Raw genomic sequence first — 258,367 nt, 5'->3', positions numbered from 1 at the left:
CACAAAAGCATCTTTATTTTTTGCCTTGCACCAGCAAGGTGAGACCTACACAGACCTGCAATAGTATCTGTGCTTGCTCGGGGTTGGGAGAAGTTGGCTGGGCTTGTGACAAGTGGGATGCTCAAACTGTTTTTGAGATGATTTAGGTAGGTACATCAAAACCCAAAACAGTCTCTGCCAAGGACTTTTCCATTCATTTTTCAAACTGTGTGTTCTTTAAAGGGAAATTTAACCTGCATGTTTCTGATTCATTTACACTTAACTCATCCAAATGGAGCTTTGTAAGAGCTCTTTGATGTTCAGGATGCTTCTGAGCCTTTTAAAAGCCCCTTACATGTTTTTGCTCATATAAAATGAAGACACATTTTGCTGAGGGTAAAAAAAGAAGGCCCTAAAGTTTCCAGTGTATTTTGAGACTCAGAGTCCACAAGGATTCAGAGATTCTTGATGGGGGGAAACATCTTTTTCCTTCCTCCGGTCCTGCTCCAAGGGAGAAATCCTACCTTCACTGTTTGAAGCCTGTAGAAATAACAGCTTCTGCAGTGCTGATGCAATGGAATGTTTTGCAGCAATGGGGATGGCCAAAATATTTGGAATTTGTCTTGTCACCTGAAAGCCCTGTGGGGAAATTTATTAGGGTCCCATTTTGGGTCAGAGTGGCAGGATCCCATAACCTCGGTGGCAGTTCAGCAGGAGGAAGGAGAAAGAGGAAATGCCTCCTCTTTAGCACCAGCAACAGTTGCTGTTGCTCCTGGCAACATTGCTGCTGCAGCTGAACAGGCTACCTGGGGCCATCCACGGAAGTCCCAGACCAAGTAGCCATTTCTGCCTGGAGAGAATAATGAAGAGTTTTCACCTCTCCCAGTTTGCACTGCTGAAACACACCTCTCCCAGCTGGAATGTTCTACCTGGGAGTGAGTGCTGGGAAAGATGTTTGAGGAGTTGAACCACTTCTATTTTCATGACCCAAGTGGCAGTCCCAGCCATGTCAGCACTCAGAAAGGAATGGCCCAGTTGTAAAGACCAGTGGTTGACCAACTGCCAATACTATTAATACTAATACAAATAATATTTATTAAATGCTTACCATGTGTCAAGCACTGTCCCAAGTGCTGGGGTAGATACAAGTTAATCACATTGGACACATGGGACTCATAGTATAAGTAGGAGGAAGGACAGGCATTGAATCCCCATTTTACCGTTGAGGAAACTGAGGAATAGAGAAGTTGAATGATTTGCCCAAGGTCACATGGCAGCCATTTGTCTGAGCCAGTATTAGAACCCATGCCCTCTCACTCCCAGGCCCGTGCTGCTTCCACTAGACCTCTCTTCTTCCTTTACAGAGTTATTAAGCTTCTTTAGGGCAGGGACCAGTTTTAGCCTGGCAGAGGGGAAGACCCCTCTTCTTTATGGACTGAGTCAAGCTGTGCTCCCATCTGTCTCCCCCTCCCTCAGTTTGGCAGCTGGATACATAAAGCATGGTCTAGCAGGGATAGGCCCTCAGCAACAGCGCTGCCTACATCCCACAAACCCACAACCCCTAGATAAATGGGAAGCCAAGGAGTTCCAGTGCTTGGAGTTCCTCAGTGTTATTACCACTTTTTAGCTTTCCAGGGAAAAAAATGGAGTTACTCCAGAGCTGAAGGAGGGGCTTATAAATGAAACCCTATTGCCCCTGCAAGTGCTAGTCACGAGGAGGCCTGAGGCTCTGTCGGGGTCAAACTCCCATCCTCTCTTCCATCAGGCAACCAAGGGGAGATCCAGGAAGTGTGGGCCCCCAGAATGGGAAAGGAAAAGAAAAACATAGAGAAAAGAATGTGAAAGGGAAAATAGATAAGGCAAATGAAAAGAGTAGACAGGAAAAAAAAGGAAGAGAAAAAATATTTGAAAAATTTTCCAGAACCCCCTCTTCTAATTACAGAGGTTGTATTTATTGAACCCCTGAGTGCAACGCTCTGTACTAGGTTCTGGGGAAAATAAAACTCAAGAACAAAAGACAAAGGCCAATTAACTTACAAACAAGGACTTTTCTTGTCTGAATTATCCAGTTACACAACCTTTCATGGCAATCTTTGCTAACTAGACTGACCTTTGTGTGCACTTTTAGGGTGGGCCTTGATATGTTCTGTGAAATATCTAATAATGAACTTCATAAGTCTAGGCCTTAGTTTAGCAAATTATGAAAACTTAAAGTATCCAGGTTTTCTTAAGCTCCAAGGACTTCTCTTCCTCTGGTTCCAGGTCCTTTTGCCCTAATTCTTCCCAATCTCCCTCCAGCCTCCCTCTCCACCCTTCCCACTTCTCCCCTCTTCCTTCCTGTCCCTCCTTCCAGGGGGCAGGGCCAACACTGTTCCCCCAACATTTTCGGGCAAGGGTTTGGGAGAAAAAGGACAGAGACACACATGAGGCTAAGATTTGCACAAGAAAAATATTTCTGTATCTGTGGCAGGATTGTATTTTGTGCAGTGCCATCAAGAAGGGAGTGTTCTTCTGCTTTTCTGAGCAGAAGCTTCATAATGACAAAAGAGAAAACTTTGCCAGGCACTACAGACATTTAAGTACACCACCACAGGCTTCTTTCTGTGTCCAATATGATTGGAACTGTGGGTTTTGCATTAGCCTTTTCAGTCATATTAATTGAGCGTTTACTGTGTGCGGAGCACTGTACTAAACACTTGGTAAAATACAATATACAGAGTTGGTAGATGTGTTCCTTACCCACAATGACCTTATAGTTGAGGCACACACCTCACAGGTGACCATCACTGTCAGTGGCACCTTGTTTGAATTTGAAGGACAACTACATAATAATAATAATCGGCATTTGATAAGCGCTTACTATGAGCCAGGCACTATACTGAGGGCTGGGGTGGATACAAGCAAATCAGGTTGGACACAGTCCCTGTCCCTCATGAGGCTTACAGTCTCAATCCCCATTTTAGAGATGAGGTAACTGAGGCACAGATAATAGAGCACCGAGCTGAGAGTCAGTTGAACCTGGGTTCTAATTCTACCTCTGCCTCATGTTTGCTGTGTGACCTTGGACTTCTCTGGGCCTCAGTTACCTCATCTGTAAAATGAGGATTAAGAATGTGATTGATATCTACCCCTGCACATAGAATTGCGCTTGGCACATAGTAAGCGCTTAATAAGTACTTTTATTATGAAGATAATGTAATAATAGGGGAAGCACCGTGGCCTAGTGGAAAGAGCCTGGGATCGGGAGTCAGAGGTGATGGGTTCAAATCCTCACTCTGCCACTTGTCAGCTGTGTGACTTTGGGCAAGTCACTTCACTTCTCTGTGCCTCAGTTCCCTCATCTGGAAAATGGGGATTAAAAGTGTGAGCCCCACTTGGGACAACCTGCTTACTGTGTATCTACCCCAGTGCTTGGAACAATGCCTGGCATATAGTAAGTGCTTAACAAATGCTATCATCATTATTATGATGATGATAATGATGGTGTGACTTGCTCAAGATCACCCAGCAGACAGGTGGCAGAGTCGGGATTAGAACCCAGGTCCTTCGGACTCCCAGGCCCGTGCTCTGCCCAAGAGGCCATGCTGCTTTACGAAACATCTTTTGAACGCACCCTTTTTCTTGCCTGAGCAAAATGCGGTTGCAAGACTGGTAGCCAGGCCCTGCCATAATAATAATAATAATGATGGCATTTGTTAAGCGCTTACTATGTGCAAAGCATTATTCCAAGCGCTGGAGAGGATAATAATAATTTTGTGTGATAATAATAATTTTGGTATTTGTTAAGCGCTTACTATGTGCCAAGCACTGGGTAGATACAAGGTAATCAGGTTGTCCCACGTGGGGCTCACAGTCCTCATCCCCATTTTCCAGATGAGGGAATTGAGGCACAGAGAAGTGAAGTGACTTGCCCAACGTTACATAGCTGACCAGCGGCGGAGCCGGGATTTGAACCCGTGACCTCTAACTCCCAAGCCCGGGCTCTTTCCACTGAGCCACGCTGCCATATTCCCTTCCCCCGGCCTCGCACGTGGAGGTGGCCGTGGCCCGCAGGTGTTTGCGGCCTTTTGATGGGCGCGCGTCGCCCCAGGTGTGAGGGTCGCGCACCTCTGTCTTTGGCAGCTTTCGTCTCCGCCTCTTCCTTCTCCTTTGCCCCCTTCATTCCCAAAGCCCGTGTTTCCGGATCCCGGCCGCCGCCCTGCAGCTTCCAGCCGGGAACCCGGGAGGACCGACGGCCTGCCCGGCCCGCAGCTCTCTGACGGGTGAGTGCCCCCCTCCCGTTAGTAACGGGGGAAAACGGGATCTGCACGTGTTTTGCCCCCAGGAAAAAAGGTCACCGTCCCTGAGATTGGAACAGCAAAGTAAATCCGGGGGAATAAATGCTGCCTGGAGGACAAATCTCAGGTTTCCAAGCAAGTGTTAAGTAGGTGCAAAAAGGGAGATAAGGCAAGTGCCTGCCGGTGGACTGGCGTGGCACCACTGTCGGGGGGGGGGGGGGGGGGGGGGGGCGTGGGGGGGAAGGCCTGCTTGGGTCCTACTTGTGCCCCTCAGATATTTGGTCAGAAATGGCACCCAGTCGAACCCTGCCTTCTATAGCCTTGGACAGTGGGCAGATAAAATGCTTTAAAGCAAACAAAAAATATCTATTGGAATTTCAAAATCTCTATTTTTGAGCACCTTGTACAGGTGTATATGCCCCCCCCCCCCCATCAGACTTATCTCTTTTGAAGATTAGGTCTCTGAAAATTTGTGATTTTTAGCAAACTCATGATGGGCAAGTAATTGGAGACAATGGGAAACACCTGCAAATTTCTTTGTCCCAAAGGAGGCCTCTTCAGTAGTTTGAAGTGAGGAACTCAGTAATAAATGAATGTTGCAAGGGAAAACTTGTTCTTTTGAAGAAGCCATGAGCACGGGGGATGGCTGGGGATGGCTTTTCTGGGCAGTCGAGGTTTTTGAATAGGGGAAGCAGCATGGTCTAGTGTGAAGAGCACAGGTCTGGGAGTTAGAGGACCTGGTTTCTATCTAACCCTGGGTCCACTTTGTTTTTGCCAAATTTCACAAAGGGGTTTTCTCTGATGGTGCCATACAGTTCTTTTGTGAGCATTTGGATGTCTGGACTGATTCTTAGCCTTCTATAAAATGGGTGTCCGTTAACACCCACCTACCTACTGCAGGGACCTACCTTGGTGGCAGAGTGGTTTCATGAGATAGGAGAGTTTTTCTGGTGGATTCTGCAAGACAGGTTGGACCTCAGGTTAACCAGGGAGAGGGTTGATCTCGCAGTTTCCCAGACCCAGTGTCTTGGATGCCCACTGAGTGAAGGGTCTGGACAGAACTTTGATTTGACAAGATGTAGAGTGCGAATCTTTAACCACAAAAATTCTGGATTGAACAGAGGGAACAATAGGCTGATGGTGGGCAGCACAAATATGCACAATTTGAGAAGTGCTAGGGTGACCGTACATCCCGTGTTTTATAAATTGTCCCTTTTTTGGCTCAGTGTTTCTAAAATGTCCCATGCCTTGCATGAAATCAAAAGGGACACACTTCATCTCGTGTTTTTAATAGAATGGACTTAGGTGGTTCCCTCGCCTCACCCCCCCACCTCCTCACCAAGATGGTTCTCTAAATAGGATCCCACAGCCGAGTGGGCAGGATGGGACCAGGCAAGGGAGGGAACTTTTTCCATCCCAGTCCTATTCTTCCCGCATCCCAGTCCCATAGCTTTTGGGGATACTGGGTGGCACAGGTTGGCAGTAGGGAGTAGTGGGGCAGCTGTAGTGGGACATCCTCAAAAAGAAAAGCAGTGTGGAATGGGCTCACTTATGGACATGTAACTGGGGAGACGGCAGGGCTGAGGAGGGTAGATTTGGGGCACAGATGAGTGAGGGAGACAGAAATTGAAAAGGCTGTGGGGAGAGAGGATTAAGAACAGGATAGAGAGGCGGGCAGAAAGTCTGCTATGTAACCTTAAGTCATTTGACTTCTCTGTGCCTCTGTTTCCTCATGTATAACAAGGGGATTGAATAGTAAATGCCCTCCTTTCCCCTTAGACTGTGAGCCCCATGTGGAACAGGGACTGTGTCAGATCTGATTATATTGGTTCTACCCCCAATGCTTAGCAGAGTCTTGACAATAATAAATGTTTAACAAATACCACAATTTTCATTATTGGTGAGGGGATGAATAAAGAAAAAAAAAGATGGGCCTGAGGTGGGATTTTGTAAAATTAATTTAAATTTCAATACTATTGTGTCCTGTGCCATTTTTAACAGTCCTCTTTAATCTGTTCCTTTAAACTGGCAAATGAGATCATCCTAGGAACTGAAAAGAAATTATTCCTTCCTTTTTCTCTTGGGTTGGAATTTGTATTAGAAATTTTTTGAATTTTTTTATTTTGTAACTTGCTAAGAGTCAGCTTTTGTTTTGTGGGTTTCTATTTCATTTCATTGAATGAGGAGTGTTTGCTCTTCTCTCTCAAGATTTAGAGGACAAACACAAGAAGGTTTTCTACCTCTGCATCCTTCTAGACTGTAAACTTGTTGTGGGCAAGGAATATGTCTACCAACTCTGTTGTATTGTTCTCTTCCAGTCACTTAGTACAGTGCTCTGCATATAGTAAGAGCTCAATAAGTACCATTGATAATGATTTTAGTATTTCCAGATCAAACTAGAAAGTGTAAAAGAGGATGAAGTGTGATAAATGGAAAAAAACCCCCACCCTTATTTGCTAACCAGGCTGAAGGCAAAATTATATTCGTGAAAGGGATTCAGTCAATGGTGGTATTTATTGAGCACTTATTGTGTGCAGAGCACTGTACTAAGTGCTTGGGAGAATACAATACAGCAGAGTTGGTAGGTTCCCTGTCCACAATGAGCCTACAGTCTTGATACATTCACTCAATTCTTTATCCCAGGGATTGTGTTCTTGCAGATCCTTGTGTTAAGGAAAATGCCAGTTAGAGCACTTGTGGGTTTGGTGCTGCACTCATTCACACAACTGTTTCTTTGGATACCTACCTGAATGCTTTGTCAGAAGAATGTTCCCTACTTCTGTCATCTTGTCCTATCCAAAGCTGGTAGTGAAACATACTCTCTGGCAGAATGGCGTGTATTCAGTTTTCTGGCTCTCAATTTTACACAGCAGTTTAAAAACAAGTATTCCTGTCCTTTTCTATCTCTGAGCTGAAATTTAAATAATCCTATAATTCTGCTAGCAAAGCACAACACCCCCCTCCCCGCCAGCCCTTTGATTTTTCCAAGCTCTCACAATGCTGAAGTTTTGTGTTAAATGGCCTAAGGTCGAGTGTTGTTGGTTAGATTTTATTTTACAGAGTTGTTGCTGGAACCCATTGTTTTTGTTGCAGATAGTTTCAGGAAGATGGTAAGAGGTCCCACCACTAATATATCTAGTTAAGGATGCACTAGCCAAACATAAAAATCGGGTTGGAGAAAGTAAATAATGGTTAGGTTTGAATTAGGATCACTGATGATTATTGTTTCTTACTAGATTTGAACTAACCCATTAGCCTGCCATTCTGTCACAATAGCCAGACACTGAAGCAGAGCAGTCTGTCCAAACAAGACAAGATAGCAAGGGCTGCCTTGCCGGAGGAGTATGTAAAAAACCCGAGGTGACTGGAGGTCATCGGTGGTAACCAGAGGAGAAAATTGAATTGAGCAGACTGCTTCCATTTAGTGATATTCCTCTGGGATATTACTTACAAGCCTCCGAGTCTGGTCCCAAGACCGCCCGGTTTTTGTCTATTGGAGAGAAGCTGTGAAATAAGCTTGCATCCACCCATTCAACATTGAAAATAGTGGAATGTAGAATCCCCCCTAATCCTTTTAAAAAAAAATTATTTGGAACAACTAGAGGGAGTGAGGTAGCCAAAATGGTAGCCCCTCCATTGTTCTGATGCTCCTAGCCCCCAGGACAGCCTTGCCTCTTTTCCTTAGATGTCTGATGCCCGGAGTCACATTCTATTCGTTTAGCATCACATGCAAAATAATAACCATAAAAAACAGAAATGTGCTGTGGAATTTTCTTTAGTGCTCATAATGAGCTTTGCAAGCTCTTCCATCCAGAAGAGCAGGGAATGTGTAATTTCAAACACATTTTTAATAGTTTCTCTTGGCTCCCCTCATAGAAGAGCGGGGCCAGCTGACGCTACTCAGAGGCAACAGCTCTACATGTGGCCAACGTGAAACAAATCGCCCAGGTGCTAGAGGCATCTGGGCAGGGATTGGGAGTTTATGGGGAATAGACAAGGAACCAGAGTTGGACCCAGGCTCCAGGATTAAATCCTGACTGGACAGGGGTAATGGCAGATGGCTCCCAGTTTCTCTCTTTCTGCATCATCACTTCCCTGGGCCTTCCTTGAGGCAAGCCCTTCCTTCTCTTGCTTCTAAGTAAAAGAAATAGGTAAGGATTTTTCCCCTCCAGCAGAGAGAAAAAACTACTGTAACAGATTTGCTACTAGCCAGGCCAATATCAAGCCACCAGATGGAGTTGGCATCCTCTGGCCTTGGTTTTAACTAGCCAAGGTGTTCTTGCCAGAGCAGAGTTGTGGAAAGGGGAAGAAGGGCTCTTTGAATGTCCTTGGAAATCAGGAGGGAAGAGCTTGCGTTCGATCTGCTTTCATGGTTCCAGAGTTCAAAGGGAAGCAGGGGAGATTCTTATTGGAAGGCAGCCCAGAGAGAGAAGCTCTCAGAATAAGCTACTTTGGCAAGACAGCAGGAAGACTGTCTTGACTCTAAAGGTTACTTGCTTCACTGCACCATTCTTGCAGAAATGTCCATTTTGGGAGGGTTCAGCTAATCTATCCTGAATGTCCTGAATGATTTTAGGCTTGCAACTGTCTAGAGTCAGGGGAGGTGGACCAGTTGAGATAATAATAATAGTAATCTGTGGCATTGGATAAGTGCTTACTGCGTGTCAAGCACGTGGGAAAGACACAAGATAATCAGTTTAGACAGTCCCACATGAGGCTCACAGTCTAAGTAAGGAGGGGACCAGGTATTTAATCCCCATTTTACAGATGAGGACACAGCATTGCACAGAGAAGTTATTTGACCTTATTCAAGGTCACACAACAGGCAAGTGGCAGAGCCGGGACTAGTACCCAGTTCCTCTGACTCTCAGGCCCTGTTTCCCTTTTGTCTAGGTCAAACTGCTTCTTACACTGGTTCTTGAGGCTCTCTCCAACTCTAATCCTATGGGAATTTATATCTGGGGTTTAGGGAATTATGAAGACAAGGCCAGGCCAAATGGGCAGTTAAATGAACAAGTCCAGAATTAGGAACGCCATCTACTTTATTTGAGTCTAATGAAGTAAAAGTTTTTGCATATAAAAAAAAAATGAAATGAATTTGCCTTTTATCAAAAACAGAGAACTAGAGTTCCTTGTGTCACTGAAAAGCTCCATTTTGGATTTGAAAGTGTTCAAAATGATAGTGTGTCTGCTTGCTTGGGAGCAAGTATGACCTTGTAGCAGATTGGGTGTTAGGAGACTTGTGTTCTGATCTGCCACTGTCAGGCTGTGTGACCTTGGATAAATCCTGAACCTCAGTTTTCCCTTGTGAAAAATGGGAAGAATAATGTGGTATGTGTTAAGCACTTACTATATATGAGACACTGAACTAGGGGCAGGGGTGGATGCATGAAATTGTGTTGGACACAGTCCCTATCCCACATGGGACAGTCTAAATCCCCATTTTACAGATGAGGGAACTGAGGTACAGAGAAGTTGTGAGTTGTCTGAAGTCACACAGCAGATAGGTGGCAGAACTGGGATTAGAGCCCAGGTCCTTCTAAATCCCAGGCCTGTATTCTATCCATGAGGCCATGCTGCTGCTCGTACCTGCATTCTCAATTCCTAGATTGTGAATCTCACTTGGGCTAGGAACTGGGTTGGATCCGACTCTCTTTTATACCCCAGCACTTGGTATGATGCTTAGCACATAATAAAATTAGGTACTTTTATTATTCCTCTTGAACCATTCTATCCTGAATGATTGATTGATTGATTTCCCTCTTCTTCTGTGCACCTTTTTAGAGTGACATTTTGCAAGTGTAGGATCTCCAGGAAAGGGAGAATTACAAATGTCTGATGGCTGGTGTATGGCACTGGTAATCAAACAAAGTTGCTGTTCAGAGTCAAGAGTGAGGCATCCATTACCCACAGGCTTATCCTTGCCACTTGAAAGCCCGGATGGATTCTGTCCTGCTGGTCCCCACTCAGGCCAGCTATTTCTTTCTTGACAAAAACATCTGGCCATTTCAGAACTGTAGTTTTCATGCATTTTAGCTCACGCTGGAATGTTGAAAAGCTGTTCTGAAAAACACAGCTCCTTTCTGTGCCAAACCAGTTGGGCTGGAATGAGTGACTATTATAAATTTCCCATTGGCCTTTAGCAGCAGCCCCAGAAGGGACAAAACAGAATGTTTCTTGAATACTGGTGAGGGGTTGGCAAGTGCTGTTGAGGGAGAGACCAAGATGGTCAAGTGAGTTAGAACCTGGAAATATTGTATGTTTTCCTTCCCGGTGGCTACTGGGGTAGGGGGTGCATATGTATGTATCTGACTTCCACACCTTTTACCTTTGCCTTTTCTGCTCCTTCTTCCTCTTCCTTCTCCCTTTACCCCTCCCTCTCTCTGTTTCTGTTTTTTTTCCTTTGCATTCCCATCTCAAGGACTCACATTGGAGTTTGAGAATGCAGGATGCCTCTTTGTGAACAACAAATTACTGGGTGTCCGTAACTGGACAGATAATTAATTACATGGCAGAACTGCTTGTTCACTGAGGAATTCCCCAGGAAAACCTAGCAGAGGAATGACCTCTCTGTTGTGGCAGGAAAGAAACTTGACTGGGATCTCAGACTGAAAGGCCCTGAAAGGTCAACTAGGATTCTGGCCCAGTGGGTGTTCCTTGGCCCATCCTGACCACTCCTAGAGGATACCCAGCCTGGCTTTGGTCAGTGAATCAATCAATTGTATTTATTGAGCACTTTGTGTGTGCAGATCACTGTGCTAAGTGCTTGAGACAGTACAATATAACAGAGTTGGTAGACACATTCCCTGCCCACAATGAGCTCACAGTCCAGAGAGGGAGACAGACATTAAATAAATTACAGATATGTAAGTAAAGTGCTCTGAGGCTGAGGGAGGGGTGAATAAAGGGAGCAAATCAGGGCGATGCTGATGGGAGTGGGAAAAGAAGTGAGGGCCTAGTCAGGGAAAGCTTCTTGGAGAAGATGTGCCTTAAATAAGGCTTTGAAGGTGGAGAGAGTAATTGTCTGTCACATATGAAGAGGAAAGGTGTTCTAGCCCAGAGGCAGGACATGGGCAAGAGCTAGGTGACAAGATAGATGAGATCAAAGTACAGGTTGGCATTAGGGGAGCAAAGTGTGCAGGCTGGGTTGTAATAGAGCAGTGAGGTGAGGTAGGAGGGGGCAGTCAATCACCAGCCAACCCAGATGCATTTCTGGTTTGCCTGACCCTTCTGATTCTGATATTTTTGCCAAATGAAGATTTCTTGCAGTGGTTGACTCTGGAAGTTTTTTGAAAGCAGCATTTTTCCAGAGCTTTCAGTTCCTCTCCCTGTTCATGAGGAACTCAGTCTTTGTGCCTTTCACAGTGACACTATCTGGAATGTAGTTTGCAGTGTATCCGGTCTTACAGATCCTGTCTCACCGACCATATCTGCTGGTAGAAAAAAAAATGCCGAACTCACATGTTTAAAGGCACAAATGTGTGCAGCCGCATTTCCAATCAAGAGAAGTTTTCCTTAGGTTCCTTTTGACTTGCAAATTTCTCAGATTGGCTGAAGTCTGTTCATTTTTGTCCTTATATTTTGTGTGTGTCTCTCCACTCCTCATCAAGGATAAACCTCTATCAACTTTAAGCTACTCAATCAGCTCCCCCCAACACCCCCCCGGAACCTCCCACCCCTCCTATCCTTGCTCCTGGCATACAACACTCCTCTAATACCCATTAACTCACAGTGCCTCACTTTCATCTCTCTCACCAGTGACACTGTGCTTGTGGCCTCCCTCTTACCAGCAACTCCCTCCTCCTTCATGGCCAGCAGACCATTGCTCTTCCCCATCTTCAAAACTCTAGTTAAATCACAGCTCCTCATTGCATCTCGGAGGCCTCACTTGAGAGTACTCCCCCTCTCACATTTATATACAATTTATATACATATGCTTAAACTCTGTTGCTTTCTGTTACCTGTAATATATTTTAGGGTCTGTTATCCCCACTAATTAGCTCCTTGAGGACAAGAATCTCGTCTCCCAACTCCACTGTACTCACCCAAGAGTTTCCTCTTCCTCTCCTCCCATCTTGGGGACCATAATGGCTGCAATGACATAAAATATGCCAAAGGCATTCTTTGGAGTGTATCAAACTCATCTGGAAACAGGGGGCCCCAAACATTGCGTGAACACTGGTGTCTAGTTTTACAGGCATAAGAAATGTATTTAGCCTGGCTGAACTTCCTTCCATTTACAACCAAACTCTTGGGTAGCTCATTTATCTGACTCTTACCACTTTCTCAGATTTTTCCAAACTGAACTGAGCCTGGTCCTTGCACCTATTGTGGTTTTTCCATCAGCAGTGAGAAACTGTGAGTTAAATCGATGAGAAAAGCAGCATCATCAGTGTTAGTGGAGACCAGACCTAGTTGTCTCTACTCACCCTAAACCTTTATTCCTTCAGCGTCACCATCCTTTCGCTCCCTTCAGGAAGGGGTCCTGGAACCCTCTTTCCAGGAGCTGCAGGATAATGTCTGGGATGTGGTAGAGCCATACATCCTGGACACCAAGACTAGTTAGTGTACATTTTAGTTACACCCGTCCTCGGTACTTGTGACCATTTGAATAATTATTTTAATATCTCTAGTTGTAAATTTTTTTTGTCCACTCCATTAGAATGTAAACTTCTAGTGATCAGGAACTATAATGCTTCTGTGTCGCACTTCCCTAGTATGTTACTACTACTTATTACTGTGCGTACTGTTACTATTCCTCATCTCTACTTTCAGTCTGATTTTAGTGTATCTACTTCAACCCCTAGTACAGTGCTTGGTACAAAATAAGCACTTAACAAACATCACATTTAATATTATCTTGTTGTTCCAAAGGTGTCACACACCAAAGAAGTTCAGCTCTCCAAGGTTCTATGGTCTTCTGATTATCCCGGGAACAACTACACTTTTGGGTGTATTTTGCATTTTTGGAAGGGCATGTTAAATGGTCCATCCCAATTGAACGTCGTGAGTCTTAACAGCATTTGTTTATCCATAGAACTTTTACCAAAAGCCTGGCTAATCTTTTTAGGGGAAAAAAAAACCACCTATAGTTGTTTCATCTCAGTGCTGCGCTGGCTAAGCTCTCCCCACCAGGCCTCTCCTTCCTCTTCAGGTCCCCAGGATGCCCAGCAATGTCCACAAAATTGCCTGTCATGACTAGAATTTCTGCTCAATATAACCCGACTATATTGCGTTTAGGAAGCCGAGTTGAGGAAATGTGTTTTTTGATGACCATAACCAATGGCCCATTTATATCTCGGGGCTGGGATCAATGGAGGGCACTGTGCTCGTCCCCCCCCCCCCCCCCCCCCCCGTCTTAGGAGTCAGGGTTTCCTGGCTGGCTGGCCCTCCAGCTGGCAACCAGAGGCCCAGGGACCCTCGGTGCCAAGGAAGGGAGAAAAAGGGGACAGTCCAAAAGGATTTTATGAAGAGAGACTTGGTGTGCCCATCAATCCCAGGAGTGAACAATCACATTTCTGAGTGGCTTAAAAGAGGGGCTGCTTTGTTTCAGAATCAGAAAATCTTTTCTGGCCTGCACCCTGCCCGCCTTGTACCCCTCTCCCCACCATTATGTACTGGCAGGGCGTGCTGCACCTCATTAATCAGGGTCGAACAGGCGCTTGTGTCCTCCTACGAGCAGTCTCTCTCGGCCAGGCCTCCTTTGTCGGGTGTCCTGTGGGGCTGTCAGTCACAGAATTCCATCCCAAATGGGAAGGAGAGACTGTGTGCTAAAACCCAGACTGGTCTCAACCAAATAGCCCCACAGATGGGGAAAATTTTCCCCTTGCCTCCTCCCCCACCAAACATTTGACAGGCATTAAGTGATTCTCCCCGGGGGAACCAATTTCCCATATTGAAACCAAACATTTTTCCTTACGTTTTCCCTCTCACAAATTCAAAAGGAATTATTTCCTCTGAAAGAAAGCCACTTGTGCTTAAACTGCAGTTGTAAACATTGCCGGCCCAGAGAACCCAAGGTTTAAATTAGGAGGCTGCCGGCTGTTATTCGTGTTTACTGTTCTGAAAGTGTTTTATGCCTGTCAGAACTAATATCCTGCTTCGGAAGTATGTCAGGGGTAAAATCAAAACCGGTTGTCCCTGGAAAAATAGTCAAGCTTCTAACAGGTTTCTCTGAGGTGGCTTCTGTTCCGCAATCAGAGTTGGGTTTTGTATGGGGAACCGAGTGTTGTCAGACTTTCCTTGTGCAGGCCATCAATGCTGTCATTTCCCAACAGTAGGTTCCCTTGACAGAATGAGTGTGTGTATGTGTCGATTCAGACTAAGCTCCTAGGCTCCTGCTGGCCGTAGACCTAATTTGCCAGCTGTGCCCCAGCCCAGCTCCCATTCATTTCAGGAGGGAGCGGTATCCCAGCCTGTCAGGGGGAGGGCTTGGCAAGACCTTACTCAGAGCGAAACCCCAGGTAAATGTGCACTCCCTTGTACTTTGGTCCATCAAAGGGTCAGTTCTGCAAGGCCGAACGCCCACCATCCGATTCGGACGTCCACCTTCCAACAGGGAAAGGGGCCAGCCCCTCCAAAAATAAATGTCTGTAATAAGGCTAAGCAGCCACTGGATGTCAGAGTCGTTATTGCTTCAGGGATGCTTTCATGGGCCATTGAAGCACACACAGCTCAACATCCCAAATCTGGGAGCAGCGTGTGCTGATGAAAAAGGCTCTGCACAAACAAACAGATGTGCAGACAGATAAATATGTATGTCTCAGGCTCTGTGTGTTTTAAATTGAATGCTAATTTTCACACACACACAGTGCCTGGTACAAAGTGCTTCGTTTGTGCACATCAGTAGAAGGGTGGAGAGCTAAGATAGTCACACACTTGGAATTTTCACTGAAAACACATGGGGTGATTTACCAAAAATGAGTGCAGCATTTCTAGAAAAACTAAACACACAACTAAGCAATTAGCAGGTTTTCCGATTTTGATTTTCTCGGACTTAAGGTTTAAGGTCACCAGAGAAAAAAGGTCACTGTGGTCCGGAGAGTGGAAAAAGGAGCAGGACATTTTAGATGTGTTTATCACCCTGACGGGATTTATAGAATCAGGCTGTCATCCCTCGGTCAGATCTCGAGACTGGCTTTTACACTGAACAGACGGCAGGCGATTTCCAATTATCAAGGAGTCTGAACAGGATTTTGAATGGGATGTGGTCTGAGCAGCCTTCAAATGCCCCATTATCGTTTCCTTCCAGAAACAGGGCCAGGCGCTAGGGGTCGGGGGTGTTCTGTGTGCGTGTCAGTGGGGATTTAGTTGGCGAAGAACGCACTCCTGGTCACAAGGGCACCTGTTAGCCAATTACTGATGTGGGCCCCTCCTCCATGCACTTATCTCTCCTCCATGCCCCTTACACACCTGCTCCACTTGGTTGAATGGGAGGCTCAGAATTTGGCTGAATCAGATCCTCAACAATGAAGATGTATAATATGCACCCCTCCATCATTCAGTCGTTTAGAATCTGACCACCACAAGCCTTCCCAAACTATTTCCTGCCTGGATTTCCCACTCTCCTTCCCCTGGCCTCTTTGGTCACACCACCCCTCTCTCTCTCCCCCTGCTCCCCCACCCCCCCACCCACTGTGTACTGCCAAACTCACATCACAAGATGGGAAGCAGCATGGCCTAGTGAAAAGAGCACGGGTCTGGAAGTCAGGAAGCCTGCCACTGCCACTTGTCTGCTGTGTGACCTCGATCAAGTCACTTCTCTGTGCCTCACTTACCTCATCTGTTACATGGGGATTAAACCCTCCGACCTTTGATTTAAGCCTGTGAGCACCATTTTGGACAGGAACTGTAACCAAACAAATTATCTTGTATCTTCCTCAGTGTTTAATACAGTGCCTGGCATAGAGTAAATTATGAATTCTGTGGAAAAAAAAAGACCTTTCTAGCCAGCCCTGTCCTTAGGTATATGAGTTTAGTATTGTCAGTGGATCATTGCTGTGAAAAAGCATGATTTGCTCAGGCTGTAATTTTGTATGACCATTCACTCATTCGATCGTTTTTATTGAGTGCTTACGCTGTGCAGAGCACTGATTAGCCTCTATATTATCTGACTGATGCTCTACACTTTTTTGTATAAAAATGAAAAAGAGAACAGCAGGTTTAATTGAGGATGTGCCCAGCTGAAAAATGCTATGACTTGAGGAGAGAGAAGGTAGTGCTGATGAGGGGGACTTAGAGTCCTCAAGAAGCCTCTTGTGCCTTCAAGGCCTTGAGTGCTGAGGTTGAGAGAGTAGGACAGAAGCAATGGGAGTCCAAAGGAAGAAACAAGCCTTATTGCAGCCTTAGTGGAATCAAGGGCACCCAGTGCCTTCTGAACAGAGGGATTTTGGAAGAATTAATGGGGGAATGCGGGTTAAATACTGTGAATTCCTTAAAAGGGTGTTCTAGAAAGGTGATAGGATGTTGTTGTTGTTTGTTGATAGGGTGTCACCAGAATAGAAAAAGAGCACCTTTGGAGTCTGAGTCATTGTATTTACAATTCACTACTAAATCCTGGGGATCCCATTGAATCCCAGACCACTTCCTCATTTCTCTTCTGCGTCCACTCCCAGGACCCATTTATCAAAATATCAGTGCACTTTTGTCTTTTTGTCACTTTTCAGTTCACTTTTGTCCTTTAGACAAATGAGAGATTGAAACATCCTTGTTGGTAAATAACATCATCGGCCAGCCATGTGCTAGAATTTCAGAAGTAAAAGCAAATATCTAGCTCAAAACATTTTGGTTATGTGGTAGATCAAAGTCCTCTTTGTTCAGTCATGCTGGATGTGTCTGTATGGAGGAAGTTTGATGTTATTCTGCAAAAAAACTCTTCCAAATTATAGATGTGCCTTATTGGCCCTAATGAAATCTACCTCCTCAGCCCAATGGTCAAGAAGTTGGTTACCAGTATGTGTTGCAATTCCACCTAGAAGGGTTTGTTTTCTCTAGGCGTATATCCTCAAGCAGTCACCTGATTGACTTAGCAGTAGATGCTGCTTGAGGCTGCTGGTACGTCCAAGCTGGTCTCCGTATCTAGCCTCTAGTCTTATCTAGTCTTCCCGGACTCTGGACCGCCCTGAGGGAGCAGTCTGAATGGCTTCTTTGGGGAAGCAGAGGGGCTGAGCTCTCTCTCAGGAGTCAAAATTGGCCAGAAATTGGCCAGAGGGTCAGGTTTTGGGGTTCTGCCCTTCCATTAGGGACAGGATCCTCAGCTGGAGATATGATGATGGTGAACTACACCATCAGTCATGGAATAGGAGGGGTCGTCCCTTGTTCCTTTTCCATACCTCCACTCCCATCCTGCCCCCTACCCCTCCTTAAGATACAGAAATCTGGTCACGGAAAAAGAGATTCTCCTCTTCCTTCCGGCAGCAAGGTTGGTTAGAGCCCAACCCCTGAAGGAGAAGAGGAAAATGAGTTAGGTTTTTCTTGGGGCCAATTGAACAAGTGAAGTAGGCTGACAGGAACAGTTGGAGTGAGGACGGCTGTTGTAGGGGTTGCTAGGACCCCTCTCCCATCTTTGTCCCTGGGTCAGGGTTGGGTTGGCCCTGAAACCTTTTGGCCTCCCTTTTCAGGGCCAGGCCTATCTCTCAGACCTCTCTGCGAGAATTAGTGCCCGCTTGGCACTCTCCAGCACCCTGCCTGCTGCCTGGGTCAGCCAGGTCAGGATGTATGCTCCCTGTGGGCAGGGAACCTGTCTACAGACTCTACTGTATTGTACTCTCCTAAGCACTTAGTACAGTGCTCTGCACATAGCAAGTGCTCAATAAATTGACTGATTGATTGGAGAAGGGCTGGAAGGAAACTGAAAGGGGGCAGGGAACCTGGAAGGGCAGGAAACACAAAAGGAGGAGGAGCAGAGCTGGGGCTTTCTCTAGCCCATCCGGACCTTCATTTCAGCACAGCAGGCTGCCGGGAGCGGGAGCTGAGCTGGGGCCAGGGTGGGGCCTAGGGGACCACTGGTGGCACAGAGGGGAGAGTCTGGGACCTGGCAAGGAAGCTCCTTGCAGAACCCCTTCCCTTTCACTGGGGGTTGGGGCCACACCCGGTAGTCGCCCCAGGATTGACAGACATTTTACGCCTGTGAATTACATTTTTCTAAATAATTTATCAACACCTCTGAACGACTGGGAAATGTGTTCAGCAGCACATGTGTTTTCCATGTGTGTTGTGGCTGTAGAAAGTAACCAAACAAATCTGTATTTAACTTGTCAGAATCTAATCAAAAGTTCCACTAATTACTTCAGCATGAAACTGACCAAGGTCTCTCCGTTAATCACCAAGAACAGCTCCCATTAGTGAACAAAATGGCTCAAGAATACTCTTTTATTGTGTTTCTTGGACAAGTGGAAAGACATAAACAGAAGGGGAGTGCAGAGCCTATCTCTCCCCATGCAGATTTGCACATTTTTCTGGAAACCATGTCCCTCTTGCAGTCACCGTGGCCACCTCGAGAGCTCAGGGCTGGGGAGGCCCAGTATGAAGTCTGCATTCCTGAAAATGCGATTGGATAGTTGTGCTGGAGCAATGATTTTTGCCAGAGAGCTTAAACCCTGGCAAATGAGTTAGCCTTTCTAGGCTGCTGGCCCAGTAGTACGGGAAAGGGAAGCCAGCCAAGAATCTGCCAGTGTTTATATTTTTCGTTCAGTTGTTTTATCTCGGAGGGGCCGGTACCAACCAGAACAAAGGCTGAGCGTTCTGAGCCTGAGAGGAAGAAAATTAAGATGCTTGTTTCATTGAATTTTTAATAATACTTTTTTTCTTTTCCTAGTGGGCTGAAATTCAGATTTCTCCAGAGTCCTAAACTTGGAAGAACAGAGGGAAAGCGAGGGGGAGGGAGAGAGCAGAAAGACCTTCTTAGCTTCTTTTTCTCCAAAGGCAGATTCTCTCTGAGGATGGTGGGAGAGATGAGCCTGAGGGGCAGTCAGTGCCTGCCCAGCCTTTGTCCCTTGCAGAAAGCAGGCTGCAGTGCCCTGAGGAAAGAGAGCTTGGCTAGAGAAGCAGCAGGGCCTAGTGGAAAGAGAATGGGCTCGCTGTGTGACCTTGGGCAAGTTACTTAACTTCTCTGGGTCCCAGTTTCCTCACCTATAAAAAGGGGGATAAGATCTCTGCTCTTCCTTCCTCTTAGACTGCGAGTCCCATGTGGGACAGGGACTATGTCTTATCTGCTTATATCCTATCTACCTCAGTGTTTAGCACAGTACTCAGCACACAGTAAGCACTTAAACACTTCGATTATTGTTACTTTGCTGATGTGGACCCAGGTTGGAGTCCGAGGACAGGCATCGTGGGCTGGGGTGGCCAGTTGTGTCTATGTACTTGCACTGCCCAGCAGGGGTTCCGTAATCTCAGGGAGCCAGGAAGGCCTGTAATCCCCCCGGTCTCCCAGCTCCCCGGCAGACCTGGCATCCGGCCCCATCTCTATCCAGGGCAGTCTAACGCTGCAACCCGCCTATCACGAAGTTTAAGGGAGTGTCAGGGCTTTCAGAGATGCACTGCACGGGTTTCAGTGGGAAACTACTCAGAGCGTAATACGGAAATATTTTACTGAGTAAATAAACTGGCACGAACAGTTAAAAATTAATCCCAGCTCCTTTGGCTGAAATCCCTGAGGTCTACTCTTCTGTTCTCAGAGCTCTGTTTCTTCCTTCTCTTATGAAATCAAGAAAAATTAGGCCTCTTTTCGAACCTCCAAGTTTCCATGAAAACCCACCAATTAATACTACTTATAAAGATTTTGGGAGAGTATGATGATTAGAAGGATGAGCCCTGCCCTCAAGGGCCTTACGATTTAGGAGGGGAGATGGGTAGAAGGAAACAAATGGGAGGAAGAAGAGAGTGGGAAGATAGAGGTGCAGATGAATTAAGTGCAGTGGGTGCTTATAAGTGCAGAGGTGATGCAAAAGTGCTACGATGGTAGTTGGGAGAATAGGGGCTGGGGAGAAGAAAAACTAATCGAGGAAAGCCTCCTGAGGAAGTAGGAATTTCACAAGGGCATTGAAGATAGGTAGAGTTGTGCTCTGGCAGATCTGAGAACAGGAGGAAGGCTATGAGCAGATGCATGACTCTGGGAGAGACAAGAACAAAGTACAGAAGCAGCATGGCCTAGTAGGTAGAACACAGGCATGGAAGTTGAGGTCATGGGTTCTAATTCCGGCTCCGCCACTTGTTTGCTGTGTGGACAAATTGCTTCACTTCTCTGTGCCTCAGTTACCTCATCTGTAAAATGGAGATTGACTGTGAGCTCCATGCGGGACAGGAGTGTCCAACCCAATTTGCTTGTAAGCACCCCAGTGCTTAGGACAGTGCCTGGCATATAGTAAATGCTTAATAAATAGCATTATTGTTATTATTATTGTTACAGGGGGTAGGTTAGCTGGAGAAGAATGAAGAGTGTGAGTTGGGGTTGTAGTGGGAAAAGAGTGGATAAATAAGAGGGAGTAAACTGATTGTGCTTTAAGAAAAACTTCTGTTTGATTTGGAGAGGAATTTGCAACTTTGAAGTTTTTTGAGGAGTGGGGAGACAAGGGCAAAATAGCATTTTAGAAAAATGATCCAGGCAGCAGAGTGAAGAATAGACTGGACAGGGAAAAGGTTGGAAGCAGGGAGACCAGTAAAGAGGCTGCTATACTCATGGAAATGGAGGCCTCTGCCCTTACCCTTACTTTTCTTATGCTTTTCTACGTAGTTCTCTTCCTCTCAGCTCCAAGGTTTAGAACACTCAGGTCTTGTTCTGTAAGTTCCAGGTTTCATATCAGTTGTTTGGGAGAGAATAAATATTTTTTGAGTATGTTTGGCACGCAGGGTATTGTACTGAACACTTGGGAGAGTACAATAGAATTCTTAGACAACATCCCTGCCTTACAGTCTAGTGGGTAAGGAGTTTGAGGAGGTGGATGGGTAACCACTGGAGGTTCTTGAGAAGTGGAGAAACATGGCCTGAATATTTTTGTAGAAAAATGATTTGTGCAGCAGCTTGACATATGGACTGGAGTGGGGAGAGACAGGAGGCAGGGTGCTCAGCAAGGAGGCTGATGTAGTAGTCAGTGCAGGATAGGATAAGTGCTTGGATCAACGTGTTAGCAGTTGATTAGATGGAGAGGAAAGGGCAGATTTTAGAGAGGTTGTAAAGGTAGGATCATCAGGATTTGGTGACAGATTGAATATGTGTCAATATATTGTATTGAATTAATAATGAGAGTATTAAGATGAATACATAAGTGCTGTGGGTAGTTTGAGTCCCCAAGTGCTTAAGTGATGAGGATGTCCTTAAATGGGAGTTTGTGGAGATATGAAGTGGAAAGAGAAGCGATTAGTCAGGAAAGGCCTCCAGGAGGAGATGGGATTTCAGAAGAGTTTTGAAGATGGGGAGAACAGTGGTCTGCTGGCTATGAAAAGGGAAGGAATTCTAAGCAGGAGGGAGAGTGTGAGCAAGAGGTGGGAGAAATGGGAACAAGACATTGAGTAGGTTGGCTTGAAAGGAATGCGTTGTGTGAACTGGGGTGTTGTGGGAACAGGGTGGTGACAAGTGGCGGGGAGATAAATGATGGAGTGCTGTAAAGTTAGGGTTAGGAGTTTCTGCTTAATGCAGAGAGGAAGGGACAGTCCTTTTCGGGGAGAGAGGTGAGCTCTGAGGGATAGGGAGATGTGCGTACAATGATGCATTACAGTCGTGATCTGGGCAACATACTGAAGTGTGAGCTGGAGTGGGGAGAGACTGGAGGCAGGGGAGTCCTCAGCTTAGTGGAAATATCCCATTATGTGGATAAAGCATTTCACATTCCCATACAAACCCTCTACAAACATCTACCCCATATACTCCCTCTTCCCCTCTGATATAAAAGCAAACTTCTTCATATTTGAGAAAATTGATTGAAAAAGTGTGGCCTAGGAGGAAGCACAGAGCTGTGAGTCAGAAGACTTGGGTTCTAATCCTGGCTTTGCCACTTGTCTGCTGATACCTTTTCTGGGCCTCAGTTTCCTCATCTGTAAAATGAGACTTGAATCCTATTCCCTCCTACTTAGACTGTGATCCCATGTTGGACGGACACTGTGTCCATTATGATTATCTTGTATCTATCCCAGCGCTCAGTACAAAGCTTGGCATACAGTAAGTGCTTAACAAGTACCATGATTGTATGAACCTGTCTTAACATTTTTGATGTCAAATAAGGCCCTTAACTGATGGTTTTGATACTCCTCAAGAAAGAGTCATTGGCACCAGGACAGAGCTAGATTTCACTGTCGAAAGTAGGTTGGGCACCAACTATCCTCTAAGGCACTTTTCTTTTTAAGTGGTATTTAAGCACTTACTGTGTTCCAGGCACTTTTGGATGCAGTTCCTGTCCCACGTGGGGCTCACAGTTTTAACCTTCATTTTACAGATGAGGGAACTGAGGCACAGAGAAGTAAACTGACTTGCCAAAGGTTATACAGCAGACTGTCAGTGTGGGATTAGAACCCAGGTCCTTCTGACTCCAAGCCCCCTTGTTCTTTCCTCTAGGCCCTCACACTGGCCACAGCTTAGCTCTATACTAGATGAAGACGTAATGAGCAGGGCTTCCAGTCCATGATCCTGGTCACTGCTTGAAACATTAAATGACAGATCCAGAACTGACCTCTAAATACTACTACTGGCTGTTACTCCTTCTCTCTATCACTGCCTGCCCTTAAATCTCACTGGCAAAGGGAGATGTGTCTGGGAAATTTAGCTTCAGCTGGGATGGTGTGTAGGAGAATAGGGTAACTTTTCATCATATTCCTGGGTGTGTGCACTCATCCGCTCACCCACTCAAGCACAGGGTGACACATAATCACCTTGATGACTGACCACGAGCTCTGTGTGGCAGTGTCCGACCAGATTCCTTTATATCTACCCCAGCATCTAGTTTAGTGCCTAGACACATTGTAAGCACTTTATATATAGCACTTATTATTATTATCGGACTGGGTGTGATTAGGCCCTGGACAGTGATCCTGCCACTTAGAAAATATCCTCTGTGTTTCTCACACACAGAGAGATATCCGAGGACAAGTACCACCTAATAATTTGTTTTTACAAGGAACGGCGATCAGGCCTCCTTGTTGTCGGGTGTGAAATAGAAATAGAGGTGTGTGAAGTAAAGGACTGTTAGGGTGTTTTTGCAACCATTTTATCTTATACAACCTCACAGTGCTGAACTTCTACTTGAAATACAGAATAATCCAGCTCATTGGGTGGCCTGATCTTCATACAGTCCATCAGAAAAAAGCCTCCTGCATTTTAGCTGGTAAATAGCGTGGCCCTTTGGATTATTCCTTTCCTTATTTTCCTTCAGAATAGGTAGGAACATTCCCAGTGGCCAATATGTGCCATGTTGCCATTTTGTTGTCATTGGGGGAAGAGCAGTGAAAAGGGGCTAGTGTTACTTACCTAATGCTTTCCAGTGCTCATATTTAATTTCCAGCTGTAAATCCAATTTCACCATAACCTCACTGTCATGCTGGGTACGAGCCCTTTTGAAACAGATATGGAGAATGTTTCAGGTTATGAATGTGGGCAGCGTTCTCACCCTGGATAGCCCATGAGGAAATTGCAGAAAGAACTCAAGGTGACTACTTTTAATGTCTGGAGGAGGCTCTGAGAAACAATTCTTGCCCTGGAGTTAATGTAGCCTTTCCCTCAGGGGAGGCTACATAGGCAGGGCTCTGTTTCAAGCTGTATTCATTAAAAAATATTTGTGGAAAATGTTTCCCAAGTTTTGAAACCTTAATGGAAAGTTATTTTAATAAAGGGAGTATGTGAGGTAGGTAAATGTGCACAAAATGGGTCCACTGTTCAGCAGTTTAAAATAAATGACCCATTTTAGGTAGTTCTGAGAGAGAAGAGCTTTGAAGGCCACTCACTTGTCCAATCTCTGTCAGCAACATTGTTCTGTGTTAATTAACCACCCACGCTCTTCTCCTCAGAAATCACTCTTGGTGAATATGATGTCTTAGTTTGACTAGATTGATCGTTTCAAGGCAGGGAGGTCTAATGGAAAGAGCCCTGGGCTGGTGGTCCGGAGACCCAGGTTCTACGCTGTACACAGCCTCTGGCTGCCTGGATAATCTTGAACAAATTGATCCCGTGCCTCAGTTTCTCCACCTGAAAAATGGGATAACAATTCCTGCACCTTACTCCTTTTTGATAATAATGCGTAAGGATAGAATGAGATGAAACATGTGAATGAACTTAAAGTGAAGGGGCAAGACTTACTGAATTCTGCCTTGAAGGATAGTGGGATTTCCTGCTAGTGCTTTTTCAGCAGACCAGCAAAGGAGGATTAAGAAAACGTTATGTTGAGAACATGCAGACAAGGTGGATTTTTTTGGGGGGGAAGGGGGTAAGATTGTTTCCTCAGATTGGCTCCTAATTGGCCTCTTTAAAACTTGAATCTGACTTGTTCTTCCTACATTCAGGTATAATTATTGGGTTGCAGGGACTAGTGGAAAATCACCTAAACTAGAGCAGTTAGAGGTGTGGGCAGAGTTTTGGAATCAGAAAACTGAGCTGTGCCTTTTCTCCTCTTTGTTACAGATTTGCACTTCAAATCATTGGCCCTGTAGGTCCTTGTAGCACTTTGAGTCCATGTGGGAATGGGAGAAATCTTGGACTTGAAGGGAGGATGGAAGGGGAAATTTTGTGGTTGTTTTTTTTTAATAACACTCCCCCTGCCTCCAGTTTCATCATTATGTAACTCAGAGAACTTCCCTGAGCCCTCCTAAGGAGGCACGTCTGAGGAGGTGGAAAAGTTTGAAGGTGGCAGGACAAATCATAGAAAATCAAGCCACTAAAATTCAAGAATCTGAAGCACCAAAAGGTCTAATTGCCCAAGATTCCTAAAACAAATCCCAAACTAAAAAGAAAGGCAAGAATTTATTTCACATCTTCATGGCTTTCTAACAGCTGGCTTTTTAGTCAGGCTGATTTTGATTTCTGGACTTTTCAGTTTGACTTTAGTTGTTTGGTTTGCTTTGTTGTGAAACCCAGGAAAAGATGATTTGTATCAGCTCAGCACTATTCCACAGTGGAGTCAAGGGGAGGTTCACCTTGCTCAGATTTGGGGCCCGAATAGATTATCACTGGAAAATTCCTTTCAGTAAATGCACAGTTTAAATGGGTTAGGGGAAATAAATTGGTGGTTTCCATGTGTTTCCCACCATTTGGCCCCCTGTATAATCCTATACTTTTCAAAAGCGGGGAGGGAACGATTATGTCCATAGGACTTTTACATAGCTACTGGCCAGTAACTACTTAATAATTATGGTACTCGCTAAGCGCTATGTGCCAAGCACTATTCTAAGCACTGGGGTGGAGAGAAGTTAATCAGATTGGATACAGTCCCTGTCCCACGTGGGGATCACACTCTTAATCCCCATTTTATGGATGAAATAACTGAGGTCCAGAGAAGTGAAGTGACTTGCCCTCTCAGTAGACATATGGCAGAGCTGGGATTAGAACCCAGGACCTTCTGACTCCCAGGCCTGTGCTCTATTCGTTGTGCCATGCCATTACTACAATCTGTGATGCCAATACTCCCTCCTGTCTTAATAGAAATAAGAAATCATATCTTCGATGTTTACGATGTCTCATATCTCTGCAGATGAAAAAACATCCATTTTAAGTATGATTTTCACTTCTAGGCTTATTTTAAACCTAGTTTGTTATGGAAAGAGTAGTTTGAAAGAATTGCATATTTTCATACTTTTCTAGTAGGTGCATCATGTAGAAGAAAACCTTAACAACTCTGTGCTAATATGAGTTTGTATACTCTGAAAGTAACAATGACAATTTAAATGCACTTTATGCAACTAATTCAGATATATAAACAGCAAAATGAAAGAATAACAAAACTGCAATAACATAGTGAGGCTTTTCAACAGGGTCTTACCTCATTTTATGGTTTAGGAAGATGGATACTTTGGGGCAGAGGAATGGATTTTAAAGCAGACCTTTAATCATTAAGTCTTTCAACCTTAATATAAGAACCAGATAGAGGGATAAACTCACTGAAGAGTATGCAGAAGGTTTCATGCTTATGAGTGTAAATTGTGATATTTGAATACTCTTGGATTATTATGAAATAATCATTCAACCAGTGGTATTAAATGTTTACTTTGTGAAGAGCACTGTATTGAGCTCTTGGGAGAGTACAAGACAGATATGGTAGTCACACTTCTAGAGCTTACAAGGAGCTTACAGTCTAGAGTAATTTGGCAAGTAATCCACCATGCCAGAGTAGAAAGCACCATACTGAGTTTTTGCAAGTCAACTGGTTCCTACAAACTGCTAGGTTCTGTGAACTCCAAGCCTACCTTTACCTTGTTACAGGAATCCTGTTCTTTAATAAACCCATGGAGCGGAAAACCTTTTTTTGAACAAATGTACAAAAAACCCCCCATAGCTTTATGTCCCATCTGAGGCACCTTTGAAAACAAAATATCTGATGAAAAATGTGAAAGTTAACAGTAACAGGAGAGACACCTCTTTTTTGAAACAAACCAACATGGTATTTGCTACATGCTTAATCTGTGCCAAGCACTGTTTTACATGCTGGGCTAGATACAATCAGCTTGGAGTACCTCTCCATCATATTAAGCAGTTGAAAAGAAGTTTTGTTCTCCTACAGAGTTGAAACAGTAGGATTTGTTCGCCTCACATTATCTATGAAAAGAACCAAAATCTTATTGATCCCAAGAGTCTCCCATGCAAATACCTGACTGAGTAGCCTTGATATTCCTTGGTTAGGAGTAGCTACCCGTTGGGTGGTGAACTGGTAAAAGGCTTTCCTAAGCTGGGGAAAAAGCACATGATAAAGGACTGTCATCTTTGCCTGTAAAATATAGGAAAGAACTCACCCTAATTTGTGGTTATTTACAGCATTGTAAATCAAGGAAATGCCATGAAGTGCCAATAAAAAATGTTTAAAATCAGCTTTAAATAGCAAAACTCTCAATAGCAGCTCATAAAATGAGACTTGGCAGTTCTTAGGTAGTTATGGTTAAATTGACAGTCCTTCAGGGAGTTAAGATATCCAAAAAACAGAAGTAGTTAGAAATCTAGTGATATATGGTGGCATTTGTTGGTTGAAGGGAATTTACGGGTCATATATAAATCTTTGGTATACCAAGAAGTAAGTTGCAGAGTAAGAGAGGGAGAGCATCAGTAAGAGCTATTTCAAGCATCATTAACCTAATAGTCTTCATCCTAAGACCTAACCCCGAAGGCTAGAGTGTGACCTGTATATATTTTCCTGAAATGGGTATTTTTCAGGCATGAAGTTAGGTGGAGAGCAGTGCAAATCCACAGGGGCGAAACAGGAAGGTCAAAAAAATGTGAGAAGGGGACCACAAGTGGAAAATCTGAAAAAGGCCATAATTAAGGCATGAAAAATTTACTTTTCAAATGCCGAAGTGTGCAGGCCTGATTCCCAGGGACCAGCTTAAGCTAACATTCGCTGGGCGCATCGGAGATGATCCGAATGTGAGGTGACCTCCTGTGGGCAGTCTGTTAGCTGGTGTCGGCCCAGGCCAGCATTCTTTTTTTTTCAGGGATTCCATTATTCCCTGCCTGTTTTTGCAATATCACTTTTATGACGGCCAGTGTTCAGGCTGCTGCTCCAGGCTTGAGTCCCGTCTCTCCTTGCTTTCCCTCAGTGGTACCAGCCGTATTTGCAGAGCTGCTATTCAGTCCTTCCCACTCGTTCAACCGTTACCTCCCACTGCGTGTGAGTGCATATGTGTAACGTCCACATGAAGCCTCATGTAACAAACCCTGACAGGTCCCAAGCAATCATCAATAGTATCAGAGTGCCTTCTGCGTACAGAACACTGTGTGTATGTTGGAGATTGCCATAAAGTTAGTAGGAAGGTTTACAGTAGACAAATGGAGGCATCCCCTGTATGTTTCCTGGAAAATACCAGCTTTCTGTAAGCACTTAAGATCAGCAGGGATCAAGGGGACTTCAATGGTTCATCCTGCTGCCTTCAGGCCCCACCATCTCTGAGGAATGTCTAGGCTGTTTACACCTATCTCTGGTTGTTTGGAAAGACCTGGCTAGTGTTTATGAAGTGGTTTGTCTTTAGAAATATAGGGGCAAGCAGGAGGAAGTGATAGTGTTCTTGCCAAAACAGTCTTCTTTCTACCTTCTTCCTCTTCTTAGATGTACTTGTTATTTCAAAGTGGTTTTTAAACTCTTCTCTCATAAACTCTTTGACTACTCTAGCCCTCTTTTCCTTTTCCTCTAAACTCACTTCAGTTTCTGTGATTGCTTCCATGCCTGGGTAAATCCACCAAAACACGCAGGGGACAAGACACAAAAAGTCCAGAGGATTAAAAAAGAAAAGTACATTAGGAATCCAGGAATAGATTTGATTCAGAAACCGCCTTAGTCTATAAAGTTTGGGAACTGTGCTTGATTTGCTTACTCTCTTGAAGAAAGTGACTGGCATATGATGAAAGGCAAATTTCAGGTTTAATCTGGTACAGTTGTGCCTTTTCCTTTTTCCAAAAGTTTTTCCCTGAAACACTCTTGTTTGAACTCGGTCTGACACAGTCAATAAGAAAATAAAATACCTATAATCATTAAGGGCCTAGAAATTAAGATTTATTTCAAAATTGTTGTTATTTTGGCAGTTATTAATTTTATTAAAATTACATACGGTGAGATGAAGCACAGTAATCCTGTTTTCTCTAAAATATAAATTATGAATTCATTCTCAGCTGTCACCTCTACATTGTTGAAGAGCTTTTGAGGGGGGGGGAAAAAAGAACATTGCTGTTTTTGAAAAAGTTAAAACAGCAATTGGAAAAATAAATTAAAGGTAACTGCAGAAGGAAAATAGTGCCAAAAGATTGTTGGTTTCATTCTTTTCCTTTATTGTAATTGTAAAGTCTTCTTGATGTATTTACAGGGCATTCTCCATGCTTAAAGCCAAAAGAATAACTTTTCCACAATGGCTTATCTTTCAAGTTTACCCCAGAGAACAAATTCCCTGTTTCTAAACGGAATGACAAAGTATGAACGGCCTTTGATTTGAATAAAAACACCCAGGATACATCTAACTGAAAAGTTTGTCAAAACAGACACAATTTATTGTCACAAAATATTTAATACCAGAATAACTTATTATATAGTATGAACAAGAGTGAAGTATTTGTCTTGAGTTTTCAGTTCTGCACTCCCATTATGACAAATTTCTGTCATGTAAAGTATCAAAAGTTGTCATGGAATCCTAAATACTTAAGGCTGGAAATCAATAAAATACATACTCCATCTGCCCATACAGTCACGACATACATTTTTGCTTGGCACTTAATGACACCGCAAACAGCAATTTAGAAAACAAAGTAAAAAATATATACAAAATATTTTCATATCAAATCATCTCAATTATACACTAAATAACCTCCCCTGGCCCCCCCCCACCCCCCAACACACTATGTTACATTAAAAAAAGTCCTGCAAGTTAACACTACTGTTGATAGTTTCTGTGACCTCAATCAGTTTAATGCAACTTGGAGCAGACTATTCTAAAAGTATTTTGCAACATAAAAGAAAGTTTCACCATGTGGCTGCATTATTGGCTCACCAAAGAGAGAGTTTCCAGTAAAAAGTAACAAAATAGGTTACCAGCAGGGGAAAAACATCCCTTCCCAAACTAAGTCCAATCCCTTTCAGCTTTCTGTAGTTGGTTCCCTCTAAGTTATATTTGGTGTTTCTACGTTTATTTCAAGTGCTCCAAACTGAACAGAATATTATTGTTTGATTTGAGAAAAATAGTGTACCCAAAACCATTTTTTTTTGTAATTGATTATTCTCACTTCGATGGCAGTCAAGTGTAGGAAACTGGAACCTGTTATTTTTTAATGCAATGATTTTAGCTCCTAACCTTCTCTCTGAAGCCCTCCTTGTGCCCAAATGTGGAAGTATCAATGTTTGCACGTTCTCATATGCTCTTGAAGTTTAGGGATTAACTTCAATGTATATGATAGTTTCACTGAATTTTTTCTATTGAAAAATGCAGTATTGTCAATCAGTGTCCTCATTTGATATTGTCTTTAAAGTAACTTTTTTTTCTGGGTCGCAGTTGTACCAGTGATCCATTTTATCACAGAAAGACATTGAGCATCCTAGGTACAAAATAAGATGCCATCTATACATTTTGTTTCTGTACAAAAAGAGATCCTTTTGGGTTATTTATATAACTTCAATAAGTTTGTAGCAAAGCTTTAGAAGTATTTAAACTAAATTATAGAGGTGTGGCAGTGACTTTGGCAACACTTTCAACAAGAGCTTTATTGATCAAAATGGGTTATTTTAATTTTTTAAGTTAATTTGAAGGACATAATTTCTTAAATATACATGAGGAGTATTGCACTTTCAAAGAGTGAATTATTTTGGTAGTTTATAACATACTGCATATACACGGCAAGAAACATGCATAAACAACCTCTACATCCCTTGAAAACATACTGTACAAATTTAATACTGCAAGAATGTAAAAAAGAGGAGCAGTTCCTTTAAGGGGACCAGATTTTTCCATTTGTACCTGTAAAGCACACTTGCAAGGGCTTCTTGCCTATTCTGGCCGAAACCGCTGGGAACTGGCCAGGCCCAAACTGGAATAATACACCTAGACAAGCATTATGGCGTTGTCATTTTGAGGCATGAACTTGTTGTATTATGCCCACGTTTATAGCTTATTTTTGGAAAGCAAGGCACTTAACTGTAATAGCAATGCGAGACGTTTTATGCATAGTTTGAGTAACATAAAATAAGTTAATACTTTGATAAAACAGGTTTTTTTATAATTTTATATGTCATTTATAGAAGCAACTAAAACCATTCACTTCATAGAATTAGGAAAGTCTGAGGGGATTAAATCTCTTACGATTCACGATGTGAATGAAGGGGACCATTTTTCAATGTTGGCTCCAGATCTGGCTTTCGGAAATACGACGATGTGAGGAACATCCATTTGATCAAATGGTAACCCTGCTCTTAAAACTGCTGACTAGTGGCACTTTGACAGTCTTTTACTTCTGATATGTGTGAGGATTTCTGAATGATGCAGCTGGTAGTTCCCTGCAGTTTGTCTTTCCCCTGCGCGAGGTTTGTTAAGGCCATAGCTGCATTGATTCCTTCCAGTATGTTTCGTCTTTGCTCGTCCCCTTTCTGGTTTAGCTGCACTAGATTTAAGCAAAACAGAGAGAAGACACTGACATGTTACATTGCCCTGGCAAGAGCTTTCCCTGTAGAAGTTGATTACAGCTACCACGGAGAATCGTTTTCCTCACCTGTCACACTTGTTGGGTCCATTGTCCAGCATTTCTGAAAGCAAAGGAAAAGGCAGTTACTTTCAAAAGTGCCACACAGACGTCAAGAGTGAAAGATTAATGAAGGGATACGGCCAGAAGCAGTTGAGGCTCTTAAATGCCACAGTCTCTTGTGGGCAGCTACTCTGGGAAGGTGTGTGTCTCATCGTTTACAATTTGTACCCTGAAAGCTCAGATCCATCAGTCAGCTCCACTCCACGCCATGCACTCTTCTCTACCGCGTTTTGTCATGCCACTGAAATGATTTTTTGGATCTGTTCTACACCTAAGTTGGTCTTTCCTCGGGAGACTTCATCAGAAAGAGCTGGGTATCACAGATGGGGGCCGAGCTTGGTCAAGAGACCCAACCAAGTCTGTCTGGTTAGCTGAACCTTTTGATGATCCCTGAACTGGTCTCAGCCTCACTTACTGTGGATAATCACATTTCCACAACAACAGACCAGCTCCAGATTTCTGGCCTTTGAGCAAATCTCCTAACTCTCACCATTTCCTCAGCAACGTAAGCGTGGTGGTAGTTTTGATGACCAGTCCAGCATCCAGCAGGACACTGGGGTGCTAAGAGTGCATGCAGCAAGAATGAGCAATCAGGCCTTTCTCCCTCTGTTCTTGGCTTCAGCCAGGACCTTATTAGAGCGTTTGCACCAACCAAGTCCTGGGCCCCATAGCAGGAACATAGACCACGTGCTTACTCACCTGGGAGTTTTTCTGAAAGGAATCCAGTGGCTAAGGGTGAGGAGGGAGAGTGGAGCGCCAGCCTACACGACTGTCCCCCTTTGCTCGTACTGCCCCAGAGCCTTCCTGCTCCCTCCTTCCCCCACTTCATACCTAACTTTCTCCCGGAGACTCAGTTGAACTTGAGAATGCCACATACACCTAATAGTAGCAACGCAACTCGTGGCACCATTATCTAAAAATCTCAGAGCCTGTCAATACTTAAGCTTTCATAAACATCGCTTGTCTTACTGAGGAATTAATTGAGAAACAGAATTTTAGCCCAGGCTGCTTCTGCAGAATTGGAATTCTAAGACAGCAATTTGAGAAGACTTGATAATTTAGAGGTGAATATTATTTTGATTATTCCAGGTCTCATCGCTATCAAGCTGGTCCCACCAAATCCATCTTCCACAACCCATTAAATCTTAAACTCATAGGACCATGACACTGTCCACGAGCTTCAATCAGGAAAGAGCCCATCTAGCTAGGTAAGCTGGAATTTGCAGGGGGGAGTTGGGACAAAGCAAATGAAACCCATTATGCCTTGTTTACTTTGCCTGTTGCTAAGAATCTTGGTTGCCTAACGAGAGCATAAGGTTAGGGAGGAATTTTATCATGGAATGACTTGGCACAGCTAATAAGTCCCACGCAGCTGAATAACGTAGGGACATAAACAAACCTTATTGTGAAAAGCCAGCTGACTGATGTTCTGGTTCCCTAATGTAGCAGTCTCACATAGATAACACTACGGGCAACACTTCCTGCTTTCAGATTCTTTGTGTATCTGCTAGGTCTGTGATAATGGTAGGGGAATATGTAAGCATCGTCAAACACATATGGTATTTTGCCAGTCAGAATTCAGTCAGCAGGACACAAAGCTAAAGAGCTACCAATTCACTGGGATCAAGCATTAGAGGGCTTGTTTTCAAATCGGGCAACACAGTCTGCCCACAATCCAAGGTCTGAAACTGTAAATGGTTGTGTGGTGTCTGCTGTGTGTTGTTTTTACCAGAAAATAGGCCAGATAGGAGTACAGGCAGTTCTTGTGAAACTTAAACACAGCAGGGTGTTTTTTCTTCTTTAATGAATCTGAGTCCTAACTCTCTTCTAGGCACAGTAGATAGCTGAATTAGACACTTGGGGGCATCAGGTGTCTTCCAGCATGGGCTTTGGGATTCCCGCTCCAGCAATAATAGAAAAGCTTTCACAGGAAACATGTGTGCCCCTAATGTTCCTGGACCAATGTCCAATATAACCCAGGTCAACTTTCCCCACAGGCCTTATACCCTTTGGCATTTAGGAGCAGACTTTAGAGGTGACACTTTTGAGAAAAACAAAAACAAAAAAATCCAAAGAACATGGAATTATTCTTCTTGATTACAGTCTGCCCTCCAGGCTATCTGAAGGCTATCTAGCCACTGCAGAATAGAGCAGCCAGAATTTCTTGGCTACTGTGGTGGATTGGAAGTGACCTGCCCCCAGGTATGGCATGACCACATGCCTGAGGGAATAATAGTTTTGTTTAAAAAAAAAAGGGAGGAAGGGTGAAGAAGCAAAGAAAAACCTGTCCCTGGAACATAAGGCACTGAACCTATAGGAATATCCTAGTGAGTTCACACGCTGCTCCTTGGTGGGTCCAAGTGGGTCTCTGGAGTGCTAAACTAAAAATGAGAGGGGCAGGCTGGCCAATCTTGGCTCTTGCCTGGTCTCAAAGAGACATTGTGCCTCTAAGAGCCTCCTGTGGAGCAGCACTAGAACACCATTTCAGTCATGCTGGCAAACAGGAGGCCGTTTCCCTGGGATCCACCCTTCCATTCCATCCGAAGGGCTACCAGGGTTGGTCCAAGTCATCCAGCCATCAATCAATGACATTTATTGAGGACTTCCTCTGTTACAGAGCCCTCCTGCCAAGCACTTGGGAGAGTATAACGGAGTAAGTAGACATGATCATTGTCCTCAAGGAGCTTACAGGTGTTTGTCACCTAGCTGGACCATTGGCATCAGCCTCCAGTTTCTCCCCCATTCTGGTCCATACTTCATTTTGCTGCCTAGATCATTTTTCGAAAATGCACTTTTGCACATCTCCCTGTTCCTCAGAAATCTCCACTGGTTGCTCCTTTCTTCCCCACATAAAGCTAAAGATCAAGAGCTTCTGTCTTAAGGCAGTCAATCTTCTCTCTTCCTCCAGTGAATCAGCCCTCTTCTTCCACATCCCAGCTCGCACTTTTCCTTTCTGTCTAGCTAACTTACTCACTGTGCCTTGTTCTCATCTCTCCAGCTTGCTCACATCCTGCCCCAGCCTGGAACTCCCTCCCCCTTCAAATCTGACCAGGGCTTTCCCCATAAAGCCCTTCTGAAGTCACATCTACTCCAGAAGGCCTTCCCCAGTTGATTGCTAATCTCCCCTCTTAAATCTTCCCTTTTGACTCTTGAATACTTCTGCCTGAAGTCATAGTACATATCCTTTTACTTAAGCACTAATACTTGAGCTCTGCAAACAGTAAGCGCTCAATAAATACGATTGAATGAATGTATTTACCTTCTTTTCCTTATTCCTCCTATCTGTAATTTATTTTAGTACCTGTCTCCTTTGATACATGGTAAACTACTTGAGGGTGGCGAACATATCCACTAATTCTACTGTACTCTTCCAATTACTTTATAGTGCTGTCCACCCAGTAGGAGCTCAAAATACTACCGAGAAGAAGCGGGGGGGGGGGGGGGGAAGGGAGGAAAGGGAATGAACATAAAATGAGCAGCCGGCCTCTTCCACCTGGCTGCCCTTGCTCCCCTCAACTACATCGAGATCCAGAGGTAAAATGAGCTGAGCTGGGGCAGGGGAGAAGAGGAAGCAGGGAAAGGGACATTGGAGGTCCTTTGGGGAGCTCTCAAGACAAAGGCCCCATGGTGTAGAATTGTTCTGTTTAGACTAAGTAATTAGAACCCTGTCAGAATTCCAAAAGTGAGCCCCAGAGAAAGAAACATGTCATACTCATTGTTGACATTGAAAAAACGAAATAGAGAACCAGGTTCTGCTTTGCAACTTCACTCTCCCCCATGGGCCCCTGGCTAAATAGAAAATCCTGAATCAAAGGCTGTAAGGTAAAAACCACACAGACCTAACCCGTCACAGGGGCGGGAGTGTTGGCCAGATGGCTTCCCTGCCTGTGTCCAGTCCTGGTGACAGACTTGGAAAGGTTGGGGAGGGGCTGGAACTGCAGAGAGCCCTGGTTCAGCATAGCTCTTTCCTCTGCCTCTCACCTCCACCCACCTCCAGCCCCACCTTCAGTGGCTGCTGGCAGCTGCCAGAGACCATTTAAAAAGACATCAGGTGGTGGTGTTAAAAACTGCCCACATGTGTAGTCTCATCTGTCAGCCTAACTAGACAATCAGGACATGGACTCCTTTCCAACCGGAGCTAAATGCATCCTTGGCACTGTATGAAGTAATGATAGTTTTTCAAACTCTTTTTCCTCAGGAGCATTTAGGTTAGTAAGGAGTCCACAAACATTTTTCAAAATTTGATATGTAATACCAAGGAAGCTGTCCAAATTGCAGTCTGGGAAATGTTAAAACTTCTTTTTACATCTTCCCTGACCTTTTAACAAGACACAGTGCTGTTGCAGTCACTGTCCTTACCCGCTGCATTTCGGTGCTAAGTGGCTGTTTTGCAGCTGGGTCCTTGCAGTGCTGAACCAGTAAGTTTTGGAGTTATTCACTCTGTGGCATTCCAGGTACTTGGGAATCTTGGGTGTGAGTGAGAGAAATTTACTGTGTGTAAAGCTCTACCAAAGAGAAAAATGAATGCTTTTAGTGGTCTGGTAGGGAGGTGTGGACTGCCTCCCTGATCCACTGACCAGAAATGAAGCAGTCCACTTGGATGAATTTATTTACTTATTTATGGCATTTAAGTGCCTAGAATGGGCAAAGCTCCACACTAAACTCTGGGATTGCTAGAGTATAAGCCGATTGGACACCATATCCATCCCACAAGGGGCTCATGGTCTAACATTTGGGGGTTCCTACATGTGGCATGGGAATACATACAGGTTTGAGGAGTCGGGAACTTTGGGGTGTTTATGTTAGTGGGGACCTTTCTCAAGAAGCAAAAAAGGCTGAAGTTATTTGACTACTTTTGTATCTATGCTTGAAAAGGGCATGTCCCATTAGTCCACAGACTCAAGGACAAGGACCTTGTCATTACTTCTCTTGTATGTTCTTCTGTGCCTAGAACAGTGCTGTGCGTGAAGGTATTAAGTAAATGCTGCTGAACCAAAAACGCTTTATTTCTCAAAGAGTAACCAATCATAGCTCAGTGGAAAGAGCCTGGGATTGGGAGTCAGAGGTCATGGGTTTGAGTCCCGGATCTCCCACTTGGCAGCTGTGCGACTGTGGGCAAGTCACTTAACTTCTCTGGGCCTCCGTTACCTCATCTGTAAAATGGGGATTAAGACTGTGCGCCTCACATGGGACAACCTGATTACCCTGTATCTACCCCAGCACTTAGAAGAGTGTTCTGCACATAGTAAGTGCTTAACAAATACCAACATTATTATTATGACCTTGACCCCGTGGCCAAAGCTTGTTCTCCTTCCTGCCCCATACCTGGGCACGTTCCTGTGTCCCAGCTACACTGTAACTGCAAGCCCTTCTTCTTCTCAGCCAGATAGGTTGGGATGGGCTTTTCCCAGATATACAAAACTGAGAATATTTCTGTTCCCTAAGAACTGGAGCCTGTTTGCAGGAAACCTGTGGGCCACAGAAAGGAGGTATGCCAGGGTGGGCTGGGGGCAGGGTGAAAGCAAAAGGAAAGCTGATTTTGCAATCCTGACCATGGATCAGTTCTCCAGGCTACTGGCCTTTCCTCAGTAGATGAGGGCTTGAGGCTGAAGCTCTTCAGGAATTCTCAAGCGTGGCATGTATTCTTGTAGATGGGATTGTTGCTCTCCTGTTATCTCACTGAGTGAAGGAACCAGAGGTGAAACCTGGGGCTTGGAAATGCTTCTCTGGTTTAATCAAAGCACTTCCTATAGGAGTGAGCATCTTTCTCTTACACTCCCCTGGTTTTTCTGACATAGACATTAATATACATAATTTAAAGCAGTTATTCCACTCCAACTCTGTGGAAGGTAAGTTTAGGAAATGGGAATTAATTTAGCTTTCAAAAAAACACTTGATTCAATTCTGTAGTGTGCGTCTGGAGAATACTAAGTGGTGACACTTTTACCTCATCCTTAACAATAATTTCAAGTGTTTTTCCATTGTTTTTGATCAGTCTTTCCTAAAATGAGCCCAGGGAGTAAGTTGGAAACATTCTAATTTAGCAGATTAGGAAACATATGCAGTTAGCCTAGGATTCAGATTAGCCTCATGTCCTCAGTCTGTTGCTTAGCACACTGAGCCACTCCACCTCTAGAGCAAAATGAAGATTACAGAGGGTGTCCATGAGTGTCCCTACTGGTAGATAAATTGCTGAAATAAAAAGTGATTCAATGCCAAGCTGTTAAACAGTATTGGTGCTTCTTGACAATACTTCATCAAAATAGGGCATCATTCAGTATTGATTAATATGATATGAAATTCACAATAATCATTCATTCAATCGTATTTATTGAATGCTTACTGTGTGCAGAGCACTGTACTAAGCGCTTGGGAGAGCACAATACAACAATAGACAGTCACTGCGCACAATGAGCTTACAGTCTAGAGAGGGGGAGATAGACATTAATATAAAATACAGACATGTACATAAGTGTTGTGGGGCTGGGGGGTGGGGCAGGGGAAACAAAGGGAGCAAATCCGGGTGATGAAGAAGGGAGTGGAGGAAAGGGGATATTTATTGAGTGCTTACTATGTGCAGAGCATACTGTCCTAAGGGCTTGGGAGAGTACAGTACAATACTAGAGAATACTAGAGAAGCAGCGTGGCTCAGTGGAAAGAACACGGGCTTTGGAGTCAGAGGTCATGAGTTCGAATCCCAGCTCTGCCAGTTGTCAGCTGTGTGACTGTGGGCAAGTCACTTCACTTCTCTGTGCCTCAGTTACCTCATCTGTAAAATGGGGATTAAGACTGTGAGCCCTGCGTGGGACAACCTGATTCCCCTGTGTCTGCCCCAGCGCTTAGAACAGTGCTCTGCACATAGTAAGTGCTTAACAAATACCAACATTAACATTACTAGGGGCTTACACTTACCACCTACAGAAATGGATTGTAACTGAGATATTTTGAGGGAGGATATTCTTGTTGAAAGTACATGAACTAGCCAAATTACAGTACAAGAATGAATAGAAAGACAAATAAAAGTGCTTCAAGAATCCTATTTTATAAGAAATAGTATTTATTAAAAACTCATTGTGTGAAGAGCACTCTGTATTTAGCACTGGGAGAGAATACCCAGGTGGAAATTAGACAGTCCCTATCCCCTGTGTGTGGGGGTTGGGGAAGCTCGCAATCTTTTACTGTTCTCAGACAGGCCCTGGGAAGTAGGGGAAGAACAAGTATAGTCTCTGTACACTTCTACATTATATTTACATGCAGAATATATTTAAATCAGGCTCTTGGAGAACAATTTCATAGAAATTTAGATACAAAGGGCCGGAATTGCTCATATGTTTCAAATATATTTAGAAGTAATGTGCAGCTGCTTTGTTAATAGCATACAGTCCATAACTAAACAAAGTATCTAAAATGAGAGGCCCTTTCTGCCTCCATATTTTATTTATTAAGAGGAACTTGTTGATCCAGAGGAAAATATTGCCCTTTATACAGAGAGCAATACTCAGCTGCCCTTTGTCCCTCCCTCCTTTTTCCACACCTTTTGTTCAATTTGGGGACACATAAATAGCGTGTTCACAATAAGTAGCATATGTGGACCAGCTTTTAAAAACATAAACAAAAGAAGGAAAGAAAGAACAAGTCAGAAGAACATTGTATAGAAAGGCAAAGGAAGCAGTGAGAAAAATGAAGTTTACACTAGCAACATGAGCCAGCTTCTCTCCTTAGATACTTATCCATCCCTCTGGGCCTCAGAGGTGGTATAGATTTCACATTATAGGGGGTGGTTTTGAAATGAGGTCTTTTCCATTTTAAACACCCTGAATGCTATTCTCTGGGGGAAGTGGGGGAGTTTGGATTGAGAGGAGACTGCAGTGGTGCTCGTTGCAAAAAATGTGAAGCTTGTGAATGGAGGGAAAAGGGACGATATTTGTTTGGCAGAGTCTGATGTGAATCCAGAGTCCTCTTCCAGCCCGGTTAGCACCCGGCCATTCTGCCCTATATTTGGTATTTCCTTGGGGGCATTCCAAGAATATGCCAGAACACAGAGGATGACCAAGTTCCTTTCTGAGCTGGAAACCAGGGGAGTGAAAACACTACAGTCAGTTCAGCAAGCCATTCCCACTGAGGACACACTAAGGATAACAGGCAGCCTGATTTCTTGGATGGTAAACAGCTGGCCCCTGAATCACCAGTTGCCTTCAGTAGAATTTATGCTGATCCATAAAAGGCTACCTGGAAGAAGTGAGTTTTAAGAAGGGCTTTTGTCAGGTAGGTCAAGGATAAGGGTGTCACGGAAGATGGAAAAAGCATGAAAAAAGACGAGGGAACAAAGGTCCAAACTAAAAGGGGTGAATATGGTAGAACCACCCTGAATAATAATAAGTATTATTAATTATTATTTTGGTCCTTGAGTGCTTATTACGTGCCCAGCACTGTTCTAAGCACTGGGGCAGATGCAAGTAAATCAGGTTGGAGATAGTCCCTTTCCCACATGGTACTCACACTCTCAATCTCTATTATACAGATAAGGGAACTGAGGCCCAGAGAAGTTAAGTGGCTTGCTCAAGGTCACACAGCAGATGGGTGGTAGAGTTGGGATTAGAACCTAGGTCCTGCTGGCTCCCAGGCCCGTGCTCTATTCAGTATGCCACACTGCCTCTCTAACTCATTCCTGAAGTTCTATATAGAAAGTTTCAAAGGGGGGATATTATGAAGGGAGCTGAAGGGGTTAACTAGAAATGGAGAATGGCAGTTAGTGGAGTAGTAGTAAGGGTATTTACTAGGTGCTTAGAGTATGCAGAGAGCACACTGTACTAAGTGCTGGAAAAGAGTGCACAGGTAAGAATTAGACGAAGTCCTTTCCCTCAAGGGTCTCAAAGGCTATGAGAAGATCAGTAGTGACAATTGGCACCAGATGGAGGAGGTGAAGAAGCCAGGCCTAAAGTGCTCCCCTGAGCAGCCATAGAAAAAAACTCCTGAGAAGACTGTGTGGCTTCAGACCAATTTAGAATGAATTTCTAAGCCATCCTGAGTGACCATGCCAACCTCAGTGGCTTTTTAGGGACAGGGAAAGCAACACCATCTGAAGTAGTGCGACTATAGGGATGACATGAATTCACCTCAAAAGTCTGGCCGACTCCAGGGATACTGGCAATCGGGGCACTGTAAGAAAGGTGGGTTTACTTCCGTCCTAATCCATTCACCAACCATCTTATCTCCCTGCAGTTACAATTAACTTAACTTAATTTAACTTAGTTAAATTAACTGAGGTTGATTTCAAGGCCTTACCTTGAAACCCAGTAAATAGCAAGTATCTTAAAAATTCAGGATTCTTTTGTGTGGTGAGTTTCTGAGGTCAGAGCCGTAGGGGCCAAAATGTTGTGTCTGACATGTGAGTGGGGGTGGCCCTCAGAAGAGCAAGATATTTCTGGCTTCATATTTACAGAATTTAGAAAAGGCAGATTAAATTGTCTCGTGGCCAAAACAAGTGAAGCTTTTTGCTTGTGATGGCAGCATGCATGAGAATAGGGATCTCCCAACCAGTAAGCAGAATAAGCCTCTGTGAAACTCACTTAGAGAGACCTCACTTACAGAGACTTAGTGTGTTTGGGGCACAGGGGTGTAAGTAAAACAGTGGGAACAAAAAAAAAACATGCCTACCGTTGCCACGTCATCACATGTTTTGCCGGACATGCAGCGTAACCTGATGATGTCACGACCTGGGCCAGAGGCTGGGTGTTCCAGCCCCTCCCTGGGAGGGGACAGAAACTCCCAGGAAGAGGGCCCTATCCCTCTCCATCCCCCCAACCCGGTGAGAACGGGGGCCTAGAGTTCTAGGCTGGGCCAAATCCTTCTGCCTGTAAAATGACAATGAGGACAAGGGGTGAAGCACTGCGCTACTGGTGGACATACCAGTAATTTGGAGTTGGTTCCAAGATGCCATCATGACTGATATTTTTCTATATATTCTATACATTATTTCAATTTTTCTATATCCGTAACCCATTAATTCCCATTGAATCAGTGGTCTTTAATAGCACAAACAGGCCACAACACGAGGTTCTTTCTGAATAGTACCCCTGTACCTTTTGGGTATTATTTATTGTAAATATTTAATCGCTGCACTGAACCATTCCAGTGCCTGGTAATTTTTTTCAGAGAAACATGAATGGAATATTTCTGGATAGGATTATTAAGTTGTACATTGCAATAAAAATACAGATCTGGGCATCAGAGGAATTGGGTTCTAATCCCAGCTCTGCCTTTTGTATGCTGTGTGACTTTGGGCAAGTCGCTTAAATTCTCTGTGCCTCAGTTACTTCATCTATAAAATGGGGATTAAGACTGTGAGCCCTATGTAGGACAGGGTGTGTTCAACCTGATTACTTTGTTTCTACCCCAGGACTTAATACAGTACCTGGCACATATTAAACACTTAAGAAATACCATAAAAAATAATAGCAAACAGCCTGAGAAAAGATAAGCTTCTTCCATGTTGGCAGTGATTTTGTGGAAAAAACTCTTAGTTTTGTTAGGCCAATAACAGGGCAAAGGGTAGCCACAGCCACTCTTTACCAGAACTGCAATACAACTGCACTTCTGTTAAACAGTGGACTTTACTATGAAGCAAGATGGTTAGACCTGTGTTCATTTCTGAGGTCTAATATTCACCACATGTTTTCCCAGGCCTCTGTGGCTATCCTCTTTCACGGAGGAGAAAACCGAGGCCACTAGAGTGGGTGTTTTGGGCAAGTCATATCAACCTGGTTAACTAAGTCAGTGGCCGTTTGAAGTGGACCTCGCAACTCTCATGTTTCTGGGTGGCTGTCTCACCTTCTGGAACCATACGATTTCCAAACCATGACATGTTCAATAATAATGGTGCTAATGGGGATGCTGTCTTTAATATTAACAGGATAAACTGAATGGAAAAGACATGCCAGACTTACTGACTACCAAATGCTTGCAAAATTGCAGCTAGAGAGTGTTAACTTTCACTAAAGTGTTTCCTTGCAAGCAGAAAGTTAGTGGTACTTAAAGAAAAAGTAGTTGCTAAGCTGAACTGCAAAACAGAAAATAGATTTTTGGATGAACTTATAGTTACCAAGTACTGCTTCAGAATCTTTTGCCATAGTGCTTTACAAATATCATTTAAAATTGGAAGTTTACATTGTGTAAAATACCAACCTTGCAAAATGAATGTTAACATTTTAGTATTTGTCACTCTTATGAGTACATATCAAGAATCTCCTCCACCGCCTACATCCAAAAGGAAAAAAAATGAAGTAATTTACATAAGTGCCCAGAAAATATCACTGTGGCTTATCAGCCTGAGGCACTGGGAAATTGAAATTTTAGGCAAATCATTCTTTTTTTATATATATTATACCTCAACTATGTCATCATTTGACTTCAAACATGTAGTAGGAATTTTGTTAGCCAGAAATTGGCATTTAAAAACACTTATACTGGGGCCCAACCTACTCAAGAAAAAAGGGGCTATATATTTTTTAAGGTGAAAAGAAACCCAAGAATTAATAGAAATTGTAAAAAGGAACTAAGTAACTATTTTATTTCTCTCTGGAAATTTCACAAAGCAGCCAAATGTTTTTATAGCATGCATTTTCCTTCAGAGTTACTTATCTAATCTATTTTTTTTTTAACCCAGTACCGTTTTGACTTGTTGAACTATCACAAACTGCAGTCACATTTCCTTTTACATTAGTTGCTTACCAAAAGCAGTGAAAACTCAATTTGGTTTGTTACTCTCCTAGTAGATTCAGGGTATATGTACCCCTCTGGAAAACCGAAATCTTTTAGAAAGGATGCTGTTTGTTGTGTGCGTGCATATGATTCATTTGTCTTGCATCAAAAAATTAGAACATAACAAGCTTCCAATCAACACTTGTTAATTTGAAACAAAAAGAATTCTCTCTTTCATTGAAAACAGATTGCTGCTCTTCCACTGCATTCTCCGAGGTCATATGCTGTTGGCAAAGACCCCCCCCCCCCCCAAAAAAAAACAACCCAAAAACCCCTTGTAGTCCAACTTGCTTATGTTCAGCTGTGTTTACTTAGACTTAACTTGACAAAGTCTGACTCTGATTATACATAGCAGTCATCTGCCCACAGATAAATAGATATTACACAAACCTTTGGAGGGAATGACATTTGGCTACCATAATTTTTGGAATAATTTACTATGCACCCTCAACTTAAAACACCAAAATGATTCATAATATGTTTTTGGAATATAAAAGTAAATATTTCCATTTAACAAAGAGAGTGGTCTCTATGGCCTTTCTGACTTTTAGATGGCTTACTCATAAAGAATAACACTGGGTTAGGTGGTGTAGTACACATCTGTACTAAACAGCTGTCAACAAAAATTTTAGTCTTTTCAATCTTCTAAAGTTTCAAAGAGTTCCTTGTAAGCCAAATGTCACTTCAAAATGGACTTGCAGAGAATTTTAGCAGCCAGTCTCCAGAACTGAGCACACCTAAGATGGGAACTGACTCAATTATTTCTACAGTCGGCATCTCTGGGTAATGTTTTTAAATGGGATAGTTGTATTTAACCTTAGCATCTGAAAAACAAGGGTAAAAAACTCTGTTCGTGGAGTTCCACAAACCGAGTGTGCAGAGTGGAGGCTTGTGCATGAGTGATGGTGATCGTCTGTGGCCCATGTTTAACATTTTGGGCTTTTTCCATATAGGAAAATGTACACTTTGTGCTCACTCTGCTGGGCTGGAATTAGAAGCAAATTTGCTGTGGAAATATTCTTTTTCATTAATCTCTAGGTTGCCCATATTCTTTGTACAAATTCAAATGTAAAACGTTTTTTTCAAGGAAACTATGAGCTTGCTTTGCTCTCTCTGCAGTAGTTCTTGAATCACTTCTTTAGGTTGGGGGAGTGGTTTGTCATGAGAGCCAGTTGGGTTTCTCTGGTTGTGTTTCTGAGTTACTTTAATTATTTTTGAGTGATTCATTTAATACTTTTTACTTTAAATTTTACTTAGTTCCCTTAGATACATGGTGACAGAGACCTTGAAAAATGGGTTAAAATAAAACATTCAGATGCCACGGAGCAACTGTCTAAATACCTGAAGCCCTGATCATTTCTTAGAAATAGTTTTAAAAATCATATTCTTTAAATTCTGTTTCATGCATCAGAATGCATCTTTCTGGCAATTCACACTCTAGTTTACTCTCGATGTGCTCTGACTCCACAACTGAACATGGTTTTGAAATGGAATGTGTTTTTTAATGTGGTGGCTATAAAGGTCAGTAGGCAGATACATACAATGTGGAAGATGGGTGTTTCCTCTAAATATAGGTCTCGATGCCCGACTCCATTTATAGTCATTCAAGAGAATGCAGATTCCTCGGAATCAAAGTAAAATCCAAGAAACTGGGTACAGGAAAATGACGAGATACCAAAGATTCATCAGCGGAGTTTCCCGGAATACAGTTAGAGAAAGGTGCTCAGGGGACCCCTGCATCATATACCCCTCAGCAGCCGAACCACGTGACAGGGCCCGAGGCACTTCCGAACAACTGATACAGCTGCCTACCAACCAGAGGAACATTACTGCTAGAAAAATAACCTAATAATAATAATACTTGTGGCATTTGCTAAGCGCTTTCTCAACACTGGGGTAGATACAAGATAATCAGGCCCCATATGGGGTTCACAGTCTCAGTAGGAGGGAGAAGAGGTATTGAATCCCCATTTTACAGATGAGGAAACTGAGGCACAAAGAAGGTAAGTGACTTGCCCAAGGTCACACAGCAGAAAAGTGGTGGAGCTGCAGTTAGAACCCAGGGCCTCTGACTTCCAAGCCCGTGCTCTTTCCACTAAGCCACGTTGCTTCTCGATACCAGACTCCAACAGGAAGGAAGGAGCTGTACAATGTGGCAAGGAATGAACAGGGCCCAGCCTGCAACAGATTAGGTTTTCCAGTTAGCTGCTTTTGCATTTCCTTAGAAATGTATATAAAAGTACTAAAAGTTGTATCATTTGCTAAAGTGGCTTCTAACGGGAATATTATCAGAGCAGACTGAGCCCTCCAATCTGCCTGAGGAGAACCTGGTAATTAAGAATTTTGAAGGACAACAAACCCACAAGTATTTTATACGTAGCCTCCAACTAGGACGATGGAAGGAATGCTCTACTGGTGGCTAGTAGATTATTCCAGGAAATGTGGATCTGGATTGGTGGAGAGGAAAGCAATGAAAAGCGAGAAACCCTTAGGAAGCCGAAGTAGACAGTTTCTATGTTTGAATCAAATTCATACAGGACCTTTTTAAAGGAAACAAGCGTACAATTTCAAAACAAAGGATTCTTATGATTTCCTGTAATTCCTGGTTTTGCTTTTTGTCCCAGGACTGAAGCGGCATGAGAAAAACACTTCTGAGCACCCACTCTAGCATGTCAGGAAACTACAAAGATGTATAAATATTCTTAATGAGTTTTAGCAGCCTTTCAAGGTTTGGACTACACTTCAGGTAATGGTTCATTCAGTACTCTTTTGTTTCCACACCAATTCATCAGGCCCTCGAAACCCTTGGATGCTATGTAGATTTGTGCCGACATGTTTGAATGGAATTATGGGCAGTTTCAAAGCCGTGCAGGAAAATCCAATTTTAATACAGCTGAAAGTTCTCTGGAAGGAAGGAATGGATGATGTCTTTAAATTCTCTACGCCTCAGTTCCCTCATCTGTAAAATGGGGATGAGGTTTGGGAGCCCCAAGTGGGACATGGATTGTGTCCTCCCCGATAAGGTGGTTTTCACCCCACTGCTTAGTACAGTGCCAGCATATAGTAAGTGCTTAACAAATACTGGTTCTATTCTATTCATTCAATCGTATTTACTGAGTGCTTACTGTGTGCAGACCACTGTACTAAGCACATGGAATGTACAATTCAAATAATAGTTATGGTATTTGTTAAGCGCTTAATATGTGCCAGGCACTGTTCTAAGCGCTGGTGTAGATACAGGGTAATCAGATTGTCCCATGTGGAGCTCACATTTTTTAATCCCCATTTTTGCAGTTGAGGTAACTGAGACATAGAGAAGTTAAGTGACTTGCCCAAGGTCACACAGTAGACAAGTGGAGGAGCTGGTGAAGAGATCCATCTCAGCTAATTATCTGCATTTCCACCTTGTCTCTCTTCTCCTCCTGGGCTTCTGCCCTCTCCAACATTTCCTTCCTACCAGAAATCCCCTTCCTTTGGCATCAGGTTACAGGAGCATTCTGTGGTATTTTGAGTTTGTAAAACCAACTTGTTAATGTTTTGGATTTTGAAAAACTTGAAATACCTCCATAGTCCAACCTTTACCCGTCCCCAACACCCCCCCATTTAAGCCACTTGCATTTTTCCAAGGAAATTTAGTTTGGGGAACATGTTTTTCTAACTAAATGGAAGCTTATACCCTACAAACAAAAATGATTCCCTGTGAAAGAGAGAACAGTGCCCCTTAGCTATGGATTACCAGGGGAATGCAAAATGAAAATTATATTCCAAGATCCGTGCCCACTCCTACAAGTCCAGGCCAACCCACTGCAAATTGTGTTCCCACAAAAAGGGGAAGGCAGAAGGTGAAGCAAAGGAAAACAGTCTCATTACCCTTTCATGGTGACCTTTTTCTCCTTCGAGGGGTGAAAAAAAAATCCTCCAATAAATCAAAAGTATTTTCTGAGTGCTTACCGAGTGCAGTGCAAAGTACTAAACACCTGGGAGAGTACAATATAAGAAAGTTGGTAGACGTACTCTGACCACAGTGAGTTTAATATCCTCTATTTCCTGCTAAGTCAGCGATCCCAGACTTTCCACCTATATCCTCCTTATTCTAAGAAAAGAAATGAAAAGCCAAATGGTTTACCCTCATGAAGTTTGTTCATCTTTGATTTGATCAGGTGGCAATCGATGAGAATTGGCCTCTAGACTAGGGCCTTTAACTTGTGCTTGGAGTTTTCGGAGAAAGCAAGATCTGTATCCCTTACGGAGATTGTTATACCCCAGGGATCTTAATTGGAGAGGATGTTCGGCAAAGGAGCGCTAAATGACATATGGTCTTCCTTGGGAATAAAGTAAAATGCCTGGGTATTCCCAAGAGTCAAAAATTGGCCAAAGCAATATAAATTATTTTAAAGATGAAAAAGCACAATATACATATTCAAATAGCAAATTACATTTTACCAATAACTAAGGATTTTGAATTAGATTTTTTTTGTGTATGTAAACACAGTACTTAATTTTGAATCAAGTTTCAACTTTCATAGGCATCTTGAGCTAATGGGTCTGCCATCATCTATTCTAAACTGCAATGGGTTTTCAATCATTCTTCATTCAAAAGAATGCTAAAAGAAGAGTGTTCCAAATAGGGATAGCTGTGCCAAAAGAGAGACAGGTGGGGTTTCTCACCAGTGAAACTAAGAAGGGCGTCCCCAACATAGTGGTTAGGGAATTTCAGGCAAAGGAGACTGTTCCCACCCTCTCAGGCTGCAGAGGACTCCCCACATTTCTTGCCTTCCTGGCACCGAGGAGGGCTGTCTGGTAAAATCTTGCACTGGCCAGAGCCCCCTGGAATTTCCTGAACCCAAGTTCTCCTTGCAGGGAGTGTGCGCTTCACCTTCCCAACAGGATAACAAAATGGGCCAGAGTAGAGATCACTGTTCCTCAGAGTCAGCTCAGCTCAGAGTCTGAGGAACTGAAGAATGGGGATTCCTTGATTTCCCCGGCAACCTTTTGGCATTCAGGGTCGGTCCTTTCGGGTTTGGGAGGATGGGTCTGGAAGCATGTGTGGGTACCAGCCTGTATCTTTCCCAGAGTGTGTGAAAGGAGGGAGCAAAGAGTAATATGGAAGTTTAGAGGCAGTCACTGCTTTTGACAGTTTCTGGGAGTTGGGCAGAGGGAAACAGCTGGTAGCTGCCAGATCTGAAAATACGTAGACAAGCAACATATGCTAATCCAAGATGGGAATGCCAGCATGCATGTCCCTCCGTGGCCCTGGTATATACTGCCAGGGTTCCAAGCTCCCTCTTCTGCCCTGACCCTGCTGGGAACAAGCCGGAACCCCAGGTTAAAGGGGCTGGAGAAGGAGTGAGGATGAGGTAGGGAGGGTTAATCAATGTTCACGTCTGTTCCCAATACTCTCTTTCTGGCCTTGCTCTTACTCCACTGCAACATGCTCATTTCAGAGGCCCATCCCACAAGCCCTAGGGAGGAGGAGAAAGAGGGACATCCCCCTCTCTGCTTTTCCCAAAGGTAAAATCCACCACTGTTAATCAGAGTGCTCTGATTTACTTGATACCAGTGATCCCTGATCTCATAAAAATGGAATTGGGCTCACTTATCCAAGATAATCTGATGCATCCAAAGAACGTCACAGACTCTGAATACATAACAGTAAGTAACTTAAGTAACTCAGCTAATGGAATCTAACGATTTTCCTTTTACTGATGAAGAAACTGCTACGGCAAGGGTCACGCTAGGGAGATCCCCCACATCTTTTGTGGAAGTGCTACTGAATTTTAATGCCGAGGTTTCTTAGTGCCTTTTCAAGTGTTGTGATTTTGCTGTGCACGTGTTCTGAGCACTGTTTCAGGCATGCCCGGGCCCACTGTGTTTTGATATGGAATCCATCAGGCACAGTTCAGTACATCATGACCTCAAAGTGTGTTTCCAGAGCTACTGGTGCCAGTGCAGAGAAGAAAAACATGAGTGTGTAACTCTGACCATTAAATAATATGTCCTGAATAGTCTAAACTGGCAATCTTGGCATTTTACTCAATTAATCTTTCTCATTCAACCCATACAATCTGTAACTAAACTTGTCAGTTCAACCTAATCGACACTGCTAAAATCCACCCCTTCCTCTCCAAGCAAACCGCTACTACACTGATCAAAGCACACATATCCTATCAGATCCTGTCTACCGCATCAGCCTCTCTGGCTCTTGCCTCTCCCCACTCCAGTTCCTACTTCACGCTGCTGCCCGGATCACTTTTCTAAAATACATTCAGTCCGTGTTTCTCATTACCTCTGCATCAAATAGAAATTAGGAGTAAGGTTAGGTACCACTGGCTTTAGGGCACTCGATCATCTTGTCCCCTCCTATCTCACCACTCTGATTTCCTTCTACAGCCCAGCCCGCTCATTTACGCGCCTCTAATGCCAACATGCTCACTGTACCGTGATCTCATCTATCTTGCCACCAACCCCTCACCCACGTCCTGCCACTCCTTCCTCCTTCAAATCTCGACAGACCACTGCTCCCCCCATCTTCAGAGCCTTCTTAAAAGCAAATCTCCTCCAAGAGGGCTTCCCCGCCTAAGCCCTCATTTTCCCTACTCCCTCTCACTTCTGTTTTCCACTTGGATTTGTATCACTGGTATTTGTTAAGCACTTATCCATATGTCAAACACCATTCTAAGGGGTGGGGTAGATACAAGTTAATCAGGTTTGGATGCAGTCCCTGTACCATATGGGGCTCACAGCCCGAGTAGGAGGAACAACAGATATTGAATCCCCATTTTACATATGAGGAAACTGAGGCACAGAGAAGTTGAGTGACCTGCCCAAAGTGACACAGCAGGCAGATGGCAGAGTTAGAATTAGAACCAAGGTTCTCTGACTCCCAGGTCCATGCTCTTTCATTCATTCATTCATTCATTCATTCATTCATTCATTCAACAGTATTTATTGAGGGCTTACTATGTGCACAGTACTCTACTATGTGCTTGGAATGTACAATTCAGCAACAGACAGAGACAATCCCTGCCCAGTGATGGGCTCACAATCTAAACCAGCAGTTTAGGGGCCTATTTCCACTAGGCCTCACTGCTTCTCTAAGTGTGTTCCCTTTATTCACCCTACTCTACCCTACAGCACTTTTGTACATATCTATAATTTATTTTAATGTCTGTCTCCCCTTTAGACTATAAGCTCCTTGGGGGCAGGTTAACATGTCTACCAACTCTGTTAAATTTTTTCTCCCAAGTGCTTTGCACAGTGCTCTGCACACACCAAGAACTCAGTTAAATACCACTGATTGATTAAAGTGAGTGTCCAAAATTGGCAAGTACAAAGTTTTGGTTTGACAAGGTCAGTAGGAAGGATAGTTATGGTTTTTGTTATGGGCACATATATGAACATTTGTTTAAATTTATAATCTTAGAGTTGATATACCTTTACATTGCTAGGAAATGGTGCTTTTAGTGCTCTTTCACTTAACACTCTTACTGTGGAAACAAAAGCACTACATCAGTGTATATCAGTAGGTCAGTGGTGGAACTAGGAATCCTATCTGCTGTTCCTGGCTCGTAGGCCCAGGTTCAGCTCGTCGTGGACTAACTCCTCCCACGGCCCTGAAAGGCCCCAGAATAGGGAACTCTGAAAGTCATTAACTGGTATCCTGCTAAAGTAGAGCCATCAACAAAAAATCCCAAACCAAATACAGCATCATAATGAGATCCATGTTACATCAATACCCTGAGAGGAAGTAGACGGATAGGAATGTGGAACTCTCCTAACTCTGGCCATAATAAATTGGGGATGGGCAAACTCTGTTCCAATAAAATTAAGAACCAGTCTAAACTTTCTCCCCAAACAGAAACTAAACTGAAGCTCCCAAGGCCAGTCCCTTGGGGAAGGTACTCCCTCCAACACTTTGGGGGGTCTCTGCCGTGCCCAACCAGAGCATCAGCAGAGCCCAGAGACCTAAGTAAATAGACCAAGTTTGTTCTACTCCTACCGTTCCGTGGTTAAGTCTGTAGCTGTCACAGTAAACTCATCTGGTTGCAGTGATGGAGGCTAATACTCTGGCCCGTCATCGCTGTATCCTAGTTGCTGCAGATGCAAAGGGCAAAATGCCATAATATTAAGATTTTGTGGCACAATTGTCACTGCTGTGAGAGAGCTGCAGATCATCTCTGAAGGGGCTCCTGTCAAAAGATGTAAAAACGGCCCTAAATGTAAACGTAAAAATATTTTTCTCTCTCTACAGCAAAAGGAAGCTAGAGAACTTTGATGTTCAAGGGCTATTTTGATTTTTTTTCTTTTACTCCAACTGGACAAGCTTTCCTTTGTGTTTCATTTTTGCTTCTCCTTTGCAATTACTACTACCCAAGTGTAGTGTGGGTGCACACATTGATTTTCTGTAAGGGCACAGTAGGTACAAGGAAGGGAGGCTCCACATGACTTTTCTAAGGCATTGCCAACCTTCATGACATCTGATCTTACCCAAGGATTAAGTCATTCATGAATAGGCCCCAAAGGGAGGAACAACTCAAAAAAAAATTAAAAAATCAAGAAACACACATCAGTCTCACTAGTAGTACAGAATCCAGAAATTCAGTCACTGTTGCCACAGTCAGAATTTGAAGTCTGTCTGGCAAACTGAGGAATCTAACTGCAGGCTATGTGGTTGAAATAAAATGTATCTACAGCAGCTTGGATCCATGTTTAAAAATGTTCCATGTTATTTTAGTCCAAGGACAGGCTTTTAAAATGAAAAAAAAAGTTGGTTTTAATTACAGATTAAAAGTGAAAGTTGTTCTACGAGAGTGTTTTTAAGTAGCACTGTTCGAGGAAACATTTGAAATGTAAAATTTAAGCTCTTCCCCATTTTGTTCCTCCCACCAGGTTTTAGATGACCACCTTCATAAATATTTAAAGGTCAAAATCAGAATGAATGTGATTCCATTTAAGGAGAACGCTTAGGAAGAAAAGGGGGTTTAACCACCATAATCCCGGTTCCCTGGGAGTGGCCTATTTTCTAGGGATTTCATTTACCTACTGACAGGGTTTGAAGCAAAAGAGCAACATGGCTTGGTGGAAAGAGCATGGTTTTGGGAGCCAGAGGTCTTGGGTTATAATCCCAGCTCTGCTACTTGTCAGCTGTGTGACTTTGGGTAAGTCATTTAACTTCCCTGTTGCTTCAGTTACCTCATCTGTAAAATGGGGATTGACTGTGAGCCCCACGCGGGACAAGCTGAATATCTACAGTACTTGGCACATAGTAAGTGCTTAACAAATGCCATCATTATTATTATTATTACCCCAGCTCCTAGAAGAGTGCTTGGCACATAGAAAGCAACTAACAAATACCATTATTATTATTAAGTACTTCAACCAACATCATTAGAGGAACCCTGGCAGGACAGTTTACATGAGGTTACATTACTCTCCCTGAGTTTGCAAGGTGTTTTTTCCAAGACCAGAGCACCCTTCCTCTTGCCTGCACTGCAGCTGCCCCCAGCAACGGCCCCCCAACCTGCAGTGGGGCAGGAAGAGCACCTGCAACAGGCAGACTGGCCCACATTCATTCTCCTGGTTAAAAAAAAAAGGCTAACCTGTGGCCCCCCTGGGCATGGGGGACAGAAGTAGAGAACTCTGGGTTTAGGACCCTGCTCAGTAGGCTGCTTTTCCCTGTTGTAAGAAAGCTTTCTTCCTCCAGCTTGCCTGGGAACCTGCTCCTTTCCTACTCAGGTGGATTAAAACTTCCCTTTTGCCTCTCCCAAGCTCCAGCCCTAGATTCCCAAACTACTTTTGTCCAGTAGGCTCCTCCCCACAGCTTTAGGCCGCTTCCAGAGATACTGGTCCCCAATCACACTGTCCCCGCCACAAACCCCATGAAGGAACTGAGGTGGATTCATACCACAGATGGATTAAACGATTACCTAAAACAGTACAATTCTGGTACTGCCCCTCTCCTGTTTGCAACACCCGGGAGGGACTTAATGTGGCCTTGGGAGCACTTTTTTTAAAATGGTATTTTTTAAGCACTCATTATTTGCCAGGCACTGTTCTAAGTGCTGGGGTAGATACAAAGTAATCAGGTTGGACACAGTCCATGTCCCATATGGGGCTCACAGAGCCTTAATCCTCATTTCACAAGGGAGATAACTGAGGCACAGAGAAGTAAAGTGACTTGCCCAGGGTCACCCAGCAGATGCTCCTCCAGCTCGTTCTCCTTGCTTTCCATAGCCTCATTAGGGCAGGTGATCAGGGAGAGAAATGCTCTGCTGAGCTTCCAGGACAGACAGCTAGTCTTTCTTCACTGTCACAGAAGCAGACATTAGGTTACTGGCCTACCGTCAACCGGTCATTTTTTACACTCAACATTAGAGGTAGCCCTGAAGCCCACATCAAGTCCAAGACCTGGATGGTTCATTTCTACAGAGACCCCAGGTTCACTTACTTCTCTGAGGAGGGTGTGGGGACTTTAAGGTGCTTCAGCCTACCTTAGAGAGATGTCTTTCACAGACTTTGAAAGGAATAAAACAAATGGTATTGGTAGAGCACTCTACTGTGTGTAGAGCACTGTATTAAACACTTGGGAGAGTACAGTACAACAGACTTGGCAGACATGTTCCTCGCCCATAAGGGCGGAACCACACAGAAAGAGAGAAAAAATTTAAGGACATCAAGACTTTTTTTTCCACTCTATCGTATACTTTATGCTGAGACCAACAAATAATTATTCAAGATACAGCCCAATCAAGACTATCCAGGGATATTAGTCTAAAAGTATTCTATCTTCCTTACGACCTTCCTATTTTTTATAAACTGCCCTTCCCATAGGACCAGGTCGGAAAAGGCAGAGAATTGCAAGCCAATTTTCCCCTTCTGGGGTTTTGACTGCTTAAACAAAAACATGAGAATTTGTGGCTAAATAAGGTTTTGGAGTATTATTTTGGATTTCCTTGTCCCCAGTTGTCATACACAACTGAAAATCCAGGGCTACCAAAAATCCCATTCATTCATTCATTCATTCATTCATCCATTCATTCATTCAATCAATCCACTCATTCACTCAACTGCATTTATTGAGCAATTACTGTGCACAAAACACTGTACTTAGCACTTGGGAGAGTACAATACAACAATAAACAGACACATGCCCTCCCCACAATGAGCTCAAAGTCTAGGGGGGAGACAGACATTAGTATAAATAAATTACAGATATCTACATAAGTGCTGTGTAGCTGGGAGGGGGGATGAATAAAGGGTGATGCAGAAGGGAGTGGGAGAAGAGGAAAGGGGGGCTTAGTCAGGGAAGAAGACCTCTTCTACTCTTTGGTCTGAAGAAGTCTCATAGGCCAAGAAGTATGTATGTACCTATGTGCAAAGAGATGGCTAGATTTGAGTCAAAAATGTAAAAGAAGGAATAGGAAAAATGGCCTATGATATAGTGAAGGTACAGTGGAGACTGCTGTGTTTGGGGTGACTTTGGTGCACCTGAAAATCATTACTACAGACAGCAAGCTTTCAATATATTCAGATACTCGACAAGCAGGTGGCCCTTGAAGGAATGTTTTTTTGGGGGAAGAAGGAACGCAGGGAAAGGGAGTCTCTTCTCACACCAAGGTTAGCAAGAGTCCAAGAAGTCTGAGTTATAGTACTGCACTGAATGAGCACCTCAACCAGAGGAAGCAGCGGCAGGAGACAGAGCAGTTTCGGATGAAAGAGGATGGATGGGATTTGCCTGTGGGCTCAAATATGCCCATTCCCCCACCCCCATACACTACCCTGACCCTTATTTCTGGAATTCCCACTGATTTCAAACACAGCCGACTTTCTTTCCTCAGCATCTTTTTGGCCCGTTGAACAGCTTGTGAGTCAACCTGATTTGAAGCACCAGTTAGGAATTACTAAAATAACCTAAGAAAGCATCCATATAACATTTAATATTTAATACCCCATTATTTGATAATTTGGCTTGGGGAGAAGAAGTTGGCATAAAGAAACAGAATTCTTTAGCTCCTTATTTTTACTTGAAAATTCCCAACAGTCTCCACTTAAACAAAGAACTTTAGTTTTCCACTGGAAAGACAAAAAGAAAAGCTCGATCAAGCCGGTCCTGCCACATGCTCAACTTCACTAAAATAGTACGTACTTGGATTCTAGTCACATTTCAAAAGTGGAGTATTTATTAGCCCTTCGGCTGCCAAGTTCCACTATTATCATATTATAATAACTATGGTGTATTTTTACTAACTAAATTACATTTAGCTCTTTAGTTTAAGCACTGCAGTTTGGAAAGTCTTGTGTGTCATAATGTGTCACGTATTTGGGCCATTCAGTCACTTGAATTCATAAGGTTTTTTTTTCACTGCCTGTAAGCTATTATTGTATGTTTGTGATCTAGGAGAATTTTACCTAGTTATTATTCATTTAAACCTAAGGGTAAAAGTGCTCCTTCGGTATGCCAAATGCCTGCTAAAGTGAGAAGGTCGGAATCCGTCAAACAAAATGTTTGCTGAAAAGACAGGCACCATCCTTTAAGAGCAAAATCAATTAATAAAGGCCCACCTTATGGCTAATTTCAACAGGGAGTTTCTCATTTTGTTTATTATTTTTTCTCAGGAGTTTATTATTACATTTGGCAATGGGAATTCAAGGCAGGGATTAAAAGAGATAACTCAGCGTGTATACATTTGCTGGCATTACTGATCTCCCCAATACGGACACTCTAAAAATATTTCAAGGACAGGGAAGAAAAGCATTGCAGCCTGTGAAAAGGATTAAAAAGTCACTGGTATTTACGATTAGCAGAGCTGGAGTCAGCAGAAGTAAAAATTGGAATTCCAAAGACTGTAGGATTATGGTTCTTGTGAACTCTGTATTTTGTTTCCATTTAGCAAAAATGAGCATTGCTATTAGAATCTGGCCATAAATTCATAGAATAGTAACATTCAGCGGTTAATGGCATCACCTCATCAGATGAACCATTTGTGGTGGAAATTACTTGTTCACAATAAATGAAGGCCAGAAATCTGAATAAATTAAAATAAATAAAAATCAGACCAACCTAAAACATTTTTTCCAAAGGCAGGAAAAAAATACAGCTTTTACTGATGCACCAAAAAATTTAAATGAGTTTATAAGATATTTTGCGGCTTTATTTTTCACTCTGCCAGGTCATTCCATGGATTAACCCCAGAGCTGCCACTCCCATTCACTTTGAAGAAATCTGTTCAACTATAACTGTACTGTCTGTAAAATAAGGGAGTTTTTTTGGGAGAGGGGAGGGGAGGGTGAAGAGGGGATTGAAATCCAGTTTCATTATTGACCTGCTGTTGGGATTATGCCACTTCTGCAGCCACAACTTAAACCCCTGCCTTAAAAACTCAGACATCAAATTGTCAGGCATGGCGGATAAGGAAATGTAGACTTTCCCCCACTTCTGTCCTGCCACCCCCAGCCACTAAGCGACAAGACAAATCAGGGCTGGCCTCACCCCAACCATCCAGTATTGGCGGTAGTGCCGATTCCTAGGCCATTCAGGAGCCCGGATGACACAATCCAATTTCAAACCCAATGGGCTTTGGACTCCCAAACAAATTGATTGAGTGGGCTCATGGAGTGTCCAGTTGTAGTGTGTGGTGCCTACATGGCCCCAAAATACTGTTTTTTGGCCTGAGCAGGCTGAATGGGACAAAAAGAACAAAAAGGAACCATTAGTGCCATTGTCATAGATTCTGGGAACTTCACGGCGCATGACAGATCCAATGTAATCTGTGGAAACTACGCCTGAGTTCATTAGAAAGAATGCTTTCCTAGAATTGCCCAGACCTGCATCTAGCCCAGCGCGGGAACAGAAGCAAAGAGCTGGGGAGCCATGTGTGTGCTGAGGGGGAAGGAAGGTTTGGACTTGGTCTCAGCAGACACCAGTGCATTGTCCATGCTCACTCCAACTCTGTCAGGATCAAGAGATGCAGGGGATGGACAAGGAGCAGAAAAGCCTCCTCCACTCGCTTACCTTTCTGACTTGGCTGGGGCAGTCTGAGATGTGGGGAGAGGAGTCCAGGAAGTCAACGGATTCCTGGAGATAGGGAGGACTGACGATCCGAACCACCTGACCCCAAGCACAATCCCTGGCTTCCCCAGCCCCACTCCCTGACAGTCAGATAACGCACACAGTTCTCCTTTAGTGCCGGAGTCACATTCTTGGCAGATACCAGACAATTCCACACAACGGTTTCTTCTCACCTCGGCGCCACAGGTTGTCGGAACATTCTCGAATCCCCAGACCGCATTCTACCCAAAAGGCGGAGTGAAAACATGCGCCTACGGAAGATCTGACTGCATGAGGTCTTTCTCTCCCCAGCACTAGTGCTAACTGGACTCTCAGAGTCTGGGGTCTGGCAAGAGCAGAGGTGGTACAGATGGTACAGGGCCTGGCAGTGCTGGAATAAGGGAACTTGAACTATGTGCCCACTCCCAATCCTGCTGGACTCTATTCCTGTCCCATACTCCACCTCCATGTGGGATGGTATAGAAACCGACCCCAGTGTCAGCCCTTGGACACATTACTGTGGGCAGCGTACAACGAAGGCCACAACTTGATCCAAACCATGAAGTATCTGTTAGAATGCTCATGTTCGGAATCAGCAGAAAAGGCACCCAGTTCTTCCATAGACAGTAAGCTCGTTGTGGGCAGGGAAGTTGCCTACCAACTCTGTTATACTGGAATCTCCCAAGTGTTTAGTACAGTGCTCTGTACTATGACTAACTGATAATGTGTGTTTTTGACAGATTGCTGTTGGGGGAAATTAGGGAACGTTCTTCTCACATCGCACTCGTGGTCTATACAGACAGATTTGTGATGTTGGAAGAAATGGTTGAGTGAATGTGTGTGGTGTTGTCAAGGCGTGTGTGCTGGAGCATAATGTTGCCTTAACACAGGGTCTGTTGGAGAAAGTGTATTTGAGCTGGATGAAATTTCTGTCACGCAGACACAATTCTTTGTATTATAAAAATGGTGACGAGACCCCAACCAAATGGATGAGAGTATGGAAGGACAGGATGCCCCCAAATAAAGCTGGACAAATTTTCTAGCTTACTGCTACCCTAAGGGTCCGCATTACAGCTTGCAGTCTGTAAACTCCTTGTGGGCAGGGATTGGGTCTACTTTCCCAAGAGTACAGTGCTCTGCACACAGTGAGTGCTCAATAATCACTACTGATTGATCGCATCCTTCATGCTTAGTGCACCCCTAAGCAGGGCAAGGTGTAGGATGACACCTTGGCACAAGTTAAGCTCTGCGATGGCTGAAACTCCTCACCAGAGATGCTTCATATCGAACCACAGTCTGGTGAGGATTTTACATTTCAAAATGTAAGACGCTGTGACAATGAAGGAATTCTGGTTTGTGCCAGAGACCCAGCCTCCCTCCCGGCACCCTCTGACAGATGATCCTGTGTGCTTACTTGCCTGCTGTGCATCTGTTGTCTAAATCAATGTGAAAGCTGGAAGGAGAAAGTCGAAAATTTGGCCTTCAGTGTAAGGGTACATTTTAGTGTCATAATGACAATCTTGGCAGAACAGATCATTCTTACTTGAAATGTTTCTGCCATACCAAAAGAGCTGTTCATCATAACCTTAGTCACTGGCAAGGGGAAAAGGTATCGGTCCCAAATTTCTAAGGTCCCGCCACTGTGTGAAAATTAAAGAGTAAATGTGTTCCTTGGCTCCTTCCACTTAAAAATCCCTCTTTTCAATATTTTCACTAATGTATCTTTTTTGATTAAGGTCTTTACTTTTCCATTTTATCCTACTGAAACATTGTTCCCTAAATGATTATTCCTCACTCTCTTTGGTTCTTTGTTTTCCAAATTCTTGACGGAAGCAAACTCATCTGTACAAACTGTAGATAAAACTATTCTTAAAATGAGCAAACACAACAGTAAGTGTTAGCCTTATTAATGCTCACCTTATTATTAATGCTAGGCTTATCCGATTAAGCCCTCTTTTCCCCGACTTCCTCTCTGTGTTATTTGTGCATTTAGATCTGTACCCTTTGGGCACTTGTTAGTCACCCCAGCCTCAGTCCAATAGCACTTAAGTTCATTTCTGTAAATTGTTTGTTATTTATTCATATCTCGCCCTTTAGAGTGTAAGCTTGTTGTGGGCAGGGAACATGTCTACCAGCTCTGTTGTATTGTACTCTCCCAAATACTTAGTACGGTGCTCCTCACACACTGGTTAAATGTGTTTGCTCGCTTCGTCCGCTGTTCCCCTACTCGTTCTCTTCATGCCTCCCAAAGTAACTCTCCAGCCTCCGTTCCCTTACTCATGCTGTTCCCCATCTTGAAACTCCTGCTCTACTCAAATCTAACAGACCAGGATTATTCCCATATTCAAAGTCCTACTGAAATCCCACCTCCGCTAAAAGCCTTCCCTAATCAATTCGCAGCACCATAAGTGGTGTAAACCAACCAGCCATTTCTGCCACTTGTGCACTCATTTATACCCATCTTCAGCACTTTTGCATATATGTGTTTATTCAACTGTACATTCAATTATTTATTTTGACTATCTTTGTAAATATTTTTTATATCTGACTCCCCTGTTAGAGTATAAGTGCCTTATGGTGCTTATAATCGAGAAGCAGGATGGCCTAGTGGAAAGAGCACAGGCCTGGGAGTCCTCTGACTTTTTTTATGGTATTTCTTAAGGGTTTACTATGTATCGAGCACTATATTAAAGAGCTGGGATAGATGCAAGGAAATCAGGTCGGGCAACAGTCCCTATCCCTCTGTGCTTGACACGTATACTACGTGCTTAAATACCAAGGAACATATGACTTCTTTGTTGTGTACTTTTCAAGTGCTTAATCCAGTGCACTTCTTCAAGAGACCATTTGATAAATAATACTCTCTCTATCAGAGAAGACAGTCTTCAGCAGTTCACCAAAGTAGCCCAAGGCTCTAGATTAATTAAATGATATCTGGCAAGAAATGAGGGGCAACTGATGAAACGTATAAAATAAAATACAAGCCTACCTATCGAAGGACCCAGGCAAATAATGGGGCACAGTGGTAGTAGAGGAGGAGGGGGCTAAGTGCCGGGAGAGGAGAGGTGGCTGGAGACAGAGAGTCAGCCCAAGGGAGATGGGGTGGTTGGGGGGGAGCGGGGGAGACCCCTGGCCGGCTTTCCCCAGCCTTCCCTGGCCCTAGGACACCACTTCCTTCCATTCCCCTGCCTTCTTCCCAAACTTCCTTCCCAAAGTTAGCCCTTTCCTCTGCATATCACAAACCTCCGATGTCCCTAACCAACAGCCTTGCTGGGGCAACGTGGCACAGTTCCTTTACTACAGAAGGAGCTGAGATAAAGGAAGATGTTGCCCACTAGTTAGATGGAGAGACTTTATTGCTGGATTGAACTTTCCCGAGCTCATAGTACAGTGCTCTGCACACAGGAAGCACTCAGTAAATGATTGAATGAATGAGTGAGCATAGGTTGGAATCAGGAGGGTGGATTATAGCTGGAGACCAAAGGAATGTGGCTATGGTTCACCAGGCAACTGTTGTACCTCGTCCCCGCCTCCCAACCCCGGCGTGGGCAAGAGGGCGCGTGGGCTCCCTCCAGGCACTGCCTGGTGCCTGAACTCCTTTCCCCTGAGCTTGCACTTGGCAGTGGTTCAGTTCATTACGGATGGTGAATTGCCACAATCCCTGAAATGGGTCAGAACTCTGAGAAGTAGGATTAAAAAAAAAGAAAGGTTTAAACAGAAATTTCAATTACTATGGTCTAGTGAAGTCAGGGACCCATTGTGCAAACTATCTCCTCGGCCTCCTTGCTGGGTCTCCCCTATTACACTGGGCTAAGCAAGCACTAAAAAATCTTCCCGTCTCAAAATTGAGATTATCCCTATCCCTCTTCTGGGGAATCTCCCTCTCCCCCACCATCTACACACCCTAGGGAGCCCTGCCCCTAGAGTGGAAGCAGAAATCCCTGCATCCACTCAATGTTGAAACTCCCCCAACATTCAACTAACCTCAGTTCTACCCTTCTAATTCCCCCCAATCTTTCCCTGTCACTCCTGGAACCCGGCAATCCAGAAGAACAGTCAACACGCAGCCCAGGGCCAAGAGGGGCAGCGAGAAGGCCAACCTCAGTAATCTCAACTTTTTTTTATTGAGACTACCCCCCCAACCCCTGCCTCACCTCCCCGGCCCTCAGGGTCCAGGATTACCCAGCATCTAAAGGAGATGACTATTCTTTGGTCTAGGTTCCACAAAAGACAAAAGGTAAGCATTTCCTCCTGGTTCCTTCCATAAATGTTTTAGGCTGCACCCCCATGATATGGGATGGGAATTTTCTGAGAGCAGAAGCTGTGTGTGTTCTTTAAAGCTGTAAAATGACTCCCGAATACCATGACAAAGATTCCCGCTTATCACGGGCCCGAGGCATATAACTGTCAGAGAGCAACAAATTGCTGTTTCCCCAGAACCAGAGTTGGCCCCAAACAGGCAAGATGTTGACTTATGACTGCATTTCAGCATTACAGGGGGGCCTCACCCACGGCAAACACATTCCAACCAAAACCACAAGAAAATGATATCTGAAGGAAGAGGCCCAACTAGGACAAGCATTTCAATACTTTGAATTAATTGTTCGTACATTAAATCGCTAACGTCAAAAATTTATGAGACAATAAGGTTCGTATTGGATATCCCATCAATTGCTCCTATCAATTGGGCATGCTCCGTTCAGAAGCACTCTTACAGCTGCTGCTAACATGTCTGCTTGCACCTCATCAACTCTTCTAAGTCATAAACATGAGGGAACTTACTGAAGCTAAAAACTAGGGGAAGAGTGGTTTCTCTTAGGTCGAAGCATTTTGGGAAGGTGTCTGTTTACTGTTGTACCGTACCCTCCCAAATGCTTAGTACAGTGCTCTGCACACACTAAGCACTCAACAAATACAACTTGAATAAATACGATGGAATGAATTTAGGCATCCTGGTGTGTTTCAAGTTCTGGAAAATAAATAGGGCAGGCTGAATATAAACTCTAAATTTCTTCTTTCTTCAAGAATTGGGGTGGGAGGAAATCTATTTTATCTGTCTCCCCGAGAATCGAGGACCCAATCTGCACTACAAAAATGGATTAAATATCTGATCAGGCCCAAGGCAGCCTTCTCCATGGGAAAGTAATTTCTCATCTACTAGGCAAATTTTCATCGACAGAAACCCCTGGGCAACATCGGAACAAAAGAGTAGAACCTAAGGAATAAACACACAAACAATAAAGGAACAGGCCCCCACACCCTCTTAACCACTAGAAGCATACTCTTTTGTTATAACGGTAGCTGCCGGCAGAAGACATCTTAGCAGGTTCATTCCGTTTAATCAGCATACCCAGAATTTACAAGCCTAACTCAACGTAGCGTTACTGGGTGTTTCCCCCGCTCAGTATCCTACACACAGAAGGGAGAATGAAGCCTCTTTCTGTGCCAGTTTTCAGCATGAATTCAATTTTTATGACTGACTTATAAAGCTCTTGGAATAAAAATGTCTTATAATGGAAATACTGACACAATTTTAAATATACAGAAATGAATGGCACCGCTATAAAACTACTCCATGGGGCTCAAGCTGAACAGAACGGATCAGAAAGACAGCAAGAATTTTACTCACTACACTCAGCAGACCCTGACAAGAACACATAGAAACATCATCTCCATGACTAAAATGTCACATCAAATTATTGCTTTTTTTTTCCAAAATGAAATTGTGTTTTGGACTCTTCTGCCACCTTTGAATACTACCAAGAAAGCTTGAAAATCTTATTCCTCTCCTACTATAATTTAGACTTTGCTATCCTATATTGCTGCAGCCAGAATCTCTCAATGATGCTTCCATGTTAGAAAATAGTCATCTTAATGCCTCATCTTTTTCTATCAAGGTGCATACACACAACTTTAAAAAACACCACCACCAAAATTATTAAACTGGGCGCTAAAAATTACTGGTATATAGCTAGTGGTTGAAGTCAAATCTTCAAGAAAAAAAAAATCTATATATCCACATACTCATTTGCTCAACTGTTCTCTTTTCTGTCTTCATTTTGGAATTGCACTCTTTCTGTGCCTACTTTTCCAACATTACAAAAGAAGAGCCATAATTCCTAGAAGCAAGACGCTCAGTTTCATTTTACATTTTTATCCTTTGTTCTTATTTTTCTGATTGATTTTTTTGCTCACTAGAGTTTCATTATATTTACATTTTTCCTTTCATTTAGAAGTTTTACTTTTGGCCTTAAGCCTTGCTTTAAATTTTATTCTGAATTCCTTTCCTCTTGTAATATGTAAGGATGCCCCCAGGAACACATACATTAATACAGATGAGGCAAGAAGTGGACATCTTGGATGTCTTAGAGGAGAAGCAGTAGGATATACACGGGAAAAAATGGAAACAAAGAAGGCTAAGATCAAAAACAATCGTGAGAGTATATTTTATATCTTTCCTATAGTAAAACTGCCTTTTATTCTCTTTTTGGAGCCATGGGTGTGAGCCTTAATTTGCATTTTTTAGTCTCTTACACAGAAAGACAAATGAAAATCCATCTCTAATAAATCTGTAAACCCCTTAAGCAGATTGTAGGCTTTTTTTTCTGATTTGGTTTGTTAGTAATATTAATCATCCAACTTAAACTACAGAGGTTGGATAAAATTTACTTAATTTATCTGAGCTGCAACAATAAAGAAAATTTGATTATCGGCATTCAATTGTCTTTAAAAATACACACTTTGTTAAAAACTAGTCACAAATTTATCTGCAAATATCTGTCTTATTCATCCTTAACTAATGGCTACTGGGTGCCCATTATCAATGTTTCACGTTTACTATGTGGACCTGAATTTTTCATATTTCAGTTATGAATAAAAAGCATTTGGAACTTTGATGGCTTCCCAAATATTCTTTTTAGTCTGATCTCCTGAAGAACAGGGAGAGCAGAAGTGCACGGAACAATCCGTCAAAATCTGGAATGTTCGATTCTTTTTCCGTTTCCAGTGGTATCTGTTAAGTGCTTACTCTGTGCCAGGGACTGAGCTAAGCACGGGGGGAGATACGAGATAATCAGGTTGCGCACTGTCCATGTCCCACATGGGGCTCACAGTCTTTATCCCCATTTTACGGATGAGGAAACTGAGGCAGAGAAATGAAGTGACTCACCCAAGGTCACAGAGCCAAGTGGCAAAGCTGGGATTCGAACCCATGACCTTCTGACTCCCAGTCCTGTGCTCTACGCACTCCGCCAGGCTGCTTCTCTACCAGCCTACTCACTCTACCTAGATCTCACTGTAGCTTGATCTCGTCTATCTTGTCGCTGACCGCTCGCCCACGTCCTGCCTCTGGCCTGGCATGCCCTACCTCTTCCTTTCTGACAATTTCTCTCCCACCTTCAAAGCCTTATTGAAGGCACATCTCCTCCAAGAGGCCTTCCCTGACTGAGCCCTCTTTTCCTTTTCTCCAGTTCCCTTCGCCATCACCCTGATTAGCTCCCTTTACTCACTCCTCCCTCAGTCCCACAGCACTTACGTACAAATCCGGAATCTATTTAATTATATTCACGTCAGTTGCCCCCTCTAGACTGTAGGCTTGTTGCAGGTAGGGAACACGTCTATCAACTCTGTTATACTTTACTCTCCCAAACGCTTAGTACAGTGCTCTGCACACAGTAAGTGCTCGATAAATACAATTGATTGAAAGTAAAATCCATTGGATTTTTTAAAACAAACTGAACACTGAATTCTAGGACTTGAAATTTTCCAACATGAGGAATCAAAGAAATCAATGTAACATCTCAATGTACTTCCTGGCAAAATTACATCAAATACCCTCAAGTTTACATCAAAGAACTATTGATCCAGCAATTTAAAGGTACAGATGAATACAGTCTGTGCCATGCTCCCTGTTCATTCTTTTGACAATATTTTTAGTTAAAAGGTTTGCATTTTGGTTCCCCATATCAAAGCACAGGTGCAAGACACATCACTGGCTGGGATGAGAATGGAAAAGGGCTGGAATTTTTTCTTGGACTGTTTTCCATTATTGCTAAATGTTATGGCATTCCTGAATCTCCTCTAAATTACCATAATATTTAAACACACGGCAGCAGCTATTCTACTGTAAAATCAACTAGTCCCAGAAGCACAAAAGATCTTTTCAAGAAAAATGCAAAATTTTTACTTAACTTTTTAAAATCACTGAAAAAACTCTCCAAAGACAGTCTACAATTAAAGTCCATCACAAAAAGTGGAAATTGCAATTTTTACTCACAGCTGACGAACATCACAATTACTGGCCGTACCCTCAATTTTAAAAATAATCATTCCATCTCTTTCAAATGATTTATTTCCTTTTTCTGGCTCCATGAATAATGGGCCTCAATCTTCAGAGGTTTTAAAAAAAAAACAAAATTTTTTCAGAAGCAATGACACTGCCAAGAACCATCAGTCCCCAGAATGCCATTACTGACTTTCTGTTCTGCTGATCAGAGGCAACTGGGTTAACAAACAGACCACGGGAAATGAAGGTAAAACATTACATCCTTGCACTTGGAAGTGCACCCTTTACTCACCCCTCCCTCAGTGCTACAGCGCTTATATACAAGTATTAATGTCTGTCTGTCTCCCCCTCTAGACTGTAAGCTTGCTGTGGGCAAGAAGCCCACTCAGAGAAGCAGTGTCTTCTGGTGGATAGAGCATGGGCCTGGGAGTCAGAAGAAATTGGTTCTAATCCCGACTCTGCCACTTGCCTGCTGTGTGACCTTGGGCAACTCATTTCACTTCTCTGGGCCTCAGTTACCTCATCTGTAAAATGGGGGTTAAGAGTCCCCTGCGGGATATGGACTGTGTCCAACCTGATTATCTTGTATCCACCCCAGCACTTAGTACAGTGTCTGGCACATACTGAGCGCTTAATGCCACAAAAACAAAACAAAAACCAAAAACAAACCTCTGTTGTATTGTACTCTCCCAAATGCTTCCTACAGTGCTCTGCACATGGTAAGTGCTCAACAAATGCGATTGATTGGTTGCTTATTGCACGGCCCTCCTTTCCATAGCCTGTTTCCTCTAAATTCCTCATTTCTCGATTCATGTGGAGATGCCCCTCCTTTCCCTATTCCCCAGTTGCTCAGAGAGTGTAGCTGAGATCCATTTGTTCCGAACCTCTCGCCTCATGAGTGTGACGCTTTGGGGAGGCCCTACTTAGAATCAGCTTTCAGTTTCACACTGCACTCAAGGCCAGAGCCCAACCAGAGCTATAGACAGGGATGAAAACTAGAGCTACCGCTTCACTGCGGTTTCCCAATTAATCATTTCGTGCATTTAAACAAAGTGAATAATAGGGATTAACTGGAGAAAATCAGGAGACCCTGCCATGGATTTTGAGATTAATGCCTTAAAATTATAGATAACAGTGGCAATTTTAGAGGAACTGTTCTCTCTGAAGTCAGAAATCCCAGATGGGTGATAACACTTTGTCTAAGCTGTCCCCAAAGAATACTCCTGAGTGGCATTCTCATCTCACTGGGTGCTCGAGAAGGAAGAGAGAAGTGATCCAGAATTGTAGCACTGACTCTCAGACGGTGCAGGTACACTCGCAAAAGCCCCATATTCTGATCTAACCCAACAAAATAAAAAATATTGGCCCATGATCACGTCAGACCAGACAGCAGCACTGCTTTCCTAGAGGTCTCCCCAATGGATGAAGAAGAGCCTTGCCAGAAGGGAGCATACATTGGCAAGGCCCCTAGGTCTATCTGCCCTATTTGAGGGTGTGGGTTGGGGGTTGTGTAGAAGACAGAAACTCTGGTGCGTGGTAGAAGTGAGCCTCGTTTTGGCAAAAAAACCAAGGAGTCCTTTATGGAGCTACCTCCAAGTGGCTTGGTAGGCCTCACGGATCCGCAGTGGAGAATGCACGGACATGGGGTCTCCAATTCCACAGTTAGGCGACTCACGTTTAAGGGCTGACCACTTCCTCTGACATCTGAAAATTTTAGTCCGCTAATCTGACATCACAGGAGTGGATTGCGACATTTCTGGAGACCAGCCAGAGGTTGCCGGCTACACAAGCATTCTGTGAACTTGAATCTGAATGACCTCATCTATGGCAAAATGCAGAGTGACTAATTCCCTTTATTTTTAGAATTACTATTGAGCAATTATTAGAGCTAATTTCAACCACTTCCCATTGTAGTTGTTGCTTTCATAAATACAGTTTCAGCTCTTCATACAGTACTCCAATCAAAAAAGAACTAGTGGTTTCTAGCTACTCCTGTTTGTGGATATGTTTGTGCTCTGCTTCCGAAAATAAATAAGCATCCCTTAGACAGATGGCAAAGAACGAGATGTGAAGTGGACAGACACCCTACGGCACACTGCTCCCATAGATTCTGCCATTTGTAAGGGCCATTTGTGGAAAACAGAATATTGGCTTCAGCAATTCTTCCACAAACTGCTGACAGAGGAATTTCCTTACATAGCCGAGAAAGCTATAACCAGAAAGTGTTCTCTTTCTTTCTTTCTCTCTCTCTCTCTCTCTCTCTTTATACATATATATAGTCTACATATCATACACACACACACACACACATATAATATATATATATTATAGTCTATATATTATATGTGTATATATACACATGTAGTTTATATATTTTATGTATATACATATATAGTGTATGTATTATATGTATATATAGTCTATATATTATATATATATATGTTAGGGGAAAAAAGAAAAACTAGAGTCAGGTGGTCCATCATTCTAGGTATCACGTTAATACAGACGTGTATCAAGGTTGGAGCTCCGGCACGATTATCTCACCACTTCCATACCAGACCCTGTTTCCACTCTGGGCTAAAACTGTGCAGGCTGAAACAGTCCCCCAGCACTTTCAACAGCAACAAAAGATCAGTTTATTCACTCTAAAGTAATGCACATGCATGAAAACCAGAAGTTTACATGTCTAAGTTGCTTTTTCTCCGCTTGTATAACTCTAAAAAATGCTTTGATTTAAAAATAAAACTTGGCAAATGATTAACCCATAATATGGACCAAATGCATTTGGAATGTCCAAAAAATGTTAAATAACCAAGTTACTTAACTTTGAAAGGCAATCTCCCTGCATGCACAGTATCTACTGCTCATAAGGTTTTACAACATATCTTCCTCTGAGGAGAGCGGGCATTCTCAGGACAGCACATACATTTGGTAACCTTGTTTTCAAGGATCATTAAATTAATGAAAAATATTAAAGGAAGTCAATCAAATGCCTGATTCATATTCCTGCAAGGGGCCACACACAGGCCAGATTCTACATTCTCCTAGAACTGCTCTTACCCGCATCTTCCTTAAGAGAAAGCCCTGTTACCTGCTTCAAAACGACTGTTACTATGCGCCATTTATTCCGATTAGCAGAGGTCTCCCAAGGTTCCTCTTACTTAGACTCTTCTCATGCAACAATCTGCATCTGTGGATGCATCGCTGACCTCTTCAGGCCTCCCATCATGTAAACCACATCTCTCTGAGAGCAGAGGATTACCTGGCTGACTAGTTAGCAGAGCTGATCAATCCCGATTTTCTAAAGCTAATCCTCTTGGGCTAACATGCTTTCTTGCCATGACTGTTCAAAACAGGTTTTTTAAAAAAACGTTATTTGCACTTGGGACCTTCTGCTTTACCAAAGCCATCAAAATATTAAAATCAAAATGAAGTGTTCATTACGTCTAAGGAAACACTCCCCTTGATGTCTGCTCAGCACAAAATAGTAACAGTAGGAATTATACTTGAATATCAAGATGAATTCTCTCCCCCATCCAAATTTAATTATGTTCAAAAAAATCGGTGAAGTACAGGTGATTTTGAAACTCCGCGTGAATCGCTTACCTGTGCGATAGACAAAGTTGCCTTCGGTTTCTGATGACGACGGGGATACCAACTCCTCCTCGAATTCATTGGAACTAAACGAACCGGAATGGTTTCTTTGTCTCGTTTTTTCCATCATAGCGGCATTCGTGGCCATGACGTGTCTCAAAGAGTCATTAAGGTAACGGTTCAACAAGCTGCTCTTGTATTTGGGGGGAGACACATAATCCTCATTTGCATTCGCCTCCGGTCGCACTCCAGTTTTTATTACTGAGCTTTCAGTTTTAATCACAGTGTGGTGAACTGGTTTGTTATATCCCCCTTCATTCATGTGGTTTCTTGGAGGATTTTCTCCATCTGAGAGACAGAAAAAAAAAAGCAGAACAATTTACTAAGTAATACTTCATGCATTCATTTATTCAGTCGTATTTATTGAGCGCTTACTGTGTGGAAAGCACTGTACTCAGCGCTTGGGAGTGTACAATACAACAACAAACAGACACATTCCCTGCCCACAACGAGCTTCTGGACTACTCTTACGCAGCCAACCCAAGGTTAAACCTATGAGCAAATCACTGTTATTCACCTGAAATATGGAAAATAAGAAAACTAAGTCAGCACTGTTTGCAGACTTCTCCCCAGGGTGACTTACTTCTATTGAATTGTTCCAGGAATCATTGATAAGGCTCTACACAAAAGAAGAATGCCACATTCCTCTTGGTCCTTCAAAGTACTGTCTTATAAATACTAAGCGACTTCAGGAAATGGGCACCAACAGGTTTTGGGAGATCACCATTCCTTAAAAGTTAGGGGTCAAAGTTGACACTCTAAGAAGGGGGCAAATTAAGGGGGAAAAATGTCAACTACAAAAAAAAAATCAACAAACCTTCAGAACATGAATCATCACTGCTTACACTAAGCCTTTCAGCATTTCCTTGAACGTATTTGTTGTACAGTTTTATTCGTAACGCCCAGCTTAGGTCTGGCTGCCGGACAGTGTTCTTTAGGCGACGTCTTGCATTGGCAAACCAATTCGAAACCTAAAAATAAGACAGCATTATTCTTCCTTGTTTGTGATTTGGCCAGAGTGAGAAAACAAGCAGCAGGAGCCAATAAAACAGGGCCCTACAAAAGGGTCCACCAGCCTTGTACCCACTGGGTGATCAATAAATGTCAATGCAGAAGGACTGCCAAACCGATTTCCATGCAGGCTCATTCTATTCATGATAAGGATGGTATTTGTTAAGTGCTTACTATGTGCCAGGCACTGTACAAAGCGCTGGGGTGGATACAAGAAAATCAAGTCAGACGCAGTCCCTGTTCCACATGGGGCTCACGGTCTCAATCTCCATTTTACAGAGAAGGTAACTGAGGCACAGAAGGGCTAAGATACTTGCCCAAGCTCACAGAACAGAAAAGTGGCGGAGCTGGGATTAGAACTCATGACCTTCTGACTCCCAGGCCCGTGCTCTATCCACTAGGCCAATACTCATACCTGCTCATAATCAATCCATTAATCAATGGTATTTACTGCGCATTTCCTATGTGCTGGTCACTGTACTAAAGTGCATGGGAGAATACAGAGTTGGCAGACATGTTCCTTGACCACAATCATTGAGAATCAGCATGGCCTATAGGAAAGAGCCCGGGCCTGGGAGTCAGAGGACTTGGGCTCTAATCCAAACTCTGCCAAGTGCTTTGCTGTGTGACCTTGGGTAAGTCACTTCACTTCTCTCTGCTGCAGCTTCCTCAACTGTAAAACGGTGATTAAATGCCTGTTCTCCCTCCAATTTAAACTGTGAGCCCCATGGGGGACACAGACTGTGCCCAACCTGATGAATTTGTACCTCCCCCAGCACTTAGAACAGTGCTTGCGCTTAACAGATGCAATCATCATCATCATCATCATCATCATAACAATCCTAATCCTAACCTGAAGAACAACATAAGAATTTAACCAATACCACAATGGGAGAGGTTAAAAAATGTATTCAGTTTTGTGGAATCAAAGGACATTGGAGGAACAGGTTGATGACTGCCTTGGGTCCATCTGCATGGTTAGGATGCTCTACCATCCATAGCTTTACCCTCTAGTGACCCGCCACTAGCTTACATAACTTTTCCCTCTGGTAATCTGCCAAAGATTTATTGCCCGTGACTCTTATCTGCAGCTTTCCTGAGCATGCAGTTTTCTCTATCAAGTCTTACTTTCCCCCTCAAATAATCCATCATGGACCTCTCGCCCGGAATTTATCCAATCAATGGCATTTATTAAGCACCTACTGTACACACAGCACTGTACTAAGAACTTTATCTTCTTGATCTTCTTAATAGTTTCTGTAAGCCTCCTAGAATAATGAATTCCATATGCTTCCGACCCAGCTGTATTCAAAAGCGTTTCCTTTTGTTTGCCTTGGGAAAATTAGAGTTAACTATCTTATCACAATTTCAGAAAATCAGATTGGGGGCCTCATGTTTGGATTTATCCCTACCTATTACCCTGCACCAAGTCATGCAAATCTCAACCTCTAAAAGATAAGCTTCCAGCAGGTACTGAAAGTGTATCAGCAGCAGATGGCAGGGAAGGCAAGCGACATTAAGTGAGCAGCAAGTCGGGCCTGGAGACAAGAGAGCGCTCAGGGCAAAAGAAGAAGAGTAGAGAGAAGGAGGGGAGGGGATCTCAGGATCCAAAAGGTCAGATAAGGAGGTCTTTGGGACCCAGGAAGACATTGGGGGCCTGGGAAGATGGAGAAGGATGGATCCAGGGATCTAGAGAGGCCAAGAAGAGAAGTGCTGGGGAACTTAAGAAGGGGAGATTACGAAAACCAAGCAGTGGTGCTGGTTTGGGGGTGGGGAGGGTGGGGGGAGAAGGGGAGCGAGCAAGGAGAAGGAGGAAGAGAAGAAAAAGATGCTTCTAGAGGTGAGAAAGCCAAGAGCCTAGCAGTAAAATTTCAATCAGCTCTAAAACAGACAGCGGTGTAAACAGGAGGATAGAGGAAGCAAAAACCTGTGATCCTAATTCCATACAAAGTCTTTGTGGGTTTCAGCTACCAGTACACCAATCTGTAAATATTTTGGAGAGATGAAACTAATAGCTTTTTACTAAAGAAAAAGAACAAAAAACCTTCCACCTGCCTAACACCGGTAAAAACACTGGTTCAAATCTCCACTCTACGACCTACCATAGACTTCTTAAGCTTGTCATTCTGATTTCACTTAAATCCTACTTTACATTAAACAGAACTCCACAGGGAATACAGCCGGCTCAAGATCAGCATTTAATGTCAAAAGTACTGCTTTGGAAACCCTGTATTTTATAGTGACAGCTTAGTAGACTAAAGCTGAAACTGGCAGAGAAGTCTAAATAATTTTCATCCTACACTAATGCTGCTTGTTTATATTCATCATATTGACACAACATCCATTATAAGTAAACCAAAAGGGATTCTTTGGAATCTGTCCACCTTATAATGCACTAAGTCAACAAACTCACTCCACTCAACTGAAATATTGATGGTTTGACTTCCACGTGATTTAGTATAATTCTAAATTCACATGTGGAATAATGTGGAGGGATTGATCTGTGCTCCAGCTGAATATTTAAACAGTTAGAATGAAACCAAACGGCTGCCAGGTTTGCAAGCATCTCAACAGATGCACAGCACGCTGTAGTGACAGGCACACACACATGCAGTAGATGTGGTGAGTGTGACACCTATCAACATCATGACATTTAATCAAGATAACATAATCCAGTGTGGTGCATAAAAAGTACAGACGGTGGCTACCCTTTGCTTACTGGATATCCAGCACCAATCAGTTTGCCTCTATCCTTCCCATGATACCAACTGCATTCATATTAATAATTCCAACACCGAACCTTCAGTTTGGAAAAAGGAAAAAAAACAGTAGCATTCAGTCATACGATTTTGAACTCAACATTCTAGACACTTTTCTGTGATTGAAAAGCAAATAAAAAGAAAATGCCACATGCATTTATTTCACTTCCCACTTCAGAATTACTCAATTGTTCTCCAAAACAAAGTACATTCACACAAGCACCGAGCTCTTGAATCTAGCCTACTCTGTCCTCCTAAAAGATGTCTTGAAGGGTAATTTATTATGGATTACTCGTCGAGAAGGGTAAAGTATTTTGAAGAGAGGAGGGCCAAATATTTTCCATTTCTCAGTAGACTATAGCAGAGATATCCTCATGTAAACTTGAATCTTATGAAATCCCTGCAGCACATTGCTGGTATACTAATCATTCAAGGGCTATTAATTTCTATTCTAAAACGAAACTATTCTTTTCTTTGGAAAGGCCAATAAATAATTTTTCATTTGAACTTTACAAAATGTCTCCATCAAATTTAAATAAATAAGACACTGGGAAAATAAAGAAAGCATAGCAGATTTGTGGCAAATTAGCAGTGCAAATTGCTGATTCTAATTGGGGAGTTTAAATGTAGAGTTGCTTATATGTTGCTTTGTGGCCTTCTGTTTCTGCAAAGTTGGCAGAATATGGCCTTTGATTGCTGTGTTTTATAATGCTTCATTTAAAGGAAAAAAAAAACTTTCATTAGTTTAGCATTTCACTTTAAAGCAGTGATAGCCAATCCACTTTAAAATGGAGGAACCTTGGAAAAACTGCTTTATATTAAAAGTTTTTCCATTTGAATTATTTTTACCCAGGTCCGAGAGGAAAATTGTAAATGGGAAGGAAATGATTAAAATACATATTACAAAAGAGAGAAAGACTGTAAAGAACTGAGCCACTGGTTTGACAGATTCCTAAAACAAGCCATAATGAGAAATGTGATATTGAAAGTAGGGATATAAGGTCAACCTCTCCCTCTAGACTTGTGTGCTAGTACATACTCTAGTTAATTGCCCCACTATTTTGCATAATCTTTTGCAGTCCCAAAACAGGGGAGGGGCTACTATGGGGAATTAAGTCTAGCAAGAAAGGGAGCAGGAGAAGAATAAAAGGATGATCACAAGAAGGGAGGAGGAAAAGGAAGATAAAAGGGTACTTAGAGTTACTGCTTCTCTTACTTCTACAGCTTTTTTCCGAATTTTATTTATAATAGACACTCAATGAATTAACTGCCTCCAGACCCTGCTGGGTCTCAGTTATCACCCTTCTGCTCCTCCTATCCTGGTCTGTGGTTGTCTTTAATGAATTCACTATCCTCACTTTTCCTGTTTCATTCTGCTCCTACCCTGGCCTTCTGCCACCTTAGTGAACTCACTACCCTCACCGTCTCTGCCCCATTCTCACCCCTTACCCTCCTACCAACCGCCCCAGCCCAAGCCCCACGGCTAAGGGCCTTAAAAATACTGCACTTGGTTTGACAAGTGTGCAGTACCTTGTACAGAGTTCTTTTAAAAACTGAAATACGAGCCGGTATCTTCCCATTACACAAGTATTTCTGTTTGTAAAGCATTTTTGGAAGTTTATATTAACTTTAACTCTTGCAGGTCTTGGGCTGCTCTTTTGATACCGAAGCTCTAGTGGCCAGTTTGAGAGAGTTACGGCAGCTTCCGAAGGTTCCTGCTTTATTCCAAAGAAGTAATTTACACGGGGTCGGGAGGAACGGGGGCGGACTCAGCCTCAACATGTTTGAGCTAATTTTCAGGGTCCAATTATGTTGATCTAGATTACGGCCTGGTGCACTTTACAATTGTTTGGGAATTTATATTGGTTTCCCTTTCCAGGCTTAGGGTTTGCGTCTATGCCCAGTGTATGCCTTTCCTTAATTTTTTGTGCTGTTCAAGTTGGTCGAGATAAGAAAAATGAAAGCTATGCCCAAATAATAAAAGTGTGGTTTGGGGTGTGCGTTTAAGACCTTTCAGTGATATTAAAATTTTGATTTGTTCTTTTTTCATTTGATTTCATCTTTAAGTTCCTGAAATTATTAATTTTCCATAAAATACAAGTATCACAGATTATTAAAGAGGGGGAAAAAAGATCCTATCACCATTACCTATCCACGTGAAAGGAGCTGTAAGAACTTTACATTTCTGGTTGTTTACAGGAGCTGTATTTAACAGTAAAAAGAACGTAGACCTTGAATTAAAATGCCCTTCCTCTAAAATAGTAAAAATTCTTAATTATCAGGTCATTTGTTCTCATATAATCTTAGTTATCTGGATTTCAAGTCCCCCACATATTTGTCTGTTTATAACAACCTTTTAAATTGCTAATAAAGATATTTTGCCATCTGAGTACCCTGTCATTCAAAGGAAAATATTTTACTGGGCCAAGGGATCTAAAGTACCCCTAATAACAACTACTAATATGAACAAATTTGAGGTTTTATCACCGATAAAGAAAAAAAGCCAATGAACATGTAGATTTTCTTTGAATTCAATTTGAAAAAAATAAATACTGATCTACAGTTTGATAGAAAGTCCTTCTATGTTTATATTTGACCAAATTAACACAATATACCATTCACATCTTTGTCTAGTGTTCAGCACATTTCTAAAAACTACTCTTAAAATGGATTTACTCTTGCCAGATACAGTTTTGATTATTTGCTTTCATAAACTGAATCATTTTCTGGAGTGAATTAGTCATCAAAAGGCTGCAATTGTGATGAGGTTTATGTAGGTTCTTAAAATAAATAAATGTATTTACATATTTCATGCGCATAACTGTATTTTATTGCCCACTAGGAGTTCAACGGAATACCAGCACCCTTTAATGACGAAAGGGGAAAATGCCTGTAATGCTACTGAATACCCTGAAAATACTGGTTTTCATTCAGCTCGGGCAAAAACTGTGAAATAGCAAATCTAGTGAGTTCTCCTGAAAAGTCACATTCATGCCATGTCCAAATCAAAATGATCTTTCCACCTCGGTTTTAAAACATGATGGAAAATCATTTAAATCCCAATTAGCTCTGGTTCTGGTTTATGACTTGGTTATCTGGTCTTTTTTGTCGGGGCAGGGTCGGGTTCTGTCCACAGGCTTGGGACAAAAGTGAATCCCCCCGCCCCCCGCCCCTACCCCGGTACGTGTCCGAGCACCCCAGTGATAGATGATGCCAAGGAGCACCATGTCACCGGCGTCCCCCTCTGCTCCCAGGCGCCACTTCTTCCTGGTCCAGGCTTGGAGGCCGCCAGGTGGCAAGGTGATGGAAGCCAGGATTGCAGTGAGAAACAGGGAGAACCCAAAATGCCAACTATCCATGACGTGTCCCGGTGCTGACGTCAGTGTTCCTAGGGAGGGCTCTGAGACAGCACCATTGCTTCACAGTTGGCTAGTTTTTTAAGTGCCAAGCACTACTGAATGCTGAGGTAGATGCGAGATAATAAGCTTGGCTCTTAAGAGGTAGAGAAAGCATGTATCCCCATTTTACGGATGAGAAGACGGAGGCGTAGAGAGAAGACGGAGGCGTAGAGAGGTTAGATGACCCGACAAAACTCGCTCAGCAGGCCAGTGTCAGAGTTAGGACTAAAGCCATGCCTCCTCTCGGCTTTAAAAGCTTCCCTCTCCCCTTTAATATTTGATAGATCACTAAGCTCCCCATCTTCAAAGCCCTATTTAAAAAAAAATCACATCTCCTCCAGGAAACCTTCCCTAACATCTCATCTTCCCACCCTATTTTCCCATCCTCTGCATTGCACAGGCACTTGAGTCAGTAAATCCTAAGCAGTTAGGTATTCGCCATCAAAACCACACTTGTCTACTTTTTTATGGAACTCGTTAAGCGCTTACTATGTGCGCTTACTATACTAAGTGCTGCGGTGGATACAAACTAATCAGGTTGGACACCGTCCATGTCCCACATGGGGCTCACTCTCTGAAACCCCATTTTACAGATGAGGCAACTGAGGCACAGAGAAGTGAAGTGACTTGCCCAAGGTCACACAGCTGACAAGTGGTGGAGCCAGAATTAGAACCCAGGTCCTTCTGACTCCCAGGCATGTGCCCTGTCCACCAGGTCACACTGCTTCTCACTAGCCCACACTGCGTCTTGTGTATTTTTATATTCTGTTGCTTCCACTACCTGCAATTTATTTTAACGGTCTGTCTTTCCCACTAGGTTGTAAACTCCTTGAAGGCAAGACTCATGTGTCCTTACCTTACCGTACTCTCTCAAGCATGAGAACAGTGTTCATGCACACAGTCAGTGCTCATTAAATATCACTGCCTGACTAAAAGGTTTATCTTGCTGGCATGGCACATTAAGCTTGTCTTGATCACTTTCAGGTCCAAAATGGATTTTTCTGCTGAAAAATTATTTTAATAAACGACTCCTGCCTTGGATAGTCAGCACACAGACATGGTGTTTACATCTCAAGTACTTTTTCCTCACAGGGATGTGTTAATTTGAGAGTAGTTCCTGACTACTGTGAAATTTCTCCGTTATGACTGAATTCCCCTCCCTCTATTCTGCCTCCGTATCTAATTATATTTGATCTACCAAAGTTAAGAATACAATTGTCTAAGGGACTTTATGTTCCTGAATGATAACAACGTTGGTATTTGTTAAGTGCTTACTATGTGCAGAGTACTAAGCACTTGGGAGACTACAATACAACAACAGACACATTCCCTATCCACAACGAGCTCAAAGTCTAGAGGGGGAGGCAGGCATTAATATAAATACATTGTGGATATGTACATAAGTGCTGTGGGGTGGAATATAATAATAATAATAATAACGTTGGTATTTGTTAAGCGCTTACTATGTGCAGAGTACTGTTCTAGGCACTGGGGTAGATACAGGGTAATCAGGTTGTCCCACGTGAGGCTCCCAGTCTTCATCCCCATTTTGCCAATGAGGTAAATGAGGCACAGAGAAGTTAAGTGACTTGCCCACAGTCACACAGCTGAGAAGTGGCAGAGCCGGGATTCAAACTCATGACCTTTGACTCTGACCTCTGACCCCCAAGGCCGGGCTCTTTCCACTGAGTATAAGGCAGTGTCCTACACTGTACATATGGCAGTGTCTCTCAGCTGCTATCCTGTACCTCTTCTAACCTTACGTGATATACTGAGGGAGAAGCAGGGTGATGGGTGTCATTTGAGCCCAATCTGAACCCTCCTGAATTTCTATTTAGTCCTTAATCCATCCAGATTTGTCACTCAGTGCTGCACGGCATCCCTGCCGACACACAGCCCCCATCCGGATTCAGCAATTCATCAGAGGGAGAGGCTATCAGAGTGAAATAGATGACATTTCTATGCTATTAAAAATCCTATTTTGGCCCCTCAATCTCTCTGCTCTTCCTCCATCAGTGTGGTTTTCACAGATGTAAGTGAGAGCAACAGCATGGCCTAGTGGAAAGAGGACAGGCCTGTGAGTCTTAGAGGGCCTGGGTTCTAATCCTGGCACCACCACTCGTCTGCTGTGATACCTTGGGCAAATCACTTTTCTGTACCTCAGTTTCCTCATCTGTCAAAACGGGGATTAAATCCTAATCCCTCCAACCTAGTCTATGAGCCCCATTTGGGCCAGGGACTGTCTTCAAACTGAAAATCTTCTATCTACCCCAGTGTTTAGAAGAGTGATGGGCAAATAGTAAGTGTTTAACAAATAACCATATCAAATGCAAGGCTCAAGGTAAGCACCTGGCCCAGACCTGTTCTCCTGTGTGAGCGTTTGTGTGTGGCAGGGGAGGCATTTGAGTATGGGTCTGGTAGCTTTGGGGGCCACTTCCACTTTTTTGGGGCAGGGGCACCAAGCCACCCTGTCTCTCCCGCATCAAGGAGTGAGGGTGTGGGGTGAAAGTGAAATTCAGGAGCAGTAGCTGCTCCCGCCCCCCCCCCCCCCACCCCTTGATGCAGGAGAGACAGGGTGGCTCGGTGATCAAGTGGAGAGAATATGAGCGCAGGAATCAGGAGACCCGGGTTCTAATTCCAGTTCTGCCTGCGACCCTGGGGAAGTCACCCACTCTCCGAACCTCAGTTCCGTCTTCCGTGAAATGTCGATCCCATACCTGTTCTCCCTCCCTCTTGAGTCCCGTGTGGAACCGGGGCTGTGTCCGAGGCAGTCACCTCGCAGCTGCCCTTGCGCTTCGCAGACGATGAGCGCCTAATGCCATTTACTATCACATCACCGAGCTACAGAAGCTCTGTCCTGCGGGCGCCTCTCCCTTCGGTGGACTCTCCCCGATCTACGGGGCAGAGGGCGAGGGGAAACAGGTCTTTGGGCGACCGTCGTGTCTCTCCCTCCCGGATGGCCTGTCCTGTCCCGTCCCGTCCCGTCCCCGGTAACTCCGATGGTGGCTGGCCGGGGGCTAAGGCGACGAGGCCTGGCACTGCTCCCTGGCTGGGGCTCGGGCTCGCTTGGCGCCGCTCCTCGCCGGAGAGAGGAGGGCAGGCAGGCAGGCAGGCGGGCGGCGCGGGCCTTACCTGCACGAGCGTCATCTGCGAGCCCAGGGCCAGGAGGATCTTCTCGGTCTTGGTGGGGTAGGGGTTGTCCCGGTGCTTGTACAGCCACTGCTTGAGGGGCCGCGCCATGTCCTGCAGCGCCTGCCGCTTGTGCCGCACCTTCCCGCCGCCCTGCCGGGCCCTGGGGTGGGCAGAGGGGGTGGGGGGCCGGATTAGCCCACGGGCCCGGGCCGGTCGGACCGCACCGGCCCGGGCTCCCGCCCGCCCTGGGGAGCGGCCGAGGCGGAGCGGCGCACGTGGGGCTGCGGGGGAGGGAAGGGGGCAGACCCGGTCGGGTGCGGCCCCTCAACGCAGCCGCAGCCCCGGGCCCGTCCGCCGCCCACGTGCGCCTTGGGGAAGGCCGGGGCCCGGGGCCCGGGGCGGGCTCGGCCTGAGCCTCCGTGCCGGGTGGCCGCCTGCTGCACTCATCAATCGGGCCCGGGGAGCGCGCACGACTCGGAGCCGGGAAGGAGAGGCCGGGCCCGGCGGGCTGCGGGGCTGCGGGAGATGGGGCTGCGGGAGATGGGGCTGCGGGAGGGCGGGCGGGCGGGCGGGCGGGCGGCGGGCTGCCCTCCCGGAGGTGGCCGGCAGGTGTCGCCGTCGGTCCGCCCGGCCCCGCGGTCCTTTCCCCTCTGCGGTCGGCGGGCGCCCCCCGCCCCATCGCCCCTCCAACCCCGGGTACCGGCCGGGCGGCGGCCGGGGGCGGCGGGAGGGGGGCTCGTCTCCTTTTTTCTTTGGAAATACATATCTCCATATACGAATAGGCATGTCCGCGGGCCCGCCGCTGCCGTCGGGCAGGTCGGTAGAAGATTGGGGGCGGGGGGCGCGGGGGAGCCGGGGACGGGAACAGGAAAAACAGCCCCACGTTCCAACCCGGCGCCCCCGACCCCGGCCGTGGGGACCCGCTGGGCCGCCGCGGGGATGGAAGCCCCCAGCCCCGCACCTGCGAACCCCGGGCCCCGCACCTGCCATCCCCGGGCCCGGCTGCTTTCGGAAAGGAGGAGTGCGGGGCCGGGGACCGATGGGGAGAAAGACGACCCCCCCCCCAAAAGATGTGATTAAAGAGAAGTCGGGGATAGAGCCCCCAAACTACAAGGTCTCGGGGGGCGACCGAGAGCGGATTGACCTCGCGGTGGGGGGCGAGTTCCCGGGGTGCTGACCTCCGGGGGTCCCCGGGCGGCGTTGGGTCTCTCTCTCCCTTCGGGCGCCCCGAGCGGAGGCCGGGCTGTCGGGGGGCTGCGGGGCCGCCGGCCCCTCCCCGGGCTCCGGCCTGGAGCCTTAGGGCCAACCCGCCAAGGGCAAGCGCCACCGCCGACCCCGAGCTCGTCCACTTAGCCCCGCCACCAACCCCCGCCCACCCGATGCCCTCCGGAGGCGGCGGTCGACCCTGGCTCCCGCACACAGACACACCTACCCGGCTCTGCGGTGCCTGAGGCTGAGGTTGTCTTTGCCGGCGGGGCTGTGGGGGCTGCGGGGGCTGCGGGGGCTGCGGGGCTCCGGGGGGTGGCGGCGCGGGCTGCCCAGGGCCCCGCCGTAGGACCTGCCGCCGGGCCGCTCCGGCTCGGGCTCCCCGTGGCCGCCGCCGCCGCCGCCGCCGCCGCCGGGCCCGCTGCCCTGGAAGAGCACCTGGCTGCCCAGCTTGTTGAAGACGATGGCGTTCATGGTGCGGGCGGGCCGGCGCCGGGCGGCCCTTGGCGTGGACGCCCCGATGCCCGGGTTCCTGCGGAGGAGAAGGCGCATCGGGTTAGTCGACGAAGCGGCTCATCTCCCAGCGGGGCCGCCGGTCCTTGGCAGGGGGAAGGGGCGGGGCGGGGCGGGGGGTGGAGGGGCGCTGAGACCTCCGGCCCCGGTTGAGGAGCCCGCTCGCCCCGCACAAACCGCCAACTTTGTCCCCCGGGGCCCGCTGGGCTTCTGGCGTTTTGTGCTTTCGGGTCACCCCCGGGCCGGTCCCGCTCGGCGGCCGGAGCCCTCGGGGTTTCTCCGGGGACACGACGGCCCGGACGGCTGAGGCCGGGGGCCGGTGCCCGAGGCGTCGGGACGGACGGACGGACGGAGGGAGGGAAGGCTGGAGGGCTAGGTGCTAAGTGGCCAGCAGCCGGGGCAGGGCGGGGAGACCGCTTACCGATTTGGCCGAGGTTTTCCTGCTCAGTCAAGACTTGGGGTCTTTCCCGCCGTGGTGGCCCAATTCTCGATTTCGGGGCGAGGGCGATCCAGGTGAGGCCAACCCTCCTTTGGGGCAGGGGCGTGCGGAGGGGGGTGGGGGCTGTTGAGTGGGTCCGGTCGGGGAAAACGAAGCCGAGTGGGGCTGGGCACGGGCCCCGGCCACTCCTCGGTCCGACTCGGCTTGGCGGAGCCCGCCGCCTGCCCGCCCGCCCGCCCGGGCCCTGCCCCTGCCCCTGCCCCTCGAGGCAGAGGACCGCAGGGTGGGCGCCCAGCGCAGGGCCAGGACTGGCGCGGCGGAGGGGTAGGGGAAAGGGAAGGGGACCCCCACCCCTCTCTCGTCCCTGTCTGCCCCCTGTCCTCGTCCCTGCCTGTCGGTCCCCGGCCGCACCATCCAACCGGACCGGACCGGACCGGACCCTTCCCTGGCGAAGAGGCGGGCTGGGGGGCTGGGGGCTGGGGGGTTGGGGGGCTGCGGCCTGGGGGCTGGAGGCTCGGGCGCCTTCTCGCCCAGCTCGGGGCTGCGGTTCTGAGGACGGGGAGGGAACTTCTGCGCATCTTCTGATGCACAACATAAGCCCCCACCCTCTTCGCGCCGAGGCCTCCCCCAAACGCGCACGGACGCGCGCAGGAGCGCGCACGGGAGCGCGCGCGCATACACACTCAGACGCGCGCCCACAGCGCTAACCTGCCGCTCCGGCGCCTGCCCCGCCGGGCCCTGCCCTGCCCTGCTCTGCCCTGCCCTGCCCACACAAATTAGAAGATGGCCATTGTCAATATTTACAAGGAGGTAACGCAGACCTCATTTGGCTGCCGCCCGTAAAACAGGACTTGATGTCTGAGTCCTTTGGCCGAGACAGGTACATTACCGGGTGTTTGCATACGAATATATATATCTAGCGCGTGCATTTAAAACGGAAATCACTCGCTCACTCACATCTTCCGCATCTTGCTGCCCCTGCTCGGCATTTTCCCGTTTTCTCCTTTTGATTTCCCCACCCCGGGATTGGCGTGAACGCCTCCCAAACGTATTCAAGGGGGCGGGGGGAGCCCAACGAGGTTTTCGACGGCGATTACAACGTGTTCGGTCCTCCACGTCTCCAGCTCGTTTTCACCCCGTGGTACTTCCGAACATCGCGAAGCGCTTTGGTGAAGTTGTTTTCTTCCCGGAGGGGCGCGAGGTCGCGACGCGGCCGGGAAGGGGGGAGAGGGACAAGATACCCGCGACCCCATGGCCGGGAGGAGGAGAAGGAGGAGGAGGAGGGTTAGGGGGGCACACGCAACTCCCTGTTTGCGCCAGGTCCCGGCCGGCCCGCCCGGCCGCGCTCTTCTCGAGGCCGACCCGGGGACATCCCCGCCTCGACCCCACCTGGCTCCTTGGCCGAGTCCCGGGGTCGTGTCTCCCCCCCCCCCCGCCCCGGCCCCCCCTCTCGCCATAGTTTCCAGGCACCGAGAGCGTCTGTCTCCGGAGGACCGGCCGGGGGAGGCAGGGCTGGGTTGAGGACGGCCCCCATCCCGGTCACCGCGACGGGTCCCGGGCCCGCGCTCCGCCCCGACCTGAGCCGGAACACCAAATACCTGCGGCGGCGGCGGCGGCGGCAGCCGGGTCCGGTGGGTGCGGCCCCGGGGGAGGGGGGAGGGCTGCGGGCTGCGGGCCTAGGCCTGGGGGCCTCCGCGGGGAGCCCCCCGTGGTGCCGCCCGGGGGCCTGCCGTCGGTGGCCGTGTCGGTGGCCGTGCGGGTGTCCCGGGCCGCCCCATGCTGCCGGCCCCCCGGCCCCGGGCGCTCAGCGAGCGGGCGGCCCGCGGCCGGGCTCTTTATTGCGCCAGCGGGCAGGACCGGCCCGGGACCGTGGATGCGGAGCCCCGATCATGTTTCCCCGCTGCCGGGCCCGGCCCGCCGACATCCTGCCATTGCCGTATCCACCTTCCCGGGCGGCCCGCGCCGGCGGGGGGCGGGGAGGAGGGAGCGGAGCCGAGGCGGGGGGGGGGGGAGGGGGGTCAGGGGGCCGGGCCGGGCAGACCCTTGGCCGTCCCCCCGAGCCCCCCGGGACAAGCCGCCCCCCTCTCTTCCCCCGGGCCCGCCACGGGCGGGGGTGGGAAGGGGAGGCCTGGCGGAGAACGGACAGACGGCGCGCAGACACCTGCCTGCCGTACGGGTGCGAGAATCCCACGGGCCTGCTCATCAGCTCGACCGGTGCGGGCCTCTCTGTGTGCGGCCCTCAGACAGACAGACAGACAGACTGACTTCTAGGTTGTAAGCCCCGGCGGGGCAGGGGCCGTCCCAATTGCTGAATTGTACTTTGCAGGCGCTTCGTCCAGTGCTCTGCACACAGAAAGCGCTCCATCGATACGCTTGAATGAAGGAGAGAGAGAGAGAGAGAGAGAGAGACACCCGATTTCCGTACGGACGCAGTGTACCCGCAGCTCAGGACGGCAGCCTCGCCGTCAGGGTCACCAAAGACCCTCGAGTGCGGGGATGCTCGGGGGTGGCTGCGGCTTTGAGTGCGGGTGTGGATTGGGGTGGGTGTCTGTGTGTGGGGGAGGGTGGAGGCAGGGGGTCCGGAGGCCGCTGCCTGCCAGCCGCACCTCCAGGCCCCGGGCCTGGGCCTGTCCTGCCCTCCGCCCCCGGGCCTGGGCCCTCTGCCCCCTGCCAGGCTTCAAGGAAAGGAAACGCACCAGCTGCGGGAAGCGATTAGGTGGAGAAGGGGGTTCAATACTTAGTCTACAGCTGCCTCCTCCTGAAGAAGGCGCACCGGCTGACCGGCCCAATCAAGCCCCACGCCGGGACCTCCGCGGTCCGGTGTCCGGGGCCCGCTACCGGTTGCCCCCGGCTCCCCGGCCAGAGAGGTCAAAGAGCGGCCGGGCCCACCCACCGCCCCCATCCACTGCCCCTCTCCTCTTCCCCTTTTCCTGTGGCAAAGGGACACGAATTAGGCGTCCCTCCGCTCGCCATCGAATGATCTCAAAGCCGATTTAGATCTGGAGGGAGGCATTACAACGAGCTTAAACGGGGGTGGGGATGGGGGGGGGGGGGGTGGGGGTCTACCGCCTACTACTATTTGGACCCATTCACCGAAGTAAAGTTTGGGAAAGCTAATATTGAAATGAAAACCCTAATACTTAGGAAACCTTCTCAGATCTTCTTAGTCCTTAAAGTACTTGTTGTTCCTGCCCTACGACTCCTTAAAAGACCTGTTGTTGCTGCCTCGGAAATAGGGTTACTCTTTCTGCAAAATCTCCATCTGTTTTCTGTACGGGGACGGGATACACCCCAGTGATTGTCTAACTCAGTGCAGTGCTGATTTACGATTATTCATTTGAACTACGGTTGGAAATAAATGGTACGCTGAAAAACGAAAATCTTACAGGGAGACAGAGTCGGTCTCTAAAATAAAGTTAGAGACGAATTTTGTTTCCTAGAGATAAATCCTTGGCTTTGAAAATTTCGATTTTGCCCCTAATTTCAGTCTTGAATGCATTTTCTTCTCTAAACTCATTTTTCATTTTGCTGTAGTTTAAAATAAAAATCTATCCCGTAACTTTATTCGACTATATTCGGTGATCATACTAGAAAAATACACGGAACCTAGATTATGACCCTGATAATAATGAATTCTGTTTTCTTTAGCGAGGAAACCACTAAAAGATTTAGGAAAATATTTTGGGCTTTTTTTTTTTTTGCCTCTTGTCACGGTGATTATTTCCCCAAGCCAGAGACTTGTCAAATTAGGACAGCTCTGTGGATCTCTCACACCGCTCCTTAGACTTTGCCGTAAATTTAGGCACATTTCTGTCTCTTATTTGCTTCAGATATTTGACATTTTACTTGAGGCAAAAATCCTGCCATTTGGGATCAATGTTTCCCTTGGTGCTTTCAAAAAGCAATCTGTTGTTCAGGACACATCCCAGTCACCAGTAAAGTATCCGACACTGTGGATGGCAAAGTCAGGAGACTGATGTCTGCCCTCCCTGTTGGTGGAAAACTGGAAGGAGGGGTGGATGGATGGATAGATGGACGGACGGATGGGCGGGCAGCAGGCTAACTCTCCACCTGCCTAATCAGAATATGCAAAATCTGCCTTTGGAAAGCAACTGGAGCAACAGAGGGGATGGAGGAGTAGGAACATCCTGCCAAGGAGCCTGAGCAAACTGCAGGAGCAGTTGGCATCAAAGGATGCTTAACAAATCTTTGAGAGCTGCAAGATCTACCAAATAGCTCATGTAAATTTCACCCTCACTAATACGTTTCTTTTCCATAACTCCCGTTTGAAAGACTTCTAATAAAACCACAAGGTTACTGTTCCTATTTTCAGAATTCATTAATATCTAGATAGTAATATGCACATCTGGTTATGGTTTTAATTAAGGTTGCTGAACCAACACTATTCTACAATGTAAGTCAGTGCACGCTTATTAGCCGGGGAACAAGTGAACAGTCTAGTTTGCTCTCATTTGATTAGTGTATTCTACAGGACAGAGCATGGTAGGATTGAGCCCTCTTACTCTAAAGTAATGATTTGAGAAAGCCCTGACACTATAATGCCAGCTGCATGTGACTGCAAACAAATCCAAAGAGAAAACAATAGCTGAGTTGTGCGTTATGTTAGGATACAAGTAAAAATTGGAAGAAGCTTTCGGATTTAAAATGGGCTTTAAAGACCCTTAACTTAGTGTCGCTTTAAAAAGGTGATTTAAAATTGTTCAAAAAGTCAGCCCTGATAAAACCAAGAAGATTTTAATAAAAAGAGAACAGGACTTGGACTCAGTGGCTAGCAATTCTTCCAGTGCCCAACTTTTCTCCTTGGTAGTTAAGGCGGCACTTTAAGGGCAACATTAACTCTTTCGTAGCACTAGGGGCCTATCGGCTGCATTTGCTGTTTACTTGATGCCCACAGTGCTGCAGCGCACCTAATGAAACAGTCCCTAATGGTCTGAAAAAAGGAAGTTTAGGAACTGAAATAATTCTGGCTGGAGTCCATCCTTTAGGTGGAATGTAAAGAACACAAAGCATTCAGGAGAGCTTTAAAATTAACTACTGTACTCTCGTCAACCCTCCTGTGGGGATACACTATTAAAGATGAGGCACAAGGAGATCTGATGAGTTGTTCAAGGACACCTAGCAAATTAGTTTCAGAGCCAGGAATAGAACACCAAGGTGGCTCAATTCCCTGCCCGTTGTTTAGTGCTCTCTCCCAACCTGCTTCCCCTGCAGAAGAGCACAGGGTGTGTAACTCCATGAACTGAGGGAGTGATAGCAGTGCATTTGACCTTATGAATACTGGGAGTCAGAGGACCTGGGTTCTAATTCTGGGCTCTCTGGGACCTTGGGCAAGTCACTTATCTTCTCTGTGCCTCAGTTACCTCATCTGTAAAATGGGGATAAAATGGGGATTAAGACCTGTAAGCCCTATGTGGGGCAGGAACTGTGTTCAACCTGATTATCTTCTATCTATCCTCATGCTTAGGACAGTGCCTGTTAAGCACTGAAGAAATACCATAAAAAAGGAGCTTGGCTGGATTCATTAGTGTCCTTGTGGTCTCACATAACCCTGGTGTGTAAAACCAACTCTTCTGGCTATTACAGCGTAGCTCAGAGGTGGGCAAATTGTGGCTCTTCTTCACCTGCTGTGTGCTCGCACATCCAAGTTTTATGATCTACTATAGTACCGGGCTGCAGTGGGCCCCTGCTCCGGCCCTTTTGGCGGTGGCAGCAGCCCCACCCCCTCAGCCCAGGCCCCATCCCCAATGCTCACAATTTCCCGTGGGCTCCCGTCACTTGTCCCTTCACCCCGGGAACTTACTAAGCACAAAGAACCTCCACCTGCCACAATATGCCCCCTAGTAGACCCAGCTACCATGTTAACATGGTTTCAAATGCCTGCCCTTTCTACTTGGCTCCGTTTCAGCGCAGGAATCGATTCAAGGTTCTGCTCTGTATTTTTACTGGTTCTGTTGGGCCGACCTATCAGTCTGCACTTCAATTATATGGAGATCACTACAATTTCCTCATGTCTCATCGGAGACTCGGATCAAACGGCCAGTCTCATCCACATGCCTAGGCAGGCCTACAATTGACACAGATATACAGAAATAGGCGAGCCAACTCCATTCTATCGGAAACTACTTTCTAGGTCCCCTGGTACTCAGAAATGCATGTTGGATCACACTTTCAGAAACTCACTGTGTGCAATGCATCCTGTAGTTGTTTCCATATTTCCATCACCACCGTCATCAACAGTATTTACTGATTGTCTACTTTGTGCAAAGCACTATGCCGATTAAAAAAGAATGATCCTTGCCAAATAGCAGCTGGCAGACCATAGGTCCTAAAAATGGATAATCATATCAACGCCAGTTTTCTCCAAGGTTGCTCTCCTACCTAAAGAGTCTATATAATCCAATGATTCTTTAAGTCATCTAAAGGAATTCACAAGCGAGCGTGCGTCAGATTGGATAACCGTTTTATGCTTCCTTCCTGGACAAATCATGAAAGAAAACATGATTCTGGACATTTGAACCTGATTAGAAAAGAGCACTTTATTTTTTACCCATAATGTGTTTTTGTATTTTTTCAAGTCGACTTCTGTGACCACTGTGGCTCTATACATAATCTCTAAGAGTTCCTGAGAAACGTAATGGCAGATGCATTTAACTGGGGCCTGGTCAGTCATTTTCAGGCCTCTTGAATTATAAAAACCTATAACAATCCAACTTTGACAACCATTAGTTCATTCTGAGGCGTAGACCCTCAGCAACACTATCCCAACATCTTTGGTGTGACAACTCACTAGTTAAACCACTCAACGGGACAACAGCTGTTCTGCCCCACAGAGCTGCTTATAAGAAACAGACACTGCCATTTCAACAGTCTCATGAAGATGCTGGAAAATTAGGTTTGTCAATTGATAATCCCTTTCATTCTTCATGATGAAAGACTACCTCCAATTCCATTTGGTCTGTTTACTTTATATACATATACATCCATTCATCATTTTGTTTGCCATTCATCATAATATCACACTTAAGCACAAAGCCAAGAAAGAATTGATTTGCACAAGCTGAAAGGGAGCAACTATTTTAAGCATTTGGCCCTTGATAACACTAACCTGAGGAGAGCCAAGACCAGATGTCACTGTTTTGTGAAATTTTCCATTTGCATTTTTTTTAATGGTACTCAAGTGCTCGTTATGTTCTGGGCACTGGACTAAGCACTGGGGTAGATACAAGTTAATCAGGTTGGACACAGTCCATGTCCCACATGTGGCTCACAGCCTTAATCCCCATTTTCCACATGAGGTAACTGAGGCTCAGAGAATTTAAGTGACTTGCCCAAGGTCACACAGTAGACAAGTGGTGGAGCCAGGATTAGAACCCAGGTCCTTCTGATTCCCATGCCTGTACTCTCTTCACTAGAGCATATATGTGTATGTTGTAGGTACTTGAAATTGGATCTGTATTTTTTTCTTTTCTATGAGGCCCTATATTGAAACTGGGTCCATTGCAGGGTAATTTAGCTACAGCAATAACCCTTTGAAGGGTCAATCTGGGAGATTAGCTTAGGGCTGGCCCATATGGGCTTGGCTAGCAGGACCATGGTCTAAAAATTAACTTAAAACACAGAAGGAAATGATAAAAGCATATACGCACAATGAGAGATGCATTTTGGAATTCATTTTCCCTGTGGTCAGCAACACTGGATTCAAACTATTATTACATATGACAATTGCTTCTGTCCTGGATTCACAAAATGCACTTTACCCTTTCAATTAAAATGCAAATTGATGTGATGTCAGATTGGCAAAGCTATGTAACAAAAGGCAATCCAAACAAGAATGAATCCCAAGAGAGGAAAAAAAAAATAAGCATCTCGTGAACCCTGACAGAAAGCTGCTGCCATCTAAAGGTCCTGGTACCAACTCTGTTATAGTGTACTTTCCCAAACGCTTAGTACAGTGCTCTCTGCCCAGTGAGTGATCAATAAATACCACTGATTGACCGATCAATTGATAGATCATGGAATTTTAGGGCTGGACCCCATGAGGCCAAGTGGTCACGTACTGGTAATTTATTCCCCTTCAGGCAAGATCACACATAAATTGTTCCAAATGGCTGACCCTACTATTACAGTTATCCTGAGAAGGAGATTCTTCAACCTCCCTCAGCAGTTCTTTCCCAAGTTGAACAAATCTAGGAATGTTGTCTAGTATACTTAGCCTAATCTTGGTAGTTGCTTGTTTATGCCTTTAGGACCATCCTCTGTGTAAGCGTCTGTCATATTCTTGGAGCTTGATATTGAATTACTGAGAAGCAGCATGGCCTAGTGGATAGAGCATGGGCCTGGGAGTCAGAAGGACCAGGGTCCTAATCCCGGTTCTTCCACTTGTCTGCTGGATGACCTTGGGCAAGCCACTTAGTTCTCAGTGCCTCAGTTACTTCATCTGTTAAATGGGGATTAAGACTGTGAGCTCCATGTAGGACAGGGACTCTGACCTGATTAGCTTGAATCTACTTCAGCGCTTAGTACAGTGCCTGGCACATAGTAAGCACTTAAATACCATAAAAAATTGCCCCACAGCCTTCTCATTTCCAGACTGAATAATCCCAGTTCCTTTAATCTTTCCTTATAGGTTATAGCCCTTTAATCATCCTGGTTTTTTCTTCTGAGGCCCCTCAAGGACGACCATGTCTTTAAGCACGGTTCCCTTCTAGTTCCAAAAATGATGAGGGATTTTTTTTTAACTGCTTCCTTGAGCTAGCAGTAACCTAAAGGCATTTAAAACTAACTGAAACCATTAGCCTGTAATTAATATGCTATTATTTCCAAATCAGTTACATTTCTCTTTCTGCTCAAGAAAATATCCTTGAATCTCTTGCCCTTTCTTAGTCTCAGAGAGACTGTAATAAATAGGTGAAACTAAAAGAGACTATTAATTTCTAAGAATAGCTGTTCGAACTAGTTAAGTGATGGGGGCCAGAAACATTGGGATGTAGGGGGGTCTCTGAGGAGAGGGAGGGGGTGCCTGGCACACAGCAAGCGCTTAACAAATATCATAAAAAAGAAGAAAAAAGGGTGGGGGGAAGGGAGGCGAGGCAGCAGGAGAGAACCAGCTCAGGAGTGTGGAAAGGGAAAAGCAGGATGGTGAATGAGTGTGTGGAGCAAAGAGCCTGGTTTCATCTTGGCTCAGTCAACCTCTCCCCAACTTATTCCTCCACCACCCTGTATTGCCCTCCACTTGGCTGTCTCCCCGGCCCTTCTGCTGGGCCTCAGGGAGAGCAGCAGGCCAGGTGTTGATTGGTCAAAAATGACTAGTAGAGGATTTTATGAAAAACAACACCCTTGTTGCACGAATGCAGAAGATTAATTTCACTTAATAATACCTTGTCTAGTTCCTGCAGTTGAGGAATGCATTTCAAATGTCTTCTCTCCAAGTTTTCAAAACTGAATTTGCATTTCATGAGCACTCTGCATTTTTTAATAATAAATGTCTTATGTATTTTGAGGAGTAAGAGCCAATTCTAGGTTGTTCTCTCTGATAGTTGAAAGACTAATAAAAAATACAGTCACTCATTCTTCACTGTAAGTCTGGAGTGGACTTTTATACCTGTATGCAAGAAAGTCCACGTCACAACTCCATGCAGAGAAAATTTCCATGCCTATGAACCAGTCTGTTCAATCATGAGTTAATTTTCCCAGAGAATTGAAAATTGATTATTGCAACAGATAAGTTTCGAGGTATTTTGGAGGGCATAGACTATATTTATCCATATGTCAGTCTTTTCCTGAGCTGAAGGAACCATTTACTAATATTTGAGCGGTTTACATTTAAGTATGTAAGCGATTCTTTGGACAGAGAAATAAAAGAGATGAAAAGCTAGGAGGTAGGGGGAAGCAAAGCTCATACTTTTATAAATGATTGTTACCTCAACTGAAAAAACAACGCATCTGTATCAAGCACAGTGGAATCAGTACCTTGTATTAATTCACAGAGGGCAGCTCCAAGTGACTACGCAATGATGCTAAAGGCTATAAGAGGAAATGTGTATGGAGTCATGTTGCCAGGGGATCAGGTAAGAAAGAACAAAGAGTTAGAGTTCAGAAACTGGGAGACTGAAGTGCTCCCTAAGGGAGCAGTATTATCTCTCAGGATAAATAAAAAAAAAAAATCTCCAGGATGTGACACACAAACTAAGTGGGGGTAGCTGTAAAGACGCTGAGGAGCACAAGACCATAACCTAAAAAAATGACCAACACAACATAACATTTGTCAGGTCCTTAAATTAAAATTTCCTGTTGCCTCTGTGACCAAATGGAATCCAACTTCAGTAAAAGAGTAGGTGGAAATAAAAGGAAAAGGAAAAATTAAGAAAGGTAAAATTGCCAATCTGGGGTGATAAAACCAGAGAGAATTACTCAACCAAAACTGTGCTTTCCAATTCTAGTCAGCCTGTTTCACCACCAAAGGATCGGAGGCAGTGGTCATGTACCTTTGCTCGTACCAGATGAGAAACACTCTTACATTAGTTCCTAAATTTGCGAACATGCAATAATAAGAAAAACCACAAACATCAAAGGGAATGGTGATGTAGCTTGAAAACGCCCTCAACTGAGGATCCTGCAGAACTAAATTTGGAAGAGGTATGACATGTTGGAAAGAAAGGCTGCAGATTATAGCTACATTTAATTATTTTAATATGCAGGAGACCACTTTTTTTGTGTTAAAGGTTCCCCTCTGTGGAAACAGTGTGAGTGGTTTCAGATGTTAATCCTATCAGAAAAGAACTCTAGAGTATCATTTTTGGTGTGACTCAGTGTTAACAGGCCCTCTAAAACTTGGAAGAAAACTATGAGCTCCCTGGGATAGTCTGACAAACTGTCCACAGCCTCAGACTCTTACTCCTCTGAACATCATCATCATGCAAAACGAAATGGGAAACCGCTTGTTTGTTATAGGTTTTCACCCCACCCAGCCCATATGTCGCTTGGAGGGAGCTTTGATTTCCTAATAGAGTGGGTCTTGGGATCAACAGTGTGGAAAAAAAGGAGCAGGAAGCGGTAGATGGGAAGTTGGGAGCCGGATTGCTTTTGTCCTGGACTTTTTCAGACCATTCCTCTCAATAAATCAATCAGCGGTATGTACTGACCCCTTACTATGTGAAGAGCACTGTTCTAAGCACTTGAGAGAGTACAATACGATGGAGATGGTAGACATGCTCCCTGCCCATAAGGAGCTTACAGTTGACGGGGGAGACAGACATTGAAGTACATTACAGATAGGGGAAATAGTAGACTACAGGATAAGTGCTGTGGGGCTGGGTTGAATATCAAAGTGCTTCAGGGGAACACAGCCGAGCGCATAGTCGAAGTGGAGGGGAGGGTAGACGGGAAATGAGGGCTCTCTCCATGCTACTGCCTGCGCAAAACAGTAGTGGAGCTCTTACCTGCTGCCTTTCCCTTGTGTCTTTTTGATCTCAAAGATCCGTTTTGATTCCTGAGCAACCTGGGACCAAACTGAATTTCAGTTTGCTGGGTGAGGATGGGCTCCCTGCAGGGTTCTAAGATTTCCCTCTTCCTTGGAAACAAAGGCCTGGAAGCTGTTGATGCATGTGACATAATCCTGAGGGATGAAAAGAGTCTGCATGAATTATTTTGCCAGAGTCAGGTCACTGCAGGGACCTCGTGATTTTCTCCCAGAGAACTCCTGGGTGGAGATGCCATTGCCATTGATGCCCATGCAGGCAGAGACAGTGGCTGTTTAAGGAGGGGGAGGAGACTTTTCGTGGAAAACTTTTCAGGGAAAAAATAAAATTTCAGGTGAGCCATGAGTGTTTTGATAAATCACAGACATTTTATCAAACTTCATGACATTTCCATTTTAACTGCTTTTACGGCCACAGGGGATGCCCACCTGCCTTTTCTCCCTTCTACAGGAACTAAGCCTGGAAGAACAAGTTCTCCTAGTCCAATTGCTCCTTCTTAAGGTTTCCTCCAATCCCCTCGCTCCATTCACTCAACATTTCCTCATATCTGACCTCTACACCCACAGAGGCCTTCAAACTCTAGCCCCTTTCCAACTGTCCCAAATCATCATGCCCTACCTAGACTCCACATCGTCCCTTCCCTCTTGACAATAAAAATCTCTGCCCTCAACGTTGCCTTTTACCAAAGCCAACTCCCTCCCCTTATCTCCGATGGTCAATCTCACACCAGCAAGCCCAGTTTTGGATCACCCCACAGCCTGGTATCAGATCAGGACCATGGTGCTCGCGGGCCATCTATAACCTGGGAACCTGCCCAGAGCACTCTCTCTAACCAGATAGGCTACTTCCTCCTTCTCCCCACCAGCTCTGCAGCAAGCAAGAGATGGGCAATCAATAAATCAATTAGTGGTATTTATTAACCAGCCTCTATCCCAGAGCTTATAACAGTGGCACATAGTAACGCTTCATAAATACCATCATCAGTATTTATTGAGTGCTTACTGTCCATAGAGCACTGAACTAAGCACTTGGAAAAACACAATACACAGAGTTGATAGACAAATTCCCTGCTCACAATGTTCCCTGCCCTGTCTAGAGGGCACTAGGCCAGACCCTGGCTCTTAATGCTACTTCTCTCCACTGTCACATTCAAGGTGAGCAGGATGTGTGTGTGCCTGTGGGTGTGTGCATGCACATGCACGTGGAGTGTGGCACAAAGGAAAGGGTTGGGTCCAACCTGGAACTCTCACCCTGGCTGTGTGAGAGTGAATGGGAAAAGCCCAGAAGTGGAGAAAATAATAATGTTGGTATTTGTTAAGCACTTACTATGTGCAGAGCACTGTTCTAAGCGCTGGGGTAGATACAGGGGAATCAGGTTGTCCCACGTGAGGCTCACAGTCTTCATCCCCATTTTACAGATGACGTAACTGAAGCACAGAGAAGTTAAGTGACTTGCCCAGTCACACAGCTGACAAATGGCAGAGCCGGGATTAGAACCCATGACCTCTGACTCCCAAGCCCGTGCTCTTTCCACTGAGCCACGCTGCTTCTCTGAAAACTGACCTTGCCTGCTCTCATGGCAGCCAGCTGCTGTCACCACTGCTGTTTAGCTTTTCTATGACTGGCTTCCATGACCCCGGTGAAATTATCCCACATCCCAGGGAGGCTCAATCCTCAGAGCAGAAGTCATGGTTTCCACTCTCTTAACTGTTGGCCTCTGGGAGCCTTTATTTTGGGGGTGAGGTGGAGGGGAGGAAGGGAGGAGAAGGTGAGAAAGCAACCAGAGGGGACCTAAACTGAGATTCACAGTGAAAATATCAGATTCAGGAATTGCTGCATTCTGCAGAAGTAGGTCAAATAAACCCATGCCTGAGAAATACATAGCCAAAATATATCATCTTTCATTCACTGTCTGTAAAATGTTTTTTAGAAAACTGATCCTTTTTCTTAATCAAACCAAACATCCAGGAGGCTCAGAACATCCTGGTGTGAAGGCAGTGGTTGGGGCATATTCTAGCTTTGATTCTTTTGTGAAACTCCAATTACACTTACAGAACACAAAAGGAAGATACTTTCAATACTTAGGTTGAAACATGCCTGCATAAAATTCTCTTGCAACAATTAAATTAGCTGTAGATTTATATTACCACAAGAATGCAGGACTGTAATATAATATTATGTTCTGCAAATGTGACACTGATTACTAGGAGAGTGTAAGTAATTAGAAATGCAAAATACTTTGTGTTCTTTGAGGTCACTTTTAAAGCTCTGTTTTTGTTTCAAAGATATCTTAAAATACCAGAAATAATTAATTTTTCATTAATATTATCAGATACCTAGCATGATATATCATAGAAGTCTATTATTGTTATTTATGGTATTTGTTACATGCTTACTATGCGCCATGCTCTATTCTAAGCGCTGAGATATGTATAAACTAACCAGGTTGGACACAATCCATTTCCCATATGGGGCTCACAGTCTAAATCCCCATTTTACAGATGAGGGAACTGAGGTACAAAAAAGTTAAATGACTTGTCCAAGGTTCCACAGCAGACAAGTTGTGGAGCCAGGATTAGACCCCAGGTTCTTCTGACTCGCAGGCCCATGCTCTTTCCACTAAGCCGTGCTGCTTCTTTATAACCTTTAACACATTTTCATTATTCTTGAGACATTTGTTTTATCCATACACTTCTCTAAGAGCTTTTTTGTTTTACACTATTTCCTTTTGAAGCTTCCAAACACTTCAAAAGTACTCCCCCTCTAGGACTGTAAACTTCTTAAAGGCAAGGGTCGGGTCTCTCACCTTTACTGTATTGTACTTTCCGGAGCACTCAGTAGAGTGCTCTACACTGTACTCGATAAATACCATCAATTGATTGTTCCCATTTTACACACACCTTAGTAGAGTGAAGCCCAGCTTCAATAATCATGTCTCCAGGTCATTTGGTTGTAGCTCACGTCACTAGTCAGATTATAATAATAATAATGTTGGTATTTGTTAAGCGCTTACTATGTGCCGAGCACTGTTCTAAGCGCTGGGGTAGACACAGGGGAATCTGGTTGTCCCACGTGGGGCTCACAGTCTTAATCCCCATTTTACAGATGAGGGAACTGAGGCACCGAGAAGTGAAGTGACTTGCCCAAAGTCACACAGCTGACAAGCGGCCGAGCTGGGATTTGAACCCGTGACCTCTGACTCCAAAGCCCGTGCTCTTTCCACTGAGCCACGCTGAACGGCAGTGCTGAAAGTAGAAAAAAATTATTACCAGGATATAGACATTCTCTCCTATTGGTCTAGTGGGTTTTTGGGGTGTGGTGACGGTAATGACTGTAGTGGCAAGTGAGTAGGCTTTCTGGGAGGGACTGGCCACCAGCCAATGAAGATGCTGGGCACAAGGTCTAGGCCTGGAGTAAATGGGAGAGGCCAGGCTGCACTGCAGATGACCAAAGAGATGAGGGGCTGGGGCTGCGGGTGCTACTCCCTGCCACCTGGCATGCTTTTACTTATAATGAAGCTAAGTTTGGTCCTGAGGGCCATGGTACCAAGGTTGGTGCTGACTGTAAAATATCATGAGATCTCAGGAACCAATCTGAGCTCACTCAGAGTCCAAGTAAGGGATACTGGGAATTGTAGAATTGGAGGCTCAGACTGCTTTTTCCCCCCCAACTGCTCTCACACTTCTGGTCTGGCCCCACTTAGGCAGACACAGTCTCATTGGCCTATGGGTGACATATTTCTAAATCTGCCACATTCACTTGGTTCAGCCAGAAACATTATCCAGGATTTTCCAAAAAAAAAAAAAAGAAATCTCTAAATATTTCTGGAGTACTATAGACCAATGTAACTAGGCCAAAAGGAAATCTGTAGGGCCACGTTATTCCCTTTCTATTCCAGGAATTTGTATCTGGAAGCAAATCCTTTGGGATACTGGGGACTCTCTCTCCAGAAGGAAATCCCTGGTTATGGCTCAGAGCCCTGCATGGGATGAAAATCTCTGGTTTGGTCCTTCCTGCCCAGAGAGCTCAGCCTGAAACCATGGTGTCTGAGAGAGTTTAACTGGGGCTAGAAGGGGGAGCTGCTGGGCACACATCCTTGTCCCCAATGACTCCCAAGACCTACAGTTACAGAAGCCCACGGTAACAAGAGGGAGGTGCCAAAACACTATACTGGACTGGCAGTCAGCCCCCCCGCCACCTTACCTCACCCAAGGAGCCCTAAAAGTGATATGGGGCAGGGGCCCAGGGGGAGTTTTAGACAGGCCCATACTTGGCAAGGTTTGTCTCTGACTGGCTCAAGGGCTAGGCTCAATTATGAGATAGGTGATATGAAAGGGCTTTGGAAATTTTTTTTTAAAAATGCTATCCAAATCCAAGGTTGATCATTATTGTGCTCCTGGGGGTCCCCAGGGCTGGTTCAGGCCTGAACAGGATCTATTCTGGAAGAATCTGCCAGAGAAACTGAAATTCAACTTTCCTTTCATTACTCTTCAAATCTGACCCAAGTTGCTGGTCTGAGCTTTCCAAGTATGGTTCTATAGTTAGGCAGCTCATTCAATGACTTCTGATACACTGTCATTCCAGACTTTGAGATTTAAGGAAAAATGATATGAGAAGGTAAATTCAGACATTTTCTGAGTAACTCAATTTGAAAGGAAATTGCCGGTAAAGTGCTCTCTGGAAAGATGCCTAATGGATAGTGACACTCATTTAGCCCAAAGATGACAATTCCCTTTGTCCCTTGTGTCTACCAGCATCCCAGTGAAGGTGAATCCAAAATAGGAATAGGAGGAAAAGGCCTTCCTCTGGAAGCTCTAGACAAGAAGATTCGACAAAATTCAGAGGGTTCTGGAAGTCACGGGGCACCTTTATTGTTATGCCATTCGGCTTCTTATTCTTGTTGCTAATGCTCACTGGCATTTTCAATGTTGATTTTTAAACTTTGAATGCTTGGGTCAAGCTGTATCGCATGCAGTACCAATGCTCAATCTACTTGAGGACAGGAGTCAGGGAGAGGTGTGCTAGGGCTCTGAAATCCAGCCAGGACTGAGAAATCTTCTCCTGGAAATGTTGAGTCAGGGGAGGGAGGGAAGAGGGAGAGAATGGGGGCGAGGGAGAGAGAGCGAGTAAGCACTCAATAAACACGAATGAATGAATGTCACATAATATACACACACATATATATAGCTCTCCTGAAAGGTAGAGGCTCCAGCACAGGTCCTGGGGATCAGTCCCCACAGTTTAGTACTGCATATAACTTTGTTGGCACCCCATATGGGGTTCTGCTCAGAGTGGATGCTGAAGAAATATTTGTGATGAAAATTTCTCTATTACAGTGTCCTTGACAATGATTGATTTAACAGGGGACACATCACTCTGATTACAAACTAAAAATAATTCCTCATATAACATAACCAACAAACCGTAAAAGTTTCTTAAGATAACTGGAAAAACTGGGGGAATGTCATCAACATTAAAGCTCTTTAAAAACAGCAATCCGGGCCAACATAAATAGGCCAAGTATATTGGACTAGCTACTAGGAGTGCTAGGCCTGACCCGGGGGTTCTTTTAACTTGCATGTCCTTTTGCCTTGTGATAACAGGTAACAATTAGGTATGGGCATCTTTTTAAAAATGTAACAGTACTGCAGATAACCATCCACCTTAACTTTGTGATATTCATTGAGTAGCTTTTGATGGGCAATTATGCTTCCTCTCAGTGACACCAATCTTGCAAAAAGCCCTCTGTAAAACTTTATGAAAAATTGAAAACGTAACCAGAGAACCTCCACCCTCTAAAAAAGGACAGGCCTAGCTCAAAGTTTCAGAGATTAAGAGTTCTTTTTTGAAATCAGTTTTGCCAACTATCACAAATTTCCCATCTAATGACTCCTGGCCAAATTTCAGAAGAGATGGAGAAGGGTAGGATTAGAAGACTTCTTTCTTACTTGGCTTCTCTAAGTAATCTAATTGAAAGAGAAAGCAGTCTCCACATTGTGGCGACAAGGGCATTACATCCCTAAATTCCAAAACATGGCTAGCATGGCGACTTGGGCTAATGGAAAAATCACAGGCCTGGGAGTCAGACGACCTGGGTTTTAATCCCAGTTCTACCACTTGCCTACTGTGTGACCTTGGATGAGTCACAATTTCTCTGTTCCTCAGTTACCTTATTTGTAAATGGGGATTAAGACTGTGAACTCTCCATGAGACATGGACTGTGTCCAACCTAATTATCTTGTATCTACCCCAGAATTTAGGACAGTGTTCAAAAACTCTCCAGTGGTTGTCTATCAAACAAAAACTCCTCACTATTGGCTTTAAAGCTCTCCATCACCTTGCCCCTTCTTACCTCATCTCCCTCTCTTCTACATCCCAGCCCACAGACTCCACTCCTCTGGTGCTAACCTTCTCACTGTGCCTCGATCTCGCCTGGCTCGCCGCTAACACCCGGCCCATGTCCTTACTCGGGCCTGAAATGCTCTCCCTCCTCAAATGTGCCAAACAATCACTCTTCACCCCCACCCAAAGTCCAAAGGCACACCTCCTCCAAGAGGCCTTCCCAGATTAAGCCCCCTTTTCCTCAGCTCCTCCTCACTTCCGTGTCACCTTGACTCGCTCCCTTTGTTCTTCCTCCCTTCCCCCAGCAAAGCACTATGTATATCTGTATATCTCTATAATTCTACTTATTTATATTGATGCCTGTTTACTTGTTTTGATGTCTGTCTCCTCCCCTCTAGACTGTAAACCCATTGTGGGTAAGGACTGTCTCTACTGCTGGATTGTACTTTCTAAACACTTAGTAAAGTGCTCTGCACACAGTAAGCAGTCAATAAACATGAATGAATGAATGACACACAAGTGTTTAACAAATACTATTTTAAAAAAAAAGTTGTGATTTTCCCCTATCAAGATCATATCACAAGGCCCAAAGAGTTCACTGCATTTTCACAAAGTAACAGAATTGATCTGATGACTCAGTTCAGCTGCCAGTGTAAGATTAGGAGTTTGAGGAGGAAAGGAAAGCCTAGCAACCACTTTGTTTTTCTCCAGGAGCAGCCAAGATGGGACAAGTGTAGAACCATGAGACTAGGATGGTTAAAGTGATTACAATGTCCTAATGTTTCAATAAAACAGGGTTCACCTCTGGGTTCTGTTTAATTGAGTCCAGTTAAATTGCTAGCACATGGATGGATGGCATCTCACAATTATTTTCCCAATTCCCATCTTAATTTGAAGAATTTAAGCAATTACAGATTAAGTAATAACAATAATTGTGGTATTTGTTAGGCACTTTCTATGTGCCAAGCATTGTTCTAAGGGCTGGGCTAGATACAAAATAATCAGGTCAGACACAGTCTCTGTCCCACAAGAGGCTCACAGTTTAAGGGGGATAGAAGGGAGAGAACAAGTATTTCATCCCCGTTTTACAGATGAGAAAACAGACCCAAAGAAATTAAGGGACTTGCCCTAGGTCACACAGCACGCAAATGGCAGAGCTGGGATTAGAACCCAGGTCTTGGGGCTCCCCGGCCTATGCTCTTTCAACTAGACCACGGTGCTTCTAAAAAGGAGTTTGGCTCAAAAGGATATTCAGCAATTCCCTGAAAAGCCTGAGGCTTGCAGTGACTGTTGCCCTGGGTAACCTGACAGGCAACATATTGGTTATTGGACAAAAATGCTCTAACTCACCCTGACGCAACCAGCTATTCTGCAAAGTGACTCCCTTGGTGGAACTGTGAACATTACATACTTGCAACAAGATAAGCTGAGCCTCCTTTATCTCTGGTTTAAATTTCTTGGACATGTTTACTGTTTCATGTGACATGTTTGAGAGTTGCTTTGTAGGAGGAAGACTGGGGACCATGAAGGGTTGAATCCAGGTAATAATTTTATACTCTCAGGCATGGCCCCACCCTGCTCACTCCCATTTCTTCCTTCTCCCATCTTCATTTTCCTTCCTTCCCTACTGTCCAGACATGGACTGTCCCAACTTTCTATCCTTTCTCCTTACAGCATCTCTTTCTCCATTTCTTTGCTTCCTTCGTTTTCCCAGCTAAGGCAAATTTCTCAGTTCCTTTTCTCCACAGCCACCAAAACCACATTCTTTTACTGAGAACAAATAAATGGGTTTTGGATTAATTTAGGATAGTTCACCCAAATTCATTAAAGCAAGGGTTTTCAACTATTTATGTGAATCTATATTACTGTGTTCTCAGAGTTTTTACTCAAAGCATGCCTCACCCTCAAATCCCATCCTGCCCCTCCTTTCCCCCGTCATATATGCCCTCCTCATATTGAGGAATTTCTATTATTCACCCCTGTTTTTTTACTCTAAGACTACACCTTCTTCTAAGAGCTTCTCCTTGGGGAAAGTCCCCCTGCTTGAGAATCTTTGCAGTAGGGGAACACTCTTTTTACAGGCCCGGAAGCAGCAGCTTGGCCTAATGGGAAAGAGCATGAGCTGGGGAGTCAGAGGACCTGTGTTGTAATCCTCTTGCCTGCTATTTGACCTTGGGCAAGTCACTGAAATTCTCTGGGCTTCAGCTTCCTCATCTGTAAAGTGGGGATTGAATATTATTCTCCTTCCTATTTAGACTGTAAGACCCATGTGGAGAGGAACTGTGTTCTGATCTGACCGTATACTGTATCAATCCCAGTGCTTAGGACAGTGCTCGGCAGATAATGAGCATCTAACCAATACCATGATTTTATCCAAAACTAGGCAGACATCAAGCACTAGATAACAGATATAGGGGTTGATCTAGTCTGCCATTCTTACATCATAAAACAAAGGGTTGGGTAAAACTTGGGAAGCTCAGGCTATTGGATTGAACAAAGCAGGACTTTCATTGCAACATTCCACAACATCCAAGGACTCGTTATTTTTTCCTTTAAACAAGAAAACTGCGTTTGGCATCTCTGATGTCGAAGCCAGAGCCCCACAGAGGCTGCTTACTGGAGAATATAACCCATGATTGGAAATAAGAGTTTAATGTTTACTGCACCAATTTCACAGTACAGCTGTAGACATACTCTAGTAGAGGGATGGAGCAATATGATCTTTTCAAGCTTGAAAAACAGTGATGCATAGCCAAATACTTAGAACTGTTTGCTTGTTCAAGACAAGACCTATTTCATGATTTAATTACCACTAAATCAGACAACTTTTTCATCACCAAGTCATTTCGATTCCATATCATATGTTTCTAATTTGGTCAGTATTTATAACTTATTTTTGTTAAACTTTGCTTGTCAAAAACAATGTGGAAATCCCAGGTTATATAAGCAGGGTCTTAGAGAGCCAATATAAGACTAGTTCACTGAAATAAAAATAACTGTCAAGCAATGTGCTCAGAGAAGCTCACTTTGTTCTCAAATCAGGGCATCAGTGTTTCAGGTTATGATTTCTTGGGTAGAGTCAAAGGAGAGAAAACGGGTTTCATTTAATGGGATTGTATGTAGGATGAATCTCAATCCAATTGTGTAGGTGTTCGGGAGGCCAAACTCCCCAAACTGGGTTTGGCCCAACCCGGGACCAGCTCTTGTTCCATAGTACAGCTGCGCCAGGCTTGGCTTGGTCCCAGATGCGACACAGCGATAGAGGTGCCTCCCAACTGGAAGTGGGCAGGACCAACCAAGGAATGGCCCAACTACTTACACTTTGGGGAAACATTTCGGCTTGTGCACTACTGTCATTGAGTCTAGAGCACATGGATAATTGTGTACCAGAGTTCACCCCCTCAAATGAGTAGGAGACCCTTCAATTTGGCCCTCCTACTTGGTGTTCAATGGTTCCTGGATCATGGTCCCGAGGGGAACTGGGATGGGGGAAGGAGAGAGGAGATAGGGAGGGAGGAGAGCTTTGTTCCCCACGCTGATCCAGTCCAGGGAGCCACAGGCAACACTTCCCTTTTTCAAACCCGCTTCAGAGGAGAGTGACTAATAATAATCGTACTTGCCTGAGTTGATAATGGGTCTTCCTTCCAAGAAGCTCAAACAGTTCCACATGTCATCACAGAGGTTGGGTCTCTAAGAGGTTGGGAGGAATGTTTACTATTATCATCCCAATTTGGCAGATGGAGAAATTTTACTGTCTTCTGAAAAAACTTCCAATTTCATCTAGAGATATGTCTTTGTGGACTGGTTCAGTCACACAGTTTGCTTTTACATTAAACAGATCATTCTCTCTGATCCAGAGCAGCACTTCTACCGCTCTTCCTTATCACTGGAAAATGACTTGCCTCTACTTCAAATTTGTCTTGATCTTTTACAATATGCTTCCAGGAAGCAGATGCATACATTGGTTTCAGGACTGCAAAATTTTGGCAATGTCTCTGGCTACCATTAGATTGGAAGTTCTTCAAGGGTAAGGACCTCATCTTTTACTTCTAATGCATATTCCCAACTGCCTTGATCAGAGTGCAGGTCACTATATGTGCTTAGTAAATCGGGCTGATGATGATGACTAAGGAGGACCCAAAAGGCCAGGGCCACTTTCAGGATAAAGTGGTCTGATTTGCAATCATCTCTAAGACATACCTTTAGATCCTACGGGCAGGAGCGCAGGAAGGGAGGATCAGTGAATGTCAGTGACCCGTTCTAAGTGGCTAGGTTTACTGACAGATGTGATAACTAGCCTGATAGAAGCAGGGGAACACTATGCTCAGAGAATGGTGGGAAAGAAAGTGAATCATTGTTATGTGGCAATCTGGAAAGATGGTAACTAGCTCGTTGTGGGAAGGGAACATGTCTACCAACTCTCCCCAGCACTAAGTACAGTGCTCTGCACACAGGAAGCGCTCAATAAATACAATTGATTGATTGATTCCAATGCTGATGAGGAAACTTGAAGGGGCTATAGCTAGAAGCAGCGTGGCTCAGTAGAAAGAGCCCGGGCTTGGGAGTCTGATGTCATGGGTTCAAATTCCGGCTCTGTCACCTGTGTGACTCTGGGCAAGTCACAACTTCTCTGTGCCTCAGTTACCTCATCTGTAAAATGGAGACTAAGACTGTGAGCCTCACGTGGGACAACCTGATTACCCTGTATCTATCCCAGCACTTAGAACAGTGCTCTGCACATAGTAAGCGCTTAACAAATACCAACATTATTATTATTAGTAGTAGAGAGATATTTAAAGGAGAAAAGAAGGAGGAGAAGACTCGGCTTAACTTTAGTAGGAATGACTGACTTCTCCAATATTAATAATAATAATTATGGTATTTGTTAAGTGCTTACTATGTGCCAAGCACTGTTCTAAGTGCTGGAGGAGATACGGGGTAATCACGTTGTCCCACGTGGGTTCACACTTTTTAATCCCCATTTTACAGCTGAGCTAACTGAGGAACAGAGAAGTTAAGTGACTTGCTCAAGGTCACACAGCAGACAAGTGGCAGAGCTGGGATTAGAACCCACGTCCTTTGACTCCCCAGCCTGTGCTCTTTCCACTGAGCCAAGCTGCTTCACAAAAAGACCCAATGGATCACACAATGAACTTGGAAAGACCATCTACAGATTGCCAAGAAAACTTGCTTCCAGATAACATCGTTGGGGGAATCTTAAATTCCTGTGAGAGGACTCCCTCACTGAGCACTGTTCCGGTGGTTAAGCTGCTGTTTGGGTTTTAGAAGCCTGAATATCTCAGCTGCTTCTTAGTTAAGTCCAAAATTGAATTGAGAACAATGTGTTTTGAATGAAAAATACGTTTATCATACAGTATCTATAGGTCAATTAGATTCAAAACAATGCAGTGTTTGTGATCTGAGCTTTTGTATTTCTATGGCCAGATAGTATTAAAATATTCTCTGGTCAGGACCTTCACAAGCTCCTGTATTTCTTTTTATGAATCTTTGGGTGATAAATGCCCATGTCCCAATTACTAAATGTCCCTACCCCAGTTCTCTTTATAATATATAAATATAAATATAAAAGAAGTTGGCATTTCCCTTTCCTGAAAACCTTCAGAATTGATTTTTCTCTTGTTCCTCTAAGATCTGTGCCAAGCAGGTTTCACGTTTCAATAATGTCCATTATTCTGTGCCCTGAATTTTCTTTTTCTTTTTACAAAGTTAGAGTCAATACTAAACTCTTCATCAAACCATGGGTAAATACACAACCCCCACACTCCCCCCCCCCCGCACCCCACCCCTCAGGAACCCATTATAAAGCAATATAGAAAAATATTAGCTGTATATAATACAGCTTCAAAATAAACATTTCTTCCATGTTTGAAATATCAACCTTTGGTGTACTAATTGATCCAACTGATTGCTGGTGGAAAGCAGTAAAGCAAGGCTAAGATAGAGTGTCACACAATTCCAAATCCACAAAATATTTTTACTCCTAGAAATCGTGGAAGACAGTGGTGCTAGCATGTGGCAGGAGCCTGTGTTAATGAGCCATTGGGAAAATTCCATAACTGTGGTCCTTCTCTGGAAACCCTTTAGAACTCTTCTGGACCCCCTAGGCATATATGGCCACCAATGTGAGAAACTTGGATCTACTACTGTACAGATTTTCTTCAAGAGAACAATAGTTAATCAGTAAATAACCTCCACAAATACACCCATGGCTGGTGCTACCATTCTAGTGGTTCCAGGCCAGCAAGCATTTTGTGGGCCTAGTCTGGGTGGGGGAAAGGAGATGGGTTTGGAGTTTGAAGGACAGAACTACACGCTGTTTCAATAGTTCCATTCCTTGAACTGTCTCCTCCTTGGATTAAGCCCGGGAGGCATTGGTTCCACAGTCCAACATTAGGTGGGATGGAATGAAAAGTTTCACTGACGTCCAGCTGTAATGCATCTATCCCCTTTGTCTAGATGGCTGGACATTAAAGGAAATTAAATTAGTATGACCCAACTGACTCTTCACGAAACTATGCTGATTGCTTCCCAAACTTGTGTTCTTCTAGGCAAATGACTGGTCAGTGATTTCTTCTCTTTGTTTCCAGGTGTCATTGTTACACTTCCTGGTCTACAATTACCAACGTCATCCTTTTTGCCTCTTTTAAAGATGTTGTCATGCCCAGCTTAGTGCAGAGCTATTTCCCAAAGTGTCCACTAAAGGACAGTCTGGTTTTTATTTCTTTTTATGTGAGCCTGAAGATGTTATTGAGCAAATTCTGAGTCAGGCACAGCATAAAATCAGGAATGCTTTATTGAATTACACTCTTCACCTCAAGCCCCTGATACTAAATTACTCATCTCCAAAATAAAACCTTAAACCTCACTGCTCTTTTCCTACCGTCTTTCACCTGACCGCTCTATCTCCTTTTCTCCAGGATATCCTTTCTCTAGGCAATACTGATATAACCCCCCCACCCACCTTTCCAGTACTAGACAGTGACCTGTATTTACCCTGCTCTCTAAACGTTTTGATATACTTCATGGCCTAAGGCAGGCAACCAAGCCCCCTAGCCTCTTGAATGGTCATCACCCATTCTCCACTACATGCTCTATTACATGTTTACCTTGTAACAAACATCCAGACAAATGTGCAAAATTGAGTACTTACAGTGGGCAGGACGCTGTGTTAATGAGCTTGGGAGTGTACAGTAAAACAGGGTTGGAAGACATGTTCCCTGCCCACAATGACAAACTAATACTTTGGCTTCCTTCACCCTTGCCACCTCAGTGACAATATAGGGGTGCAGTTCTGAGATCTGGAGGTGATAAAAGAACCCAGAATCCACACTGAGGGGGCCTCCACTTTTGGCCTTTTTTAATCTTCAAAGGCTTTTCCTGTTTTCTCTGAATTCTCAAAAATAACTGTAGCTGGGCTATAATATTTTCCAATTCTTGACAAAACCGAGAATGCAGGGCATCAGAATCTGGTGATTTCATTCAGTTTTTTTAAACAACTTTTCAACTATTTTCTTTACTATTTAGTTTTTTTCCCCTGCCTTTCATCACAGGTTGTCCTACTTCTGGCTTATCTGATCACAAATAATTTTTTTCATAAAGACCAGAGTGAGAAAAATCTATAATAATCTATCTTCACAGACATCTGTTATTAGCTTTTTCTCCTTAGTTACCAAGTATGAGTTATGTCCCCTGGTCTTCCTCTTTTGCCCTAAACAAATTGAAAAGTATCTTCTAGCTGTTTTAAGTCTTTTGCAAGCAGCGTATCTTTTCTCACTTTAGCTTTTCTGACTTTGTCCCTTCACAATCATGCTACTTCTTTACATTTTAAAAATCACTGATTTGCCCTAATTACCACTTTTGGGTGGCTTTACCAGTTACTTTTAGGTCTTTGTATAGGTTTAGGTTTAATCAATTTACTACCCAGACTTGTTAATTTTCCCATGTCCAGGTACTGCAGAACTATTTACTTTTTAAATACATTTAGGTCCTTATGCCTAAATATAAAACAATAATTAATGGTAGCTGCTAAAATAATGTATTTTTTCAGCCAAAATCTTCAAGTATCTCCAAAAAGTATTCAGGACTTTCTTTCAAAAGTACTCCCCAAACCTGCAGTACAGGCATATAGGTGTAGTTTTGTTTATACTTCGCATATAGGTGTAGTTTTGTTTATACTTCCCAAATCCTTTAATTAGGACATGGAAAAATGACAGTTTATGAAAAAGTTTTATTACAGCCACATTTGTCGGACACCCTACAGAGAAAGACAGCTAAGACTTTCTTTCAAAAGCAACCCCAAGATGGTACCTTAAGACTTAAGGGGGCAGTTTCTCCACAAAATTGGCCAAACTATTTTTTCTTAGCATTCTGGCTTTAGACTAGAGGGAGCCAATTTACAGAGCATCCAGCTGCCTTGAAATTCCTTTTGCCAGACTGTTTTTCCATTAGATTTAGAAATAATCCAGCACGTGCCCTTTAACTGTTAAAATTTGCTTTCCTGATTTTCTTGATTGCCATCATCCAGAAGTTGTTTTTGTCAAGATTTCATCAACTTTCATACCCTTGACAATAAGAATACGATCTGCAAGCACATTTGCACTTTAATTGATTCCTCCCCCTTTTAAACTAAGAAGTGTCATGTTTTTTAAGCAATCTGTTACCTTCTCTTTTGTTTGTCCTGCAAGTATCTTCCTGAAGACTCTTTTTTTTATCAGGATGTGTTTGTGATCAACAATTTGAAGAAGGAAGGAATCATCATGGAAGTGTTTCTAAGGAGTAAGAAGACAGCATGAAGTTCAGGTTTACTAATTTGCTGGAGACAAAACACTGGCTTTGAGAGACCATGGCTTGAAATCTGAAATTTAGACTACCCCCTATCTCTCCATTGATCTCACAGCACTAATCCGCTGCCCTGGATCACCTCCACAGTATGCTTCCTCTGTTCCTATGAGCTGTGGACCACGGCTGGCAGAAACTGAGATATCAGGCCAACCTCATCCATCTCCAAGTCGTCCTCACCTGCTTTACCTCTGCCCTCTCTGCCCAACATTATTTATCTACCCTTACTGACTCCCATGCCCATTGCCTTCGCTAATCGTTTCAGACGTTTAACTCTCTCTTCAAACTTCCTGTTCCCCTGGCACCCCCACAATCTCTTTCCCCAAATGACCTGGCCAGGTACTCTACTGAGAAAACTGAAACCATCAGGCATAATCTCCTTAAAATCTCCCCTGCACCTCTCCTTATCCCTTTACCAAGATGTAGCCCATCTCCATAAAAGTGGCTACAGGAGAGGGAAGTAGAAGTGAAGTTTGAATCACCTCAATTCTAAGAAACTCCTCTGTCCCTATTTACTTTTCTCTGAATTTATTAATAATAGATGACAAATCTATAATCCTGCAAGAGTCTCCCTGGGAAAAATTCTCCTCAATTGTGAGTCTAGAGTGAATTACCTAAGAGTTGAATATCTTTTATTTTCCAGGAAAGCTGTTATTAAACAACTACCCACTCTCAGATTCATGCACAGACTATGAATCAGTCTGGCTGTTGCAGCCTGCTCAGATGTTAGTTCCTATGATGTCCAATCTGATTCTTGCAATCACAGTGAGATATCTAAATGCCTTGGAGCAACTATGTGGCATGATCCTGAGAACCCAGATATGAACTTATGAGACAGAATATCAACGATGAAGAGAATTTCAGAGTTGGAGGGGGCGGCGGCTGGGGGAGCATAATCCCATTATTTGTCTCAGTCTGACCTGGACAAGAGCAGGGGACGGGAAAGGGGAGAGTGGGGGTTGGAGGGGCAGTTTAGTGGAACAGTGGATGGAGATGCCAATGAGCAGCAGAGTCAGCCATGCTGTCAGTGGCAGAGGAGGTAGTCAGAATTTCCTCGCCCACTGCTGCTATAGAGAAGGCTAGTGCTAGGCTGTTGTGAAACACAGGAGCTGTGGTCTGGCAGGTGGGGAGGAAGGGTTAGAAACAGCCAGAAGATGGGAGAAGAGGGTGAGGGAGAAGGGAAGAGGAAGGGGCTCAGGACTATTATTGTGCCAAAGTCAAAGAACAGACAGCCCTACCCCTGCTGGGTTTTTTTTTTAAATGGTATTTATTAATTGCTTACTATGTTCCAGGCACTGAACCAAGAGAAGAGGTAGACATAAGGTAATCTGGTTGGACACAGCCCAAGTCCTACATGAGGCTCACATTCTTAATCCCCATTTTACAGATGAGGTAACTGAGGCATAGAGAAGTGAAGTGACTTATCCAAGGTCACAAAGCAGACAAGTGATAGAGCCAGAATTAGAACCCAAGTCCTTCTGACTTCCAGACTCATGCTCTACCTACTAGGCCCTGCTGCTTCTCCAGCACTACACTTCCAGGCAAAGATGAGGCCCAACCCACCTAGTCAAAGCAGGTCAAGTTTGCAACCAAGAACCCTGAGCAGGGAAACAATGAGAAGTTCCCAAAATACTGCTGTTACAGAACCACAGTGGATCTCATTGGAAGCCTCTCGGGGAGAAACAAAACTACACATCCCCAAACCTCAGAAATGGAGAAGAAAGGACTTTTCTCTCTTCCTTTTCAAAGCACAATTTGTTGTTTTTAGTAATAAACTCCACCATTTAGGAGAATATTCCAAATAACAAAGGCCTCTGAGACTGAAATGTGCTAGTGAGGCTTCTGTTTTAAATCAGGCCCAGGACCTGTTTATTGCTTCAAGTAATAGACAGCAATTGCAATGAACACTTAATTATTTACACCTTGCAATAACGGTTTAGGAAATATCATCGAGAATGAAAAACTATCCTCATTAAACAAGCTACTCTTGGGTTCTTGGGATGCCATGGGCCCCCTCTGGGGATCAAGGTGACAGCAATGGGACTTGATGGCTCTGCCATATTGGAAGAGTCATTGGAGAACGGAAGACTAGATGGAGTTCATGGCGATCACAGAGCTTATATAGCAGATGGTGCACAGGTAGTGAATTTAATCAGCGGGTGCAAATGGGTTGTTAAGAGTAATATAGAGCCATGTGCCTGTTGTCTGATCTTGGGCAAGTCCTTAACTTACCTATGTCTCAGTTTCCTCATCTGTAAAAATGGGGATAAGCTACCTGTTCTCTCTCCCCCTTAGAGTGTGAGCCTCACGTGGGACAGGGACTATGATCTGCTTATACTGTGTCTGCCTTAGTGCTGCGTTCAGTGTTTGGCACATAGTAAACCTTTACACCCTATTATTATTATTAGTAGTAGCAGCAGTAATAATAGTAATAATAATAATAAAAAGGTTGTATTTTGTGATGTCACATATGCTACCTTCTATCTCTTTTGTTGTAAATTTCTTAAAGCCAAAAGAGTTATAGCCATTTTTGACTGCCCATGCCCACAGAAACATGATCTGACTTCTTTTGCCTCCCAGCCATCCACAGGTATGGTCACATGCTTAATATCCGGCTCACTGATGATGACCATAATGATGAAGTCTCCAGTCCAGAAGGACGGATGAACTTCGGCCCTCTTTCAGAATTGTGAACTAGGGTCAGGGAACTGATTGCAGTGGCGGTAGCGTGTACCATGCCATTTGCATCTCACCCCTGTTAGCCATGCTGGGGCAAGGAATGCAGTGAGCAAGCTGGGTTCGTTGATCCAGATGGTCTCCCAGTCCTTAGGGGAGATCAACACTCCCTCCAGGAAATACTGAAAAGACTGAAAAGGAGGACTGTGGTGCCCCACCTCCACCCTAGGAAACCCATGCTTTCTGAGAGAACACACCTCAGAGTCATTCAGGATTAGCACTGCAGTCTGGGCTAAGGGGAACAAAGGATCCCCAGCAGCCCCTGGGGCCTGTGATACTTTGCAGTGATTGAAACCCTTAGACCTTCCTTTCCTGACAAAGAACTGAATAGTCAGATGAAAAAAAAAGAAAGATTTGCACCCAAAATACAATTGCCTACAGTCTTTGTAGCATGAGATCAAACAGATGAATTACACTGGAGCCCATGTAAATTTGGATAAAACATCCACCTTGCCAACAGAAACAGCAGGAATTCGGAGAGATCTGGCCAGAGAAAGAAAGCACAAAAACAAAATGGCTGATTATCTGGCACAGCTCAAAGAAATAACAGAGGAATAGTCACATAAATTGAAGCAACCTTGTCTATAAAACATACGCATAAAATAAGGGAAACCCCTTAGCCAAGATGTCCTTAGCAAAATAAAGCATACTGTACTCCGAGAAACCACAATGTGTTGTATATTTATGACCTTTTAGAAAGCAAATTGCAGTCCATTTATGCAGCATAATGCATAAGACTGATTTATTTCCAGTAGCTATTGCCAAGGCAGAATCTCACTGGTCATCATTTCTAGTACCATTTCTTTCAGAGATGCAGTATAATTATTGGTAGGCATTAGGAAAGGGGAGTTGGGAAAGATGCCTGGTGGGAGATAGAGCTCATTTTATATGCTTCTCATGCTATTTTTTAAACTATTAGAGCCCTAGAAATTGCACTTGGTCTTCTTTTGCTTCAAATGGGACAATGATAATTATGTAGTCTGCGATCTTTGTGTCTTCCATATATGCTAGTGAAAATCTTGACTATGCAGAGCCTCAAGTCTAAGCATCTAGATTTGTTGCTAAATTGTGAGGGAAGTATGACTGAAATGTCCCTTTATTCAATCAATTGTATTTATTGAGCACTTACTGTGGGCAGAGAACTGTACTAAGCATTTGGGAGATTACAATATAACAGACTTGGTAGACATGCTTCCTGCCAGCAATGAACTTATAGCCTAGAGGGGAAGACAGATATATATGTATCTATAATGGATAGGCACATGAGTGTTGTGGGACTGAGGGAGGAGTGAATAAAGGGTGCAAATCTAAGAGCAAGAAAGATGAAGAGAGAGTGGGAGAAGAGGAAATGAGGACCCAATCAGAGAAGGGCTCTTGGAGATGTGTCTTCAATAAGGTTTTGAAGATGGGGAGAGTGATCAATCAGTCATATTTATTGAGCACTCTCTGTGCGCTGAGCACTGTACTAAGTACTTGGGAGAGTACACTATAACAAAGTTGGCAGACACATTCCTGAAGAGGGAGTTATTTTAGCCTTTTGAAGATCATGGAGCAGGGCTCAACGGTGCCCAAATTTCCAGGTGGGGACAGACTGACCATGAGTTTACAGTACCTAAAAAACCTCCCCGATTTAAAATAAGGAGAGGCCCAGGTACTGCATCTTGAAGTGACTGCGCTGAAGTTCAGTGAAGTTCTTTCTTTACTTTTATATCTCACATCACATCTCACATCAAACGATAGTATTTATTGAGTGCCTAAAGTTAGGTGACACAAATACTGCGCACAAGTGCTTGAAATCTAAAGAGGGATTAGATGTCATAAAATAATTTACAAATGGGAGGAAGATGTGCTCAAATATAGAGCAAGTAAAGTGATATGTACAAAAGTGTGATGAGAAGTTGTGGGTGCAAAAGTGCTGAGGTGGTGCAAAAGTGCTGAGGTGGGTTTTGAAAGTAAGAGACCTGAAGAAAAATTAATCAGGGAAGGCTTCTTGGAAGAGGTGAGATTTCAGAATGGCTTTGAAGAGGAGAAGAGTAGTGGTCAGGCAGATTTGAAGGGGAGGGAGTTCCAGATGGGAAGAAGAAGAGAGCCAGGGATCTTAGGTGGGAGAGTAGAGAATGAGGCATGGTCAAAACGATGAGCTTGGGAGGAAAGGAGAGCACAAGATGGGACGTAATAGAAGAGACTGGATAGCCAAGAGGGAGAGGCCTGATTGATGGCCATAAAGCCAGCAATGATGAGTTTTTGTTTGTTGTGGAGATAAGTGGGTAACTGTTCGAGGTCTTTTTAAAAAGATGATCCAAGCACAGAGTCAAGTGAAAGCTGGAGAGGGGAGATGGAGACTCATATAGCAGTCAAGCTGGGGTAGCCCAAGTGCCTGATCCAGAGTAGTGGCTGCTTAGATAGAGAGCAGCAAGAGGCAGATATGGGAAATGATGCAGAAGGAAAACAGACAAGGCCCAGCACAGATTGATTCCAAGAGTCTTTTAAAAAAAAAATGAAGAATCAAGGATAATGCCAAGGTTCCAGTCTTTGGAAACAGGGTGGATGATGGTGATATCAACTGTGATGGCAAAGACGAGGAGTTCAGTTTTTGATATACTGAGCTTGAGGTATCAGTGGGACACGCATATGGAAAAGTTTATCAGGCAAGAAGAAATATGAGAATGCTGATGGTGGGGGGTAGAGTGGCAGGTTGGTGCTATCAAGATAGATTTTGAAGTCATCCACTCAGAGGTTATAGTTGAAGCAGAGGGAGCAGATGAGATCTCTGAATGCATGAGTATAAAGTGAGAAGAGGAGCAGATGCAGAATAGATCCGCGAGGGTTCACCTAGAGTTAGGGGGTGAAGGACAAAAGGGAAACCAGGAAAAGAGGCCAAGAAAAGCAACCAGAAAGGTAGGAGGAAAATCAGGAGAAAGCTGTACTCAGGAAACCAAGATTTGTTAGCCTTTTCAGGAGAAGGGAGTGGCCCCAGAAAAGACAGCTGAAGTATCATGGAGGATTAGGAGGGGGAGAAGAAACTATCAGATTTGGTTAAGAGGAAGTCACTAGTGGTCTTGAAGAATGTGGTCTCAGTGGGGTGGAGGTGGTAGAAACTAGACTGTTGTCAGCCCAAAGGGAGTTGGCGGAGAGGAAATAGAAGCAGTGGATGTATTCATCCCACTCCTGGTGTTTGGACAGAATGAGAGCAGGGAAATGGGGCAGTAGCTGGAAGGTAAAGTGGGATCAAGAGAAGGCTTTTAAGTATGGGAAGGATGGAGAAATGGCTGGGAAGGACAAGAGAGTGGTTGAAGGGTATTGGGGAGGTGAGAATTTTATGGACACCTTATGGTTTCAATTTTGTCAACCAAGTAGTTGGTGAGAACAACAGGGGCAACTGAGTAGGGAGAAGGGGTTATTGGGGTCTTGAGGAATTTAAGTTTCTGAAGTAAGTGGTGAGACCAATGGGCCTGGGAATCAATGAGGGAGAAGTAATGTTGTTCAGCTGAAGAAACAAGAGATGAAGGAGCTAGTCTGCTCTTTTCTCAAGAGATACTGGTCTGGTCCGTTTAGAACAAAACACACTTGTTAGGGAAAAAAACCAACTTGAACTGTGCTAATATCAGTGTTCCCCAAAATCTTGGGTTAAAATCTACTGCTCTACATGCTCTCTTTTTGTAGATTTGTTTATATTGAGATGATCCTCTTTGTTCTCTGTGGTAGTACCCAGCATTTTATACCAGTAATATGATACTGTACAATACTAAGATAAGTTCTTATGGTTATATGCTCTTATGCATTCAAATGTGAAAATAAATAGAAAAAATATCTAGGTCTTACTGATGGACTTTGATTTTGCACATCATGAGATAATTCCATTAATCAGAAAAGGATGTCTATTATCAAGCAATTAATCATGATGACACGGGCAAAGGAAAAGCTTTTTTGTGTGCTGATAGATGTAGCGAATGAAAGATTCACTGTTCCTTTAAGATTCATTAAAGGAATATCAAAGGGGGAAAGACTGCATCTGTTGCACACCTCCTATCAACTCGGACAACAGGGCATCCAAAATAATATGGACATTTCAAAACTATCATACTTCTGAAAACGAAAGAGCAAATGTTTTCAAAGGTAGAATTCATAAATAAGCATTTGGTAAGATTGATGTAAAAAGAGGTGGGAAAATAATACTAAATGACAGGTTTAAAATGAAAACTTGAAAGGAAAATGGAATTAGTAGGGAGATATGTAGCAACAAATTATGGCAAATAAACAAAAGGAAAGGACAGAAAGACAGGCTGGTTTTCCTAGGAAGACATAAATCCAAACATTTGTACTCTCTTACCTTTTGAAATCTGGGTGAAGAAGATTCTTCTATCAATTTCATTTGACTTAACATGGATTCATCATCAACTTCATCATTTGAGTGCCCACAGCATTATAAACTTGCATCTGACCAAAATCTGTAGACAGAAGAAAAATTGGAAGGTCAAAAATGGTTTTATTATTTTAATCAGAATTCAGTGAAATGTGAAATATACATGATATATATCACGCCCATTTCCCTGCACCTTAACTACTTCCAGTCAAATCTCATTATTATTACTAGGGTCTTGAAAGGAAAAGAGATGCTACACTTTCTCCTGGTAGTCTAATGAAGGAATAACTTGGAGAAACGAGGCTTTCAGGTGATGGGGCCTCCAGGGACATGACGAGAAAAAGACTGGAAAGAGAAAGGTGGCAAGAGTCAGAGATTCAGCCATAGACACAAGCATAGAACCCAGAAAGGTTGATCTTGTGTGTAAACAAAATTCCTCTTTCCTCTACCTCCCTCCTTTTCCCCCATCCCCACATGATCCCACCCAGGTAGTGTGGCCCTGATGGTTCCCATAAGAGAAGGACCCTGGGGCCCCAAGCTTCAATCCTGCCCAGGATGAATGGACTGTTCCACTTCTAAATCACAATCCTCTACTATAAAGAGAACAAACAACTAATCAGGTGGCTTGCAATTTCAAATCTGGCCTGATAATAGAGTTGCTTATTATCCCGGGAGGGACATGAACTCATACTTCCTGGCTTCAGTTCCATTTTTAATTCTCAGTTCAATGTTAATGCCTTGGAAATGTAAGCTACTCCACTGCCATCTGACAGTAACCAGGCTTTTACCCCACTTTGCTTTAAAGTCACATCTTTCACCTATTCCAGTGAATTTATGGGACGTAATAGAGTTTTACAAATAAGATTTACTTTAAAGTTCTCATTACCCTGAGTCTAGCCAAACTATGCTGGCTGTATAGAGGTCTCTTCCCTGCACCAGACCAGCTGTAGTGATGAGTTTCACTAGAGGAAACTTCACAGACTAAACAAGCGGGCAGCTCAGGGCTAGTCCACAATGCCTTCAAAATTGCTACAACAGCAGAGCATATCGCCGCATAAAGGCTGGTGAAGGCTGAGAGCTCCTTAAGAGAATTCTTTCTCAAACTTCCACCGAGCTGAACAGCAGCAGTGGAAGCCATTTACAGCTCAGAGAAGTCAAATTCACATATCTCTGAATATCCCAAGGAACAACAAAATATAGTTCCCTACAACCAAAGCCCTTACTTTTAAAAAAAATTCTGAGGAATGAATTCTAAGGGCCTTCTTTCCCAAATGTTTTATTTTTTAAAATCCAAAAAACAAGTATTAAAAATCAAGGGAAAAAGTAATTGAAAAAATATGACTGCTCTAACCATGTGATGGTGAAGAAATGTTGTACAGTTGTTCCCTTTACATTACATAGTCAGGTAATGCATTTACCAGTGCTATCACTGGCTTGGAAATTTCAGCTAATTAGATCACAGTTTTCTGCTACATCATTAAAAAAAAAAGGTAGAAACTGAGTTGAAAAACTGCAACTCAAGTTGCTTTCACAAGAACTTAAAGTACAAAACATTTTAACCCAACACATTAAATACATCCATTTTTCCTTTAACATGGGTCATTCATTCATTCATTCAACTGTATTTATTGAGCGCTTACTGTGTGCAGAACACTGTACTAAGTGCTTGGAAAGTTCAATTCAGCAACATTTAGGGACAATCCCTACCCAACATTGGGCACATAGTCTAGAGTTGCATTCATGCAGGTTCAGGGAAATACACATTATAATACTCACAGTGTTTGAGGCCGTGTCCCCACACCTAATCATGCAAACTGTTTCTTCAAACACAGTTCCGTGCTGTAGCCAAACAGGCCTGAATTATCAGAAGAATGCTATTTCCCCAACAGTGTTGAAGCCAAAACACATAATGAGAACATGTGCTATAGTAAAACAAAGAATACTATGAATGACTATCTAAAGTATTCATTGTTTCCCTCTGTTGGGTAGAGGAAAACAGGATTAATTGAATTACATTACTTTTAATTTTTTTTCCCGGAATTTCATTGGAAATGATGGCAATTTGTTGAAGATAATACTGGATGGACTAGTTTCCTCCTAAAAAGAATAATGTTTTTATGGAATAATTTCCTGCAACTGACTAAATTGAGATGATTTTAAAATCCAAAGGCAACTTGAGAGGCAATATAATTACTTTTTTGCCAACAGTACATGCTGTTTTGAATAATGACATAAACGTATATAGATGGTTGCCCTTCATTTTCCAAGAAGGCACTGATGGAGAGATACTACCCATGTTTCAATGTGACTTAACACCCTCCTGTATAATAATAATAATAATAATGATAATAGTAATAGTATTTGTTAAAAGCTTACTATATGCCAAGCACAGTACTAAGTGCTGAGGTAGATACGAGATAATCAGGGTCCCACAAGGGGCTCACAGTGTAGGAGAGAGAACTGGCACTGAATCCCCATTATGCAGATGAGGTAACTGAGGTACAGAGAAGTTAAGTGACTTGCCCAAGGTCACACAGCAGTAAGTGGCAGAGCTGGGATTAAAACTCAGGTCCTCTGACTCCCAGGCTCTCTCCAACTAGGCCACACTGCTTCCCACCATACAAAGGGAATCCCTTGCTGGTATAATAACAGTTGTCCCTTATAAGACCTATCTGTTTTCAAGCTTGACTTTTGCTTTCTGATTTTTATATGCACAGTCCTTCTGACTGCTGTCTCTTAGGGTGTTTGGGCTGTTACAGTGCTCTTTTAGCAGTCCACTTAAAGTAACATTGTTGCGACTGCATTTTACTCTGTGAATTGTTTACTAAGCCTTCCCTGCTTGCATATATTCTTTCAGTTCATGATACATTAGTTGTTAGTGTATCCTACTGTCATCCATTTTCCTTAAATGCACTGCCTAGTGAAATATTCGGGCTGTGACCATTGCTTCTATGCCAGTAAATAGACTGCCTTCCATGATTTCATTGTTGGTAATCTTGTTCGCTTGAACAGTGTTCACTGTAGTTCACAGGTGATGCTGGAGAAGCTGGTAAAGATGCTGGATGTGTTTCTTGTAGTGGGGCCAGGACTCAAACCTATTCCCTGCCACTATGCTTGAGGATGCAACAAGGGATTGGAAAACAGGGATCAGAATTTGCTTCCATCCGCCACAAAACTCTTCCCTCATCAGACTATGAAGAACATCAAAAAAGGCTTTGAGACTAGTTTAGGAATGATTATATGTTAATGACTAGATTCTTGTGAGGCACATAATCAGACATGAAAATGATAATGAATCACTTTGCAGATTTGACACAGCGCTACAGACTGAAAATAAGTCTGAAGAAATCCAAAAATATATGCCAGTTTACACCTGGGAAACTTAATGCACAACTAAATGTTCCCATTAATAAACAGTACTAATGTTATCAAGGCACTATACTAACCAATAATGTACAGATAAGCAAAGTAGAAAACATAAGATATCAGAATGACTGCACGTTGGCAGAGTGGGGTGACAATGGAGCATTCACTCCATAACAGTTGGAGGTCTACAGTATAAATGAAATACCACTTTTCTATTGGTGTCATTTATGCACATACTTCTGGAGGAATGCACTGTGAGCAAACAGATAAAGAAACCAAGATTGTAGTTGTGAAGAGTATTATAAATATGCAACTGCTGAAAATTAAAGTGAAAAAACTAACTGCAAATGATTTTTTGAAAATGAACTGTAGGTAATACCATTTGTTTATTCAGCAGTGTATTACTCCATCTTGGTAACCATTCTTTAAAAATGTGTGCCAACTTGCCTTACAGAGGGATTGTGCATATTAATTGTTGGCAAACATTTTGAAACTCTCTGTAGTCTCCTAACACTTCAGTTTATGCTTCCGTATTTATCCATATTATCATATTAGAGAAAAGGGCTCCCTAATCAGTAAAAGCCCAGGAGCACTGTGAGACAGAGGAGAACTGTTTGTGGGATGGAAGGTGGCTGTGGTATCTGAGGAAGTGCTTAGGGAGAAGCTGTGGGGAAACTGCTGGGGAAGACTAGGGAAGACCTGGCTGTGGGGAGTTGGAGGAAAGCCACTCTTTTTCTAAACTCCTGCTGGCGCCAAGCCTGGGTGATGACTGGTCAGAAACGTCTATGCATGGGCTGCAATTTCTGATAATCCAACAACATCTTTCCAAGGTTCACAGAATTTCCCATTTAAATTCTATTCTTCCCCCCTACCCCCAATTTATATACTCGATTTGCATTTCCAATACAAAAGTCCATTATCTGTCCCAAATGACAAACATTAACTGGAATTAATTAATAACAGCCTACCCTTCAAAGTTTTGAGACTTGGCTACCCTTATAATTCAAATGAATGAATTTACATTCACTGGCACATAGCACTTTTTTTCAGATCGGTATTTGCTATTGGGCACAGTCAGCTCCTAAACACTTAGTACTTTTGAGTTTACATATGTAGTTCTTGCAGTGGGTTTTAACATTTCTATGTGTTTGCCGATTACTATAAAAGAAAGCACAGTGTGTGCTGAAAACTGTTTCAGTAATTGCTCTAGGGAAAGTAACACACTATCATTATTTCAACAAAATTAATTCTGTTCTTGTTAAAGGGATTAGTGAATCCCTTAAGGGAAAATGTAAAAAAAGGAAACATGTTTCTAAAGTCCAAACATAAACAGGCTTATTTTTTCATGTTTCAGATCACCTGATTCGGTTACAAAAATACAGGGATATCTTGTAGGCTGCTGGACCTATTCAGGAGATATCTGGGGTGACCTTGAAATGATCTCTACTTCTTCCAGCTGCTTACTCCAGCCTTTTACAAAAGCAGATGTGAAATCAGTGCATCTGTACATCCAACCCTCTCTCGTGCAATGCAAGTGATCAAATGAGCAAAGCCATAATGACAGGATGATTAGACAGGTTTAGCAGAAGGGAGATTGCTCAAGACATTCTCAATTGCTAGCAACTATGCACTGTGAAGGTAACATTGTTATTACAATCACTGTGGATACAAAAGGCATTGCTGACATGCAGATTGAAAACAAATTACTTCGCCTTAAATTCCTGGGCAATCAGTTTCATAGATTTTAATTGATGTTCATTCGAACACACACAGAATACAAATCAACTAAATAATTAAATTTTTGGAATAAAAATCCTTCACATTTTTAATTCACATGTCTAAATTTGCTATTAAATGCTTTCTAAGTGTTAATTCATGCTGCCTGGCCGTGAAATGACACTTTGATTTTGGGTAGCCATTTAAAACCATTCAGACTTCAACCATATTTTGCCTTCTCGGTAGCAAGAGCCAGTCTGCGGATGTTTGATATGCAACCAGCTGCTGCTTCCTGGAGGGCTTCATCTGGAGAACCAACCATATCCAGTAATAGCTATAACAAAAAAAAAAAAAGAAGAGGAGGAAGAAAGATGGCTAAAGAGAAAACAGAGTAAATCTACATGCTGGACCTAGTTTAAATTCTTAAATTTCAGGCTGGATAATTCACAACTTGGGAGTTACCCAGTTTCCTCATGTCTCTTGCTCCCTTCTGCTTTTTATTTCCCTTACAGTGCCAATCTCCATCAGGGTTTAGGGAAACAAATACATCAACTTTGCTCTTTGCTAGCAGCTCTGGTGAAAGAAGTGATAGGGAAAGGGGCTGAAGCTAACTGTTAAACCGGTCAACTTTTGATTTGATTTCACTTATACTAGTCTAAGAAGATAATCTCATAGAAAGATGACTATCAGACCTCCAATTAGAGGGTAAGGTCCTTGTAAAATGGGCATTCAATAAATGTTATTACTACTTCTAGTTGACTTTACCCACTTGGTTTAATTTGGTTGCTTCTCCTCAGTTGGTATAAGGAAGCATTATTTTTAAGAAAACTTACTGAATATGGTCATTCACACCCTTCTGTGGACCTAGCTCACAAACCGTCCCTGCACAGGCCCCTGATTGATAACAGCCTGTTTACCTTCTCTTCCTACTCCCAGAAGATTGTGAGGAGAGTGGGGACATTTTATTTAAAACAGGGAATGCCATCATTAGAGTTCTATGAAAATGGGGAAGAGTGTCAGTGACCATGACTGAGAAAGGGGCAGCAGGACCTACTCAAATAATGCAAACAGTCATTTCTCTGCTCTGACCCCAGGCAGGAGTCAGTGCTCATTAATTGAATAGTTCATGCTGCCACTTTTCCCTCAGTTGCTAGCTGTTATACGGAGTGGTTAGTGACACCAGCTAGCATATGAAAACTGGTCACAAAAGGAAGGCAGGGATCTCCCTCTCACCCGCTACTTCTCATCACTTCTCTACCCAGAAAACTCAACCAGAGCCTTGCCTTCACCAGAAAATTGTGCATTTCCTCTAAAGCTTGTCAGAACCGTGGCTCTGGAAAAATGAATTCCAGAAGACAGGACCTTTACCTGAACATAAATTGCCACAGGTTTCCTAGGTACAGTGAAGCTGACTGAACGACTTAGCTGGAATTCTGTCTGTGAGGAGGAGTATCCTTATACATTTTAAGTAACTGCTTTATGGGTTAGTGACACGACCACAGTTGCAATGCCATATAATTGGAAAACAAAAGAATCGTGCATGGCTCAAATCAGCTCTGGGAAAGCAACATATTTTCTGAAAACATGCCAAGCTGGATGAGAGTTCAGGTATTCCAGAGCACACACAACTCTAATTAAAATCCATATTTTCAGCCTGCCATACCTAAAATTCTGTATTCACCCAAACAATGTTGAGTTAACCACAGAAAAATCTGTTATCACTCAACGCTAGTGAATAATTTTCATACAACTAAAACATAACATAAAATGATGAACTGCTAAATATAAAGGCATAAATTGAATGCAGGTTTCAGATTCATATGCTACCTTTTTTCTAACCTTCCAGTGGCTGTGACGCCTTGGCCACAGCTGCATTCAGATGGCATGGCCTGTGGAGATCAAAGTGGGTTATACACAAGGAAATGTTTGTGTTAGCTTGTTAAAAATAAGCATTTTTGTCAGTCACCTATCATTCTGAGTCTCCAACATTACAAGATGTCTACAGTTTGCATTACTCTTAATGATAATAATTATGGCATTTGTGAAGTGCTTACTATGTGCCACGCACTGTTCTAAGCACTGTGGTAGATACAAGGTAAGCAGGTTGTCCCACATGGGGCTCACAGTCTTAATCCCCATTTTACAGTTGAGGTACCTGAGGCATGGAGAAGTCAAGTGACTTGCCCAATGTCACAGAGCAGACCAGTGGCGGAGCCGGGATTAAAACCCATGACCTTCAATTCCTAAGCCTGGGCTCTTTCCACTAAGCCATGCTGCTTCTTAAATAAGAAGCCACGCTGCTTCTCATATCAAATAAACTGTGCAGTTAGGTATTAAAGGTGGTATATTATTATTACATAATATAATATATATATTATATACACACACACTATTAGATGTCAAGGTTTCTTACTTTTTAGGTATTATTCTAGAAACACCTAGAACATTCCACAGAGTTGATAGGTCCAATTGAAATCCTCGAAAACAGCTGGCTAATGGGGGTGGCAAAGACAGCAGATGGCTAACAAGGAAAATACTTGTTGAGCTATGGCACTACGACACAGCATCATCGCTATACTACCATCACTTGGGCGCTTCACCCTGCCTCCGTACTGACTCATTCCACCTTGTCTGCAGAAACATGGCTAGAAGGGATGTAAGGATGTGAGTGGCTCTGGGCAAACCACTCTCACTACAATAAACTCCTTGACACACCTTCTTGATCCTCAGGTCTCAGGATGGAGGTTCATCCATTTTTCTTGGCCAAGGGCTCAAATACATGAATATACATGTGGGGGTGTGGGAGTGAAAACTCCTTCCCTTTCAAAGATGACATTACTGATAGTGAAATCCTATTCTTTATGTATGAGTTAGTTGAAAAATTCTTTGCACACAATCCAGTCCCTGTAAAATTGTCTCAATGATGTTTGCTATTTAGAGTGCCTGTTGAAGTTTTCAAATCTGCCCCCTGAAATTCCTAAAACTCCACCCAAGTGGGGAAATCCCTCTCCAGATTGTTGCAAGTTTGCCCTGACTACCTGCTGTAATTATCATCCAATCAGTCATGACTCCATTCTTATGCCATTTTGTTTAAGGCTATATATCACTATTTTACAATATCTGTCTACCCTTCCAGCTTCTGTATGCCCTGTTTCACCTAGGCATATAGCAGTTGCTTGGGTATGCTGTTCACATGTCCCAACCCAGAAAAGTTGTGTTGGGATGAGTTTTACTCCATAGCCGGTTATAATTTTCATGTTATTCTGTTTTGCCATTTCATGTCAAGCACAGTTCTTAGGGAAAACAAAATTGTGTGAGAAACGGAATGTTTTTTCTGTATGGTTTCAGTTGTTACAGACATAGAAGTTGGGCACTATGCTAACTTTATAGATCTTAAGTTTGATTCAAACTCGTGTAATCACTACACTATTTGTGTCAATTTCCCCAAATCTACTGACCAAGGCTGAGGTCAGCCTGCTGCCAGGGGATAGGCCCAGATCACTCCTACAGCAGGGCTGGGCCTGGTGTGGCAAACCCCTGACCTCAGTGGGGGTCTGAGTGGAGGTGCTGACCTCTGCTGAATGAAAGGGTAGCCACAGTCACAGCGGTGAAGTAATTTTCATGCAGGAATGTCTGCTCTGATACTTTTACCAGAACCAAATTCTGGACTGTACCAAGTTATTTCCAGGCACCATACTAAGCACTGGGGTAGATACAGATAGTGGGGGAAGCAGCGTGGCTCAGTGGAAAGAGCCCAGGCTTGGGAGTCAGAGGTCATGGGTTCTAATCCCAGCTCTGCCGCTTGTCACCTGTGTGACTTTGGGCAAGTCATTTCACTTCTCTGAGCTTCAGGTCCCTCATCTGTAAAATGGGGATTAAGACTTTGAGCCCCACTTATGACAACCTGATCACCTTGTACTGCCCCCACTGCTTAGAACAGTGCTTTGCACATAGTAAGCGCTTAGCAAATACCATCATTATTATATAAGATAATCAGGTCGGACACAGTCCATGTCCCACATGGGGCTCACAGGCTTAATCCCCATTTTACAGATGGAGAAACTGAGGCATAGAGAAGTTGAGTGACTTGCCCAAGATCATACAACAGACAAGAGCAGTGCTGGGACTGGAACCCAGGACCTCCTGACTCCGAGGCTCAGGCTTTTTCCACTAGGCCATGCCTCTTTAGGGGTTTCCTAATTGCATTCGTGCATCACTGGCTAATAATGACCGGAAGGAAGAATCTGGACATATCATTCAGCTCTGGAGAGGAGCTGAAAATCTTTAAATAAATTTTGGACATCATCGCTTCCCTTTTTGCAGACTGGCAAAATTCAGTGTTCTTCAGAATTATCGCCAGTCCACAGTGCTTTGCTGACTCTGCAAAGTAGCTCGTATTCACGGGCATTTCTTCTTGGGAATGTGCCTCAAAAGCATAGTCATTAGTATACAGCAGCTCCGGGCTGGCAGTCTTAAAGGCTTTCAGTACTGTTTGCAACCTTCCTACTTGGATCTATTCTTCTTTCAATTCCTTTCATATTTCAAAAGGAAAAAAGCCTTTTAATCCAATCAGTGATAGTTACTGATTATTTAGTGAGTGCTAGGCACTATACTAAGTGCTCTGGGAAGCGTGGCTAGGAGAAGCAGCGTGGCTCAGTGGAAAGAGCCTGGGCTTCGGAGTCAGAGGTCATGAGTTCGACTTCCGGCTCTGCCACTTGTCAGCTGTGTGACTGTGGGCAAGTCACTTCACTTCTCTGTGCCTCAGTTACCTCATCTGTAAAATGGGGATTAACTGTGAGCCTCACGTGGGACAACTTGATTACCCTGTATCTACCCCAGCACTTAGACAGTGCTCTGCACATAGTAAGCACTTAACAAATACCAACAATATTATTATAACAATAGCAAGTCAGATATTTCCTGCCCTTAAGCTTACAATTTAATGGGATACACAACACATCATTTAAAGATAGTGAAAGCTGGAGGAAGAGTATGTATAAGAAACAGTACAGGTACACCAGTCTGAAACAGCTGAAAGAAATGATTGACTGTACAGTTTAATATATACAGTTATACACATCTGTGTGTACATATACATGTGCACATGCATAAGATTAAAGAAGATGTGCTAAGGATGGATTTTGTAAATTACTTCCTGGATAGGTAGAACCTTAGAAGTATTTTAAAGATGGAGAGAGCTGTAGTCTGGAGGATTTTGTTATGAAAGGAAGCATCAGGTTTGGGGAACAGCAGGAGCTAGGGGTCAGAAGGGGGATAATTGTGACAAGGTTCAGTTGGATGGAGACTTGGGGAAGTGAAGACTGTCAGCTGGATAAGAGTCTATTTGGTACACCTGACATGTTCCTTCTATAACACAACCAAAATTCTTTTTGTTACAAGTAATTTAGGGTGGGAAAAAGGGAACCAGTTATCATTCAATCACCTATCAAACATACCCAATCACATACCCTCCTTTACCAAGGAAATTATGATGCTGTAAAGTAAAAATCACAAATGAATTTAAAAACATTTCCATCTACCTCTACTAATTAGTGTTTTTTCAAACATTTTGTTTTCTTAAACATTAAAATAAGGAGGATGCCTGAATTGGTTTTAAAGAGTTTCTGACTTGGTCTCAGTTTGCTTGCAAAACAAAGATGGACATATTCCAGGGCTTGAGTCAAAACCCAAAACCCAAATATACATATTGTACTGGCTGTTTGGGTTAGGTAATATTTATTTATTCAATTCATAAAACCATATTCAATGCCTAACCTCTGGGTGCATATCACAACTAAGAGTAACATTCATCATTAGTGAGAAATAAGTGAATTGCACACTAATATAGTAACAATTGTCACAAAAATACAAATTGTCAATTATATGGTGCTTCCAGCGACAATGTATAGATCTGAAAGCCGGACAGTGAAGAAACAGGATAGAAAAAACATCTATTCCTTTGAAATATGGTGTTGGAGAAGACTTTTGTGAATACCTTGGACTGACCGAAAAACAAACAGGATTTTAGAGAAAATTATAACCAAAGAGGTCTCTGGAACAGCAAATAACTCGACTTAGATTAGCATATTTTGGACACATAATCAGGACGACTAATTCTCTGGAGAACATACTAATGCTAGGAAAAGTCCAGGGAAAATGTGGAAGAAGAGGCAGACCAGCAGCTATATGGATAGAGAACATAACGATAACAGAAAAACCATTAGAAAGGTTGTGAATTATGTCAGAGGACAGGATGTTCTGGAGAAAGTAAATCCATGGAGTTGCTATGAATTGGAAATGACTCAATGGCACATAATAATAATTATAATAATAATTAGAGGCAAAACAGAAGTTTGACCAAAATAATGAGCCCTGAATTGCACACTAAAGGTCAATACTGTTAAGTTCTTTACATAGAAAAATGTTCAGCCTCCAAGTATACTCTCCTAACTCTAAATTCTAATTTCAGAACAATGCCCCTAGGGTTTGTGAGTAGATCTTAACATTCAAAAGGAAGACAGAAAGTCAAAATGGTGAAACATACAGTCCATCATACCAGACCATCAAAGCCAGGAAAGGTGAAACAAACAGACACTGGAGAAGTGAATGGGATGAAGGACCTAAGGGGAGTAAGGCAAGATGGGGCCAAGAAACGGAGAGAAAAAGATGCTTCCACAATCGACTTAATTTCCTTTTACTCCAATGGGTTTAAGAAGATGAAGCAGATAGGGCCCAAATCAAGTGGTGTTTTGGAGAATACAAAATTTTGAATTATACTCAACAGACTTAAAGAAGGTAGTCAGTAAAGTACAGGTATAGTAGTTTCTAGATGCCTCCAGCCTTACATAAACTGCTGGAATGGAAACCAGTGGAAGCTTTGCAGTTGGCTTTCAAGCAGAATGAACTGCAATAGTTCACATTAGAAGCTAAGATGGGCAAAGGCCTAGATAACTGTGGCCAGATTGCATCTTGGAGAATGGCTGTGAATTCCTGCTAAGAACAGAGGGAAGAAAGTGTTCTTGGCCATGAATCAGAAAACAGCTGTGCACCCAGAAACTACAAGACTAAACTTTAAGGAAAAAAGGTAAATACACTCTAGAGAGAGCCAAAATTTCCCCAACTAACTCTCTCCAGATACTTTCTACTATCTACCAGTATAATTTCTTTTTCATCAACTCCAACAAGAAACTCCAACCTTTGTGCAAGGTGAATGGAGGTTTAGATGAGTCTCAGTGGAACTGGATGTGCTCTGAAGTGGGACAAATGTATTTTTAATGCAAGGTCTGCCTAGTGTAACTGCTGCTAATATTAGTTTAGCAGTTTCTCTTAGCTCAATCAACCAATCAGTGGTATTTACTGAGCGCTTACTCTGTGCAAAGCACTGTACTAAGCACTGGGGTAGATACAAGCTAATCATGTCCCATATGGGCTCACAGTCTTAATCTCCATTTTACAGATGAGATAACTGAGGCACAGAGAAGTCAAGTGACTTGCCCAACATCGCACAGCAGACATGTGGCAGAGCCAGGATGAGAACCCAGGTTCCATGACTCCCAGGCCCGTGCTCTTTACACTAGGCCTGCTGTGCAGTTCTGGCTCTAAAAATAATTTTCTACAGAAAAATTCACCTTATAAATCTCCCTCTCAAGGTAGTGTGTATTCAAGCACTTGCTATCTGCCAAGCACGGTGCTAAGCCCTGGGAAAGATAAAAGATAAGTAGCCCACACCCAATCACAAACATATATATCTAATAATAATAATAATGTTGGTATTTGTTAAGCGCTTACTATGTGCAGAGCACTGTTCTAAGCGCTGGGGTAGACACAGGGGAATCAGGTTGTCCCACGTGGGGCTCACAGTCTTAATCCCCATTTTACAGATGAGGGAACTGAGGCACAGAGAAGTTAAGTGACTCGCCCACAGTCACACAGCCGACAAGTGGCAGAGCTGGGATTCGAACTCATGAGCCCTGACTCCAAAGCCCGTGCTCTTTCCACTGCGCCACTAGCATTTATGAACTTATCTACATTCTCTTCAGAACGCATATAAATATGCCAACTTTATTTTTGACCTCTCTAGTTGTAAACAGCTTTATGTTAGTCTTCTTCATTAGCGTATACACTCTTTGTGGGCAGGGAATCTGCCATTTCATTACTGTGTTCTGGCCAAGCCCCCGATACAGTGCACCACATTACATGAAGCAACTACTTAAGCGCCCTACAAAGTCACCGCTATTATGTCTCTGCCACTTCAAAACTTTTCCATCAAAGCTAGGCTGGACAAATCAAAACACTATAATCATGACCCTCAGTTTGGACCCTGTTCCAAGGAAGCTCAAAAAAAGAAGTATTTCTTTATGATCATCATGATGATGGTATCTGTTAAGCGCTTACTATGTGCCAAGCACTGTTCTAAGCACTGGGGGAGATACAAGGTAATCAGGACGTCCCAAGTGGGGCTCACAGTCTTAACCCCCATTTTAAAGATGAGGTAATTGAGGCACAGAGAAATGAAATGACTTCCCCAAAATCACGCAGCTGACAGGTGACGGAGCCAGTATTAGAATCTTAATCAATCCCCGGGACACCTGAATTGCTTAGGCCTATGAGATGCTAAAGAAATTCTTGGGGAAGACTGGAGAAATGGGGAACAAGATTTTGAAACGTTGCATTCCTTTAAATCTCTACCAGTACTGCCAACATGGTTAGCTGCCAATGCTAATCCTAGTCTAAAAATACAATTTCATGTCTACATAAGATTCATTTCTGGTTATCTTGAATTGGAGACAACAGAGTGTTGGGTAGAAAGAGGAATTAAAATGAAATCTACTATCAATCTATTTTGTCTGCAGGAGCTCCTGAGGGCTGGCCAAAACAAGCTACGACAGCCCAGTTATATTTAGAATGAATATGTTAACAAGAGGCCCATGGAGTCCAGTTAAATGGATACTGACAAAAGATGAGAAATTAACTCTAGCACTCGGCCAGTCCCACCATTATATTAACTTGCTATTTAATTTGCATCTACACAGCTCCAAAAACAGATCTGGGAAGGGATAAAATGGCAACTACTGTCAAAGATGGCAGGTCTTAATGGTGAACTCTATCAAGGTGACGGAACTGTTTTTCAAACCAATTCAGTCTAAAAGTTCAGTTTTGTTACACAGAGGGTTAATTTCCAGCCAACCTATTTAGTGCTCGTTAAGACAGCTAATGTGGAGGCTTTGTGTCTGTCTCAGGATTGACTGGTGGTTAAAGGGAGTTTTATTTGGCAGTTGGATGTTGCGACAGAGCAGTATAGAAACTACAAGCTAACTCTAAGGCATGGAAGGGACGAAGAGCCCACAAAAGGCCAGAGAGGGTCTTCTAAAGAGGTATGAGCTTGCCCCTCCAGAAATGGTTTGAGTGGCTTGCAAGGGGCAAAGACCAGTGCTCTGCACATAGTAAGCGCTCAATAAATACCACTGAATGAATGAATGAACCCTAAACCAACTTCAATCCTTTTAGCTTTCTTACTATAGTTCTGGTATTTGTTCAGTACTTTATATCAAACACAGTTATAAGCACAAGGGGAAAGTACAAGTAAATGAGGTCACAAAGTGTCCCTCTCCCACATGGGGCTTCCAGTCTAAAAGGGAGAACAGGCACTGAATCCCCTTTTTAGAGATGTGGACACAGGTCCAGAGAAGTTAAGTGACTTTCCCAAGGTCACAGTCAAAGACTGTCTAGGGTTACCAGCGAGTAGAAATTCAGATCAGGGAGATTAACCCAGCGCAGCCAGTGAGCCAGATCGTCTGACTCATGGTTTGTAGCCCCTAAAGGCCCAAGGGGTCAGACCAAACCATGGGTACCTTCCAGATTTCTGCTAAGTCGTTGAACAGCTTACTCAGTGCATGACCATAAGATTTAACTTTCTGGGGTCTCTGTTTGTGGGTCTTTTTATCTGTTTCTCTTTATCTAATAATAATAATTATTATAATAATGATGTTATTTGTTAAGCACTTACTATATGCCAGGCACTGTACTAAACGCTGGGGTGGATACCAGTAAATCAGTTTGGACACAGTCCCTGTCCCACATGGGGCTCACGGTATTAATCCCTATTTTAGAGATGACGTAACTGAGGCAAGAGCAGTGAAGTCATTTGCCCAAGGTCACGTAGAAGACAAGTGGTGGAACTGGGATGAGAACCCATGACCTTCTGACTCCCAGGCCTGTGCTGTATCAACTACACCATGCTGCTTCTCTGTCTCTCTCTCTATCCCTTTAAATCTGGGAAACAGGAAATCCTTTCTCTGCTTTCCCTGTTGTATTTACACTTTTACATTTTAATCTCCCCCTTTAGATTTGCAACAACCCAACCATATTCTTTTTTCTTTTTTTTTTGGTAATTCCCCTCAGCATTTACAATACTGCCGTGCATACTGAAGTGCTTAATAAATTGGCACATTGTAAGTACTTAATAAATACCATAACAAACTGCTGCTGCTGCTGATGTAAGCTCCGTGAGTCCAGGGACCATGTCTTTTATTGTATACTCCCAAGTGCCTAGTATGGAGCTAAACCCAGGAATAGAATTTTTTTTTATTTTTTTGGCCTGTACAGGGGCCTAACAGACCAAGCGCGCTCCTCAAAGAGCATTACCTCCAGACCACCTCCGCAGGCAATATTCAGTCCCCATATGCTCCCCAGCAGGGCAGACATCTTCTCAAACGCCCCCACAACCCCGCACCCTCCCCCCCCAGAGAAGCTCCTTGGGGTCCCCATCTCTGCCCTGGAGCCAAGCCAGCTCACCCTGGTCACCACCCGACACCCGCCCCTTGAATTCCACTCAAGGGTCAATGTAAAGTCTGGCATGGCCACAGCAAAGAGAGACTCTGAACCTCTAAATAATTCATGCCAGAACACAAGTGCTGGAACTTAAAAACCTAATACAGATTTTAAAATACCACATGCACGAACATTGGTTTATTGAGGGCAGGGATCATGCCTACTAATTCTCCCAAGCATTTAGTGCAGTGCTTTGCACAGAGTAGGTGCTCAGTGAATATTCCTGAATTTGATTTGCTGAACTGAGGGTCCTAGATCACCTGGGTTTTTGAAAAGTGAAATTGTAACTGGATGTTCCATAGTCTACTTCTACTGTATTACAAGATGGGACTGGACCATTATACTGAACGAGATATATTTTCACAAGGCTAAATTACATGTGTTATTCAACATTCGAAACCAAAATATTACATTTTTCCAGAATGCTCTACACTGTGAGCTGTTTGTGCGCAGGGAATGTGTCTGATGTTATAGTGTACTCTATACTAGTACTTAGTACAGTGCTTTGCACACAAGAAGCACTCAATACAATTAATAATAATGCACTGGTGAAAGTTTCCAAAATGCTGGCTGGACCTAGATTAGTGGTTTTTCTCAATGGCTTCTATTACATGCTTTATTAAGTTTTTTTATATTAGATTTCTAAAAACCTTATAAAAGGATCCTTTTGTAGGTGAAGGGTTATAAATTTTGGTATTGAAAAGGATCTTTCCTTCAGGGTTAAAAGATGGGAATAAGTAAAATACCTAGAGGAACACCTACAACATGGAGTGGTTAGGGACAAAATTCATAACTTTGGTATGGCTGAGACTGTGGCAAAAATGGCCATCTGTCAAACCAAAAATAAAGAGGAAAATAGGGCGCAAGAAAGATTAAGCACGGACCTATACTACAGCAAGCTACCATAGAAAGGGTTCTAAGGCACATAAGTGCTAAAGAAGTTTAACCATGGGGGAGATGGGTGGGAGGAGAGGGGTGAGGCGTGGGAGGCGTGTAATTACATGCTGAGAAGCAGTGTGTCCTATTGGATAGTTCACAGACCTGGGAGTCGAAAGGAGCTGCGTTCTAATCCCGATGCATCACTTGTCTGCTGTGTTACCTTGGACAAATGCCTTCGCTTCTCTGTGCCTCAGTTACCTCATTTGTAAAATGAGGATTAAGACAGTAATCCCCATGTGGGACAGGTACTGTGTTCAATCTGATTAGGTTATATCTACCCCAGTGCTTAGTACAGTGTCTGGCACATAGTAAGTGCCTAAATTCCATAAAAAAAAAGTAATGACCAATTTTTCTCCTTTCTATCTCCATGTAAATAATTCCATTTTACAAAAAGAGATTACTGAAAAAGTAATACTTACAAAGTTCTACACTTCTGATCTTTACTCTGTCCAAGTCCTCAGGAAACAATGTAATGCCTACAATGATCTGTCCCTAAAACAATGCGTGATGCTTTTGTGGCTATTTTTTATATCAGGATGGGAGAACAGAAAACCAAATCTATGCATTTGCAGCTACTGAAAAATTAATTAAAACACTCTATTTCTGTAACAACTATTAACATATCTGCTGAAATTCATACAAATAGGAAAGAAGGTTTACCCTAGTTTTCCCTCTTTTTCTTCAATTTCCTTCCCCTTTCCTTTCATTACCTTGTTACATCTCCCTGTTTCCATGGGAGAGCTCATTTTGATTCCCCTCCAGCAGGTCTGGAATGCTTCTTTCAATTACACATTTGGGCTTGAAACTGAAGAAAACTGGGTGAGGAGAGCACTTACCAAAACTGGGAAATACAGGACTATGAGAAAGTTTTAGGGCACCTTAGGATGTGAAAAGCAGCAAAGTATGCAAAAAACAGATTGGGTCCTGAAAAATCTAAAAAGGATTTTTTTTTTTGGCCACAGATGACAGGCCATTTTTGGGTTTATTCCAGCTGGACAGTATCTTGTCAAATAGGGGTGCACTTAAATGGAAAGCTGGAGGAGTGCATTTGTTGAAAACATTTTCTGCCTTTGAAAGAGGATCAGGGTTAAAAATCCCCACAATCTGCCTGTTTTTCCAAGACACTGCTGCCCTAGTAGCTGCTGTTGTCCTAGGCGGCGATGCCTGCATAAAACTAGCAGGTGACTGTCAGGTGGGATGGTTTCAATATTGAAAATAGCTCAAAAAAGGGAAAAGATCTTAGGAGACGAGATATTTAATGCTTTCTCCCCCCGCCTCCCCCCCCCGCCAAAAAAAGCTTGAAAACACAGTAGTCTGAGACACAGAAAGGGCTCAGAAATTGTGAAACAGAGAGATATATGACCGGAAACCAAGAGAGAATGCAGAAGCCAAATAGTGTTACTGAGGAGTCTGACACTGGGGGAGTTTTTTCAGCCAAGTAAAATGAGTCATTTAGAGTTAAATATATTGAGTACTATTTATTAGAAAAAGACTTCCTTGAATTTATAATAAATTCTCTGCAAAGGGAAGCTTAGTTCAGCACTCTGCTACACTCCCCTTTCCTTTCATCCTTTCCCCACCCTGCTCTCGCCTCTGCTAAAAATATCACCAAAGTTGTCTCGAGTTTAACTCTCCCATATTTTGAAGGCATGTAAATTTGAATCTATGAATCTTTGGGAGTAAAGGTGTAAAACCAGGATAGGGTAATGATTTTGGTGCATTTAGAGAGCAGCGTGGTTGTAGGGGATAGAGCATGGGCCTGGAAGTCAGAAGGTCATGGGTTCTAATTCCGGCTCCACCACTTGTCTGCTGTGTGAACTTGAGCAAGTCACTTCACTTCTCTATGCCTCAGTTACTTCATTTGTAAAATGAGGATTGAAACTTTGAGCTCCATATGGGACAGGGGACTGTGTCCAACCCGATTGGCTTATATGCACCTCAGTGCTTAGTACAGTGCCTGGCATACAGTAAGCGCTAACAAATATCATAATTATTATTTACAGATCTCAAGTCCACAGATTTATATGCTCTTGCAAATAAGGGAGACTGTAATCTCCCAAACACCTTTTTTCAAGCCTTTGCTATAGAAACTCAATGTAATGTATAAGACAGTAAACAAAATAACAGAACAGCAAAACATTGGGTAATTAGCCTCACCAATATCATTCACTATAAATAACCAGTCCAAATCATGAAAGGTTAGTTCTCTTGGATTCATGTTCTCGTTCTCCAGCTACAATATTTATAAAGAATTCAAAGCCAAGAACATTCCAATTTATAGTCTTATGGGACATGAAATTCATCCCTTGAAAGCAATAGAAAGATATGATAATCCATAAATGATGAATCCAAACATCTTAGAGCTAATTATATTTGAACCATTTTTTCATTTCATTGTATCTTTCAAAAGGAGGTTAATACGAAAAATGCGCAAGTCAGGAGAGAAGAAAAACAAAAGCCTTCTTCCTAATGGCATAAAAATAGTTCTTCTACTCTCAATAAATTGGAACGTATTTCAGAAAGATTAAAATGGGAAGTCTGAATTCCTTTGAAACAAGTCTTGAATGCAAGAGTCTTTGCTATGTAAGTTATTTAAAAAAGCCCTCCTAGTTGCTTTTCCCCATCTCTGAGAATTTATTTTACTTCGGCTTTTCTTTTCGCCTTACTTCACCCTTGTCTGCTCAATCTCATTTTTCCATTTCACTGTGGTTGCTCCAATTTGGGCAAAGGTTTGACTTTGTTCTTCCAGTTTGCCCAGTCCAGGGTCTTCATAAGAGAAAGATGATTCTAATCTGGTTTTGTATTTCACTGATCACACAAAAAAGACATTTCCTAATATGATTCACACACTATAGAATCTAAAGACACAACCTCAAGATGGGTAAATATGGCAAATTTTCTTTTGTTTGCATTCAAGATTTTACCACCCTGGGAAATATATTCTTAGTATGTGGTAGAATGTTGTTGCTTTCTCATATTTTTCATGTGCAGTAAGTACAATTTACACCTGCAACTGTTCCTTACTAGAAGGGAGCTTCACACTTGATGCCACAGCCCAGTAAAAATAGCTTAGCCAAGGTGAAAGGGTTCCAATTATTGCCCCAGATGCCAGTTCGATTATGTACTTTCATTCATTCATTCATTCAATTGTATTTACTGTGTGCTTGCTGTGTGCAGATCACTGTACTAAGCGCATGAGGAAGTACAATAAAACAATAAAGTGACAGTCCCTGCCCATAACGAGCTTACAATCTAGAGGAGGAGAGACAGATATCAATACAAATAAAGTTACGGATATGTACAAAAGTGCTGTGGGGATGGGAGGGGGGAGGAGCAAAGGAAGCAAGTCAGGGCGACGCTAGGTGGTCCTATCTGATTGCAGGCTCCCTGGGAAGTCTGACAGGGAGGCTGGGTCAGATTCGTGGTCACCATGTCTCCTTGAAAAAAACTAGAATTGAACATTTATCTAGGTCTGTCATGAAAGCCAACCAGACCTCAGGAAAAAACTCTGATGTGATCCGGATACTCCTCTCCCTCTCCACCCACAGCCCATAGTCCTGTGATCCCCTAGCTTAAGTGAATCATGACTAGAGATGCCTTTGCCCTCACCATAACTTTCTATCCAGAAATTATATAACTGCACTTTACCAAGCACCTACTATGCAAAAATTATTATAGGTATATAATGTGTGTGTACGTGTACACACACACACACACACACAAATGGAAAAACCAGAAGAGGATTTTCAGATAATTTCTACATTGGCACAGTAAAGAGTGTATTTGGAAAAAAAATTAGAACATAGCTTGGCTTTTCTATGTTGCCATTGGCAGGCAGATAATTTTGGTGAATTTTCTCCCTAACTCAAATTCACTGGAAACAGGTCCTTTCCTAGTTATTCTTGCATTTCGACAATCCCCAATAGCTCCGAGAGTGCCAAATTATACCAGTAATAAGATCCCGAATTTAAGATGACTCCACCCCTAAAATCTGATGCTTCCATAATGGAAAAATCATTTAAATTTGAGAATGTAAGACATGCCATTTATGGGTCAGATAATTGGCTCAACCAACCCAGTATTATTTCCGATGGTAGCCGGGGAGCAGGAGGACAAACTGCCCTGCCTTCAACCATGGTAGGGGGGACCCTCTGCCTTTGTACACTGAAGACTGCCAATTGAGACGGAGATACAGCTGTTTATGATTGGACATGAGGGTTGCTAACAGCCGTATTTTCCAACAGATGACATATCCTGATGTTCCAAACATGGAATTGCAAAATGGAAAACTTTTACCTCAAATCTACTTCTGAAACTAATCCCTCTGTTGTTTTGGGCAAAGCATTTGACTATCTACCTCATAACGTGTGCTGTGAAAATTCCTTAAAATTCCTTAATTTAAAACAAGGTATTTGGGAATTTTGGAGAGGGAGCAATGAAGAAAACTAAGGGGGCGGGGGTGGCTATAGCCTGCTTTGGTTGTCAAACACCAGGCCAATTTTTAAGGTGGGATGAGTGAAGGAAGAGCAGAAAGCAGAAGGGCCCTTTTGGGAGCACCTTTACTTGAGGATCATTGCTAGGCAAATAAGAATTACAAGAAAAATCCAATACACTAATTTACAAACTTAAGTACAAGGCTTAGGTTTCTTACTGGGTAAAATTGCCTACAGAATTCTTAATGACAAGTGGGCAGGACCTCTACTTATGACTCACTCAAAATTGTTCTTATTAGTGTGGGGCATGATAACCTCCAGAATTTAAGTGAACATGAAAAGCTTTAACAATACTAGAACGTTTGAAGTTCATATGCATTAAAATAATTAAGTTGATTTATTTTCCAAATTTAAACTTCCATTTGGAAGTGCGACAAAGGATCGTTCCTACAAAATCTATATTCAAATCCAACGCATGAGCAATCTGGCTGTATAAATCCAAAGTAGTAAGCTCTTAAAAATATACTGGAGCTAGCAAAGATCCTTATAGCAATAGATTTAGACAGTTTCTTATTTAATTTAGGCCTACAATTCCTATTCCAGACCAAAATTGCTTCTACAGAAAGAGAATTTTCAGGTTTGGTACAAGGCTAACCAAGGCTCACTATGACCCAGGGAAGGTACAGTCAATAAGAGGTATAATTTTGTTTTCAACATAATTTCCAATGGAAACAAACTGGCAGCATCTCTCATAGTCATAATGAAAATATTAAGATAGCAGTCCTTCAGAATTCTGGTAGAAAATGCTCAATCACAGTACTCTAAGTGGCTTTCCCTACAGGATCTGGAAACCCAACTCATAGCGGTATGGGGTAACTATCCACCCCTTGGGCGAAAAGCCTGGCTGGCAGCAGAGATCCTAACATTTGCAAGGTGGCTTTTACTTTTCAGGATACAGTCTGGCAGTGTATATATTTTTATGACTGCAGGTCTAGTGACCTTGCTGGAACACATCCTACACAGTAAATTCAACTGAAATTGAACAAATTTTTCTTTGTAAAGAAAATACAGGTTAAAATAACATTCTAGTTGTCATAATCAAAATAACAAAATATTTATATCTCAAAGTTAGCTTGCAACTAGCCTAGGAGTTTGAGTGACTTCAATCTTCTCATTTGGAAACTTGCTTGATTTGCTTTTGGAAGCGTTACAACTTTTTTAGTTTCAGATTCTTCTTTAGAAAATGGGGTAAATAAAATAATTGCTAAGCAAGCGTAGCCTACAGCTGGACTTCTTACGATACTGCAAATTCACTGATTTTTCACTGGCAATTTCTGGAGCATGAAAATAATGCCGCTCAGCACCTGTACTTTCCTATTTGCAAAATGAGGCCGCTAAAAGCAAGAATTCACACCACAGCAATAGGTGGTTAAATATGGAGACTTTGGTGCCTAAGGGTCTGAGAGCATTTTAAAACAAAAACTGATTGATCCTGCAGAGAGAGAAAATAAGTCTTAGAAGACGGCACTAATGAATGCATATTTTTGGTACATTAAAGACTCCAGAGTGCTAATTCAAGGACTGTTTACTTTTTGTATGAAGCAGAATTGGTGTTTTCAAGGGAAAATAGATGATATTCTCACTGAATGCCAAAAACTACTTATTCATGAAGTCTGGAATACCATTATTATTATTTCTTATGTTCAGCTTCTGTGAATAGCTTCTTGTACAAGGAAACTATTTTGAGTCAGCTGAATGCCAAAAATAATGATCTGGCATCTTGCCTTTGTGCATTAAGCCCAATACCTGCCTGCCAATTAAGAAAACTGATTTTATTCATTTTCAATTTGCATTTCAGAAGATAAGAACGAACACTTCTCCTAGAGAACTGGGTCTTTAGTAATGTCTAATTAAGAATACATATTTCAAACCGGTCCTCAAGGCCGAACGTCCTGCGAGGAGCTAAACAATTGCGAGGCGCTTCTCTGTGTATTTCTGTGGTTTAGTAGAAGTGCCAACTCGGAAGGAAAAGACATTCCCTACATTTTCTAAAGCTAGATAAATACAGAAAAGGAATATAGATGAAAGATGGAGCTATCTATGGATCCTGCCAGATTCCTCGGCTTCTTGGCACACCTACTGAAGCTGGCAGACGAAGCCAGCAGCAATTTTTTCCATTAGAAGGAGCGGCATATATTTTGGTTCAACATACTTTGTTTGTGCATTTTTCAATCTTCCCAAATGTCGGCTTAAATTTTTTTTGAAAAAAATTATTCTTTTTGCACAGTTGGCTACAGCTCCATTTATTTGAAATGGTCCATTTATCACTGAAAGAGCTGCTGGGCACTGCTACTGTTGAATAGCTCCAACAAACCTACAGCTTAGTGGGACAAGCTTCTTTTTATAAGACTAAAAGATGTTTAATATGTGCCAAGTGCAGTCTTATGCCAGTCTAAAGGTTAGCTCTCCAAACTGTTCTAAATTTGAGGTCTCTTGAAGTACAGTTAAGACAAAGATAAGCTAGTCTGACTTTTTGTTGCTGCTGCTTTCTTCCTTTTGGAACTAGGCAGACAATAACACCATCACTTGTGGGACCTTACAAGCTTCTGTAACACGAGAGTCTCAAAAACTTAACCCATCAGTGATTTGTATTTACAAAGAGTCCAAAGGCTTCTTGACCTCAAAGGTTTTTTTTTCTGAAATATGCTTTCTCCTTCGGGCTGTAGTACAATAGGAACTTCCTTCATGCATGAAAACAACGTAAGTCTAGAAAGGTTTAGTGGCAGGATGCAGAGAGGCAGCAGCCTGCTGGTTCCCTCTTTCATCAAACCAACTTCTGAAGGAAAATGTTCACACCTGACAACCCATTAACACAACTCAGGCTGTACCAATTTTTCAGGTTTTTGGGTTTCAGTGGCTTCTTCCTGAACTAAACAAAATTTGCCTGGTTTATGGAGACATATCTTTGGAAGTCTCAGAGTGCAACATGACAGATACATTTGTTGGTTTATAAACAGCAAAGACGTTGGACAGGTTTTCTGTGGCTGACAGACATGCAGCATTCTTTTTTTTTTTTTTAACATCTATGCCCTTTTTCTTGCTAAGAAGCAACTAATTTATAGCAAGTGACAGGCATCAGCTTAGTATATGTGCCAGCTGAACACTTAAACAAACTCTAGAGCCAGGATCGAGGTAATAAAATTAGATTCCCTAATTTGCCAAGTTGAAAATTAGAATAAACCAATGCATAATCATTTGTGTATATATGTATACATATTTAGTTCAACAAGAACTACAAAATGATGAATATTTTACAAAAGTTTAAATTTGGGGGGATTAAAAAACTCAACTCAGGTTGACTGCATAACAGGGTATCCCAATCATGTTACAACAAAAAGAAGGGCGAAATGTTTTTCAATTTAAGTTTCATAATGCTAAATCCATACTAGCATTTGGCAACCATTGGGTTTGGAATACCTTCAGTAAAAATTAAAAATAATTACCTTCCACATTTTGTAATTTACATCAATTTACTTCATAAAGCTTGACTTTTGAAAGAAGTTCTTTAACCCTCCCTCTTGCCAAAAAAAAAAAAAAAAAGAAACCAACACAACCCCTATGTTAGCCAAAGCTGTCTGCGAGAATTTGTAATTTTGACAAACAATTGCCAGTATTTTGGAAGCAAAATGGAATATATGCTTCTTTAAGAAATATAAAATAATAGAAGTTAGCACAATAAAAGACATCAAAATTCAGCTGCCATATTAAGATTAGAAATAAAGTTAATTTAACCTGGGAGATCACAGTTAATCTTGTCACTTCAGTGTCTTTAACTAGTAAAAACTCATTCTGTGCAGCTTGGAAATGCATATGGAACCTCAGAATCATTGTAACATCTTACACCTGATCATCATCCATTATTACGTATTGAGCATTCATTTGGTGCATAGTACTCTATCAAATATTTTGCAGAATTTGAAAGAACCTAAGAAACTTTTGTACAGAATACAACATACAACAAAATGCATGTGTGTGCCTTAAATACTAGTTGATGATGACAGTGTTCAAGTAAAACCAGTTAATGTCTATATAAAACCAACAAAATTCTTGGATGGCCAATGTGATTCAAAATTTCTAAATTGGTAAACTGAAGTGAATTATTAACGAAGATCCACAACTCAAGTCACTCTTAGTTTTCTATATGGGAAAGCAGCAAGTTACAATAACTTTTCACTCTAAATTGCTCACTATCACTTCTCAAAGATGGCAAACGCTATATGTTTTCCTATTAGCAATGTTTAAGGCCTGGCAGAGAAGTTGAGGAGGATCAGAATAGCTTAGATGAACCTACTAACAAATTCTTTGACATTTTTCTTTAACTCAAAAAGTCATTTTCAAACTTTCACTTATTTCACTGTTTTTGAGAATTGTTAGTTTTGATACTTTATAATATTCTTCAAATATATTTTTCAATTTTGGGTGTTTAACTAGAATGATCATCAACTGCAATCTACCAGGCACCTCCTATGCAAAGAGCTACTGAAACCTGGGAATGTGACTCTTCATGAGATTCTTTGGGAATTCAGTTGTAGAGTCTGGATTTGAAGGGGTTTTTTTTTCCAAAAACAAAAACAATTCCCATTTAAAACAGTGAATATGAACCCACAATTGATAATAGTTCAAAACCCCCTCTAGCTAATTCCCCACTTTTAACACGGGGAGAGTCTGTGCATTTGTGCATTCCTCCTTTGGAGGAGATGCCGAGGAAAACTGAACTCCCATCTTCCCTCCCAAACTCTCTCCTCTGCAAAACTTCCCCATCACTTTTGGCAACACCTCCATCCTCTCTGGCCCACAATCTAGGCATTACCCTTGATTCATCTCTCTTCTTCAATCCACATAGTCAGCCACTTCTATATTCAAAAAATCTACCGAAATCACTCCTTCCACTCCATCCAAACTGCTATCACCTTGGTCCAAGCTTTCAGCAACAGTCCTGTCTCAACGATAGCATAAATCTCTTTGCCCATCTCCTAGCCTCCAGTCTTTCCTCCTTTCCAGTCTACAACTCACTCTGCTTTCTTAATCATTTTTCTAAATAACTCTGCCCACATATTCCCATTCCTCAAAAACCTCCAATAATTGCTTATCATCTCCATATCAAGCAGAAACTTCTGACCATCAGCTTTAAGGGAATCAGCTCTGTCCCTCCACCTATCCTCGCCCATAACGCAGCCCACACACTTCACTCCCCTAACAACAATCTACTCACTGTGCTTGGCTCTCGTCTCTCTCACTAACAACCACTTGCCCACACCTTCCTTCCCGCTGGGAACTTCCTCTCCCTTCAAATCCGAAAGACCACTGCTCTCCCCAGCTTCAAAGTTCTATTGAAATCACATCTCCAGGATGCCTTCCCTGACCATGATTTCACTATTCCATTTTCTTTCCTTTTGCCTCCCTTAATGTACCAATATACATATCCTTATACTCAGTCACTTGTCTTACCCAATAAGTGCTCAAAAAAATTACTGATTGACTGGTTGATTAATTAAGGTACTATGGGGTTAAGAGGGCTGGGCTCTAAAGCACGTCTTTGGCAATTCCAGCTGTGAGTAGTGATAACAGCTCCATCCCCATCTTTCATTGATGAATACTTGCTGGGAAGGTGACAGGACCTCTCCCTTGCCCATGCAAGAGCTGACCCCTTGGAATATCAGAGGTGCAGACATGAACTGCATGTACTCTAATGTCTCCCTGACCCATCTCCATAGTATCTTCATGTGCCATGCCTGAAAAGAATAATTTTGAAAAACCATTCACACTGGTAATTGCAATCATTTCCACAAACCACCAAATTTATAATTTTTATGTCATTTTTAACTTGAGGGAAAATCTGAAATTTTAAAGCTATAATTTTAACATACCCTTGAAAGTGACTGGCTAAAAATATTTTAATCAATCTCGCTGATTTTTAAAAAGCATAATAAAGTCCTCCACGTATAAGCAGTCACTTCCATACTTCCATGTCCTTTCAGGTTGAATTGTTATGGTATCATGGAGGCAGGGGGACATCAAGTGGCCTCCATGTCCATCACCCCAGTCCAAGGCAGGTTTACCCCAATGTTGCCCTGAGTACATGAATATGGATTTTATTTTTAAAAACATTCACATGAGGAGTTTTCACAACCTTACTTCTAAGAGACCTTCTTTACATCTAATAAAAATCCCTCATTCTGCAGTTTATGTGCAACTCTGCTGCTTCTCTGTGTAAATGATATCCTACATGGATATAGCTGCATGCTTCACTCATTTTTTTATACCACTTATAATGAGATAATGACTATATATATAGGCCTCTGGATATGATAAAGACATGGTCCTGTTGTAATTTATATTTTTAAAAACCAAAGTTGCACATAAGATGACAGTTCTTCCAAAAGATGATTTACTGTTATGGCTACATTATTTGTAAAGCACACCCCCTTCCAGACAATGAGATCTTTTAATTTCTCACAAGAGAAGACTACAGCCAAAACAGCTGTACACCACTACACAGGGGCATTTTGCGTTTAAAAGAACCATATAAGTGATATATATATATATATCATGATAATCTGAATTACTTAAAATAATGAAAATCCTTGTGTAAATGGTTATGATTTCAGAATTCAAAAATAAATTTACATTAATAACTATTTAATGAGAAACAGAATGGACTAGTGGAAAGAGCATGGGCCTGGATTCGGAGGATCTGGGTTCTAATCCCTGCTCTGACACTTGTTTGCTGTGTGACCTAGAGCAAGTCACTTCACTTCTCTGTGCCTCAGCTACCTCATCTGTAAAATGGGGATTAAGACTGTGAACCCCTTGAGGGACACGGACTGTGCCCAACTTGATTACCTTGTAATCTACTCCAGCGCATAGTACATTGCCTGGCACAGAGTAAGCGCTTAGCAAATACCATACAAAAACCTTAAGAACTAAACACTGGTACTTTAGTATTGTCCACTCAAAGGGGTTCAGTTTGCTCCTTTGAATAGTCCCAGATACTTGACATCCTCCAAACATTTACAAACAACAAAGCCATTGTATTGTAGAATGGCATTCAAACCTTCCCGCTGACTGAATAGAGAAAGGAGACACATGCTACACACTTCATGGCCATACTGAAGCAGCCATATTAGGGTGGAACCCCTTATCTGCCTCCACCAATGGGACCAATGGGAGGTAAGGTAAGAAATCCCACTAGCTTTTACCAGAGTGATAAATGACTGGGAGTTTCTGCAGGACACTCTGTTCCAGACAGTCTTTTAGCCTCTTAGTTCTGCCAAAAGAAAATCCCAGGACTAGTATGATCCCACTGACTGTGGAGCAGAGCGGACAGGTTCTCTGCTGTCCATCGGGTATAGGAGAAATGCAAGAAATAACATCAAAACCTCTATAAGGGGTTTGTAGACTGGGATTGTCAAATTAATTCCTGTGAATGGGTCTTTCACGCAGTTATCCATTCATATTCTGGCTGCCCTAGTACTAAGTGCTAGGGAACAATGACATTTCATAATTTGTATCCTGTTTATTTTCTTAAAGAAAATTAATTTTCCAAGATCAACCCACACTGAAATTAATATTTTTGATGCATATTTAAGTTTAGCTTTTCAAAAGGGTAAACTATAGCTAAAAAGAATAATCTTTAATTTTCCAAAGACCTGCTGAAATAAAGTCCTATTAGAGATCTACATATCCACAGTTTATCCAACCCAACCTGCGGGTACCTGCCACGAAGTTGTGGAGTAGGCCTTCCTTGTATGCGGTGGGTAGGTGTGGTACTATGTGGGGGTGAGTCAGATTCTGGTGTAAAATGAACGCATCGATGTAGGTAAGAAGGCATGGTGTGGTAGAAGTCAGACACATTGCTTATAAAGGGGACTTATTGCTGGTAACTAGGATATGCTTTAAGGAGAGGGCTACAGCAGCAGACCCATGGGGAGACAGAGGGTATGAGACAGAAACTGAGAAAGAGAGACAAAGGGAGAGCTAGAGGTCAGAAGTCAAAGATACAAGGCACATAAAGAAGTGGGGGAGTACTCAGGGAGGAAAGGGACACTGTGCAGCAATTTGAAAAGCCTGACCTATGAGAAGCAGCATGGCCCAGTGGCAAGAGCACGGGTTTGGGAGTCAGGACACGGGTTCTAATCATGGTTCCACCACTTGTCTGCTGTGTGACCTTGGGCAAATCACTTAAATTATCTGTGCCTCGGTTACCTTATCTGTAACATGGGGATTAAGACTGTGAACTCCATGTGGACAAGGACTGCGTCCATACTATTCACCTTGTATCTACCCCGTGTTTAGAACAGTGCTTGGCACATAGTAAGCACTTAGCAAGTACCATTATTATTATTTCTTAAGAAATTGTGAGGCTTTGTGGAAAGAACATGGGTCTGGCAGTCAGATTATCTTGTACCCACCCTAGCACTTAGTACAATGTCTGGAACATAGTAAGTGCTTAACAAGTACTATTAAAAAAAATCACAGGATCAATCGAGGAAGGAAGTGAACCAGATGGGGGAAGAATATGGAGTGTGACACCTAAATCAATCAATAACAAATGCCAGGCATCTTTTCTGTTTCACAGAGGGAACAGCTTGACCTAGTGAATATGAGATGAAAAACATCTAAAATGATTTAGTCTTGGCATTTGCTTATGAGGGTAAAAAAAATGAGATGAATAAGAGTAATACTTATTATGGTTCTGAAAACATCAGTGTCCTATTCTTCAGACATTCCTGCCCAAGAAGCAAGAAGCCCAAAAATCAGCAGTTTTTTAATACCGTGCCTTCTATTTAAAAATACCTAAAGATTTAGCTTTAGCACTTGCTTGTGAAGGCAAAAAAATTAAGACAAATAAGAGTAATGTGATTTATGATACTGAAAACATCAGTGTCCTATTCCTCAGACATTTCTGCCTAAGAGGCAAGGTGACCTATAATCAGCAGTTTCCTTATACAATGCTTTACATTTCAAAAGAACGTACTTCTGCATTACCTGTGCATTCATTCATTCAATCGCATTTATTGAATGCTTACTGTGCCAGGTGCTTGCAAGAGTACAATATAACAATAAACAATGAGTTTACAGTTTAGAGGGGGAGACAGACACTAATATAAATAAATTCAGATATGTATATTAGTGCTGTGGGGATGTATAGGGTATATGAAGGATTGTTTTCTGTTAGGATTGTAGAAGGCTTTTCAACAAAACATGACATTTTAAACATAATATTCATTAACTTTAGAGATTAAAACGTAAATGATGCCTTTGACATTTTTCCCTTTACTCTTTCATACATCATTTGCCTGTGGCTACTGCTACTGTTCCTATACTCCAAATGGTCTGTTACAAAGTCTTGGGATACTCTCTGATACATATTTGGGGTCATGATGCTGCCTGTGAATGAATGCTCTCTTTAGCCCTAGAATCTATGCTCTGCACAAGATAGGTGCTCAATACATGCTATTGATTGATTTGTGAGTTGTTTCTATAGGTGCTGTCTTTTCAACTATTGCTTAAAGGCATTTTCCTATTTTTTCCATGGGAAGTCTGCCTTTACCCCAACGCCGTCCCCCTCAACACACACACTCTCTCTATTTATCTCTCTTTCTCCCTCGCTCCCTCCAACCTGCTGCTTTGTCTCCATTCAGCAAAATGGCATATTTATAAATTAAACGTAGGTACAGTGCAGGAGATGTCATGGTCAGGTTGGAATGACTTGAGTCAGTGACTGACCGTCATAGAAATGAGAGTAACTTCTTCTCTCTCCTGATAAATCAGGGAGCAAGCAGTTTACATAGCAGCCCCTCCATCCTTGCACTGAGGTGAAGGAGGAAGCGTGAAAATAACTAGGGGGGCATGGAGTACCCCAAAACCCCTCCTCACCTTCTTACATGTGAAGAAAAGAGTTCTCATATCTTTAGGGGAGCAGGTACTATTATCCCCACATTATAAGAGGGGAAACTGAGGCAAAGAGTGGCTAAATTTCTTTACTAAGATCACATAATTAGTCACTGACAGAAAAAGCTTTAAGACCCAAGTCTTCTGCCTCTCACTTCAGTGCTCTTTTCACTAGGCCACACTTAGCAAAATACTTGAGAACACATTTTATAGGAAGACTGGCAAAATTCTCTCTCTATTTTCAGACCTCAGAAAAAGGGTACCAATCTTTTGAACTTAACTACTTTTGCAAAAAAATCCACAACATTCATTCAGAAATTCTCAAAATGTTGGCAATTTGTGAACAATGCCTGCAAATGTAAAAAAAGATTGTCTAGTCTGTATTCTTCTGAATGTGTTAAAAATGATATCATATTACCTCAAACAAATGATTTAAAGGTGCTTTTTGTGAAAAGATGAATAAAATAGGCATTTCTATATATTAAAATGCTGCTTACAGTAGAGATTGGCCACGTGAATCTGGTACAAAGCCAAAAGCTGCAATAATAGAATGGTGGAGGAACAATGACATTTCATAATTTGTATCCTGTTTATTTTCTTAAAATTAATTTTCCAAGATCAACCCACACTGAAATGAATATTTTTGATGCATATTTAAGTTTAGCTTTTCAAAAGGGTAAACTATAGCTAAAAAGAATAATCTTTAATTTTCCAAAGACCTGCTGAAATAAAGTCCTATTTTAGAAGTTTGGAATTAATTTTCATACTCCATAAACATCTAGGATTCTGTCTCTTGGCTATTTGCTTCTATTTTAGCTATCTGTATTAAAGCTCACATTCTTTCACTTGTATTTTTAGCAATTTATATATGTTTATCACCCCTAAAAGATTATAAGCCCTTCAGATGGCAAAGATCACATTGTCTATGACTTTATGTGATCTCCAGTGCCGAATTCAAGGACTTAATACAATGTTTTGCACACAGTAAGCTCTCAATAAATATGTTTGAATAATTCAGGACTATGCAAACCATCGGTGCTTAATTTAACTCTGCAATTATTCATTCATTCACTCATTCCATCGTATATATTGAACGCTGTGTGCAGAGCACTATATTAAGTGCTTGGAAAGTACAAAACCAGTCAATCTCCAGTAACACATCAACTGATTTTCTTGCTCCCTAGTAACTGCTGGTGAATACTGTTCTCTACATGATAAACTACAGGTTTAAACCCTCAGGATGAATCACTGTCTAGCCCAGAACACCAAATGCCAGAAGCCCCAATCTCTACATGGGCAATGGGCAGAACGGGATCTGACACATAATAGTAATAATAACAACTGTGGTATACGTTAAGCACTTACTGTGTGCCAGGTCCTGTACTAAGCGCTGGGGTGGATACAAGGTAATCAGGTAAGCTATAGTCCCTGTCCTACATGGGGCTTCCAGTCTCAATCCCCATTTTACAGCTGAGGTAACGGAGGCACAGAGAAGTGAAGTGACTTGCTTAAGGTCACAGAGCAGACAAGGGGCAGAGCCAGGATTAGAACCTTCAAACTTCTGATTCCCAGGCCCAGGTTCTATCCACTACACCAGGCTGAATGAAGTCCAGTGTCCCTGTCGGACCAGCGTCTCCAGATGTACTGCTACCCAAGACACAGATCAAGCTCCTCTGGTCACCAGAGCACTGCATGCCGGAAACCTTAGGCTGTGCCTTTAGAAGGTTGAGGAAACTATGGAGGTTTAAAATTAACCACCTGGAGCAGAGAGGAGCCTGAGGACTCCTTTCAAGAACTCCTTATTTACCTTAACATTGTTACCTTTGTTTACCAACTCTAACGTCTTTTTTGTTAATGTCTACCACTACTCAGAATTGGAACTTCATGAGGGACATGATTAATTAGAGTGAATCTACCCCAGCAGTCTTGCCGGTCCGCGGGAAAGTGAAAGGCTCTGGGAATCAGGAGATCTGGGTTCTAGTCCCAGGCTGTGTATTGGGGTTATACCATCAGTGGTGAAGACTTCTGACTGGAAAGGCCACCTAGGATGTTCTGCAGTGGACAGGCCAGCAGGAATGCTGAAAAATAGGTGGCTAATGTGGGTGGCAAAGACTAGTGGCCTATTAAGGTACCGTGCTACAACTTGGCTCGAACACTCTGCTGCTATCACTCTGGATAAAAATGGGCCCTGCATGTAAAACATAAACCAAAAGCCCTTCACGTGCACTCTAGCCTGCCTATTTGTTGCACGGATATATGACAGCCAGTGACCACTGAGTGTGCACGGTGTTTTGTTAGTCACTGACACTCTAATCAACTCCTTCATGTACCTTTTCAGTACTAAAGCCCCAGGGCAGAGGCTCATCCGTTCTTCCTAATGGGAGACTCCATCACCTACCCCAGCATTTAGTACGGACGCTCAACACGTAATAAGCAATTAATAAATAATAACCAACGATTCATGGAATTTCATTCCTGCCATAGACTTGTGGAAGATTTTGGGTAAACTGTTTGACTTATTCAAGGCTTCAATTTCCCCATTTATAAATTAACGAATAATTCTCTATTTTAATTCCCAGATTATGTGGGCGCCACCCAGTGGTAGTGGATGTTAAATAAGTAAGATTTTTAAAATGTCTGTATGCAAGCTGACTGATAGGGTCACCTGCCCAAGTTCAATGCAAGTACCTTTGGAAAATGTTTTTCTTGTGAGACAGTTAAAAAGAAGGAAATATAGAAAGAGATACAGTTCAAGGCAGATGTTCAGAATGTTCCTAAAAATGGCTAATGAGAAATTCAAATCTTTGTAATATTACAATTATTCTATGCTGCCAACAAGAAACAAAGAAAACTATTTACTACTAAGCTTTAATGGCACTATATATGTGGACTCTGTGGTGCTGTTACTGTGCACACTGAAAATCCTAAGATTAAAAATATTTAAGCGCGTGCAGAAAAAAAAACCGAAAGTCCTAGACAAATGACATACAATCTGTATAAATCACTATCATGGATACTTACTGAGCATTCAAAGTATTCATGACACTGTACAATGAGGAAGGATTGGACAACTAACTTTCAAATCTGTAGCCATCACATCAGAGAATAGAATTTTCATTTTTATTTGACATATTCAGCTGATGTACAATATGAATTTAATCTACTGGCATAAAACGATTATGAAATTTTTTGAATATCCAGTAACTCTTGGGTATGAACTGACAATTTCCTAAATGTTTTTTATTATTAAATTTTGTATTTTCTTACTGTAAAGATACCATATGCCTCATCATATTAAGGAATATCACATTTAATTAATCAATGCAAATTTACAGCAGGTTCAAAATAACTCCCAAGAAATCCTTTTTTTTTTTTTGCTATACTTTCATTCCAATCCTATTTCTTTTTCAACTTTGGTAAAATAAAATGAAAATAATACCAAGGTTGAAAAGAACTGTGTTTGCCAGGTTTTGGCCTGAAGAAAATAGTTTGGCTGACTTAGGTACTCCCTAAAATAGGGGTTTATAATGGAAAAGATGACAAAATCTTAAATGTAACATTGTAAATCAGATGTTTTATTTTAGAAAAATTAACACCATTTTCCTACATAAACTGAAGGAGTTCAGAAACATAAATTAGAGAAAAAAGTCACCTTAAAATAACATCTGCATTTCAAGATTTTCTTGCCCAGCACAATGAAGCCTTTGACTACACCTCATTCTGTGATTAAATCCTCTCTAAATAAAGCTAACTTTTATACTAGGAGTTGTGTCATCTTTATAGAAAATGAAGAAAGATGTTCAGTATATCAAGCTACTGAGACAGCAGTTTTCAACAAAACAGCTAAACCTGAATTTCAAATACATGTGTATAGCTTTCAACATTAGTTCAGCAATGGTAAAATTATTTTTTACCATTAAAGAATCTTATTTAGAAGCACTAAATTATTACTGAGTGTAAAATGGAGATTCAATACCTGTTCTCTCTCCTACTATGTTTAACAGAATTATCTTGACTCTACGCCAGCACATAGTACAGTGTTTGGCACAAAGTAAGCGCTGAACAAATACCATTATTATTATTATTACTACTATGTAGGTACTTAGTGCCAAGTGGTACAAGGACTGTGTCTGACTTATCTTGCATTTACAATTCCTATTAATAATAATAATGATGATATTTGTTAAGGGCATACTATATTCCAAGCACTATTCTTCTTGGGGAAGCAGCGTGGCTCTGTGGAAAGAGCCTGGGCTTCGGAGTCAGAGGTCATGGGTTCGACTCCCGGCTCGGCCACTTGTCAGCTGTGTGATTGTGGGCAAGCCACTTAACTTCTCTGTGCCTCAGTTACCTCATCTGTAAAATGGGGATTAACTGTGAGCCTCACGGGGGACCACCTGATTACCCTGTATCTATCCCAGCGCTTTGAACAGTGCTCGGCACATAGTAAGCGCTTAACAAATCCCAACATTATTATTCTTATAATAACAATAATAATAATAATGGTATCTGTTAAGTGCTTACTATGTGCCAAGCACTGTTCTAAGCTGTGGGGTAGTTACAAGGTAATCAGGTTGTCCCACGTGAGGCTCACAGTCCTAATCTCCATTTTACAGATGAGGTAACTGAGGCACAGAGAAGTGAAGTGACTTGCCTAAGGTCACACAGCAGACAAATGGTGGAGCCAGGATTAGAATCCATGTCCTCTGACTTCCAGGCCCATGCTTTTGCCTCTAAGCCATGCTGTTTATCAATATTCTAGCTGTATACATTAAATTAGTTGACAAGGCTCCAGACTGTAAACTTCTTGAGGGCAGGGATCAATCAATGATATTTACTGAGTGTTTACTTCTGTGCAGAACCCAGTACTAAGCGCTTAGGACAGCATAATACAACAGAGTTGGCAGACAGGTTTCTTGATCACAACGAGCTTTTTTATAGTCTAGAGGACTCACTACCTGCTTAACTCGGTGCTCTGCACATAGTGAGCACTCAAATGCTACTGACTGACTGATTCACTGGTTTCATTTGAGGCAGCTGCCTCAGTTCAACTGAGCATGAATGACAACATCTTTGGGTAGGACAAGCTTCCCTCCCTCTCCCTCCTCCCACTTCCTGGCCACCTCCAGACTGATGGGAAAGGGGCTACAAACATCCCTTTCTCACACGTCCCCTATGATAGAGCTGACATTCTTCGCCATTAATTTTAGAAGTAGTGAAGTGAGGTGTAATCAGTGGTGATTTCATTGGGTTTGTTAGTAAGGTACCAACCTACAAACTTTCCATTCCCAGACTTTTCTCCAAGTATAACTTGAATCGTGTAAACACCCCAAGTGGCACTGAATTAATGGGCAAGTTTTGTGGTTGACCGCAGTAAGAAGTGCCTACAGAATCCCAGCTGAATGTGCATGGGCCAGCACTACTGGCTGACATATTTAAGGGGCATTTAGTTACACCCCCAGGTTCAGCAGCTCCTTACTACATAGAGAAAGATCATGTGTGAGGATGTGATGATGAGACAGGGGAAGGGAGGCTCCCAGATCTTGACTTCTCTTCGGTTGCTGCAAAGCCCCTAGAGAGTGGGAGAGGAGAGAGGCAGCTTTCGTTTCTACTTGGGGGGCAGGGTTTACCACTGTATAATCTTTTTGCTTAGCACCCCAGGCTTAAGGCACACGGTAGCTCTGTTCTCTTGTCCCCCGTGTGACCGAGGCAGCTCTAAATTCCACCCGAAGGCTTGCCTCCGATGAATTATTACTCAGTGCGTGAGTGGAGGTTATGTGGGAAGGTGTTGTGGGGATGACGGTGTTGCAAGGAGAGAAAATGAAAGGGGACTGGATTGGAAGGATTAGAGGATGGGCCTGGGAGTCAGAAGGATCTGGGTTCTAATCCCAGCTCCACCAGTTGTCTGCTGTGTGACCTTGGACAAGTCACTTCTCTGTGCCTCAGTTACCTCATCTATCAAATGGGGATTAGGACTATGAGCCCCATGTGGGACAGGGGCTGTGTCCAACCCAATTTGCCTACATCGATCCCAGAGCTTAGATCAATGCCTGGTACATAGTAAATGCTTAACAAATACTATTATTATTATTATTGTTATTGTATCTACCCCAGCAGTTAGTACAGTGCTTGGCACATTGTAGGCACTTAAATAACACAATTATTATTATGGGGGGGTTGGGCCGATCTCCTTGTAACATTACACTGCTGACAGGGTGGGGAAATTTCACCTCTCCTCAGAGTCCAATGTCTAAAGTGTATTTGCCTGACAACCTTTGCCACATAATTTATACCACACTGAATCTTGAAAGTGACCACCCCAGGTAACCCATCAGCTCCTCATGAATTACGACTTCCAGTTTCCAGCCTACAAAACAGCAAGATTAGCCCTAGCTCTGCTTCCCGTTAGTTTCTGCAACTAGGCCTTGCCTCAACTACCTCTCATTTCTTTTGTCTGATCACTGTCCTCTGCCAACTTTTACCAGATCCTTAAAATTTCAAAACACCAGAGTTGAATGTCATAGGTATTTTATGTCTGCCTAAACAGGTACAAAGACAGAGGTCTTCTCTTTGTCTGTGAAGGACAACTTGGTAACGGGAAAAATAATGTACTTTTTAAAGCATTAGTGATGGCTGACTGGTAGGCCAGCTAAAGTTAGGGAAATGTGACACTAATATTTTTGCCAAGACTCAGAATGAATCGCATTAAAAGTTCAAACAGTACTGAGAGTATACTTTTTCCATGAACAGTAACTACATATAGGCCTTCTGATTGGTTGGAAGGCAGTTGACTGATACTGACTGACTAACTACATACCACCAACCTGGATTCCATGAACTGCCTGGAACGGCCCCAGGATATCAAGAAGGTTAGAGAGGACAAGAACATTGTCAAGACGGGCAAAAAAACCAGTGTCAGGGTTCTCAGAGCCAGCATTAGAGGAAAGGCGGGGGCAGTATGGGCTGTGGGTATTTCCAAAAAAAGGAGGATTTTTTTTACAGCAAACTCCCTCATTTTTGGTCAGTGGTTTAATATGATGCTTATCCCTCGAAGTTATAGGCCAAAAATGGGATTTTTTTTAAATCAGAAAATGATCTTCAAAATATACACTTGGCACACACAGTTATGGCCTATTTTTCTATGCATCGCCACCTCAAATTACAGCCTAAGTGCCAAGTAAACAATGAATGAGAAGGAACTGCATTGCCTGTTACGACCTACTTCAGAGGTTTTATTGATAGGCTAGGTAGGGTTGAGCTAGGCAGGAACAGCATGTTCCAATACCTTTTATGGGATGGATAGATTATTTTTGCTTAAAGTTTCTCCAACACCTTTCTCAAACTATAATTAACTGATTTGGCTCTTAAATTACAAAATTAAGAATCTTACCTTTACCACTCCATTTTCATGCATAGTAATACAGTTGTTGGGATCTTCTGAAAGTTGGAACAAAGCCTGAGCTGTAGCTCGATGAACTGCAGTGTCCTTTGATTTCAGGTAACGCACTAAAGGAGCCACAGCTTTGCTTTCTCCAAATGCAATTCTATTTCTACCCCACATGCAACATCGAGAAATAGCTTCAGCCAGATGCTGCCTCAATCTATCATTATTCTGAAAAAGAAAAATTAAGAGTGAGTGTTGGAATAAAACAGTCAAGGTGATTTTTTTTTTTTGGTAGAAAACTCCTAAATACATTTCTACTATGCTGTCAAAGTTATATTCCTAAAAAAAAAACCACTTTGTTTTACAGGAAAATAGCATGCAGGTAGTCCTCAAACTTATGATACAACAGGTTCCTGAGAACTGCATTTGAAATTGAAACATTATAAGTAGAAGCAATTTTTTCAAAGGAACCAAGTTAAAAATAGGGGACTGATTCCTCAACCAAGGTTGGGCACCTTGCTTTCTCAAATTATTCCAGGACTGGATATACTGTCAATTATAGTTGAAAAATATAGCTACATTCATGTATTTATAAGTGATAAAATAACCTTTTCCCTCACCCTCTCGGCCTCTTTAAGCCTCTTCTGTTCCACCCCTCTCCATCGTTAAATTTTCTCTTTCTACTTTTTTTCCCAGATTTGGGAATTGTCTTCCCTTTGCCCCACAGCGCCTGTTTACCCTTCTGCCCAGTGCTTGTACCCCTGGAGCTATGCCATAAAGGAAAGCAGTATTTCAAAGTTGAAACTCAAGGAAGATTCTTGAGGGTGGGGATCTAGAGGCACCAGTGCAAGGGAGAAGCTTATCTTCTTGAAGCTAGGGAGAACTGGAATTTTTGGATTTTGTGTGTATTTTAATTAGCCACCTTTATTTACTTCTCCTTTACATGGGTAATTAGCTGGCAGGATCATAATAATCCTGCCCCCTTCTCCTGGAAACCCATCTGACTTTAGCTTCACTAACACTGTCCTCTCCTTGTTCTCCTACCTCTCTGACTGCTCCTTCTCAGTCTCTTTCGCAGGCTCCTCTTCTGCCTCCCACCCTCAAAACTGTGGGAGTACCTCAAGGTTTGGTTCTGGGCTCCCTTCTATTCTTCATCTACACCCAATGCCTAGGAGAATTCATTTGCTTACATGGCTTCAACTACCATCTTTACGTGGATGATTCCCAGACCTACCTCTCCAGAACTGACCTCTCCTTTTCTGCTTTTCATATTTCCTCTTGTCTCCAGGATATCTCTACTTACATGTCCCTCCAACACCTCAAAATTTACCTGTCCAAAACCAAATTTTTCATCTTCCCAACCAAACCCTCTCCTCCCTCTAACTTTCCTCTGACTGTAAACACCTCCACAATCCTTCTTGTCTCACAAGCCCTTAACTTTAGTATTATCCCAGACCCAGAGCTCTCATTCAACCCACATTCAATCTGTCATGGAATCCTGTCAGTTCCACTTTCCCAAATTTCTAGAATCCACCCTTTCCTCCCCACCCAAGCTACTGCCATGCTGATCCAAGCACTAATCATTTTCTGCCTTGACTACTGTATTAGCCTCCTTGTTGACCTCCCTCCCTCCTGTCTCACCCAACTCCAGTCCATACTTCACTCTGCTGCCTGGATCATTTTTCTAAAAAAAGTTCAGGACTCGTTTCCCCACTCCTCAAGAACCATCAGTGGTTGCCCAACCACCTTTGCATCAAACTACTTACCACTGGCTTTAAGGCACTCAATCAGCTTGCCCCTTCCTAGCTAACCTCGCCGACCTCATTCCACTCCCCTAAAACCATCCTACTTTCTATACCTTGATCTCATCTATCCTACCACTGACCCCATGCCCACGTTCTCCCTTGGGCCTGGAACTCCCTCCTCCTTCATACCGGACAGTCTACCACTCTCCTCACTGGAAGAAAGCACGTAGTACAGTGCTCTGCACCCAGTAAGTGCTCCATAAATACCACTGATTGATTAAGTATGATATTACTTACTGTATTTGCTAATTTGGATAAGAGAGCGACAACTCCATGATCTGTTATAACAGCTAAGTTCTCTTCATCTTTAGCTATGTTGGTAATAGCAGCACATACACTTGCTAGAACATCTTTATTTTCTGATTTTAGCAAATTGACAATAAGCTCCAGGCCACCAACAAAGGAACGAACCATTTCTCCAGCATCCTAAATGGAAAACAAACCCAACAGAAATCAAAAATAAAAATAAAGACAGCATACCATAAACATTTTAAGCCTCTCGTTCTTAGAATTGGTTATTCAACACTGCGATTTAAGTCATTTCTTAAATGTAACAGGCAACTTTTTAATGCAGGTTATTCAACAACAAAAATCCTCAGTTTTATTCCTTTCTACATACCTTTCATAGAGATACCAATGTACTTAATCAGGGAAAAACATTTTCCACAAAAATAGCTATGAATCAAAGTTAATGAATATTCAAATGAATAGATCCAATGGTCTGTTATCTGGAGATATGCCACTTTGGAAGCAGATCAAGAGATGCTACGGAAAGTTCTACGCTGTTTCAATCTGCCTCGGCTCAGAAGCCATTCTATACTGTAGGACTATCAATTCCCATTGTTCAAAAATATGTTTGTCACAACATTAAAGGGAAATACTCAGATGGCATTTCAGTTTTCTTCCAGAGAGTCAGAGAATATAATGAGAATCATAGCTTTGATGCCTTTCATTTTTAAATTTGGTGGTTAGGACTCTAGTAGAAGGGGCTGATAGCACAGGAATAGTTTTAGTTAGCATTAAGTGAAGAGGACCCAAAAAGCCCTAATTTATCATTAAGACATTATGAAGCTTTTGGGTGCTCTTTAAGATTAATGGATTTTATTTTGCCTGTGTTTGTCATCTGCCATTAGTGTAGCTAAAATAGAAACCCTTCATCTTCCATCCCCAACCATATAATTCTTCCCATCCCTCTATCTTCCTTCTCCCCCCAGCTTTAATGTTTTCTGAAGGTTGCCTATCAACCTTCGCTTGCCTATCACCCTTTGCACGAAACAAAAACTCCTCATCTTGGCTTCAAGGCTCTCCATCACCTTGCCCCCTACCTCACCTCCCTTCTTTCTACCGCTCTCCCTGTACACTCCGCTCTTCTGCCTGCTCACCTCCTCAAGGTCCTCCGTTTGCTCCTGTCCCACCGTCAAACCCCACCCACCTCCTACCACTGTCCTGGAATGGCCTCCCTCCTCACATCTGCCAAACTAACTCTCTTCCCCTCTTCAAAGCTCTACCGAGAGCTCACCTCCTCCAGGAGGCCTTCCCAGACTTAGCCCCCCTTCCCTCTGCTCCTCCTCCCCTCCCGTTTCCCCTCTTTCACCCCCTGCTCTTCCCCCTTCCCCTCTTCTCAGCACTGTGCTTATTCGTAGTACCCGATTTTTTTTGTGAATGAGGCATATATCTCCATGATTCTATTTATCTTGATGAGGCGCTGTCTTGTTTTGTTTTTTTCTGTTTTGCTTTGCTGTCTGTCTCCCCCGTTTAGACTGTAAGTCTGTTATTGGGCAGGGATTGTCTCTATCTGTTGCCGAATTGGACATTCCAAGCGTTTAGTACAGTGCTTTGCACATAGTAAGCACTCAATAAATACTACTGAATGAATGCAAGCTTTCTGCCGTCCTCTTAAAACTCATGCACTGTTTCTTTTTTATAATCTACAGCTTCTATTTCTCTGCCTTAGACTTCTACATCAAGGGATCACTCTCTCTTTAAAAGAAAAATACATCAAGCTAATCTTTTTACTCTTGATTTGTCAATCCGAGAAAGAAGTGATTCATAGACTTCAAAGGTCATAATTAACTCAAAGTGATATGGATTAGTTAAGTATGGGATGAAAGTGGAAGAGCAAACACCAATATCAATAGTTGCTCATATACATATTCATCCTTAATTTTTACAGATGATGCTAAAGACAGTAAGATTTTATTTACTTTGTGCATACTGGAGATTGTACTTTGAAGTGGCTTTCTATTTGCAATGCAAAGTAACAACTGCAAAAATCTGGCAGATTTAAGAACCAAGGATCAACATCAGTAATGAGAGTTAAGTGCTAGCCCTGAATTCTATTCCTTGGCCTAATTCTATTCCCACTGCCTATTATGAAAACATAGACAAAGAAGTGGAAAAGTGAATCAAGAAGGGTAGAGAGTTCTTTGGGAGATTCAAGTAGAGTGTATACCAATTTTTTGTAATGGTACTTATTAAATGCCTCTGTGCCAAGAACTGTACTCCTACTAATAACTGTGGTTTTTATTATGCGCTAGATGTCAGGCACTATACTAAGCACTGGGGTGCATACAAGCAAAGTGGGTTAGATACTGTCCCTGTCCCACATGGGGCTCACAGTCTTAACCCCCATTTTACAAATGAGGTAACTGAGGCCCAGAGAAGTGAAACGACTAGCCCAAAGTCACACAGCAGACAAGTGGAAGGGCTTGGATTAGAACCCAGAGCCTTCTGACTCCCAAGCCCATGCCCTACACACTGGACCATGCTCCTTCTCCTAAAGCTGGCTAGATATAAAGTAATCAGATTAGACACAGTTCCTGCTCCGCATGGTGCTCACAGTCTAGAGGAGGGGGGAGGATTTAATCCCCATTTTATTGAGGAGGTAACTGAGGATCAGAGAAGATAAGTGATTTGCTCAAGGTCACACAAGAGGCAAGTAGTGGAGCCAGAATTAGAACCCAGTTCCTCCTGACTCTACAGCCCATGCTTGTTCCACTAGGCCAGGCTGCTTCTCTTTGGCATCACAATTCAGACTGTATCTCATCTGATTAGTCTGTATCTACCTCAGTGCCTGGCACAAACTAAATCCTGAATGTAACAATAAAAATAATATTGTGTTCCACCCAATTTTTTGAATGACTGAGAAATCTGAACTTTCCATGGTTGTTACATTCAATTTCAGCAGCAGTTTCTCTAGTGCCATCTACATATATATAACACCAGTCAATGGTATTTGAGTGCTTACAGTGTGCAGAGCACTGTACTGAGCACTTGGGAGAGTACAACAGAGTTGGTAAACACGTTCATTGCTCACAAGGAGCTCATAGTCCAAAGGGAGCTCACATTAAATGGTAAGACAGGATTAAAAAACAACAACAAAAAAACCCGAGTGAGATCCTGGGGTGCAGAAGACCACAACATCCAGTCAAATCACATCACACTTTCTCTACGTAGAGCATGTGAGGAGAATAGTCAACTATCTATGGTCAAGAAGGAATCATCAGAGAAAGGGTGGATAAAGTAATTGCTTCAAGACAGAGTGAAGAAAAATATCTCAAATGCTGTGGCATAACTGGCTAGTTGGGATAAAACCTAAGAAGACCGGTTATTATTATTATTGTTATATTAGTTAAGTCCTTACTATGTGTCAAGATCTGTTCTAAACATGGGGGTAGATATAAGTTCATCAACTTGGGCAAAGTCCTATCCCACATGGGGACCAAAGTCTACGTAGGAAGGAGAACAGGAACTGAACAAGACAAAACAGTAGCCTAGGAAATAGCAATCAGAAATTAGGGAACTATTATGGAACTAAATCATGATATCAAGAGGGAAAAACCACAGGTGGGTCAGGCCCTGTGGGTAACAGATTCAACAGTGCAGTAAAAGGGAATTTTTATAGCCACCTGAAGGGACTATCAGTCAGGATTTGGTTTTATTAGTCACACCTGTTCACTCACACATACAGAAAGTTAGTGCCACCTTTAAACTGAAATTCCAGTTATATAAAGGAAATAATTATCAGAAAATATTTTATTACATAGGTCACCTAAAAACAAGTCATCACCCACTATATTAGCTATTGGCCAACTATGAACTTTATTATGTCTAATTTGGGGCCTTGCAGTTTAAGAAAGATGATAAACTTGGAAAGGGCCAAAGGGACCAATAAAAATGATTACCAAATTGAAAACTCGCATGGCCTAGTGGAAAGAGCACAGGCCTGGGAGTCAGAAACCCTGGGTTTTAATTCCTGGCTCTACCACTTATCTACTGTGTGACCTTGGACAAGTCACTTAAGTTCTCTGTGCCTCAGTTACTTCATCTGTAAAATGGGGATTGAGACTGTGAACCACATGTGAGACAGGGACTATATGCTAGCTGATCATATTGCAGCTATCCCAGTGCTTAGTACAGTGCCTGGCATATTGTAAGTGCTTAACAAATACCATCAGGAAAAAATAAAAAAAAACAAAACAAAAAACTGGACCTATAAGGACAGGCTAAAGGAATCAGTGTTACTAATCCTGAATAACTGGTGAATGAGAGGCACCTTCAGTCAACAACATTTCCATTGTCTCTGGAAGTTTACAACTTTAGAGTCATCTTGATTTTTTTCCTCTTTCATATTCAGTCGGTTTCTGAATTCAGTTAGTTCATTATTCTTTCATGGTCCTGTCCCTCCCTCTCTGGGCTTACAACCTTTACTCTGATTAAAGGTCATGGCTAAATAGCCTCTCAATCCTTCTTCAAACCTCTCTGCTCTTCAGAAAGTTGAACATATCAGTTCATTCTCTCAATCGATCAATGATGTTTATTAAGTACTTACAGTGGGCAGAGCACTGTACCAAGCGCTTGAGAGAGTATCATACAATAGAGCCCGTAGGCATGTTCCCTGCCCACAAGGAGCTTACAAGCTAGAGGGCGAGTCAGGCATAAAAATTAATTACACATATCTACCTAAGTGCTGTAGGGCTGAGGGTGCAATGATTATCAAGTGCAATATATCAAGGGTACACATGCAAATACATAGGCGCTGCAGAAAGGAGAGGGAACTGGGGAAATGGAGGCCTAGGCAGGGGAGGCCACTTGGAGGAGATGTGACTGCAGGAGGGATTCGCATTTGGGGACAGTGGTGGTCTGTAGTATATGAGGAGGGAGGGAGTTTCAGGCCAGAAGGACAAGGTAGGCAAGGGGTCAGCGGCAAGACAGATGAGATCGTAGGATGGTGTTAGAGTGAAGAGTACGGGCTGGGGTCAGAGTAGAAACTCAGAAAAATCATCTTAAGGCATTGTTCAAAAATAACTACCCTCCTGATAAATCTCAATGGCCATCCAATTCTTATTGTATTAAAACAGAAACTCAAACTACTGGCTTTTGAGGCTTTTCAACATGGGTTTCCATTTTACATATCTCCTCATCTCTCTTGCTACTCCCAATTTAATTTTCTACCTGTACCTGTTCAGGATTCTTTGGCCTCCAACCCCTCACTCACACCTTTCCCCTTTTCCCTCTCTCTCTCTCCCCCCTCCTACTTAAAGGCCACTTTGTTAAGAGGCATTCTCTGACTTTAAATTACAGTAGGAAGGATGTAAGTTAGACATTAGGACTAGGTTCTGAATTCAAAGTCTGTGAGAAGGTGGATGTTACTAAGAGATGAAAAGTTTTCTTGGGATTATAAAGGAAATGATGAATAAGTGTTAGAAATAAGATGCAGCAGACATTCAAATCCTCTAATTCTATTTTTTTTCCTGAAATTATTGCTCCCGTATATCAGTGGAAATGATTGTTTGAAAATAGAGTCCGTTTCTTCATCCCATTACATTCTTATACATTATATATGAAGCAGTGTGGCCTAGTGGATAGATAGAGCAAGGGTCTGGGAGTCAAAAGGACCTGGGTTCTAGTTCTGACTCGGCGGCCACTCGTCTGCTGTATGACCTCAGGAAGTCACTCACCTTCTCTGTGCCTCAATTACTTCCTCTGTAAAATGGGGATTAAAACTGTGAGGCCCATGTGGGACATGGACTATAGAGAAGCAGCATGGTGTAGTGGATAGAGCACAGGTCTGGGAGTCAAAAGGTCATGGGTTCTAATCCCAGCTCCGCCACTCTTCTGATGTGAGACCCTGGACAAGTCACGTCTCTGTGCCTCAGTTACTTCATCTGTAAAATAGGCATTGAGACGCTGAGCCCCACATGGGACAGGTTCTGTGTCCAATCCAATTCGTTGTAACCACCCCAGCACTTTGAACAGTGCCTGGCACATATTAACTGCATAACAAATACTAAAAATTATTATTATTATTATTATCCAACCCCATTACCTTGCATCTACCCCAGCACTTAGAACAGTGCCTGGCATATAGTAAACACTTAACAAATACCATTTAAAAAACGTGTAAATCTGGTTTGCCCAAGAATTAGTTGTATTAGCAACATTCAACTTCTTATCCATATAATTATAGAATCGTAAACCTGGAAGGAACTCTAAAAGGTCATCTAATCCATGTGAAAATTACTTTCAGATGTATATGGTTATATGTGCTCCCTACCATACGTCTGAAATGAAATCAGGCTGGGCATCTTTAAATCCAGGAGGAAGTAGAGAACACAACAAAAATTTCAATGACAATGCTTCATTTCAGATTTGGAATTTTAAATCATTTTCAAAAATATATTCCAAAAGTTAAAAGCATCTAAGTAGTATTTATGTGCTAGTTAACCTGTCAACTCTCTGCCAGTAGCAAAATTACACAACTTTTTCTTAGGAAAAAAGTATTCTTCAATAAACTCACATACATTAGTTTAGAAATACAACTGTCTTCCAAAAGATTTTCATCCATATAGATTTTCTAGGTTTACTTTTGATTTTCTTTGTTTCTCTAGATTCAGTTGAGAGGAAATGCCACAGAAGCAGGGCCATACTGGGAAAAATAACAAAAATGAGCTCATCTGCCCAAAGCTCAATGAGATCATGAACTTAGTTCACTCACATCTTCAAATCCATGGATAAAAGTGTACTCCTTAACCTGGCAAATTGAAGATTCTCCCCCTCTCCTCCAGCCAACCCCCAAAGCTTTGGGTTTTTGGTTTCTGAAGTATTTTTGTAGGCTTGGACTTTTAACATAAATACAATTTTGGCCTTCAGTTTTATGTAAGCCAGGAGAATAGGTCAGAGGATGGAAAAGCAATTTGCACACCAAAACTGTCTAAGGTAAAAGGTAAAAGGATTGAACATAGCTATAATTTTCACCTTCTGACATACCCTCAATAGTTTTTTTATTGCCATTTTCACTACTCTTTAACCTTGTCATTATCCTGGACTCATCCCTCTCATTCAACCCGCACATTCACACTTCCCCCCTTCAAAGGCCTACTGACGGCTCACCTCCTCCAGGAGGACTTCCCAGACTAACCCCCCCCTTTTCCTCAGCTCCCCCTCCCCACTGCCCTGACTTGTTTCCTTTGCACTACCCATCCCTCTCCACAGCACTTGTATATACATATCTATAATTCTATTTATTTATATTAACCTCTGTTTACTTATTTTGATGTGTACATATCTATAAATCTATTTATATTGATGCTATTGATGCCTGTTTACTTGTTTTGATGTCTGTCTCCCCGCTTCTAGAATGTAAACCCATTGCGGGCAGGGGATCGTCCCTCTTTATTGCTGAACTGTACTTTCCAAGTACTTTGTACAGTGCTTTGCACAAAGTAAGCGCTTAATAAATACAACTGAATGAATATCCACCTCCGCAAAAAGAAACTCCTCACCATTGGCTTTAAAAGCACTCAATCACCTTACTCGCTCCTATTTTACCTCACTGATTTCCTACTACAATGCAGCATATTCATTTTACTCCTTTAGTGTCAAGCTACTCCTGTACTTCTAGTTCATCTATCTTATGACTGACCACTCATCGACATCCTCCTGCCTGTGGCCCGGGACTCCCTCCCCAGTCGTGTCTGATAGACCAGCGCTCTCCTTACCTTCAAAGTCTTATTAAAATCACATCTCCTCCAAGAGGTCTTCACCGACTAAGCCCTCATTTTGCCTACACCCTCTCTCTTCTGTGTCGCCCTTGCACTTGGATTTGAACCTTTATTCATCCCACCCTCAGCCCCAAAGCATTTATGTACATATCTGAAATTTCTTTTCATGTCTGTCATCCCCTCTAGACTGTAAACTCTAATATGACTTCCAGCTATGTAATATCGTACTCTCCCAACTGCTTGGTTCAGTGTTCTGCACACAGTAAGCACTCAGTAAAAATGACTGATTGCTCACATTGTTGCTTTGGTGAAACTTTAGTTTGCACTTGAACAAATCTGTAGATGTAGGGATCAAGGCAGACATTTGCTCAACCTATATAGGTGTGGGAAGAAGGTAGGCAGAAGTTTTGGACTTTTTTGGGCACGGAAGGTTGAAAGAAAATCTACCCAATTATTCCATGATGAGTTTTTTCTTTGCTTCAAAAACATAATCAATCAGTGGCATTTACTGAATGCTTACTATGTGTAGAGCACTGTACTATGCACTTGGGAGAGTACAATGCAATAGCTGGTAGACATGATCCCTGCCCTCAAGGGGTTCACAACCTAGTAGTTAATGAAAGTGGATGGGAAACTGACCCGGGAATGTCCACTGACACCATCTCCAGAGGGAAAACGTCCTTGTTATTTTCTAATTCTAAAATTATCTCATCCCTGAGTTCATCAGGGGACAGTGAAGTGCTCTCCGAGCACCAAATTGACATCTTCGTGATACTCTGGAAGCAAGCAATGTAACTGGATAAAATTCCAACTAACAGAAATACAAAATTAAATATTACACAAAATTGAACTAAAGCCTTGGGTAAACTTAGAGTCCTAGAAATATACTTTAAAAACATTTCTGGTATTTATTTTAAATTTAATAGAAAAACAGCAGGGCAATATTTACAGATTAATGAATAAAACAGAAAACTAGCAGGTTTTGGCACAGTGAGATTAAACTAATGGGTATGGAATTCTTCCTGGGGCCGCAGGCGAAAAAGAGAATTGGCAGTTGTCTAATGAGGTGAGAGATACCTTATGTATCCCTAAAAACACATACAGCATAAACCTACCCTGTCTGAAGACACAAATTTTAACTAGATGAGCTATAAAACATTGCCCGATGCCATTACAAACCATGGTCCTCAAAATAGTATCTGACATAGTACCTTGAGAAAGAACTGATGTTTCAACAGGACTTCAAAGGAAACAGTATATGAATATGGCAAGAAAGACAAAACTAGACATCTTGGTTTCTTTGTGGTAACCATTTCCACTTGGGTTTTATACTAATTAGTGAATGAACAGTACGTTGCTTTGTTGGCTTTACCGCAACAGGCTTTTTGTACATTCTTGGTAGCAAAACATAAATAGAACATTTTTCCAGCTATTGCTTTACTAAAGTTCTTCCAGTGTCTCAAAAGTAGCCCTTCCAAAAAGCCAAAATAGAAACATCAGCTCTGTGTGTTCCCTCATGAATTGGAAAGACTAACTGTTATGAATAAAAATACATGGCAAAAAATCTCTCAGGCTCAGTCCACACAGCACGAAGAAGAGGGCTGGCAATTCTTTGGTGAATTCAAGCTACCTAAGACCATCGGCCAAATTTCAAGATAAAATGTAGAGGATGATTTAACTGGATTTATCAGGCTAAATGGATTAGTGATGTTAGTGGCTAATCCCCACTCCTCTTGGTTTTAACAGATAATGGTCTGAGTTTCAGAAAATCTCAGATTTTGTTAAATTCCAAGAGAACATATATAACATAAGGAAAACATTTCTTCAATGTTCCTAATGCTGACGGTTTGGATTGTTGGATTTTAACTTGCCTTCATTGTTGCGCGTATTACAGTATTATTATTATTTGTCTATTCTCCCTTGCCTAGATTTTTAGTTCCTTTTGGGGACAAGAACTGTGCTTAAATTGATTTTCCTCTGTTTACTTCAGCTTTCCTTACAGAGCATTGCACATTGCATTTAGAGAAGCAGCGTGGCTCACTGGAAAGAGCACGGGCTTTGGAGTCAGAGGTCATGGGTTCAAACCCCGGCTCTGCCACTTGCCAGCTGTGTGACTTTGGGCAAGTCACTTAACTTCTCGGTGCCTCAGTTCCCTCATCTGTAAAATGGGGATTAAGACTGTGAGCCCCACGTGGGACAACCTGATTCCCCTGTGTCTACCCCAGTGCTTAGAACAGTGCTCGGCACATAGTAAGCGCTTAACAAATACCAACATTATTATTATTATTATTTAGAGATGAAATAAATAATATTTTTTAGATTACTAATGTTGCAAATCATCAATGAACAGGATTGTCTCAATAAATGCACTGAAGATAAGATAGTTTTAAAAAGCATAGATTAAAAAAAGACATAAGCAAAAATATCCCACTACATTTCAAAACTTAGGGAAAATCTTCATAAAAACCTACACCTCTACGGCAAACTGTATCTCCCAAGCACTTAGTACAGTGCTCTGCACACAAGTGCTCAATAAATATATGGTTGATTACTTCAGCCACATAAACATCATTTTATTATTGATCTCTAGCTTTCTTATCTTATAGCTAAAAATCAAATTACAGTAAGTTCTCAAATACCCATCCTTTTGGAAGGGATCAGTTGTGAAGGTAATCAAAAGAATGGATAACCTACATACTTTTCTTCTACTCAGGAAATAAACCTGGAGCTTCCCATTCAAGTTTCAATATCCACCAATGTGGCCACGGTGCTGCCTGATATTTCCTGAACGGCAGAGCCAAAGTCATTTTTATTTCATTTCCAGCTGCCTCCCTGGGGTCCAATTCACTTGCATGGGAAGGGCATGACACCTATATCGGCATGCAGGCCCTGTTGGTGAATTCTGACTACTGTAGAATTAGAGACCTTTGCTTTCTGGGGAGGGGTGTGCACATGTGCATACACAGGCACACGTATTCAGGAGAAAGGGGAGGGGAGAATAATCATAATCATCATAATGGTATTTGTTCAGCACTTACTATGTGTGAAGCACTGTACTAAGTTTGAACTTGATACAAGACAGTGAGATTGCACACAGTACCTGTCCCACATAGGGCTCACCACCTAAGGGAGAGGAAGAACAGGTATTTAGCCCATTTTACAGATGAAGAAACTGAGGGCCATGTAGATTAAATGACTGGGCCAAGGTCACACAGAAGGCAAGGGGCAGAACCAGGATCAGAAATCAAGTCCTCAGCCTCCCAGGCCTGTACTCTATCCCCTAGGTCACATTGCTTCTGAAGCCAGCTGTGCTTTGGCAACAACTGCCTGAAAAAAGAATAGATAGAGCGGGTGAGTGGATTATGTGCTGATAATTCTTCTATGACTAATTGGAAATTTAAACTAAATCAACAAAATACACTTGAACAAGTATATGAATGGTCCATTTGTAGACCTTCTTTGCCTTGATTTTTTTAAAAATTAGCATTAGGCTTCCCCATCTTTCTCTCATAAAATGAAAGCATACTAAATGCAAAAGCATAATTCTTTGCTGAAAAAAAGAAGCAGGATAGATGACCATTGCTAAATATTAATATGGGAGGTTCTCATTTTTCATAATTTTAAAGCATGAGCAAAGGAAGGCAAATGACAGTGCTTCCAAATCTTGGCTCTGTATGTTGGGTTTTGGTTAACAATACAATTCTGACATTAGACATAGGACAAAGAGCATCACATTTCAAGCCTAAGGCTAACTCTGAACTCTATACTTATAAAATACTGAGCATTTATATACTGTACAATTTTAACTGGTTAAAAACCTAAATTCACAATGATTTTACATTTTCAATAAGTCTCATATGGTATGATTCAAGGAATATTTTTTTCTTTTCTTTAATGAAAAGCATATTTGTGGAAAAATATTTACATTACAAAATTCAATTTCAAAAGTGGCATAGAAGATATATGTTATGATGTTTTAGAGTGCTTTAAGATAAAGCTGGAAAAATTCTAAGCCAGATTTTCAGTTCGGGCATTATTTATTGAGCACTTGAAAGATGAACGTCACTGTAAGGACATACCCTGGGGGTTACAGCTACCTTAAGATACCTATGGCCATACTGCATCATTATGGGTTGTAGTAGGAGATGAGCCAGGTAAGGTAGGATGGGGAGAACTTTTTAAGTGCCTTTCTGCTATATTGCTGTGCTGTACTTTCCCAAGAGCTTAGTACAGTGTCCTGCACACAGTGAGAGCTCAATAAATATGACTGATTAAAAGCCAAAGGTAAGAACAATGCTCTGGGCAGTAGCGGGAAGTAAAGACTGACCTGGGGAGATACAGGAGGCAGGCAGGTCAACAAGGAGGCTGAGGCAGCAGTCAAGGTGGGATAAGTGCTTGGATCAGCACAGTAGCAGTTTGGATGGAGAGGAGCGAGTCAATTCTAGAGATTTTACGAAGGTAGACCTGACAGGATTTGGTGACAGATTGACTACGTGTGTTGAATGGGACAGATGAGTCGACGCTTAGTACTCAACCTTGCACAAAGTGATTAACAAATATCACTTAAAAAAAAACCGAACATTTCAGGCTTGAGAGACAGGGAGGATGGTGGTATCATCTTCAGTGGTAGGAAAGTCTTGGAGAGGTCATAACACCTAAATTAGATCTGTGTCTATCCTACTTTTAAAACTCTCCATGGCAGAAATTCCACAACCTCCTTTGGACTGCTGTTAAATATTCTCTGGCCTTATGCTGTAAATTAAACCCTGTCCTCTTACTGCAGACATATAAAAGAATGTCAATAGCCTCCTCCAAAGAACACTTACTATACTAGAAGACAGTTATTAATTCATTCCCCTGTCTTCTTTTCCCTAGATCAATTAAACCAAATTCTATTGCTACTAAATCAAGTTTCTGGAGCACTTACTGTGTGCAGTGCACTATACTAAGCACTTGGGAGAATACAATGAAATAGAATTGGTAGAAACATTTGCTGACTACAATGAGCTTACAGTGTAGAGGAGAGACAGACATTAATATAAACTAGGGACATGTACATGAGTGCTGTGGGAAGGATTAATAAAGGGTGCAAATGAAAGTGCAAAGGCACGGCAGAAGGGAGTGGGAGAAGAGGAAATGAGGGCTTAGTTGGGGAATGCCTCTTGGGGAGTTGGGTTTTTATTACGGTTTTGAAGGTGGGGAGAGTGATCGCCTGTAGAATCTAAAAAACGAAGTAAGTTCTAAGCCAGAGCCAGGGAGTGAGTGAGAGTTCAGCACCAAGAAATTGATCAATTCCTCTAGCCCCTTCGCCACCTCAGGCCCCCTCCACCTCTTTTCGAATGCAAATTTCCCTTTAGTACTCATTTCGGCATTTAGACCAAAGTGTAGATTGTACACTGACTATAAATCCAGAAGTAAACATTCTTGGTAAAGAACTAACATTAGACCCTACCCTAAAGAACTCCAGGCCAAAGAAATCTCATTTTGTGCTTTAAAAATCAATCTGACCAGGAAGTAGAACAAATTCAGCCAGGGGGATTACATTTTAAAAATGACTTGACAAATTCCTTAAGGAAACTGGAGATATTATGAAGCTTGCAAATGCTGACCAGTGGGTAGCACTGAAAAGTGTTGTATTGGAGTCAAAAGTATCTACTAAAATGTTCACAGTACCTTTAAAAGAACTTCTAAAGAGGACAAAAATAACAGCAGCAAAAATACACGTAAAAGGAAAACAATAGTTATTTTTAGCTAAACTCTGATGAGGTTTCTCTAGTTATTCCCCTGATTCCCCTTTCCATTTCCTGTTGCTCTTGAGAATAAAATTTATAGATGATCCAAATACTATGAGAATGATGGCTTTTATATGGTACTAAATCTACACACATGAAATAGAAAAATTGGTTCATAATAAGCTTGTTCTCTTGAGAATGCTAGCAAAAATTTAATGACTAAATAGGTTCTGACCCATGTTCAAATATCCAACTAAGTTCTGGATGTGCATTTAAACAACTAAACTTTTTGAAGCTAATTCGTCCCTATACAATCTCTTAGTTTCTAAAATTACACTTATTGAGAAAATCAAGCTAACTGTGAATTGAGATAGAGAAATTATCCAAGCATCACAAAAGAAAGGAATTGAATTTCCTTCCTGTTCTTTTACACATGAACAATGTTTTCCTTATGTGACAGATTGAAACTAAAAACTTTATTCTGTAAAGAACATTGCATTTATGCCTAAAAATACTATTGTAGATTAAGGTCTCTTCACAAAAAACAGTAGTATTTTACATGTAGAACACCTTAGAAAGCTTAATATGTCAAATGAAATTGGTCAGTTTGTATTTCTTCTGCCCAAAAATGTCATGGTAAGTTCATACAAATAAACTTTAATTAGCAAAAAGGAGTCTTTTTATTACTTTTCTTTCCTTCAGTGGAAGCCGGGCATTCTTCTTCTCTCAAGTCAAGTACATATTAAAAATCACAACTTCTAAAATACACAATTTAAACTTAAAAAATAATCCATCTGTTATAAATAATTTATTCACTGGGTGACACACTAACTAGTGCTGATAACATATGCCTTAGAATTATTTAGTGGGGCAAGAGAAAGCAGTTGAAGAAAACATAAATACTTCTTTCTCAGGTTACTACTATATTCAGTTTTGAAATAATTCACTAATTAATTTTGTAGTTTTGAATTCATTCATACATTTTGAAGCAGGAGAAGACAGTTCATTTGGATGGCTTAAACCATCCACCCCACCCTCTTGTCCCCGACCCCTACTCTCATACATTATGCCCCAGGTTAACGTCTTCCTCTTGTCCAGCCACTCTTTCACTTTAAATCCTCTCTCTTTTTCAGGCCTCACTGGATATGGAGAACCTTTCCCACAAAAACCCTTCATATATTTGAAGACAGTTATTAAGTCACCACTTATACATTCTCTTTTCTAAGCTGAGCAACTCCAATCAATTTCTTTAACCCATTGTTCTGTCAGGAATTTTATCAAAAAGGTAGCAAGTAGATAATACTAAAAATTGAATTAATGCTCATTATTAAGCTTTCTTTTACTCCTCAAAGTCTTCCACGTCTCCTCAATATCACTGCCTTTCACTAATTCCTCTTTGCTCCATCTAGAAATACCTTGCCCAGGTCCTGATCACCACAGGCTGAGTTGCTACCATCCAGCCTATCCATTCCACTAAAACATTCTGCAATTTGTGGGCAAAAAACAACATCCAGACTGCCTCCACTCCTCCAACATCACTACCACCACCCAGAATGCTCATTCTGAAACTTTTTATTCTGAAGCAGAGTTCCTGCCATCTCAGCTTACTTCTAGTATTGGTTATTCCATTTTTTGATAAGTGAAAAGAAGAATTTAAATGAAATACTAGACTGAAAATCTTCACTACAAGCCTGTCTCAATGCTGAGTCTGTGAAACGAAGCATTTGAGCTTCATTATGGTTATAACCAATCTTGCATCTATCCCAGTGCTTAGTACAGTGCTTGGCAAATAGTAAGCACTTAAATGTCACAATTATCATTACTATTATTACCAGGCCCTCTGTGGAGTCTGGTAAGTTTGGGCACCTCCTCCTATCATCCTCTTTTTCCTTTCCTCACAGAGTAGCCTGGAAAAAGTGTGTGAATAAGGCATAGAAAATGTACAGGCTGCGGACCAGATTCACCTCATCAATTTATTTCATCTGGCTTCTGGGCCAGATTGGGATTGCCAATATCTTGATGAAAGTGCAAATATTTCCACCTGAGGTGTCTCCTACCTGGCTCTGAGCATGCCATGAATACAGGCAGTGAATGCCACGTGCCACCAATGCTCATGGGTCACACAGCATGATGGGGTCGCTAACTGCATCCCTAACAGGCTTGGAGTCAGGTAGGTGTTACTTTAGAAGGAACAGCTGCCCTTGCATAATTCTGAGCCTCCCTCGCCCCCTAATACTCACCCTAATTGCTTGAAAGTACTCTGCCCACATCAAAATGACATAAATGGTCTTGCAGTCAAAATATTGCCACCCCTGGCACAGAGGCTGTGCAGGAGCATGTGAACTGATAAACTAAAGAGGGACTAGCTGGGAGAAAGTGAATAAGAAGGTGAGTATGCCTCGGAAAAGTGAGGGTTTCACGGCTATTTGATAAGGAGGTGGATGAGAGAGTGATAGTGTGGGATCTTCTGAATTTTAGAATCATTCATTAATTTTCAATGTATTTGTAGTTTGGTATTTTTGGACTTCTGATCCCAACAGACTGGTTTACTGAGAGTTCCTGACTTTTTCCCCTGGGTTGGAGGGGAAACCACTATTCATAACTATTGGTTAGCTTTTTTTTTGCTGGAGACTTGAAATAAGTCAATTACGTCAGTCCCATTCCTACTGGGCACATATCTTTATTACCAAAACCAGTAACCACAACTGGCACTCTCTTAAGAAGATTGAAGAGAAGTTAGGAAGTAAATTTACTTAGAAATTTAACTATATTCGCAGTCTCAGTGGCTGCCCCTCTCAAAGAGGCTGGATTATTTAATAGCCAACTCTTGATAATTCACAGATTATAGTACTGTACAGATGGCCCCAAACCCTTTCGTTTTGTTTTCAAACCCACTGCCAAGCCTTTTACCAGTACAGCTATCAAATGGCAAAAATTTAGTTTCACCTCCTCTCCCTCACCCTGCACACTGCCCTGAGGAGCTTCCAACAAGCACTGAAATTATTAAAAAGCAGGAAATGGGAAGAAAATGAAACAAGAGAAGAAACAAGAAGCCGGGACAATCCCCACACAATACAATTGGCCTATGAATAGTAAAGACTACACCAAAGTAGCTAGGACCAAAGAAGAATAGCTCATTTTAAAATCCTTCTTTTCTAACACCAATCCATAATATTAATTTTATTGTGAAATAGTCAAATACAGTAGTACGAACACACTTGGGGTGAACCAATTTCTGCTCAATTTATTGTGAAATTGATATTCTTCAAATGGAGAATAGCCATAGAAAGCAACAGAATACTTCAATGATTTGAATTCTAAAAGAGTGAAAATCCTTTTAGCAGGTGGAAAAATAGTTTCATAAGAAATCTAAAGAAATTTAAGAATGTTAAAGAGATTCATAAATCTAATCGGCAAATGACATTACTGAATTCAATTATTTTAGTAAACTCTCTCACCTTTGCATTTTCAATGCAGGGACAAATGGCCCAGGCTGCACTAGACTGAACATCTGGATGAGGATTCTTCAATAAGGACCATAACAAACGGACTCCATCTAAGCGATCAATTATCCTGTTTTAAAGCACATTAAACCAATAAGCATTAATGACAGGGTAAGAAATATCAAGCTGAAATTATGTCATTCTGTTTAAATGATGTCAAATATTCAGTATGATTTGATTTAATGATCCTTAAAAAAAAATAGTTCTGAATTGTTGAATTTGAAGTGCAAGCCTGCCTACTATGACCGTTTTGATCCTGAAGACCAAAGGAAGGGGGTCTCTGAGAAGCTCTTTAGCGATGGCAAGGACATCTATTGTGATTTTCACTTCCCTCATAAGAGATAGGATCTTGTTCCCAGGAATTTCCATTTTAAAATCTCAGACACTTATTTTGCCATCATGGTCTGGCATATCACAAGAAGAAAATGCCTAGGCAATTTCTCCAACAAAAATTTGTGTGGAAGTTGAGACCTGAGAGAGCAATTTAATTGTCAACACACTGACTTAAATGTTTAACTCAAGAAACATAAAGCAAACTGCATGATAACCAGGATTCATGTAAACCTAAAAACAAGTCATGTGACTTTTTAATGAGCAGCATGCAAACTGAAACCTGAATTCAAACATACTGGCTTCTTTCATATAGTAACAACTAAATACTTTCCAAAACAAATATTTATGCCAAAAAACTATGTACTTAACTTTTTTATTTGGTCTACGTTTAATTTATTTACTTTACTGTATGACATATTTGAAACTCCTATGGTTCTAATCTAGCATTAGGAATTAAAATGGTCACACCACAGTGCATCCTTTGTTGGGCATGAATAACACGTAACTTGTTTTCCATGTGTTCCCTTACCAACAAGACCAACATTGAATATTGTGTTATAATTACTTAAACACACTGTAATCAAAGTATCTTCATGACTGGCCGAAAAATGAATTATCATCAGAATCATCTCTACGCCATCTGTCTCATGTTTATATATCAATCAGTCTAGGGGATCATAACTTCACATAAGGGTCCACTGAGTACTTTATATGGAGAGGAAGGCCAAACAAAACTTAATATACTTTACAAACATGGCTTTGTTCAAAAGACATGTTAAATTCAAAGCAGATGAAATGAAGATAAAGAAAAATCAAACTTACTTTGATTTTTGACCTGAGTGGAAGTTTAATTATATGTCTTATTTAGCCATGAATGCAAAAGAACTAGTTAACTAAAATATAATGTAGATCCAGTTTTGCTAACTAATGTAAAAATATCTAATTTGCATTAGGCTCCTAGAGAGTGTATTGTTCTAAAAATTGTACATAGAAGAATCTATTTGGTATATCCTCCCAGGGTGATTGATGCAAGAGGAATAGCCTCTGACATGAGTGCTGCCTGAAAACCCCAAAGGCTTTCATTTTCCCAAAGGAAAGCAATAGATTGGGCAATTTGTCTTAGGAGTTCATTTAGCTTGAAGGGTAACAAGAGCTTTCTCCAAACCTAAGGATCTCTGTCAATGTCAATCCATAATTGGTAAGGAGGAGAATTACTGTTTTTTAATTTCCAGATCTATATTTGAAAATAATGTACAAAATGACCAATTAATCACATGGCAACAGATCATACAAATTTTTTAAACTGCCCAAATACTTTTATGCCTAAAAGCCATAAAATACCACCTGGTTCCTAAATCATCTCACCATGAAAGTTTTCCCTTAGCTATACACTGATTGCCAGTCTGACCCACTATGCCACAAAGTCAATTTGCATATAACTGAATATCAATCAGTGGTATTTAATAATAATAATTCTGGTATTTGTTAAGCGCTGATTATGTGCCAGGCACTGTACTAAGAGCTGGAGTGGATACAAGTGAATCGGGTTGGACACGGTCCCTGTTAATAATGTTAATGTTGGTATTTGTTAAGCGCTTACTATGTTCCGAGCACTGTTCTAAGCGCTGGGGTAGACACAGGGGAATCAGGTTGTCCCACATGGGGCTCACAGTCTTAATCCCCATTTTACAGATGAGGTAACTGAGGCACCGAGAAGTGAAGTGACTTGCCCAAAGTCACACAGCTGATGAGTGGCTGAGCCGGAATTCGAACCCATGACCTCTGACTCCAAAGCCTGTGCTCTTTCCACTGAGCCACGCTGCTTCACATGGGGCTCAGAGTCTCAATCTCCACTGTACAGATGAAGTTACTGAGGCCCAGAGAAGTGAAGTGACTAGCCCAAGGTCACACAGCAGACAGGTGGCAGAGCCAGGGTTAGAACCTTTGACTCCCAGGCCCGTGCTCTACCCACTATACCATGCTGCTTCAAAGATTAATGGCCCCTATGGGGATCTAACCTGCCATATTGGCATCATTAACGTCATGCTCTAAGCAACTGAGCTAACTGGCCCACCCATTATTGAGTGCGTATTTTGTGCACAGTACTGTACTGGTATTTGAGAGAGTACAATACAATGGAATTGTCAGATGCAATCTCCACCCACAAGGGGTTTACAGTTTATTACAGAGCTGGTCAACTGGATTACTAGTTTTCCCTAAGCACTGTAGCCTGTTGAATGTTCTCAGAGAAAGGAAAAGAATATTATGAGCTTCAATATCAAGTAATCAATCGTATTTACTGAGTGCTTACTATGTGCAGAGCACTGTACTAAGCTCTTGGAGAGTACAACATAACAGAGTAGGAAGACATGTACTCTGGCCACAACAGGCTTAAGTATAGAGGGGGATACCGGCATTGCAATAAATAAATATATTACAGATATGTACATTCGTTTTGTGGGCCTGAGGGAGGGGTAAATGAAGGGTCAAATCTAAGTGAAAGGGCAACCCAGAAGGGAATAGGAGAAGAGGAAATGAGGACTTAGTTGGGGAAGACCCCTTGAAGAAGATGTGCTTTTAATATGGTTTTGTAGGAGAGGATTTATTGAGTAATGTTTGCAGATCATTTGTGTTAAGTGCTTGGGAGAGTACAATACAACAGAGGCTATGAAAAGGGAAGGTGTTTCTGGCCAAAGGCAGGATAGGAACAAGCGGTAACCAGTGAGATAGATGAGACTGAGGTACAGACAAGCTTGAGGAACTGAGGAGATCGAGGTATCAATGAGGCAGTCAACATTAGTTTTTATAGAGCAGCCGCTGTCAAACCTTTCCATCTCTGCAGTCACTCATGACCCAGCATGACCCACATCACCTCTCCACCAATAAAAAGGGAGGGGGAGGCAGGATTCCCAGGGCAATGAGTAGAGACAAGTTCGATCTGGAGCGCCTGAGTGCCACCCCTCTTCATATAAGATAGATGATCAGTCTCTCCACCTTCAAGGCCTCATTAAAAGCACATCTCCTCCAATAGGCCCTCCCTGACCAGGCCTAGGTTTCCTTTTCTCCCACTCCCTTCTGCATCACCCTTGCAGTTGAATTTTCACCCTTTATTCCCTCCTCCCTCAGTCCCACTGTACTTATGTATATATCTATGATTCATTTATTTATAATAATTTCTCTCTTCTCCTCTACACTGTAAGCTTGTTGTAGGCAGGGAACATGTAAGTACGATTGCTATAACCTTTTATTCAACTTGTGCATATAACATTGTAACTACATACTACATCAGCATTATTAAAATCCCCACTATGTGTCAGGGCGTATTCCTTTGTTACTTACATTATCGACTTTGATTAGTATTTTTCTGGAATTCATTTAATAATTTATTGACATAATGACAAAAATATATTGTTTATTTTAAGAACCTCCAACGTCACCTTAGTAATCATTCTGTCCTCTGGCCAGATTAAAGAATCTAGGCATATAAATACATTTTTCACATTCCAATTACCACAGAATTAATCTATACCATGCTGATTTTGATTAATAAAATCTACTAATAGCAATTACTAAAATAAACAAAAAATGGAGACAAGCTGTTTGGTTACATCACTTAATTTTAAAAAAAAACATATTATTAGCATCTGCCAGGTTTTAAGAAGCTTGACTGAATCTCCTGCCAATTGAGACCACATATGCAAATGTCAACAAACAGTGTTGTACTGACTCCACATCTTGTGCACTGGTGAAATTGTGGGGTTTAGTTTTGGCAGTGTCAACATGTCTATTTCAAAACCACAGGCTTACATGTTTTTGAACACTTTTACAGTATCTGTTACCATCCATAATGATCAATAGTATTATATGACAATGGCTCATATTAAATTTGGTCCTCTATAGAGAAGATAAAGCCCTTAATCCTCAATATTAAAAAATGGAAGTGAAACCTATATATCTTGAAATTTAGAGGGAAAAATGGAACAAGGAATGAATGCCAGGGTTGTTTGTGATCATCCCAGGAAGAAAAAGAATGATTAGAAAATAACTTTCTCAAACAAAAGAACCCTTAAAGAAATTATGATGGCATCTCTATGTTCTGCTTTGCAAGAGGCCAAAATTTGAAAATAATTTTGAATGCAACAACTGGGAAAGTGGAATTCAAGTAATTATAAGGGTATCAGTTGGGAGAAAGCAAAGGAATAATACTCAACAGACAGTCAGCTAAAGCAAATCAATTGGAATAATATTAAAAATTGAGGGTTGAAAAAAGTGGTTGCCACTACTTAAAATTCAGAAGTTTGTTTTCTCTTTCAAACATCTGCTGCATCCCTAGTCCTGGTTCAACAAAGGCATAAGAAAGAAATAGAAGTAGTATTTGAGCCCCCACTGGGGAAAGTACAATAGAGACATTAAACATGTTCCCCACCCACATGGAGCTTACACTGTAATTGGACAGTCATAGCAATTTAAATCAAGTAATAAGAATAAATAGTAGAGTGTACAATTGACTCTATATACACAAGTGTGATTGAAGGTATAAATCAGGAATCAGCAATCTTTTGGAGAGAAGATAACAAATATATGATAAAATACAAACCAACTGTTCAAGGCTTCAGTGGAAAGAAAATCACTCAATTTATGGCCAATTAGATTGGTACAAGCGTTTGTGCAAACTAACATCAAAACCCACCTTGCACAATCCCAAAACAACCACTCTTCAGACACAGTGTACTGAATTAAGAAAAAGTACCAATAGCTAATCTTCCTAAATTTTCATGCCAAATGAGTCTATCCTGTGCCAGACAGGAAAAACCTGTGACTTCTTTGTTCCTCCCTTTAAGGTGCTCTGGCTGGGTCAAATAGGATGCACCCAGTTTTAGAGACAGAATTCTTTGGGGTGTAATTTCAGAAAGTAATCTGTTTTAACAGAGAAAGTTATAGAGTGAAGTCACGGAGCCTCACTCCTGGTAGCCAAATAACTGACCAATGAGGAAAGCAGTAGGATACCTATCATATTTCTATTAGAAAAAATTTCAAAACATTCATTAAGGGCATATTAGTTAAAATATAAGTTACTTGAGAGAAGGGATTATATCAGAGTTTTAGTATATTATTTCTAGCATCAGTTTAGTAGGAGGCACCTTGTGTTCAATAAATACTTGGTTCCTGACAACTTAGGCACGTGCTATTTATTTAATCGAGCTTGAACGTGTTCCAAAATCCTTCTGAAAATAGAGAAAATTCTGATTCTGTACTTTTTGACATATCTTTTTGAGTCAATGGACCAACAAAATCACAGACCTGGAATGAGACAATAACAACTAATACAACAAATAACTAATGCAACTAACCTTAAAATTTTATTGTTGATCAAAATTTCTCTCAAGATGCAACATAAAGGTCTATGCTATTCAAAGATCTGGGGAAATGGTTGCTTTTCCTCATTTTTCCAATGCACTTGGGGGTAGAAACAAAAATTACAGGAACCACTTTTGTTTCTATATGGTTAGATGGTATTGTATTGCAGTCTGTAATGAGAGCTGTGTGCTTTCAAAACAAACAAAGGAGACTGGCAAAAGAGTTGTGGGAAAGAAAATAAGAAATTACATCTCCTTATGGGCAAAGGGGCTGATTGCCTATATTTCCCGGTAGCCACTGGGGCTTTCTGGGAAGTGTTCACCTCCACTACTAGGAGTGGAATTTATTTCTACTTCTGGGGAGGAGTCAAGCCTTTATAAGGGACTGTCCAAACCTGGTCTTTGAGTCTCTGACTGAGCTAGGGGAAGGTTCACTCCTGCTTTACTTCCAGTGGCACTTAAGGGCATGCAGGGAGTTCTCTTTGCTTAAAGGAAAGTAGGTTAGAATAAGAGTTGGTGACATTACAGTTTAAATCCCGTTTTCCCTTTTCTATGTGTAAGTTCTACAGTCAAACCACCCCTACGTTGGGTCCTACCTGAGCACACAGTACTTGACTTTGTTATCTCATATTAGTCAATCCTTAGCTTGTGGATGGCATCTGGATTTCCTCCACACTACTCTGAATCGTATTTTTGATTAAAAAATTAGTTGCTGGCCATCATTCTTTATGAGGAAATATTTTCAGCCATGTTCACCAAGGCTTCTACGGAGTTCCCATTTGTATTGTGGCCAAATTCTTTTGCTCCCTTTCTTTCTCTGAATGCCCTGGTGTGGAAGGGCTGGTAATCTGCACCTTAACCAGTGTAGGTCAGGGAGAAGACCCTTGTCCAGCATTCTGATCTAACAAATTGGTAAAAATGTGAACATCCATTTTCAATGTTTTTTTCTGCTGATATAATTTACTTGGTACTGACGATCAACTCCCTAAATCATTTCCTAGCTTTCAAGAAAATGCTAGTAGTAAACAAAAAATTAGTAAAACAAGGATGAATAACCTTTTTTTTTGCGGGTGGGGGTGTGAATAAATTCTATAACAATCTGAATGGCCATCGATCTTTGAAAAGACATTTCAGATTATCAGAGAATTTAAAAGGCAGTGGTCACTCTTCTACTCTTATTTTCCTAGTTTTCAAGTTGACATGTCAACAGCCATCTGTCTACTCACCTCACTTCTTTTCAGCCAACAATATTTTTTTGCATTTGTTAATGTCATTATTCAATCAATAATAATACTGAGCACTTAGTATGCATAGAGAATTGGACTTTGTGCTTGGGAGAATACAGTAGAGATGGAAGACACAACCTAGAACAATCACCATATCTACTCTTTGTGAATATTGCATTAACTCCCTGTGTACACTGCACTGAATTCAGTAAATGCTCATTCAGTACCATTACTTCTACAGCTACAACTACAATTACTATTTATTTTATTTTTGTATTTATCCCTGTCTTTATCTTTTAAATTGTTACATTCTTAATCCTCTATTTTTTCCTTTTATGGTTCTGGATTGTCAGCTCTTTGTGAGCACAGATCATGTCTACCATTTCTGTCATACTGTGAATTCCCAGATACTTAATAACGCGCCTCTGCACATAGTAAGTGCTCAATGAATGATTGATTGGCTTTGAAGATGGGAAGAACTGTGGTCTAGCAGATTTTAAGGGGAAGGGAGTTCCATGCGGGAGGCAGGGATTGAGGAAGAGGTCAGAGGAAGATGAGTTGAGAATTAGGTACAGTGGGAAGGTGAGTTTGGGAAGAAAAGGAGTATAAGATGAGGGGTAGTGGGCTCTTCTCCCCCTCCTTTCTGCACCTGGCTTGCACTTGGATTTGCACCCTTTATTCATGCCTCCCTCAGCCCCACAGCACTTTTGTACATAGTAATTTGTTCATACTAACGTCTGTCTCCCCCTCTAGCCTGTAAAATCATTGTGGGCAGGGAAAGTGTCTACCAACTCTGTTACACTGTAGTCTAGCAGTGCCCTGCACACAGTAAGCGCTCAATACGATTGACTGATGGATTAAGAGAGCTAATGGACTGCCAAAAGTCAGGAGTTCCTGGTTGACGTGGAGAGAGATGGAGGTTTTAGGAGAGTGGAGAGATAATGTTGGTATTTGTGAAGCGCTTACTATGTGCAGAGCACTGTTCTAAGCGCTGGGGTAGATACAGGGTAATCAGGTTGTCCCACGTGAGGCTCACAGTTAATCCCCATTTTACAGATGAGGGAACTGAGGCACAGAGAAGTTGTGACTTACCCACAGTCACACAGCTGCCAAGTGGCAGAGCCGGGATTCGAACCCATGACCTCTGACTCCCAAGCCCGGGCTCTTTCCACTGACCCACGCTGCTTGGGAACAATGGTTTAGAAAAATGATCTAGGAATCAGTGTTTAAGATGGACTGGAGAGGGAAGAGGCTGCAGGCAGGGAGATGAGGAAGAAGAGAATACGGAAGTCTAGTCGCTCTACATATGTGTAGATTCAGATAAAATTAAGATGAAAAAATGAATACCTTAAAAAGGAAAGGGGAGCCAAGTACTGCCCTTTCATAAACGGAATCCAAAGAAAAGTGCAAATACTAAGAGGTCAGACAGTGATTCTCTGGCAGACTGACCTTTTGAGAAGCAAGGAAGGGTTGGCCTGCAACAGAAGCCAAATCTTTTCCACCTCGCACATTAAATACAGATTTCGTTGTTTTTTTTTCCCTTTCTCTTAAAATAACAAATTCAATGCCACCTCCCCCCCACTGTCAGTGCAGCGTAATTATGTTTAAACCACAAAAACCAGGAAATTTAGAGTTACAGATTCCATGGTAGCTTTTAATTTTACCCTGGTGCATATGTAATATAAAAGGGTCTTTCATTACATGATCACATAACAGTGGACCATGTGACACTTTTTAAAAATATTTATTTTATAAATATAAGTTAACTATATAGGGGAAATATTTCATAAAATAGGTGAAGATATTTACCATCAGACAGGGAAATTGACATATAGAAAGTTCTTCTGACTATTCTACTAGTTAATTCCTTTTCAAACACCAAATAGAGCATGCAGTTTTACCCTATCTTACAAGCAACTCTTTTTATAGATGAAAAAACTGTGAATCTTTGAGCCACCGCAGAGGTATGGAATATTTAGAGGATCATTTGGAATACACAGTATTTCACCTCCAAGCTGTCGCTAATTCGCAACCTCTTTGGTAACGACAGCCGAACTAAATAGCACATGTGCAAAGTCCTTGGGTTTGAGAAATTACGCCAGATCTATTAGAAACCACTCATGTCCAAACATTTCAAAGTATACCCTGTCTTCTCTACCCAAGCAAACTATTGTCATATCACATGATAAGATTATTGTGTCAGCCTCTTCACGGGTCTCCTTGCCTCCATCCTTTGACTGTACCACACACCGCTGTACCCATTTTCTTGATGCAACACTTGACACACATTTCTCTGCTTTTCAAACATCTCCGCCTCATTAAAGTTACTTCAGGCTTCATGACTCTCTCCCAGTTCCATTTACTTTAATCTATCAGCTCTCTTTACCGATTACATCCCAGTTGAACCTTTTGTTCCTCTTAAACCCACTTTGACTCTTTGGCTTCTGACCCCTTGCTCATGCTGTTCTCCAGCCTGGAACTCCCTCTCCTGCCAAACTGTCATATCTCTCTTCACAGTCTTTCTAAAAATCCCACCGCCTCTGGGAAGCCTTCTCAGATTCATAGCACCCAAGTGCTCTGCACATAGTAAACACTCAATACATATGATAGATTGATTGGACTGTGAGCTCCTGAACAACAGTCATCATATGGGAGGAGCAGGGCTGGGGTTGTGTCCCTTGGAGAGAGAGCAAGACTAGTTTTACATAACTCAACAGGAAAGATGTTGAGAGTGTAATTTCTGAAGTTCTTAGAGTGTGAAATTTGTTTTTCTGATCCCTGGAGGAGGGATGGTTTCCCAGGGTTAGCAAAGACCGATCTAAGGAAAAATACATGCAAAGAAAAGATGGGAAATCTCTTGGAGTGGAAAGTCCAGGAACAAATGTTCTGAGTGAGATTTCAGGAGAAGGAATGTAAGAAGTAACCGAGAGCCATTTTAGGTGTTAGGGAAAGTGTTTAGGAGGTTGTCCCTGGATGAACACTGGGAGTTTTAGAATGCCCAGACTAAAGGAAAAATCCTAAAATGAGAGGAGCTGTCTCAGGAGTGCTGGTCTAGTGGAATGTAGAGTTGTCTTTGTCAAAGACCAGAGGACAGGTCCTTTTAAGATCCATAGATGATGCAGCTTTACTAATGGAATGCTATTTAAAATTGATCAAAGGATTATTTAGGTGGTTAGAAGCAACTAGTTAACCTTGGGCATTTGTGGTAAGAAAATGAGCACTTTTGCAAAACTAAAATTTATCTTTCAACATCTTTTCAAATACTACCAACTTTGGATGGCTACATTTCAAGATTTAACTTCTTCCTTCATATTTGGCAGGCTTTTCTGAATTTCTTACTGAACAACAGTCACTCTTTCCTTTTCAAAAACAAGGTGAAATTTGTTTGAATAAAATTTGAGCAATAATGTGTTATTTTTGGTCCTAAAGATGACCACAATCCAGTAAGAAGTTATCCATACTGAGTATCAGAAATAGGAGCTTTATGAGTTGGTATAGGCCTGAGGTTTTATAATGCCACACTTGATTGATTGATTGATTTATGTTGCTGGTTCTGTGGGCTAATTTTTAAGGGTATTAGTTTGATCCTTCTCATTTTTATTTAGAAATTCCTGGAGGGAGTACTTCATTCATGTGAATTTTCACATCTCAAGGCTAACTGCTTGTCTAAGCCATGTTTACCCTTGTGCACTATCTAGCTTTTAGCCACTGGGTGACAGCCAAAGCACAAAAACAACGGCCTCTATTCATGAAAGAAGTAATCACTGCATTAGTATGCACACTGCACAAAATAAATCTCTCACTTTCCAATCTATCCAAAAACCTAATGAAGAATCAAGTTCCACAGAGAGGGGGAAATGAACACATCCCAAATACTGTGTGTAAAGTGAGTTTTGGACAGGGCTTAATTTGTGCCAAGGCTGGATGAGGGTCAGCCTTGGCACCTGTGGGTAGATAGTCCTAGCACCTGTAGCCCCAGGACCAGAATCCTGCCCCCAGCATACACTATCTAGAATCATAACTCCCACACCCTTCCTGTCTTCAAACTCTTCTCCCCCTCCTCTCAGTTGCCATCCACTTGAGGCAACCAGTCGAATTAGATGCGAGTTTTGCCCTAAATGAGACATTTGATTGAGACATCTTTAACAGTCATTTCGTTCACTTATGAATTGAGCCACACAGAAATCTGAGGAAGTTCAGGAGTGCTACTGCAGTCTTAGCTGATAGAGGACATCTTCCATTCAGAGCCTCTGGATTTCTCTGCCTCTCACAGCCTATGCATCTGTTTTCTGTGGCCTCTACTTGAAAGAATTCAAATGAGTGGGAAGAGTGTAACAGTTTTGTGTAAGGATGAATACAGGTAACATTACAGACACAAACAGATAACATTTTATAAATAACATATTTTTGTTGGGTTCCAATGGGGTTAGGACCAAGAAGGGGAAGTCACAAGTGCAGGGTTAATTTTCATCAAGTATCTGTCAGGATATACCAGCTAGTGGCTTTGGGGGTATAGTAGCTAGTCGTACCTGCACTCTCTGTCTCCCACCTTGGAACTGGAGAGAGGCCAGAGGCAATGTCATCTTTTGTTCTGTGTTGGCAGGAAGACAAAGTGGCTCCTCACCAGGGCTAAGTGCGGATAGATTCCCCCTCTGGGGACTTCCATGAGGAAGAGATATCTCCTTGGGTCTCCTGAGCCTGGGTGGCCTGGTGCTCTAACAGAGATGGGATGGAGGCTAGCTCTCTGGTATCACCAATGCCCAGGCATACCAGCCAGATAGGTATTACTGCCCCCGGGCAAGACTGGAGATTGTGCACCTCTGAAGTGGCCGGGCCCCAGCAATGGCCAAGACCAGCTGATCCAGCTGAAAAGTAACACGGAAAAGCAGGGCTTGTGCCGTCTCAGAGAGCCCCTGCTCTGAATCCCCTCGAGGGCACTGACTGGCCCCTGGTGAGGGCAAGTCGGGGGAATTGGAATTTAGGGCTAGGGCCGACCAGCCTCTGGTCATAGCCATAAGACTATAGTCCTACTTTTTTATTTTTAGTATTCTTGTAAAATCTTTAAAAAACCCGACCACTTCACTTACATCATATTTTCAGGTTCTGCTGCGCAAGCTCCTACAGCCTTGGTGACATTCACAAGAAGGGCTTGATTGGTTCCAGTGAGCAAATTCACAAGTGGCTGGATGCCACCGCATCTTCGAACAATAATCCGATTCGCTGGCTCTTGACAACACTCTCCCAGTGCTCCAACCACATTCACAAGGACTTCTTCTGGTTGATCAGTTAAGAGTCCTACCAAGGTTTCTATGGCTTTGTATTCCCGAAACCTGTATTGTCAGAGGAAAAAAAAATGGAACATCAAAATTACGTTATTTTAATTTTTATTAACGTTTGATTGTTCTCACATGGGTCATGTCATACTAATTCTCCCAGATTTCCTTTTCAATTCCTAATTCAAATATTAACTATTTATCTATACCTTCAGTTAAATACTAAACATTCATCACAAAGTAGCCTAGCATTGTAACTATATTTCTATATTATCTTATTTTACCTTATCATCTTATTTCAGCCCAAATATATAAAGGAAGCTATGGAGAACAAAACACTTCCTAGGAAGTTGCTAGACAGAGTGAGGTGCAATGGATTTTAAAATAAACCGTTATCACATTTCTGTAAATGAAAAAAAAAAATCAGGCATTTTACCCAACTTCCCTGTTGCCTTCACTTTTAATTTTTTTTTAGTTGTATTTAAGTGCTTACTACTTGCCAGACAACACACTAAGCATTTGGGTAGACAAAAGATAATGAGCTTGGACACAGTCCCTGTCCCACATGAGGTAACTGAGGCACAGACAAGTTAAGTGACTGGCAGAAAAGTCACACAATAGACAGCTGGCTGAGCTGGAATTAGAACTCAGGTCCTCTGACTCTCAGGCCTGTGCTCTTTCCACTAGACCATATTGTTGCACCTCTTTTTGTTCTCATCTTACTCACTTACTGTCTGAAACTGGCAGAGGCAGCTGCCCATGGTGAGTAAGCAAGCCACTGTCTCAAGGTGGCAGGTAGCAGAAGCGGGCATCCCTTGACCCACTCAGATGACCACCGTTCATGCACGGAGTCCCTGCCACTCCCCTGCCGATACTGCATGTACGCAAGTGCCTGTACTTGTTTCATTTTTTCAGTGACGCTCACTCCCCCATTTCACCCTTTGTCCCCTGAAACAAAAAAGTCTTATCAGTGCCACAAGGCTTACTTGTTTCTAATTTGGTTTTTTTAGGTGCTGTGGGATCACTGATTTCCCCCTCCCCTCCCATTTTCCTGGAGGTTGAAGGGTAAGGGCTGGGCTGTAACAACACAGAACCAGGGAGATGGGTGGCAGCAATGGGTAGGGATAGGAAGGCCTGGTGAGAGCAGACAGATAGGAGGTGGAAGATGCCATGATCTCAACAAGGTGCGTGAGACTAGTAGAGAGGGGAAAGGGAACAAAACAAGTCAAATCCCAGTCTTAGCATCATCCCTAACCCAGAAGCTGGGCACAGAGTGGGCACAGAACGCTCAGGGCCCGGGACCCCCTGGAGGCTTCAGCTGTAACCCTGCCCCACAGGACCTGAAGCTGGGTGCCGGGAGATGCTCCGGTAAGGAACCGGCCAGCGGGCAAACCCAGGGGGCTGGAGCGGCCTGCTTAGTTGGGGTGAGTTGAAGCTGGAGGTGGTACAGAGTGGCGCGGCAGGAACGGGAGCACAGCATTTAACTACAGTGCCAGTGAACAGCTTCCACAGTCGGGCTGGTGGAGGGAGGACTCTGGACAGGGTTCCCAGAGGATTAGCTGAAAGGCCTAGGGTCTCAGACAATGGACCACATTCAGCCATGCTGTGAGGGAGAGAGGGAAGCTTGAGAGCTGCTCCATCCTGACTTCGCACTCTAGACTGTAAGCTCATTGTATGCAGGGAACATTGTATTGCACTCCTCCAAATGCTTAGTACAGTGCAACTGAACAAAATAAGTGCTCAATAAATACCACTGATGATGATGCTGATCCCAAAAGTCCAGCGCCATTTCCTGTCACCCATGGGAGTTTTCTAGAAGTGGGGTGCTAGTGGCCTCTTCCCTGGAACCCACAGCTCCACAACTGGCCTGTGGGGAGGCACTTACAGTGTAGGGGCTCAGCTATCATGTTGGGGTTCTGTAAAAGAACCTAATTTCATGAAGGTTTATGGAACATCATACCCCACTACAGTCATTCACAGTACAGTTTTAATTATGAGGACTATAACCCAGCTGTACTATGGGGAGGTCTGTATGAATCTAGGCACTTTGGCCCACAGGAATGCCCCCGGCACATGAGAAGCTCCGAAAAAGTACCTCTCCATGGCCAAGGATTTCTTGTTGGTTAGTTGGCTCAAAAATAACTCTTCAAATAAAGAAATTCTCTTAGAATTGGCCCTGTTTCAAAACAGGGTTATGCTTCAGGATACTTTTAAATGATCGCCTCTCATTTCACAGCATTAAAAGGTTTACCCTTACTTTGTCACATTCTCTTTGCTGATTGAACATTTCCATATTGCACCCGTTACTGCTGCCAATCGTTCTTTATTGCTAGAGTTATTCAACAGGGTTGCAAGTGGTTTGAGTCCTCCGTGCTGTCTAACTAAATCTCGTGTTTCTTCATCTTCAGCACACTATGGAACAAAAGCAGGTTTAGGGATTATTATATGGAATTCCATGTTTCCTTTGGGCCCAAATGATCACAAAAAATGAGGGCGAAAACATCAGTATAAAGAGTTACTATTTATATGTTGCCTTTTACTGAGACAGACTAGTACAAGTCTTTCCAGAACAACAGGGAATGTATCTACCAACTCTGTTGTAGTGTACTTTCCCAAACATTTAGTACAGTGCTCTTTAAACAGTAAGTGCTCAATAAATACAACTGACTGAATGATTGACTGATTAACTAGCAGCTGGGTTGTTCATGTTCACTGAACAACCCAGCAAACATCTTCCCCGGAACCGGGAAGGTAATGATTAACCTCAGGTCCTATACCGTTAGCGACTCCTTCCTTTCCCCGCCGCCACCAAAACCTAGGTGTAGACCTAGGGCCCAGAAAACTTTGCTGAAAGAGGTGATTTGCCTGCTGCCAAAAACTGGTCCACAAGTTTTGCAAAGTAATGACATCCTCTAGCCCATTTTTTCAGCACAGACTTCCTGACCGTCACTTGGCCTTTGGGATGTCTCCGACTGCTTCTTGGGACTGCTGATTCCTTCCCTGTCGGGACTGTGTCTACGACCTCTATGGGACTCTCCCAAGCACTTACAGCACAACTCTGCACACAGAAAAACACTCGTTAACAGCACTTATTGACCGATTGATACGGAAGGCTCTTAAAAGGTCAAGTGCTCTTGCAAATACAGGAGCAAGCCCGCAGTGAGTCAAGTGAGATTCAGTGGAAGCCGGATAAACCTTTAGGGCATCCATCTCCACATCACACACAAAACCTCCTTACCATTGGCTTTTAAACATTCAATCACCTTGTCCCCTCCTATCTGTCCTTGCTGATTTCCTACTACAACCCAGCCTGCTCACTTCACATCTCTACTGAAAACCTACTCACGGTACTTCGATCTCACCTAATAATAATATTGGTATTTGTTAAGCGCTTACTATGTGCCGAGCACTGTTCTAAGCGCTGGAGAAGACACAGGGGAATCAGGTTGTCCCACGTGGGGCTCACAGTCTTAATCCCCATTTTACAGATGAGGTAACTGAGGCACAGAGAAGTTAAGTGACTTGCCCAAAGTCACACAGCTGACAAGTGGCAGAGCTGGGTTTCGAACCCATGACCTCTGACTCCACAGCCCGTGCTTTTTCCAGTGAGCCACGCTGTTTCTCTATCTTGCGGCCGACCGCTCGTCCACATCCTATCACTGGCTTGGAATTCCCTGCCCCTTCATATCCAACAGACCATCACTCTCCCCACCTTCAAAGCCTTTTTAAAATCAGAACTCATCTGAAAAGGCTTCCCCAAACAAGGCTTCATTTCCTCTACTCTCTCTCTGCTGTGTCACACTTGCACCAAACTTTTCTGAGAAGCAGCATAGCCTAGTGGAAAGAGCCTGAATGTCAAAGGACCTCGATTCTGATCCCAGCTTCACCACTTGTCTGCTGTGTGACCTCTGCTGTGTGACCTCAGGTATATTATTTAACTTCTCTGTGCCTCAGTTCCCGCATTGACAAAATGGGGATTCAATATCTGTCTCCCTCCTACATAGACTATGAGCTCAATGTATGATCTGATGATTTATCTACCCTAGAACACAGTACGGTGCTTGGCACAAAGTTCTTAAATACCAGAATTATTATTCCCTGTGCTTCAGTTTCCCTCTTCTTAAAATGGGGATTAAATACCTGTTTGGACACAGTCCATGTCCCACATGGGGCTCACAGTCTTAATCCCCATTTTACAGATGAGGTAACTAAGGCACAGGTAATTTGAGTGACTTGCCCAGGGTCACAGAGCTGACAAGTGGCAGGGCTGGGTTTAGAACCCAGATCCTTGTGACTCACAGGCCCATGTTCTATCCACTATACCACACTGCTTTTCTGTAACTTGTATCTTCCCCACCATTTAGCACAGTGCCTGGAACATAGTAAGCACCTTAATACCACTAATGGGATTAAAAGTAGTAGTATTATACCACATTTGTCAGAATATACTGTTTAAAAGGAATATTGGAAAATAATGTAATCAATGTGACATAGTGGATAGGGCATGGGCCTGGGAGTCAGAAGGTCATGAGTTCTAATCCTGGTTCTGCCACTTGTCTGCTGTGTGGTCTTGGGCAAGTCTCTTAACCTCTCTGTTGCTCAGTTAACATCTGTAAAATGGGGATTAAGACTGTGAACCCCATGCGGGACAGGGACTGTGTCCAACCCGATTTGCTTTTATCTACCCCAGTGCTTAGTACAGTGCCTGGCACATAGTAAGCACTTACCAAATACCATCATCATTATTATTATTAAATGAGTTTACCTTAAAGATGGCTTGGGCACAAAGCATCTGCAGCTCCTCATTTTCACTACTTAGGTTTTTCACAAGATTCTCAATCATCTTTTCTGATTTTATAGCACGTCTGTAGCTTGCCTATGAATGTAAATTTTCAAATTTTCACATGTACAGTAGTATACTATATTTCCACCATAAAACAAACAGTAGCATTTCCATCATATCACTTCCTATTTGGAGTTCGCTTCTACTATTTCCTTAATTGGAATTTACTTTATTTCTCTAAAACACAGATATTTTACTTCGCAATGATGCCGAAGTAAAATACTTTTCAGTGACCTTATTATTAGTAACATCATTTTGCACAATGTGATCTAAATAATGTAATGAAGGGTGACCAACAATTCTCTTTCAAGCCAAAATAATTTAGTGTACTGAATTAGCAATTGACTTCATGACCTTCTGGGCCACTAAGGATGGTCTAATTTGCTATTGTCTAACCCATGGCCCTGTCAAATATGGCATCACTAGGGCTGCTGACCCATCAAATGACAATGCCATCTCTTCACTGTCTGCTTGCACTGGAATTTAGATTAAAATTTGGGGTGGGAGGGAAAGAGAAGATATCCTACTGCCAACAAAACATACACTTGAGGGTTTTGGCAGAACTGATGGGTCCACTTGGAACTGGAATTTACTCTTTCTCTTCCTTGATCCCCATTTATTCAACAATATGCTGCTGTTAAATGGTCGGGGCATGTAATAAATAGGTGGTCGGAACAGAATTATGGAATAGATTTTCTCTGTGTAAGTGAGTTCTTTCAATAGTAGACACTGTTTTATACTGTCCCTATTCATAAAGCACTCCAGGGTGTGGCACTGTAATTCGTTATTTTTAAGGTTGGAGGTCTTCACAAAAATTCACTGAAATTCAGAGATTAGAAACAGAATGAGAGAGGAAACCTCCCCCCACCAAAAACAAGCCAAAAAAGATGAAATGTAGACCTCTGCTGATGTTCCTGATATTCCTGAAATGCTCCTAATGGAGAGGCAGAGGAGTCAGGTAAGGGGTCTAGGCAAGTTCCATAATGGCATTGTTGCTGATATTCTCACCCATCTCCTGTCTCATTACATTGTGCACTTTCTGACCACTTTATCTGGCTGTCGTGGCTGACTCACCATTCACTGTGGAGGGTAGTAGGAAGAGAAGGTGGGGAAGAAGGACTTGAGCTCTGGAAGAGCCTGTGCTTCTGGGACTCTTTCAAGTAGTAGGACTGGGATTTGTAATTTCAAATTACAATGATAGTACTCACTCCTGAAAGCTTCCGGCCAGCAATATTCCCTCTGAGCTGCCTCTGAGCTGAGGTGCCATTCCAGGATTTCTGAAGCATGGCACCTGAAATCTTTTTGTGCAACTATGCAACCTTGTGCACCTTAGAGGCAACACTGGTTATTTTAACTTCTTCCAAGGAAAAACGCTTATTTTATACTTAACAGTCACAGGGATGTTAACTTTCTGGTACAGGATTTCACGACACCTGTAGGATCCCAGGATCTTTTATCTGGTCTCAGGTCATCCTACTGACCTAGGAAAATGTGAGCTACCAGTAAAGCACACACCAGAACTGCCTCCAGTCATACTGCCCTAAACAAAGAGTAAGACTATTGAAACGAGTCAATCAGAGAGGAAAGTAGGGCCTATAAAGGAACTCCAGTCTTGCTCCCTTTTCTGGAATGAGTTCTCTCTTCTGGACCCACTAAATAACATATGCTGGGCTGTTATGATTCCTTTTGGCAGGTGTTGTACTAATATTTAGCCAAACCGTGTCATGCCCCTGTTCCGGAAATGATCCTAGCAAAATTCCTCCTGCTATTCTATCAGCATGCCGAGGCAGTCTGCCAAGAGACGCGATTACGGCCCTGTTAGGCCTTCAGACAGCTCTCTGCTGGACTGGCCACTGAGTGACCTGGGCTAGCAGCCTCAATCCATTGCCAGCCAGGCAAAGGGCACACGTGCTCCTCTGTATCACCTCCAGCAAATATGAGGATGAGGAGGAAGATACTGTAACACTGAGAGGTGATGGAATCGAAGCAATAGCTCCATCCATTTCTGCCTCTTTTCCCTTTGTACTCTCAAGTCTTTCATTGTTTTCTATTTCAGCAGTTGTTCCTGTGCTCTTTCTCCTTCTGGTACAGACACATGCTCTGTTCCTGCTCCACTTTGCCGGTGGATTTAAATAGCCTTTAAAAACGGCCATGAGGTCTCCCATTCGCATATTTTGGGACAACCTAAAGCCACCAGCAATGTAAAAAAAGCAAGACGGTAACCTGACTCCGACACAATCCATAGCAAGAACTTAGCACAAGCCAAACATGTAGGGCCTGTCTTAGTTTATCAGCAGGCCCTGGTACTAGCTACAGTATGCCAAATTGGAAGTTTTCAGAACCAAAAAAAAGCACTGGGGAACTTGTTTTTGGAGGAAGGAAAGAGCAAAGTAGAAAAAGCAGAAGTAGTGAGGCCTAGTAAAAGGAACACAGGTCTGGAAGTCAAAGGACCTTGATTCTAATCTTGGCTCTGCCACTTTTCTGCTGCGTGTTCTTGGGCAAACCACTAAACTTCTCTGTGCCTCAGTTTACTCATTTATACAATAGGGATTCAGTACCTCTTCTCCCTCCTACTTAAAGTGTGAGTTTCCAACTTGATTATTTTGCATCTTAACCCAGTGCTTAGTAAAGTGCTTGACATATGGCAAGTGCTTAGCAAATATTATGATTATTATTCTCAACAGTGGCCTTCCCTTGGCCCACACTTCAATGCTACATAAATGCTTAACAAAACAAAAGGAAAAAGCTGCAGCACCATGATAATACTAAGGTACCACTCTTGCTTCTGCAGCAGTTTTTGCTTTTGTTACTTTTTCTGTCACTAGCAAAACCAAGCACGAAGAGGACTGCGCTACAAGAATCTTCAGGTGATCCCTAGGACTCCTGAAACTCTTCCACAAGTGGGAGCCAAGGCTTGGAGTTACCTAAGGGTGCCTGCAGTGCACATCTCCCATTAGTTTAGAGACAGAGTAGTTAATTAATTTACTTCTCAGTGGGTCCCTGTCACTTTGGACAGGGCCAGAGGACCTTGTTCTTTGAGGGGGTCCCCATTTACAGTTCTTATTCATTAAGGTTGCCAGCAGGCAGAGTGGCAGAAATGAAGTTGCCATTGATAGTGCATAAAGCATTCTTTAGCATTTTGTCTCCCAGGTTGGACTTGGATCAACTTTCTTGATCAAGATTTAACCTGGGACAACCCTAATTTTTGCTAATTTCATATTTTCAATTTGGCAAGGACCTAGTTAATGTCTCAAGTTCTGCTTTCTGTCATTTCAATAGAGTATCTGGTAGAATTCCATTATGCACGATGTTCTATTTTTATTTCATGTACTTTTGGTACAAGCTCTCAGGATTTGGGGATTGTAAAGAAAAATTACAAAATCAAAAATTGTGAGTCTATAGTTTCACATTCTCTTAAAAAATCATAACTTTCTTGCTGAAAATTTGAAGCAGAATTTGCGTTTTGAGGCTTAGAAAATAACAGACCTCCACCAAAAATATGGTCTTTAAATCCAAATATTCTTCTAATTCACTGGTGGAGGCTACAGCACCCTTTCAGAGACCACCTGATTAGAAGAATAGTATTTCAATTATATAGATCCTGCCCAGCAATCCTATATCAACAAAGCAATCCAGAGCACTCATTTCTATTTAAAAAAGTATAGAAAGAACTCAGTGAAATGGAGGCAAGGACAAACTGATTACTGTTTACCTCTGATGCACATTCTTGAAATGTCCCCACCACTGGAATTAGCATGTTTACATACGAAGACTTCAATAATTGTGCTAGCAGAGGAATTCCCCCGGCCTTCCGAATGGCTTCTTTATTGCTGTTGCTTTTACTACAGCTCCACAGGGCCAAAGCCCCACACCGTGCCACTTCAATATCTTTTGTTTGATTCTGAGTTGAGCGAGATGGTCCCACAGAGGCACAGTCCAAGAGCTCAACCTGAAAGAACACATCAGGGAAATCTTTTAAATGAATCAAAGGTAAATGATCTCATGTAAGAGTAGGAGTTTTTAAAAATGCTTCTACAAGACTCTCAAAACATCCTTTTATGCAGAGTGCCCATTTCAATAGAACTTTTTTTCTCAGAAGATCCAACACAACACACATCTGATGTATTTCTGAGCATCAGAATGAATGCTTAATGGCAATGAATGCTTTAAGAAAATGAATAATAAAACAGTTCTTAATTATTTTAGTAAATTCCTCAAGTGATTTAGCCAAGAGGCCCATGCCAAAATGTCCAAATATTGTAAGTTTTCAAAACATTTTGGGCAAGGTCAGCCAACTATAGAAACTAATTCCTTGATGTACATTAGGGAGTTCCAAAGATGCACTAACTCATTTAGGACTAAAAGGTATTATTAAAAAGGAGAGCATTAAAATAATTAAATGCTCTTTACACACTTAAGTAGAATTTAGCCCATTGATAAGAACATTTAAACTACTTACGAGTTTTTTGATACCTCCATCCTGTCTCACTATCCATCGTGCTCGCTTAAACTTGGCAACGTTTGCAATTGTTTCAGCTGCCAAGCATTTCAGATCTTTATCTGGTGAATCCAGTATTTTTACCATAATTTGTAAGCCTCCAAAGTCAGTAATAGCACGTCTGATCTGAGAATTTTGACTTATTTCCTTCAGGATTTTTAACGAACCAATCTGAAAGGAGAAAAATGTTACACACTAAAACTAAAGAGTTCATACATATAATACATTTTAAATTGACTACATAGGCTAGGAAAATATTTTTAACTCTTTTCTTTAGACATCATTATTCTCTTGTTTTTTGCTGAAAGGATAAAGACATATTTAGTACAGATGCATTTTTAAAAATAGATTTTTACAAGCCAAAGATCAATTGATTTTACATAGAAAGCTACCCACCTTACATTTGACTTCTTCAGTATCAAGCAAATTGATGAGAACTTCAAGGCCCCCCACATCTCGGATAGCCAACTGACAGGTCTCTTGTGCCAAGTTGAAGTCTCTCATTGAACACAATGCAATTACTGTAGCTGTCTGATTACCTCCCTAAAATACATAATAATACACAGCTGCAGGATAAGTAAGACCATATTTTTATAGACACTTTTTTGGAATGAGGTGAAGCCAACCCATGGACTAGGCAATTTCCTGCCCTATCGCTAACATATTAAAATGTGGAAATTCACTGGATGGATTATGTCTGTTTTCTTGCCAGAATTAAGAACAGCAGATTTGGTGAGAAAGCTATGCATAACTTTACAAATGGGGAAGAACAGCATGCTCCTTCTTACACCTCATTCTGAATTGAAGGGAAAAGGGAAGGGGAAGCAGCTTCTGCTTCTGAAGGGGAAGCAGCAAGACTTTATGGATAGAGCAGGAGCTTGAGAGTCAGAAGGACCTGGGTTCTAATCTTGGCTCTGCCACTGGTCTGCTGAGTGACCTTGGACAAGTCACTTCTCTCTGCCTCAGTTACCACATCTGTAAAATGGGGAAGTGTTTAATACCATTCAAAAAAAAATTGGGAAGTTGGGGCAATTTGATGGGATTGGACCTCATGCCAGAGCCATGCTCCTGCCATCTCCCTGGAAGGGGTTGAGGAGACACATGGAGGCTGGTGTCATTATATCTTGAAGAACCTAGCGATTCATTAGAAGAAAATGGAATGTGTTTGTCATTTTCAGTACAGGGCCATCAGTAGGAAAATCAACGTCAAGGAATAGCTTACCATTAGACTTTGGAACAGTTCGATTTTTTTAAAGCTGTTGTAAGGAAAAAATAGGCTTCACTTAACTGAATAGTGCAGCAAAAAAATGTAATTACTTCTACATTTAGGTAAGTACATTATTTAGAGTTCTCTTTTTAAAATATTAGACATCTTCACTTCCCTAGAAAAGCAGATGACTGTGGAATAATGAGAATACCTTCCTCATCAAAAAAAAACCCAGAGGCTTTCCTTGATTCTGGAATAAAATCAAAGCTCCTGACCATAGAATTCAAGGCTCTCCATGAGCTAGCTTAATAGGTTAACATCCTTAGCTGGGGAAGAACAACCCATATAAGATGACAAAAGTCAAATATTTAAGAGTGTGAACAAGTGGATAATACAGTAAGCGCAATGGATGAATAAATGATAAACACATTAGTACAAAAGGTAATAGTGAGTTCTAAAATGACAAAAGTGTGTGGGGAGTGGTTAATCATGGAATATGTCCTGGAGGCAGTGGGCTTTTTACAGGGCTTTGAAGGAGGAGATGGATGTGGTTTGACAAGGAAGGACTGGGTGAAAGCAGAATGTGACTACCAACTCCATTTTACTGTAATCTCCAAAATGCTGAGTACAGTGCTCTGCAAACAGTGAGCACTCAAATACCATTGATGAGGAGGCACTTTTTTTAAAAAATGGTATTTTTTATATGCTTACTAGTCTGCCTGGCACTGTACTAAGCCCTGGGACAGATAAAAAATAATCAGGTGGACACAGTCCCTGTCCCATACAGGGCTCACAGTTTTAATCCCCATTGTACAGATGAGGTAATTGAGGCACAGAAAAGATGACTTGCCCAAAGTCCCATAGCAGATTAGTGGTGGAGCTGGAATTAGAACCCAGGTCCTCTGATTCCCAGGTCAATGCTCCTTCCTCTAGGCCATGCTGCTTCTCAATTGTTTTCCATTTTTTATTTGCTATTTAATAATTTACATTTCCAATATCCCTTACAATTACTGCTTAGTTTTTGAATAGCTTTGAAATTTGAATATCAGAGAAAATTAAAAGATTTGGCCAAGTTCATTCAGTGAGACAGTGACATGCCAGGAATTCACTCTGTTGTGCCCCTTATTACAAGATTCCTCCCTCTGTGTTAAGTACACTCAGTAGTCCTATGTCTTGAAATCACCTAAACAGAATCTGGTCCCCCAAATTTACGTGGTTCGCTAGGACACAGCCCAGATAAGCAGATTGAAATAAAATATCTTGAAATGATTAATGGCCTATTCCAAGTGCTTAATACAGTGCTCTGCACATAGTAAGCCCTCAGTAAATACTATTGAATGAATGAATGAAAAGGAAATACTTTCACCAAAATTCACTCATACTTTTATGAAGGAATAAAGTTATGTTTGAAGGAGGTGTTCAAAGGCAGTCAATACTGTACAAAATAACAGTAACAGTATTCCAAGGAAATCCACCTTTTAAATGGAAAAATCTCCCCAAAACATAATTTTACTTGGATCTAGCATTCAATAATATTTTCTATGGTCTTTATCTGCTATATACAATGGTCATCAAATGATACTAAAGAAAACCCTAACATTTAAAAACTCCCTCATCTACTGAATAAAGAATATGAAAATTACAAATGAACTTTTTCTTCCTTTTCTAAATGCATATGCAACTTAATACATATTTTAAAGTAAAACCAAAAAAATTGTTTTTCATATGTTCTGAAACATTAGTTTTATACCATATGCCTTACGACTGCCACAACAAATATTTCTCTTCCTAGCAGTTACTATTAGAGCAAATCCTACAGCAAAGATTATAACAAATATGGAAATAGTTAGCTCCCCATTAAATTCACACAAAATCGACATCATGTTGTTAGGCTCTTTGAAATCTGATATTTTGGATGCAAAATATGTTCTATTGGCATTTGAACAATCACATTTTATGGCTTAAATTAAACTCAGATTTGGTTTAAAAATGTCTAACCCATCTTACATAATGGTTTTGTATAAATCTCCACAAATTAGATGAAAATAAAATATGAATTCTCAAGCAGGATGTGTGGCATGGTAATAGGCAAAGCAGTTTCTGACAAATTTGAATGGAGTAACATGAATTCTCAAACAGGACCTGTGCCACGATAATAGATAAAGCAGTTCCTAGCAAGTATGAATGTTAATAGAGTTCAGGAAAAAGGCACATGCCACACAGCTGAGAAATACAGAAACTGGATGAGTGGTCCAACAAAGTTTAGCTCTTTTAGTTCACATGAAAAATTTACCTCAAATAAGGCTCCCATTTGAATCCTCTTTGCGGGGTTTAGAAGAAAACTATACCTTAAAATATACTTAGATTCAGAATCTCCAAGTGACCCCCCCAAGTGAAAGGAATTAAGACCCCATTTCAATCAGAAGGCATCTATTAATTACTGATTAATAATGATGTCCTTAAAAGGTTAGCTTTCTAATAATAGAAAATCAAAAATACTTTAAATTAAGAAAGGGCTTCAAAGTTGAATAAAAGTGATACCCAATCTGGTTTCAAGAAATAATTTCACATGCAATAACTGAACGTAAGGGAATGATGGAACCAGGGTCATTTCAAGATGGCATGGGCATCTTTGGTGTCCTCTTTTCCATCAATCCATCAATGGTATTTATTGAGCACTTACCTGTGCAGAGCACTGTTCTAGGCGCTTGGGAAGGGACAATGCCATAGAGATGCTAATCAATCAAATTTATCATTTACATGAAGACATAGCAGAGGACATAACATATCTCAGAAGTAACTTTTTTTAATATTAGTGTTGCCACTAATGCTTAATTTTTATTTTAAATTTTAGATCCAGCCTACATTTCAGTTTATAAGATGAGGTCAAACTGAATCCTGTTAGAAACGAGTTATGGGCAAGTTCAACTCAGTTATGGAATAATTCTCTGCCATATTTCCTGAATCATCCAGAGCTCTTGGGTCATAACCTGGCAGTACGTAAAACATCCAGACTAAAACCAGGGCCAGTGGAAAAATCACAGGAATGTTAAAAATCACCATTTCCCTGATGTGCACACTGCTCTACAATTATCTAGCATGTGGGAAATTGCTGTCATTTAAAGGCACATTAACCCTTTTTATCATAGAAAGTCCAAGTTTGTCCTAGTGGTAGCAATAAGATACGTGCTAGTAAATGCATTCAGGATTGTTAATAGATCTTCAGAGATTCTTAAAATAGTATGGGGAGGAAAAGAAACCATATTATTTTACATCTACAAAGAGCTTCTCCTGAGTGTTTGGTATTCATTTCTTTAAGTTCAATGGCATATTTCTAATCTTTCCCCAAGAGTTGAAAAACTTGAAAGCCAGAAGTCAAAAGTATATAGAGTTTATAAACTTGTATGATTTCTAAGATTCAGTCATCACCTACATCAATTCTTGAATAACTGACTCTGGGGCTTATGATGATGCTCAGTGTCTGTTGATACAAAAAGCTTTCTGGAGAATGTGAAATAACTAACATCAGCATTCAGGTTATCTTTTGAATCCTCCAGCATGACAAGAATAAATTGAATAGGTGTCTACTAGCAGCGTGGCTCAGTGGAAAGAGTGCGGACTTAGGAGTCAGAGGTCATGAGTTCTAAACCTGGCTCCGCCACCTGTCAGCTGTGTGACTTTGGGCAAGTCACTTAACTTCTCGGTGCCTCGGTTACCTCATCTGTAAAATGGGGGTGAAGACTGTGAGCCCCACGTGGGACAACTTGATTACCCTGTATCTACCCCAGCGCTTAGAACAGTGCTCAGCACATAGTAAGCACTTAACAAATACCAGCATTATCATTATTATTACCCTGTTTTACCCTGTTGACAGTGGGGAATTGATCAGGCAGGGGATCCCTAATTCTGGAGTAATCAAACAATACTGAATAATTTCTCAAGGTAGCCAAGTTTACTTAATATTTTCCAGATTTTGGATCTACTGAGGCTATGTAGAGGCCAAGTGCAAGTCCCTGAACCTTTCCTCAAATGTTATCTCATAGGTTATAAAGATCATGTTCACTCACCTGTACTGTGGTCTGATTACGCACGATGCTTCTTGGGGCATAGGGTTAAAATGTATTGGCTTGATTAGCCAATCTAAATTATTTCCAGCCAATGATACCACAATAATTTCCCCAGCTGAATTTTTCACTTTTTTTTTTTTTGAATGGTACTTGTTAAGCACCTACTATGTGCACCCAGGTCCTTTTGACTCCCGGGCCCATGATCTATCCACTAGGCTACACTCCTTCAACATATGTTTGGTAAAAATCTGGCCTACACGTTTAAACAGTATATCTCTTACTTGCCAGCCTCAGAAGGCATGCCATCAGGTCCATGCTATTTTTGCTATTTTTCATGATTTCACCATAGGGATGATTTCCTAAATAGTTGGTACAAGTGTCCTGTCGTCGCATACTGGGTAATTTTCTACGCTTTGAAAGGTGTAATCTTTAATGATACAAGGTGAGTTGAAGAATATTTAATTAAAATGGTGTTGCTATCCCTGAAGGATATCCTCTGAGTCAGTGTAAAGGCTGGAGTCATCTTTACTCTTCAGGAAGTGAAGGAAGTCTGACAAAAATAACCAACAGTAGAAAATGCCAGCCCCAGAAGCATGAATCAGGCTATTGCCCACCTGAAATAGGTAGTCTGGAACTATCTTCTTGTCTAATCCATACAATACTGTGTGAACACAGTACTTATGATCCTGTATAACCCAAATGCTCAGTTATGCATGAGGAAGTAAGAGTCTCTCTTGGCATTCTTGCCCTCCAATCTCTGGTTCTTTTGTGGCTTTCTGCCATTCTCCACCACAAATTTGTTTTCCATTTTTCTAGTCTTGAATATGTTTCCATTTTCTACTCTATTCTATTTCCTTGTCTCTTTTCTCCACAGTGTGACCAAGGATGTGCCAACACAGTGACTTACAATTTCAGTTTAAGTAAACCCTTAAAAGGTAACTTGTGGATACATCTGAATGACCTCTAAATAGATTCTGAGGGCAAAAAACCCCTCTAAGTTAGCATTTGGCATTAAGAAAACAGCTTCTTGTGGGAGAAAAGGTTCCATAAATCATCAACTGTTTCTGAAAAACTGGCATCATGTTTGGAGTAAAAAATAAAGAGGCAGTATAACATTAAGGAAAGCTAGTTTTTCCACATTTCAGGATTTACTTCTACTCTTTTGTCACTGACCATGCTCCCAAAAGAACCATAAATCTTTTGAAATGAAGGGAGGGAGCCAAAATATTTAGCATCCATAGCCACAAATGTTTGCCAACTGGTTTTCTCTGAATACCAGTTATGTCGAAGGATTTTCTAATGTTAGTCTTGTTTTTTCTTAATTCTCTAACTATCCATTTGAAGTGTTAACACTCGTTCTCAGTTATATAACCCTATAAATTATCTAGCAGAACCGAATTCTTGTCTCCAGCTATTTGAGGGATAGCCAGTTTTTATTTAGAACTATTATCCTTCTGTAGAAATACAATATAAAGATATTTTCTCACTGAAAGTTTTCAATGATAAGCAGTCTCACTTCATCAATTTAAAATTCCCTAGTCAACCCCTGCTGCTCTTCTTTCTCCTTTTCAAATATGTCCAGGGCACATCAGTCTTGGAAGCAATTTCTAAAAATATTGCAAGTTTCAGTTTTGGATTTCCTTCCTACACTAGCAGGTATTTTTTCATTGGCAATGAACAAACAGGCTTGGGGGCAAGTAATGCCTGGATGAGCTTCAAGCATTCTTTCTTTTTATCCAATTTTTACTCAACACAAAAAAATAACTTAAGGATACTTTTATCAATTTTGTTGAAAATGAAGGGAATTTAAAGATACAAAAAGGAAATAAAATATGCTCTTTGATATTTGATATATTTGACAGGAGAATTCCATATTCTCCCCCCTCTAGACTGTAAGCCCAGTGAGGGCAGGGAACATGACTCCTAACACTGTTACAGTGTAGTCTCCCAAGTGTTTAATGCAGTGCTCTGCACATAGTAAGTAAGAGCTCAATAAATATGACTTATTGCTACCTTCACATAAAAAAATACTGTCACCTGAAGAATAGGTAGGATTCCATCTGCTGTGTGTATCTGAAATGGGCTTTTGAACTGGAAGGTTTCAGATAGCTGGATTTAGATGTGGATCCTGTGAACTGTGACAGTACCTAAAGTGGGTATGAATTTTGGATGCCATTTGGTACCTTACAGCTTGTCACTTGATATTTACTGTCAAAAGCAAAAATAATCAAATTAAGGCAACTGGTAAAGAAATGGCCTAAGAAATACCAAAGGCCCGAAAGTCTTTGTTATTCTCTTTCCATTGTCTGAAATAAAGGAGCCACATATGAGACCTGGTGAGGTGATCCAAACATTAACCAGACATTCCAGCTGGTTCTGAATGTTCTCAGGCATGTGTTTTTGAGAGCAACATGCTACTTGGAGCAAAACAGTTTTCTGTAAAATGTACTGCTGCCAATGTCTGCTTAGTAATGGTGATAGAAATGCTTGTTGCCGGGACTGGAAGCTGGGTTAGAAATAATTACCCACTTTCCCTCGGCTCAAAAAGTGTAGTGTTAATACAGATATGCAACTGTTGGCTAAAAATCTGTAGCAAACTGTACTACTTTACTGTCTGCTTTCTGAGAATTTATTTTGCACTTATGACTCAGCCACCATAAACCTGAGGCTTTATAGTAAAGAAGATTTTTCTGTTTGAAACTGAAAACCACAGTTTCATTTCCTAGGCTTTAGGAAGCATATATACTGTAAAATAGGTCCACAGAAGGTCATACATTACCTCTACCTACCCTTTTTTCTTAAAAAAGAAACAACAACAAACTGATACAAAGGAACCTCTTCTGACCTCATAAACTCCTTAAAGACAAGTACACATACAGATTCGGAATACAACTAAAACTTATAATGTAAACATTCGATAAATACCACTTACTGATGGATTTGATACCACCAAAAAAAAAAAAACTGGCCAAAGTTTCACAGCAGTAACAGCTGAAAACAAACAACTGGGTCCTTTTGCAGGTGGAAGGGATTTTTTTTGGCCTCTCTCCTTTCTTTTGCCTTCCTGTTTGATTATTCACTAAAAACAGATCAATGATGTTTCTGAAAATAGGACAACTTGTATTACATCCGCAAAAGAAAAAAATATGGAAAAATCAACTTTCGTTCACCACCTTACAAGGTGAAGCTCTGGTCAGACCAAGATTGAAGCATCTGATATCTGGCCAGACCAAAAGTGAGCCTGAATTCACTTCTGGAGAAATGCTACTTTGTGTGTAATGAGCTGCTAGATGGGGTAGCTCAAGCACAACCACTCAGATGTAGCTGCATTCCCAGGAAGTGAGGACTTGGCATATTGGGTTCATCACAAGCTCATATCTAGTTCAACAGCAACCCAGCCTTTATGCTTTGCCACCCACCCAAAATGGAGGGCAGCTCTATAAGAAGTTGAGGAGGCCATGTGAAACTGAGTATTAGAAAAGTGGGAAGATAGGCAAAATACTCACAGGTTCCAAACTCTGTTTTCAAAACAACTAGTTTTAAAAGTATACCTGAAAATGAAAATTATTATTACAATAGATACTTTTCACTCCAGCCTTGAGATCTACAATCCACAACCAGTCCACCAGGGCCCTAACACCATCACTAGGTAAACAGAATTTGACCAGGAGTCTAAAGAAAAAATGAAATGCAAGAACAGTATTCACTAAGTCAAAAGACTGTAAGAGTGTAAACAAAAATTTCAATTGTATTTTGACCAGTCACTTGGGATAATTTGGTCATATAAATTACAAGATACGACATCACTCTAAAGGATTCTATCCATCACTTCCCACTTGGAAGTGGATGCCTGGATCCAAACTTGGATTGCACAAGCTATTGTTCTCAGAATCCATGGAAAGTTCACATTCCTTGATTACATGTATTATTTTTGGGAACATAAAAGATGCTAGAGTTGCTAAAATGTAGTTACCACTTCATAAAAGTTAGATCATTTATTCTTTTGATGGATGCTTATGAATTTTTGCCAGCCTGATATCCCAATGACAATCTCTGCTCAAATTAATTTGTAAAAACATTTTGAGTCTTCAGTAAACTATTGTTAGCACTTTGTGTGCAACCATATTCAAAGTAAATTATCTCCGGCATTCTCAATCTAAATATTCTTTTTACAATTATAAAATTGATTTTCAGGTTTTTTTAGATCTTTCCAAGGGAAATGAAAGAACTAGTACATGAGAAATACAAATCTGAATTCACCAGTAAAAAATTGAAGTCACAGATAATACAGTGCCTATTAGAAAACAAGACACTATTTCTTAAGAGTTTACAAAGAGCTGAGCATTTAATTAGAATTTGTTTACATTTTTATGTAAAACTGAAATAATGTGTTATCAATTACTTCCTTAGGTAATAAAAAATTTACAATTAAGGATTTCAAATAATTTCATGGGCCTCAGTTCCCTCATCTGTAAAATGGGGATTAAGACTGTGAGCCCCAAGTGGGACAGAGACTGTTCAATGTCATTAGCTTGTATCTACCCCAGCTCTTAGAATAGTGCTTGGCACACAGTAAGCGCTTAAGTACCAGAATTATTGTAATTCAGTAGGTGGAGAAATTGAGAGCTGGAAATTTTTATGCTCTGGATCACATTTTTCCTCTGCTAGCAAAATAATAATAATAATTGTGGTATTTGTTAAGCACTTACTGTATGCCAGGCACTGTACTAAGCACTGGGGTGGATACAAGCAAATTAGGCTGGACACAGTCCCTGTCCCACATGGGACTCCCAGTCTCAACCCCCATTTTACAGATGAGGTAACTGAGGCACAGAGAAGTGAAGTGACTTGCCCAAGATCACAGAGTAGACAAGTGGTGGAGCTGAGACTAGAACCCACAACCTTGTGACTCCCGGGCCTGTGTTCTATCCACTCCACCTTGCAAAATGTAAAAGTGATTATATAAGTTAATTCTAATTTCAAAATCATTATTCAAGAATGGCCTTTTTTACAAAAAATCACAGCTTATTCAGATTTTAGGTGAGCATCTAAAAAGGGGGTATACTCAATATGCATTCCAAATAATCCCATAACTCAAAGGCACACATTTCCTAAACTGAATAATTGGTTATTGAAAGCATGAATGCAAAAAAAAAAATAAGCACTGCCTTAATGAGCTGGAATTTTCTCTTACAGTTTGAACATACAGCTTGATTTTTCCAATAGGTAGTAAAAGTGCTCAATAACCTTCCCTTTCTTTTTCTTCCTCAGGAAGTGTTAAAAAAAAACCAACATGAAATCTATAACCCACATCAATGCAGCAACACATATGCAATAAATTAAAGAATGTTTCTTATAAAAAAAAGAAGTGCTATACTTCAGCATCAGTTAAACAGCAGGGGTTTTTATATGATCTGAGGATTACAAGTCTGAATTTGTGCAAGAAAGCAGTGAACATGGTATTTAAACTTAAAAGATTATTTAATAAATAAAAACTCTATAATTCTTTTCCCCAAGAAACACACATTTGATATAAGCTGATATTTTAAAAATAAATACTGAAATATTGTTCAAAAAAATTCCTTTGTATTTTGTCCCTGGCTCAATATTGAAAACTAAAATCAACAGGCAGCAAGATAATGGAGCAAAACGTGCACATACTGTTTTTCCTACATTACTTTTCAATGGTGTAGAAGAGCAATCTAGATAGAACCCTGGCCTGGAGTCGGGAGGCCTGGATTCTATTCCTGGCTTTATAGTTGACTTGTTTGTGTGGCCTTGGGCAAGACAGGCAACCTATTTGTTTTTTCAAAATGCAATGAGAATAACACCATCAGTGATTTACTATCTCTTGGAGGTAGTGAGAATTAGTTAACATTTACAAAGTGCATCTAATTCTTTAGATAAAAGTATCATGTAAATTTAAAATGAAATGAAATGAAATCTGTTAAACTAATTTTAGCTTTTATCAAATCAAGACAGATCAATTAAGATCCCAGCACCCCACACACATACCTGATTTTTAACAAAAGTTTTAAAGCTTCAATGATTACCAAGATTACCAAACCAAGATTACCTTTCCCTAAGAGGAAATCCAAAACAGCATCAGGGAGTGAGCACTGAAAGCTGCCTTAGAACTTTTAAAACACTCATCCTACTATGGTTTTTATTTATTTTACTGCAAAGCTTTGATCACTGCACCTTTATGCCCTTGTGACACTGAGGACCAATTAAATTCACATCTGAAGACTTGAAATTTGATTGACGGATTATTATATAAAAAATTTGGCTTTTTAAAATCTCCAGTACAGACACAGACTAGATGGGACATGAGAGCTTTCTATTGCAGGCAAGTTTCAAGCCAGAATAGTTATTAACAGACTCCTGAAAACCAGTCAGCAGTGCCCTACCTGAATCCCCACGTGGCTTCAAGCCAAAACCCTACACAGCAAATATGATCTTTGCAGCATGACAGACACAGGAAGTCTTCTACATTTAGGCCTCCATCCAAACTGTTATCATACTGATCCAAGTCCTTATCCTTTCCCACTCTTACTGCATCAACCTCCTTGCTGACCTCCCTGCCTCCCATTTCTCCTCACTCCCGTCTCTACTTAATAATAATTATGGTATTTGTTAAGCACTTACTTTGTGCCAAGGACTGTTACTTCACTCTGCTGGCTGGAACATCTTTCTAAATAAGCATTCAGTCCACATTTCCCCACTCTTTAAGAACCTCCATGGTTGTCTATTTCCCTCCACAAACAGAAACTCCTTACCATTCCACTTGAAAGCCCTCAATCAGCTTGCACCCTCCCTATCTTACTTCTCTGATTTCCTACTACAATCCAGAAAGCATGTTCATTTCATTCCTCTCAGCCTAACCTACTCATTGTACCCCGAACTCGTCTATCTCACTGCCAACTCCTCACCCACAATCTGCCTTTGTCCTGGAACCCCCGCTTCCTTCAAATCCTGCAGACCATCACTCTCCCAACTTTAAAACCTTATTAAAATCACACCTCTTCCAATAGGCCTTTCCCAACTAAGCCCTCATTTCCCTTACTCCCTCTTCCCTTCTGCATCACCCTGGCACTTGATATGCACCCTTTATTCACCCCACCCTTAGTCCCACAGCAGTTATGTACAAAGCCATAATTTATTTTAATGTCTGTCTACTCCTCTATACTGTAAGCTCCTTGTGGGCAGGGTACATGTTTACCAACTATGTTATATTTTTCTCTCCCAAGAACTTAGTACACAGTAAGAGAGCTCAACAAGTCCTATTGACTGATTATCAGTAGCATGAATCTTATCCACTCTTCAGCTCCCTCTTCACTTATGCATTAATTGATGTTTACCTTCAGCTTTTGTGTGTCTATGTAAATTTCATTGATGGTGCACTTAAGTACTCACAATCAACAATATTTCTTGAGTAATATGGTACGCAAAACTCTGTAATAAATGTTTAGGAGAGTACACTGGAATTAGTACACATGATTCTTAGAGTAAAGATAGGAGGATGTACATAATGTATACAATGAAGAGTAGCACACAAGTACATATCTTGTATATTACTATTCATAGTAATTATTGTTAGTAAGTAATTGTTAAGTGCTCACTATGTGCCAGGCACTGTTCTAAGCGCTGGGGTAGATACAAGATAATTGGGTTGGACACAGTCCCTGTCCCACACAAAGTTCACAGTCTAAACCCCCATTTTACAGATGAGGGAACTGAGGCACAGAGAAGTTAAGTGACTTGCCCAAGGTCACCCAGCAGACAAGCGGCAAAGCTGGGATTAGAACCCAAGCTCTTCTGACTCACATGCCCAAGCTCTGTCCACTAAGTCACTCTTGCTTCTATTGTTTCCTCCCATGTGTAATTTACTTTAGTGTCCATCTCCCCCATTAGTATAAATTTCTTGAGGACAGGGAGCACGTCTATTCACTCTTATGGAGTAGATAAGATATATGTAACTTTCCATAGCACTTCAGTGCATATCTTATACAGTCTATTTCTTCCTTCTATCTGTAAGTTATTTTAATTTCTGCATTTCCCACTAGATTGTAAGCTCCATGAGGTAACTAACTAGGAGGGCTGGGTGACAAACTGAAGGCTGGAGGGGGTGGGGGGTAGAAGGTGGAAGGGGAGCTGGCAGCATGCCTGGATAAGGGGCGTGGAATTGGGTGAGTGCCCAGTAGTCTGTGGAAGGAGAGCCAGGACTAAGTTTGGGATGAGGCCAAAAGAAAGCCCAAGGCAGCCTGGCTGGGGCATGTAATGGGGCTGAGTTTGCATTATGCTTAGATATCACAGTGACTGGAAATCCCACAGTGGTCAAACTAATAGGCTTTGCTCATGTTCAGCCAAAACTTGGTTGAAAGTTTTAAACCAATTAGTCTGTATCCTCAGGGAAAGTTATTCTAAAATGTTGTGGTCAAATCTACTTCTTGAAGTGTTACTTACGATACCCTCTCTGAATCTCTTTCTTCTCTTCAACCTTTTCCTAACCACCACCCCTGTTTGTCCCTATCTTTCAATCAAAAGATGGTATTCATTGAGGTCTTTGTGCAGAGCATAGTACTGAGCACATGGGAGAGTACAATACCATTAGCTGGTAGATATGATTTGACATCATTTTCAACCTCATTCTCTCCCTTTCTTTCTTCCTCACTCCCATGTTGATACACATAACTTTATCTTATATTGGATGTGAATAGTTATAGCAAATACATTAGAAAAGTACAAAAGATACATTTTCCCTGGAACAGTTTGCATTTGTGAGGGAAAAGAGGCAAAAATGATCCTTAAGTGGTAAATTAAAATAAAGGAGTTTTAATAAGGAGTTAGTGTGACTTAGTGGAAATAGCACAGGCCTGGGAGTCAGGAGGCCCAGGTTCTAGCCCTAGGCCTACTCTGTTGTCTGAGACCTTGGACAAGGCGATTAACCTCTTTAGGCCCCAGTTTCCCCCTCTGGAAATGGGAATGCACCGTTTGTTCTCTTTACCATGTAGATTGTGAGCCCCACGTGAGATAGGGACTGCATATCATCTCATAACCTGTCTATATCCCAGCACTTTGCTCATGCAAAATAAAAAACATTTTTAAATCCTCTTTCTTTTAAACTCTGGTACACTAGTTATCTACCTAGGTAAGTGCTTATCTGGAAATACCGGCAATTCTACAAATGTAACCCTTGCATTCTGCGAAAATAAATGCAATATTCAAAGTTTATGAATAAGTGATAGGGCTTTTTTCCCTATTTTTGAGTGGTGCAGAAATGGCATGCTTGTCAAAGTGTTTTAGAGGTGACAGGTACAAAAGAATGAAAATATAATTCATCATAAGATGATCGATATTTTCACAGAACAAGCTGCCAATTGAGATTCAAAGTGTAATTGGAATACTGATATTCTTCCTCCTCTCTCTGCCTCTTGTGGTGCCCGGAGCCCTCTCTTATGGTCCTCTCCTTCTACTCCTACCAAAATCATAACAAAAACCTGCATATTAAACAAATTTGCCAGAAAACTTTCATTTTCCAACAACATTTTAAAAAGTGATATTAAATTTTAATACTGATTTTTTTTCCTGCAAGACATCTGTCTTTTTTCAGAATTGCATAGTAGCTTAAAGGAATTCTACCAAAGGTAAAACTATGCTTCTGACTGGGGTAACTATTTGAATGACATTTGGTGCAGGATAGCATATTCAGCACTTTAAACAACCATTTTGATAATTGCTCTGGATGCTTACCTAACCTCTGTGTTAAGATGCAGCAAGCAGTGGACTGCTTTTGCTTACTACAATCCAAACTTGACAATTTGGCAAAATGGCAGGAAAACAATACAGAGGGTTTATCCAACTTATCCTCAACTCCTCACTTTCAACTCTCATAGCCAAGCTACTGCCTAATCCTGCTGGTTCTTCTCCTGGGTCTGCCCTTTCCTCTCTACTCAAATTCTGTCTTCCTTATCCTAAAAAAACAACTCTCCTTTGACCCCCACCGTTTCCTCCAGTTATCACCTACCTCCATTCTACCATTCCTCTCCAAATTTCTTGAGTCCACTGCATACACCTGTTGACTCCACTTCCTTTCCTCCAATTCTCCCCTTGCCCCTCCTCCAATCCAGTTTTTGTCCCTTTCACTGAACAAAAACTACCCTCAAAGGTCACCAATGACCTTTGTCAAACCCAATGGCCTCTACTCCATTCTAATCCTCTACCTCTCAGCCTCCTTCAACACTGGATCACCCCCTTCTCCTGGAAACATTATCTAATCTTGGCATGTCACACAGTACTCTCCTAGTTCTCCTCCTCTTTCTCTGGCTGCTCGTTTTCATTCTCTTTAGCAGGTTCCTCCTCTGCTTCCCACGCTCTAATTGTGGAGGTCCCTCAAGGCTCAGTTCTGGGTTCCCCTTCTGTTCCCCATCTTCACCCACTTCCTTGGAAACTCATTCACTCCCATGGCCCTAACTCCCATCTCTGTGTGTATGATTTCCAAATCTACTTATCCAGCCCTGATCTTTCTCTGTCGCTTTGTATTTCTTCCTGCCTTTAGGACACCTCTATTTGGATGTTCCATCAACACCACAAATTTAACATATCCAAAACAGAACCCCTGATCTTCCCACCCAAACCCTGGCCTCTTCCTAACTTTTCCGTCACTACAGACAGCACCATCGTTCTCCTTGTCTCACAAGCCCACAGCCTTGGCATTATCCTCAACATCTCTCTCAATCCACATATTCAATCTGCCACCAAATCTGGTCAATTCACAACATTGCTAAAATCTGACCTTTCCTCTGCATCCAAAGTGCTGCTCCACTGATCCAAGCACTTATACTATCCTGTCTGAATTACTGCATCAACCTCCTCACTGGCCTCCTTGCAGTCTTTCTCTCCCCACTCCAGGCCTTACTTTGCTTTTTTTCTTCGCAAAAAAAATCCCAAACAAAAAATCCAAAAATACACACAAAAATTCAGTCCATGTTTCCCCTCTCCTCAAGAACACTCAGTGGTTGACCCACCATACCAAAAAGAAAAGTTTTATAATTGGCTTTTCTTTACTACTCTATTTGTAAATAGTCTTATATCTAGTCTTCCCCATTAGAATGTGAACTCCTGGTGGATAAGAACACCATGTCACCTCTCTGTTTTAGCATTTCCCAAGTTCCTGGTACAACACATAGCACCAAGTGAAGGCTATATAATATTAATACTACTACTACTACTATGTCAAAAACTGTGCTTAGCGCTGGGGTGGATACAAGACAGTAAGATTGGACATGCAGCCTCACAATCCAAAAGGTAGAAAGGACAGGGACCTTATTCCTATTTTACAGATGAGGAAAGAAATACAAAACTCTTTAGTGACTTACCCAAAGTCACACAACAAGTAAGCAGCAGAGCTGAGGCAAAGATCATCATTTTCCTGACTCCCAAGTTCCATGTGCTGTCCCCTACACCATGCTGCTTTGCAGCAACATAGCATTAGATTCCAGGTTCAACTAAATGTCCAAAAAACTGCAATACTGTCCAACTTTTTTTTGACTGTGAGACTGGATTCCATACAGGCACCATATCTGACTCCTTGAGTAGTTCCATTAGTTTTACCTATGAGCTACATTTAACATCAAATGGCTAGTCACAGCTATAAACAATGAAGTCTCTCTCTTCTTAATGAGGCTAATCTTTTACTTTTCACAGCTGTGTTAGGTGGGACATGTGAGAAGAGCAGAATTCCCAAACAGCTGCCCTAGGGTGGGCTAAAACTGAGAAAACAAAAAACAAAGTCAGAGAAAAAATTTTAAGGATACAGTCAAAACAACATCTGAGATAATGTTGCACTTGAGTTGAAAACTGGGAGTTCATTTGCTGCAGTTAGATCAGCATAATACACTGTCAACAAGAAACAAGTAGCAGCTCTCTAAGAATTGAGAGACAAAAGTGAAAACAGCACTAGGCAGTACAAACATCAAATAAGACGGCATAATTAGGATCGGTCTTTGTGTGTGGAAAATGAGGCCAGAATTGTTGGTTCCACATTGGCCCGTTCAATTCACTGATCGATGAATTTCACCGTCAGTGGCAGCTTCTTCAAGCATGAAGGAAAACAGCTGGTAAAGTACAGCTGTGATATACTGGTACACTTACTTCTAAAATCCAAAGTTCCTGGGGGCTGGACACACAAAGCTTTCAAATTAGGTCTAGACTGGATTGGGCCTCAAAATACAGCAGAGAATGAGCTCTTCCAGGCATGTCTGTGAAAGCCACCCTGCCTAGCATTTACACTTGTAAACAGTAAATCTGTGTGTGTACAAATGTGCACACACATACAGGTTTACCATTCTTAAAAATGTATTAGAGAAAAGCATGAATCTCTTGAGTTCCTTGGCTAGATAAAACAACAAACTTCTAAATTATCAAACGAAAAAGAGATTCTGTTGGATCATACCAGAACAGCTGAGGAAATTGTTTATTGATGAACTGCTGCTTTAACTCCACATGGGCTTAATTAATAATTCTAGTGCAAATACTGCACTTTTGGCCAGACTGAATACATTTCTTGGCATTCTCACTGTTCCCCTAAGCAAATATTCATGACATATTCATCATAAAAGAAAGCACATCTACAAATGGTTACACACTTTCGACTTGTATAAATGTTTTACATAGCGGAACAAGAGAAAATTTAAAGGCAGATTGTGTTATACAAAATTTAATATCTGCCAATTGTGAATAATAAAGGTGAACCGAAATGCCTTTAAAATTATACATCTGTTTTGAGGTTGCAATTTATAGAGTAAAATACAAATGTAGACTTAAACATTAAACTTACAAATAAACATATTAAAAGTTGTCTGTCGAGTTTTCTGGTCTGGATTGAGAAACTCCCTCGAGAGTTGATGACCTCACTACTACCTAAACAGTTCAGGGAGCTATAGCATTTTATTTACCCAAACCAATGATCTCAGAACTTGGCAAATAGGCAAAGGAAAATTGGTGTTTCTATATACGGTTTAGAAATACATTGTACTTTCAAGCCCTATATGTATATTCTTTTAATGATCTGAATTCCAGAACTGGATTTTCTTAGTTTTAGAAAAAGAATTTCATTTCTTTAGTGAACCTAAGAAAACTTGTAGGTACACATAGTAATGCAACCCTCCCGGAGAGATGTCAAATAGTTTTGATGTCCCAGTAGAGACCTTCTTTGATATTACGGTACTTCTTAAATCTTAAACATTAAAAAAAATTCCCTCCTTAACCTGATAAGGAAATTCAAACCAAATTGAAACTTCTCTTCTTGCAGGATTCTCTTGGAGTCTTGACTACAAACACCAAGATGTGAATTTTCATATTCTAAGATTAATCTGTCTCTTTCTGCTATTTACCCACTCCTAACCTCTCATCACTCCCCCCATAAAAATTGGTTGGAATAGTATTTAGGCAAAAATCACCTTTGGAGAAAGACCTCTGCTTCTACATGCTCTTTTTCCTTCTTCTTTCCTGTTAATGTGGCACCCACAAGGTGCACTCGCCCCAACAGCAATTTTAGGGTACCTATAGAAGCCTGGTGTTGGCCTACGAGATGCTGGGCCATGAAGAATAAGGAAAGATACACAAAACACTTAATAATAATAATAATGATGATGGTATTTGTTAAGCACTTACTATGTGCCAAGCACTGTTCTAAGCGCTGGGGTAGAAGCAAGGTAATCAGGTTGTCCCACGTGGGTAACTGAGGCACAGAGAAGTTAAGTGACTTGCCCCAAGTCACACAGCTGATTAGAGGCGGGGTCAGGATTAGAACCCATGACCCCTGACTCCCAAACCCGTGCTCTTGCCACTAGGCCATGCTGCCTCTCACTTAAGAGGTCCAAAGTCACACAGCAGGAAAGTAGCAGAGCTGAGATAAAGAACTTCGTTTTCCTGACTCCCAAGTCCTATGCTCTTTCCACTAAACCATGCTGTCTCAGAACAATAAGGCATTAGATTGTAGATCCAACTAAATATCTAAAAAGCAGTAATACCGGCATTAGAATTTAGGTCCTCTGACTCCCAGGCCTATGTCCTCTCCAGATTTGGGGATCATGAACATAGAGATGGTAGCTGAAGCCATGGGAATGGATGAGTTCCCCCTCGGGGTGAGTGAAAATTGAGGAGAAGGAGACCCAAGATGGAGCCTTAAATGGTACCCACATTTAGGAAAAGGGAGGCAGAGAAAGAGCCTGGGAAAGGGAAATGAGAAGTAGCATGGCTTAGTGAAAAAAGCATGGACTTGGGAGTCAGAGGTTGTGGGTTCGAATCCCATCTCTGCCACTTGTCAGCTGTGTGACTTTGGGCAGGTCACTTAACTTCTCTGTCCCTCAATTACCTCATCTATGAAATAAGGACTTAGGACTTTGAGCCCCACGTGGGACAATCTGATAAACCTGTATCTACCCCACAGCTTAGAACAATGCTTGGCACAAAGTAAGTGCTAAAATACCATTATTATTATTATTAATAAGAAGGTTCAGCCATTTGGAATTATTAGCGGGAGCAGACTTGGTGCCATTGTTAATATTGTTATGTGTTCACTCTCTTCTGGGTACAAAATTCCTAGTTTCCCACTCTTTCTGGGGATACCTATATCCCTAACCACCAGGCAAACCAAAGACTTCATCTTGAAACTTTAGATAGTTCAGGCTCCCTATCACAAGCTTCTTGAGACTCAGTTGGAGCAGCAAAGCTATGTCTTTAGTCAAGGGAAACTTCGGGTAGCCATTCTTGTGTCCCTTATCAGCCTGCTCCCTGGGCAGCTGCCCCATTCGCCCTGTCATAGAGAAGCCTACTGTCAACTCACAGCCTGCTTTTCACCCAGTCGCTGACATTGGCCCAGAACCAATTACAAAGGACTGAGGAAAGAAAACACAATGGGAGAAAGAAATCCATCTTTCCCATTGGAGGAGCCTTCAGACATCAGCTCACAGCCTGCTGTTCATTCAGCCTCTGACATCGGCCCAGAACCAATTACTTTAGCTTGGGAAATACACACTGGGTGAAAGAAATCCACCTCCCCGGCCAGAGGAGCCTTCAGATGTCAGTTCAGAGCCTGCTGTTCACTCAGCTTCTAACGCTGGCCTGGAACTAATTACATCAACCTGGGAAATTCACACCGGGAGAAAGAAATCCTCCTTTACTACCATAGGAACCCTCAGAAGACAGCTCACAGCCTGCTGTTCATTCAGCCTCTGACATCGGCCTGGAACTAATTACGTCGATCTGGGAAACCTACTTTTACCACCATAGGAGCCCTCAGACATCAGCTCACAGCCTGCTGTTCACTCTGGCTCTGACGTCACACCAGAAACAATTACAGGTATATGTCTGCAACCTTTAGAACACTGGGAGGCTGTCCTCTCTCAAGATCGAAGACTGGAAGCTGTAGTCACTCGAGACCAAGGACTTCCCATATCCTTGCCTCCCCCACCTTTTGCTTACCTCATCCCTGCCCCAAACCACGGATCCCCAGCATCGAGCCCCCTCAGCTCTCATTCTCATCCAGCCCAACTCCACCCCTCGCACCACCCACCTCCAGTCACTTATCCTACAACCTTGCCTATATGTGGCCTGTGGAACTTATGCTCCAACATGGGCAAACTCCCCTCTGTTTTTGACCTGGACCTGACAGTCACTCCTCCTCACTGACTATATTAATACCTGGCTCTCATCTAACAACTTCATCTCCCCACCATTCTTTCCCGAGGAAAACGAACCTTTTTTCTGCTACTCAAGGGGAAATGGGGAGGGGATGGTCTGCTCCTCATCCACAATGTCTTTCATCCCATTCCTACCTCCTCCATCCCTCACACTCTCTTCATTTGAAATCCACATTCTCTACTGCCCTTCACTTCCCCTAACTACTGCTCATATCCTAGCAGTCTATAATTTTCTAATTATCACCAATTACCCTTTAGATGTCAATCCCCCCATGGATGTCAAAGGGAAGAGGACTGATCCCCAGAGGGCCACCCCTAGATTTACCCATTTAAATCAATAGCTACAATAACTAGCCAACAGACAAAATTTTAAAGAAAACCTCTCATGTGTTAGAAAAAAAGTTAATGGAAGAAAATAAAATGGACGCCAAATCTCTAATGAAAATGCAGAGATAAGGGAGTCTAAATTCCAGAGTTAAGACCCTGCCCACCTGGCATACTTGCCCCTGGCCCTGCACATGTGCTCTCTGCCCAGGCAATTCTTTTTAGAATTTTGCTGTTCAAGAGAGAAAGGACCTTTCCCCTCACTACTCAGGCTCCTTTCTTTGGGCTTGCATGGAACACCAGATTTTAAGTTTATGCCACTTTAGAATGATACTGGATGACTGTCCATTGAAATAAACATGATGACACTATTCAAGAAAAACTATCGATTTTAAAAGAATGGTCCTGAGACCCTACAAGGAAGTGTATAAAAGGAATTAAGATATTGGTCTGAACACATGATTTATCCTCATTATTTGAACCCCAAAAGTGAAGTTACTTTCTTACCTTTATGTACTTCACTAGTTTCTGAATTTGCCAGTATTCAGATGGTAAATCAGTGTTTCCTTCTTGATGACGTTCAGGTTGTTCATTTTCCTCCTCACTCTCTGAGGAACTCTCACTTATATCTTCACACTTTAAAGAACTTTTACTAAGAAATGAAAAGGGAATGTTAATCATTAGTTGTGGGAGGCCAGGTACAGAGTGTGGTCACTGTCCTCTAGAAGCTTACAATCCTACAGAAAAGCCATATACTTAATTACGGCAATATTGATCAAATTTAAGAAATTTAAAATTGCAACAGTAATGTATCATCAACTCTGGGAAGGAGATCCCAAAGCAGGATACTGATATCAAGCCACTGGTCCAGGATAAAACAACAGTATTTACTGAGCACTTACTGTATGCAGACCACTGTACTAAGCACTTGGGAAAGTACAATATATTAGAGTTGGTAGACATCATAACAATCCTAAGTACCTGATGAGATGATTAAACTGAAAACATATTGTTAATTATGCTCTCTGGGTACTGAGCTACTGGCACATGGGCAGCAAGGGGATCAAGTCCCAGAATGAAGCTCTTCTCTGACAGTGCTAGGGTTAGTTATCTGAATTGTGACAATTAGTCACTTTTTCCCTTGGGAGAGAGAAAATGGTCCAATCCATTCCAGTTAACAGTGGCTCCTCAGGGCCAGGACTAGTTTAGATCTTTCTCTGACCCAAGGTCTCTGGGGAATTGGAGTTCAGGTGAGACTGTCCCCCAGATGAAACCAGACCCTCTATCTTCTTCCCTGTTTTTAGTACCAACATCCCTCTTGGGAGGGACCAAAACTGATGGGTGTCTATGGGGTCCTCAGGACCAAGGGTTTCAGAGGACTGAGTGGGGTAGTAACCAAAAAACCATTTGGGCAGAACCTCACTGGACCTGGAATTCTTGGAAGGCAAAGAGTGAGGCAATGGTTTAATGGTTCTAGTTTGCTTCCCTGGAATACAACTGCATAAAACAGGACCCTAGTCTCTCAAAACAGGAAGTCAATACCTGGCTCATCCATCCCAGAACTCATAAATTCAGGAGGGTATGAAAAGCCCTAGATAACAGTGACCTGAGTGGGGCAAAGCCCAAAATAATTGGGGTAGGAGCATTAAGAGAGATGGGGGAGGGAAAGTGGAAAACTATTTACAGCTCGATCCCAGGAGAACACTTGCTCCCATGGCACTGGAACCTGATGAAACAAAGGTACTCACTGTTGGATCCAGTGAAGCTGATGATTCCAATGGTAATGTTCTGCCTTCAAATTTTCTAGATAGTAACATGTAGCTTCAAATCTAATAATAGTATCTTAAAGAGGCAAATATCACTAATCAAATTGAACCCTACCCTCCACATTTGTAGGCAGTTTGGTTGTGTATTAGAGCAACTCAAAAGAAGCCCAGGTCACCCTTGTTTTGGAGTAAGGAACCCCAGGAGGTTCCTTCAGTACTGTGCTTGCCTTCAGGACACATCCAGGTTGGGTCTGGAATTTTGCGACTGACTGCTCCTCAGCTCAAGTGGAAGAAACTCAATTAGAGCTCAATTAGTTCCAGTGTAGAATGATTCAGACCCTTCCTAGCTTATGGCCACTGGGTAGTTGAGTACTCTTCATTTTGACTTTCACTAAAAAGCCAGTTCCTAAAATTAGAAATCCCATTTTCTTTTTCTCTGCCATAGTTGTTCTACATTCATTTCCACTGATTACCTCTTTGGCATCTACTTTAGGTTTGAGGATCCCTTTTCTAATTTCATAGCTTCACATCCAGTCACACTCCTTGGCAAATGTGAGAATGTTAAAGTGAGATCAGCTTAGACAACATGTAACCCACAGCTGACCCAAAGCCATGTCTGGATCCTAGTGTGAGTCCCATCAATACCGTAACAAGACTAGAAGTTAATATTTATGCTTACTCAAAAATTCATGTGATGGGTCATTTTAAAATTCCCGTAAAGTGGAAGGTAACACAATTCACTCTTAAGTATTCTAAGTAGCCACAGTACTAGGAACCAACTGTGTGGGAGGCTAGAATAATAAGGTGTGCACAGTACCTGTGTGTCTAGATAATGTAAATCCCTCCTGTCTGGTTTTGCCTACGTGAGGGTCTGGACTCTTCTAGAGTTAAAGACTAGGACTGGAACCTTGCAGGCCCTGGGAGAAGATCCAGGACTGGGTGAGCAGCAATTTGCTAATTCCAAGAATCAAGCCCAGGGATTTGTCAACCTAGAGAATTGGAATTGGTGGTTGTGGCATACTCATTTTGGCTTGAAATATTTACAAACCTAAGACCACTTCAGATACATGTGGCAATAAAAATAAATATAGAACCAGAGAATACCTTCTTGAAGTTAACTGTCCTTTTCCAGTTCCCGGGGTAGTTGGTTTGATGTCTGGTTGGAGATCCTTCTCTTCTTTGGTTTCTTTTGCAGAACTCTTTTCACTGAAAATATTTTTTAAATTACATAACTATCTTTACATTGATGAATATTACATAGAAGTAAATAACTTCATAACATTATAATTCCCTCAAAGACTGTGATTTTTTTGACTTTGGATGCTTGAAAGAACAAGGAATTTGAGTGAGAACAGACTGGCTGAGTTTTAATCTAGGTAGGCATGTGCTGAGACTGGTTAAACTGACTCTTTGGAAAGAATGCACAGTCCTCTCCAAGGTGTGATTCAGGGTAAACTGATGTTAATCTAAGGAACCTTGCTCTCTGACCTAGCACTATCCCAAGGAATGCCCATGGTACACTGGGTTGGGTCCTTTTGGTTCTGAGAATCTACAAGGGATCAAGAAAATCTGGGGGCCTATCCTGCATTCTGAGTAGCTCTGGTGAATTTTTGAGAGGACTGTGGATCTAGATTAACTAAACTCCTAATTTTGAGACTAAATGGAACCCATGAAAGGGCCTGAAATGATTTTCCCCACTCTGGGATTCTCCAGACTGAGTCAGCCTGGACCAGAGCAAACCTCCTAGAGTAGCTGTGTATTTCCTATGCCAACTCTAGGCCCACCGGAACATTCTAAGGATGCTCAGGAAAACCCTCTAGCTTTCCCAGATTTTGGAGCACCTATGAAGGTAAACACTTTGTGCCTTAATACACGAAAAATAATAGACACCATGGCAGAAGGTTAGAAACAGGTGTTTTTGGTTGTTGTCTTTTTTGGACATTTCCCCTTTAAAATTCAAAAAAAATACATCAAACAATGGAAATCAGACAATAGTTTGGGTGTCACTGCAAATCAAAATGAAAATACTTTCCCCAATATTAAAATTGATACATACTCTTGGCGACCAGGAGAGATCCATTTTAAACTTGTTTCTAATTTTTTTGCTTGTTTTTTCAAAGAACCCAACATACTCTTTTCTGGAGAAACAAAAGGTTTTGAGATGGGACGAGATTCTTCAGCATCAACTGTTTCTGCGAGCCGATCCTTTTCACTTGCTTCCTCTTCAAAAAATCTATAATCCTGAAACAAAAAAGAACTTAGATTTGGATGAATATAATACTTCATGAAATAAAAACAAAATACCACTTTAAAATAAAATTACCACCTAAATGAGGCTTTTCTGTACCTTCTGAAAAGCAAGCTTGCTCTACTCTGGAATTAAAATGATATTACAGGAGACAAAAGTCGTGAACTAATCAAGTAGGAGTCTGAAGCAAGTTGCATATTATGAGTTTAGGAAGTTTGAGTTTACAGGTCAGTGCATCCCACTTGCATGGTTATTAATTAATGGTATTTACTGAGTGTTTACTCTGTGGTACATTTTGGAACTCCACAGTATGCCTCAAAACCTCTGGAATGCAACTTTTTTTCATGTTATTGTGCATGCATGGCAAAACCAAATACACCATGATTTCACCACAGCATGGGACCAGTGGTCTTGGAGTACTCCAGCTCAGCTCTCTGTCAGGAAGCAGGAGTACCCACTAAAGGCATAATCTATGATGGGTATACCCACAATTGAAGATTAGAAAGTAATAATAATAGCATTTGTTAAGTGCTTACTATGTGCAAAGCACTGTTCTAAGCGCTGGAGATGATACAAGGTGACAGAGTACAGCTTAAGACCACAAAATATTTTTGTCTTCTGAGGGAGAACAATTAGATAGCAAAGCACCTGTGTCTTCAATACATATAACACTGAGAGTACAATCTCAACCATCATCTGACTCACTCTAGACACCTGGTTTAATTCAGAACATTTCTTTTTAGTATATGTAAGAGCTGAGAAAGCAAAGTTGGAGTATATTTGAAAAGAAGCATCCAGGTTCTCACCCAGATCCTGGCCTCTTTAGTCTCATCCCTAATTTATTTTAATAATATGTGTTCCTTTACTGGGATTCCCAGCCTTCACACCCTTAACCAAGCCTTGGCTCTTTTGTCAGTTCCAAACCTCCTGCCTGCAGAGTAATTAAAAAGTGGGCCTTGGGGAGCATGTCTGAGAAAAAAGAGGGGCTAAAGTGTGAGGTGCTGATTTTAAGGGAGGTAGTGCTGGGTTTCAGGTGACTCCAGAAGCGACTGGTGAACTGCACTATGGACCATGCCTTGACTAAGGAATATCTGGACATTCTCATATCCAAATTGTGCCTATCTAGAATAATTCTGAAATATGAGTTACCTGTAATCTCCTGAAACAAATTTTATCAATCAGTTGCATTCAATGACAGCACTCACTGTGGGTAGGTCACTGGACTAAGCACTTGGTAGACTACAACGTACTAATATAACAGAGTTGGAAGACACGTTCCCTGACAACGAGCTTAGCTTACAGTCCAGAAGGGGAGAAATATTAACTGTGTAACAGGAAATTTAAAACAAAAGTGTAACATTTTTGATATTAATACACTTTATAAAACCCTTTTTTTGCCAGCTGTCCACAGTATTAAAACAGATAGAAAGGCAGAGTTCATTTGACACTGTACAGGTCAGAGAAAATATTATTCATTAGGCTTCTGACCTGCATACCGAACTTCTAGATGAATTCCAACATAGAATTATGCTAGGTGGTTTCCACCAATTCTAAAGATCTACCTAAGCCAAATTATTATAACTTGATATTCACAACAAATGTTTTAATTGCCAGCTGCTGTTCATAAAGCCCAGTTCAGTTATTGGCACACTTCAGAATATGGTAAAAAAGCACTGAGGCAAAAACATTCAGGAACTTCATTTCAGTAAGTCTGTATTAGTCTAAGGTTAAATATAGTGTTTATAGTATGTTAATCACTTAATATCATTAATAATATTCAGCTTCTGGCCAACTCTGTATCCTGTACTTGGGTTTAGCCAGTCTTTCTGCAAACTCATTTTGCAATGTCCATAATTGGGCTATCTTGCATTTGTCCCTAATGAATTTCCTCCTATTTTTACATTCTTCTAATTTAAATGACTTTGAGTTTACTCCACTACTCAAAAAGATTAGCAATCTGACTCAATTAAGGACTATATGCCAGTCTGATGACTGTGCTTGATTCTCTGTGCGTATTTTTTATGGTATTTGTTAAGCACTTTCTATGTACCAGGCATTGTAATAAGTGCTGGGGTAGATACAAGCAAATCAGGTTTGACACAGCCCTTGTCCCACATGGGACTCACAGTCTTAATTAGGAAAATGAGGCATGAGAAGTTACATGACTTGCCCAAGGTCATTCAAGCAGACAAGTGGCAGAGCAGGGATTAGAACCCAGGTCCTTCTGATTCACATACCAGTGCTCTATCCACTAAGCTAAGCTGCTGGTGCTGAGAAAGGAAGTGGGCCAAGGACTAATCTCTTTGGGTCGCCACTCTGTGTTGCCCCTCTAGACACCTGTGCTCCCTCCAGAACAACAGTATAGCTCCATCACACGTCCTAGCAAATGACTCTGCAGTATCTTAGAAATTTTTCACCAGGGTCTTCTGATTTAAGTATTTTAGTTTTCTTAATTCCTTTTAACTTTCCTTTGCCCTTTTCCAGCCTTCTTTTCCAAGTGGGACTTGTCCTAATCTGCTATTCATTTTTGAGTTGTTTATTTAAGTGTGTCCTGTCTGAATCCAAGCTATTGTAGTAATCATGAAATACAGATGTTTTATGCAGCAAAATATTTATGAAATGTAAACTTGCATTTGGATACAATTATAAGACAATGATTTCTGACTAAATGGCTACACAAAATAAATTTACATTTGTCAATGATCATTTATTAATTAACAAAACAAAATTTGAAAGTTATTTATCAACACTGTTAGCAAGAATTGTATTCTATAAAATTATATTAATGTTTAAGGAAAACATGTTTGTACTATGAATGCTTTCAGATGGCATTTTTAAATATCCTAGCTATATAAGAGAAATATTTTAAATCTCATGGGCAGAATGGAGTTGAACGTAACAAAACATTCAGTACTATTCAGCCCCACTTGAAGAGCAATGGGGATGCACGACAAATACAGAACAACATTTTTTGGAAAGTGACAACTATTAAAAGCACTCAATGCATTTTGACAAGAGAAGTCCTAAGCTCAAAAATCACAATCTTCAAACTTCAAATGTAATTACAGTAATTGAAGATAGTCGAGTAATACCGGAGTTTAAGTCATTCAAAGTGACGTTTATCGGGGATGAAAAGTGATTTGGGCACAGGAAGAGAGTGATGAGCGTGTACTTTTTTTTTTTAAAGTTTGCCTAAGAGATTGCAGTTTCAGTGGAATGAAGGGGTTGATAACCCAATTACAGTGGGTCAAAAAGAGAGCTGGTGAAAAGGAAATGAAGGCAGCAGGTACATGGGATTCATTCCAGGAGTCTGTATATGGATGGAAGCAAAACGATGGGGTGGTAGCTAGATGGGGCTGTGTGATTGAGAGAGGACTTTATAAGTGTAGAGGAGAATTGATCATGTTTAAAGGCAGCAACCATCAGAGAGTAAGTAGCTCAGTTTTATAGTTTAGACGTTAAATTTCATTCAGTAGTATTTATTGAGCCCTTACTACGTGCAGAGCACTGTACTAAATTTAAGATGCTGGTGGTTCCTGCAAATGGCAATGTGAGATTGTAGGTGATATTTTAGGTCAGGGCTGGAGAAGTACATTTGGGAGGCATCTGCATAAGAAGGTTGCTGAAGTCATGGGAGTGAGTGAGCTTCAGAGTGAGAAGAGGCTAAGAAGAGAAGGATTAAAGGGAGTGTGAGAAAAACCTGTAAGGAAAAGCTAGGACTTTTAGGAGGTGAAAGATGATAGGATCAATGTTGCAGATGAAGAGGGTGAATTTGGATTTAGAGAGCAGGGCTTTAAAGCACTCACTCATCTTGCTCCCTCCTACCGTACCTCTCTGGTTTCCTACTAAACCCAGCCCAGACAATTCACTCCTCTACCGCCATCTCTGTACCTCGATCTCAGCTATCTCATCATCGACCTCTCGCCCATGTCCTGCCTTTGGCCTGGAACTCCCTGCCCTTCGTATCCAACAATCACTCTCTCCACCTTTGAAGCTTTATTAGAAGCAGATCTCTTCCAAAAGGCCGTCAAAAAGTAAGCCCTCATTTCCGTCCTCTTCTCCCACTCCCTTCTTTGTTGCCTTTGTACTTGGATGTGCACCCTTTATTCACCCCTCCCTCAGTCCCATAACACTCATATATTCATAATTTTTTTCTTTACATGAATGTTTGTATCCCCTTCTGAAGTGCAAGCCTTTCATAGTATTTGTTAAGCGCTTACCTTGTGTCAAACAGTGTTCTAAGCGCTGCGGTAGTTAAAGCTAAATAGGTTGGACACAGTACCTGACCTCCATGGGTCTCAGTCTAAGCAAGAGGGAAAACAGGTATCCTCATTGCACAGTTGAAGAAACAGGCACAGAGAAGTTAAGTGACTTGCCCAAGGTAACAGCAAAATAAATTGGCAGAGCTGGGAGTACAGACCACTGAGTTGGGAGAGCAATTAATAAATTCATTATTTAGTCTCTCTCAGACAGCTAGACTGTTAATTGCACCTCCTCCCTCATCTCTTTCTTTTCAGACACAGGGGTTGGGTGTGACAGCTCTGGCCCTGGCCAGCACTAATAGGGAAGCACATCTAACGTGTGATTAGTGGCAGAGGAAAATGGCCTCATGAGAATGTAAATATGTGGGACTGGACTACACCAGAGTAAAACTAAATGCTAGAGTAAAGTCAATATATTTTTTTTATCCAAGCTCATTTTAAAATCCTAAAAGTAGCCAAGGACACTTAATATGTTCCCTGAGTTTGCATAGTAGCAACATTGGCTGTGCGAACTGAAAGCATATGTTTCAACTTTGACATTTACATCAGGAACAATTCTAGTAAAAAGAGGTCTTTCTTTGTTATTTCAGTCATAAAGACTAAAGTTTTAAATTTAAATGCTTTTCACTTTGGAAAGGACTGAAAAATAACACAAATGTTAAAAGACTGTATTTTTCTGGAATAATGTCTCATCATTCATAAGAACATAAGATTATAGAGATGTACAAAAGTCTTTTTATACTAGACATGAACATTTTCAGTTGCACTTTGGGAAAAGGCCACTAAGGGAAATGGGTGAAGCAAGTGCCAGATCTGAATCACTAACTTATGGCTCAGAAGCTGCTGCTTTTCCCACAGCTCTGGAATTGGGTAGTTTTGTATCATTTTGGCTACTGCCTCTATTGCATTTTTTTATGCTATTTGTTAAATGCTTATTATGTGTTAAGCACTGTTCTAAGCCCTACTACCGTAGGGCTACAAGTTTATCAGGTTGGACACAGTCCTAGTCCCTTATGGAGCTCACAATTACAGCTGAGGTAACTGGGGCACAGAGAAGTTAAGTGACTTGTCCAAGGTCACACAGCAAGTGGTAGAGCCAGGATTAGAAACCGGCTCCTCTGTCTGACTCCCAGGCCCAGGATCTTTCCACTAGGTCACGCTGTTCTATTGCCTCCGTTACCATTACTCCAATATTCTGCCTCCCTAATAAAACTGGCCCTTAAAGACAGGCAGGGCAAAGTACAGCGGGGAAGAGCTGAGGAAAGCTGCAAGGCCCCAGAAGCAGTGGCATGGGGATGCAGGGCCCAGGGAAACCCTCTATAACAAAACAAAAAGTGCCTGAAGCTGACATCCTAGGTAGGATGACCTGACATTTGCAGACTTATGAGTTACCACATTGACAGAAATATAAAAGTTAAATAACTTTTGGCTATTTCACTCTATGTAGAACTCCACTTCAAAAAAAATTAATCTCTGGATACACTAAGTTAGCCAAATAATGCACTTTTATAAATTTTCAAAAAATAGATGGCTTGGTCTCATTCATTCTTTGGCTAAGAACTGTGTGATGTCGAACCCTGAAGCGGACTGGTTGGAAGATGGAAAGAGAAATATGGGGGAAGAAAAGGGATAAAAAACCCAACCACCGCATATCTTATGAAGGAAAGAGGGGAGGCAGAGCTCCACTGGGGCTTTCTGGGGGGAATATGCATTCACTAACCAAAAGGTGAAAATTTCACCCACCCCTGGCATGAAGCTAAGCTTTCATAAGTAATTGCTTAGACTCCAGTCTCTCTCTGCTTTTTCCTGTATTGGACCCTGCTATAAGATATGCCTTCTGCTTTGATCTCGATCTCACTTAAAGGCTCTTATGGTTTTTTAAAGGCTCTTAAAGGTTTTTCCTCTTTGCTTTAACCAATACCTGTCGTAAAATAGGCCAGAGACATAAGGACATACTTATGGGATTTATGGGATTTATGATTCTATCCTTCTTTGGGGAAAATACCCTTAGAGAAAAGTGTTCATGGGCTTTAGGCTCTGACCTGATCACATGGAAAGAGAGCCCCTGAATTCAGTCAGGCTTTGTATATATTTAATTTTAAATCTCACTTTCTGAATCTCCATTTGACTTTCCTTTTGCATTCTTTTCATTTGCAATTGGACTAAACAGTAGTAGACGACCATCATTCTGTCTGAAGACCATTTCAGCCACGTTTTGAAGTTTCAGAACTTGGTCAGACTTTCTCCCTCCCCTCCTTTCACTCCTCCTGAGAGTTGATACTTCTACCCCTCACTCAGTAGAAGTCAGAAAGCAGACCCCAATCTCACAAATCATGCAAGTACACAAATATAAAATACCCAAACATACCTGTTTGTTCATGTTTTCTGAGAATTTCGCTGATTTTTCCCGTAAAAATGAGACGAGATCTTTAAAAATATCGCTTTGTCTCTCATAATTAATTTCTTCATTTTCTTTTTTCCTACCCTTAGAAAGTAAACAATGTTTTAAGTTGTCAGCAATATAAGTTTGCACTTAAAATATTCATTGTATAAACTAGATAATTGTAATACAAAGAAAATCACTTTTATAACTTCATCCACCATATCCACTTCTCATAGATGTGACAAAAAAGAGATAGGGATCACCCCAACTTTGACTCCAAACCACTTTGGAAAAAAAAATCTACAGTTCAGGTCAAGTTCAGTGCCAGAGAAAACATTAAAGCCTTACAATGGTTCCAGTACTAGCACAGCTAGGGCAGTAAAGGAAGCCTAAGGAAACCTTATGATCTGAGCTCTCCTCTGACTGACTGACTCCAAAATACAAGGAAGAAACACAATTCGGGGCCACTCCAATCACTGGACGAAAGGAGCAGCTGAAGAGAATCTCTCACAGGGCCTCCCAGAGCTGTTGGAATTACCATGGTGGATACCCCTAAAACATCTCTTTCAAATCCCTTTCCTTGCCTCTCCTTACAGTTGGACTAAAACTAGCCCAGCAGCATTAAATAAGAATAAATGGCATTTACTGAGCACTCACTGTATGCAGAGCATTGTACTTAGCACTTGGGAAAGTGCAATGTAACACAGATGGTAAATGTGATCTCTGGCCACAAAGAGTTCACAGTCTTCAGGGATTAATTACAGATGGGAAAATAGAGGAGTGTAAGGATATGTAAATGAGCTGTGCTGTGGAGCTGGGATGAGTATTCAGGTGCTTAAGAGGTACAAAGTCAAGTGTCCTGGTGACAGAGGGGGAATGGCAGTACAGGAAATGAGGGTTTAGTCAGTGAAGGCCTTTTGGAGGAGATGTGACTTTAGGAGGCTTTTGAAGCGGGTAAGAGTGGTTTTCTGTTGGATTTGACATTGGGGTGTGGGAGGTGTTCCAAGCACAAGGGAGGTCATGAACAAGGGATGGGTGACGGAATAAACGTGATCAAGGTAGAGAGCAGGTTTGCTTTAGAGGAACACAGTGTGCAGACTGGATTGCAGTAGGAGTTCAGTGAGGTAAGGTAGGAGTGGGAGACCTGAATATGAAGGATTTTATTTTTGATATGGGCAGCCATTGGAGGTTTATAAGCCATGGGGAGATATGAATTGAGCAGTTTTTCAGAAAAAATGATCTGGGTAGCAGAGCTCAGTATGGACCTGAGAGGGGAGAGAAAGGAAGCAGAGAGGTTGGCAATGAATCAGGGCAGGAATGAATAAGCGTGTGGATCAGCAGGATAGCAGTTTGGATAGAGAGGAAAGGACAGATTCTAGAGATGTTGTGAAGGAGGTGAGATACGTTCACTCAGAAGCTACTGTGTGCATCCTGGGAGGGAGAGGGAGAGTTTTGGCTTGGGAAGGCTTATTTTTCTTCTGCCTCAGACAAACCTGAGATGTAATCTGATCCTTTCACCATGACTGTCCTGGCAAATAAACAGCAGGAGCAGTAATTTAAAATCTTTCCCCCCCCCCATATAGGTTCTCCCAACTGGTTCATCCAGTACCACTTCCATTAGCAAATTGGGTATGTTGGGCCTGACTGCCCCTCCCATCCTAAACTCTTATTTCTTTCTTCCTCTCTCTTTTAACTAGGCTCCCAAAAGAAAGAAAAACTATGAAAAGGAACCACCATCAGGCAATTCCCCACTATGAGCTGCAGTACAGCTTATCCATCTCTATTTCTGCCGCTTTATGTTTTAAAATGAAAGTACCTGGAGGGCAGGGCTAGTCACTTAACTTCTCTGTGCCTCATTTACCTCATCTGAAAAATGGGGATTAAAACTGTGAGCCCATGTGGGACGTGGACTATGTCCAACATGATTAAGATGCCTAATCAGGCCTAGATGCTATGAGTCCCGATAATACCCTTTCAGAGTTAGAAACAACAGAAGCTCTGGTAAAGAAAACTGGGGGACTTTTGGCTTACATATAATAATAAAAACAATAACAATATCACTTGTTAAGCACCTACTATGAACCATGTGTTGCTTTAAGCTCTGGGCTAGACACAAATTAATGAGTTTAGACAGTCCATATCCCATATGAGGCTCATAGTTTAAATAGGAGGGAGTGGGACTGAATCCCCATTTTACAGATGAGGTAACTAAGGCACAGAGAAGTGAAGTGACTTGCCCAAGATCATATAGCAGACACTTCTGATTCCCAGGCTCGTGCTTTTTTTAGTAGGCCATGCTGCTTCTCTGATTATACCTCAAATATACATTGCTTTAAAATTTAAGAAAAGCAAAGCTTATAGATGTGGTTCTTCTTCAACAACTCTCAAGAAGTGAGGGATTAAGAGAAAGAAGGGCAAGGAGCAGTTAAAGGGAGATATCACTATGTTCTAGAAATTCACTTCTGTAGGACTAGTACCATATGGGAAGACGTAAGGCTACATTTAATCAGATTATGACTTACCCCATTTAAAAATACACCTGCTGTACTGCAAGTGAGGTAAAAAGGATCAGTGTCATGTGTCTTCACCAACAAATAACAAATTTCCCCATGGACTTGCCTCCAAGGTGGGGCACGACATCCATTTGAGAATTCGTACTCTACAAAAAATTGACAGTAGCAGTGGATTTAATCTAAATTTCCACAAAACCTTGTGGCTTCATAAAATAAAGCAATTCAATATTAAGCTGCCATTTAAATCCTCTTTAAAAAGAAAACTGAAATCTGGGCATTTCAAATATTTTAAAAAGCTTTCTATGAAAATCTTCCTATTAGAGTGTAGTAAAAGAGATAGGAACCTGATGTATATTCAATAGATGCCAAGACTGTTTCGTCTCCTCCTCCTGAGAAACGCTGGAGCAGCTCTACATCGTTCTTAACAGTCACTGGGTTTAAACGTACTTCTCTGTAATTAAAAAAAAAAGTCAGAAACTACGTTGGGCAGTTTTGAAGGAAGTAACTTCCTATATGTCTATTTTTCCCATGAACTTGTACATTCCCTCATAGAAGAGCCCTTGGGCAATTACAGCCAAATCTCAGTTATCTCCGTTAGAAGGCAAAGACTAATATGAAAAATGGGATCAAGATAATCCAGTTCCTATCTTCTTTCCCACAAAACCTCTTGTCAAAGCCATTAATAAATTCACTGATTTGAACTATACTTCCTCCCTATCTTCCTACACTCATACAAATGAGATTCAAATGAAGATCTTCATAAGCCAAAAGGAAATAACAGAAGGGAGAAAGAAAAGGGAAAGGACCAGGTCCATCATACGTCAAACAACCAAAAATTAGTCATAAGCTTCTCTCTGAAATTTATCATAATTAGCAATAAAATCACCTATTTCCCAAAATACCTGCTTGCAGTTTAGAAAAGAAGCCACACAGAAGTTCCTATTGTTTATAATGTATGAACCCAGTCACTTTTGATTCTAGTTTATTTTTAATAAATCAATCTGAATCATATATCTGAATCAATCAATAGCAATTACTGAACACCAGATGGGGTCCCTGGGCTCTAATCCTGGCTCTGTCAATTGCTTGTTGAATGACCTTGGGTAACGTCTCTGTGACTCAGTTTCCTCAACTGTAAATGGGGGATTAAATATCTGTTCTCTCTCCTACTTAGACTGAGCCCCAAGTGGGACAGGGCCTGTGTCCAACCAGATTATCTTGCACCTATCCAAACACTTAGTGTGTGACACAAAGTAAGTGCTTAAATACCATAATAATAATAACTGAAACAAATCATTCTTTTTGGGTATCTGAATTAATCTTTTCAGGTCAGTAGAGCACAATTTGGAACATTATAATTTCACTGCAAATAAATAGTACCCTAGGTTGAGTCCTCAAGCTCCATTCAGTTCACTGGTCCCACGCTTCTCAAACCTCCAAGCTGAGACAGGTCGGGTAAAGCTGAATACGGCTGAATATAGACGGGTCCCTCTTGCTCTCATCCATTTAGTCTGGGAAAACTGTAGCACTGTGGCTTCTATACAACTTAGTGGCCTCAGTCACCAGGTTCTGTAGATGCAAGCGAGGCCAGGGAGGACCTGGGGCCCAAACAAACATCTTTGGGAATTTTTTTCATTTCCGGCCGATCATTACCTTAAGCAGACCCTGCCAACAAAGACTGGAACTAGCTCTCCTGATTAACAATATGATAAATAGGCAGCTGGACAAATGGAAAATCCCTCTTAGATTACGCATCCCTGACTATGTAACACAGAAAGGCTGCATAAGCATAGATCAATCAGAATTGAAAAAATGCACTAGTCATTTTGTTGCTTGGAATTCTTTCAAACTAAACATAACTGTAGATATATTTGAGCATAAAGCTACTTAATTTTTTTCCAATTAAAATAAGTAGTAATTCATGTTCACATTGCATTCATTTTCAAATTTTATAAGATTATTTGATAAATTTGTATGCTTTCATAACAAAATAAAAAGCAACTAAAATTCTGAGAATTTGGGGGATTTAGTACATCAAACAGAATACTCCTGACCATTTTCTCTTAAAGAAATACTCCCTCCCTCCCTCCTATCTATCCATTCTCTTATCCTCTGACACTCCAGTTTATAGTTCATCCTTCTCAAACATTCCTTATCAACTTTTCTGCCTTCAACTCACGGCTTACATCCTTCCTCCTGCCCAAGGAACTCGCTCCCTCTTCAAATATACCAGATCTCAGTACTTCCCATCTTCAAAGACCTTTTGAAATCTCATTTCCTTCAGGATGATTTCCTGGATAATTCTTTTATTCTCTACCGGTCACATCCTCCTAAATTAATCTTAGCCATTTTTGAAGCACTTCAGCACTTTTACACAAAACTTCTCGTTGCATTTTTGTTCAGATTGAGTTGCATACTCTAAGCACTTCTTTCTATCTGTAAACTGTTTTGGGTCTGCCATTGTATTGGCTCCCCCATTAAAATGTATGCTTCTTGAGGACAAGGACCCTATCTTCTTCCTCCTCCACTGTACTATCTCAAGTACTTAGAAAAGTGCTTGGAACAGAGCAGGTACTCAATAAATACTATTACTTTATTAGCACCTTCAAATATGTAAATTACTACAGCATTGAAAAACACTCAAATCTGCAAATATGTATTTTGTGTTTCCTGAATTAATGTTATTATAATTCTAAATAGAATGCCTAATACCATTTTTTTGTCTTTTTTCCTAGAGTTTCCAAATAAAATTTTGATGATAGATTTTCCTTATACAAAATTTACTATTCTGTAACAAAACACTTACAGTGAAACATGTTTAAGGGAACTGTTGAGCAGCTGCATATCCAGTTGCTGAAGCAGAAGAGAGATTTTCATTTGAATCTCATTATCTGGATCATCATCTTTTTTCATTTTATCAAACAAACGAAGCATAGACAGATCTTCTCCTTCCACCGTACCATATCCAGGACCTAGAATTTTCACAATCGGGTCCCTGTTGGCTGCCAATAAAGTATATGTTAATAAAAATAAACCTCAATAAATTAACCTTTTCAAACAATTATATATAGTTTTTTTTTCAACTTTTGAGAAAGAAGTACAAGTTTCCATTTAAAATAACTTTCTCTTTAATGATCATGTCTCCTAAGGCAGATGTAGTTTTTAAAAATAATATCCAGTCCAAAATTAGGCTTGTGACGAAAATCTGCACAAGGCAAACCTAACATTAGGCTCCAACCTAAAGTTAGAAGGGATTGTGGCTTGCAGGCAGGACTAATGTGTCTAATTCACTTTCCAACTAGGAATCCTGACAGCAGCACATTGGCATGGGTAACAGGCTGCATTTTGGGGTTTTCCACTTAGGACTAGAAACTGCCTGGGGTTTAAGCATCAAATAATCAATGCAGAACAAGAGTCGGCAACCATTTTGTGCTGAACAAAATGAAATCTTTGAGCAGTTGATATGCAAAAAGTCAGTCATATCATTTATACACATATTAAGGTACTTGCATTGTCATTTTCCAATGGGACTTGGAAAAAGTGGGAAAGGAGAGGAAGAAAGGGGGAGGAGGAAGGGGATTTGGGAAGGGTGGAGGATGGGCGCCAGAGTTGCAAAGCCTCAGGCTTGCTCGTCGCATCTCACTCAACAACTCCACATCTACGTAAAGCTGCCCTAGTCTTTGAACATATGCAGGGCGGGGTTCAGTGTCTTCTCCAGCGCACCTTGGGGATCCACTAGACTGTAAGATCACTGTGGGCAGGGAACACGTCTACTAACTCTGTTACACTGTAATAAATCGATCGCATTAATTGAGCACTTTCTATGTGCTTGGGAGAGTACAAAGCAATAATTACCAGACACATTCCCTGTCCATAAAGAGCTTACGGTCTAGAAAGTGAGAACCATTTATATGAATAATTAAAATATATAACTTGAAAATATGCACATAAGTGCTGTAGGGGTGGGAGAATATCAAATGTCCTAAGATCACAGATTCAAGTGCATAGACAACACAGAGAGAGCAATCTGGGGGAAAAGAGGGCTTATTTGTATTCTCCCAAGCACTTCATATAGTGCTCTGCATAGAGTAAGTTCTCAATAAATGTAAATGATTGATTGTTTGATTCATTCATTCAATCGTTTTTACTGAGCGCTTACTGGGTGCACAGCACTGTACTATGCGCTCGGAACGTACAATTGGGCAACAGATAGAGACAATCCCTGCCCAATAACGGGCTCACATCCACAATAAGCAGATGAGGCTTATGTGCCAGGCACAGGGACCCAATTCACCCCCAGCCCATATCTTCCCCAGGCCTCCTCCATGCAGCCCAGCCCACTATTGCCACAGTGTGTCTGGCACCTGACGCAGGGGATGTTCTTGCCCCCAGCCCCATGGTTGTGGGGAGGAGGGAGCGGTGAACAATCCCTTTCCCTGCCTCCTGACCCATCTCTAGGCCACTGCTGCATTCATGGCTCTCAGGGGAAGGAGGAGCGAGCATCTACAGTTTGTTCTGCTATCTAGAGGACGATACCTGTGGGCAAGTGAGGCTCTGTACAGCCGGCAGAGGACAAAGGATGGAACTACTAACATTAGTCCAAATGGCCTCTTTCCAACTCGAAAGGGCATGGCAGGCCAGTTCCTTACCTATCCATAAAGCTGCGCAGGTCAGGCTAGTGGTGTTGCCCTCATGATTTGGAGGTTGTGAGGGCAAGGAAGAATGGCAGCCTATTCTTGAAAGCCACAGATGGAATCAAGAAGAGCCAGATATATCTCAAGAGCCATATTAAGCAGTGTGGCTTAATGGACAAGAGCACAGGCCTGGAAGACAGAAGTACCTGTGTTCTGATCCCAGCTCCGCTACTTGACCACTGTGTGACCCTGGGCAAGTCACTTAACTTCTCTGTGCTTCAGTTACCTCATCCATAAATTGGGGTTTAAGACCGTGAGACTCATGGGCTGTGACCAAGCTGATTACTTTGTATCCATCAAATGCTCAGAACGGTGCCTGGCACAGAGTAAGAGCTTAACAAATACCATTAAAAAAAGAGCCACGCATGAACTGTTAACACAATCTAGCACAAATGTACTGATCTGATGTAGAATTATTGTTCAAATAACTGATAACATAGATGATACATGTAAGTTGAATAGGAAATGCAATCTCATAGTCTTCCTATTGCTTTTTAATTTTCAGAGCAGCCTAAATAAACTTACTGAACGGCACAACTCATTGCAGTCATCCTCTAGAACTGCTTGTAACCACTTTAGCAAGTGACCCCATGTAGTTTTATTTGACAGGAAAATTAATTCTACCTTCAAGGCATGCTTGTGCTTCCTTTAGCTTTTTTCCCTTGGCTACTCGTAATAGGTGTGACAGTTGACCAAAGCTACCAACTTTAATAGTTGGCGGAGAGAGCAAAAGCAGTGGCTGACCCTCCTTGTCAATTTCTTCAGATCTGACGCTTGTTCCGCTAGGAAAAAAAATGAATTAAGAGTTAAAATCGACATATGAATTTCTTCCCCTGGAATTTTGTAAAATACAAGTCAGTGGATCATATTGCTCATGTCCAATCATTCTACCTTATATAAAATTCAATGCACAATGAAGCTCATATTGCACTTTCAGAATTGTCACCTTCCTTTTCAGATGTCGGTAAATTTCTATTTATGATTAAACACTGAATTCCTACAAATATAAGTATTATGGAGGTGGGGGACAACAGAGTGGAAGCAAAAGTGGACCTTCTGAATTCAAAGAAGACACCAGTGACAGCATATTCTAAATCCATCCAAATACATCTGAAAAGACTGAGTGGAAAGAGCATGGGCTTGGGAGTCAGAGGACGTGGGTTCTAATGCCGACTCCATCACTTGTCTGCTGCTGTATGACCTTGGGCAAATCACTTAACTTCTCTGTGCGTCAGTGACCTCATCTGTAAAATGGGGATTAAAAGTGTGAGCCCCACAGGAGACAGCATGATTACCCTGTATCTACCCCAGCGCTTAGAACAGTGCTGGGCACATAGTAAGCACTTAAAAAATACCATAATACCATAATTATTATTATTATCCTTTGTTCCTTCCCTAAAATGTTCCCTCACAGACAACCCCTACAGTAGTGATATACGCTATTTGCAAGGCCTGGAATATTTTCCCTTTTAGCTCAGTTTCATAAACTTCTAGAAGAATCCGCTCAAGGAGCCAAGCCTTCCCTTTCTTGAATGCAACACCTCTAGTAATTTGTACCCTCATTACTTATAAGGTGTTTTTGTCAATAACATTAGGTATTATATGTTCAAAGTCCCTTCCATGGGGTCCTCCACTTTTTTTTTAAGTGCCTTTTGCCAAGTTAGGCGAATATTAAATACTTAAAAAATAGTATTGTGGAGGCAGAGAGAATCCTGGTCCAAAAGTACCGTAATGAGGGTCCCAACCCCATCCCATCCCCTCCAATTTTCATAACCACCTTCTTCCCTGAAAAAGGTCCCTTATTCTTGGGGAGAGAGAAGGGGGTTGGGGTGGGGGGAGAAGAGCAAGCTTCTGGCCCATGGCAATGAGAAAGAAGAGATGAGTCTGGCTGAATCCTCAACCTTGCCAGCCCCACAAGTTTTCTCGAAATTGAAAATCCTGCTGATTAGCATGAATGTGATAACTAATTGCTGAAATGGGGATGTAGTCAGTTAAAGCTCAAGTGGGTCAAATTTGTAGGGTCAACTACTAAATTCTACACAGTAGTGCAGATCAGCTCCCTTCCTAATGCTGCCTGTTGGCAAGTATTTCTATGCCATTTAAATGACTCGTATTTGAAGAAAAAAGTGTAGATTCAGAATGTAAGAGTTTTTATGATTTTGTGAAACATTAACAAAAATCTCAGGAAATAACAACTGAAGACATGCATAGAGCAGTTGTAAGAGTGTGTGTATGTATGTATTTTTGTGGGGAGATAATAGAAGGAAAGAGGAGAGTCTAATGCTCCTATTAAAGAAAACCAAAGCCTAAACTTCCTATGCTATACTGGAAAATAACTGGCTTAAAGTAAGATGACAACCCTTTACTGTTTCAGAGCTACTATGTGGCTGAAGAATACATACATAAAATAAAGGAATTTTAAAACAAAAAATAAAAAAAACCCAAAACAAAACCAAAAACAACCACGTTAAATTCTTTTAAGAGAATAGAGATGAAAATCCATGTTAATGGTGTTCTAAACCCTTCTGCTCTGAACTGCAATTAAGTGTTTTCTTCTATATTTCCCATTTGGCTTTGTCTAAGATCTAATCTAATTTTAACAGTTTCAGGATTCCTCCAAAGATACTGTGCTTAGATTTTGCTCTGACAGTGTGAATAAGTTTTTCATTACTGATTTAGACACTAAAGCTCTTATATCAGAATCAGTATTAATACTATTTACCGGGTTTTAGTCATATGAAGATTATAGTACTTGGAACTTGGGACACATACAAAATTTGTGAAGGAAGGAGTGTCAATGCAGTTTGCTTCAACCAATAGAATTTATTATAATAATAATAATTATGGTATTTATTAAGTGCTTACTATGTGCCAAGCACGGTTCTAAGCTCTGGAGTAGTTACAAGGTAATCAGGTTGTCCCATGTGGGGCTTAAACTCTTAATCCCCATTTTACAGATGAGGTAACTGAGGCACAGAGAAGTTAAGTGACTTGCCCAAGGTCACACAGCAGACAAGTGGCAGAGCCGGGATTAGAACCCATGTCCGCTGACTCCTAAGCCCATGCTCTTTCCAATAAGCCATGCTGCTTCTCCACTGAGCACCTACTGCATGTTCAGCACTATCTCTTTGCACCTTTTGAAAACACTTGTCCCTTCCCGTCTTATCTCCTTATCTTCCCACTGTTCTTCCCATCACTGTAGACAACGCCATTATTCTCCCTGCTCACAAGCCCATAATCTTGGCATTATCTTCTACTTATCTCACTCATTTCACCCACATATTCAATCTGTCACCAAATCCTATGGGTTCTACCTTCACAAAATCTCTAAAATCTGATCTTTCATCTCCATCCAAACTGCTACCATGCTGATCCAAGCACTTATATCCCGCCTTGAAGAGTGCATCAGGTTCCTTGCTGACCTCTTGGTCTCCTATAGGTACACATTATTCAGGCTGGACACAATCCCTCTCCCATATGGAGCTCACAGTTAAGTAAGAGGGAGAACAGGTATTGAATCCCCATTTTGCAGTTGGGGAAACTGAGGCAGAGAAGGCATCTGCCCAAGGTCTCACAGCTGGCCAGTAACAGAGTGAGATTAGAACCCAGGTCCATCCTACAATGGACTAGGTCCCACTGCTTACCCTGTCAACAGGATTCTAGTTTCTGTTCAGACCAGTTCTATACAGGGGAGTGCTGAATTAACACTTCTTTGATAATAACTAAATTGATGCAATGCAAGAATTCATCACAAATTATCAGCCCATAAATGTTAATAGATAATTAATTCCCTTAGATCCAAACAAGTCACGGCTACTCCTCTTGATTTTAGGAGCTCTGGAAGTCAGCCCAACTGCCGTATCACAACCCTGAGACAACTGGAGTGGCAACTATTACCACGGTCCCCTTGAAACAAATAGTCTCAAGCTCATAAAACAGGTCAGTTATAGTGTTTGCTAAACATCCTTGTGAACAAAAATCAATTTTTCATTTCAGAATTCTCAAAGCCATAGATCCATCTAAATTATTTCTCATTGAGTCATTGAACATCAAAATCAGTATGTGTGAGAATACAATACTCTGAGGGGCTAAAAAAAAAAAATCAAAGAAACAGACGGTGGAATTTCAAGTAATAATAACCTCTACCAAACCCTCTAAAGACTTACTTTGGCACCATGATATTAAAACAATATATTATTTTCACTCAAAAGATCTTCCAAACTGAATGTAAAATTCATTTAAGGTTACACAAAAACCTTATATGAAGTTTTAAAACAAAGTAATTTATGGCCCCATCCACTATACCAGCTTAGTCTGCGATCTCATCGGACTTCATAAATTAAAGGTAAGGTCTGGCCAGCACTTGGATGGTAGACATCCAAGGAAAATACTGGCACTCCAGCAACTGTGCTTAATGATTTAGTAGACCCCATCTGATTCACAAAGTGTAGCTTTCTCCAAGTCAGCATGAGAGGACCCCGAACAGCTGGAGACATGGTCTTAATGGTGTAATAAAAAACAGAGGTCATGAGCACCTGTAGTCATTAAAAATATCAAAAAGCTTTTGCGAAACTGATAGTAGTAGTCTTATGGTTGTTACCAACTCCTTATTTGGGAAACTACTTCCAGCCTATTTATATTCTCTTAGTTGTTTCCTATTGGGAAAACACATTGAGGACAATTCTCTCAGGAGTTAAAGTTACTCCCTGGTAGTAAGCTGGGCATTTTAGGAGAAGCATTAACTCTTTCACACATCTAAGATAATTTAGTGAATTATAGCTGAGAAGCAGCATGGCCCGTTAGAAGGTGCATGAACATGGGAGCCAGAGGATTTACCTGCTGTGGGATTTTGGGAAAGTCACTTAACTTCTCTGTGCTTCCATTCCCTCAACTGTAAAATGGGGATTCAATGTTTTCCCTCCTACTTACACTGAGTGCTATGTGGGACCTGATTATCTTCTATCTACCCCAGTGCTCAGTACAGTGTTTGGTACAAATACCACAATTATTATTCTTGTTGTGTTTACAATGCAATGATGCCCTACAGGCCTTGAAAGTTATTGTTCCTCATTCATTCATTCATTCATTCATTCAATAGTATTTATTGAGCGCTTACTATGTGCAGAGCACTGTACTAAGCGCTTGGGATGAACAAGTCGGCAACAGATAGAGACGGTCCCTGCCGTTTGACGGGCTTACAGTCTAATCGGGGGAGACGGACAGACAAGAACAATGGCACTAAACAGCGTCAAGGGGAAGAACATCTCGTAAAAACAAAAAAACAATGGCAACTAAATAGAATCAAGGCGATGTACAATTCATTAACAAAATAAATAGGGTAACGAAAATATATACAGTTGAGCGGACAAGTACAGTGCTGTGGGGATGGGAAGGGAGAGGTGGAGGAGCAGAGGGAAAAGGGGAAAATGAGGCTTTAGCTGCGGAGAGGTAAAGGGGGGATGGCAGAGGGAGTAGAGGGGGACGAGGAGCTCAGTCTGGGAAGGCCTCTTGGAGGAGGTGATTTTTAAGTAAGGTTTTGAAGAGGGAAAGAGAATCGGTTTGGCGGAGGTGAGGAGGGAGGGCGTTCCAGGACCGCGGGAGGACGTGACCCAGGGGTCGACGGCGGGATAGGCGAGACCGAGGGACGGTGAGGAGGTGGGCGGCAGAGGAGCGGAGCGTGCGGGGTGGGCGGTAGAAAGAGAGAAGGGAGGAGAGGTAGGAAGGGGCAAGGTGATGGAGAGCCTTGAAGCCTAGAGTGAGGAGTTTTTGTTTGCAGCGGAGGTCGATAGGCAACCACTGGAGTTGTTTAAGAAGGGGAGTGACATGCCCAGATCGTTTCTGCAGGAAGACGAGCTGGGCAGCGGAGTGAAGAATAGACCGGAGCGGGGCGAGAGAGGAGGAAGGGAGGTCAGAGAGAAGGCTGACACAGTAGTCTAGCCGGGATATAACGAGAGCCCGTATTAGTAAGGTAGCCCTTTGGGTGGAGAGGAAAGGGCGGATCTTGGCGATATTGTAGAGGTGAAACCGGCAGGTCTTCGTAACGGATAGGATGTGTGGGGTGAACGAGAGGGACGAGTCAAGGATGACACCGAGATTGCGGGCCTGCGGGACGGGAAGGATGGTCGTGCCATCCACGGTGATGGAGAAGTCTGGGAGAGGACCGGGTTTGGGAGGGAAGATGAGGAGCTCAGTCTTGCTCATGTTGAGTTTTAGGTGGCGGGCCGACATCCAGGTGGAGACGTCCCGGAGGCAGGAGGAGATGCGAGCCTGAAGGGAGGGGGAGAGGACGGGGCGGAGATGTAGATCTGCGTGTCATCTGCGTAGAGATGGTAGTCAAAGCCGTGAGAGCGGATGAGTTCACCGAGGGAGTGGGTGTAAAGTGTGTATATACACACTTTACACTCCCGAAGTTTACACACACACTTTACACTTTACATACACTTTACATACACACTTTCCTCCCGAAGTGTGTATCCCACAACCAGATAGCAATTTTGAATTCTGGGAGAATCAGGTTCATGTAACTTTCTGTTCCAAATTCCTCTGCATTTTTAAAAAACATTAGCTTCTCCCTCACCTGAATCGGGTTCGATCACTGAATCAGGGGGCTTGAAAGGGTCACTTTTTATTTTAGGTAGCTCAAGTGGTAACCTTTGTTTCAAGTATACTAAACTTTTAAAATCTTGGGGAAAAAAAAAGAACATACAACCAATAAAAAGCACTGGCTCTGACTTGGGAAAAGTTTTTTTTGTTGTTGCTGTTGAATACACAAAATACATTTTATAAAGATTTGTTTTCTTTTAAATCACACTAAGGTATAAACCATTATGAAAATGTTATTCCCAAAAGTGTCAGTAATAATGTACTGAATTAATATAGAGCAGTTTCTAAGGAACTCAGGTTGCTCTCCCATTTCGTCTTTACATATAAAGATAAAAATGAGGTATTATCCACATTCAAAAATGAATACGAGTCACAACAAGTGATTCATTTAAAAAAGTGACAGCCAGCAGCACAATATGGACTAGAATTTAGATTCCTTAGTTCTAGTATAACTTTTTCAATTAGATCACACTCCTATGTGATGGGGAAGTAACTAGGGAGCCTCTCCAGTGGGCCTTCCTCAGGTGGAGTTGGATTGGCAGGGAGAAAGTACAAAGAAAACGTGTTCTCTTGCCTCACAATGTGGCCTTGGCTCTTTCGATGTGTCTTATAACCCACAGCTTCTTGCTGCTAGTACAGGTGCTGCCTCTACCAACATCACTCTTTAAAAAAAATGCCTTTTACCACTTTTATGCTTCTACAACATGTTTAAAAGTCTTCTTTCCACTTTTAGGCTTCTCCCCTCTCTGCCCCTTCTACTTTTCTTTTCTCATCATCTCCCCTTCTTACTTCCTTTACTAACCAGGTGGCTGTTGATGATAATGGCATTCTCCACTGCTCCCCATGCCTAGTCCTTCAACTAACATTCCAATCCGGCAAACCAATTCCCCAAAGTTCTCAACACCAATTTTTTAAACAAGAAGCTTTTTCTGGAAAAACTACAGGAATCCTGCTATTGGTTCACACTAAGCACCAGTGAATCAAAACCAACTGATAAAGAAGTTACTGGAGGCTAGTTGCCTTTAGAGATAGATGTAAAAATATGTGAAAATAATTCCACTGATGTGAACCAATTACTTAAAAGTCAACAACAATGGGGCGGGGGAGGGTGAAGAGAGAAAGAGAGGAGAAAGTGAACCAAAAATATCTTATTTCACTTTGGAAAACATTTAGAGTGTCATTATGTCCCCCTCTATCTCCTCAACAAAAATCCACACTTTTTTTGCCAAACGTTTTTCTATGATCTGTCTGCTCACTATCAATGATTGATTGCCTAGAAAACACTGAACAATGCAAGATTGAACACAGAAGGAATAAAACCTGAAGCTTAGCTTTACTGCAGCTCCAAGACTGGAGATATAGACAAAGCTAGGGTACCCAAGGTCAGTATGTTAGGGGACTCTCGAATCGGGGCACTGAGTGGCTCTGACATTTCTGAAGCCCCCTTATTTGGGATAAATGCACACTATATACCCCCCATTATTGGAGATACAAGTACACTACAACCTGATTTTCATTACATATGGAGAGTACTCATTGAGTGTCTCCGTTGTGAAGCACATGCAGATGGACCTCAGCCATGCAGATGGTGGAAAAACTTGTATAATTCAGTGACACTTGGGGCAATATTGTTTGGAATTATCTATACTTCTGGAAAGTTCACCCACTGTGAATAAGCAAATGAGGAAGATTAAGAATAAAAGCCAGGCAACCTCAAGTACGGGTTGCCTTTCTGTAGGCCAGATGCCACAGGGTTAAGGAATGGGCCCTATAAAAACTACAGCCAACACTGAACCCCATGTGCTGCAACATATTGCATCAGTTGAAACAATGCTCAGTAGTTTTCCATTCTTGTGAGAATGGGTTTGGAATTGCACAAGCTTCTCTGGTTTAGTGGACAGAGCACAGCCCTAGGAGTCAGAAGGATCTGGGCAAGTCACTTCTCTGTGCCTCAGCTGCATCATCTGTAAAATGCTGGTATTTGTTAAGTGCTTACTATGTGCAGAGCACTGTTCTAAGCACTGGGGTAGATACAGGGTCATCAGGTTGCCCCACGTGAGGCTCACAGTTAATCCCCATTTTACAGATGAGGTAACTGAGGCACAGAGAAGTTAAGTAACTTGCCCACAGTCACATAGCTGACAAGTGGCAGAGCCGGGAGTCGAACTCATGACCTCTGACTCCGAAGCCCAGGCCCTTTCCACTGAGCCACGCTGCCTCCCTTGAGCTACGCTGATTAAGACTGTGAGCCCCACGTGGGGACAGGGACTATGTCCAATATGATTAACTTGTATCTACCCCAGTGCTTAAAAGACTGCTTGGTACATAGTAAGCACTTTACAAATACCAGTACTATCATTATTAATTCACTTACTGAGCAGGCTAATTTTTACTAACACAGCAGTGTCGAGATTAACACTGCTGAAATATTGGTTAAACAGTCTGCATCCCAGAACCTCACTGTTACTGCTCCCAATTTAGGATTTGATGCTGCTGATCAAACCACGCTGCAAAGCCAGATCAGCTTTCTATGGTTGGTCCAGGATCCTCAAAACCATTTAGAAAACTGGATGCCATCTCAGTTTTATACATTTTCAAGTGACTCCACCAGGCATACTATCAAGCAGTGGCCTTACGGTAAACTTGGAACAGCCATATTTCCTTAGGAACTGATGAAACCCTGACTAGCTCCTTTTATTTTATCCCCCCAGCACTTACTTACATATTCACAATTTATTTATATTATTGGATGTCTCCCCCCTCTAGAGTGTAAGCTCACTGTAGGCAGGAAACATGTCTACCAACTCTGTTGTACTGTTATATTGTACTCTCCCAAGTGCTTAGTACAGTGCTATGCACATATTAAACTCAATATATACAACTGATAGATTAAAAAGGGTGCTATGCACTGCAAACATCAAGCAAGGCAGCAAAGGGGACACTCATTGTGCAGATATACTGCAGCTGGGACAGGGTTCTGCATTAACCTTTTCAGACACATACCCAATTTCCGGTGAATCTCACCATCATCAGGGGTGGAAGTAAGGCCCGAATGGTCCCAAATGGGACATCTGGAAAAGAATAAGTGCCAGTGCTGCTACTCCAGCTTCTATTATTCCCAAGTGGACTATTTTTTTTCTGTTATGGCTCCAAAATGGCCCATCGCCCCAATGAGGCACCAGCCCTATCCTCGGACTGCAGTGGGCTAGACAGCCAGTTGGCCACCAGTAACACTATTAGCTTCCTCCGGTGAGCCAGCATGGCTCCGGATAGGGCACCAGGAATGTTCTGGAGGAAGGAAAGCCATTTCACACTCCTGCTGCTCGCGCTCTTTTGGCTACCAACACACTGCCTCCAGGCTGACCCGAGGACCCGTGGGGTCCCCTCCTCTACATCTGATGCAGAGTGAGGAGTTTCATAGTCACTGCTGCATATTAAACCTGCCACTCTCACCTTCACAACATTTCCAAGATCCACCCTTTCCTCTCCATCTAAACCGCTACCACGTTAGTACAATCACTGATCCTACCCCGACTGGATTACTGCATCAGCATCCTTTCTCATCTCCCAACCTCCTGTCTTTCCCATTTCAGTCTATACTTCACTCTGCTGCCTGTATTATCTTTCTACAGAAATGTTCTGGGCATGTCACCCCACCTCCTCAAAAATCTCCAGTGCTTGCCTACCAACCTCCATGTACTGGCTTCAGAGCCCTCCATCACTTTGCCCCTTCTTACTGCACCTCCCTTCTCACCTTCTACATCCCAGCCTGCACACTCCGCTCCTCTGGTGCTAACCTTCTCACTGGGCCTCGTTCTCACCTGTCCCACCGTTGACCCCTGGGCCCACATCCTACCTCTGGCCTGGAATGCCCTACCTCCTCAAATCCACCAAACAACCACACTTCCCCTCTTCAAAGCCCTACTGAAGGCTCACCTCCTCCAGGAGGCCTTCCCAGACTAAGCTCCCCTTTTCCTCTGCTCTTGCCCATTGCCACGACTCACTCCCTTTGCTCTACCCCTCCCACCCACAGCACTTGTGTATATAGGTACGTATTTATAATTCTCTTTATTTACATTAATGATGTGTATATATCTATAATTCTGTCTATTGATAATGATGCTACTGATGCCTGTTTACTTGTTTTGACACCTGTCTCCCTCCTTCTACACTGTGAGCCTCTTGTGGTCAGGGATTGTCTCCTGCTGAATTGTACTTTCCAAGCACTTAGTACAGTGCTCTGCACACAGTAAGCACTCAATAAATATAAGAAAATTTCTTGCTTCATCCATTCCCCATGCACAAGACCTCCAAATGTCATGGCCCTGTATGTTGGTTTTTTCTTAATGTTATTTGTTAAGCACTTACTGTGTTCTAGGCACTGTACTAAGCACTGGGGCAGATACAAAATAAACGGGTTGGACCCAGTCCTCCACATCCTATATGACATCACAGTCTTAATCCCCATTTTACAGATGAGATAACTGAGGCACAGAGAAGTGGCTTGCCCAAGGTCATTAAGCAGACAAGGGGCAGAGGCAGGATTGGAACCCAGGTCCTCTAACTCCTAGGCCTGGGCTCTTTCCACTAGGCCTTCTCTTTCTGGGTTGAATCCACTTTAAATGTCAAACCTAATCATTAGTGGGGTCATCTTCTAGTACAAAGAGCCACTATATATACATATGCATGAACTTTGGGAAAAGAATAGGTCATCAGAGGGGAAGTGAGGGTAGTTGGGTGGTAAAATCTTAAAATGAGGATGGATTATCGGGGACAACATGGTTGCTCTGAGCATCTTATTGCCACTGTCAGGGACAGAATGGTGACCAGGGTGAACAGTTATTCTGGCCCCATAATGCAAATACTTTGACAAACTGGAAGAAAGGTGAAATCTGCTGGTGGTAAACACACTTGCCAAGGTGGAGCAAGAGGCAATTTTGGCTTATTGATTCACCTTTTCCTCTCTTTGTTTTCAGCTCCTGGTGAGTCATTTTTGGCTGGTAGGGGGAGATAATTTGAAAAGCTTTCCATTTATTTATTCTTAGCTGTTTGGCAATTCCCTCCATTGGTGAGTCGATTCTCCTTAATACTGGTTCGCTCCCACCAATTGTTTACGCTTTGTCCTGGACAAAGTCCATGTATTTCCATTGCCAGCTGAAATTTCCCAGAAAATACATATTTTTTTCCTTTTTTCTATATACTACTGACAGACTGTACACACATCTGCTCTGTTGTCTGATGTCTTGGATTCACAATCATATACTCCCCCAAATGAAAGAGGCCTGCAGGCTGGCTAGGTCCTCCTTGCAGCAGTGGTGACCTTAGCCACTTGAGGAGTGGTGAGAGGCTATATACAATGTGACCACCAGTAGCCAGATAGAGGGGAAGGCCAAAACATTGGGAAGGCAAAAATGTGAAGATTCACAATCCTTCAACAAATGAAACTGTTCCTTAATTTCCTGGGGCAGCGTAGGAAGGCTGGAGTAATGCTATAAGTTCCAAGTTACTGAAGTAGGGCAGGATTCAAAACCATGAATAGGTGGGTGACTTCACCCACAGTGGGAAATTTGGACCTATTCACCAGGCAGTTTCTGGCCATCCAGCTGAGACCTCAAAAGGAGGACCTGGTGGTCGACGCTGGGGCAGAAGGGAGACCAGGCAGAGAAACAGCCTGGGGAAATTGATTAGAGACCATAATAATGAATGAACTTATGATTTTTTTCCACGATTCCATGGAAATCTGGGGCTCTGTAACACTAAAACTATAAAAAATGAAACCACTTTTTGAATCGGTGTGATTCATTTTTGTTCTTATTTTTTAAAGAAAATGATGCCATGAAACAATGTCTGACATTTAAATCTGCGGGTTAGATTACCACAGTTCTTTTGTACCACTTTATTGTAAGCTACTTGACAGCAGGGATTGTGTTTATCACCTCTAATTGTACTCTCCCAAATGCTTAGTACAGTGCTCTGCATACAGAAAGTGCTCAAGAAACACCATGGATTGATTGATACATATATTTTTCCTCAGTAAGACGTCATTTAGCTTTTGGTTTTTTGTGGGGGTTTTTTAATGGCATTAAATCAAGTTCTTACTATGTGCCAGGCACTGTACTAAGCCCTGGAGTAGAGATCAGTAATCTCTGATTTCTGGAGTAGTAATCAGGTTGGACACAGTCCACCTTCCACATGGGATTCACAATCTTAAAGCTTCATTTCACAGATGAGGTGAGGCACAGAGCAGTTAAGTAACCTTCCCAGGTCACACAGCAGTTATGTGGCAGAGACTGGATTAGAACCCAGAACAGAGAAGCAGCGTGGCTCAGTGGAAAGAGCCAGGGCTTGGGAGTCAGAGGTCATGGGTTTGAATGCCGGCTCTGCCACTTGTCAGCTGTGTGACTGTGGGCAAGTCACTTAGCTTCTCTGTGCCTCAGTTACCTCATCTGTAAAATGGGGATTAACTGTGAGCCTCACTTGGGACAATCTGATTACCCTGTATCTCCCCCAGCGCTTAGAACAGTGCTTTGCAGACAGGAAGCGCTTAACATATACCAATATTATTATTATTAACCCAGGTCTTCTGACTCCCAGGCCTGTGCTTGCTCTACTAGGCCACACTGCTACCCACTTAAAATACATTTTAGACAACTGCATTATAACACTAGGTACCTATATTTAAGGAGGCTGCCACAAATCAAAAAGGTTGAAAATATCAAATACTTAACACTTTAGAAGTGCCCCTTCTTAATAAATGGACCTTCTAAAAGCAGTTAAGACTTACCTGATGTCATATCCTGATTCAAAGAGGGAGTGGTCCAAACTAGTTTGCCATTCAAGTGGCTCTCTGAAAACAAATTTTGCCTCCTGAGGATGCTTAGAGCTGAAACTCTCCACAAACTTGATAATGTCATTCAGAAGAGATTCATTTAAAGGGGTAATCTCCAAGGCTCCAATTCCATGTCCAGCAGCGGTCCACTGGGCTGCTCTTGTCAGTGCCACTCCCATGATGATACTCAAGGATTTGAGCCTTAGCTAAATTTTATTCTATAAAAATAAAAGAATAGAAAATTAGAAAAAAATAATAATACACTAGGTTTACCCTTTTGGTCTAAAGCATTCTAACTTTAAAACAACAAAAGCAAAAAAACAATTGTGCTTCTTTACAAAACCTTAATAGCCAAGTTTTGTTAGGTCTCTTTCTTATACATCTAGTTCTCCTAAAATGTTAAAGAAAACTCACATTGTAGTGCTCACAGTGTCCAGCACCATGTGCATAAACCATTCCTTCTGACGCTGTGGCATCCTGTATCCAAACATATGTGCTGTGAGACAAAAGTTCCCTAATTCCCAAACAATTAGTCAAGACGCATAGTGAAAGCACATTCTGGCAGAACTAGATTATGCTACTTTTCTCCTCTTCTATAAACTACAATAAACTGCCCACAATTGGGGGGTTCCTCAAAGCTCAGTTCTGGATGTACTCTTCTCTCCTCTATTTTCTATCCATTGGAAAACTCACTTTTGTATTCCTCCCCAAGGTACTTGTGTTCATATTCTTATACTCTAGCTTCCCCTACCTGTAATTAATTAATGTCTTTCTCTCCCACTACATAGTAAACTCCACGGCAGGAATTGTGTCTACCTTCATTGTTGTACTTGACCAGGCATTTATTAAATTAATCTGTAGACATTCTCCTCAATATTGGTTGAGTGCTCTAATAGATAACAGCACAAGGCACGCTACAGCAAACAAAAGCAATTTACCAACTGGGTGTGCCTTGGTGGCAACCAGAGCAGTCCCCAAACAGAGAATACAGTCACCAGATCAGTTTGTCCTGATCTACGATTACTCCTGGCCTTTATAACTGACTTTAATGTAAATGGCATGGCTATAAAGTGCATAACCTGACAGGCTATTTCCTTAGCATCCTCCTCAGTATTTGCCCTCCACATTATCCATCTATTTTTCAGGATTCCTACTGGATCTGTCTACTATGCAGAGAGCCCAAGGTGGCTCTTTGGTCAGAAACTCTCACCAATAATGGCAACAGGCAAAACCAATACCAGAATCCAGATCACCAGATTCTTTCCACTTGGACCAACACCTTTGAGCATCTTTGAACTTTCCGCCATTAAGGTTTTCTTTGTCAATCTTACATAAGAGTTAATTTACTTTCTTCAAAAATAATGCACTATTTTAATCCCAAAATTTTAGCTGTTGGTGGGATTGACGATCTTTTTTCATCTGTTTTGGCAATCTGCAATGACTCACTAGATCATCAAAGTTCACTGAGGTCCCTTGTTGAATGATTTTTTGGGATGAGATGCAATTAATTCATCTCCAAAGATGACTTCTCTCTTTTGCACAGGCTTTCCCTCAATCCCACAATAACCTTCCTTTGTGAGAACACAATGGTAAAGTCTTGTCTACTCCATGCTATCCAGGGCTTTCCTGGCCTAAAACAGAACAGAAACCTGGAGGTCAAAAGAAAAAAGAAAGAGAGAGAAGGGATTTTATCCTGCTTGCTGACCTCCAGCTGCCGATTTATGGGCCTGTACCATGCTCATACAATAGAACATGAAATAGAAGCGTACAGTAGAGTTCCGGCCCTGAAGGACCTACAGGCTAAAAAGGGAGACAAGTTGATGTAAATTGCCCAATAATATGCAAAAGACTAAGAGCATTGATATGAGTTGCAGAAAACGAACAATACATTGAGCAATATACTGAATGAAAACGTACACAAAGGGAATTGATAGAGATATCTCATTAGGAAGGTGGGGAGAAGTGAGTCAGGGACTGCTTCCTGATGGGGCTGACTTTTATTGGTCTTTGAAGGTAGGGCAATTTGTTACATTCAGGAGGAAAAGCAGTGGTGACAAGCAGCACGTCCCAGTGGATAGATTATGGGCCTGGGAGTCAGAAGGACCTGGGCTTTAATGCTGGCTCTACCATTTCTCTGCTGTATGACCCTGGGAAAGTTACTTAACTTCTCTCTCCTCTAGGTTGTAAATTCAGTTTGGGCAGGGAACATGTCTCCTAATTCTGTTGTACTGTATTCTTCTAAGTACTTAGTACAGTGTTGTGCACATAGTAACTGCTCAGTAAATATGGTTGATTGATTCTCTGTGCCTCAGTTCCATCATCTGTAAAATGGGAATTAATTCTGTGAGCCCCATATGGGACATGGTCTGTGTCCAATCTGATTAGCTTGTATCTACCCCAGCACTTAGTACAGTCCCTAGCTCATAGAAGCACTTAAATATCATTTTAAAAAAAAGATGAGTTGAAGCCTAAAGCTAGGTACAGTTACAAAGTTTCCCTGGGTGTTGGGAAGAGTGCTTGGGGAGAAACCGGAAAAAATGGCAAAGAGCGGAGAAGAAATTGTCAATAATGGGAGGTTTTAGAGGAGGAAATTGTAAGTAGGTAAGTGATTAGGTAGGACAGACTGAATTTTAGGGCAAATGGTAGTTAATAATTGTGGTATTTGTTTAGCGCCTACTACAGGCCAAGTGCTGTACTAAGCATTGGGGTGGATACAGGGTAATGAGGTCCCACGGGGTGCTGACAATAAGTATGAGGGGGGAGCAGATATTGAAGCCCCATTTTGCAGATGAGGGAATTGAAGCTCATAGAAGTTAAGTGACTTGCCCGAAGTCCTACAGCAGCAGGGGGTGGGGGGGGGGAGGATTATAACCCAGGTTCTCTGACTCCCAGGCCTGTACTCTTTCCACTAGGCCACAATGCTTGGCCATCAGACTTAACAGACTGTTCAGTTGGGTGGAGAGCCTGTGGGCACGAATGTGAGTGGATACCAAGGAGCCACTGCATGGACGGGGCTGGACTTGGGGCAGCGTTGGAATTGCCTGCTCATGTGATAAGTGAGGACTGTAAAGGCTCTTTGGTGTGGCAGCAGAGGAGCTCCACATGTTAGGCCTGAGGGGGCTGCGCCCAAGGGCCGCTCATGACCAGACCCACAATTTGGGTGAGGGGAAACCGAGGTGTGAACTAGAGAAGCAGCATGGCTCAGTGGAAAGAGCGTGGGCTTGGGAATCAGAGGATGTGGGTTCTAATCCCAGCTCCCTACTGAAAGCTCATCTCCTCCAGGAGGCCTTCCCTTTTTCCTCTGCTCCCCCTCCCCTCCCCATCTCCCGGACTCACTCCCTTTGCTCTACCCACCCTCCCACCCTCCCACAGCACTTGTGTATCTATGTACACATTTAACTTGTCAGCTGTGTGACTTTGGGCAAGTCACTTAACTTCTCTGTGCCTCAGTTAACTCATCTGTAAAATGGGGATTAAGACTGTGAGCCCCACGTGGGACAACCTGATTCCCCTGTGTCTACCCCAGCGCTTAGAACAGTGCTTGGCACATAGTAAGCGCTTAACAAATACCAACATTATTATTATTATAATTCTATTTATTTTTATTAATGATGTGCATATATCTATAACTTTATTTATAATGATGCTACTAATGCCTGTTTACTTGTTTTGATATCTGTCACCCCCCCTTGTAGACTGTGAGCCCGTTGTAGGCTGGGATTGGCTCTATTTTTTGCCGGACTGTACTTCCCAAGCGCTTAGTACAGTGTTCTGCACACAGGAAATTCTCAATAAATACGGTTGAATGAATGGCTCTGCCACTTGTCTGCTGTGTGACCTTAGGCAGGCCGCTTCACTTCTCTGTGCTTCAGTTCCCTCATCTGTAAAATGGGGATTAAGCCTGTGAACCCCGTGTGGGACAACCCGATGACCTTGTATTTCCCTCCAAGCACTCTGAACACTGCTTGGTCCAGAATAAAGGCTTAAGAGATACATTATTAAGGGCTCGGCTGCCATTTGAGGCATGAGGCAAACCTGCCTGGGGAGACGGTAGAGCCCCACGTGGGACAACCTGATGACCTTGTATTCCCCACCTCCAAGCGCTTTGAACAATGCTGGGCACAGAGTAAGAGCTTAACAAATACCCTAATTATTATTGTGGGCTCTGCTGCCATTTGAGGTATGAGGCAAACCTGCCTGGGGAGACAGTAGAGCCCCACGTGGGGCAACCTGATGACCTTGTATTCCCCCCCACCTCCAAGCGCTTTGAACAGTGCTGGGCACCGAGCAAGTGCTTAACCAATACCCTTATTATTATTCTTCTTATTGCGGGCTCGGCTGCCATTTGAGGTGCGAAGCAAACCTGCCTGGGGAGACGGTAGTGCCCCACGTGGGACATCCTGATGACCTTGAATCCCCCCCCCGCCCAACCTCCAAGCGCTTTGAACAGTGCTGGGCACGGAGTAAGTGCTTAACCAATACCCTTATTATTATTATTGCGGTCTCTGCTGCCATTTGAGGTGCGAGGCAAACCTGCCCCACGTGGGACAACCTGATGACCTTGTATCCCCCCCCCCCCACCTCCAAGCGCTTTGAACAGTGCTGGGCGCAGAATAAGAGCTGATCGCCTTGATTCTATTTAGTTGCCATTGTTTTTACGAGATGGTCTTCCCCTCGACTCTATTTATTGCCATGGTTCTCGTCTGTCCGTCGCCCCCGATTAGACTGTAAGCCCGTCAAACGGCAGGGACTGTCTCTATCTGTTGCCGACTTGTTCATTCCAAGCGCTTAGTCCAGTGCTCTGCACATAGTAAGCGCTCAATAAATACTATTGACTGACTGAATGAATATTATTGCGGGCTCGGCTGTGAGGTGCGAGGCAAACGTGGGCGGGGAGGCGGTGGAGGGGAGGAGGGTTAGAGCTGCGGGGAGGGTTCGGGGGCTCCTCGGGGCGGGGGTCCCTCAGCTTTGGGGCGGCGGGAGGCGCTCGCCCCCTCCAGCCCGGACTTACCTGCGGCCCCGGGGGGTCCGGGGAGGGGTGCGGGGAGCGGGGAGCGAGGTGCGGGGAGCGGGGAGCGAGGTGCGGGAGCTCCCGCCTCGGGGCCTCGGCGCCTCCGGGCCTCGGCGCCACTGGGCCTCGGGGCCTGGAGGCCGCGGCGCGCGCACGACCGTTGCCCGTCGCCTTGGTAACGGCGCCGCGCGCCGGTTGCTAGGCCACGCGGCCACCCCCGGGCCTTCGAGGCGCCGGGCGGCGGTGGGGGGGGGGGCGGGGCCTGGAGCCCTTAATAATGTCTCTCTTGAGCCTCTCTTCCGGACCAAGCAGCGTTCAAAGGGCTTGGAGGGAAATACAGGGTCAGCGGGTTCACCCCACACGGGGTTCACCGGCTTAATCCCCATTTCCCAGATGAGGGAACTGAAGCACAGAGAAGTGAAGCGGCCTGCCCAAGGTCACACAGCGGACAAGTGGCGGCGCCATTCATTCAGCCGTCTTTATTGAGAACTTACTGTGTGCAGAACCCTGTACTAAGCGCTTGGGAAGTACCGTCCGGCAAAAAATAGAGCCAATCCCTGCCCACAACGGGCTCAGAGTCTACAAGGCGGGGTGACAGATGTTAAAACAAGTAAACAGGCATTAGTAGCATCATTATAAATGGCCTCGGTCTCCCGGCCGAGCCCACCCCATCCAACCCCAACAACATCCCGGACGCCCCTCGCCCGGGGATCCTGCAAAAAACAAAAATTCATTCGATAGTATTTATTGCGCCCTTACTATGTGCGGAGCACTGTATTAAGCGCTTGGAATGTACAAATCGGCAACAGATAGAGACAGTCCCTGCCCATTGAAGGACTTACAGTCTAATCGGGGGAGACAGACGGATAAAAAAAAATAGCAATAAAGAGAATCAAGGGGATGTACATCTCATTAAAACAACAGCAATAAATAGAAGCAAGGGGATGTACATCTCATTAACAAAATAAATAGGGTATTAAAAAATATATACAAATTAAAAATAAAAAGAAAGCTCGAAAAATCAAAATAATCAAAAGGACCCTCTTTAGCTCCAGTTCACAATCTAAACAAGAGGGGGAATAGACTTTAAATCCGATTTTACAGAAGAGGAAACTGAGGCACTGAGAAGGTAAGTAACTTGCCCATGGTCACACAGCAGACAAGTAATAATAATAATAATATTGGTATTTGTTAAGTGCCTACTATGTGCAGAGCACTGTTCTAAGCGCTGGGGTAGATACAGGGTCATCAGGCTGTCCCACGTGAGGCTCACAGATAATCCCCATTTTACAGATGAGGGAACTGAGGCACAGAGAAGTGAAGTGACTTGCCCACAGTCACACTGCTGACAAGTGGCAGACCTGGGATTCGAACCCATGACCTCTGACTCCCAAGCCCGGGCTCTTTCCACTGAGCCCCGCTGCTTCTCAGAGTAGCAGAGCCAGGATTAGAAACCAGGTCCTCTGAGAGAGCAGGGCCAACTGAAGCCCTAATCGAGAGAACGAGAAGCAGCTGGGGTTTGGCGCAGTTGAGAATACAGTGGAAAATGAGTAAGGCCCGACTGGCTTAGCTATATTTTCCAGCCTGCGCACTTCCAGGCGGGCAACGCGATACACCTTATCTTTCTGCTGATCTCTCCGCAGCTATCCACTCAACTGATGCTTTGCTTTGGCCCCTGCTGCAGGGGCCGGGGCTGACCCACTTTAAATGATGTAGTTCCAAAGGTGATGCTAATTCTCCTACACCATCAAGAGTAGCATTTCCAAACTCAAAATGCCTACAGTAGGACCTAATGATAATAATAATGATATTTGTTAAGTATTTACACCGGGCCCTCTACTCAGGACTGGGGTGGTTACAAGCAAATCAGGATGGATACAATCCCTGTCTCATGTGGGGCTCACAATCTCCATCCCCATTTTGCAGATGGGGCAACTGAAGCACAGAGAAGTTCAATAACTTGCCCAAGGCCACACAGCAGACAAGTGGCGGAGCAGGGATTAGAATTCATGACCCTCTGGCTCCCAGGTCCCTGCTCTAGCCAATAAGCTAAGCAGCATAGCCTTTAAATCAGATCAAAACCCAGTCTAAATAACTCTGACATCATAAATTTGTGAAGCACTTATGATGTGCCACGTATTACACTAAACACTGGACAATTCAAGTTGGACACTATCCCTTATCAATCTTACCTAGATGGGGTTCACAATCTAAATAAGAGGGGGAATAGACATTAAATCTGATTTTACAGAGGAAGAAACTGAAGCACTGAGAAGTAAAGTAACTTGCCCATGGTCACACAGCAGGCAAGTAGCAGGGCCAGGATTAGAAACCAGGTCCTCTGACTGCTTAGGCCCGTGCTCTTTCCACTAGGCCAGGCTGCTTAGAAGAGAAAGGTGTTGGTCAGAGGGAAACTCTGGTCTTTATGTGCATACGAAAAAGAAAAGCGCTCTGTCATGAGAGATGGGGTGGTTGAGGTTCTCTTAAGTCAACTTCTGCACAGAAGCTGGATGGCAGGGTCCTTAACAGGAGGGAGAAAAAAGTGTTCTTTTCCTTCATTGTTTTTCCCCTTCTCCTCCCTGCTTCAAAGGAGAGTTTCAGGATAGGATGGTGTTTTCACCTATGAATTCAATGTGGGAGCCCCACACTCCCAGGCAGGAGGCTCGGGAGGGAAAGAGGAAGGAAGGGACTATGTATTTTTCCCCCCCTTTCTTTCTCAGTCTCATTAAGGATGAGCAGAAGGATAGGGATAGAACCCTGCACAGGCTGTATTTTCAGGGCCCGATTCAATCCGAGCCCAAGAGGCATGCATGACAAATACTGGGATCTAGCCTGTTAAATACCACATTTTTTTCAAAGCTTGCTGGTGCCACCGGATCAACCCCTGAAAGGGGGTGTGGACTCTTTAAATGACTCTGCAGACTCTGGCTGGGCACATAATGTGGTCTGGGGTTAGGCAGCAGCCGTCAAAATAAACACACCTTATAGAGTTCCCCTTTATTTTGTATTTCATTCCTACCGAGTGAGAAAAACAAAGGAGTACATTTTAATAAGCATTTAGCCCTGCTCCTGTCTCTGACAGCCTAGGTTAGCAGTGAAATCATAATATTTTTTCTTGAATTTATCTACCCCTTTCTGGATACTGCATGGAGTAACCATCCAAACAACAGCTATGTTACATAACCTTTAAAAAGTTGTATAATCACTACAAAGTTTTCTCTCCGATAGTACTACAAGTCTATTTTCTTTTTCAGGTGGCTATTTTACAAAACTTCTTCAAAAAAACACTTTAAAACGAAACTACTTCTGCATCTAAGCTAATTTAATAAGATATATCTTCTTTCATAAAACATAGGAATTAAATAGGCAATCATCTACCTTCTAAAACAATCTGGATTCTTCAGAATGTAGATGTAGTTTACTTCATGTTTGAAGAAGTCTCCCCTGAGAGTGAAATTCACCAAGAGTGCATGTGTGACTGAAAAGGCTAATGTGGGACACATATTTTCAGTCACACTGTCTACTGCCCTTGGAGTGCTCTCATGTTTAATGTTTGCAGCACTGGATGCTGCTCTTACTGAATATAGGTGGTGACTGTAAAGTGGGTGAGGAATCTTCTATGCTTTGGGACAGTTTGCAATCTGATTATTTTCTATTTTTATGTGCCTATCTTTAAATTATATATTATAAATCATTTATTCACATTAATGTCCATTGTCTCCTCTAAATGAAAGCTCGTTACAGGCAGGGAACGTGTCTGCTATTCTGCTGTATTGTATTCTCCCAAGTGCTTAGTACAGTACTCTGCACATAGTAAGCACTCAAATAAGATTGATAGATTACCCCAAGTGCCAGGACTTAGCACAGAGTAAATACATAATATGATTATTCTTTCAGAAAAAAAATTTTCAAAAAGATACACTAGATCAAACGTACAACAGAGTCAGGAAGTCTTGGATCTTACTAGAATAAATGGATAGGTTATGACAAGGGACTAAGCTTTTTAACCCAGATGTTTTCTGAAGTACTTCTCAAATTCACACAAGACTTACTGGAGTAAAACACACAGAAAGAATGGGTTATTAATGAGAAATGGAGAGTCTGTTTTTAGTGGAAACTATTTTTTTTCAAGTTCATTAAAAGTAGTAGTTTGAATGAGAAAACAATTCTTTAGATTCATTTTTTCCCTTCCCCAACCCAATGGATTAGGCTGAAATATGGGGTGCAGATTACTGAACTTTAATGCCAGTATCCTATATATCTCAGGTCCGGCATCAGACATTTGGTTACCCCAAGCCAGGAAAAAACTTGCCTTTTATCCCTGCTCTGCCCAATGTTATTATGTTTCAATCAATCAATCATTGTTATTTAATGAGCTAGGCACTGTATTAAGTGCTTGGGGGGAGCAAAACACATGTTCCTGCACTCAATAAACTTACAATTTAGTAGCGGAGTCAGACGAAAATAATTTAAAGATAGTGAAAATCTGAGGAAGAATGAGTATCAAGCAGGAAGCAATACAAATACATCAGGATGAAACAGCTTAACAATAACTGAAAGTAGAAGCAGCAGCTTGGAGAAGCAGTGTGGCCTAAAGGAAAGAGCACATGCTTGGGAGTTAGAAGGATCTGGGTTCTAATTCCTGCTTCCCCACTTCTCTGCTCTGTGACCTTGGACAAGTCGCTTCTCTGTGGCTCAGTTACCTCATCTGTAGAATGGGGAATAAGACGTGAACCCCATATTGAACATGGACTGTGACCCACCTGATTATCTTGTATCTACCCCAGCACTTAGTAGAGTGCCTGGCACACAGGAAGGGTATTAACAAATACCCTTTAAAAAAAAAAGAGATGGGAGGAGTGGTACCGCTTAGCTCTCAATGGACTCAATGCATTGTACTAATATCTTGGAAAAGGGCAACAGAAGCATGACACACATTCCCTCCCCACAAATAATTTATGATGTCTCATAGGAGAGACACATATAAAAAGTTTACAATATAGGTTACAGCCAAAGACATATCGAACCAGTATTGTTAAAAATTTTACCCCAGGGTACAGTCACCCTCAAATCCATATAACCCATAAATACAGCCAGTATAATTCTGGTACCTTATCCTACATTATCACCACCCCACAATATATTCACCATGGGGAAACGGCTGGTACTGTTTGATACCTTACCCTGGGGGACAACTGTCCCATGTTACAACTAACCTAGAGATCCAAGTTATATTGTTTGATGCCTTATCCCATACTAAAGCCTGACAATCCTGACATTCTGGCTGAGTTGCGACAGGTGTGCAAATCTAACCCCGCTTCCTCCCCACCTAACCTGAAATAAAGCCATCAATGCCAAATAGATCACGAAAAGAAAGTCAGCCCACAATTTGGATCTGATTTTCAAAGTGGAGAAGAGACTGCCTGAAGTGGTTGAACCTGGGGATCCTACTTAGTTTAAAAATGGATGAGTTATTTGTTGAGGAGTTCACTGTATCTGCCCCTCAGAAGTATCATTGTGTACTGAAGACTACATCAAAGTTTGACTAACCAATGCATCACTGCTAGATGCTAAAATAGATGGAGGAGTAATTATGGTCTCTCCACTACCTGCTAAAATTTGGGACTTCAGAAGTCTCACACTGATTTTCAGTAAAGAGGATGAATTTATACAGTGATTGAAGAAGATTCTGACAGAGAGAGACGTTCTAAAGTACAGAGACATAATCAGGAGGAATTAACCCTCTACAAGGCACTTTAGGAAGACAAGAAGCGGCCACCTGAATCGGACAAATTCTTCACTCAGGTTGAAAAACTACTACCACTGTCAGTAAAAAAAAAAAAAAAAAAAAGCTTCAACATCTGCAGCATCTTGAAAAGACAATCATATTACAATTACTTAATGTTG

General features: G+C 42.3%; 2 protein-coding genes and 1 long non-coding RNA gene across 6 annotated transcripts; 1 reads left to right on the top strand and 2 right to left on the bottom strand.

Annotated features, from left to right (window-relative positions):
• Positions 1–30,593: 30,593 nt before the first annotated feature.
• Positions 30,594–93,459, bottom strand: MKX (mohawk homeobox). Of its 2 annotated transcripts, none has more exons than XM_039913872.1 (7): positions 93,316–93,459; positions 81,131–81,436; positions 79,699–79,858; positions 70,216–70,369; positions 69,351–69,686; positions 31,621–31,654; positions 30,594–31,512 (listed from the first exon to the last, which is right to left on the bottom strand). In XM_039913872.1, the coding sequence occupies exons 2-7, from the start codon at positions 81,376–81,378 to the stop codon at positions 31,338–31,340; spliced, it is 1,107 nt and encodes a 368-aa protein (XP_039769806.1). In that variant the 5' UTR covers positions 81,379–81,436; positions 93,316–93,459; the 3' UTR covers positions 30,594–31,337. The 2 variants fall into 2 exon arrangements, with proteins under 2 accessions (XP_039769806.1, XP_028933967.2); XM_029078134.2 differs by lacking the exon at positions 93,316–93,459 and adding an exon at positions 81,839–82,061.
• On the top strand, positions 35,319–46,128 carry LOC114816041. The gene is made up of 2 exons (XR_003763820.2): positions 35,319–35,475; positions 46,038–46,128. It is a non-coding gene; the product is annotated as an uncharacterized LOC114816041 (long non-coding RNA).
• Positions 93,460–120,340: 26,881 nt separating the features above from the next.
• Positions 120,341–252,481, bottom strand: ODAD2 (outer dynein arm docking complex subunit 2). Of its 3 annotated transcripts, none has more exons than XM_029077607.2 (21): positions 252,461–252,481; positions 247,405–247,667; positions 234,642–234,799; positions 232,130–232,325; positions 229,668–229,774; positions 229,333–229,469; positions 226,796–226,912; positions 219,974–220,158; positions 219,022–219,123; positions 216,659–216,803; positions 195,246–195,392; positions 194,811–195,020; positions 194,064–194,300; positions 190,274–190,384; positions 187,766–187,920; positions 185,323–185,565; positions 173,275–173,389; positions 156,319–156,507; positions 154,283–154,504; positions 122,564–122,625; positions 120,341–121,070 (listed from the first exon to the last, which is right to left on the bottom strand). In XM_029077607.2, the coding sequence occupies exons 2-21, from the start codon at positions 247,626–247,628 to the stop codon at positions 120,950–120,952; spliced, it is 3,183 nt and encodes a 1,060-aa protein (XP_028933440.1). In that variant the 5' UTR covers positions 247,629–247,667; positions 252,461–252,481; the 3' UTR covers positions 120,341–120,949. The 3 variants fall into 3 exon arrangements, with proteins under 3 accessions (XP_028933440.1, XP_028933441.1, XP_028933442.1); XM_029077608.2 differs by lacking the exon at positions 252,461–252,481 and adding an exon at positions 247,864–247,880; XM_029077609.2 differs by lacking the exon at positions 122,564–122,625.
• Positions 252,482–258,367: the final 5,886 nt, after the last annotated feature.

The sequence above is a fragment of the Ornithorhynchus anatinus genome, chromosome 13 (genome assembly GCF_004115215.2).
Source record: "Ornithorhynchus anatinus isolate Pmale09 chromosome 13, mOrnAna1.pri.v4, whole genome shotgun sequence".
NCBI classification, from domain to species: Eukaryota; Metazoa; Chordata; class Mammalia; order Monotremata; family Ornithorhynchidae; genus Ornithorhynchus; species Ornithorhynchus anatinus.
The sequence above is the reverse complement of the archived record's forward strand: the minus strand, read 5'-3'. Positions and strand labels throughout refer to the sequence as shown.

Coding starts and splice junctions, on each gene's coding strand:
- ODAD2 (XM_029077607.2), bottom strand. CDS start 247,628: ATGGGAGTGGCACTGACAAGAGCAGCCCAGTGGACCGCTGCTGGACAT. Junction 229,470..229,667: donor ATCTATTGAATATACATCAG/GTTCCTATCTCT, acceptor AATTTTTTGTAG/AGTACGAATTCTCAAATGGA. Junction 173,390..185,322: donor GCAGAACCTGAAAATATGAT/GTAAGTGAAGTG, acceptor GCTTTAAAACAG/GATAATTGATCGCTTAGATG.
- MKX (XM_039913872.1), bottom strand. CDS start 81,378: ATGAACGCCATCGTCTTCAACAAGCTGGGCAGCCAGGTGCTCTTCCAG. Junction 79,859..81,130: donor CTCAGGCACCGCAGAGCCGG/GTAGGTGTGTCT, acceptor TGCCCACCCCAG/GGCCCGGCAGGGCGGCGGGA. Junction 69,687..70,215: donor TGATGATTCATGTTCTGAAG/GTTTGTTGATTT, acceptor TCTGTCTCTCAG/ATGGAGAAAATCCTCCAAGA.